The 239,361-nt window shown below is 35.1% G+C and overlaps 2 protein-coding genes across 3 annotated transcripts in view; both read right to left on the bottom strand.

Moving 5' to 3' along the window:
- Positions 1-9,883: 9,883 nt before the first annotated feature.
- Positions 9,884-181,246, bottom strand: LOC136032707 (protein Wnt-4-like). 2 transcript variants are annotated; one of them, XM_065713011.1, is made up of 8 exons: positions 181,153-181,246; positions 152,731-152,977; positions 122,532-122,839; positions 76,648-76,804; positions 54,892-55,036; positions 34,025-34,165; positions 21,822-22,037; positions 9,884-11,623 (listed from the first exon to the last, which is right to left on the bottom strand). In XM_065713011.1, exons 2-8 carry the CDS (start codon positions 152,880-152,882, stop codon positions 11,522-11,524), a joined length of 1,221 nt encoding a protein of 406 aa, XP_065569083.1. In that variant the 5' UTR covers positions 152,883-152,977; positions 181,153-181,246; the 3' UTR covers positions 9,884-11,521. The 2 variants fall into 2 exon arrangements, with proteins under 2 accessions (XP_065569083.1, XP_065569084.1); XM_065713012.1 differs by lacking the exon at positions 181,153-181,246 and adding an exon at positions 153,451-153,536 and having other exon boundaries at positions 11,313-11,623.
- Positions 181,247-209,491: 28,245 nt separating this feature from the next.
- Positions 209,492-239,361, bottom strand: part of LOC136032705 (cadherin-like and PC-esterase domain-containing protein 1) — a 277,185-nt gene continuing 247,315 nt past the window's right edge. The window contains exons 12-14 of the mRNA XM_065713010.1: positions 229,402-229,486; positions 226,586-226,729; positions 209,492-209,611 (exon numbers count right to left, since the gene is read on the bottom strand). Coding sequence (XP_065569082.1) covers positions 209,492-209,611; positions 226,586-226,729; positions 229,402-229,486 — 349 coding nt within the window. The remainder of the gene's footprint in view (positions 209,612-226,585; positions 226,730-229,401; positions 229,487-239,361) is intronic.

Here is a 239,361-nt window from a genome sequence, read left to right as displayed (position 1 = left end):
ACTGCCAGTTTCCTGTCTCCAACCGCTAGCATCGCTACCGCGCACTGTGTCCCAAAAATAAATCAAGTTTTCATAACTGTATTGGTATCTAAGCTGTGGATCAGATCATTCCCGTCGTAATGTGCTAAACATTTGTCATCGGCGCGCGAGAAAAGGTGGAGTCACGAAGAGACATCTAGTTTGATGTGTGCCAAAAATCTTTAATGGAGAGTATAGGACATTTGCTACTGTTCGTATATATATATATATATATATATATATATATATATATATATATATATATATATATATATATATGTATATTTATGCTTTGTTACTTTCCTAAGACAAATTTGACGTAACACTGAAAGGGGCTGTGGAGTCTAAAACGGCACCTGACGATATCCACCCCAAAAAAGGCTTACAGTCCAGTTCCTGAGATGACCAAACATCATAAAGTTATTATCAAAAATTGGGGCTCTAACCCAAAAAGAAAAGGGGCGAATGCTCTGAACTACTGGAAGCTTTAACACATTGTCTACAGTTGTTTCATTGAGGTAGCGAAATGTTAATAGTTCAGTTTAAAGGCACTTCAGAAAATACCCATGGTGGCGGTCGTTATGATTTGCAATTTGGCTCATAAGAATGATTTAGCGAAATATCTTTGTCTGAAGATTTGTACTCACATAAAAAGGGGAAATCGTTTGAGTTTCTTACTACAGTTTTCCCAGCAGTATCAGTCTTGTGTATAGGCTACTCTAAGGTTTCATACAGAGCCAAGACAGTTCATACTATTAGCTGTTAGAAGAAGAGGAGGTCCAAAGTCTTGTGAGGGAGGGGCTGTTGAAAGCCTTAAAATTTACATTCCTGTGTCTGAATTTTGAAGAAATTTAAAAATTTGAATGGTACGACTTATCAACACGGGCAAGGTGGAAGAGTTTACCATCTAACGAGTCTTTCTTTGGAGGATCATATTTAGATTAAATGTGTATTATGGGTCCCGAGGAAGATTCTCGTTTATTGCGCATGCATTTTGATAAAAATAATGAAGACTTGCGCTTGGGGGAAAATATAGGAGAAACGGAACACTTGTAGACTTGTTCGTTAGGGGAAACATGGGGGAGTCGGAAGGTGAATATACTTGAGGAGCACACTGGCTCTGATATTTTGCTTTAGTTCCTTGCCCTCGTTGAAAAACTAAAAAAATGACTCGCGAAACCGTCTTTTGGAGCTTATCACCCCTCCCCCAAAAAATTGTAGGGGACATTCATTTTTAGTGATAATCATTTTTGAAATGTTGTTTTGTCAAAGTTAAGCTTTACCACAAAGAATGAGTGTTTAAGGGCGCTGACGCCTCTCTTATATTTCCGTAAAACTGATATGGTATAAAAATAGAAATGAATTTAATTGAAAACAAACAAAAGCAAGTTTTAAAATTGAAGTGAAACGATGCTCAAGCTCCAATGAATAGAAGATATCCCATGTCTAAGTGATGTTTACCCCCATCTTTCCCTAACTCCTATTCTTAAACTATCAAGGACATTGAAAATGAGATGTGGTTTTTTAAATTAGTTTAGTGAAAATCTATACATCATTTCATGTCTTAAAAAAAGAAAATATAGATTTTCTTTTACAAATTAAACAAAAAAAAACAAGTTTTCTTTAAATGAAAGTAATGAGCGACATTAAAACTTAAAACGAACAGAAATCACTCCGTATATGAAAGGGGCTTTTCCTCCTCAACGCCCTGCTTTTTACGCTAAAGTTTGACTCTTTCCCTTAACTCTACGTTTTAAAACTGTAAAAAGCTTTAGCGTAAAGATCGGGGCGTTGAGGAGGAAAAGCCCCTTTCATATACGGAGTAATTTCCGTCCGTTTTAAGTTTTAATGTCACTCCTTACTTTCATTTAAAAAACTTGTTTTTTGTTTAATTTCTGGATGTTTTTGAATTAATACATTTTTGATCTTGGCTCTCCGCGCATAAATAATTAAAACGAAATTTGCATATTAATTATTTTGGGCTAAATGGCTTTTTCATAGTTTTAATCGGAAGATTTTGAAAAAAAAGGAGCGAGAGAGGAGGCCTAGTTGCCCTCCAATTTTTTGATTACTTAAAAAGGCAACTATAACTTTTAATTTTTTACGAAAGTTTTCATAAGTAAAAAATATACGTAACTTACAAATTGACTTACGTAGCGAACTTCTATGTTCGTATGTTTTTATTGCGTATATGAGGGGGCTCACCCCTCGTCGATACCTCGTTCTTTACTCTAAAGCTTAAATTTTGCCCCAGTTCCATAAGAATGACCCCTGAATCACAAAGGCCGTAGAATAAATAGTTGAAATTACTAAAGCGTAAAGAGCGAGGTATTACGAGGAGGTAAACCCCTCATATGCGTAATAATTTCTGTTCGTTTTAAGTTTTAATGCTGCTCCTCACTTTCAGTAGAAAAAACTTTTCATATTTATTTTTTCATTGTTTTTTTTTTTAAATAATGCGAGAAATTCCTGCGCCCCCTCCATTCAAATTCTCTTCCCCCATCAGAAGTTCCTCCATGGAAAGATCATCACATCTAACCCTTCCCCCTCAATTCTCCCCAAGACCAAAAAAATCCCCCTGAAAACGTCTGTACACTTCCCAATAACCATTACTATATGTAAACACAGGTCAAAGTTTGTAACTTGCAGCCCCTCCCACGGGGACTTCGGGGTAGTAAGTCGTCCTCAAAGACATAGTTATTAGGTTTTTCGACTATGATGAATAAAATGGCTATCTCAGAATTTTGATCCGGTGCCTTTGGGGGAAAATGAGCGTTGGAGGGGGCCTAGGTGCCCTCCAATATTTTTGGTCACTTAAAAAGGGAACTAGAACTTTTAATTTCCGTTAGAATGAGGCCTTTCGCGACATTCTAGGACCACTGAGTCGATACGATCACCCCTGAAAAAAAAAACAAACAAACAAACAAAAAAAACAAATAAACACGCATCCGTGATTTGTCTTCTGGCAAAAAATGCGAAATTCCACATTTTTTTAGATAGGGACTTGAAACTTCTACAATAAGGTTCTCTGATACGCTGAATCTGATGGTGTGATTTTCGTTAAGATCGTATGACTTTTAGGGGATATTTCTCCCTATTTTCTAAAATGAGGCAAATTTTCTCAGGTTCGTAACTTTTGACGGGTAAGACTAATCTTGATGAAACTTATATATTTAAAATCAGCATTAAAATGCGATTCTTTTGATGTAATTATTGGCATCAAATTTCCATTTGTTAGAGTTTTGGTTACTATTGAGCCGGGTCGCTCCTTACTACAGTTCGTTACCACGAACTATTTTGATATGACCTTCGTTTGGTTTTAGCTGAATTAAAAAAAAAGAAACATTGTTAAGAAGTTACAGCTTCTTTTGAAGGTATAGCTGTCTTGGAATCAACACGCTGTTAATATATGAACTTTTTAGACAAACAGCATTGTCAAATTTAACTAACTAGTCATACTTATTTATTCTGAAGATTCATCTTGGCAACATTGACCAAATTATAGTACAACCCGAAATCTTCCTAACAGCTAAACAAAACAGCGTAGAAAATTGTGATGATCAGACTTGAACAGGCGTAAGATGGGACCAAAATGTTTTGGGACTAAATAGGGGTCGAAAAACGTTTTACTTTGACGGACTGATGTGTTGTGCACTTTAACGGTAGAGTTTCAACATATAATAGCTACTCATCAAACTTTTAATAAAGCAAAAGTAATCGGATCGGGGGACTAACAAGGAAGTAGTCTTAGATAACTTCAAAGACCACACTGCCTTTCCATGACGAAAGTAAAACAGTTCAAAATAGGGATGATACCTTTTTATTGACAGTGAAATAAAAAGGACACTGTCAATAAAAAGGTATCATCCCTATTTTGAACTGTTTTTACTTTCGGAAGTAGTCTTATTCCCATATGGGCTGAATTTTGCTTTTTTGGCAAAATTGAAAAGATGAAACCAAGAAGAAAAACACAATGGTAAGACACTCGCACAATCAGATGTGCACAATCAGATGTGCACAATCACAATTGCAAATGTGTGACTTATCTGGCTGTTTGTAATTTTTTCCACGAGTATTGATGGTAAATTATTGACTAGTTATTCCTGGGTTCCCTGTAGATTCTGAAAAATAGCGTTTTTGGTGGCATTAAAAAATAAAAATGAAAAATATCTTTATTTTGTTAATTTCCTTGAAAGAAGGAAATTCCCCCCCTAGACTGTGAAAATTTTATTTTGCTTCCCCCCTGAGTTTTAATACAAGTTACACAGATTTTAAAACAGACGTTACTTATGTTTGTGTAGTTTATGCATTTGGACAATTTGGGCCCCTTTTGCTCTGAACTTTAAAGATATTTAAGAAGGATGATAAAGAAGATACGCGAATTTGAGGAAAAAAGAGGCTCAAATGTTTCTTCATCTATATTATTTCTAGGGCTATTCCATAGATTATTCTAGAGTTCAGATATTATTGAAAACGACAAGAAAAAGAAGAAATCCTGGCCAAAAACTTATTAAAACACTCTAAAACAACAGAACTCGATAATTTTGCTCAAATCTAAACACGGGCGTAGCTGAGGGGAGGGTGGCAGGTGGCTCCCAAGAGTTGGCACAGAATGCAGAGGCCTTGAAACTTTGGGAGTTCCTGGCGTCTTAATCTGGCTTATGTATTCGCATTTGTCTATACACTGGGTTATTTGTTGATGCATTCTTTGTACCCCCCCCCCCTCCAAACTCAAAACCCCTGGATCTGAGTAATACCAATATGGGCTCAATGATATTTGATGTAGTAAAAAGAATCTTCTGTTTTGAGGCTTAATACGTTGTCTAAGAATGAAAAATTTCACTGGTTTGGCAGTAGTCGTGCACAAATTGCACTGAATGTCTGACTCACAGCGTTCTTTCCTTTTCTTTATACAAGCAACGTCAAATTTCCTTATGATTTTGACTTGGTGGACTGATCGTGGTCTTCCTTAAACTTGACTTAAACTTAACTTCCTTAACTTAAAGCAATAGGCCCCTCCAAGTTCTGACATGTTCCCTATATGTAATATGTGGGATAGTTTTTTGAACCGTGGTATTTTTTGTAGTTTTTCTAGGGGACATATCTATCATCCCTTGGGGGGGGGGGTACAACCCATTTTTGAAATATAACCATTGATATATTTTGAATCACAAGGATGCATTGAGTATAAACGGTGCCTTACTCCTTTTTTTAAGAAGTTGTATGTAAATCAACAGTCTAAATTGGCGTAGGTGAATCCTTGTGATTATATATATATATCGATTATATATATCGATATCGATTAATATATCGATGGACATACTTCAAAAATGGGTTCGCAGTCGTCCTTGTCTGGAGTGGGAGGATGTCATAAATAAAGATTTACAGGAAATGGGAACTTCCTGGGAGGGTGTAAAGAGGGAGGCATTGAATAGATTGGGTTTGAGTAAGAGGGTATGTAGCTGTGTTGGCCTTAGGTGGCTTGGTGCTGCGGTGAGCTATTAGTAGTAGTTGCAGTAGTAGTATTATAATTGAGATGTATAATTCAGTAAAACCAATTTGACCATGGTTTATAGCAATAAGCTCTTCTAGTTCTTGCACGGCCCTTACAAGTACAATACAGGATATTATAGTGCAGTGTGGGTTTTTTCTATAGTTTTTCTAGGAGAATAATCTTTGATGCCTCTGGGGGGGGTCAACCTCTTTTTTATTTCCATCTTACTGGACCAATTCTAGAGAGGGAGAGTAACCTCAGCAGTTGAGAAGATAATCAAAGTTGAGTAAGTGCAAAGAAAATGTATAAACATTAAGAACATATTTGATGCTTTTCTGCCAATTTTTTTTCAAATCCTCTCTTCCCCTCTTCTAATTTTATATTACACCCTTCCTATTTACAGTTGGTATATAACACCCTTATGTTATATTACACCTTTCCTACTACTAACTTCCTACTTAATCCCTTGGATAACTGTGGCGAAGCAGAAGCCTTTGACATAAAAATAATAAAACTGAAAGAACTGGTTATAATTTTACTTACAGATGGTATATTATATATATATACATAACACTTATGTAAACAAATAAGCAATTTAAATATATGAAAAAATCTATAAAACTATTATTACAAGAATTTATTTGAGTAGCACTTTTCAAAAGGCGTATCGAAACTGACTAAAGCTCACTTAGACAGTGTTGCCACCTTTAGTTATCATTTAATATGCAATGATAATCAATGAGAAAATACTATTCTTTATAAACAATACTAAATAGAACATCTATAAGTTTTTGTAAGTTTATGAATTTGTGATCGAGCTTCAACGAAGATTGTTATTCAGTTCTAAATAATCATGTATAGTGTAAATAAACTTCATTTATGTTAAGATTTACACGTAACTGTAAGACTGTGTGAAAAAAGCGAACTGGGCTTTATTTTAAATTATCAAAATAATTTGAATATGATAACCCCAAAAGGTCATGGAATTAGTAATGTTTTTAAAGGATCATGTTTAAGCTCTTTCTGGGGTATTAATTCATAAGAATATGAGGGGAAGGGTTTCAAAAATTTCTTTCAATTTTTTAATAAAGATGAAAAAAATATTTTTTTACTCTACAGGAGTTGCCACTTTTTCTTCATTTATTAATGAAAATATCAGAACACACATAGTTGAAAATATAGGAGGAACAAATTATCCCCCCCGCCGTCATAACTGGCCCTGAGCTCTGAATACAGAATACTTTCCTTTAGCAGCTGACAAGAGTCAGCCCTAGTAGTTTCGAAGAAATCAAGTGGTAATATAATCTTAGAAATAATAAAGGAAAAAAAAAAGAATCGCAGTATTTGATGATTTGATTATATTATTTTTGATCTATTTTGGGATCATGATAAATGTTTTGATATGAAAAATCTATCAAGTCATCTTAAAAGTCGGCATTAACGCTAGTGAAAAGTCACTCATTTTGACACCTATAGTTTTTTTTTCAGTTCAAGATTTCACCCTAAATAACACTTCATATAAAGTTCTACTGTAAAAGTAAGTTACGATCCAAAATCAATTTGAAAAAAAAAGTAGTTTCTGCGTTCTTTTCTAGGTTTAAGTTTACAAAGCGATACATTTATCTTTCAAATAAGTTGTTTGTAGCTCATAAAAAGTACCAAAAAACTCTAACACATAAAAAGGCATAACCTCAAACAAATTTAAAGAATTGCATGTGTGCATTCTATTCCAGGTTAAAATTTCCAAAAATGGCACAATCACTTTCTAAATAAACTGCTTTTAGTTCAGATCAATTTCAATGTAACGTTCTCAAGTTCAAATGTTCAAAACCTTTAAATTTTCATATTAAAATATCCGTAACAATTTCTGCAAATTTTTCAACATTTGAAGGTGTAATTAAGATATGCCTTTTCAATTTCTAACATAGTAAACTGGCTGCAGAGATCTCTAAATCCAAATATATCGGTAAGTTAAGATTTTTAACATAATAGGTGGCTTTTTTTAGTTACAATTTGGACATAAACATATAATCTCAGTCGCAAAAACTCGGTTTCCACTGACTATTTCGGTTTGGATTAACAAAACACAGTTGCAAAAACCACCCATATTGAATGTTCACTATCATATTCAACAAAACTTCAATGTGGAAACGTTCTTTACTTCAAATGTTGAAAACCTATCATTTTACATATTAAAATATCCATAGCGATTTCTGCAAATTTTTCAATATTTGAAGGTGTAATTGAGATACGCCTTTTCAATTTTAAACATTGTAAACTGGCTGCACAGCTTTCTAAATTCAAATTTATTTGTAAGCTAATATTTTTATAATAATAGGCGGTTTTTTTTAGCAACAATTTGAACATAGACATTTAATCTGAGTCGTAAAAACTGAGTTTCCACTGATTATTTTGATTAATAAAACGTAGCTGCAAAAACAACCTGTATTGAATCTTTTCTCAACTTCAAATGTTGAAAACCTTAGTTTTTTATATTAAGATACACATAACAATATCTGCAAATTTTTCGACATTTGAAGGTGTAGTTAAGATACACCTTTTCAACTTCAAACATAGTAAACTGGCTGCACAGCTTTCTAAACTCAAAGGTATTGGTAAGTTAAAAATTTTACAATAATAGGCGTTTTTTTAGTGAAAACTTGGACATAAACGTATAATCTCAGTCGTAAAAACTAAGTTTCCACTGATAATTTTAATTAACAAAATGCAGTTGCAAAAACAACTCATATTGAATCTTCACTATCATATCCAACAAAATTTCAATGTAGAAAACATTGTCAACTTCAAATGTTTAAAACCTTTAATTTTCTAGACTAAACATCCATAACGATTTCAGCAAATTTTTCAACATTTGATGGTGTAATTTGACTTCTTAATCCAAATGTATTGGTAAGTTAAGATTTTAACATAACAAGCAGTTTTTTTAGCGACAATTTGGACATAAATGTATAATCTGAGTTGTAGAAACTGGGTTTCCACTGACTATTTTGATTAACAAAACGCAGTTGCAAAAACAACTCATATTGAATCTTCACTACGATATTGAATAAAACCAGAAGAAACAAACATAACAGTTGATGATTCTTCATGTCTCTTTCTCTATCGAAGAGAACGGCATAAGGGGGTTCGATACCTGAGAATCATTTTGCAGGAGAATTTGAATTCAGGAGAATTTGATTAACAGCATCGCTAGCAAAGAATATACTTGTTCCTTAATATGTATCTCCAAAGTCATCGTAAAACCAAAGAATTCGGCATTGTTCGTAGGTTAAGGAGACCCCTGGGCTTATATCTTATCTTAAAATTTTAAGATTTCATATGATTCTTAATTTCATTTCCATGCAGGTCACTTTTTTACGTTCTTTCTAATTCATCCTTTACCTTTCGAAACGTTGCATTCTAGAAGCTCCAACTTACTACAAGGTTTTGTCTTCAGTTTTTGTTCCCTAGCATGTTTGTATACAGAGGGAAGGGGATTTGAATAGTTTCCACATTAGAGCTTAAATTTGAAAAGTTTTTTCATAGTTTTGGGTGGCAATTTAATTGTTTTAAGATTTTTTCAATAAAAAGGCCGTTTTTCAATGGAAGTACCAAGGAAAATTGCTAAAATGTCGGGTAAAATACATAATTTTTTACTGAAAGGGTGCCTTTTTTTATTAGCGAAATTTGGATACAAACATCCATTCTTAATCGTAAGAACTGGGATTCCACTGACTATTTTGATTAAAAAAAAATCAGTTCCAGCTAACTGGTAATACTATCTATATTGAATCTTTATTAAACAGAATTTTATTATCTCCGGAGCAAGTTTATGGCTGAAAGTTTGACAATTGCCAGGCAATTCATTTTTTTATCCTCTAGCAACAATCTTATGATATTTTTCACCAGTCCGTTGAGATTTTTTATTAAAATTTGCTTTTAAGTGAAATTGGATATAAACATGCAGTCTCAATCGGGAAAACTGGGTCTCCAGTAACTACTTTGATGGACAAAACGCAGTTTCAACAACAATTTAAATTGAATCTTCACTATCCTGAACTTGGAAGTTTTTTGGAAGTTTATCTCTGAAGCAAGGTTATGGCTAAGAAGTTTGATGATCACCAACCATAAATTATTTCTGCTCCAACACAACTCGTGCGATGTTTTCAACTATCTGGATTATTACTGCAAAACAGCTCTGTTTTTGTCTGAACTCATAGTTTAAATTCGAAGTCCTTCAATATTATTTGGTTTGTTTCAGTCATATTGGTTCGCTTGGTTATGTTATTTAGTTTTCTCTGTATTATCCTGAATCTTTCCAGAGCAAAAGAATATTTAACTTTTTTTTTAATTAGTTTTTTTTTATATTTTCGAAACTTAAATATTCAAAGTTAATATTCAAACATGGTATTATTGACCCCGAAACCAAAGAGCGTATTCGAAAATTTTACAGAAAATTCATTTTTCAGACATAAAGATAAATATACTGGCAGTGAAAGTCCAACAGATAGCATGCTCTCATTGCCTAGAGGAGAAGACGCCTAGGAATAAGTATTTAAATAATGCATATCCATTTAGAGCCATTTCCTGGAGGGGAGGTTTTTAAAATAAAGGTCCTGAAAAAATTTCTTGAAGCTAGCCTAAATCTGCTGGATATCTTTAGCAAGTTTTACTTAAATAATAAATTATATACATATATAGCTCGAAACGGAAAACTGAAGGCACGGTTTTTCTGCTGCGCCGTATGTTTCAAAAATATTCTTTGTTTAAACTCTACTTAAGATTACATTAAAATTCAACGTTTTTGTTTTTAAGAAACAAATGCTCAATTAGCACATAATGGAGCAATACAGATTGAAAAAGACCAGGAATTGATTTGAACAACAAGCGCTCCGAAAAGGAGTTTAAAAAAATGTTCAATGTTTATGGCTCTTTTTTCATGAAGCCATTTTATGCTTTTGATGAGAGCGCTAAGTCGGAATGGTTTCAGACAGCTTTGTCTGCGTGAAATGTGAGCAGCATTGCACAGTTTTGTCAGATGTCTGGCTTAAAGTTGTGCTGCCATAAAAGTGAAAATGCACCGAAAGCTCCATTTTCCATGTGAAAATGGGCCAAATGAACGATTCGCCCCCAAGAAATGCCGATTGCAAAATATGCACAAACGCCTCTAAAAGCGCCAAAATGACGTAAATGCACCCTATCCGGCCACTCTGGTGCAGGATTCATGGGAAGCTTCAAAATTTTACTTCTACTCCCGATTAGGAAAAAAACTTCAAAAAATGTTCTCACATTCCTATTTGAGGTCTCAAACTACTATTCACGGTTCCGTGTGTAGAACATAAGTATAAGCTTCTGGGGGAGAGGGATCTCGGTTAAAATTAGCGAAGAAAACTCTCAAAAAGTGTTAAGTACAAACAATATAATGTGGCGATAAACTCAAGATAACGAGCCTCAGCCCCACTCCAAAACTGAAAGTTTCTAACAATTTTTTGACTAAATTGAAAATTAATGATTCAGAAAATTTATGTGATTTTTTTTTTGCTAAAATCAATAATCTTCAAATTTGAATATCAGATTTGGAGTTTTTAACTTGGAATCGAATCCAAATTTTATTAAAATTTCCATTCGAATGTCGTTATGATTAGGATAATAATTCAAGTAAAACCCCATTGTTAAGTAACATGATTTTTTTTTTGAGATTCCAAAGCAAAAATAACCAAATAGACTGGAAATGAGAACAAATTTTAGTTGATTGTGCAGCCGGTTCTCCATTTACACATTGCTTTTTTGATTAGGCCTACCTTATGTAAATCAAGAATTAGAAACACTAAAACAATGAAAAATAGTCGACTAGTAGCAAACACTTCTGGACCAACTTATAGAGATTTCAACTGTCTAAAACGATCTACTCTTACTAAAGAAGAAAAACGTTAGCTGCACTTGTTCACTATGGCAAATTATTAAACAGAAACAACAGGAATGAAGTTTTAAGAGAGTTCACCAGTGTCGTCATTTGCATGTATGCACATCGATCATTGTAACACAAGTTTTACATTTGACAGTGCAGCACCACACAAATTTGCAGAAGCATCTTTCCACTTGCTTCACGACCTATAATGAAAAAATAACCTTAAAAACTAGGGCAAATTTCTATTTTTTGTACAGACTCACGGAACTGCCCAAAGCTCGGACAAAAAGGGTCCATTGGCTTCATTACTCGTGATGAAGCAAATGAACGTAATCAAATTTCGCAATTTCTGCTCAAAAATTACTATTTTCAAAATAATGTTACAAGGGAAACATATATAACTTGACAGTCACAGACAGTACTACAGGCTAGTTCGTATTAAAGAAGAGATCGTAGCAACTTTAAGGGACGGATGACTCACTCAATTGGGAATTGAAAGTTAAATTGTACTTTTTTTAAAAGTCAAAAGTGATTGGACCTAACCAATCCCCCTCTGTACCCATTTTGTTAACCCTCCTTAACATCCAAAGATATGCGATAAAAATTTTGAAATAGCTATTTTCTTTTAAATAGTCAAAGACTAAAGCAGTATGCCTCCAAGGATGGGATAACCCCCCACAGACTTGGGACAAGGGTCGTAAAACATAGGAGGTACCTATTTTCTTAAGCATTGCTGGTGTTTTTTTTTTAATGAAAAAGGGGATATGTTTGGTCCTGGGTGTTCAAATGGCTTAAAACTCTCATAGATCATTCCCTGGACAAGAAAACTACATGTTCTGTTGGGAGTGTGGCGGGAGGAGTGTGGGGCCCAGAAATGGGTAAAAAATCATTTGTTTCGATTAATTGTATTTCGAACAAGCTGTCACGGATCGTTCATTACGCCAAGATTCCCAGCGTTTTACGTGCGCATACCCTAAAAAGAGACACGCGTACACGAGTAAATCAAAAGACGCTTTGTGCACCTATTTCCTCATATTGTTAAGAATATCTGAAAAACGTCTTAAAGGACTGAGATGAAACTTTGGAGGAGTATTTGAGAGGGAAAGGGGTGAATTGGAGTTTAAATTTTGACTTTAGAAGGGGTAGAGGTAAATTAAAAGATACTATGTGCATCCGGTTCATTGAAGTGCTACGTGTGCAATATCTTGGAAACGGCTTCGGTACTTTCAAGTACTTTTGGGTAAGGGAAAGGGGAGGGAGGAGTTAATGACAATTAAAATTTACTGTTAGGGGAATGAGCTAGGGGCTAAAACCTTTCCTTCTCTAATCCAGACATAATAAAAAAAAACATTTTTTGGCGGTAAGCTCCAATGAGACTTATTATTTAAAAATGGTTATGTAGCAAGTACACCACATGGCACTATTTTTCTGTCGGGTTCTCAGAATTGTGTATCTGCAATATCTAAAGAGCGGGTAAGAGTATCGAGTTGAAACTTTCGGGGAATGTCTAGAGGGATTATAACTAAATCAAAAGACACTATGCACATCCAGGTTGTCAAAACACCATATCTGCAATGTCTCGAACTAGAGATAAAATATATTCGTATTAGATGCGTCTACCATCTATTTGATATGGTATCCTATAGGCTGCCACTCTTTGATCCCTATAGACCGCCACAGTGCCAACACTGGCGGTACCGCTAGAGTCGAGTAACGTTGTCGAAAGATTAGAAGGGCCGAACTATGGGCCACGGTTCAGCAGCCTGTGTGTGCCACAGCAAATATCCCTAGCTATCTCCTTGAAGGGTAAACGGGCCCCCCTGTAGATATATTAATGACGGTATTTCCCGGAAATTCTTTTCCTATCCTGCCTGGGTTCAGGGAAAATAATCTTCATGGTTTGAGAAAATAACTCCACTTTAATCTTCAAAAGGTCAACTCCAACAAAACATGTATTTACAAACTCTGAAACAGAATAAAAACAAAATCACTACTTTTGTACAAAGAAACTTGGTGTAAGGGTGGACCCCCTAGATTGACCCTGGCCAATCTTATAAATAAAAGCTTCAAATCCAAACACTTTTTGAATACCATTATCTGTGAATGGCCAAGTCCAGACATACAGAAATAGATTTTATTCCAAAAGTTCACTTATTGCGAAATTACTGGCTTGGCAACGAGACTTGAACTTGTAATTAAAATTATATTATAAGCAAATCTAAGCAAATGTAATTAAGAAAAAGGAAAACATGTCACTCATCTGAAAAAAGAAAGAAAAAGGGCAGGGAGCCCCAAAAAATGACTTAAGGGATGGAAAAAAAAATTGGAGGGGGAAAGTGAATCATAAATTTTGACTTGGGAGGGGGGAGAGGTAAATTAAAAGTGACTATGCGTATCTAGGACATTATATTTGCGTTAACTTTGGAACAGCTTGTGGAAAGCAAAGGAAAAATTCAGGCAGTGTTGTAGAAAAGAAGGGGAATAGTGGGGCAAGGGAATTCAAATTTACTATTGATAGGGGACGGGCTAAGCAGCTTTGTCTCCTAGTTTGGCAAACATAAGATTGTTGCATTATTAGCTTCTATGGAACTTAATCCATGCAAGGTAAAATAGCAGGAAAAATCAAAAGATACAATAGACTGCCAAGTTGACAAAAATACCGCATTACTGATGTTACTGATATTACTGATATCTGAATATTGCAGGAACGGCTTAGGTTACTAAATTGAAACTTTTAGGGAATTTTAGGGTGGACAAGTGGACATTAAATTGTGGCCTGAGGAAAAGGATAGAGCTTAATCTATAGACAACATGAGCGTCCAGGCCATCAAAATACCATATCCGCAATATCTCAGATGTGGAAATTAACAGCCTAAGGGACCAAGTTGAACTTTTGAGGGGATGTCAAGTAGATTTTAAAGTTTGACCTGGGAGATCAAGGAGAGCTTATCAAGCGCTATATATTTTGAAGAAAAATATGGTTTTATTGATTCTTATTACAGAACATTTGATATTTTTTTCTTTATTTTACGCTGTAACTCGCTATAATTTCTTTAAAATTATGAAAAGCTAACTTTTCACTTCAAGAAGACATAATACCGTGTGCTCTAAATTATAATTAAAGTATCGAAATAATTTTGGTATTGAGGTAATTGTTTGAATTGTTTTAATTTTTTCTGGGTTTAGTTGGTTAAAATGCGCTTGGTCTGTTTGTTGGTCATTGTCTATCCTCATTTTATTTTTAATATCATTTTTTTTTATCTCTGTTTCTCAAAGGATATTTTTTTTTTAAATTGCTTTTTGTTCGTCTTTAGCTTTTAAATATATACACAATAAATCTGACAGTCCAACTTAGAATATGAAATTATAAAAGTCAACATGAGTTGTTAGTCTAAAGGGTATATATATGTATGTGTGTATTTCCAAAAAAAAAAACAAAAAACATTGGACCAAAACAAAACATAAACATAACAATACCAACAAAAAACAACACTAATAAATAAAAAGTAAAACGTACTTATATATGAATCTTCGCGAAATTTTATTTATAAAGGGATACATCTTTCATGATTTATCAGCCCTTCATCAACAGACTTAGGCAGATTCCTTAAGGTCATTTTAACTCGTGATCCTACAGTCTCTTCCATCCGCCTTCTATCTGTCACCACTAACGAAAAACACTCATTTCTCAGATCTGCCAATTCCTTACAATTCCCAAAACAAAAATATCCTCATCATCTTCTCCACACATCGGACAAGGGAATGGGTTATCACTACGATCCCCAAATTTCCTATATCTTTCCCCAATATCAATCGACCCTTTTCTTAAATTCAAATCCATTTTATTTCTTCCCCTTTCAACACCAACTTAAAATAAACATCTCCCCCCCCCCAAGTGTCCTTCACCATACTATATAGACTCAGAGATCCCGAGGCCTCCTTCCGAGCCTGCCAGTGCTGTATTCATTGCTCGTGTATTCTTTCTTTTACCTGGTCAGCCACTTTGTCCAAATTTGATCCCTTACCTTCATCCCCAAAATATGAATATCCTACTTCATCTAAAATTTTCTTAATCTCCTGTGGCCACCCTACCTCTTTCTTATCCTCCAACAAACTAAAATAGACTTTCTTTGTTAGCCTTTTTTTACTTCTTAAAATTTTTATCAAAAACTTCACCATTCTTATTAACCTATCTTTTCTTAACCTACTTAGTCCCAAATCCCCTTCCAGTACAACATTGCAAGTGGATTTACAGGCCCAAAAAACTCTCTGAAAATAATTTCTTTTCATTTTCTCCAACTCCTCACTTTCTCCAAAACCCCACAGCTCACACCCGTAATGCATAGCCGTGGGGAGTTTAGTTCAAAAAATTTAACCCCTAAATACACGAATTCTTTTTTAATCTCTACAAAACCACTTTTAAATCTAAATTCACCATCTTTCCTTAATTTTTCCACCTTTCCTAAAAACTATAATTACCGTGTTCTTCTTATTGAATTCCAATCCTTTCATGTCCAAATATTCCTTCATTATGTTTAATAATGTTTGTATGTCTTTTTACCGATTGTGCTCAGGGTTGCCACTCAGCAGTTTTTTAGTGCCACTTTGGGTGGCAAAATAGTGTCACTTTCATATAAAAAGTGTCATTTTCCAAAAATTGGCCGCTCGCAATACTTTGCATCGCTTGTGTTTGTACCAAAAAGCTTTTCAAATTGAAAGTATTGCAGATCCACTTGGGATCTTCTTCTTCTTATGTTTATGAGGTCTGTGGATCAGTATGATGTCCATTCACCTCAGTTTTGGGATCACCTCGGTTTTCCGCATCTTTAAATTTTCAGACATGAAACATCGGCTATAATGTCATCTATTAACTATAAAAAGTAATATTGATTTTACTTAGGTGGTGCTAATTCTCCGCTCTGCGCAGGACTTCCATTCTTGTCAACTTTCTGGCCCTCCCCTTAAAACCCGTTAAAGCGCAAATGGTATAAAATGGGAATTCGTCCCACAACATACTTTTTTCTTTCCTTTTTTTCTGAGGAGTTTCTGCTCATAGCGCTAAAAAGGAACGAAAAAGGAAAAGAGGAAAAGCCGTCCGAGATTTTTTTTTCTTTTGATAGAACGAAAAGAATGGTCCGTAATACTCGTCTGCATTGAGAGTTTTTCATCCAATTTTTCCTCACACTGGACTATCTTGATTGTTAGAGCGTTCGGATACTTAAAAACTTTTCTTTTCTCTGAAAATACTGAACAGAATGCCCCGAACATAGATCACAGCTATTGAGGAGTCTACGATAAGTACAACTAATAGTCGATCAGACACTAACTCTTCCAAATAATTTGTTTGGCAAAAACTTTAGGATGTCCTTCTGCTGTGGTACATGGGAGACAAAACTTAAGGAAATTCTGACTTATTACACTCAAAACTTCGTGGCCAGGAAATAGCCAAAAGGAGGAAGTGCGTCCAATCCTTTTTTTTTGGTGGTGATCAATCAATAGGTTTCCAAAATGGCTGATATTTATGATTAATGTGATGATGATGAAGCATTAGATTTATAATTAATACGAAGGAGCATACATATAGTAATAGGGCGTTTCTGAATCTGCAAACAGAGAGATGGAAAATTTAAAGTGAAAAGGATATCGATGCTTCTACATTGAAAGTTTTCCTTCCAGTTTGTTTTTTTTAAACAAATTCTTTTTGGTAAAAAAGTGCTTAATGCCATTTTTGTTAAAAAGTGTCGAGATAGTGTCACGTTTTCCGGAGAGTGCCACTTAAGTGCCTAAAGTGGCACGACAGTGTCACCCGTGGCAACCCTGATTGTGCTATGAGAGCAATGTCATCAGCAAACAATAGCATGCATATTTTCGAAACACTTATCAATACTTCCGGGGCGCTTTTCTCTTTGAGGAAATCAACTATATCATTAATGGACATGTTAAACGAAATCGGTGACAGTGGGCATCTCTGTTTTAAACCTATTTGCGTCAAAATTCTTCCGGATAGCTTCTTCCTTGGTACATTCGAGGGATCGCAGATAAAATTTGAATTATCTAAGAAATATTTTCCCGGGCACTAAAAGGATTTTAGATATGTAGTTAATATATGTCTCATATAATTTATTTACACAATATATAAATTTTGTATTGTAGTTAATATAATATATTTACGGCATTCCTGTAGTGGTTATTTCAATTTTTTTGCCGCAATACTGCAAATAATTTTGAGCTTTTCATAAGAAAGTATGCTTTCATTTTGTTCCTTAGACTCTATCATTTAGGGGAACTGATCTTTAGTCAGTGGGAATATCTCTCTCTATTAGGATTAGTTAAGGTTTGATTTTATATTATAACCATCAATCGTGATAAAAGTTAAGACAATTTTCTACTTTTGTATTTCATGGTTTTAGCATCATCTGTAGCCTAGTAAAGAACGAAGTCCAGCCCAAGGAATCGCTATATTCAGGAATGGTACCTGATGTTCCGACTAATCTTATTGGTAAAAGTGCAAAAACTAATTTATGGTAATTTTGAAAAACAGCCTGAAATTCCTCGATAAAATGATGTTGGGCCGAAAGGAAGACTGTACCATCGGAAAAATCCTATTTAGGAGAATTACAGTCCCCTATCTTGGGCAACAGGAAAAAGGAAACAGGATTTTCCTTTTTCAAAGGGAGCAGTGATGTGCCTCGTTTTACTCTTTTTTTTTCCCTTCGCCCCTACTGGGAACCAAAACGCAGTAGAGAGATGTTCAAGGGCTTATTTGAAAGATTTTCCCCGAGCCATGCATTGCACCCCCGGTCAAAGCCAGAGAATCAAGAGATATGTATCTACACCTTGCAGAACATTGGTCAGCATGTGAAAAAGTTTCATTTTTTTTATTTGAAAGGAAATTACTACATATAAAACCCTTTTTGAGTAAAAAATGTAATACAAGGAACACTTTAAAAGTCAATTTACATTTCAAAGAATATGAAGACATTTCAGGAAATGAGGTAATGGAGTCAGTCGGAAATGCCATCTTCGCTCAGGGAAGCAACTGTTAAAAAGATACCTGTGTTATATCGTCTGGTATATGCAATTTTTTTCAAAAATTGTGTTTTATTTTAATATTATCTTTTGTTACATAAAAAAGGCACTAGATATGACAATTTTCTTTCAAATGAGCCTTCTCCGAGCATTTTACGACTTTGTATTTGGCACAATCACCATTGGGACAAATAGAAAGAAAGAAAACACATCACTGTTTACATGCGAAAAAGTCACTTTTCTTGTTGTTCAAAGGGGAGGAGGACTTTAATTTTCCAACATTGATTTTTTGACCATGTTGATTCCAGTGCTATCATTTTCTTTGTGATCTGACACAATTTTTGAGGGGTTTCAGGGTCTTTTCGCAATTTTCCTAATTTCTATGCAATGAGCTTTTACTGTCAAGATTAGCCGAAATAACAGCCATCGTTTCTGAATCAGCTTTAAACGCTGACTTTTCCTTATTCGCTTGATTTGAAATACTTTTTAAACTTCTAGTTACTATGGGCCGTGGCTCATTCTTTTCTAGGTTGAAGCCATAGGAGCAACCATGACAAAGAAAAACACAAGTTCCGGTAGCCACAATGCCACATTTGTTTCTAAAGATATTCAATAAAAAAAAAACAGTTGTTTCAAATGAAATCAAAGAAAGACTTAAAAACTCAAAACACCACTACTACTACTACTAATAATAACTCACTGCAGCACCAAGCCACCTGAAGCCAACACAGCTACGCACGCTCCTCCTCCAACCTAATCTATTCAAAGCCTCCCTCTTTACACCCTCCCAGGAAGTTCCCATTTCCTTTAAATCTTTATTTATGGCATCCTCTTAACCCAGACAAGGACAACCTGCTTTCCGTATAGCCCCAGACGGTTGGCCAAGCAAAAATTATTCCATATGTGAAGGGGAATTCTCTCTTTATCAGCCCCTTTTTTCTACGCTAAAGCATTATTGGGCTTTATCTTTTTAATTAAGGTTCAAAATTCCTCAACATATCACTAGAGGGCAAAAGTAAGCTGCTAAAACCACTAGGAAAACAGAAGCTAATAGCATAGGGGGAAGAAAACTGGGGACAAATCTTTGTGAACGCCCCACTTCTACCCCCTCCCTTACAAAGGACCAACAATCTTAGGTCATAAAGCTACAGTTTAGTGCCACTAAAAAGAATCCATGGTTATTATACTTTAGGTACAGGGAGATACTAAAATTTTATCTATTTTACCTATTGGTTTTCCTATATACAGTGATTAGCAGTCTGATATCTCCACTTTAGGTCAAGATGGGTACCAGAGGTCTGATTTTTGTTGGAACCAAATATATACAATACATCTTATGGTTTAGTTTCGGGACGATTAAACCAGCAGATTTCTATGCTCATTTCATGCACTTTGCATTTTACACTTTTATGCACCGTCACTCATATTGGACCGTGTGTTTCCTTAAGTTCTTGAATTCTTGTATAATAAGTCTTTTACGCTTTAATTGTCTTACAGTTCTTTTTATTACTGTGTGCCCTACTGCCCTTTTATAACCAGATTTGTAAAAGTTGCTGCGCAGCTTGATTGTTTTACAGTTGCTTTTATTACTATGTGCCGTATTGCCCTCTTATAACTAGATTTATATAAGTTGCTGTGCAGCTTGATTGTTTTACAGTTGTTTTTATTACTATGTGCCGTATTGCCCTCTTATAACTAGATTTATATAAGTTGCTGTGCAGCTTGATTGTTTTACAGTTGCTTTTATTACTATGTGCCGTATTGCCCTCTTATAACCAGATTTATATAAGTTGCTGCGCAGCTTGATTGTTTTACAGTTGCTTTTATTACTATGTGCCGTATTGCCCTCTTATAACTAGATTTATATAAGTTGCTGTGCAGCTTGATTGTTTTACAGTTATTTTTATTACTATGTGCCGTATTGCCCTCTTATAACCAGATTTATATAAGTTGCTGTGCAGCTTGATTGTTTTACAGTTGTTTTTATTACTATGTGCCGTAATGCCCTCTTATAACCAGATTTATATAAGTTGCTGTGCAGCTTGATTGTTTTACAGTTGCTTTTATTACTATGTGCCGTATTGCCCTCTTATAACTAGATTTATATAAGTTGCTGTGCAGCTTGATTGTTTTACAGTTGTTTTTATTACTATGTGCCGTATTGCCCTCTTATAACCAGATTTATATAAGTTGCTGTGCAGCTTGATTGTTTTACAGTTGTTTTTATTACTATGTGCCGTAATGCCCTCTTATAACCAGATTTATATAAGTTGTTGTGCAGCTGATTATTATAACCTGCAACTTATTATTATAAATTCTGCAGCTGCTACACGTATAAAATGTAATCTCTACATAACTCTAAAAGGTTTTATATCTTTTCATTGGTATAACAAAAAATGGATATTTCCCCTAATTGGATCTGTGGCCCGAAAACCTTAAAAGGAGAAAGAAAATAAATCCATTGCAATCAACGTCATCAATCAACCATATCAGGCCGGTCGGATGGAACTCTAAAGACTTGGCAAAAAAAAAAAATAAAATGGAATGAATTTCAAGAAATCTATTTCATTTACTACAAACAAATCTTGTATATTGAAATTATTGAAAGATATGCCTCTTGGATTAAAACTGGAATAGATCAGAGTTTCTAGAATCGATTAAATTTTTAAAATGTATAGTAAATAAATATAGTAATAAAGTAATATATAGTAATATAGTAATATAGTAAATATAGTATATAATACAGTAATATAGTATAATAATATATAAATAATAATAATAATAATAATAATATAGTATAATGATATAGTAAATGTATAATGTATACCTAACTTCTGATATTACTTTGAACTAGAATTGTGTTAGAATCAATCTCTTTGAAAATTGGCAAATACCTATATTGACAAGAAATTTCACTCTCTCCTGCCACCTGATCAAAGCCAATGTAAAACCGACAATTTTGGAGACAAGCGATTTATACTACAATTCAAAATTTTTCATTCTTTTCCTGACCTTTTATGCTTTTCAAATCCATATACAAGAAAGTTCAATGTACAAAAAAAAAAACTAAACTAAAGTCCCATTCCAGGACACAGTTTTTGGTTTTAGCCCAACCCCTTTCCCGAAGAAAAATTTGTATGTACGCTTCTCGAGAGGATAATACAATTACTTTCAGATTTCGTAATCTGAAAATCAGATTTCGTAAAGACTATAGGATTTGGGAGCGAAAATGATTAATGAAAATATTGAAAAGATAAGAACCATGAATTCAAAAGGAAAGAAGCAATCCCACCATATGAAACAGCCTTCCCTTCTTGCGTGCTTTTCTAAACTGGGGACACCCTTAAAGTATACCCTTAAATTTAAAGATACCTGGGTATTATAGCCTCTTCCACAGCATAGAAGATCACAACTGTTAGGTCCATTTGAGGTTTTGTTGCAAACCCTACCAGTTGTACCCAGCACTCCCCTCTTTAAATCCTCAACACAGTAATTTGGAGATTTATGGATATGAACCAAGTCAGTTTTGCTGATTGGTGAAATGTGCCGCTTCTTTTTCTGCTGAAGTTTTGCATTCCTTGTTGCCACCTATAAGATAAAGCTAGGTTAAGGCCATTTTTCATTTGAAGAGTTTTCTTGTTTGGTTTTAAGCCCAGAACATAGTTTTACGCCCAGAATGACGCTTGGTTTAAAAACTTGGTTCATAACGTAGAGTTAGAACTTAGATTTAGAACTTAGTTTAGCGCGTAACAAGAACGATTACAATTTTGACTCTTAGTTTTACGAGCACAGTTTAGAACGTAATGTAGAACGTAGAGTTAGAACTTAGATTTAGAACTTAGTTTAGCGCGTAGCAAGAACGATTACGATTTTGAATCTTAGTTTTACGAGCGCACTTTAGAACATTGTTTAGAACGTAGAGTTAAAACTTAATTTAGCCCGTAGCAAGAACGGTTACAATTTTGACTCTTAGTTTTACGAGCGCACTTTAGAACGTAGTGTAGATCGTAGAGTTAGAACTTAGATTTAGAACTTAATTTAGCCCCTAGCAAGGACGATTAAAATTTTGACTCTTAATATTACGAGCGCACTTTAGAACATAGTGCAGAACGCGGAGTTAGAACTTAGATTAGCGTGTAGCAGGAACGATTATGGTTTTACGGTTGACGGTCACGGTTACAGTTACGATTATGGTTAAAAAAAAAAGGAATTTCCACATTTCCTCCGAAAACTTATGACAATTTCACAAACTTTCCAGGAACCTTTTTTTCCTTGTTTCTAAATTTTCATACTAAAAAACAGTTTCGATTTTATACATCTTGACGCTAGTGAGCTAAAATCTTTGTAAGATTTTGAAACAAAAATCCTGTAAGAGCAGTACTGTTGCTGTGAACAGGAGTAACTGTTGCGCTGCATCAAAACATCACTGTAGAACCAACTCGCAGTGCTTTGTTCTTTGAACCAGGGCTGCCAACTTTTTAGTCAATGAATGTGTTCCTTGTGCATCCAAAAATCCGTCATTTTTAGCTAATTTGTGTCCATTTTGAAATCGCAAAACTTTAGGTTACTGCTTTTACCAGTTGTATTGTTGACCATAAGACCGCTTTGTAAACCTCTTTCAAATCGGCTAGTTAACATCAATTATAATTAAAACGGAAAAAAACTCCATATAAAACAGTCATGCAAAGTAACCTAGAATGAAAGCATGAAACTCATATAAACATGCAAATTCTTTACTTTGGAGAAAATCCTTTACTAACATCTCTGGCAGAACCTGGATGCTTATATATATATATATATATATATATATATATATATATATATATATATATATATATATATATATATATATATATATATATATATATATATATATATATATATATGGAAAACAAAATCCTGTGAAAAGTGATATTTTTTCACCAAAATATATATCCAGTCGGGAAATATTTCGTTTTATGTTATATATTTACGAAATGTGTCCCATTTTGCCCTTTTATGTCCCAAACTTCTAAAATGTGTTACGTTTTTGCCCTTTTATGTCATTGTGTCCTGACACATGGGAATTTGTTTTTTTGACATAAATTGTGTCCTGTTGGCAACACTGCCCTGAACTACCAATCGACGACCGTTATGTCGGCATGTTTTTATTTATGCTCACTTTTTGTATGTTGATACATGGTAATTATGGAAGAATTCGTGAAAGACAAAAAACTGTGACTTTTCATCTCATATTGCATCATTAATCAAAGATGTACAAAATTACTGGCACAAAATTTGAAAGTTTTGAGTACGGCGTACATTTTAATGATGATAACCTGTGGTATAGCTATTAGCAGATAATTATATAAACCGTTTAGTTTATTATTATCCGTAGGTAGTACATTTAAGATTCGAGCTAGATATGCCTTAACGAAGATTATTCCTAAAAAAGCAATGAAATTTAACCTCCGGAAATCTAATTAATCCTACGTTGATGTTGTAAATAATTTTTTAAACGCCCAATTTTTCTTTAAGGAGATTTTTTTGTGTGATTTGCCTCAGGTAATGGATAATTAAAGCTATTAATTTGAATATAATAGTCCTTAAATGTTCATTGTGAAGCAGTGAGATCCAAAATGGGATTTTTCTCGTATTGTATGCTTGAAGGCACCGTGGCGTAAAAAGTAATGAATTTCAACTGATTTTCATGTTTAGTCCTTTTTTAATATTTCATGCCTTTATGTTTAGTGCAGTTAAAAATAAGTATAATGTGTTACTTATGTATAAGACACAGGTAATTGTTGTGTTTTATTTTAAGCGCTTGGTAGGTATAAACAATAATAAGGACTTTTATGTTCAGTACAGAGGCACCATTTGGGGGGGGGGGTCAGGGCTGGGCAAATGCCCACCCCAGATTTTCCAGGGGGGCAAAGCTTCCACCACAAAGAGCCCTTTGCCGGCCATAATAATCCATTATGTCCAATTGATTTGAAATTACTGCACGCCTATTAACCAAATAGCGTAATTACTTGAAGACCCTTGGGATAATTACGCTATTTGCTATTAATTATTGTAAACTTTGAAAGTAGGTAAGATACATAATAAAATTCTCGAGTTCTGTCAAATGCCCATTTCCTAGATGATTACGTGACACGAAGTGAGTCGGGGGGGGGGGCAAGATGGAGTTTATGCCCACCCCAAGATTTGGTCCAAATGGCGCCTCTGGTTCAGTACTATGTTTAGTGCCGTTAAACATATGTTACGTTTAGCTTGTATTTTGTGTCTAGCGCTTGTTATGTCTCAGTTATGTATGAGACATAGGTACTTGTTATTTCATATGTTTAGTGCTTGTTAATCACGAGTAATGTTTAGCATTTTGTTTTCAGGGCAATGTTGGGTGCCGTTAAACATATGCTATATTTAGTGTTTGTTATGTGGTAGTTATAAACAAAACGTAGCAACTTGTTTTGCGTAATGTGTATTGCTTGTTATGTCTAGATAATATTTAGTGCTTTTATGTTCAGTGCTATGTTTAGTGACATTAAGTATATGTTATGCTTAAACTGTATTTAGGCCCTAAGACGTATCTAGGCCTAAGACAAATGCATTTATTAAGCATTATGCTCTATGGTTTTTATGTGTAAAATCAAATAAAAAAACAAGCCTTTTTTAACTAAAAGTAAGGAGCAACATTAAAACTTAAAACGAATAGAAATTATTCCCTATATGAAAGGAGCTGTCAACGCTTCTCTCTTTACACCAAAGTTTTTTATTGTCTTAAAAAGTAGAGTTGAGGAAAAGAGTCAAACTTTAGCGTAAAGAGTGGGGCGTTGAGGAGGGTGCAGCCCCTTTTACATACTGATGTTAGTTTTAAGTTTTAATGTCGCTCCTTACTTTCAGTTAAAAAAAACATTTTTTATTTAACTAATAAATGCTTTTGAACTAATGCCAGTTTTGATTTTGGCTCACCTTACATGAATAATTAAAACGAAAATTGCATATTAATTTTACTTTTTTTGGCTAAATGGCTTTCCCAAAACTTTGATCGGACGATTTTGAGAAAAAAGGGGGGAGGAACCCTATTTGCCTTCCAATTTTTTTGGTTACTTGAAAGGGCAACTAGAACTTTTTTATTTGCGAACGTTTCTATTAGTAATTAGCGTACGTAATGACTACGAATTAGCTTACGTAATGAACTTCTATATTCGTATATTTTTATTACGTATATGAGGGAGTTCTCCCCCGTTGTCAATACCTCGATCTTTATGCTAAGGTTCGAATTTTTCTCCAATTCTTTAAGAATGACCCCTGAATCACAAAGGCCGTATAATTAGAATAAATAGCTATTTTGAAATTACTAAAAAAAAAAAACTTAGCGTGAAGAGCGAGGGATTGAGGAGGGGACGAACTCCTTCATACAAGTAATAATTTCTGTTCGTTTTAAGTTTTAATGTTGCTCGTTACTTTCAGTTGAAAAAAACTTGTTTTTTTTTACTTAGTTTCTCATTGTTGTTTTTTTCAAATAATGCTAGAAAATCTAGCACCCCCTTCATAGAAATTCTCTTCCCCCATAAAAAACTCATTCATGGGAAGATCCTCCCACGGATCAAGAACTTTTTGGCACTAGATTTTTTAACTTCCATTAGAACGAGCCCTCTCGCGACATTGCAGGACCACTGGGTCGGTGCGATCACCTCTGGGGGAAAAACAAAACAAATAAACACTCATCCGTGATCTTTCTTCTGATAAAAAAAATGATACAAAATTTAACATTTTATAGATAGGAGCTTGAAACCTCTACAGTAGGGTTCTCTGATGTGCTGAATCTGATAGTGTGATTTACATTAAGATTCTTGGACTTTAAGGGGATCGTTTCCCCTTTTTTTGAAAATAAGGCATATTTTCTCAGGCAATATGATGAATACTTTTGATAGGAGGACTAAACTTGACACAACGTACATATTTGACATCGGCATAAAAGTGCGATTCTTTAAATATATCTAATTGGTATCAAAATTCAGTTTTTTAGAGTTTTGGTTACTATTGAGCAGGATCGCTCCTTACTTACAACTCGTTAACACGAAGCGTTTTATAATATTTATCACGTTCATGTTCAGTGCTAACCTTAGTGTCGCTAAAAAAAAAAAAAAAAATACTTGTAGTTTATTTTCAGGCTAGAAAGGGTTAGGCCTAATTGACACAGAGCAAAACTTGAGAGAAATACGAGCCAAAAACCTTATCCCACAGATATGTAGAAGAAGAGTGGGGCAGGTAAGTTTAGGTTTAAAATGATATTGTCAAAATTTGTCTTAATATTTTTACCATTTCAATAATTTCAAAAATTTCCTGAAAAGCGCGCAAACCTCAAGATTCCATTGTTACCAAGTAATAGTGGCCGTGGTATGACGCATGGACTTATCTAGCAATTTAGGGGGAGGGGATAGTGATAACAATTCCTGGGATGGGCAATAATAAAAAAAATACTTTGTTTTATAGTTGGAATAAGAAGTTCCATAAATTCAAGAAAATTTAAGATCTGGGGGATAGAGCTTGGACCCTTGAGGTCTCCAGTCTGGTTAACTTCCTGGTCTTATCTGCTAAACTTTTTGCGTCCCTCGTTGATTTCAAAACTGAAAATTTGCAAAAATGATGAGCTGAGAACTGTAAGCCAAAATGAAGAATTAAGAGAAGGATTAAAACCCATACCCCGTCATTTCCGAAGGAGATTGTTTGTCTTGTCCTTTGCGTTGCTAGAGTGTCATACTAAAATGTATCAAATATGTTAAATAACTACAAAAAGCAACAAGAGATCCATATCTCCGCGGAACTCATATTTCATAACCGTCATCATTATTGTTTATTACTCGAAAAACATGATTTATATCATGGGTTTTACTCTTTCGTCATTCCTTTGTGAGTTTTTGCTTCTCATCTCTTTTTTCTTAATTTTCATATATCTTCTTTTTTCCGCTAAGCATGCCATATCAATTTGTCGTACTATATCATCTAGTCATTTTTTCCCGTTTTGATTGAAAGATCACCTTATTTCCGCTTTGTCTGATGTTCCTCCACAAAAAGTTAATTGAAAAAGCCAAAAATCACTCCTTTTGTTTCAGCCCATTTCACGTCCTATTTTTGGTCAGATATGAAGTAATTTGTTAGATAAGGGGCTACAATTCGTTGGGAAAAACTTAAATTGGAGAATGACTTTCAACAGATCAAACCATTCATGCATTGATTTAATGATAACGAGTTTTGTTTTAGTTTGAAATTACTGGGAGGTAAAGCCCAGTGGAAACATACTAGGATGCCAACTCTCTAAGCATGACAATTAAGAGGCGGTCACAGTTAAATTCTCAGAGAAGTCAATTGAAAAGCCAAAAATCACTTATTTGTTTCAGCCCATTCCAAGTCCTATTTTTGGTTAGATATGAAGTAATTTGTTAGATAAGGGGCCATTGGCATATCAGCCAATTCATGCATTGATTAAATACTAACGGATTTTGTTTTAGTTTGAATTTACTGGGAGGTAAAACCCAGTTGAAATATAACCAGTAAAAACGTAACAAAAATTAATATAAACAAATTTTTGATGATTTTTTTGTTGTAAAACTCCTCCCGGAACAAAATCCTCAATAAGTTCTTGGCTGGGAGGTAAAACCTGATGGAAATTCAGTAGGGATGTCAACTTTCTAAACAGAAGAATCAAGAGGCGGTCACAGTTAAAGGGTCACAGAAGTCAATTGAAAAGCCAAAAATCACTTGTTTGTTCAGCCTATCACAAGTCGTATTTTTGGTAAGATTTAAAGTAATTTGTTATAGCTTATAAACGGCTACAATTGGTCAGAAAAAGTGGAATTGGAGTGTGACTTCCAATATATCGACCCATTCATGTATTGATTAATTAATGTATTTTTTTATTTGTTTGATTTTGCAGGGGGTAAAGCTTTGCAGAAATCTACTAGGGATGCAAACTATCTAAACAGGGGTGGTTCTAGGTCTGGGTAAGGGGCAGATACCCCCCTCTATTTTTCTAACATCTCACCTCTTTTTACACTCCTATTAATTAATATAAGATTAATTAGATTTCCGGAGGTTAAATATTTTTACACTCCTATTAATGTACTTAACTGACGAGTAGATTGTCACAGTTGTAATTTAGCATACCTTGCCCCCCCCTCTTCAGTTTTGTGGCCTAAAACTGCTGCTGTCTCTAAGCATAAGAATCAAAAGGCGGGCTCAGTTAAAGGGTTACAGAAGCCAATTGAAAAAGCCAAAAATCAGCAATTCGTTTTTAAAATTTTGGAATGATTTTCAGCATATCAAACCGTTCATGCATCGATTAGTTAATTTTAGCAAAGTATTTTGAACTTGTTCCATTAGTTTGAACTTGTTAGCGGTGTAAAACCTGGTGGAAACGAGCTATGTATTCAAACTCTCTAAGCATGAGGGCCGATTGCCAGTCCAGTATAATGGCCATACAAATCGATTGGAAAAGCCAAAAATCGAAACCAAACCCTATTTTGGTCAGATACGAAGCAATCATACACAAGCGTTGACAATTGATTGAATAAAGTTAAATTAATTGATTACAGATTGGGAACGTGGGTACTAAGTTGAAATTTACAAAAATATGCTTCTTAAGATATTAAACCGCTTGAGTGGACTTAACGGAGTAAGTTTGGCAGAGACCCTGATATGCATAGAAGCAAGATAATTGGTTGGCAGTGCCAATGTAATGGAAATAGTCACGAACAAACAAAAAACATTTTAAAGCAAGAGGAGCTCTCCATTCTTTTAATAATTAAATGCTGGTTCACAGGGCCGGATAAAGGGCGATTGGGCCCAATAGAGCACCGCATTTGAAAGGGCCCCGAGTTACCATCAAAAAGAACAAAAAAGGAATTTAAAATTTGAAGTAAACTGTTTTTGACGGTAAAGGATAAATTAAGCGTTGTTAAATACTCAAAAATATATGTATTTTTAGTTTGCAGTGCTGGGTAAGATTTATAATCTATTTAGTATTATATAATGTATACTTTATAATATAGAAAACTGATACCCGTAAAAGTTCATGCCAAATTTATTGAATTTAATCGGGATGTTCTTATATTAAAGATATTTTGCACTACTTAGTTAAACTAGTTTATGTACGTAAACTAGTATACATGTATATTTCATTTAGATATTTAATGTATAGAGAGGGACCGAAAAAAAATCCAGTCGGGTCCCTGCTAGTTCGTGGTAGATAACAGTGAGTAAAAAGTGACCCAATTAAATAATAACCGAAAGTCTATAAAATTCAACATCGAAACAAGTTATGTATCCCATAAATCTACTTTCTATAATCCTAGTGTAAACTATATTAAGCTTAAATGTACTTTCATTGGTTGAGGCGGGAGTTTGAAAGACAATTCGTTTTGGAGGGTTAATTTTCCTTTAAAAAGAGCCAGTGGACCAGAGTGGATTGTGATTTACCCAGAATAGCATTTGAACATGAATTAAGGTGAGGCTACGGTTAACTGGAGTCTCAAAAAGTCACATTCCTGTAGTCCAGGTCAAACAAATTTCAGGAATTGACAAACAAGCCAAATTACAACGACTATAAAAAAATATTTTACAAAATATGGGGTTCGATAGTGGGTTTAGATTTGGGGCTTGATAGTTCCCTCCTCCCTAGTTGGTGCCACTGAGAGCAGCATCAGTTAGGAGCTCTGAGAAACGATTGGTTATGAATTAAAGGAGAAAATAAAGTTAAATCAAAGGAGTCCTGAGTCTTGGCAAACAGCTAAGGGAAGAAAGATTGTAAGTCGCTATGGAACGGGTTGGGAGAACAACCTGAAATTCCCATATAGTTTTTTTTGAGGCTAGGGCATGTAAACCTTGAACTTGAACTCGAAGGAGAGAGCTGAGAAGGACTAAACTCATTCCCAGTGGCGAGTACAATTTTTCACGAATTTTTCATGAGCTGCGAACTTTGTTGCCCGGGGTGTAATTTCGTCAAAATCCAGGGGAGGGGGAGTTGGAGCTGATTGTCCCAAGTCAAGTGAAAGTGACAGTGAAAAACGAAAACCGAGCCATATAGTGCAATAAAGTCAAATGTATACTAAAGAAAACTGATCTATGCATATGAATGCTGGAAAAATGTAGGCCTATCTCAGTTTGGACAAGATTTTTGAAGACACTAAATTTCAGCAGGGGCGAGCTGGGGTCAGGGGGGCAGTTGCCCCCTGTCCTTGTAGCAAATTAAGCCTCAGGTTGTCAATGCGAAATAGTTGTAATTTTTCAGGAATGGATCCAAAGCAAAATTTACTTCTGAGAGGATTTTTTTTATGTTCCCACGTCCAAGTTATCCACTTCTTAATATTGGTAACTCAAAAGAAGTTATGTTACACAACTACAATTTTCAAGGGTGCTCATTTTCTGCCATCTTGTGTGCATCTCAGAACACCGCGTGTGTCACACAGTTTTACCACGCGTGGCTCAGTTTTCGTCACTCTTGGCATACTTTCGGCCACGCTCGGCAAACTTATTCTACATTTGGCACACTTCCACTAAACTTGGGAAGCGCCACCTGGTGCGCATGAAATCTGAAAGGGCCGATCATGTTCTTCCTCTCGGATTGATCTTAGGCATATTCTGAAAACTGCGCTTTTCTAAGATCATTCTTTTAGTTGTTTCGAAATTAGGAACCTCAAGGAATATTTTATCCTCTTTTGACAAAAATAGGAGTGAAGAGGGGATTGAAAATGCATTAATTTATCTAATTATGTCTATTATTAATTTATATATTAATTATATATATTAATATATATTATAATATATTAATATAATATGAAAAAAACTTCGTTTTCTTAAAGAGTTAAAGAGGCTGCGTCCCAAAGTCGAACCTTAAAACGTACAGGAATTAGGAGAGGCAGTTGGGGGGCTGCCGCCCCCCAAACCCCCCGTTTTTAAAGACTCTTTTGTACAGGTTTTTTGTTGTGGGGGGGACTTCATTGTTACTAATTACTAGTTTCGGCGCAATGGTTCTCCTGTCCTCTTGTGTTTAACATTTTTCGAAGTTATTCCATTATTCATTCATTTCAATTTTTTGTTAATTAAAAGAGGGCCTTTCCGAAGCCAAGAGCGGGGGTTAGGGGGCGGTAGCCCCCCACAACAAAAAACCTATATAAAAGAGTCTCTCCTAATTCCTGTACGTTTTAAGGTTCCACTTTGGGACGCAGCCTCTTTAACTCTTTAAGAAAACGAAGTTTTTTTCATATTATTTCTGTACGTTTTTCTACAATCCATGGTGGATGTAATTTAATAATTCCTGTACTCCTCGTACAGGAATTAGGAGAGGAAGTTGGGTGGCTGCCGCCCCCCCAACCCCCCGCTTTTAAATCATTGTATAAAATAGAAAAAAAAATAGATAGAATGACCGAAATGTTTCTTTTGCTCATAAGAAGCTAATATTCTGTTATATCTCAAATGATAAGCAGTCCAGGTGTTATCAAAATTATACACTTTTATTTTGATCGCTACGTCCAAAAGCCTATAATAAAGAATTTATTCTAAAAATGCCTTCTCATATAGGAAACATTTTTAAGGTTCGACTTTGGGACGCAGCCTCTTTAACTCTTTAAGAAAACGAAGTTTTTTTCATATTTTGTGAAAAAAACCGCCCGATAGGGGACTTGAACCCTTGACCCGAAGATTAAAAGTCCCACGCTCTACCGACTGAGCTAACCACCTGCATGTGTGTAAATATAACTTTTAAATAACTTTAAAAAATTTCAAATTAACATGGGCTCTTATGGAGAAATGGGTTAATTAAGTGGCTAATGCGTGGAAGGAGTTATTGGATCGAGCTGAAATTTCGCGGATAAGCTCCTGGGCCGTAGGGGACCTTAACTTGTGAATTTCAGCCCGATTGGACAACATTAAAGGGGGGTGGGTGGGGTTTGGGGGTCGAAACTTTCGGGGGGTTAAGATTTTCCTACGAAACTTTCTAGGAAACTTACTCGGAGAATTCCGCATCGAATGAGTCTTCGTGCACCCAGATCCGATGTCGGCCGTGACCTGTAGGCGTGGCAGAAAAAAAAGAATATGAAAATTAAGTGGCTATGCGTGGTTTCTGGAAAACAGGGAAGGAGTTATTGGATCGAGCTGAAATTTCGCGGATAAGCTCCTGGGCCGTAGGGGACCTTAACTTGTGAATTTCAGCCCGATTGGACAACGTTAAAGGGGGGTGGGTGGGGTTTGGGGGTGGAAACTTTCGGGGGGTTAAGATTTTCCTACGAAACTTTCTAGGAAACTTACTCGGAGAATTCCGCATCGAATGAGTCTTCGTGCACCCAGATCCGATGTCGGCCGTGACCTGTAGGCGTGGCAGAAAAAAAAGAATATGAAAATTAAGTGGCTATGCGCGGTTTCTGGAAAACAGGGAAGGAGTTATCGGATCGAGCTGAAGGAGGAGTTATCGGATCGAGGTCCCTAGGGGACCTTAACTTGTGAGTTTCAGCCCGGTCGGACAACGTTAAAGGGGGGCTGGGGTTGGTGGGTCGAAACTTTCGGCCAGATTTTCCCCATGAAGGAAAAGTCGGAGAGGGATGAAATTTGGCAGGTTTCTTAGTTGGAGCTTGGGCTACGAAATGCATCCCTCCCCATCCCTCTGCGACTACCGGAACCGAAGATCGCTTAACATTGTTGTGGTTCGCCTCTTTGGCACGAGTGTGCCTCCTTGATATATTAATTTATCTATAGTTTCATTCCAGAGAATTTTAATAGTATGGTACGGTGCATCCAGGATTTTTGTTTGGTGGGGGGTATTTTTAGGGGGAGAAGAATTTACAAAATTAAAGTGGTGTTCAAACCCGGTGACGCCCTCTAGATGCAGCTATGCACAGAGGTATGAAGCAGAAAACAAATCTCAGAGAAGCTTAGATTGTTAATGGTATTCGTGCTTAATCATTCTATTACTGAATTAACAGAAAATTTAATCTAGTTTCCAGCGAGCTAAAATATTGGGGAAAATTACACTATGTCGAAGGTCTAGATAGTTACATCTGTTAACCGTAGCAATTCTGGTATCAAATAAGTTGTAAAGATTTTATAATGACTACAAATACGGTGACCATTCCTTCTGAAAGAACTAGGGTAGTCCTAGGTTTAACGGTTCTAGCCCGTTGTCAGAATATTCCGAAATGCGTCTTGCTTATCTACGGAACTTACGGAAATGTATAATTGCAGAAATCGCCTAAAATTAATTAAATTACTTAAATATATATTTAAAGTAAAGCAAGCAGGCAGTTTGCGTAACTTCAAACATAAATTTTTCTTTTTCCAAATTAAATTCAATTAGCTTTAACGATAGTTTGTGCTCTACTATTTTGCAAACTGTCTGAATCTCTGATAATATAATAAACTAAGGAATTGGTCTTTTTCAAAGATAGAATGGGGCACAGGGACAAATTACAAAAATTCACTAGGACAAAAAACGACACCACTCATTACTTAGTTAACACCATTGCGCTGACTATGGCACCATTGTCTGTGAAAGCTCTCGAATAACTGGGAGCTTTTAAGACTTTTAAACTAAGATTTTGTACCTGGACTGCATGCTCATATCTCTGCTTTAGAATGCTTCCAACTTCATTGAAAGGTGGCAGAGTCCTCCAACATGTCTTCATCTCACAAGACCCAGAAACACCGTGACATCGGCATTGCATTCTCATAAGATTCGAAATTGCCTGGGGAGGAAAAAACCGAAATGAGTTTGTTGCTATGGATTTCAATAATATTTTTCGATAACAAAGATCGTATAAAAAGCAATAATAATAAAGCACTGCTAATGGAGTCTTGGAGACTGATTTTTGTAAATTCAATGAAATCAAGTATGGAAGGGGAAATGTGTATTTTAATCGATGCATCTGTGATTACGGAAACATTTTTGTAGTTCTGTGTGTACCTGTGGGTAGCGCACTTGACTTGAAATCTTTATCAATGAGGATGGGAAGTTCAATTCTTGGTGTCACTGGTTATTTGGTTAGGAACGTGGGTCAGTGGCGTGACTCAGTAAGGTCAGCCACAGTTAACCCAGCTCTAGATGGGCGCCTGGAGAAACCTGAGGAAGGTACACAGGAAGGGTGTACGAAAGCACTGGATTGCTGGCACCCAACCCTCCATCGCCTTCCTGGCTGAAGAGCTATGAAGGAGATCAACACCGTGAGTAGGGACTGTAAAGTCCGATGCCACATTATTTTTCGTTTTTCTTTTATATAGCTCTGCGCAGAAGATGAGAGCGGATATCCCTAAAGAACAATCAAGGGCCTGGGCGTCTGTGTTTATATGCATGTCGTATTGATTGACTCGATGGATTTTTCAAATGTTAATGGGACACTTGTCTGTTATAGCGCCTAAATTATAGTGCCTATGTATATAGAAGGTAAGTAGAAAGTAAAACATGTTTCTCTGACGCTCATTCCTAATGGAATTTCACAAAATATGATGAAAATGTAATACTTTATTAACAAATTTGGGCTATATTTGCACATTAAGGGGTGGGAGTGGGGGTGAAATATAGCAGATCTGCATGCAAAATGCATTAGGTACATTTATTCTGCATATTATGAAGTAAGAATTTTTATTAACTTCTTACCGTCCAAATACGTTACCCCCTCCCTAATGTGTAAATATATAGTCCAAATCATATTCTGTCTCTTGTCTTTGTTTGTCTCCCGCTAAGCTGAAAGAAACTAATGGAGAAACTGATTCTACTTAGCTTGTACATACATAGGCGCTATAATAGACAAGTGCCGTTAATGTTTTTCTTTACGAACAGAAATATTGGCCTACGTTATTCAATTGGCAATAAAATTCAAATTGACTTTTTCAACCATGCATCTAGAGGAGGCTCAAGGAAAAAACAAGAGTAAAAAAAAAAAACGAAACAGGTTGTAACTGTCGTCTTAAACTACTGCTTTTGTCTCATTTTTTGGTTTATTCAATGAAAAACAATTTATCGATAAACTTGTCAAACAGTTCGTGGTAACGAACTGTAGTAAGGAGCGACCCGGCTCATTAGTAACCAAAACTCTAAAAAATGGAATTTTGATACCAATAGCAACATCAAAAGAATCGCATTTTAATGCCGATTTTAAATATATAAGTTTCATCACGTTTAGTCCTACCCATTAAAGTTACGAGCGTGAGAAAATTTGCGTTATTTTAGAAAATAGGGGGAAACACCCCCTAAAAGTCATAGAATCTTAACGGAAGTCACACCATCAGATTCAGCGTATCAGAGAACCCTACTGTAGAAGTTTCAAGCTCCTATCTACAAAAATGTGGAATTTTGTATTTTTGCCAGAAGGCAGATCACGGATGCGTGTTTATTTGTTTTTCTTTTTCAGGGGTAATCGTATCGACCCAGTTGTCCTAGAATGTTGCGAGAGGGCTCATTCTAACGGAAAAGAAAAGTTCTAGTGCCCTTTTTAAGTGACCAAAAAAATTGGAGGGCACCTAGGCCCCTTCCCACGCTAATTATTTTCTCAAAGCCACAGGTCAAAATTCTGAGATAGCCATTTTATTTAGCGTAGTCAAAAAATCTTATAACTATGTCTTTGGGGACGACTTACTCCCCCACAGTCCCCGTGGGATGGGCTACAAGTTAAAGGCGATGTATATTACATAATAACAAAAGACAAGCCGGGGCAAAAGTCGAAGTTCAACATTTTATAAAAGCTCCAAGTGATGAAATAGCTATAAATAACAAAATGACAGTAGGACGGTAGCCAAGAACTTGGTACTGCATCAGCCTCTATTAAAAAAACAAAAATTTTGGTGCTATGTTTTTCATAATTTCAAAAGACAAGCCAAGGCAAAAGTTAAAGGTCCAATAACAAAAAAAAAGAAGTAATTTTACAAAAGCACCAATTCTAAATTATGGTTATTAAAAATCTTTAAGGGGTTGATTGATGCAAATGAAGAAGAGATAAATATGGTTAAAAAACAAGTGAAAGTGACAAACAAATACAAAGTAGAAACAATAGGGAAAATCTTTTCAAGACAGTGGAAATCAATCTGTGAATATTTCGGCCATATGTCCAAGGGCCGTCTTCAACACAATGCGAGAAAAAGAGAAAAAATATGTACATATAAACAAACTTACATTAAATTGTGAGAATTAAAACTAAATAATGTTATTTAAAAACTTTTTAAAAACAGCCCTAGCATCCTTACTTCAACGAAGTTCAACCAGGACTGACAAAAAGAATGAAGTGAGAATATAAACTCATTCAAACTAAAGAGAACAAGGTGATTAAATGCAATTTCTCAGAGCCAACCTTGCTTTTTTAGCAACCTGTCTCAAAAGCCTTTTCGTAGCTGGTTCAGTACTATTATAAATCGGTTTAGTAAAATATTTTGTTATATCGTTTTTAATTAAATTTGAGTATAAAGAATTTAGTGAGTATTCCCCTAAGTCCCTCTTCAAAGAAATATTATTATTTATTTTGAGAATTTTGAATGAGTTTATATTCTCACTTCATTCTTTCTGTCAGTCCTGGTTGAACTTCGTTGAAGTAAGGATGCTAGGGCTGTTTTTAATATTTTTTTTAAAATTTTTTTTAAATAACATTATTTAGTTTTAATTCTCACAATTTAATGTAAGTTTATTTATATATAAATATTTTCTCTCTTTTTCTCGTATTGTGCTGAAGACGGCCCTTGGACATAGGGTCGAAATATTCACAAAATTGATTTCCACTGTCTTGAAAAGATTTTCCCTATTGTTTCTACTTTGTATTTGTTTGTTATGGAAAGGCAGTGTGGTCTTCGTCGCTATTTTCGTCTAGCCTATGTGAAACAGTTGAGCTATGATATCTTTATATTATTAGTCTAGGTAAAAAACATGCTAATATTATCAATCAACAAAAATTTTTAGAATCCTGTAGAAATGAAAACCTTATTCCCAAGTCTTTAAGATATAAATTACATTTAAATACCCGGAAAGAAGCGCAATTTGCCCATACACTTCAGTTAAAAACCTTAGTCCATATTATTAAGGACAAAAAACAGAAACGACATATAATTTCTTCAGAGAGAAAATCGTTGGAAACTTTTTTGCTGGAAAACCTGTCCACTGTTGATTTTGCTCAAGTTGTTAGATTAGAAAGGAATTTGTTTAGCCACGATTTTCGCTTGTCCAAGGAACGCCTCTATAAAAAATTGGAAGGCTTGCGAAATGAATCTTCGATGAGAAACCGTATTTATTCTCCAAAATTCACTCCTGGACCTGCTTTTGTTAACCTCTCTTCTAAAACATTGGAACCCCAGGAAATCGAAACACTGGAAAAAGGTCCAAAATTCTCTTTTCTACCGAAACAGGTTCCTGTGGCAGATATAGTTTCCTCTCTAGAATCCGCTTTGCATAAACACTATCCTTCTGTTTCTAACCCTGGTGAAGTTAGATCTGGTCTTATAAATACCCTTTATAACAGCCAAAAAAAGTTTAAGCCTCCTACCACTTCCACACCGAAAAATTTGCACGACATACAAATACTATCTAATCTCCGAAAAGATGCTTCTATTATAGTAACTAAAGCAGACAAAAGCAATTCATTTGTTGTCATGAATACGACAGACTATGACAACAAAATTCTTTCGCATTTAAATGACACAATTACATATAAAACAATAACTCATGGTCCTACTGATCAGTTTGCTAATAATATTATAAGTTAATTAAAAGCTAAAACAAAATTGTAAAATCAGCAAATATTCAAATATTCCAGAGCAAATATTCAGGGCACGATCAATGACTGGCCACAAAAACGATCTAAATAGGTCAGGACTTTAAGAAAGAATTCGTATTTTTCGCAGGGTGGCTGTATCGAACCTATAGTTATGTCTTGACATCAAGAGAAGGCTCAAATTATTTGCAGTTAGAAGAAAAGCGACAAAACGAATCCATATATGGAAGCCTGTCGCTTGCCAAGTGCTGGGGCCCGACGACGAAGCCGCCTGGCTCTCGTTACTATTCTATATGACAGGAAGGCAGTGCAATCTTTGTCATTATTTGCTTTAATGAAGAATTGGATTTATTGTCTCTTTCATGGCTAAAAGTTGTAACTGACATTTTCGTACTTATGAAGAAAACTGTCAAATACTATTTGCTAAGTAAATATCAAAGGGAAAGCCAGGGCAGAGTTTCTTCAAGCATGTTTTGATCAGCCCAGTCTATTTTTCTCTACTGATCCTCTCTATTTTTTAGGTAGGTAGGTAATTTATTAAAAAACAATGCTATAAAATTTCATTCATCAGCTAAAAGAAAATAGTCCTCAATGGCCTGTAAGCATGGCTGACGTCAAAAACGATCTATTTCTTTAAAATATTTCACTTATCATCAAAAAATAAATAAATAAGATTAATAAACTACAAAAGAAAGAAAACAAGTTGTTCTCGATAATATGTTTCAATATGTTACCGATAATCATAAGCAAGTATCCGTAGTCTATTCCCTTATTTTGTCCTGGAAGTCTGAAGGCAAGCGTGTATTTTTTATCATAGCGACTACATGTAGTTAGAAACTTTTTTTAAGTCGACAAAGTTTACTCGTAGTTTAGTAAGTATATCCTGTTTGTTCTCATGGTTTTGGAACCAAGTTGAAGGATTCAGGATTTTCTTCTGGGGGTGTGTGTAAGGGGATATAAAATTTTGTGTTTCGAGAGCGGGGGAGATATTTTTCTCTTGTACTCCCAAAGTTGCATACACTACGGTATTTTTTTCCTTTTTTATGTCCAGCAGTCTCTTTTCCCAACCAGCATTTTTGACAGTTTTCAGATTTTTGGCAGATTCTGACATCTATGACACACAACATACAAAAATTCTTTATAAATATTCAAGCTGGTGAGTTGCAACTTCGATTCATTAATGGTCCAGTGTAAAAGTTTCTGGATATGTCTGGAACTTTTCATTTTATATATGAGAGAGCATTGATCCTTTTAACCTTTCATTTTCCTTTATTATGCTACTTGACCCTCAAATAAAAAAGAAAGCTCTCCAATGATTAGTCCCAGAGAAATTGGAGTACCTTTCATTTCTCTCTTTCCTTGTTCTTTGAGATTAATGAGCAATTTTCTAAGTAGAAAAAAAGAGGAGTAAAGAGTTTCTTTTATTTCAAAAGTGATAATAAATACCACAAGATCCCTTTTTCCTTTTACATGCTTAGAAAAATAGGGAATTTTGTTCTCTAAAAGAAGAAATATGGATAAGACCAATTGCATTACAAAGCTGCTAGGATTGATTTTATTTTGAAGCTCTTTATATTATTTTTAATTTTGCTTATAATTATAAGCTAATTAAGGATAATTATTTATCTTTATAATGAATATAATATATAAAAAATATTAAATAGAATATAAAATAAAAAAAATATAATAAATATAATAATTATAATTAAGGATCATAATTATTGCCTCCATAATATTCATAACATTCATAATTATTGCCCAAAGTGGAGAAAGCATTAAAATATGAACTAAGGAGATGTGAAATGGAGGCGATGGATAAAATTGCTGAGGATCTGGAAGATGCGGCTAGATGGCATAATAGTAAAATATTATACGGGCATGTTAATAAATTGAAAGGGAGTAGCCAATCCGGACTAGTCCCAGCTAAAGATAGAAATGGGGCCACAATTAGTGATAAGGAAAAAGTTAAAGAAAGACGGGTGGAACATTTTGAGAATGTGCTAAACCGAGATACAGTTACAGGAAAAGATATAGATGAAAATGAAAATGTTTGTGATACCTTGGATGTGAAGGAAGATTTGTTTAGTGAGGAAGAATTAGCGACAGTACTAGAAGGATTAAAAAATAATAAGGCCCCAGGTGCTGATAGTATGATTAATGAGTTCCTTAAATATGGTGGCTCTGAGGTTAGGAATAAGCTACTGAAGATTATGAACATGATTTTTGAAAAAGGGGAAGTACCCAATGATTTTAGGAAAACCTTAATTAAACCACTGTATAAGAAAGGTGACAAGAGTGAGTGTCGTAATTATCGAGGCATTAGTCTGGTCTCTGTAGGTAGCAAATTACTGAGTAATATGATACTTTTTAGACTGAGACATGCTGTAGACAAAGTTTTAAGGGAAGAACAATGCGGTTTTAGAAAAGGTAGAGGATGTGTCGACCATGTTTTCACTCTTAGGTTAATAATTGAGAAGTCCCTTCGTTGTCAAACACCTTTGGTCCTTAGTTTTATCGATTATGAGCAAGCTTTCGATTCTGTTGATAGAACAGCGTTAACAAAGGTCTTATCGTTATATGGTATACCAGAAAAATACATTAAAGTGATTTGCGCTATGTACAAGAATAATACTGCTGCGATTAAGGTAGGAAATGAGGTTAGCAACTGGTTTTGTATTAAATCAGGAGTTAAGCAGGGTTGTGTTCTATCCCCCTTTATATGGATCATTTTGATAGACTTCGTCTTAAGGAGCACAGGAAAGGCAATTGGAGACCATGGAATCAAATGGGGAGGAAGAACGCTCCTGGACTTAGATTATGCTGATGATTTAAGCATATTAGATGAAAGTGTGAGCAAAATGAATGAATTTTTAGAGGTTTTACGAGTTCAGGGTGCTAAAATAGGCTTGAAAATTAATGTTAAGAAGACTAAGTCACTAAGGCTAGGAATAAGTGAAGATGAACAGGTGACATTAGGTAACGAGAAGATTGATCAGGTTGGGAGCTTCAGTTACCTTGGTAGTATTATTAGTAAAGATGGTGGGAGCAGTGAAGATGTTAAAAGTAGAATAGCTAAAGCTCAGGGTGTTTTTTCACAGTTAAAAAAAGTTTGGAAGAATAGAAAGATAAGCCTACAAACCAAGATTAGAATATTGGAAGCTACAGTGACGACAGTGGTCAAATATGGTTCTGAAGCATTGGCACTCCGAAAAGCAGATGAAAATTTACTAGATGTTTTCCAGAGAAATTTTCTACGGATTGTTCTGGGTACCCGGCTGACTGACCGTATTTCAAACAGTAGGTTTTACGAAAAGTGTGGTTCAATCCCGCTTTCTGGGGCTATAATGAAAGAAAGGTTGAGATGGCTAGGCCACGTTCTACGGACGAAGGATGACAGATTACCGAAGATTGTCCTTTTTGGCCAACCGTCTGGGGCTACACGGAAAGCAGGTCGTCCTTGTCTGGGTTGGGAGGATGTCATAAATAAAGATTTAAAGGAAATGGGAACTTCCTGGGAGGGTGTAAAGAGGGAGGCTTTAAATAGATTAGGTTGGAGGAGGAGCGTGCGTAGCTGTGTTGGCCTCAGGCGGCTTGGTGCTGCAGTGAGTTATTAGTAGTAGTAGTAGTAGTAATTATTGCTTCGAAGCTTTATAGATATCTAAATGTTATTCCGTGGAGTAGAGAAAAAAGGGGTGGCAGGTATTCCCTCACCTGGGATCAAAATACCCACAAGCGCAAAAACTGGGAGGGAAATATGACTTTTTAGGGGTAAAACTATGCCTCTTTTTACACCTTGGCCCTAATTGTAAAATATCAAAGACTTACTCAACTCCAATTATCTTCTAATAGCGATAAAATTTTACCAGCGGGGAAAAAAAGTTACCCAACAGAAATCAATCACTAAGCTGCCTAGCTTTGTGATAAAGAGTGATTGAAGGCTCGATTTAGTGATTTTAGTGATTTGATTTAAGTGATTAGTAATTGAGTGAAAGGTCTCTACTTTAGTGATTTTGCTGCTGAGCTATGCAGCTTGAGTTTTTTTTTTATCAGCGGTCTGTAGTATGGGCGGTAAGCAATGGAAGTTCAAAACGTATTTGGATAGTTGGATCATAATATGGATAACCTAAGTTTGTCTGAAGTTTCCTTAACTTGCGGTACTTCTTAATACAAAATGGAAAGAATTTTTTTGTATCCTATTAAATAGCATAAACAAGAAACAAAATGAAACTGTCTTAGTTCCAAAATTATACATTTTAGGGAGCATGGAATGTCAAGCTCGTGCATAACTATAGAATAATTTTTTCGAGGCTCAAAATAGCTAATGTATCTTTTCCAGATTTCTAGAAAATAATGTTGGAAAGGCGAACCTAGAAATTCCCGAATTCTTTTTTTCTAAGAAGAGCTTAATTACAACCAAAATTTCTAAGAATGTAATTTAAGGCTCGGGTTAAGAAGCAAACTCTAACAATTCTAGTTGAAAGATAACTCATAAGTGTATGAGAGGGTTGGAGACGGTCTGAGATCTTGTCATTTGCACATCTACAAGAAGGGGTTGTCGTGTAACAAACAAAGTAGGTGGCGAGTAAAAACTTGAATCCATGTTGTGTCTTTGGAGTGTTCATACACAGTCTTAACTCTACAAGGAGGAAAGAGCCACTAGATTGCTTTTCGGGACATCTACCGAAAGACACTGTTGCGGTTGAGGAAATGGCGCTAGTGAGTACCGGTTGAATACTCAGAATATGCTCCGATCAATTAGACTCAAATTCATAACAGTAGGCCTTGCAGATGTTTTCACAAGCCTTTACATGGTTTTCACATAAACCATTCGAAGATAGGTTATAACCACTAGAAAATATGATCAATCTAGTGCGTAGCACAGAAATCCTCCAATCTCGATTAGCACCGTCATCCCTTTCCCAAAAATTTTAATTTAAAAATAATTTTTTTTATAACAAACTTAAATACAAAATATCACAAAAACGTTAAAAATGACTGAAATTCGTTATACTTGCTTTTATTTTCGAGGAACACTGATGAAGATATGGGAACAATGAAAACTTCGGATTCAATTTGCTTATGTTTACTGCTAACTGTGCCCTCTACTTTATTTTAATAAAAAAAAAATCAAAAATTAAAATATGATTGTAACTTTGATTAAAAATGACTAAAAAATGAGTATGACAGAGGGAGTAAGTGCCCCCTCTGTCTCGCCTAAAACTGCCTCTGTCTGAGCCTGATAAGATCTTTGAGGCGAAGGAAAAGGAAATGGTTGATTTTATTTCTTGTCATCGGGAAAACTAGCAGAAAGGTTTATTTGCTCTCAACAACGCTTATTCAGAAGTAAGAGTAAGCCATTTTCAAGTCCAGACTCAATCTGACGCCCGTAAGAGAGGAGCGTCTCTAGAATTCTTGTCATTTAAATTATTGCCAAACTTGATAGGAAGTAGCCCTAAGCGTCCTTTTTTTGCGTTGTTGTGTATGTACTGCATCCGGCCTTTATGAACCTAAGGTATCCCTAGATTCTTGTCCTCATAGTATCTGCCCCCAAAAGGCATTGGATTTCAGTCAAATTTGGCGGAAAACGAGTATTCGTGTCCCACTTATAAAATTTCCAGTCCTGATCAATCCTACCTCAGTAGAAAATTGGGGAAGGATGGAAAGATATTACAATCAGAATGACGACCAGAGCAATAATTAGAATAAAATAAAAATGCAAAGCAATAATTTCCATATTCCAGCCCTTTTCCAAGGGCTGAATCCGAATCGTCTTTCACAAGGGCAGTGGGTCCCAAAATTTTTGTCACTAGGTCCTTCTAGGGTCTTTTGGACTCGCAGAACCAAAAGACAGGGGTCCCTTAATTACTGCATTAGCGTGCATAGAGAAAGGGGACTCGCAGCTCTGCCTTTTTAAGGCCTGCAACAAAAATCAAAATCCTTGAGGGGGGGGGGTTAAGAGTCCTTGTTATCATTCTACTTGCAAAGCGTTTGGTCTTTAAGTAAAAGTAAAGTAAAGAATACGGCATTAGACTTTACAGTCCCTACCGGCGGTGCTGATCTCCGTTTCTTGGCCCATCAGCCAGGAAGTGCAATGGGGGGTTGGGGGACAACCATCCTGGGCTGAACCATCCGGGAAGAGAAATCTTCCCGAGATTTCTCCAGGTACCCATTTAGAGCTGGGTCGACTCTGGCTAAGCTTACAGAGTCACGCCACTGACCCCCGTCCCTAACTGAACAATTGGGTACACTGGGATTCGAACCTGCGTCCTCTCTGACAAACGATCATGAATCCAGCGCACCAATCCACTCGGCCAGGACGACGTTTGGTCTGTAGTCACATGAAAATCTCTTAGACCTTAGATAAATAATAAAAACTAAAATTATACGGGAACAGAGATCCGTGTGTACATAATAGTTGTCCTTAGGGCTGTCTAATTCCCTGTTAAGCGACAAACTTGAATCAGAGATAGAACCCTGAAAACGGAGTGGCTACTCTGTAATTGTAATACCCGGGTTTAAGTTGCTGCAGCACTTCACTGAGTCTTGGTATCGAAGGCCTAGCTTGTTTTGTGTTTCCTCGTGACATCAGATTTCCTCTAAATAACGAGAGAGATGGAGAAATAGTTTAGTTTACAGCTACACCATCTATCTTTAAATGTTTGAACTTAAAAACATAGCCCTTCGTGTCAACGCTAGACAGAACTAATGAATAATAACAAAAGGGTTTTTTTCTGTTCTTTCAATTTACATGGAAAGAATTTTAAGATTTTTCAGTTGGTATCAAGTTACTACTCAAACAGGCCGACTTTCCTTAGTAAAGAAATTAATCAACAACACAGAATGGTGGTTACGGAACTTTTATGGTGACACAACACAAAAAAATACTTATTTGACATATCTCTGATCAGATAATCATTTAAATACTGAGACCTTATGACTAGAACCCTAGCATGTGGTCCAAGGGGTTACGAAGCTTATTATTTCGCTTACACCAGATTTACGGTGGCAGAACCATGACAGGCCCATGTGCATGAAATTTATTTCAAGGAGGAAGAGAGGTATGCTCGCAAATTTCAAAAAAAAAAATCCAAATTGAGTCTTTATTTGGAAAGTAAATGAAATTATTTGAACAATCCTAAAGTTTCAAGACTGGAAACTGGGGCATGGGTCTGAAGATCTTGTACCTGAAGACCTTGAAGGTCTAGCAGGACCACACGTAGACAAGTATATAGGATTTTTAGAGGGGGAGGGATCCGTGAGAATTTGAAAGAAAAATACAGAAAAAGGTATGTACTTCATATGAAACGACAAAAATAACACAAAACTAGTTGTTTTAGATACAAGATAATACAAGAGAGTCTTAAAATGTAAAGGATTGAGGGTGGTAAGGGCCCAAAACCCTTCTCATGTTTATGCACCTAAGACTGCTTATGCACGACTGCTAATGTGCTTATGCACATGGACGTAAAAATCACGCAGACCCGAATATATTGAGAAAGGTGCAAGTAGTATGGTTAAGAAGGCAAAGCTTAGCACATCTATAAAACACTTATTCTACTGCTTGGTGTGACTGTGGATTAAATGGGAAATGAAAAAATTTAGAGTTCGCAACAATATACACGTAAGGATTGAAATGCAATATGATATTCAGCAATCAACAAATTTAAATTTAAAAATATGAGATAATTTAGTTCGTCACGTAAAAATGCATTTCGTTATTTTTCAGGACATACTTTATACCTTTTTCATTTATAATCTGAGTTGTTGTTTTCGATTGTTGTATTGTTTATTTGACATTAATTTTTCAAAACATGCCTGGGTGATAATAGCTTACTTTGTATAATTGGTAAGTTTCCAGAACTCCTAGCAAGTCACTAATTCGAAAACAATCTCAAAATGTTGTTAACAGATATCTTAGGTATATCCGAAGAGGCAACAATGCGACCTGAACCGCCAGTGGGTTTCAATTTTCACAAGGTAGTGTACATTTTTATGTTCGGAGAGTGGAGACGAGTGAGTTATTCTCATTCAGACATTCTATATTCAATCGGTTTCGTTTCAACATAACGAACTTCATCCGTTGTTTGTCAAGAGTACTCGGCTTTGTCTTGTATCTATTAATAAAGATAAAAGTACCAGGATTTCTATTCTTTGGAGGGAGGAGGTAAGTGGGCCTACAATTTTGTGACTAGAGAAAGGTGTCAAATATATTTTCTCCAGTCCTCACAAATGATTATATTCTAAATGTTTTCTCTATTTTCTGCCTGTCCCTTGACATGCTCTTTAGCTAGTTTACAAATACTAGTCTTTATATAAAATAATCTACTTATAAATCATAGATTTTCGTTTATATTTCAGTGTTCAATTCACAAATTCGAAATGTACAATATGACTAATTGTCAGACTACTAGTAAGATTAAAATTTACTACTGAGATTTATTACATTTGGTCTTTAGCGAAAAGAAAAGACCAATGTCTTTTCTATGTCTATAATATTATGCATTATAGCGAACACACTCAAATCATTGATCCGAATAGACTGGAGAATAACCGCAGTAGCTGTCTGTAATCGGAGACAATTAGCTTAGGCTCAGCGGAAAAACTACGCTGTAGGTATATTTGAATTAAATATTTAATATATAGAGTTAGTATTATAGTTAGGTTATATTATGTATGTTATCTAATGCGTTCTGGGTGGCCTGCTTTTTATATCGTAGTTTCCATAATTTTTTAATAAAGTATTAATATTTTCATCATATGATGTTAAATTTCATTAGAATTAACCTAAATTCACTTCTTGAGCGGGGTCGCAACAATATATAAGTACCAGATCAATTTCTTCTCGTGGTCTCGGATTCTACAGAAATTGGGCTGGGGTACCACCAGAACGACCTTCTCTTGGTGAAAAGAATGACACCATTTTAATCTCTTTCATGAAATAAGTTAAATCATCTGTGGTTTTATTCGGCAAACTTTTTGCAAGTTTATGTCACTGCAATATCGATAATCAAATTCAATTGTAATGTGCTCTTTGAGATATTTAAACATACAATAATCTTCAGAAAATTTTATAATAAATATTCCAAGTATTCATGACGCCATTCAAATGAAAAATATTTTCCAAAATTATGGGCATAAACGAATTTTCCCAAAGTTGTGACCTATATAGATTGTTGTTGTTTTTTTACACTGGAGAAGGAAATTTGGACAATTTTCATAAAAAACTATACTGCCATTTTTGAAAAAAAAAAATACACAATTATGGCTCGTTTAACATTAGGTTGATTCAAGAAGAAAAAAGAAAGATTAATCTTCTATGCTTCTGTGTTAAAAAGCTTTGCTTAACTAATTAAATCAATTATTCTATCAATTAATCAATTGAATTAAAAGCTTTCATTCGTTTAGGTTATTTCTTCAACCTATATTGTCATTTAGTTCTTTTATTCCTTAAACCGCAGTGCCAGAATGAGAAGTCAGATAACCCCGCCTTTTTTACCCATTGTTCTATCCTTTGTTCCTATGCCAGATTTTGAAACCAATAAAAACAGCGCAACAGCTATTGGCTGAATTTGTTGTGTACGAGCCAGAGTTGTAAGAACAATAATGAATGTTGATGTTATCCCAAAAGCAGCAATGTGCTACTACCCTACTACTTTTCGTAGGAAAACTGCTAGGTAAACAACAGTAACAGTAGTACTTTGTTTTACTCATTATTCCTAATTTCGAGGTCTTCTCTTCACTTTGAGGTTTTTTGACACCTCTTGAGGGAAATTCAATAAAAATTGATCATTTGCGCATAAGTGTATATGTATTAATTTGTGATGTCTTATGGGAAAAAGATGGGACTTGGGGCGCATTAAAAACAAGCAGAGCTTTTGAAACAATAGCAACAACTTAAAGGCATAAAAAAATGTTTTGCTAGTCAAGGCCCGTTTATTTACGGTACATGTGAGTGTTAAGCTCACAAAGGTTCGGAGTGCTCGGAAAAGGCAATGTTCATTCTAAGACGATCATATTCAATAAGATTTCAAGAAAATGACACTCGACGTCAGTAGTATGGCTACTTTATTACAAATCCTTTCAAGGAGGGCTCTCAATAAGGGCTAGAATAAGGTATCGCAAGAAAAACTAAATTTGGAACTTCGAACTATACCATATGAATGATAGATTTTACTTTCCGAATTCTTCGACATACGTGGTTCAATTTTTTTAATATTCTGGCCAATTCAGAGATCATGTGACAAATTACCGCAGGTCTTTACTGCAGTAACATCAGAGATAAATCTTCAAATTCAGTCAGACTTAACTCGCAGAAAATCTGAAGATCATGTTTTGCTACATTATTATCATTAGTGCGATTATGTATTTATTTCATTTTTTCTTTGCATTTGCAAAGACGTGATATCAGATTGAGAATAATGGTAATGTGCATGATATATATGAAGTAAGGTAGATCTCTTTCCTTCCGGTTATTTAACCGGTTATCTAAACCGGAATATATCGGTTATATAGCAGGTAATCTAAAGGTCATATTTTGCTACATTATCATCATTAGTGCGATTATGTATTTATTTCATTTTTTTTTTCTCTTTGGATTTGAAAAGACGTGATATCAGATTGAGAATAATGGTAATGTGCATGATAAATATGGAGTAAGGTAGATCTGTTTCCATCCGGTTATCTTGCCGGTTATCTAAACCGGAATATATCGGTTATATAACCGGTAATCTAAAGGTCATAATTTGCTAAAATATCATCATTAGTGCGATTATGTATTTATTTCATTTTTTTTTTCTCTTTGGATTTGCAAAGACGTGATATCAGATTGAGAATAATGGTAATGTGCATGATACATATGGAGTAAGGTAGATCTCTTTCCTTCCGGTTATCTAAACCGGAATATATCGGTTATATAACCAGTAATCTAAAGATCATATTTTGCTGCATTATCATCATTAGTGTGATTATGCATATATTTCATTTTTTTCTTTGGATTTGCAAAGACGAGATATCAGATTGAGAATAATAGAATAGAATATGATTTACTGGCTAAAATAGCACACAAGCTAGCATAAGCACGTCAGAACAATTACAATGATAAAATAAATGTTAAGGGATAAACATAGTTACAAAGTTAAATCAATTATTAAATTGCGAAACAAAATAGGAAACGAAAGAATTTTTGTACCTCATTGTCAACATTTGGGGACACAAGTCAAGTAGGGTATTTGGAGCTCTACGTGTATTAAGTCTTGTATTAGGAAGGATTGGGGGGTGTATTAGGAAGGAAGGATAATGGTAATGTGCATGATACACATGGAGTATGGTAGATCTCTTTCCTTCCATGGCGATCACTATTGATGCTTAAGTGCTGAATTAGAATATACGATCATTTAAAAATATAACCGGTTATTGTTCGTCAATTTTCATTACATCTTTTTTTCCGTTAAAACATAAGATCTTTGATATTGACTTAAAATTCTTGGTTTTTGAAAGAGGAAATTAGGCTTCCACTACTCTACTACGTCTACTAATACGAGAACAGTTGCTGCTTCTACAACTATTTTTGTTGTTGATAATACTAAATCGCGCTGCTAATAGTAATAAAGGAAGTAGTAATTGTTGGAGCCCATCTAAACCTGAAATTTCTAAGCCTGTTTGCTTGAAAAGGTCAGAGCTCAGCTACTGAATTCATCACCCTGTGACCTTCTCCATCCTTATTTATTTTTCTTCTTCTTTAATAGGAATGTGAATACATAATATAAGCTGAAATCACAGTCTTAATAAAAATTTCGGTTTGTGTGATTGAAGGATTCATAGCGGAGCTTTTTGAGTCGATGGTTACTCTGTTGTACTCACTACTGGTAGCAACAGTGAATATGCTCTAGCTGAGTCAGTTAATTTTAGAGTGATGATAGCCTTATTAGGTCAGAGTTTACCACTTGAATAAGCTAACCACTTGACTCTTACCGCTTGAACAATATTGCTGCTATTGTTACTATTATAACTCACTGCACATACAAGCCGCTTGCAGTAGCTCACATCCGAAATATATGCTCAAATTCTACCTAAACACACAACCATTTGGAATAATGTTTTGTTGTGTAGGTCTTAGAATAACAATTATTAAAGTGCATGTTTTCTGTTTTTAGTTTTGGAGCCTTTGCCTTTTGTGCTGTGATCACTATGTCAAACCTAGAAAATATTTATTTGACACTTTTTTTTTCAAAATAATCATCTTAGAATCGTACTTGGTTAATTTCTTATCACCTTCGTTAATCAACAAGCAGCCCCGTCTATCCAAAAAAATTAGGGACGGAAATGTATGGTTTATTATCTTAGTGTGGTGAGGTTGTCGTCCCAAAAAGTTATTTTTCAAAATACAGGGGATATGGGCAAAGAAACTAGGGGTATTAGCCCCCCACCCCCATTGATTTCACTGTTAAAAAGGCTTTATATCTCAGAACTTACAGTAGAATAAGATTCCTCTCAGATTTTATGATTGTTCATTTTTTTATAGGGTCAGAAAAAATTAAATAATTGATAGGCATTGCTCTTTTACGCAAGTCCACGCTATTGCGCAGTAGACAACAATTTGATTGATTGCTAAACGTAGAGACTAAAACGTAGACAATTCATGCTAGAACATTTGGAGGAGAAGATTAGGGCCTATATATTCTTTATTTGGTCCAGATGATCTAGGACAATTCTAAACCATCGAGTCATTGCTTTTTCGCGATGACAACTGCGGCAGGGCGTAAGATCCAGATTTATGGACAACGGCCTCTGTAAAGGGCTGCCTCGACCCTTTCGGGGTACCTGCAAGACTGGGAAACTTGCGGTCAATTTTTCCCACTTGAGGAGTGGCGCCCCTCGAGGAAATTATAGCCTAGTAAACAACACAGCACTCGTACGGGATTCTGATTATTGGATAATTTTCTGGGCTTGGTTTGTTTTGATGGGCGTTTTCGGGCTGAAAAACCTCTTCCTAGCTAATTTATCTACTATGGGCTGCCTCCCCGTAGTAGCATAATATTTGTAGGCATGAATATATAATGAGTCGGAGGTAATAGGCTTGGGACTGTCTGTGCAGGATTTCGACTCTTGTTGATAGAAGAGCATCGCCAAGTGCTGAAAACCATGTTGTGACCAAGATGGGCCCAGGATTGCACAAAGCCTCCAACTTACTGGAGGTCCCAGGGACTTCTTGCTGTCCGGTTCTAAGCTGGCTTAAGCGCTTCGGTGTAGACTTGAGAAGATATGTTGGTCCCCATCCTGCACTGGTATCCGGGATCACTGCTTTTCTTGAGGCCAAAATAATTTCAAAGATTTAAAGAACATGAAAATTGGAACTTGGAATGTTACGACGTTAAAAAATGACTATCGCATCGACATTTTGACTGACGAATTCAGACGGTTTGAACTGGATTTATTAGGAGTTTCAGAAACTCATATCCCAGGGGTAGGAAGCATGAAATTAGGTGACATAGAATTTGTTTACTCAGGAAGGAAGGATGGGGTACATAGACAGGGAGTAGGGCTCATGATGAATAAGGAAGCTGCTAAGTCTTGTTTAGGCTGGGAAGGTATTAATAATAGAATACTAATTGCTCATTTTATGACTAAAAAGTTTAGGGTATCAGTTATAGTAGTATATGCCCCCATTGAACCAACTGATGGAGATACTAGTGACTCAGATGAATTTTACTTACAGTTACAGGAGCAAATAGACAGGGTACCAGGTAGAAATATGGTGTTTTTGCTAGGAGATTTTAATGCCCAGGTTGGTAGAAATAGGGATAGATGGTATCCTAGCCTAGGTAATTTTGGTGTAGGAAAAGAAAACAGTAATGGCTATAGGCTTTTGCAATTTTGTAGGTATAACAACCTAGTTATAACCAATACGGTGTTTGGTCACAAAATGGCCCATAAGTTGACATGGTATTCACGTGATGGTAAGACAGCAAACCTTATTGATTATGTTATTGTAAACAGAAGACTAGCAGGATCAATACAAGATACTAGGGTGTATAGGAGTGCCGTTATTGATGTTAAAAGTAAAGATCACCATCTAGTAGTGTCTAAGGTTAATTTAAAGCTGAAATTTCGGAAGAGTAACTCCCTCCCGGGAAGTTATGATGTTGGTACACTTCAGGATGAAAATTTGAGAAAAAAATTCCAGGAACAGTTGAGTACTAAACTTGAGGGTTTAAAATTTGACAATGTGGAAGATGGATGGAATAATTTCAGAAAAACAATTTGTGAAGTTGCTGATGGTGTCCTAGGGAAGAGTGCTAAGACAGCAACTAGGAATATTAGTGAAAAAGCTTTAGGTTTAATAGAGAGTAGAAGGGGTTTGTATAAGAATTATCTGAGCGATAGGTCGTATGAAAACAAAAGGAATGTAAAGAAAGTGGAGAAAGCATTAAAATATGAACTAAGGAGATGTGAAATGGAGGCGATGGATAAAATTGCTGAGGATCTGGAAGATGCGGCTAGACGGCATAATAGTAAAATATTATACTGGCATGTTAATAAATTGAAAGGGAGTAGCCGATCCGGACTAGTCCCAGTTAAAGATAGAAATGGGGTCACAATTAGTGATAAGGAAAAAGTTAAAGAAAGATGGGTGGAACATTTTGAGAATGTGCTAAACCGAGATACAGTTGCAGGAAAAGATATAGATGAAAATGAAAAAGTTTGTGATACCTTGGATGTGAAGGAAGATTTGTTTAGTGAGGAAGAATTAGCGACAGTACTAGAAGGATTAAAAAATAATAAGGCCCCAGGTGCTGATAGTATGATTAATGAGTTCCTTAAATATGGTGGCTCTGAGGTTAGGAATAAGCTACTGAAGATTATGAACATGATTTTTGAAAAAGGGGAAGTACCCAATGATTTTAGGAAAACCTTAATTAAACCACTGTATAAGAAAGGTGACAAGAGTGAATGTCGGAATTATCGAGGCATTAGTCTGGTCTCTGTAGGTAGCAAATTACTGAGTAATATGATACTTTTTAGACTGAGACATGCTGTAGACAAAGTTTTAAGGGAAGAACAATGCGGTTTTAGAAAAGGTAGAGGATGTGTCGACCATGTTTTCACTCTTAGGTTAATAATTGAGAAGTCCCTTCGTTGTCAAACACCTTTGGTCCTTAGTTTTATCGATTATGAGCAAGCTTTCGATTCTGTTGATAGAACAGCGTTAACAAAGGTCTTATCGTTATATGGTATACCAGAAAAATACATTAAAGTGATTTGCGCTATGTACGAGAATAATACTGCTGCGGTTAAGGTAGGAAATGAGGTTAGCAACTGGTTTTGTATTAAATCAGGAGTTAAGCAGGGTTGTGTTCTATCCCCCTTTATATGGATCATTTTGATGGACTTCGTCTTAAGGAGCACAGGAAAGGCAATTGGAGACCATGGAATCAAATGGGGAGGAAGAACGCTCCTGGACTTAGATTATGCTGATGATTTAAGCATATTAGATGAAAGTGTGAGCAAAATGAATGAATTTTTAGAGGTTTTACGAGTTCAGGGTGCTAAAATAGGCTTGAAAATTAATGTTAAGAAGACTAAGTCACTAAGGTTAGGAATAAGTGAAGATGAACAGGTGACCTTAGGTAACGAAAAGATTGATCAGGTTGGGAGCTTCAGTTACCTTGGTAGTATTATTAGTAAAGATGGTGGGAGCAGTGAAGATGTTAAAAGTAGAATAGCTAAAGCTCAGGGTGTTTTTTCACAGTTAAAAAAAGTTTGGAAGAATAGAAAGATAAGCCTACAAACCAAGATTAGAATATTGGAAGCTACAGTGATGACAGTGGTCAAATATGGCTCTGAAGCATGGACACTCCGAAAAGCAGATGAAAATTTACTAGATGTTTTCCAGAGAAATTGCCTACGGATTGTTCTGGGTACCCGGCTGACTGACCGTATTTCAAACAGTAGGTTGTACGAAAAGTGTGGTTCAATCCCGCTTTCTGGGGCTATAATGAAAGAAAGGTTGAGATGGCTAGGCCACGTTCTACGGATGAAGGATGACAGATTACCGAAGATTGTCCTTTTTGGCCAACCGTCTGGGGCTACACGGAAAGCAGGTCGTCCTTGTCTGGGTTGGGAGGATGTCATAAATAAGGATTTAAAGGAAATGGGAACTTCCTGGGAGGGTGTAAAGAGGGAGGCTTTAAATAGATTAGGTTGGAGGAGGAGCGTGCGTAGCTGTGTTGGCCTCAGGCGGCTTGGTGCTGCAGTGAGTTATTAGTAGTAGTAGTAGTAGTAGTATGTCCAGAGTATTGCTTATTTTCAAAGTTTATATTGAAATAATAATCCTTTTCCTATAGATCTTTTTCAAAAAAATTTCATTTCTTACATAAAATAAGAAATAATTCGACATCCTTCGAAAAATGTTTACCATAGCTATTGCGATACATCTTTTATTTGTTTATATATTTACAAAAACCCCCGCTTACTAGAATTATCTATAAATAGATCACTTTTCAAAGAGTTATAACCTGAAAAAAAAAACTCAGCCACAAAAAAGTGAATAGAGAGTTTTTAGTTTTCGATTTTCTTATCAATTGGTGTATAAATATTTAAAGGCTTCAGTTAACTCAGTATTTACTAAAACCACCAACTCTGACAACTCACGACTCAAATCAAGAACCAGATACATGCTTTTATAAGCGAGTATTTGAAAGTCAGTTTTTGCTTTGGATTCTTACCCTTCTTCCTGCTTCATTATTATGTAAATTCATCAGGTTTCTAGCGTATTTAAATACTTTTTCTTTGACTTTTTGCTGCTTTAGTGTTCGCTCTGGAGCATCAACGAATTGTCGAGAAAAAGCAACGCCATATCTCAAATTGTCACTGAAAGAGGAAAAGATGATTAATGCATGTTCAATACTATTCGTTATCAATGGATACAAGGTATATTTTACAAACAATTCGTGGTAACGAACTGTTTGTAAGGAGCGACCCGGCTCAACAGAAAACGAAACTCTAAAAAACGGAACTCTGATCCTAATAGATACATTAAAACAATCGGCTTTCTATGCTGACTTCAAATATATTAATTTAATTAAGTTTAGTCTTACCCCTCGCAGATTCCGAGCGTGGCAAAATTTAACTGATTTTCGAAGGGGAGGGAACCCCTTAAAAGTCATCGAATCTTACTAGAAATCACACAATCCTAAGAAAACCCTATTGCAGAGGCTTCAAGCTTTTATCTGCAAAAATGTGGAATTTTGTACGTTTTGCCATAAAAAAGATAAAGCATGCGTGTTTATTTTTTATTTTTTTTTTCAGGGGTGATTGTATCAACCAAGCGGTCCTAGAATATCGCAAGGGGGCTTATTCGAACGGAAATTTAAAGTTCTTGTTCCAGAAGTGACCAAAAAATGAGAGGGCAACTAGGCCCCCTCCCATGCCATTTTTTTCTAAAAATCGTCTCGTAAAAATTTTGAGATAACCATTTTTTCAGAATCATTGAAAGGCCGAATAATTACGTCTTTGGAGATATCAAAACCCCCACAGCCCCTGAGGAAGGGTCTTCAAGTTACAAAATTTGGCCATTGTTTACAAATAGTATTTGTTATTGGGAAGTATGTATACATTTTTCGGGTGAAGGGAGCAAATTTTCTACTGATGGGATTTTCTATTGATGGGATTTTTCACTGGAGGGATTTTCCAAAGGGATGATTTTCCCTGTGGAGGGAAGTTTTCAGGGGGTGAATTTTTCAAGGGAAATTTTACACTAGAATTTGCCAGAATTCCTATACGAACTTCTTAATTGTGTCTTACTTTCTCTTTGCTGATTTACTTTTATGCATGGTGATGTTAAGGGTGATTGACCGGGGTAACTTTCCACCAGGATTGAATGGTCAAGAGATAAATCCGTGGGAATTTTTCCGAGGAAGTGTAGCCAGATTTCCTGGCAATATTTAAAAAAAAGATCAGAAATTAAACAGAAATAACAAGTTTTTTCAACTGAAAGTAAGGTGCAACACTATACATGAAAACGATCAGACATTATGAAGTATGTGAGAAGAGTTGCTCCTCCTCAACACCTTGCTCTTTCCGCTAAACTTTGAATTCCATCTTAATTCTTTAAGAACAACTGCTGAAACAGTGTGTTCTTTTAATTAGAATAATAAGAAGCTTTTTTTAAAAGTACTAAAAAATTTTAGCGTAAAGAGCAAGTTGTTGAGGAGGAGCAACTCTCCTAATATACGTAATAGTTTCTGTTTGTGTTAAGTTTTGATGTTGCTCCTTACTTTCAATTGAAAAAACTTGTTTTTTCTATATTTAATCTCCAGAAGAAACTGTGATTACTGGATGATAAACTACATATTTAATTCGAAAACTTTTTGATACTGATGAAGTTCATTTTTGCTCGAAGTCTAGTGACCTACCATGTATACCTGGATTAGGCAGGCATATATAAGTTTCCGGGGAGGGGCAGTTATGAAAAATTGAGGAGGGGCAATAATAAAACACAAAACTTTACACTTTATTCGATAATTTAAGTAATTATTAGAAAGTAATTCAAGAAAATGTATGCTTTCAGGGGGCGGGCCCCAAGACCTCAATCCCCTGGATACATCTCGGTCCTGTCAAATATATATCCAAGTAGGTAAGAGTATTGAAAAAAGTTTAACCAAACTAATTTGGACAACCAAACTAAATTATTAAATGATAAGATAAGAATAATAATAATCTAATAATTAATTAAATAATAGATAAATTATGATTAAAGACAGCATATGCTCTTAAAAATATCGAAGCTCTTGTTTGCACAAATATGGTTTTCATCAAATGAAAAAATATGGTTGAAGATGTTGTCGCACTACCAAAACTGAATAACACACATTGAAGTATTTTCCGCAAAAAAATTAATACCCAATTTTTCCTAATTTTTAAAGATATATATGATTTTACATATTTATATTAAACCAATAAAAACAATCATGCTTCGCTTCCACTGTCCTTGGTACTTCAAAGGTATAGACACAGAGGGTAAATTAAATGCCAAATTTCCCCTCCAGTTATTTTGTCTTCTGTACCTCATCAAATATCATTAGTCTCAGGTTCACGATAACATGAAAAAGCTTTTTAGCCTTTAAATGTTATTCTCAAAAATCGTCTTGTGAAATATATTTTTTTGTTAAATTAATAGCCATCTATGTTAACCGTCTCGACAATACTAATGACATCTCTTAATTCTCCTTTTTAGTCATGAGGGTAGTAATAAATAGCAGAACTATCTACCTAGTGAGATCCTTGGCGAGATAATAAGCAGCCTTTCGATTGTAATTGCTTGAATTTTAATAAGTTTTTGAATAGTTGGAATAAACATAGCTCTTTTATGTAATGAATATTCTCGTATCAGTTTCGGAATTCTGTCAGTCCTGAGGTATTTAAGGGTTTTTTATTGAGAAAATGGATAACTTAATAGTTACAGTTTCCGCAATGCTGGTAATCTAGTCACTGAACACGTAAGTAGAACAAGAGCTGGTTTTTCGGTCGGATTTCATGTCCCAAGGATCGATATTTCTTCAAGGTAGCACTCGAGTGGCGGAGGATGTTGGTTTATTTAAGAGTAAAAATTAAAAGTTTCTTTTGGGTCTTGCTTCATTGATGTTTTTGTTGTTCCATTTTTTTTTGCATAATTAGAGATTGGTTCCAGTATTTTGTTTTATTTCCTTTTTTCTTTTGTTCTGTTAACAGTTTTGTTTGCTTAATATTTGTTCTATATGTGGTTACCCCGTATCAAGTGATTTGTTGTTTTTCTTTGGGCCAATACTTAAATTGATGATATATGAGTACTATCCTCTCACTGGTTTTTATGAGGCCTGTAGCCGCTATTCCTTTCTTCCTTTATTGATTTGATGTCGAAAAAGTTTAACGGCGACCCCCTCACGACAACATGCAGGTGCATGTTACGTAGTAGGGAATGTTTTCTAAGATATTCAGGTGTTAATTACGTAATAGAGAATGTTTACTTTTGGTTGTTACGTAATAGGGATTGTTTACTTTTGGTATTACATGCTAGAGGTTTGTTTACTTTTGCAAATGGTTCCTTTGGTTGTTTTGTAATAGGGTTTGTTTACTTGTGCAAATAATTTCTTTTTTTTACGTAATAGATATTGTTTACTTATGATTGTTACGTAAGAGGGTTTGTTCACTAAGGTAATTTCCTTTATTCTCGGGGGGATAAAACCCGGTCTCGGACGAGCTTCTTCATCAGTCTTACACAAGATATTGAACGTGCAAATCAATTTAAAAAATGATTTCTACCAAATATTTAAAAAAGGAGCGGACCTCTGCTTTTGTGCTCGTGAGTCTCCATTTATATACCTTTCCCATACCCCAAAAATAGGGTGGGCATACCCAAATTTGAGCTCAAGTGGCTCCCTATATTAGAATAGAATTAAAACCCCAACTCCCCTCCCCCCAAAAAAGTTCTGTTGGAGGTATGATAATCTGATTTTCTTCCGTCATAAAGATTTATTCTAAATTTTATTCTCTATTCAAAAAATGCTTTATTGCTAACCTGATAGATGTTTTTAAGCCAAATTAATTATTAACCCTCATGAGTAGGGTGTATTTCAAATTAGGCCTTATTTACCGTGAGCAGCTATCAACTAGCTTATGCTTAAATAGTTGGACGAAAAGGCTTGCGTATACCATCTGCTTTCATCTTGAAAATTAAATATCTAAAATAGTTGAATTTTAGCCTAAAATGATATGAAAAGCTATATCTTCACTACACTAAATCCTTGATTTTTGAGGGGGGTGACCTAAATTCTGACTAGTTCCAATTTAAGTGGTCAACATTTATTCTCCAAGGAGGGCAAAAACGCCCTCGTTATTATTATTATTTATATTAGTCGTTGTTTAATAGTGAAAAAGGAGCGCCTATAACACCTGCATTGTGCGCTAAAGTCCAATTATGAAAAGGGAACGACATTTCAATGGAAAAACGCAGTATTTTCGCTAAGATTAAGAGACAAAGGTTGAATTGAATTTTTGCGCTAAAAACTCCAAAAAATGTAACCTATCCATACGTTAAATGACAAGAGTGTATCATAGTATTCCTTTGTCGTAAATAAAAATAGGTTAATCAGGAAAAGTTTTGATTATAATAAAGAATTATTATGTGACGTTCGTCCTCCCTTAACAGGGCAAGGTGTAACCCTAGGCTACATACTAAAGGTTTACTAATTCGGTGGCTTTTTCCTCTAGCGCAGTCTATTATACATATTTCTCATAAAATGTTGCTTGTTATAAGAAGAGTACCATAAATACTTTTTGCTATCTTGAAAAATGGTATTAGGCGTGGGAAATGAGACTTTCAGAGACGGGTTCTGGAGAGCTATTTTAAAAGATGCATCAACACATTTTATCACTCTTTAAGGAAATAACTACAAATCAGTGTATTTGGGATCCAAACAAGGCCCTGTATTCTCTTTGATTATCCCATTGTGACATTGATCTAAGATTATTGCTCTGAAATTTTTTGTCTCAGAAAAATTTCTAAGGCAGTGGAATAATGACAAATTCTTTAAACCATTTTTCTTTGCCTTTCATATTTTTCATGTTTAACCGCTCAAAGAATAATTTTAAGCTTAAATACTTGCATATAGAGTAGACAATTTAAGATGGAGAGCAGATAAGGATTTGACGAAAGGTTTCTTATAATAATATAGAAGGGGAAAAGTAGGCAGGCCCTAGGGGTATGTGGGAAAAGGGAGATAATTTATTACAGTTAAATTTAATGGGGGACGTGTTGAAAGTAAGATATGTTTATTCTTATTTCATTAAAACTAAAATTTATTTCTATTTAAGAAAAATTCGGGCCAATACCCACACCAGCAAAGATGGTAAGGGCAAACGAAGATGTTGTCCCCACTACGGGCCCTTCAAGACCAGTGGTCACCATGTATAGCTAGAATACCGGCCCTTCCACGACCGCGCAACAAAACAATGAGATTGCATCTCCTTCAACCTTCCAGCATGAGGAGAACTCGTCTTTCATGCAATATGCTGATCTACATGTAAGTAAAATTATTGACATTTTTTTAAGGGTTAATTTTTCAGCATGGGAAACTAGGATCCTGCTGGTTCTAAAAAAATCCATTCGTTTTGGGATATTAATGGCCCCCTCTTGATACTTTTTTTCTGGGGTTGAGGGGGCTTTGAGGGACTTTTCACCGGGCTTTCACGCTCAAAAATAAATTTTTATGCGCGGTAAAGTTCTCAATCTATTAGAACATTGATGCTACCTCCCCTCTTTAAAAAGTAACGCATTCTCTTTAGCTGAACAAACGGGGCCCTCACTACAGTTTTTTAGAGGGGGATTGAAGACCCCCTTGCTCATAAGAAAGAAATAGCTAATAATAAGACACTCCTTTCATTTTTATAAAGAGGGAAATAGCTAAGATCTTCATGATTCTGAATATCATCCATTCCTTTTGTTATTAGTAGGGTTTTGAAAGTAAAGTGTTTTTAACATCCTGAATTTCAAAAACTTAGCGTTTTACTGCTGAAAATTTTTCGGAGAGGGGGAAATGAGGACCCCTAATTCTTCTATTAATTTTCTTCTTTTGCAGCTTAATGTATACTCTTTTTTCAGGGTAATAGAATAGTCCTTTGCAGCTTTAAATCAAAAGTGTTTCAAGGATACCAATTGTCGCTCTTTTTTCAGGCAGCCAATGATGATTTTAATAAATTAATGGATGATTTGCTAGCAAATTTCATTGAGGAAAAAAGAGGCACCAACGGACGCCATATACCCTCCGTATGTATTTTTATCATTCTTAATTTCAAGAGGGAACCTTGGGAAGGGATACTAAAATAGAGCCTTGCTTCAAGCTTAATAATAGAATTTAAGAGTCAGGGGGTAGCTTACCCCTTATCTATAGATAATTTCTGACTCTAAAATTCAGAACTGGTAGCGGGAGAGGGGTCTTACGATGCAACGGGTCAATTTGGGTCCATGTATGGTATAATTTCTGGTCATTACACTTTCAGTTTGGTAGTGTGGTCTGAATAAATTCGAAGGGTCACTTTGCCCACTCAAAGAATTTTCAAACTACTTTGTTTTCTTTAGGACTATTATAAATTCTTTTTCAGTATGGATTCACGAGGAATCAATAAGCTAATAAGCTCATATTATTTTCTAGATTCCTATATCGGTGTTACCATCGCCATTTCGCGATAATTCATAGACAAAACCACAGAAAAGTGATCGCAAGGGGTTTTTTAGTGTGGGGGTGAGCCTAATTATTATACCTTCCAACTTTCATTTAGATAGTTTCATGTTTGATCTCGGCCTCGATGCAGAATTTTTACACAGTCTATTAAACGAAGTTCCATCTAGCAAGGTCTGCAGGGTGCTGGAAAAACAGGTGCCCACACCGCACAGTGACAGTTGTATGGGGGAAGCAGGACATAGTGGGACTGCCTCAATCCCTATATTGACTGATATCAATTTGGCCAATTCTGCTTTGTGCAATATTGTGTCTTAAAGGCTGAGTTCGGAGAAGCATTTAATTCTTTCACAAGTGGCAGTATTTATACGGATTTGTACGGTATTTAATTAGATTTATACAGTATTTATACGGGGACACATAGCACAGTCCTATGTGCTTTTGAGCTCTGCTTTTTAAAACAGTAAAAAACTTTAGCGTAAAGAGTGGGGCGTTGATGAAGAAGCAGCCCCTTTCATATACGAAGTAATTCCTGTTAGTTTTAAGTTTTAATGTCGCTCCTTACTTTTAGCTAAAAAAAACTTTTTTTTTTTTTATTTAATTTCTGAACGTTTTTGAATCAATGCATGTTTTGATTTTGGCTCTCAGCAGAGGAATAATTAACACGAAATTTGCAAGTTTATTTTTTTGACTAAATGGCTTTCTCATAGTTTTGATCGAATGATTTTGAGAAAAAAGGGAACGGTGGAGGAAGCCTAGTTGCCCTGCGATTTTTTGGTTACTTAAAAAGGCAACTAGAACTTTTAATTTTTTACGAATGTTTTTATTAGTAAAAGATAAATGTAACCTATAAATTAGCTTACGTAACGCACTTTTGTAAACTCATGTTTTTATTACATATATTAGGGGTTCACCCCCTCGTCAGTACCTCGCTCTTTACACTAAAGATTAAATTTTGTCCCAATTCATCAAGAATGACCCCTGAATCACAAAAGCCGTAGAATAAATAGTTGAAATCACTAAAAATACTTTAGCGTTAAGAGCGAGGTATTAGGAGGTGGTGAGCCCCTCATATGCGTAATAATTTCTGTTCGTTTTAAGCTTTAATGCTGCTCCTTACTTCCAGTGGAAAAACATTTTCATATTTATTTTTTCATTTTTTTTAAATAATGCTAGAACATCCTGCGTTCCCTTCATGGAAATTTTCTTCCCCCATGACAAATTCCTCGATGGAAAGTTCCCAACATATCCCCCTTTTGTCAACCCATCCCCCGCACCAAAAAATCCCCCTGAAAACGTCTGTACACATCCCAATAACCATTACTATATGTAAGCACTGGTCAAAATCTCAAAATGGCTATCTCAAAACTTTGATCCGTTGACTTTGGGATAAAAAAGAGCGTGGGAAGGAGCCTAAGTGCTCTCCAATCATTTTGGTCACTTAGATAGGAAATCACTAAAAATACTTTTGCGTAAAGAGCGTTATTCACCTTTAGAAATCACTAAAAATACTTAAGCGTAAAGAACGAGGTATTAGGAGGAGGTGAGCCCCTCATATGCGTAATAATTTCTGTTCGTTTTAAGCTTTAATGCTGCTCCTTACTTCCAGTGGAAAAAACTTTTATATTTATTTTTTCATTTTTTAAAAAATAATGCTAGAAAATCCAGCGCTCCCTTCATGGAAATTTTTTTCCCCCATGACAAATTCCTCGATGGAAAGTTCCCAACATATCCCCCTCTTGTCAACCCCTCACCCAACCAAAAAATCCCCCTGAAAACGTCTGTACACTTCCCAATAACCATTACTATATGTAAGCACTGGTCAAAGTTTGTAACTTGTAGCCCCTTCCACGGGGACTGTGGGGGAGTAAGTCGTCCCCAAAGACATAGTTATAAGGTTTTTCGACCACGCTGAATAAAATGGCTATCTCAGAATTTTTATCCGTTTAATTTGGCAAAATAATTAGCGTGGGAGGTCCCAAAGACATAGTTATTATCTTTTTTGTCTATGCTGAACAAAATGGCTATCTCAAAACTTTGATCCGTTGACTTTGGGATAAAAAAGAGCGTGGGAGGGAGCCTAAGAGCCCTCCAATCATTTTGGTCACTTAAATAGGGTACTATGACTTTTAATTTCTGTTAGAATGAGCCCACTCGCAACATTCTAGGACCACTGGGTCGATACGATCACCCCTGGGAAAAAAAACAACAAAAAAACAAACTAACAAATAAACACGCATCCATGATCTGCCTTCTAGCAAAAAATTCAAAATTCTATATTTTTGTAGATAGGAGCTTGAAACTCCTACAATAGGGTTCTCTGATACGCTGAATCTGATGGTGTGATTTTCGTTAAGATTCTATATACGATGGGTAAGACTAAACTTGATGAAACTTATTTATTTAAAATTAGCATTAAAATGCGATTCTTTTGATGTAGCTATTGGTATCCATTTTTTAGAGTTTTGGTTACTATTGAGCCGGGTCGCTCCTTACTACAGTTCGTTACCCCGAACTGTTGGATGACCTAGAAGAATGTGCCCAAATCATTTTAGATCTGAATTTAACATCGTCCTTGATCAATTTGTCCAGTATGGTCCTTTTACGTAAGAAAAAAGTGACATAAAAAAAGAAGTGACACATTAAAAATTTCAAAAAAAAACAAATCGGAATTTTAAAAACTGTGTGCAAGTTACAAGAACCGGGGAGGGACAAGTCCAAGATTATTATGGGAATACCGATTCATTATAATTAAAGGTAAACCTAAAAATTTATTAAACGATTTGGAAAATGGTAAGCACATTGTTTGTCGGTTGGACTACACCAACTGGTACAAGTCCTTTAACACGGGGCTTTTGAAGTGGCAGGTCCCAAATAATGTTATTTTTAAGATCTGAAACGGGGAGTGACTTGATACCCCACGGTTTGCTTGCTGGTCCGAAGGTGTACCGTGTGCAAAAGCACAATAAGGATATTAAAAGTCTGCAAAGGGGCGCGTACACACTTTGTAAAGGAAAATTTCAATATGAGTGTTTATAGAAATTCTTTAGAGAATTATTTAGTTCCAAGAGCGAGTGCCATGGACATTCGATCTTTAAAATTTAAAAAGTATACACTTCGAGTTGAAAAAAATGCCATGTCGACTATATCAGACAAAGTCCATGGGCGCGCAGACGGTGGGAGAGTACTACCACACGGTCATTACCTTACTCCAGATTGAGCCGTATGTGTAGAGTACAGACGGTGTCTCAGTCTGGGGAAAGTTCTATAGTTGGTGGGAGGAATTCCTTTTTTCTTTCCCCAAAGTCTCTGTCCTGACAGTCTCCAGCTCAGTATTTTGTTTTGATTGTGTTTTAACATGTTTTAATTTTTCCATATTTATTTATTTATATTTATTTTGTTTATATTTATTTATTTGTTGTACAAGTCGGAAATGTTGTTTTATAAAGTGCTTAATACTACACTATTTTATGTTTCTTTAAGACCATCAACCTGTGCCCGGCCTACCGCAGCGGGCACTATGCCTTCCAGCTGCCGTATTGGCTGTCACGGCTTCTGGGGAATCCGGTCGTGTCCGGCCATCCGGTTGGTGCCATGAGTAAGTTCCTTTTTAAGTTTTTTTTTAAATTCACAAGCGCTTTTTTAATGTTGTTTATTATGTTATGGAAATGTGTATTTTGTTTATTTAAATATTAAAGAAAATTATATGTATTTAATTTTCTAGTATTTATTCAACAGATTGAGGTTAGGTCAGTTGTATTTTGACAGTGAGAAGAGTAATATTTATCAATTTAAAACTCCATTCAGATCATTTCTTTGCAGACCTTCAATTTCTGGCGAAACAACAATTTCAACCAAAGTAATTCAAAATTGTGATGACATGTCTTTTAAAAACCTGAGAAACCCCTATTACGGTTATAGTGTTTGGCAAAAGTCCTATAGTAGAATAAAGACCCTTGCACAAAACATAAAATTGATAAGGGAACTTGAAGTGTTCAACATTATTTGACCAAACTCGTGGTTGATGATTGATCTTTGATTGTTTAGCTGAATCCATTGTCGAATGGTCTCAGGAGATGTTACAGTTATTCAGGATCCGGTCGCATCATAAAAAATATGAGGAAGCTACAAATAAATCCCCTGGCTATATTCTATTGGATCTCAAATTAAACACGCCCAAGGATTTATGTGTGGTCATGGATTTTTTCGGACACTAAAATTACTGTATATCTACTCATGAATAGTAAAAAAAAGGTCATTAGTTGTCATCTTGACAGTGAAGAAACTACATGAAAAAAGAAATTAATTTTCCGTTCTAGGTAATTCAAAACCACGACTTATGAAGGTTATACTCAAGCATGGCATTGACAATGAATTCATTAATCTCCTATCTAAGCTTTGTTTGAATTTAACTAAAGGCATCTAGATTGCCAGAAGTAGTTGGGCAACGGGAAAAGCAACATTGTTCACTTTTATTGGTCCTAGCTTGCGAAAAGAAAGGAAAAAATTTTATAAGAAAAGGACTTGTACAAGCGGGTGGTAGTTTCTTTTCTTTGTTACTGCCAAAAATCGCGGGACTTGTAAACAGCATTCTCTAGATGGCTAAATCCTACAAATTGATATGAATAGAACTCGCTCTTTCAACAAAAGAGCACTTTGGTGTTAATTTGATACATTTATTAACAATGAAACAATTGCTGATGATAAAAATTAATTTTGCTTCAAAATTACCTTCGACCTGACGATAGGAATAAACTCTACCGTGAAAGACCTTTGAAAGTAAACTTTATTGACTAATCTCAAACTCCAAGTTCTGAAGCTTTGAAAGCACCAAAACAGGAAGAAGAAGATTTATCAAAACCTTTCTCAAAGGTTTTATACCTAATACCTCAATCATATTGTGAGCAAAGTAAAAGACTATTGACATATCTCGCTGAAAATGAATATGCACAAGTTGATGACAAAAAGAGTGACGTTTTAATCTATAGAAAGAGTTACAATTTAATTGATTTGGTATGGAATTTAATTACAAATCGTAAAAGACTTCATTTGTATAAATTTCTAATATCGTCAAGCTTTCCAATAAGTCTAATTGGGAATAAACACATTTTAAAACGATTAAGAGAATATGGAGAAATATCAAACGATGTTTTTAAATCGTTTTCGGAAAATACTAGCACACCGATTAATAACGATGATTTAAAAGGAAGTAAGCGAAGGCGTCTTAATATCAGTGCCTACTATCACCTATTAGTATGCAAAAGGGCACCGGACCCTTCATACCACGTTTACGTTCAACATGGCTCAAGTTTTGAAACATGTTTATGAATAGATTGGTGAAACAGGAAGTTTAAGTTTCCCTCCACATTAGCTCGAGTCACTGGAAGTGAAGAGAATTTGGCGACAGAGTACAGAATGAACCCAGTTATATTCTTCATCAAAACCATCGAAATCTTCGTCGTTCGCGGTAGTCATTATCGAAAAACCAAAGGCTTTTCCCATTGCATATATTACAAGCATATCTTTTGACTCTATACAAGATTCAAAGACATCACAATGACCCATACCAGAATATTTTACTTACAATCAGCGTTTTTAGTCACTATGCATATTCCGTTCCATTAGTCTATGATACTCTATCATAGTAATAGTCCAATAAAGGCGGCATTGGCTGAACGTTTGATAAGAACAATTCGACTTTTATTTTCAATATATTGTAAATTGAAAAATACTCCTGCATTTTATTAGTATTTACATAAAATCATGTTAATTTACAATCAAATCTTGATCAATTCTTGTCCAATCATAGTCCTCTTAAAGTTCGTCATAATAACAATGCACTTGACATTTTTCATAGACAATATTCCAATGGAAAGCAGAAATTGAAAAAGAAAAAGAAGTGAAAAAGAAGAAATTTAATCTTGGTGATACAGTTCGAAAGAATCGAGCAAGTAATATTTTTGAAAAGGGGAATTACTTGTGGTCATCTGAACTTTTTAAAATGTCAAAAATCCCAGACAATACACCTATGACGTATCGTCTACGTGATATGAAAGATGATAAGATTCTAGGCGTTTTTTCGAGTATGAATTGCAAAAAGCTAAAACAACAAAATTTATCAGACTGAAAATATATTAAAGAATTGAACTCGCGAGGGTAAGAGACAATTGCTTGTTCACTCGCTAGGATACAACTCTGATTTTGACTCTTGGACAAAACTATCCTCTGCTATCAAAGTGGAGGGGAGGTATGAAGTTGCTCTTGTTGATTATTTTCTCAAAAATACATCTAATATCTTCGGAAAAGATCGTACAGATCACATAAAAATCAGACCAAACGACTGGCCAGAGCATGGGGAGAAAGAGGAATGGATAAAATCACTCAATTCGGATATTTACCCGCATCTCACTCTAAAATACAAGGAATATGGTAGTAAGACTAATTTGGGTCGTGCTATCAATAGAAAAATCTCTGCTCGTGAAACTGGTAAATTTCAATTTACATACTCAAAGGAAGAGGGCGAGATCAATATTAACTCTCCCATCCAGAGTGAAATGGTTTTTCTCGACATTAATCTGAGAGATGTTCTTGGTTTTGAAGGGAATATGATTGAGGGTAAAAGTACCGGAAGCATCAGTGGTATGGTAAGTGTTATTTTGCAAACTATCCACCCGGCTTTTCGTTCTGACGATTGTATATTTCTTTATGTATCCTTTGTTGAGACATTGAGAGTCTTTAATACCGATGTTCCCCTCCCGCGTGCTCTTGAACGAAAAACCACTTAAGAACTCATTCATTACTATAATATAAATCACCTTTAATATATTCCAGTCAACGCTTCGTATTTGGAATTCTCTCAGTTAACATTAAGGAGTGAATTGGGCTGTGATTACATGTAATTTTCGACCCATTCAAAAAGATGGCTAATAGAAAAATTACTTTTAAATGTCCAGATATGGATTGCTACATTCCTACTCTTAGACCACAACAGTTGGGCCACGGAATGGACTATTACAGGGGTCGTCCGTCGATTTCCGGTTAAAGTCTGAGAAATTGGTTTGCTAAGTTGTTTTACTTGACATTACCCTAGGCTAAAAAATGAACTGCACTAGTTGCTGTGGATTTGCATCCTGTACACTACCCTATTCGGGCTTTGGGGAGGATTTAAAAAGTATTTCACAAAATCTCCGGTCTGGTACGTGATCTCTCGATGACCGATTAAAAAAAACGACAAAGCGAAAAAGGTATTAAAAAGGGTGAGAAACACCTCATCACTCATCAGTCTCAAATCAGATCAGAAGCGTAAAACATCACTCCTGTCAAAGAAGGAAAAGAAACCACGAGTAAAAACTTTGAGATCGAAAAAGGATTTTTTCAAGAAATGGTAAATTTAACACATAAGGAATCTCACCCTTCATTCACCTCATCTTTAAATCTTTCCAATGCGGAAAATATTGATGCCAGTGTACAACGTGGCTACCATGAACAATTTAATCCACAACAATCGATCTCCGAAAACGTACATTTTCAAATTTACTCCAGTGAAGACTCTGTCATAGTTTCAACTGCCTGATTTATAGATTTGCATGTGATTGTCAAAAATTTAACAACGAAAAACTAAGTGCAGCCGAAGGGTTATTTTATGAAAATTGTTTACTACACAAATTGTTTAGACAAACCAGTGTCTACATAAATAGAACATTGGTGAGCACAAGCAACAATCTTCAAACTATGCAAGTTATATACAATTCATGTTGATGACGCCAATGTCCTATAGGCTATTGATAAGTTTTGCAATTAGAAATGAATATAACATAAAGAAAGAAAACAGTCAAAAATGGCGTTTTAAAGGCCAAAAGAAAGTACTGAATAAAACACAACAAGCGAATATTTCGAGAGAACAACCGCCTTTGTTCTTCAACGCAAACAGAATAATATGATCAAGGAAAAAACTAAAACCAAAAAACAAGCGTGGAAAGTACAACAAAACTAATGAAAAGAACCGCCAAGATTAAATAAAATTCAATAAAAAGACAAAAAGTTAAAAGAATTAAAATCAATTGCCTAACAAATAATAAAGTTAGTTATTTGCCAACATCCGCAATTTGCACGAAATCCAATCACATATAAACTGCCATCGTTGGATACTAACGAACAACGAAATGAGGCAATTGTCCTCTCAAAATTCGCTTTGTGTATTTTCTTCAGTATTTTCATTTGGCATTTAAAAGCCCCATTTTTGATCGTTTACCACATTGGCAGGCCAATGTGGGGCTTAAGAAATTATTTTTGATATGAATATAAAACGGAGACTGACACTACCAATATACTTAGAGATGCGACAACTAAAGATTTACACTTGATCGGAAAATAAATCATGAAATATGTAATATACCTCAATGGTTGCCTCCCAATGTCAAGATTCATATAAAGCTATAACTCACTCCGTCCAACTTTATTTTGCGAAAAGTAATTAGCACTGTATCTGACTTAACAGTCTCTCTCACCTCGGCAATACTTCCTGCATGATTAAGAGTTCTGTTGCTTTGAGAATTGAGAAATTAGGGGCTAATGGGAATAATATCAAACTGCTCGTTCCTCATACAATAACGAATCAACGACATATTGTTAAGAGCTCACGTACCTACACCGATTCAGTATTCATCAATGTAGAAATTCCTTCAAAACTTGCCTTGGCGTTTGTAAAAAATGCTACTGTCGCAGGATCAAAGACAAATTCCCCCTCATAAATTTGAAATGTTTGGACTTTCGTCTCTTGTATGTAAAGTAAGTGGAATTCCACTCTACAGTCTATCCATTAATAAATCCCACTGGACCCTATACAAATTGACAATGCAATCCCTAGATTGAGATTCAAAACTATTTGAAAATGGTATAACCGATGAAGTTTTTGCAAAAACTCATGGTATAATTGTATTAGATTTGTCTGGTACTCAAGATATGATTATTGTCCGAACGGGTACAGTAAGCTTAGAGTGTTTTGCTAAACCATTGGAGGAGAGTATAGCATTAATCTCTCAATTTGAAACCTACTAGGAAATTACCCAAGATCTCATTGTTCTGTTAGCCTTTGCACCGTGAACTAATAATCAATAATCAAATAATCAATGTATTGAATTCAGACCCTTACATGTCTAAATATAAATCCTATCGCATATCGTCAGATTTTCTCGACCATGTTCAAAGCGTTTACAATACCTTATCAATGTTAAAAGTGAACCGTCGACTTTAAAGACGGGAAATTGACTATGCATCCTTTCCAACAGCGAAGAATATTGAACTTTTTAATCATCTTGGCCTACCGTATGCATTCTACACGCCTGACACTAAAGACTTTCTAGAACAAAGTGAGAAATCTATTATTAAAAATCGGAAGTGAGTACAAGATTTATCAACCAAAAGCTGTGTCTTTCATGCACTATTTTATTCTTCTATGTCGCGGAAAAATTTACAGTAACTTTCTGAGCATTTATGGCGAGAATCTTCCACTGAAAGATTTTCTAGTTGAAAACACTCCTTCCTAGCTATATAATATAAATTTCAATGCCCTAAGAGTGAAATACTTTACAGATGTTTGTGAATTTTTCTATTAGTAAAATTTTTATTTGCAATAGTCTGTGTCCTTTAGATTTCTTCTTTCACGTATAGGTAACCATCGGAACGATAAGTGGGGGCAGTTCGCCAGGATCCAGCTTGTATTCATCTTCGCATGCGAAGTAAGGGTCACATTTTCTACAATATAATGTAATTTCACTTTAATTATATCTGTTTCTAAAGTTAATCATACTATTCTGATTCATATTATAAAATCCACATGTTTCAATTTGTTTATTTGAAGCAATGTCACACACGATATTCTCATATGAAGAATCACTTTCAGTAGCAGCCAAATGAAAATCTGTTGGCTTGTAATCATAGTAGCCAGTATCTTCGCAGCGATGTTGTAAAAACCAAACTCTTTTCCATTTATTATTCCAGCAATTGAAATGTAGAACAGTTTCTTACTCCAGAAACAATTTACAACAACGGCAATACCAGCCTCTTAAAATTAAACTGAGATCACTTTAAGGGTTTTTTGCAATAATACCAGGGTAAGCATTATCTCATTAATCACATTCATCGTAGTGACAATTGGAACATAGAAAACCTCTAGTGTGAGAGTCACAGATCTCTTCAAGACAAAAATTACAGTCTTTAATTTGCACTGCACATCCTTTATGCAATTGACATTGGATTGTATAATCTACACTTTTCTTTATAGTCGTTAATAATAGTACAACTATCACAGGGTGACCAGCTGTTCAATATATATAAACACAATTGACAATTGTAAAACAATTTTCACTCTTGCCTGTCTCACTGCTAAAAAGAAACTGACTTGCGATCAATAAAATGAATATTCTTTGCTATCAATTGTCGCTTATGGTGATCACTTGTTGGGTCACTTGAGAATTGGGAGGAGTAACTGAAACTCTTGGTAATCTTCAAACAGATGAGCAATGTCAATTTGTTTTGTTTCGACGAATATATCAATAAATTGGCTAAATCCCTTGGGACTACGACACAGAAGTCTCTGACAATAGTCCAAAGCTGGAAATTTATTTTTCATTATGATGTCAATCATTCTCTTAGTGAAGATTCTCTTCTGCACTGACAATGTTTGAAAACTATCATATAGAATTAGCCATTTTTCCATAGTAACAAGATTTCCTATTATTTTCCGTCAGTCCAGTTTATTCATTTTTAATCCTGAAACTCTCTCGACCAATTATAGACTAACAAGGATTTTTTCTCGCTAGTAACAAACTCACTCTTTTTTATAGATTGATTCATGGTTCAATGAATGTATCCGTGGGTAAAATATCATTGGCACTAGTAACGTTTGCATTGTTTTTTTTTTCATCAATTCATGTTTAATTTCCTTTTTGATAATCTCCGCTTGTTTCTTTTTTTTACTTGTGGTTTAACCTATGTTGGGATTATTTCTAACTTTTATTTTTATACAGGTTGCACTTTCAGCACATAGATAAGATATATTATATGATAGTGTTGTGGGAGTAGGCTTTATACCATTCGCTGAATGGTAATGGTAAGATTTGGTTTATGAATGGAGGATGGTAAGATTTATCGACATGTAATGCGTTACCAACGCCAGCTGCAAGAAGTCAACCAATGTCATCAGCTAAAAGTTTATATTTGTGTTCTCTTTCACCACTAACTTCTCTGGCAATGCTACTCCCACATACCCACCTCTGTATCACTTAAATTTTCTCGGTAATTCAAAGAAATTTAACTTCTTACTGTCATGACCATGCAAGCATTAATATCCAATAGTGTTACAGTCAGCACTTGTTTCATAATTTATATGTTGCTTATTTCTCAGCATTCAATTCTACTACATGGCTATCATGAACACACGTCTTCTTGGAATATTTCATCCTCACTTAAAAAAAAAGGATGCAGATGTTTGCTCTTCCGATGCAGATATAATACTGAAGCAAATCATATGATTTAACAAGTCAAGCAAGATTTCGTCACCCTCAACATAAGTAAACAAACCCTATTACGTAACAACCAAAGATATCATTAAGTAAACAATTTCTATTTCATAACAATCAAAAATAAACATTCCCTATAACGTAATTAACACCTGCATATTTTAGAAAACATTCCCTATTACGTAACATGCACCTGCATGTTTCCCTTAGGGGGTCGCTGTTAAACTTCTTCATCATCTTAAATTATGAAATGAAGAAAGGATTAGTGGCTATGGGTCTCATAAAACCAGTGAGGGGATACTACTTATACGTTTTATCATTTTGTAATTAAATGAAAATTGAACTGAACATTGAAGATTATATAAGAAATAATACAATTAACCTAGCAAATACAATGTATTTTTAATAATTTTATTTGTTTATGTTTGTCAGTTAACTGATAATAAATTACAGTTCAAATTAGGATCAATCTTTTTATTAGGCGGTGAATGAACGTTCAAAAGATACTGTCATTTCGATCACATATACAGTGACGGTCATCAGCAGATATACTACTGATGTATATCTGCTGACGTCGTTCACTGTATATTCGATCGAAACTTTTTTTTCGCTGTCTAATAATAGGATTTATTCTTATTTGAACTGTTATTTGTCGTCATGTAAAATCAGTGTGTTCTTTGAAAATACCTTTGTGACAACAAATGAGTATGAATAGACGGAATGCATTAATTTGTCTCATTGTTGAAAGGAAACATATTACTAAATAATACAAAGAAAGGGTAAAGTCTCTCCTAAATTTCTTGGGTCTTCTGGAAATTGTAAAAAAAGGAAGTAAAAATTACTTCTTAATTGACCTTCTCCTATTTTCTCTTCTTCCTTTCCTTCTACTTTCCTTACTTACTGCCCTTAAAGTACCAAGGGCATCATATTAAAAAGTTGTCTGTCCCTTAGCCCCTCTAATGTCTATTGACAGCTAAAAACCGCAAAAGTTCTAAGATTTTTCTTTTCTTTGTTTAAAAATTGGAAAGTTTTTAGGGTAGTATCACATTTTTATCAGTGTTGCCACGTCGAACCTTGAAAAAAGCAAAAATAATTAATGAAATTTGGCAACGCTTTTTATTCGCTAAAATCAAAATACTAACAATCTATTGATTCCTAAAAACAAATACGACTTCAAAGGAAATCTATATCTTCGTGAGCCGTTTAGTACCATAAGTTTTTAGCCTATTTTTTGCTTATTTATCTAAGATTCTTTTTACACAAAAAAAAATACCAAAAATATTCACGGCTATATATGGAGGTCTTTTCCATTAAAAACTAAATTCCAGATTTTTTTTTTGTATATATATGTGGTTGTTTAATCTCCCATTCAACCAATTTTGACCATCAGATTTCATTTTTACTGTCCTAAGTACTGCAAACATTACGTTGCTGTTGTTGTTTCTTTTTTTAACCACGCTTTGTATATTCTCCTTTCTTTTGGATGGGTATTTACCTCATATTTATAACAGGAACATATGTCTTGTGAACAAACAACTCTTTTAGGCACAAGTCTTTGAATCAAGATTAGAACAATTGAGGCTACAGTGATGTCTGTGGCTGTGGTCAAGTATAATTCTGAAGTGCGCGCACTTCAGAAGAGGAATTGTTACATTTTTTGAAGAGAAATTGTCTGCGGATCCTTTTGGGTACTCGTCTGACTGACCGTACTCAAAGCAGTAGGCTGTACGAAAATTGTGGTTCTATCCCACTTTATAAGGCTAAAATGAGGGAAATGTTGAGATCAGGGTCGTATCCAGAGGGGGATTAAGGGGCTTAAACACTCCTCCCCTCCAAAATGTTTGTCTGACTCGTAATATTAAAAAAATGAATGTAAACAGACTTTTTATGCGGTTTTTAAAAAGTTTTATTACTCCCCTTCCGAAATAAAAATCCTTTTGTAATCCCCTCACCACCAAAAAAAAAATTACTGAATACAACCCTGGTCGAGATGGTTAGGTGAAGTTTCGCATATAAAGGATGACACATTACTAAAGATCGTCCTTGTCAACCAAACATCTTTGGCCAAGCAAAACAAAGTATCGTAGGAAGAGGTCGTATGCTAAGAAATATTACAGAAAGGAGCCCTAACCCATTATGGGACGAACAGCAGTGTTGGGCTCAGGCGGCTTGGTTTTGCAATAAGTAGTTAGAACTAGTAGTAGTCTTAGTAGTTCTTATGCATCATAAGTTTTTTGCTAATGGAAAAATCCTCATAATTGGAAAATAAGGGATAAATAGAGATTTTTATAAGCAAACAATGAAAAACAAAAATTATAAAATAGATTCACCCCAAGGTTATTCAAGGTATGTGTTGTACAGAATAATAATAATAATAATGGAACATGGAGAAAGAAACATATAATGAAAGCACTAAAAAAGAACAAACGCTTAAAAATACACTGACAATTACCCACAAACGATTAATACACCCTAACGGAAAGTCTACGTCTAAATCAGATCGCTGTCTTAATCTGCCTTCTAATACATCCGTCTTATCACATATCAAATATTATAAGTATATAATACCCTTAAAAAAATGCTTTATTAGAAATAAATTATAGAGGCAATACATTATCAATCTGGGCTCAACAAAGATATACTAGTAGCCTATTTAGGCTTTGGTATTTTTAACCTATCCCTGTTTTTTAGCTAATTATTAATAATAATAATAATAATAATAAATTATTTGAACCCTCTATGCATACAAAAATGCACTTAGAGGAACATGGAAAAAGAAATATACATATTAAGAACACTTATCATCACAAACACTAAAAAATACGGTAACAATGATTCACAAACGGTTGGTACACCCCAATGGAAAATCTACGACTGACTCAGATTGCTCTAAAACATCCATCTTATCACATATCTCGAAAATTCCACAACGTTTGAAGATATAACTGTTACGGGACCAAATAGGAACACGGAGAAAATTCTTACAAAATTTAAATTTAAAAAGACATATAAAAATTTCTTAAAAATTTAAATTCTTTAAAAATTTTTAAACTCCTAAAAATTTAATTTAAATTTAAAAAGACAGGCCGAATTAGTTGACGTTCAACGGGGGAGGAAAAAAGTTATAAAGCTGACCAAGCGTTTTTTTGTTTTTTGTCAAATTGGCCTTTAACTCTAAAAAAAAATGTCCATTGGCCTTTCTCAACTTCTCTCTCAACACATTTATTGTTAGTGACCGTGTTGCTTGAATCAAGGTCACGAATGCAAGTCCAAGGTGTTTGAGAGACGCAGTGACAAAAATTGAATCAGGGCCAACTTGAATTTTTGAATCAGGAGGGTGAAGACAACCAAAAACGAAAAAATTCAGCTTGAGCAGAAGCAACTGACATCCTGATATCGGACAACCCGGCATAAAGACTGTTCACACCAACCTGCAGCGATTGCGAGTTATCAGACATCGGAAGGACATCCGTGTACGAAAGGCAAGTAGCGTCAATAGATGGCTCGATAAGAAAATTCTGGGGTATTCTGGGGGCTGCTCAGCGAATGTCACACAAACATGCAGGTAGATTGTAGCAGGTAGATGTAGATAGATTTTCCCTCTTTTTCAGAAGCAGTAAATACTAATACTATCTAAAATACTATTTTTTAGCACCTTTATCTTTGGCTAACATCTAGGATATTGATAGTCTTAATGTTCATAATATTTTTGAAAGTTTCGTGTTTCTTATAATATTAATGAACTTACCTACATCCTCCCCACTTCCATCCTTCAGGCGTAGATCTGCCTTGCTTTCTCATATCACACGAACATTCTGTTAAATTTCCCAAACTACAGGCTTGAGTTACAGCATGGACAACACCAGCACTTGTTACAGCATATATGAAAGCTGTCTCTTTACTTCCTGAAAGAAAGCCACTTTTAATCATAGCTTCCTGGATAAGAGCCTTAATTAGGTCTCTAATAAATGTGCGCTAAGAAGGTATTGTTTTGCTGCGAAACCCAATTTTTATCTTAGAAGTGTCAACGGGTATATAATCTATATATGCTTTCCCACTTTCGGTTCCAAAAACTGCTTTAAGCCGGCTACTAGGCCTTAAGATATTTTAGTTTAGTAAATGCTTCAAGCCACAGAAGCTTAACGACCTTAATTGCGCTCCGGAAGTCAGTTTTCAGTAATAATTATTAATTACTTGTTAGATTTCCGTTACAAAACACTCCATGACAAAAAAAAATAAATAATAGTGAATTTTTAGCATTACAAATACAGAAAGACGCTTGCCTCTTTTGCTTCTTATGAGTATATAAAAATTAGATATCCTGTTATTAGCCATCATTGGTGGAAGACTACAACCCATAATTGATAGTTGGCTACTGACGTTCTGAGTTTTCTTACCTAGCCTTGTCTAATATCTAACTAACAACTACTTGAAGATAACTGTGTCAAATAATTAAAATCTAAGTGATGGGGCAAAATTGATTTTTCAACATCTACGGGGAGAGACAAACTTAGGATTTCTCGATTTCTTTTTCCATATGAAACACCTAAAAAGGCATTTTTTCGATGGAAATCCCCCCCCCCAAAGCAACATATTTTGCAAAATCTGGAAAAGAAATCAAGGGGGGTAACAAAATAAACGAGGTTAACCCGTATTTCCCTCCCCACAAATTGAAGCTGCTGCAAGAAAAATATCAGCCTTTCCCCTCTCCCAGAAAATGTGATGTGGTGTAACATAAAATCTTTTGGATTATAAAAGCTGAACTTATGTCCCTGGCTTTTCAATTGGTATTACCTCTTCTCCGGTTGTTTGTACAACCATCGACAACTTATCATTTGTGTGGGTGTTAGGACCATTCGGTCGTCCCGTCTCAAAACTTGGTAACTACACATCAAATTGATTTTGTTTAAGATGGCCCCACCCTGACATTGACATGGGGAATGAAATGTTAGAATGATTCCATCTGATATAATTTCTTAGGTACGACCTAATTTCGATAGGGGTGAAAACAGATTTTATCGATATCCTGCACCGAAGATCTAGAAACAGTGTACTAGAATACAAATAAAATAAAATCAAGTATACAGGTTCAGTAGAAAATGGAGAGGTGAAGACGGGAAGAAAACAGACTTAAGAAAGACCATTGACGGGTTTCCATGTCTTCACTTATTCTTCATGTTCAAAAAATTAATTTTGTTTTGCAATATTAAAAAAAATTGAAAAATAAACATGTAGGCTTTGGCAGAGCACAACAGCATCGGTGTCAATACCTCCCAGTAAGCTGCAGGGATCATCTTCATAAGTTATTCATTTCAAATAAAAACATTACATTACTGTTCAAGCTTCAATGCATTTCCAGTACTAATAAGACAGTTACATCCATCCAAGCCATACAAGAGCTCAGTTTTCAGGGGCAGAGTAATAACGCTGCCTAAGTAAAGGGTGATGTGTGCTAAATGCATTATTTATTTATTTGTTTCTTTTTTCTTAGACCAGGGCATTTCACATCGAAGGACTTGTCGTAGGAAATTCGAAAAGGGCTCATTCAATTGGAGATCAAAACGTCTAGTGCCCATTTTCTTCGACGAAAGGGATTGGAGGACAGCTGGCTCCCCTCACACGCCCACCATTCCCCCAAACACATCCAATAAAAATTTTGAGATAGCCATTTTGTTCAACGTAGTTGAAAAGTCTGGAAATTATGTTTTTGAAGATGACAGCCTCCCCACAGACAAGGGTTGCAAGTTAAGTCTGGAAATTATGTTTTGAAGATGACAGCCTCCCCACAGCCCTCAAGACAAGGGTTGCAAGTTATGTCCAAGTTATGCAAGTTATCTACTATTACCCCAAACACATCCAATCAAAATTTTGAGATAGCCATATAGCTCGGTAGGGTCAAAAGGTCCAGAAATTAAGTATTTAAGAATGACATCCCCCCCACATCCCTCAGGGCAAGGGTTATAAATTATATCCTGGGGCCATATAAGGTTTCTACAGAAAGGTTGGTCGTATAAACTTCGGAGGGGATTTATATGATTGGTAATAAGACTTTTAAATAGCATTTTTAAGATTCAAAGTCATCGGAGGGCAGATATTCCACCCCAACTCCTCGTATTTTCTCAAAATGCATCTGATAGAAATTTTGAAATGGCCACTTGTTGTCGTAGAAACTTCAAAAATGCTCATTCAATTGGAAATAGAAAGGACCTTTTTTAATAGTCAAAAGTGAATGGAGGGCAACATGCCCCCCCCACACCCATGAATTTCCAAAGCACATCTAATCAAAATTTTGACATAGCCAGTTTGTTCAGCGTAGTTGAAAGACCTGGGAAATATATCTTTGAGAATTACACACACCCCTCAGCGCAAGGGTTGCAAGTTATACCCCGAAGGCGGCATATAAGGTTCTTATGGAAGTTGTGGTCCAGTGAACTTTAGAAGAAGCTCATTTAATTTGAAATGTATAGTTTTAGTTCCCTTTTAAGAGGCAAACATGAGGAAGAGCAGCTAGCCCCCCTCCGTGACATCCTCTTTTTCCAAAATGCATTCAATTGAGAACGCATTCAATTGAGAACGCATTCAATTGAAAAAAAAACGCAAAATGCATTCAATTGAAAAAAAAATGAAATTTCTTCATATTGAATTTTGAAAATTCTTTGACTTTCTGCATAATATTTATTTTTAAGTTTTGCCAATGCTAAAATATGTGTTTGAAAAGATGTTAAATTCACTCCTCGTCTATTAGAAAGTTTGAACACTACAACTTTTTTTTTTAATTACATATAGTCGACAGATTCTTAATTTTTAAGCTCATTTTTTCCGTCAATTCGCAAAGAAAAAAAGACACCTTAGTCTTCAAGTATAAATACTTGATACAAAAAAGCAGTTTTATTTCGTAACCAAGCTCCCCACCTTCATGATTTTCCTGATCAGTAGTTGTATCTAATTTGTAAATACCAGAAAAAACATACTGTGGAAAATTTGCTTTTAAGAGATCACCCCCTCAGTCTTTTTCTTAATTTACACCACTGAAAGTAGTCTGAAAGAGCTTTCTTTTCTAGGCCTCCAGATCCTTTGGCGAAACGTGATTCGTCTACTAACATTCAAGAGAGCCAAGGCAGTTTCATAAATAATTACAGCCAAGCTTATTCAGAGCCAACTCTGAACTCAGCTTTCAGCTTGGAGCTGGGACGCTTATTGTTTGATAAACAACCAGTCGAGTACTCAAAACTAGTTTTAGAACTTTTTTCTAATAACACATAATGGATCTTCCTCAGTTTCAAAGCACCCACATCTTAGAACCATAGGATTTGACTATCAAGACGTTGCGGCCTAAATGGTGGCTGCCTTGTCTACTTTAGTTCTGCTCTAGGATGGATAATAGACTGTCTATCAACAAGAGAAATGAATTATTTTTGTAGAATTCTGAAAAAGCTATAACAGCTTTGCCTCTCACAGAGATTATCTGTCTTGGTTTTACTCTAATTAGCCATGGCTCTCAAGTTTTTCATCACTTCCACCAAGTCGATTTTGATTCAAAAATCAACGGTTGTTGACAAATATAAAAAAATAAGGTCGACATTAGGACACAACTGGGGACATTGTATCAAAGGGGAGGGGCATATCCAATTTTTCAGATACAGTTTGGCAAAAAAAAAAATACAACCGTTTGATGTAGCAGCCCAGGAGATCCAACAACAAAATCATGCTATACCACGATTATTCTAGACTATTATGTCTAGATTAACCACACACATCTGCTAAAGAGTAACAAATAGAATCAGGTTTGTACTCTTCTGTTATACATCGCTGCTTTCATTATTTAGTGTTTTAGAACCTTCAATAGATTTCCCACAATTAGCTTATGACATTCACTACCTTCTTTTGTTCAAGATTCGACACGCGTCACAATTGAAAATGTTTTACAATTCAGAATAGACAGGATTCTAAAGGTAAGTTAGATCGATCAAGGATGGCAATCCTAACAAAAGATTATCGGCTAACAACAAGCAATCCATCTTTCAATTAAGCATAGTACTTGTATAGTTAAACGTCTGGGTAGAATTTCTGTGATTATGCTCATTAGTTTGCAAAATATTTTGTTTATGGAATCTATCCAAAGATATGCATAGTTGTATAAAAGTACATAGCTTTTAGCAGCACTTGCGTGTTAACGCCCCCGCAGCAGAAGTTGTGCTAATGTTGAGATAGCTAAGAAATAGACATAACTTTAGAATCAGAATTTCATCCTGAACACAAATATAACATTCATAGGCTATGTTTTCATGAAAGAACCTAACTTCACTTATTGAGTGCGTTCTGAATAATACAAAAGTACCTTAGCTTTCCCCTACCAATCCTAATTTTGAAATATATACCCAGAATAATCAATTTGATGAAAAGAGTGACACAAAATTCATTGTATATATATATACATTTCAGGGTACACGTTTGCACATTTAGGGGTGTACAGCTCATTTCTGATGCAAATGAATGCCATACTTGGATTCAGGATACAATTCTGATTTTAATTGTAAGTCTATTTCTCACCTATCTCAATATGCTGTTACTCATAAAGTTTACTAACAGGTCTACCCCTATCTATATTTGGACGCAATATATTTGACCTTAATTTTGGGCTTTAAATCTCTTTTTCATTTAAAGTATGTCTATCTCAATAGAACAACTTCTGCTGCAGTGGTGTTAATACGAAACTACCCTTTTAGCTTCAAAATGCATTCTTCAAACAGGATCTGATGCTAAAAAAGTGAATAATAAAAATATAATTAATGGGGGAAATATAGAGAGGAGAGAAACATAGTCAAAGAAACGAGAAAAATCCTTCGAAATTACAAATAAAACTTCTGAAAAGTGATCATTTCTAGATTTTGTTGTCATGGATGCGATTATTTCGTAATTGTTTGTAGAATGTCTGGGATTATGTTCATTAGTTAGCAAAATATTTTGTTTGAGGAATCTATACAAAGGTATGTATAAATAGGATAGGTAGATAGATACTTTATTAGTGACTAAATAGGTAGCCCGGTCTACAACCACAGAAAATATAAACTGACACTAAACGAAATAAGAAATAAACAGACAAAAAAATGCAAAAAAAAAATACGGATAAAATAAAAGTTAGAGAAAAAAAGGACTATGAACTAAACCACAAGCGTATCAATTTTTAAAAATAGGATATGAAACTAAAAATGGAATTAATAAGAAGTTAGTTTGAATAATTCAGGGGAAAATACAGGAACAAAAAAGACAAATTAGGAGCGTCCATTTAGATACAAGGAAATCTAATTTCTGGAGACACGAATAATTCACCCTTTTCGTTACCTGGTAATTCATTTACGCTGGGAATAAATGAAGGACAAGAAATGATGATGGATAACAAAAAGATTGATCAATTGGATAGCTTAAATACATGGGTATTATTAATAGTAAAGCTGGTGGATGCAGTGGACATTTCAACAGTAAAATGGCCAAGACCCGGTGTGTTTTTTTGCATTTGAAAAGAGTTATATAATATAAAGGTTCGTATATAAAGGATATATACGGACCAAGATTGGAATAAAGGGAACTCCATTTATGATAGTGGTTGAGTATGGTTCTGAAACGTGGGCGCTTCAGAAGACATATTAGGACTTGTTAGATGTTTTTCAGAATAATTGTCCAAAATAGTTTTGGATACCCGTTTGACTGGCCGTATTTCAAACAGTAAGCTGTAAAAAATTGTGGTTCTATCCCACTTTCTAAGGCCGTAATGGAAGAAACATTAGGACATCTAGGACAAATTTTCCCGATAAAGAATGACAGAATGCAAAAGATTATCCTGTCCTTTATGGCCAACCAACTCATCGAAAAGCAGGTCGACCCCAAATCGGCTGAGAAGAGGTTGTAAGAAAGGGTTTAGAGGAAATTGAAATTTCTCGGGAGGGTGTAAAGAGGGAAGCTTTGAATAGACTGAGATGGAGGAGGAGTTTTCGCAGCTGTGTTGGCCTCAGGTGGCAGGTGTTACAGTGATTTCTTATTAGTAGTAGTAGATTGGTTCTTTCAGGAGTCAGAAAATTGAGCCTGAATTTAGCCAGAAAAAGAAACGAAAGTCTTAGAGCCAGAAAACTAATTAAGCACAAAATCTTAGTTCGTAGGAGGTATAAAGCTTTACCTGAGTTATGATACTTTTTGCTTGGCTGATTAGGCTACCGTTCGTGCACGCCACTGTCAATGTGTTTTCTTTTTTTTTCCTTTGTTTTTTTTTTACCTTGACTGGACTTAAAAAAAGCACCTTATATTTTCAAGAAAGTCAATTCAATTTAGAGAATTCAGATTGTTTCAGAATAGAGAAAGTTAAAACCCTGTAACGCAATTATAGTAGCATCCTCTAAAAAAAGCACAGCTCCTGACAGAGTAAAAAAAACACTTTTGAATATATTTTATCTCTTGTGAAGAATAGATTTCCCTCTTGTAAGTTATGGTTGCCAAAGAGGACAATGCCTTTAAATAAACGTAGGAATATGAAGCAGACGTAGCATGCCAGGTGGTCTACGCGACGATTTTCAAAGCAATTTCACGCGTACCGAGGGTTACTTTTATATTAAAATATCCGCCTTGATTAATGTAAAAGTTAAATTAAAACCTCTCGTCACAGAGGGTATAATTTTGCTTATTCATCTTGGTTCAAATCTTGAAAAAGTTAACGTCTTAATTTATTGAATGTATCCACTTTTTTTTACTGTAATTTGACATGGTTAATTAAAGCTGTTATTAACTTGCTGTTCCTGCTATGTAGCAAATTGCTGAAGAATGAGTTAGAAGGAACGCTGATCACTATATGCAATTATTGTGCAGTAGGTGAAAGCGACAAACTAAACATAAGAAAAAAGGGCACTTGTGGATTATTCAGAACACAATAAGTGAAGTTAGGTTCTTTCGTGAAACAAACTACGATGCGAAAATCCGATTTCATAGCCAAAAAGTGGCGTAATAAACGGCACCGAGGTATATCCCGCCATCATTTATAATCATGCTTAGTAGAGTACATGTGGTGGGCGGCAGTAAAGGCAGAAGGAAGATCTCTTTTTAACGCGATTTTTAACGACATTTCTGCGTTCTGGGTCCATAATTCTAAGTTTTAATTTTACAATTTTCCCAATAAAGTATTATATTTTCATCATATTTTGTTTTATTTCACTAGCTTTATCAAAAGTTTGGGCTATATCTTTTCACATTAGGGGGAGGGGGTACGTTATATCAAACACTTAACCTAATCTAACCACCTCTATATATAAAATGTTTAATTAAAATATACCTACATCGTTGTTTGTTTCACGAAAGAGCCTAACTTCACTTATTGAGTGTGTTCTGAATAATACACAAGTACCGGAAAAGTGCAACGTATAAATAAAAGTTCAATAGGGACAAGTCCTTTTATTTAACAGTGAAACAGCAACAAAATCTCTAGATATTTTGGTTATATATACTGTGGCCGAATGTTTAGTTTGTTGTTTGCATAAATGTTGATATTTTATTCATAAATTAATTAAAAAAAAACTTTCCGAAAAAGATATTTTCCAAAGAAAAGTAAAGGTGATATCAAACAGTTCGTGGCAACGAACTGTAGTAAGGAGCGACCCGGCTCAATAGTAACCAAAACTCTAAAAAATGGAATTTTGATACCAACCCCTACATCAAAAGAATCGCATTTTAATGCTGATTTTAAATATATAAGTTTCATCAAGTTTAGTCTTACCCATCAAAAGTTACGAGCCTGAGAAAATTTGCGTTATTTTAGAAAATATGGGGAACAGCCCCCTATAAGTCATAGAATCTTGACAAAAATCACACCATCAGATTCAGCGTATCAGAGAACCCTACTGTAGAAGTTTCAAGCTCCTATCTACAAAAATGTGGAATTTTGTATTTTTTGCCAGAAGGCAGATCACGGATGCGTGGTTATTTTTTTTTTTTTTTTTTTCCAGGGGTGATCGTATCGACCCAGTTGTCCTAGAATGTTGCAAGAGGGCTCATTCTAACGGAAATGAAAAGTTCTAGGGCCCTTTTTAAGTGACCAAAAAAATTGGAGGGCACCTAGGCCCCCTCCCAAGCTAATTATTTTACCAAAGTCAACGGATCAAAATTCTGAGATAGCCATTTTATTCAGCGTAGTCGAAAAACCTTATAACTATGTCTTTGGGGACGACTTACTCCCCCACAGTCCCCGTGGGAGGGGCAACAAGTTACAAACTTTGACCAGTGCTTACATATAGTAATGGTTATTGGGAAGTGTACAGGCGTTTTCAGGAGGATTTTTTTGGTTGGGGGAGGGGTTGAGAAGAGGGGGATATGCTGGGGTACTTTCCATCGATAGTTTGTCATGGGGGAAGAAAATCTCCATGAAGGGAGCGCAGGATTTACTAGCATTATTTAAAAAAAAATAACAATGAAAAAATAAATATGAAAAAGTTCTTTCAGCTGGAAGTAAGGAGCAGCATTAAAACTTAAAACAAACAGAAATTATTACCCATTTGAGAGGCTCACCTCCTCCTAATACCTCGCTCTTTACGCTAAAGTATTTTTAGTAATTTCAACTATTTATTCTACGTCTTTTGTGATTCTGGGGTCATTCTTAATGAATTGGGACAAAATTTAAGCTTTAGTATAAAGAGCGAGGATCTGACAAGGGGGCGAACCCCCTCATATATGTAATAAAAATATGAGAATACAAAAGTTCTTTATGTAAGCTAATTTATAAGTTACGTAAATCTTTTACTAATAAAAATATCCGTAAAAAATTAAAAATTCTAGTTGCCTTTTTAATTAACCAAAAAATCGGAGGGCAACTAGGCTTCTTCCCCCGCTCTTTTTTTCTCAAAATCATTCGATCAAAATTATGAGAAAGCCATTTAGCCAAAAAAAAAGTGCAAATTTTGTTTTAATTATTCCTCTGCGGAGAGCCAAAATCAAAACATGCATTGATTCAAAAACGTCCAGAAATTAAATAAAAAAAACAAGTTTGTTTAACTAAAAGTAAGGAGCGACATTAAAACTTAAGACGACCAGAAATTACTTCGTATATGAAAGAGACTGCTTCCTCACGAACGCCCCACTCTTTACGCTAAAGTTTTTTACTGTTTTAAAAAGAAGAATTGAGAGAAAGAGTCAAACTCTAGCGTAAAGATCGAGGCGTTGATGAGGAAGCAGCCTCTTTCATATACGAAGTAATTTCTGGTCGTTTTAAGTTTTAATGTCGCTCCTTACTTTCAGTTAAAAAAAACTTGTTTTTTTTTATTTAATTATGATTAGGATCAGCAGATATAAATACCTGTTGAAATTCAAACTCAAAACGACCAAAAATTACTATTAAAGAATAAATGAAACTCAAAACGAACGTAAATTAAATAAGCAAACATAGTTAAAAAAAGAATACAATAAGTACTTATATAAATGAATAAATAAACCGTAAAACGAGTAAAGCTTAAATTGAATATTCAAATCAAGCTTGAAACGAACGAAATCACTAAAAACAAGAGTTTGGGTATCGCCTCCTACTCTCACTGTAAAAGTCCAAATCCTACTGCGTCAGTGGCACTTTACTGACAACTATATATGTGTCTTGAACAGTCTTGGAAATTACAAATAAAATCAAGCTGAATGCTTGATATATAATTGTTATTGATATATAATTGATATATAATATAATGCTATTAGTTGTTGAAAGATCATCAGTTCAAGACTTTATTTCACAGTAATTTTGTTTTCATTTTCAATGCTTCAATAACTGCAAAAGAAAATACTTGTAATATAATCCGTTTTCATTGAAGCGCCAATGACGCAGTAGGCTTTAGATTTTTACAGTTAAGGAAGGGGTCAGTATCCAAACTCTAATAATTATTAGGTTTTCCGACGATGTAGAACAAAATGGCTATCTCAACATTTTGATATGGTGACATTGGGAAAAAATGAGCGTTGGAGGGGGCCTAGGTGCCCTCGAAATTTTTTGGTCACTTTAGAAGGGCACTAGAACTTTTATTTTCCATTATAATGAGCCCTTTCGCGACATTTTAGGACCAATGGGTTGATATGATCACCCCTGGAAAATAAAAAACAAATAAACACACATCCGTGGTTCTGTCTTCTGGCCAAAAATACAAAATTCTGCACTTTTGTAGATAGGAGCTTCAAACTTCTACAGTAGGGTTTTCGATAGGCTGAATCTGATGATGTGATTTTTGTTAAAATTCTGTGACTTTTAGGGGGTGTGACCCCCTATTTTCTAAAATAGGGCAAATTTTCTCAGGCTCCTAGTATAATAAACTGGAATGACTAGTCCTATAAAAATAACAACAAAATATGCTCGTACGTGCTATATCGGCAATGTATGGTCGAATTTCGAGATTTCTGCGTCTTTTCTTGGAAATTTAAAAATTACTTTTAAATAATGAATCTCTTATTAAATAGGTATTTCGAAGGCTAAAAATTCAGTAATGTATACATTTTGAGGTTGGAAACTGGAAAGACTTAGCCGATTCATAATTACGCGTCGTATATTTCTCGTCCATAATTGTTTTTAGTGCAAACATTATTCTATTAGCAAAGGAAAAGGAACAATCAAGGAGAACCAAACACATCTCATTGGCAGGACCACCAACGTAGATGGTGTTGTAAGGTTTCATCTGGTATGGGGTCTAGCCGTGCATAATTTCAGGGAAGGTGTCTCAGTCTGCCTTCACAAGTAATTATTTTTTGTTGTCTCTTCTATTTTTGAAATAAAAAAATTCATTAAGGAAATGCTTCGCAGATTTAAATAAATATACCTACTCGACATTGAAGGGTGATCTGACAAAAACAAGAAAACCTTCCAATAGGATCATAATCGTGGAACAGAAATTTTGGTTTCATGGTATTTCTCTAAATCCTTTTCCCTCTAAAAAGAATGATCTTACATTTTGAAATTAACCATGATTTGATTGTTGAAACCCAAGTATAAAGAGTACATACTCTTACTCGGAATCCTCAGGTATTGTAAATATTTTTGTTTTCTAAAAATATGAAATTGAGAAGAACCCTTAAATTCAATTTTAGAGAATTTCAGGTTTAGGCGGGAATGGAGAATTAAAAAACAAGAAGAAAAAATACAGGCACATTCTATGAGCATTAAATGATATTAAAAGATATTAAATGTTTTTTCTTTAGTGTTTTTATGCTGTAATTTGTGAGGAATAGATTATAAAATACCTATGATTATATTCTTTTAGATTATAAAATAATATATAATATTATAAATTATATATATATATATATATATATATATATATATATATAAATCATATATATATATATATATATATATATATATATATATATATGTATATATATATATGTATATATATATGTATATATATATGTATATATATATATATATATATATATATATATATATATATATATATATATATATATATATATATATATATATATATATATGTATATATTTATATAACTATGATGACAGTGGTTCAAATATGGCTCTGAAGCATGGGCGCTCCAAAAAGCAGATGAAAATTTACTAGATGTTTTCCAGAGAAATTGCCTACGGATTGTTCTGGGTACCCGACTGACTGACCGTATTTCAAACAGTAGGCTGTACAAAAAATGTGGTTCAATCTGACTTTCTAGGGCTATAATGAAAGAAAGGTTGAAATGGCTAGGCCACGTTCTGCGGATGAAGGATGACAGATTGCCGAAGATTGTTCTTTTTGGCCAACCGTCTGGGGCTACATGGAAAGCAGGTCGTCCTTGTCTGGGTGGGGAGGATGTCATAAATAAAGGTTTAAGGGAAATGGGAACTTCCTGGGAGGGTGTAAAGAGGGAGGCCTTGAATAGATTAGGTTGGAGGAGGAGCGCACGTAGCTGTGTTGGCCTCAGGCAGCTTGGTGCTTCAGTGAGTTATTAGTAGTAGTAGTAGTAGTATACAATACCTTCGTCACTGAATACATCATTAATTTCAAAAAGCCCCAAGTTTTAAGGCTAAGCCCGGTTTCGAAAAAATTGAATTGGCCCAAAATTGCGGAGCCGAAAGTTTGGTTTCATGGTTTTTCTCCCGTTTCATTTCGAAAAGAAAAAAGAAATCATACACATCTGAATGGGAAGACCACCGCCGTAGATGTTTTTCCGAGGTTTCAGTTAACATAGGGTCGGACCATACATTCTCTCTGTGACGTGGGTCCCTGCTGGTTTCCGCATGTCGAATTGGGTTTATTACAGACACGACAAAGGAGTGACGATAGAGCTGAAATGAAACTAATGTGCCGTGAAGCGGTATATCTCTCTTTGATTGGAAGGGTTTTTCTCCGTTTTGCCATTCTCTGCTCTGTTTGAGAACCAAACTAGAAATGCGATTTTAGTCCTTTTTCAGGGGGGATTAAGAACTAGGATTTTAGTGGGGAAACAGATTAATCGTGCTGCTGTTTACACTAAAGTTTGACGTTTTGTCCCAATTCTTTAAGAACGACTCCTGAAACACAACAGTTGTTTCATTGGAATAAGAAACTTCTTTATAAGTACTGGAAAAAACTTTAATGTGAAGAGAGAGGTATTGAGGAGGCAGCCCCCCCTCATATACGGAATAATTTCAGTTCGTTTTAAGTTTTAGTAGTGTTTATTACTTCCAGTTGAAAGAAACTTGTTTTTTTATTTAACTTTAGAGAAAGATCAATCTGTTGAGGCATAATTCTTCTTTCCAGCAAGATTTTATTTTAATCGGAAGGAATTTAGCCGTACAAGGCGGCTAAAATAGGAACTTTAAACTGAGTAGGTTGGAGGAGAGAGTTTTCCAGTAAGCCGACCTCGAGTCACTTAATGAACCAAATACAATTTACTTGTGGGAGGTAAGATTAACATACAGTCTTTGTCCAAGCCAAATTACAGTCACACTTGCCAATAAATCAGAAATATAGAAAGTACCGCACCTGTAGTTTATCGTATACAGATTTAGGTGAGTTTTGCTATGCTCAATTTTCGTGTGTAATTTCATGCGTGAAAGACATCTTCTATACAGGCAAAGAAAATACGTCTATGGGATGTAAACTTTTGAATGTAAGCCTTGGCACAGGAAACATACCACCTAATTTTGATGTAATGTGGGTCAATGTCATCTTCCAATGTGCATTGTATTCTAGAACCCTAAGTGGGACACGGGTTTGTGGAACTTGTGATCCTTTGTCCTCTGGAAATGCGAATCAGAAAAACTAGGTTTATAATATCAGAAAGTGAAACTCGGACAATTTGATATAGAAGAACGTGTTTCTAAGAATATTAGAAAACATTTTATATACGGACTGTTAAAGTGTTTAAGTTCCTCTCGTGCAGTAATTTTGTAAAGTTCTTCTCTTGTGTTTGTTTTCAAACCATGTATACAGATTTTGTAGAATAAATGAATGGTTTACAGTAAAGATACTCTTCTTCTATCTCCTCTCACGTGAACTCTTAGCTCTGAAAGATTCGGCTATACGCTTAGCAGTAAATGCATACCAATATTTGATGACTATCAATGTAACATCGCCAAAAAGGAGTGGTAAAAGATTTACAAAATGGTGCAAGTGGCTTTTGTGGGGGGAAAATCGTCTACATTGCGATTTGCCTACAACACTAGAGCTTGGACTCTACTTGAGCTTTATCTTCAGCGACTTCAGTTGGACTTCAAATATGGTTAGTTTTGCACCTTATATTTGAACCCGCACCGACTACACCGCATCGTCTGTGAAGATGCTAGCTGCGCAAATTCGCGGTCATTTTTTTGTCTTCTGTGCATGAGAGTTAGCCTGTTTACTTATGCCAACGAGACATTTCCGCTATCGGTCAAGCCAATTTCCGAATCGGCCAAGCGAATTTCCGAATCGGCCAAGCCAATTTCCGCTATCGGCCAAGCCAATTTCCGCCGAAAGCCGTTTGGGCCTACGTAACTTTTTTTTTAGTGAAATGTGTCCCACAAAAACTTCAATTGGATCAACCTGCCTAAGACCATAGGTAGGCGTGTCTGGTTTACCTTTCATTCCAGGCAATCTAATAGTCCTATGTCAATTTAATTCTTGGTCAACCTGCCTGAGACTCTAGGCAGACATGACTTGCTCAAAGATAACAAATAAGTATTGGTCCAATAAGAGAGGCACACTTACTTCCGCCGTTTACCCGTGCCATTTAACCGAACACTTGGAAAACTATAGGTCTATGACTATCTTAGCTCTATGTCTATCTACCTTAGTTCTACTGCCCTAGGAATGACGCAAGGACGGATAATAGATAGATATATCTATTAACAAATGAACTAACATCATTTATATACAATCTTAATAAGGGGGGGGGGGTGTCACAACTTATGGGAAATAAGGTCAAAGCATTAGATTTAGATATACGTAAATTGGTAGGGGAAACAAAGATACAGTATTATGTTAGACTTATAAGGTAAAGAGCGAAAGTGAAGAAGTGTTCGGGAAAGTAGTAAAAATATTTGCGATACCAGAGTGCAATAAAGTAAAATTTTAGGTATGTTATAATCAGGTAATGAAAATTCAGTTTTGAGAATCTTGGAGATTTGGGGAAATGAGAGTGTGATGTGAAATAGGTCAAAAAGGGGTTAAGTTTTTGTAGAGAACTTAGAACTTCTTGGATTTTCTGTTTCTTCTCAAGGAATCAGCCCGCTAGCAAATAAGCTTGATAGAGATGGCATGATATCCAAACAAAAAATTGTCAATGAATTACACAGCTTTGTTTTTTTTTTAATTGCATGGCTCATCTAGATTAAAAAAATTAATATAGCCGTTTAAGTTATTAATAAGAGGGGTTAAGTTTAAGTAGGATCAAAAATAAAATACTTTTTTTTTCTAAAATGGAATCAAAGGAAATTGAGCTATCCAGAATCTATATTTCTTTTATGTTAGCTCAATGTCTTGTTGTGCCTTGTTAATGCAAATGCGTAATAAGGGAAGGCTCCAACTGGTTTCAACTTTAAGTAAAGTTTAAGTGTGAATTTTAGTTAAATGGATAGTTTATTCCGAAAGCTTTATGGTGTTTAAGAAGCACTGACAAATTTTGAACTATGCATTTGGGGTTGAGACTCACCTTTTAGAAAAAAACAGAGTTCATAGTGGCTAGTGCTGGGGATGAAACACATTATCTACGATTAGGAATATTTTGAACCAAAGAATTGGCGGGAACATTCTTTTAAGGGCATTCACATGAAGAATATTTGGTGCTGGGACAGGAGAAGGGGCGGACATTAGTCGACCGAGGAACCAGCTTGCAGGTTGTAAGAAACCTGGGAAGTGTAATTCAGCGGACTGATGAGAGGATTGACACTAGTCGACTGAGACACCAGCTTCCAGGCTATAAGGAGGAACCTGGAAGGAATGTTGCACGTGGTACTAAGGCTGATGAGAGGGTTAACGGTAGTCGACCGAGAGGCAGCAGGCTGTAGTTCAGGGGATCCTGGATCAGGAAGGCCGGAACGTGGCATGGAATGGGGTAGGCGGTGGATCACCGAGCACCAGAAACCATGCGGCCAGCATGCCTTGTGAGAGCACGATGAATTTACAAAGAGATATGCAAATTGACAGTGAATTTCTTTAACTTCTTTCATTTTTGATTTTTTTTTGTTATTGGGTAGGAGGCGCTGCCAATGAAAAAGGGAACCCTGAACATCCATAATTGTTATGCCAAGCGTCGTAGTTGATTCTGTAATAAAGCTATTGCATGAATAGTTACTTATGGGTGGGTAAGATGTAAATGTCAGATGTCAGATGTAAAGACAGTAAATTATTTAAATTTTCATTTTTTTTTTTTTTTATAAAATAAATTTAGAATCAGAAGACTTGAGAATTGTAAAAACAAAGTATATTTAAGAAAAGTATTAATAAATAAAATTTTATCTTACATTTTCTTAAGTTTGCCGTCAGTTGAAATCTCCGTTGTTTCATAGTGAAAAAAGAAATCACCAGTGTAACAGCACAAACACAGAAACAAACGCACACCATAAAACCAAACATAAGACATATAAACTATAAAAAATAATAATAAATAATAAATAATATATAATAAATAATATATAAAATATAATAAATAACAAATAATGAATAATAAATAATAGATAATACATACAAAAACTAAAATAAATAATAGAAAAATTTAAACATATAAACAAAAAAGAAAAACAGAAGGAGAAAGGAAGACTGTTTTCCTACATTAGTAATTAATATATATATATATATATATATATATATATATATATATATATATATATATATATATATATATATATATATATATATAAATAATACAATATAATAATATATAATATAATATAATTAATATATTGAACGAGGCCTAAGGGAAAATGCAAAAGGTTGGTTTTAAGATTGGTTAAAGGCTTGTTAAATGAAATTTAGAAAAAGAATTGAATTGGGAAATTAGTGAGGAAAATGCCTTGATTTGATCATCGAAATATTTGAAAATTCCTTATTTTTTAATTTTTTTAAGAATGGCTTGGTTCACAGATATATTTTACTGTAATAAATTTTTTTTTTTTTTCGATGTCTGTTTTTTTTATGAAGAACAGTGTGTTTGTTACTTAGGTGTAGGGACTGTGAATTCTCTGCGAACAAGATTGCAAGCGTGACTTAAGGCAGCTAGATTTTGGCAGCAATTTGATTTCAATTAAAAAATTCAATTTTTGAAAATTAAAAATTCAATTAAAATTTTTATGAAAGGGATGAGTGAACACAAACTTCCATTTGCTACCATAAAAGAACTAAAAGAAATTATCTGAATAAATCCACAATATGGATCAATCCTGTAAAACCCGTAAATTGACCGATGATATGACATTATGTGTGGATATTTCTTTTTCTTCATGTTTCTACTCGTAACTGATTTTATGTCGGTATAAAGTGCCTTAAATAGAAAATTTTGTTTAATTTGAAAAATTATTTTTGGTTTAAAATAAATTTGGAAAAAATGAGGGGAAAATCTGTAAACTTTTGAATGTAAGTCTTGGAACAGGAAACGTGCCGCCTAATTTTTATGCGATGCGGGTCAATGATATCTTCCAATGAATATTGGATTCAAGAACCTTAAGGGGGACATGGGCTTATGGAATTCATGATACTTAGTCCTTTGGAGATGGGCACCAGGAAAAACAGATTTATAACGCCCAAAAAAAGAAACTCGGATAATTTTAATATAGACGTGTTTCTAGAACGTGTTTCTAGGAACCTTGGAAAACATTTTATATGCGGATTTCCGAAGTGTTAGTTCCTCTCGTACAGTAATTCTGTAAAATTCTTCTTTTGTGTTTGCTTCCAAACCATGTATATAGACTTTGTAGAATAAGTGAATATTTTGTAGTAAAGACACTTCTTCAATCTCCTCCCACGTTAATCCTGAGCTCTGAAAATTCGGCTACACGCTTACCAGTGCACGCATACCAATATTAGATGTTTATCAATGTAAACCAGACATCACCAGAAAGGAGTAGCAAAAGGTTTACAGGGGATGTAGGCTCTTCAAACAAAATTTTTACAACCGAATGTGCAGAGGTGCTGATTCACAAAATTTAGGGGGAAGGGAGAGCTTAAATTTTTTTTTTTTAATCCACGAGGCGAGGCAATTTGCTTATTTTTCTTTTTTATTCAATGAAACAGAAAGAAAGATGCTTTTCAATAAAATACCAAAAAAATCATTTTCCGAATCCGGGGTGCGGGGGGAGGAGGGGTATCAAAAAAAAATCTATGTAAAAACCTTCCCCAATGAGAAACCTCTTCCCTATTGGAAAAACTTTCCCAATGTCATCTGGCCCACACCGTCAAAGCACCGCGGAAATATTGGGTAAAAAAAAATAGTCGTTATCTGATAATCAGTGTTTAAATTTCCTGTCGTCTTTTTGAAGTTTTGTATATAATGACGAAGACCCCACTGTCTTTCCATTTAAAAAAAAAAATTGATTTTTAACCGAGAACTTTTATTGTAAGTGTTTTATTGTTCATTATTTTTTTCTTTTGCTGAAGACGGCCTTTAGATATAGGACCGAAATATTCAAATAGGTTTTGTTGGCTCACTGTCTTGGGAAAAAAGTCCTCATTATTCTCTCTTCTGTAGTTGTATGAAGTTTTGTATTTCTTAAAGTTCTGTTCGAGAGTTTGTGCAGACAGGTCTGAACAAATCTTCTTTCCCTGACACAAAAAACTCAAAATTGTGACCGTAAACTGATGAGAAATTGTCAGTTAAAGTGCAACCTGCGAGCATTTTTATTCTTTTCTGCTTCTTTTGTTCAAGCCTAACGTGGCAACCGCAAATTTAATCACGTGATTTACAATATTTACATAACTACTACATACTGTTCCTTTTGCAAAAGAGGTTTAATTGTAAAAATACTTTAAACACCAATTTTGTACGTGAAAATTGAAAAAATGAGTCAATTTGGAGTAAGGCATTAAATACCGGAAGAAAAACAACTAATTATTGAAACCTGATGGCTAGCATCCGAAACAGGGGATAATTTAGAACGCGGTTCTACTTGCTAGCTGACTCTTTCACTAAAAAAAAAAAAATAATGTGTGAACCCTCCACTTAGTGCATTTGAATTTTTTTTTACTATATCTGCCAATGGGGTATAAATTTGGGAAAGTATGCAACATTTTAATTTTCCAGGTGTAACGGCAAAATCAGTGGTGTTAATTGTGGGGGAGGAGGACTTATCCCATTCATCTCCCGTAAATTAAAAAACATCTAGGGGAGGGGAATTTCCTTTGTGTATTTTCACTGAAAGAAAATACAATGGATTTTTACCCTCTAGATTTTAGAAAATCGGTATTGTCACCCTAAAGTTTTGTAGATCTTGGCTGGAGTAACTCAAAAGGACTTATGTTACAGGACATAAATTTAACAGAAGAGCAGAAAAGCTGAAAGAAAACCTCGAATTGCTTTTACACTGTTATTAATGTCTAGTTGTTTGGACAAGGATGCTTGCTGCGCCCAGTAAAAATTTTGATATAAAAAGCCCTATTTCCCAGATATCTGATAAAAGAAAGTAACAAAAATTTCTAAAGATATCGAGAACAAAAGAAGAAAGGAGAGTATCTTTTAGACCAACTGACAGGTTGGTCTTCGATTTACGATTTATAATCGTAAATTTAAGTGTTAACAACATTGTCACTTGATAACTTTTGACTTATATCATCTAATACAGAGTTTACACAGTGGCGTCAATTTCCAAAACTCAGGGGGGGTAAGCGTGTTTTACAAAATCTAGGGGGTAAAAATGATATTTTCTATTTAAATAAACCCTCAAAAAACCAAAAAACAAGAAGACATTCCTCAATATCTAGAGGGGGCGAAAAAATCCCCCAGTTGTGGCCACTGAGGGTACTTACACCAAAGTAAAGCGGAAATTAGGGGCCCAAGGCAATGGAAAACTTCTAATAAGATAGGAAAACATAGATTATGCCAATCAATAAATCTTATTCATAACTGTTGAGTTGTAAGATGAAGTTTTGACAGCATTGTCACATGATACCTTTCAAATTAATCCACGTCATCTGGTGTAGAGTCTACTTAGTGGTAGAGGGGGGGGGGCAAAATACATATTTCAATAAAATAGCCCCCCCTCCAAAAAAAGGTATTGCTCAAAATCTAACGGGGCGAAAAATCCCCCGATTAAGTGGCCATTGATTCCATTTGCCCCGAAGCAGAGCAGAAAGTTGGGGTTAAAGAGAGTCAGAAATTCCTAAGAGTTGTATCGTTTGCGACTCAACTTGAGAAGATAGGGATTAAAAATTACTAGTGTATAACTAAATGTCAAACGTCTGGTGACTTCATTAAAAAAGTTGAAAATTAAAATAAATTAGACAGCTTATGTAATAAATCTTGAGGCTAATGGGACTAAAAAGAAAATTTCTCTGATAATTAATCACCACTTATTTTTGTTTTGGAGAATTTTCGTTTGTTAAAATGCATTTCACAGAAAATATGCCTAGGTTTGCTTTAAAAAATCCCGTCTGGTTAATATGGCTAGTTGATATTCAGTCGGTAAGTCTACTGGTGACAGGATTCAGTTTCTTATCCCTCATACAGTCCTTAAAAAAAGAAAAAGTAGTCTAAAAAGGGACAGAATTGCAAGATGCTAGATGGTAATGGTGATACCTCTTTTTGACTTTCACTCTTATGAGTTCTCACACTCTTTAGTAAGGACATGAGCCAAACACAGTCACTAAAAGTAGGATTGAGAGTCAATCTTAAGGCTGAGACGGGGATATAGAAGTATGCACACCTGTACCAGGTAGTAAACACCCCCTTGGTTTCAAACCTACTAATTAGTTACTGATGGGTATCTTGTTCTTTTTTGAAAACTTTAAGACACCTACCGTTTCGTAAATGGGACCACACAAGGCAATCGATTTAGCGATCCGATTCCTGGCATTAATTTAAATGGGCATTAAAAAAGGTCTTCTTAAAACATGAAGATATTTACAGACCGGCGAAAGAAGATACACTAAAGTGTTGAAAAGAATAATTCCAAATAATGATGTCAAATATTTTTACCTACGACGTTACCTCGACAAATATAATTTGGTATTTAGTCAAATATCGTCATTTGACCGGTTCTGTGCATTCCTTTTTTTTACGAAAAATAAGGTTAATATAGCATAATTTCTCACAAATTTTAGGTTTTATGAATGTATACTGTACAAATTTTAATTGTCAAGTAGCAATAGCAAGCAACAAGCCGATTTTAGCTAAAATTAACATATTTTATTATCAATTCTACTGTAATAATCCCTGAAATAAAACGAACCACGATAATTCTGACCTTTTTTTAACCCAAATTAAAAAATTAAAACAGTATTTACGTCGATTTTCTGTGCAACCCATGACTTCAATTCATAACTTTTATATAATTTGTTCCAAGGTATGTCTTAATATTTTAGGCGGCTGAACGGGGAGAAATAGAGAGGAAGCGTGGCTGCACAGGAAAAAAAATGTAGAAATTTGGAACCTTCTCTTGAGCTTTGGTATTCTGCCAAATAATTTGAAAATCCAATATATATTAATTTCAAACACTTAGCTTCGTGCAATAGGTTTCCTTCAAAATCATATCTTTTTTTATTATTTTATTTGAATTAATAATTTTAAAATAGGGGTTTCTCTGCTTTACTTTTCCTATGACAATAGAACCATAAGCACCATGATGGCTTTCCAAATGTCATTGCCCCCACACAAGGACCCAGTAGAATAATCCAAACTAAAATCTGGTTAACAACGTCCACGTGAAGAATGCATTGGTTTCAAAGTGTTACCAATTTAATAAGTGTTTTAAATTTTCAAATATCAAGGCTAAAATTTTTGTCTGTACCCCGAAATTCAACCGTGTTTGAAGTATTTAAAACCGGATCCATTAAGCCACAATTTCGCTCGTTAGAAAGTCAAACTGTTCTAAGATGATGTTCTAATTTATTCTGGCACTGATAAATTTCAGGTGGGGGATTATAAAAAAAGTAGAGAACCATACAAGTATATGGTAATTATAGGAAGAAAACACTAAATTTTTGGGGAAACACGGGTTTCCTTCTTCACGTGAGCACTTTAGTACCTTTGACATCACAATAGCCGGAAGTAGTTGAAACCTTCACATTTTTACAAAAAATCATCAGCACCATGATATTTCGAGGAAAGACAAAGTCCATTCCACCAGAGTATTCATTTACCCGGGCTTTACTTTGGCTTCACACACTTCGTTTCCTTCCTCCCTCCTCATAAGTGGAAAATTCACACAATAGTCATATAAAGGCAAAATATAAATATTTTGGAAAAACTGTGAAAATCATGAAATTTTTAAGGGCCACAATTCATCAGGATTTTAGTCCGCCAAGACGCTGTTTGAGAGATGCTCCTTGCAGTGCCACCAACAAGACCCTGAAGTCAGAGTTGCCACATCAGTTTCTGAAACTTTTATGTCACGGGCGAATAAAGTACTAGAAGACTAAAAAGTTGCATATTCGTGTATATGGTTCAATAAGTGTATGGGGCACTTACTCTTTAAGAGAAAGTACTAAAGAAATAATTTTTTTAGATGTAGGCCTATTCACAAGTTACTATTTTGAAAAAAAAATCCTATTGCTAACTCCTATCAGCCAAGCAGCCAAGTAGATGTCACCGAAGAAGGAGAAGAAAATTTGTTTGATTGAAAAAGGACTAAGCCTTTTATAAAAATGATTTTTTGAAAAACCCTTAAAATATTACAAGGCAAATCTTTATTAATTGTGGCAACCTTGGCTAAAATTTTGAATTTGAAAGTAGTAATGACTAAAAAATACCACCTAACTGGGAAACGAACATTTGTCGGATTTAAAGGGAACCCACCCTTTCATGGAAATGATCCGTTGAAGAGCCTGAGAACATTACAAGGCAACCGTGTGCTGCCTGCGACAAACCTGGCTAAATATTCGCTAACTAGGAGACGATAGTTCGTCGGATTCAAAGAGGACCAAGCGTTTCATGGAAATTTTTGTTGAAGAAACCTAAGAACATTACAAGGCAACCGTGTACTGCCTGCGACAAACCTGGCTAAAATTTTGAATTTGAAAATGGTAATGACTTAAAATATTGGCTAACTAGGAGACGGACTTGTTAAAGAAACGTGAGAACATTATTTGTGTGTGGCAACCATAGCTAATACCTCTGGCAACCATATTTAAAATTTGAATTTGAAAATGGTAATGACTTTAAAATATTCGCTAACTAGGAGACGGTAATTTTTTGGATTCAAAGAAGACTAAGCCTTTCATGCTACTTACTTGTTAAAGAAACGTGAGAACATTACTTGTGTGTGGCAACCATAGCTAATACCTCTGGCAACCATATTTAAAATTTGAATTTGAAAATGGTAATGACTTTAAAATATTTGCTAACTAAGAGACGGTAATTTTTTGGATTCAAAGAAGACTAAGCCTTTCATGATACTTACTTGTTAAAGAAACGTGAGAACATTACTTGTGTTTGGCAACCATCGCTAATACCTCTGGCAACCATATTTAAAATTTGAATTTGAAAATAGCAATGACTCAAAACTATCACCTAACTAGGAAACGAACATTTGTTGCATTAAAAAGGACTAAAGGACCCAGCCTTTCATGGCAATGATTCGTTAAAGAAACCTGAGAACATTACAGGGCAAGCGTGTACTGTCTGCGGAAAACCTGGCTAAAGTTTTGCATTTGAAACTGGCAATAACTAAAAAATATGGGCTAACTAGAAGACGATAATTTGTTTTATTCAAAGAGAACCAGCTTTTCATGAAATATTGGTGGGAATTTCATTCCCACCTGAGAATATTATTTGCGTGTGGCAACCTTGGCCAAAATTTAGAATTTGAAAATAGCAATGACTCAAAAATATCGGCTAACTAGGAGACGATCATTTCGTGGATTTAAAAAGGGCCAAGCTTTTCATGAAAATGATTTATTAAAGAAACCTGAGAACATTGCTTGCGTGTGGCAACCCTGGCTAATAACTCTGGCAACCATATCTAAAATTTGAATTCGAAAATAGCAATGACTCAAAAATAAAGGCTAACTAAGAGAAGAATATTTGTCGGATTAAAAGACAACCAAGCCTTTCATGAAGATGATTTGCTGAAGAAACCTGAGAACATTACAAGGAAACCGTGCACTGCCTGCGGCTAACCTGGCTAAAATTTTGAACTTGAAAATGGCAATGAATTAAAAATAATGGCTAACTAGGAGACGACCATTTTCGGATTCAAAGATGACTTAGCCTTCCATGAAAATGATTTGTTAAAGAAACCTGAGAACATTACTTGCGTGTGGCAACCCTGGCTAAAATTTTGAACTTGAAAACAGCAACAACTGAAAAATATCGGCTATCTAGGAGACGATCATCTGTCGGATTCCAAAAGGACCAAGCCTTCTATGAAACATTAAATAAAAACAAACAGGTTTTTTTTAACTGAAAGTAAGGAGCGACATTAAAACTTAAAACGAACAGAAATTACTTCGTATATGAAAGGGGCTGCTTCCTCATCAACGTCCTATTCTTTACACTAAAGTTTAGCTCTTTCTCTCAACTCTACTTTTTAAAACAGTAAAAAAATACTTTAGCGTACAGAGCAGGACGTTGATGAGGGAGCAGCCCCTTTCATATACGAAGTAATTTCTGTTCGTTTTAAGTTTTAATGTCGCTCCTTACTTTCAGTTAAAAAAACTTTTTTTTTTATTTAATTTCTGAACGTTTTTGAATCAATGCATGTTTTGATTTTGGCTCTCCGCAGAGGAATAATTATAACCAAATTTACATATTTTTTTTTTTTGGCTAAATGGCTTTCTCATAGTTTTGATCGAATGATTTTGAGAAAAAAAGGAGTGGGAGAGGAAGCCTAGTTGCCCTCCGATTTTTTAACTTAAAAAGGAAACTAGAACTTTTAATTTTTTGCGAATGTTTTTGTTAGTAAAAGATATACGTAACTTATAAATTAGCTTACGTAACGAACTTCTGTATTCTCATGTTTTTATTACATATATGAGGGGGTTCACCCCCTCGTCAGTACCTCGCTCTTTAAACTAAAGCTTAAATTTTTTCTCAATTCATTAAGAATGACCCCTGAATCACAAAAGCCATAGAATAAATAGTTGAAATTACTAGAAATACTTTAGCGTAAAGAGCGAAGTATTAGGAGGAGGTGAGCCCCTCATATGCGTAATAATTTTTGTTCGTTTTAAGTTTAAATGCTGCTCCTTACTTCCAGTTGAAAAAAAAACTTTTTCATATTTATTTTTTCATTGTTTTTTTTTAATAATGCTAGAAAGTCCTGCGCTCCCTTCATGGAAATTTTCTTCTCCATGACAAATTCCTCGATGGAAAGTTCCCCAAACTTATCCCCCAGAATATCCCCCTCTTCTCAACCCCTCTCCCCAAACAAAAAATCCCCCTGGAAACGTCTGTGCACTTCCCAATAACCATTACTATATGTAAGCACTGGTCAAAGTTTGTAACTTGTAGCCCCTCCCATGGGGACTGTGGGGGAGTAAGTGGTCCCCAAAGACATAGTTATAAGGTTTTTCGACTACGCTAAATAAAATGGATATCTCGGAATTTTGCTCCGTTGACTTTGGGAAAATAATTAGCGTGGGAGGGGGCCTAGGTGCCCTCCAATTTTTTTGGTCACTTAAAAAGAGCACTAGAACTTTTCATTTCCGTTAGAATGAGCCCTCTCGGAACATTCTAGAACCACTGGATCGATACGATCACCCCTGGGAAAAAAAACAAACAAACAAATAAAAACGCATCCGTGATCTGCCTTCTGGCAAAAAATACAAAATTCCACATTTTTGTAGATAGGAGCTTGAAACTTCTACAATAGGGTTCTCTGATACTCTGAATCTGATGGTGTGATTTTCGTTAATATTTTATGACTTTTAGGGGGTGTTTCCCCCTATTTTCTAAAATAAGGCAAATTTTCTCAGGCTCGTAACTTTTGATGAGTAAGACTAAACTTGATGAAACTTATATATTTAAAATCAGCATTAAAATGCAATTCTTTTGATCTAGCTATTGGTATCAAAATTCCATTTTTTAGAGTTTTGGTTACTATTGAGCCGGGTCGCTCCTTACTACAGTTCGTTACCACGAACTGCTTGATGATTTGCTGAAGAAACCTGAGAACATTACTTGCGTGTGACAACCCTCGCTAAAACGTCGAATTTGAAAATAACAATGACTAAAAGAAAATCAATTAACTAGCAGACGAGCATTTGTCGGATTCAAGGAGGACCAAGCCTTTTATGAAAATGATTTGTTAAAGAAACCCGAGGACATTACTTGTGTGTGGCAACCCCGGCTAAAACTTTGAATTTGAAAATAACAATGACTCAAAAATATCGGCTGACTAGGAGACAAGCATTTGCCGGATTCGAAGAGAACCAAGCCTTTTATGAAAATGATTTGTTAAAGAAACCTGAGAACATTTTTTGCGTGTAGCAACCCTGGCTAAAATTTTGAATTTGAAAATAGCAATGACTCAAAAATATCAGCTAACTAGGAGACGAACATTTGTCGGATTCAAAGAGGACCAAGCCTTTCACGAAAATGATTTGTTAAAGAAACCTGAGAACATTACAAGCAATAAATTTTCTATTCAGTCAAACGACCAGTCATTCATCAAAGTAAATAAAACTGAGAAAGGCTCCTAAAATACTATGATGGGACTTTCTTTGATTTCAGATTCAGCTCTATTGTATTTAAAGATGTAATCGGGTATGCAAATCTCCGTAAATATAATTTAAACAGGGTTTAACAGAAAGTGATCATAAATCGTTCTTTAATGTAAGTTTTTAATTTCAAGTAGCTATAATTTATGTTTTTATTCAGATTTCTATGGTAAAGTAGCATTTAAAACTATAAATTTTGGAAGAAACAAGCTAATAAAGGTGAAATATGCAGTTCTTATAGGAAGATTCAAGTGAATAGGAGGGAAAATGAGTGTTATGACTTGACTGTTTTGACGGAAAAACCAAAACACAAACAAAAACACAACTCCAGGGACTGATCAATAATCCCTATGGCTTAAATGTTAGTCCCTGGATAACATACAGTATTCATATTAACACACATTGATTATTGAAAGAACAACAAAGTTTAAAGCAAAGGCACTGTGCAATATCAAACAGTTCGTGCTAACGATCTGTAAGTAAGGAGCGACGCGGTTCAATAGTAACCAAAACTCTAAAAACGGAATGTGGAATGTCGAATTTTGTATTTTTTGCCAGAAGAAATATCACGGATGCGTGTTTATTTGTTTTTTCCCCTAGGGATGATCCTATCGACCCAGTGGTCCTAGAATATTTTGTGAGGGCTCATTCAAACGGAAATTAAAAGTTCTAATGCCCTTTCTAAGTGAGCAAAAATATTGGAGGGTAACTAGGCCCCATCCCTTTTTACCCAAAATCGTCCGACTGAAATTTTAAGATAACCATTTTGTTCGTCATAGTTGAAAGGCCCAATAAATATGCCTTGAGTATAACATGACCTCCCCACAGCCCTAGAGGAAAGGTCTTTAAGTTATAAAATATCATATTGTTTACTCATAATATTTGTCATTTGGAAGCATTTATACATTTTAGGGTGGGAAGACGAATTTTTTGTTCTTTTTTTTTACGGGGGAACTTTCCATGGGGAGGGAAGATTCCAGGGGGTGAACTGGTAAGAAAAATTTATACACTGGGGGAATTTGTCATAATTGCTATACACAATTTTTTTTGTATCTCTTGCTTTCTCTTTTTTTTTCGTCTCAGTTTTACGCGTGGAGTTGCTAAGGGCAATAGTCCTGGGTAAATTTTAACCAGAATTGAATTGCATAGAGGATATACCCGTGGGGAGGGTATTTCTCCGTGGAGATGAGGCCAGATATCCTGGGATTATTTTAAAAAACGATCAGAAATTAAATAAAAAGCAAATTTTTTCAACTGAAAGTAAGGAGCAACATTAAAACTTAAAAAGAAGAGAAATTATTACGTATATGAGGGGGATTACTCCTACAAAACACCACGCTCTTTACGCAAAAGTTAAAATTATGTCCCAATTCGTTTAGAATGACTCCTGAAACACTATGTTCGTTTAATTAGGACAATAACGAGCTTTTTTTAAAAGTAATGAAAAACTTTAGCGTAAAGAGCGAGGTGTTTTGGAGGAGTAACCTCCCTTATATACGTAATAATTTCTGTTCATTTTAGTTTTAATGTTGCTCCTCACTTTCACTTGATTTTTTTTTAATTCAGAAAAGACTATTTTTCTGAATTTTTTCTATTTTCTGAAAAGAGTCACCATGCGAAACTGTACAATTTTACCCTAAAAATCACCCTCGCTTCAGTTTGCCACGAAAATTTTAAGCTAGCAAGTAAGAGTGTTTGATTACAAGACAAAGCCAGCCGAATTGAGAGGTTGAACAAATTTGTATTAAAAATATAAAGTTATCAAGCTCAACTCTTAAGTTTATGCGTCTTTGTAAATATATTTATTTGCAAATTAATGTATAGTCTGACCATCTTTGGAGCGTATTTTTTTCCATAAAAAATTAAATGTTTAGTAAACTAATGAAAACCCAAATATAGCTAGAGAAACAAGTAATATTTATTCTAAAATGGATTTCAAGTGAACTTGCATAAAGTTTCACCTCATAATTAGAAGCAGGGCCATTTATAGGTTAAATCACACTGGCTACAACCTGATTAGCTACAACACACGGCACGTTAGGCTATATCCACTGGTATCTTTCAGACACCGTCCTTAACCGTACAAATTCGTTAGCACAGTAAAAATGACCGTCACAAAAATCATAATCATCTCACATCAGCAGCATATAAGCTTATTCCCAATCTCTAAAAGGGGCTCTCCCTGTGTAACCATACCAGTGGATCAAGATCATCTACAGAAAACTTTGTGATCGAATTTTCAATGATCTAGCTCAAATTGAGAAAAGTAAAAAAAATCATAAAACTTGTTGTTGTAACGTTACCCCTGAATGTGTTTTTAGCTAGGCCAACATCCTTTTACCTATTAGTTCAATCTTTTACTATTATAAGGGGGGATATACCACTCTTTTATTCCTATTTTAAATACTATAATATATTTTTTTTTACTTCAAACACATCAGAACTAATATAAAAATAATCCAACTTTATATTTAAAGAAACGTGATGCTTGTGTCGAATGCCTTGTGTTTTCAGAAAGTACTCTTCGACTTATTTCCCATTGCATGCTCTTGGCTCATCATGCTGTTCGGGAGCAGGTGAAATCCAAGCAGTCCTGTTCACCATTGTCAGTTCGATGATGAAAAGCCACCCTTGATCCAATCAGCTTCCATTTCTCCTGAAATCATCAAGGATTGAGGTTGAACTTGACGGTAGAAAATAATCTGATTTTCCCTGACGACTAACTCGTTTCCTCCACAGAAGACAGAAGTGAAATGTACTTCAGGCAATGCAACAGCATCGTCATGTTGTTATTTGTCGTCACGACATACTTGGGATTTCCGGCTCCATTGCAAATGATCCCATTTCTAATACTTTCAAATTCGCTCAAGTTCGAAATAAATCCAATTTTCTTATGACAAGAGGTGTCCAGGTTTTTTTTTTTTTGGGGGGGGGGGGATTTAGCAGCCGAGCTTTACATCCTTAATGTAACAGGAAAACCACCTTTGTCTCAAACATGCACAGCTTGATTTTTAGAGTAATATTGTTGGCTCCCTGTGTTTCCATGAACAGAAAAAAATAGCTGAGGGAAAGGAGATTTGGATTTGTTTTGCTTTATTTGTCATGTTGTGGATTTGTTTATCAAAAAGTTTTTTGGTGGGTACTCTGACCAGAAGGACGTGCGTGTCTTCAATACCACTTGTCCCAGTTATCTTTGACTTTTGCAGACATGTATTTTGGCAGACATATTTGCATTTACTTGATAGATCATCAACCAAAGAATTTGTTTTTTCGACAGATCTACTAAGGATATTAACGTTCATTGTGGTCTAGTACGGCTGTTGACGGAGAAGATAATATCTCATTCTTTGGTAACATTTGACCGCTTTGAAGATTTAGTTAATTTCAGAGTTGGACAGGATTGGAGAGGGAGAACATCCTCGTCTAACTCCTTAACCAGAAAGTAATGACACTCTTGTTTGTCAAAAGCGATGATCCTTGTAATGGCATCACTAATATCGTAGCCCGTAATATTATAATAAAGTACCCTTGTAATATCGATCTAATATCGATATTTTGCACTCTTAGAACAATGCTCCTGGATGAGGCAGACTAGGTTCGTAAGGAACTCTGTCTTCCATCATGGTGGGCCACATGGCATAAAAATAACCGCTTCAAAAGCTATTGCAAAGTTAATCAGCAATAAGATAGTGTACTGTTAGCGTTTGAGCCCTCCTCTCAGCATATGTCTTGAACTAAAAATCTAGTAAGAGTAGGCCAATCGGCAATTTGAAGCCTCCTCAATTAGGTCTCTGCTGTCACAGATTTTGTGGAATCTGTTTAACAATATGGTCGCAAATATTTTTGCTACTATATCAATGAAAAAAAGTTCTTCTAGAGTTCTCCCAACCAGTCTTAATAGTGGTCTCTCAAGCTTCTTATTTTATCCGTCGTAGCTGCAGAGATGTAGACGGAGGAAGCCTATCCTAGGTTATGGTTGCTATTGATTCTTAGTCTTGCAATTGATCGTCCTTCAAGAAGCATATGATATTTGCTATCTGACCCTGTCAGACGGTCTGACAGGAGACCATGGAGTTGGTCTTTCCAGCTACGATCAAAACGAGTTTAGCATCATATACTCCCTGACATTTTGTCCTTAATAATCCTCCTGTCCAATTCTTTCAGTACAGGTGCTCAATATAGACAAAACCCATGTTCTAATTTTTATTTTGAGACACCCAGAACCTCCGTGGCTATGAAATCGACATAAACGTCATATTATAATGAATTCGTAGGTGATGAGGGAGGGGGCAGTCTTCCTCTTCTGCAAAGTAGTTGCCCTTCGAAGTAAGTTTTAGTTTCACTTTAATATTCTTAGAAATTGTTTTTGACTAGAATAAATTGAAAGACTTGTTGAGCATAAGAAATCCTAAGGGGTAGTGGCAGGTGGGGTTAATAATTGGTTAATGCAATCAATAAAATCCTCTCTTTTTTAATAACCTGAATAAAATCTTGGGAGCATAATAAAATATAGTATTATAATTATGGGATAATAAAGCAATAAAGTTTATGAAGATTTATTCAATAAGCAATAATAAAAAGAATAGTTTTTTAAATAATATTTACACTTTTTTTATTAGAAACGATTTATTTTAACTTTTTGTCTTTTTAAAAAAAACTATGAGCCAGAGAAACACAATCACTTCATACATACCACAGCAGTAGTCTAAATACAAGACATATCTTGAAAACAATAGTTAATGAATAAGGTCTTCTATCTCTATCTTTTCAAGATCAATTTTTTATCTATTTTATCAAAAGGATTATAATTAGGGACAATCAATCCATTGTTCTGAATAGGAACTTTTCCAGAGAACAATATGAGAAAGAGTCTTACAACGTGTCTTGCATCTTGATGAATTTCAGACAAAATAATATGAACTAAAACGAAAGCGTGGGACGATTATGATAATAGAATTGTCCTAGAATAGTTGTAAAACACGTCAGGACTGCCCCATGCTTTCCATTTAGACTGAAGACTTATAAAAAAAATCGGCTGGTGGGATTTTTTTACTCTTTATATATTTGGAGATGAAATCAGTTATAAAAAAAGTCAAATTGGAACTGTTTTTGGGTATTTGAATATTTTTATCTCACTCCTTTTATTCTTTTGCAAATGGAAGAAAAGCAAAGTTAATCTTTCTATATTTCATTTTAAAAATCAATCGTGGCAAACGCTCTGACGAGGATTGGCAGAGCATAAAAGTTTTGAGCTGATTAGGGGTCTCACCTCCGTCATAAGCTCCTTCCTCAGTCCCTATCAGCCACAGGGCGATTCTGCTTATTTGGCTTCATAGCAGCGCAAGGTTGGACTTTTCACGAGTTTGCAAACAGCGTTGTAGAATAACCTTGAAGAGTGACGTGCTTTGAGGGAATCATAGTCTAGTAAACGATATAGCATTTGCACCTGACGCTGATTAATGGATAATTCTTCTGGATTTTGTTTTATTTTGGCGGGCTGTTTTGGGCTGAAGGACCTCTTTGCTTCTAAGTTACTATTATAGATTGACTTCCCATAACAGTATGATATTTGTAGGCATGAATATATGATGAGTCAGAGGTAGTAGGGTTGAGATTGCTTGTGCAATATTTCAAATATTTTTGATAGAAGATGATCGCCAAGTGCGAAAAACCATGTTGAGACCAAGATGGGCTTAGGATTGCGCAGATCCTCCATTTATAATGAAGGTCCCAGGGACTTCTTGCAGTCTGGTTCTAAGCCAGTTTAAGCACTTCGTGTAGACTTAGATAGATGTGTTAGTCACCGTTCTGTATTGCTTCGGCACCAATGCTTTTCCTGAGGCAATAACAATTTTGCCAACTTAATAGGAGGTTTTTAATAGGGGATTTTAATGCTCAAGTCTTTAGAAATAGGGATCCAGTCTTGGTAAATTTAGTGTAGGAAAAAAAGATACGGTGAGTTATACACTGCTGTAATTTTGTAGGTATAACAATCTAGTCAAAACCAATACAGTATTCCCATAAGTTAACATTGTATTCCTATGATGGTAAGACGGCTAACCTTATTGATTATGTTACTGTAAACCAAAGACTGGTAGGATCGATTCAAGTTTCTTGGGTCCAGTGTCTAGGGTTAATCTAAAGCTGAACTATAGGAAGGGTAACTACTTTCTGAGAAGTTACGACGTTGGTATACTCCTGAATGAGACTTTGACAGAAACTTTCCTGGAACATTTGAATGCTAAACTGGATGTAAAACTTGGCAATGCAGAATATGGGTGGATTAATATTAGGAAAATTGTTTGTGCAGTAGTAGATGGTGTTTTAAGGAGAAAAGTTAGAAACGCAGCTAGGAATACCAGTGAAAATGTTTTAAGTTTTATAGAGGAGAAAAGGGGCTTCCATAAGAAATAATTGAGCGGTAGATCGTATGACAATAACAGCGAAGTGGAAGTGAGAATATATTAAGCTATGAGTTAAGAAGGTATGAAGTAGATAAAAGGTGGATATCCAGGGTGAGGCTATGGATAAAATCACTGAAGATGTGGAAGATCCAGTCAGACAGTATAATAGTGAAACATTTTACTGGCATGTTGAAAAATTAAGAGGAAACAGTCAATCTGGATATGTCCCATAGAGTTATGAAAGAGACCACACAGAGTGATAAGGAAAGAGTTACAGAAAAATTTGTAGGACATTCTGAAAATGTGCTAAACCTGAATAAATTTACAGAAACTGATGTAGGAAAAAACAAAAAGTATGTGAAACTTTAGAAATGAAGGAAGATTTATTTTTTGAGTACAAGTAATAAGAGTACTTAAAGATATAAAAAACATGAGGCACCAGGTGCTGATAGTATGGCAAATAATATGCTATTTAAATATGGTGGTTATGAGGTTTGAGATAAACTACTGATGATTATGAGTAGGATTTTTAAGAAAGGAAAAGTACCAATGGATTTTAGAAAAACTATAAAATTAAGTTAAATGTATTATTTCCCCTTAAATTATTAAATTATCACTTGTTATTAAATTTATTAATAAATAAAACTGAAAACTTTAAAAACTTTAAATCCTCCTGTAAGGAAGGCAATGAGAGCGGGTGTATTAATTACAGAGAAATTAGCTTGATTTCCATAGAAAGCAAATAACTTACCATGATGATATTCTTTTGACTTAGAGATGCTGTAGATAAGATTTAAGAGACAAACAGCGTTGCTCTAAGAAGAGGAGAGGATGTATCAACCTAATTTTCCCTCATGGATTAATAATTTAACAGTGCCTGAATCATCAGACTCCTTTAGTCTTCGATTTTATAGATCATGAATCAGCTTTTGATTCAGCCAATAGGAAAGCTTTAGCGAGGTCCTATTCTTGTTTGGTATAACAGATAAATACATGACAGTGGTTAAGTATGGTTTTGAGACGTGGGCAATAAAAAAAAGATGAGTAGGGTCTATTCCAGAGGAATCTTCAAGGATATTTTTCAGGAGTTGCGAACAAATAGTTTTGGATACACATCTTACTGACATGTTTCAAACAGTAAGCTGTACGAAAAGTGTGGTCCAATTCTGACTTCTAGGGCTATAATGAGAGTAAGGTTGAAATGGCTGGGACATGCTCTGTGAATGAATGATGACACGTTGCCAAGATCGTTCTTTTCGGCCAACCATCTAGAGCTAAACAAAAAGTAGGTCGTCCTCGAATAGAGTGAGGGTAGGTCGTAAAGAAGGATTGGAACTTTTTCAGAGGGTATAAAGAGGGAGGCCTTGGATAGATTGAGATGGAGGAGGAGCGTGCGTAGTTGTGTTGGTCTCAGATGGCTTGGTGCTGTATTTTTTTGTCAATAGTCGTAGTGGTTGTAATCATAGAGTTCTCCTAACCATCCCTTCAAAAAAAATAATCAATTTTTTTTAAAGGAGTATTAAAACGAGGCTCAAGATTCCCCCTTCCATTTGTTTATCTTGTCCTTATACAATAAAAAATAACTAAATTTAATTAAAATTAGTTCAAATAAAATAAAATGGCTAACTAACTAAAAATTAATTACAAATTTTATTTCTTCAACACTTCTTTAAAAATATTGTGTCTTCAAGGTTTTTTTTTATCGTTTATAACATAATGACAGGCAATATTAACTCATAAATTTTACAGGGAGCGGGGCACAGAGGGGAACATTTCAAATGTGTGTTTATTTTCCAGAAAATTACCCTATTATTTTGGAATAAGTTTTTTGTTGGCTTGATGCAAAGAGCATCAATTACCAAAGTACAGTTTCAAAGTGCTAAAAGAAGGTTTGAGAAAGATCAGGATAGGTTAAAAATGAAAAACACCGTAATAAAACTTTTTCAGTCGAAGATTGAGGAAGCAGTAGCATTAATCACTATTGGAAATTGGAGCTCGTATCATTTTTAAACTAATAATAATAATATTAAATTAATATTATTAATATTATTCATTACTAGCTGTTGGGGTGGCGCTTCGCGCCACCCCAACACCTAGTTGGTGGGGGCGCTTCGCGCCCCCCCCCCAAGCCCCCCCGCGCGCGTAAGTCGTTACGCGCCATAATAGTTACGCGCCATTGTAGTTGTGTCCCTATGTCCCACCTGTGAATATAGATATATATATATATATGGTTTTAACTACGTAAAACTTGCGAATATACAACATTCTTTGCTGTCCCATTGTCTTTGCATATAAATAGATTGTCAGGTTATCCCCCTGTTTCCCCCGGTGTCCCCGTTGTAGTTGTGTCCCTGTGTCCCGGTCGTCATTTATATTCCCTGTGTCCCGGGTCCCGGTCATCATTTGTATCCCGGTGTCCCGGTCTGTATATACATTCGTTTTTTAGTTTTGTTTTTCTCCTTTATTTTTTTCCTTTTTTTTTCTTTTTTAGCTTATTTAGATTTTTAGATTTTTTAGTTTTTTTTATTAGTTTTTAGCTTTTATTTCTTTTTAGTTTTTTTGTCCCGGTCGTCATTTATATCCCCCCTGTTTCCCCCGGTGTCCCCGTTGTAGTTGTGTCCCTGTGTCCCGGTCGTTATTTATTTTTTAGTTTTTTACCTTTTTTTAGTTTTTTTAGTTTTTTAGCTTTTTTATTTTTTTTATTAGTTTTTAGTTTTTTTGTAGTTTTTGCCTTTTTTTTAGTTTTTTTAGTTTTTTAGCTTTTTTATTAGTTTTTAGTTTTTTTTGTAGTTTTTGCCTTTTTTTAGTTTTTTTAGTTTTTTAGCTTTTTTATTTTTTTTATTAGTTTTTAGTTTTTTTTTGTAGTTTTTGCCTTTTTTTAGTTTTTTCAGTTTTGACGTCACCTGATCCAGTTTTTTCAGGTGACGTCACCTGATCCACGATCCACAGATCCACAAACAACTTATTTTTATATATATAGATAGTTTTTTTTTTTTTTACTTATGTCCTGGTCGTCATTTATACTCCCTGTGTCCCGGTGCTTTGTTGATTGCTAATCGAACATTCCTTTTGTCCTGGTCGCTTTCTCTTTGAGTGTCGTCATTTATTAGTTTTTTCCTTTTTTTTTAGTTTTTTATTGGTTTTTACCTTTATTTTAGCTTATTTTTCAGTTTTTTCCTTTTTTTTAGTTTTTTTTTATTTTTTATTTTATTTAGTTTTTATATATATAGATAGTTTTTTTTTTTTTTACTTATGTCCTGGTCGTCATTTATACTCCCTGTGTCCCGGTGCTTTGTTGATTGCTAATCGAACATTCCTTTTGTCCTGGTCGCTTTCTCTTTGAGTGTCGTCATTTATTAGTTTTTTCCTTTTTTTTTTTAGTTTTTTATTGGTTTTTACCTTTATTTTAGCTTATTTTTCAGTTTTTTCCTTTTTTTTAGTTTTTTTTTTATTTTTTATTTTTTTTAGTTTTTTACCTTTTTTTAGTTTTTTTAGTTTTTTTAGTTTTTTAGCTTTTTTACTTTTTTTATTAGTTTTTAGTTTTTTTTTGTAGTTTTTGCCTTTTTTTAGTTTTTTCAGTTTTTTTTTAGTTTTTTATTGGTTTTTACCTTTATAGTTTTTTTAGTTTTTTAGCTTTTTTATTTTTTTTATTAGTTTTTAGTTTTTTTTTTGTAGTTTTTGCCTTTTTTTAGTTTTTTCAGTTTTGACGTCACCTAATCCAGTTTTTTCAGGTGACGTCACCTGACACATCCATCCACACATCCACAGACAGACAGACAACTTATTTTTATATATATAGATTATAGTCTCATATCAATATTTGAATATTATATACTAATATATATATATATATATACATATAATGTACACTTATATACATATATAAGTGTATATATACATCATATAATTATATATATGTATAATGTACATATATATAAATGTATATATCTATATATATAAAAATAAGTTGTCTGTGTGTGGATCTGTGGATGGATCAGGTGACGTCATGTTTGTCCGCATATGACGTCTGAATTATTTCACACTAATACAAAAGAAGAAAAAAACTAAAAAAGGTAAAAACTACAAAAAAAAACTAAAAAGAAAAAAAAACTAAAAAAGCTAAAAAAACTAAAAAAAACTAAAAAAAGGTAAAAATCTAATAACTAAAAAAAAACTGAAAAAAATAAAAAAAGGCAAAAACTACAAAAAAAATAAAAACTAATAAAAAAACTAAAAAAGCTAAAAAACTAAAAAAAACTAAAAAAAACTAAAAAAAGGTAAAAAACTAAAAAAAACTAAAAACTAAAAAAGAAAAAAACTAAAAAAATGGAAAAAACTGAAAAATAAAAGAGAAAAAGAAAACTAAAAAAATATGAATAAATATATATAAAAATAAGTTGTTTGTGGGTTATGTCTGTCTGTCTGTCGGTCGAGTGACGTCGTGTTTGTCCGCATATGACGTCTGAATTATTTCACACTAATACAAAAGAAGAAAAAAAACTAAAAAAGGTAAAAACTACAAAAAAACTAAAAAGAAAAAAAACTAAAAAAGCTAAAAAACTAAAAAAAAAACTAAAAAAAGGTAAAAAACTAAAAACTAAAAAAAACTGAAAAAACTAAAAAAAGGCAAAAACTAAAAAAAAACTAAAAACTAATAAAAAAACTAAAAAAGCTAAAAAACTAAAAAAAAAAAAAACTAAAAAAAGGTAAAAAACAAAAAAAAACTAAAAACTACAAAAGAAAAAACTAAAAAAAAAGGAAAAAACTGAAAAATAAGAGAAAAAGAAAACTAAAAAAATATTAATAAATATAAAAAATATAAATATAAATATAATATAAATTAGCAATCAACAAAGCACCGAGACACAAATGACGACCGGGACACAGGGAGTATAAATGAGGACCAGGACATAAGTAAAAAATAAGTTGTCTGTGTGTGGATCTGTGGATGGATCAGGTGACGTCATGTTTGTCCGCATATGACGTCTGAATTATTTCACACTAATACAAAAGAAGAAAAAAACTAAAAAAGGTAAAAACTACAAAAAAAAACTAAAAAGAAAAAAAAACTAAAAAAGCTAAAAAAACTAAAAAAAAACTAAAAAAAGGTAAAAATCTAATAACTAAAAAAAAACTGAAAAAAATAAAAAAAGGCAAAAACTACGAAAAAAATAAAAACTAATAAAAAAACTAAAAAAGCTAAAAAACTAAAAAAACTAAAAAAAACTAAAAAAAGGTAAAAAACTAAAAAAAACTAAAAACTAAAAAAGAAAAAAACTAAAAAAATGGAAAAAACTGAAAAATAAAAGAGAAAAAGAAAACTAAAAAAATATGAATAAATATATATAAAAATAAGTTGTTTGTGGGTTATGTCTGTCTGTCTGTCTGTCGAGTGACGTCGTGTTTGTCCGCATATGACGTCTGAATTATTTCACACTAATACAAAAGAAGAAAAAAAACTAAAAAAGGTAAAAACTACAAAAAAAACTAAAAAGAAAAAAAACTAAAAAAGCTAAAAAACTAAAAAAAACTAAAAAAAGGTAAACAACTAAAAACTAAAAAAAACTGAAAAAACTAAAAAAAGGCAAAAACTAAAAAAAAACTAAAAACTAATAAAAAAACTAAAAAAGCTAAAAAACTAAAAAAAAAAAACTAAAAAAAGGTAAAAAACAAAAAAAAACTAAAAACTACAAAAGAAAAAACTAAAAAAAAAGGAAAAAACTGAAAAATAAGAGAAAAAGAAAACTAAAAAAATATTAATAAATATAAAAAATATAAATATAAATATAATATAAATTAGCAATCAACAAAGCACCGAGACACAAATGACGACCGGGACACAGGGAGTATAAATGACGACCAGGACATAAGTAAAAAAAAAAAATAAAAAAACTAAAAAAATGGTAAAAACTACAAAAAAACTAAAAACTAATAAAAAAACTAAAAAATCTAAAAATCTAAATAAACTAAAAAAGAAAAAAAAGAAAAAAGGAAAAAAATAAAGGAGAAAAACAAAACTAAAAAACGAATGTATATACAGACCGGGACACCGGGATACAAATGACGACCGGGACACAGGGAATATAAATGACGACCGGGACACAGGGACACAACTACAATGGGGACGCCGGGGGGCACAGGGGGATATAAATGACGACCGGGACACCGGGACACAAGGAATATAAATGACGCCCGGGACACTCAAAGAGAAATCACAGACTGGAACACCGGGACACAAATGACGACCGGGACACAGGGAATATAAATGACGACCGGGACACAGGGACATAACTACAAAGGGGACGCCGGGGTGCACAGGGGGATATATAAATGACGATGGCGACTCAGGGAATGGTCGATTAGCAATCACCATCAACAAAGCTCAAGGGCAATCATTAGAATCATGAGGTATAGATCTGAATACGGATTGTTTTCCCATGGACCATTATATGTTGCATGTTCAAGAGTCGGTAAACCTGACAATCTATTTATATGCACAGACAATGGGACAGCAAAGAATGTTGTATATTCGCAAGTTTTACGTAGTTAAAAACATATATATATATATATATATATATATATATATATATATATATATATATATATATATATATATATATATATATATATATATATATATATATATATATCTATCTATATTCACAGGTGGGACATAGGGACACAACTACAATGGCGCGTAACTAATATGGCGCGTAACGACTTACGCGCGCGGGGGGGCTTGGGGGGTGGCGCGAAGCGCCACCCCAACAGCTAGTATATATATATATATATATATATATATATATATATATATATATATATATATATATATATATATATATATATATATATATATATATATATGTAAATGTATGTATATATATATATATATATATATATATATATATATATACATATATATATATATATATGTGTGTGTGTGTGTGTGTGTGTGTGTATTGTATATCTGTATATACATTACTATTTAATACATTGTACTTTATATTTTGCTTATAATAATAAAAAATAACATCATAATATTATGTCATTATTAAGAAAATAATATTCCCATCTGATATTAGCATAATAACTAGATCTACGTTGTATAGGCAATGTGGGGTGTTGCGGTAACCTTTGTTTGGCTTCGCAAAGTAAAGTGTTGCGAGAGCAACACTTTGGTTTTGTTTCCTCGCTTGGATTAAACGCTGAAGTTGTTAATCTGTAAGGATCATAAAATAAATAGTAGGTACACCAACTCGCAAAAGTTATAGACTCCTCATTGTAACTAGCAAAAGTTGCAAACCCCTCATCGCTGAAGATGATTGTAGCCTAACAGCCGATTATTACTTACAAGTCCCCTATATGTCCTATATATACCAAATTGGTCTTACCATCAAATACACCGGACACAAATAATAAGTACATCAACTAGCAAAAGTTGCAAACCCCTCATTGCCAAAGATGATTATGAGCTAACAGCCGACTGTTGCTTAAAACTCGCCTATATGTCTTACAATTGGCATCGGCCTATTTTTGGTTTCAGTGTGTACCTTACTACTGAATTTGTCAACCCCTTTAAACTTTCAAACTGGAATATCTCACGAAGGAATTTTTCTACCAAAAAATGGATGACATATACTTTGATCAGCTCATCAAGAGCTATCGACTGCCGTCGAAAAAAAACCTATTTGTCTTAGTTGAAAAGTTGACTTTTTTGCCGTAGGCCAAGTTTCTAACGTCATCACTTAGAAAGGAGCAAAGGATAAACTATAGTTTCTTCAGCAATGAGAGAACTTTTAAAGTTTAAGAGGAACATCTGATACCATTTCCCTACCGCAATACCAAGTGCAAAAAACCGAATGATAAACTCAGCTGAAATCACGAACAGAAATGGGTAGAAACAACAGATGGCAGCACTTTCGGTCCCCACTTTTTGTTTCTGTAAATTTTCTATTTATCACTCAAAGAGGATACATTGGCTAGGGGGTCAGATAACTGCCACATATATTTAATACTTATAGATTTTAGTCCATCTTCAATTTGGAACCGGTGTTTGCCTGCTTTCCTGCTAGAGTGGAGCTTTCCACTCGAAAGCAGAAACATGGTTTGATGAAACGAAAGCTTGACTGCATAACTTCAGATAGTTCTCTTTGACATAGGCTGTAAAACTCCAAGTCAATTCACACACTATTGGCTCTGGCTGAAGGACAAGCAAAAACAATCCTTTTTGGCCCCTGGCATGCGTTCTACGAAGCTTTCCAAAATGCAAAGTCATATTCATCAATCCGGCTTAAGGTCCACACTTTCCGTAAAAACCGCAAGGTTAGACCCTCACCACTTTCTAGGAATAAGCTGAAATCGGGGTGCTAGGAAAAAAAACACGACAAAACCAAAGTGTTGCTCTCACAACACAATAACAATATAACATTATACTAAATATTAAAATAATAATAATATTTGATTAAAAAACGAATGAAAAAATTATAGTCGCATTTTAATTGGATTTTTTTTTACATCTCATTAAATTAGAGCATGTGTCAAACATGAATTTTATTGCTTACAAATCACTATTTTTTTTAGATATAAGTCACCTTAGTATCTAACTTTAAAATTTTGGTCAGAATTTTATGGGTCATTTTGCTTTATAAGAACTCTTGCCAAGAAAACTTCATAGTTTGATTAGCTGGCCAGTTAGAAAATTTGTAGACATGCTATACAACTCAACTGAAATTGCTTATTTTATTGCTCTGTTTCACTTGAAGTATTGATGCATTTTAATGTTTTAACACTTTTGTATGCAAGTTATATTGTAGATTTTTAGTAGAATTTTATTATGTCTTTGGCTTTATTGCAAATAACTTAGAGGAATTTCCACTTTTGATTAGTTAGCCTGTAAAGTTGTTTAAACTGATCACTTTGTCACTTTGATTCGTTTTGGGGTATTGTTTTAATTTACCCCTCCCCAACTCGATTATAAGTCTTATAATATTTTCATTGAAATAATAAAAGAAAAGTAGAATTCCAACCCCCTCCCCGCTTTTTAAAATACATTATCTCTGTATCTTCATTAGAAACTGAGACAAATCCCCACCCCAATTTTTACCATTCTTTCCCCCTTGATTGTCTCATGTTTATAAATTTTTACCTTTGCGAATAAGGTACTTAAAGGCCAGCTTATAAATTTGTATTTAATTATTTATGTTTCATTGCGATATAGCTCTGAAATTTTGATGTCGCGATTAGTTGAGTAGTAAAGAGGTTTAGACATAGCTCAAATTTAATGTCTCACTTTTATTTCAACCGGTGTGTTGTTACATTGCATCATAATGCGTTTGTACTTTTGTAAAGAAGATGGGGGGAAGAGGCTTGGATGCAGTTAAAGAGGAACTGACTCTAAAAATCCAATGAATATAAGGGTAATCCGTTAAATTAAACGAAACACACCAAGAAGTTAAGTTAGGTTGATCCTAATGAGATACAAATTTAATATTACCTTTAGTTTATAAAATATTATAATTTGGGCTATATATTTACCCATTAGGGAGTGGGGACAGTAGTTCTAGCCTAAACTCAACAGCAACCCCCCACCCCTAATGTGCAAATATATAGTTCAACTACAAGAGTCCAATGCATTCTATCGACCGTCACTTGTCTTTGTTGCTATGAAACTGGTTTTCTGAGACCTAACCTAAGCGTAATTCTTGAGTTTGTTTAGTTTAATTAACAGTTACCAATATAAGTCTGGATGTACTGACGTAAGAATTTTTTTATTACAAGATTACCGAAGACCTATACCCGTCTTTTTTTCTGTCACTAAAATATTTTTTGACAAAATGTTTTTTAAACGAGTCGTTTTGTATTATTATGAAATACGTAGAAATGCTTATGATTTGATAAGGTTTTGATTTTTCATTTGCTAGTAAAGAGGTTTACACATAACCTAAGTTAAATCACTGACTTTATTACTTCGTTTCATTTGGGGAATTGTTAAGCTCGAACGCATTTGTACTTTTCAGTATAAAATATCTGAAATCAGGATTTAGATATGTTGTTAAGTTTTTTTTTGTATATATTAAGAATTAGTAATTAAGTTTTTCTGTTTTAAATGGTTCACCAGTAAAAAGTTTTAAACTTGGTCTATAACTCAAATTGAATTGCCCGCATTGGCACTTTGTTTCGTTAGGGGTATTGTTACGTTTTCATAAATTTGCACTATTTTATATCATCACTAGCTGTTGGGGTGGCGCTTCGCGCCACCCCAACACCTAGTTGGTGGGGCGCTTCGCGCCCCCCAAAGCCCCCCCCCGCGCGTAAGTCGTTACGCGCCATATTAGTTACGCGCCATTGTAGTTGTGTCCCTGTGTCCCACCTGTGAATATAGATAGATTTATATATGTGTTTCAAACTACGTAAAAATTGCGAATATACAGCATTCTTGGCTTTCCCATTGTCTTTGCATATACAAAGCAGAATGTACTAATAATGACGTCATATGCAAACGCTCTTTTTACAAACAAACAAACATGCATACACACAACTCGTTTTTATATAGATAGATAGATAGATAGATACAATATAAATTAACTGCGTAAAACTTGCGAATATACAACGTTCTTCGCTGTCCAATTGTCGCTGCATATAAATAGATTGTCAGGTTTACCGACCCTCGAACATGCAACGTACAATTGTCCATGGGAAAAACAATCAGTATTAAGATCTATACCACATTTTTCTAATGATTGACCTTGAGCTTTGTTAATGGTGATTGCAAATGCTAATCGAATTGGGAATTGCAATCTTTTAAATTGAAAAGGCAGATCCGTTGGAATCATGGGAATGCGAGGAATAAGAACAGCCTCACCCTCAAAAGACCCTGTCAAGATTGTGGCCTCTATTAGGTTTTCCATTGTTTTTTTTACGGCAAGTCGCGTGCCATTGCAAAGCTTTGGTGGGTTGATATTTCTTAAAAGTATTATTTGTACGTCTATTTTTAGTTGTAGCACGTGTGGTGGAAACCCTGAAGGATCTATGGAATTTAAAAATTCAGATGGATAATTAACCGCTTCATTTGGTTCAAAACTGTGTCGACTGACTTGTAAAGGACTGCCTGGTCTCGAATCTTGGTCAAAACAATATTGTTGATTTCGTGGACGTCTATATTTTTGGGCGCGAGAATCACTCTTTCACTTAGCCATTTATTATTTTTATAATTTTTTAGAATATTCGGAAATACTTTTTCAATCAATTCATTTTTGGACGTCACTAAATTACAGAAATCAGCAGGTAGTTGTATACGTCCTGAAATTGAGTCTACTGGGAGCTTTCCGTTTCCAATTGCCAGCAATTGATCTGAAAATGTTTGACCAGAGTCATCGTTTTGCAATCAGACACGCATATTTGTAGTTAATTTTAATATTTTTACGTGTGCCCATAAATTAGAATTTTTCAGGCAAGCATTCATTTCGTCTGCAGGAGTTGATCTAGGTATTATAGGTAATGTTTGCCTGATATCTCCCGCAAGCAATATTAATGTGCTGCCAAAGGGTTTCGAAATGACGACAACTAACTTCATGATTAATTATCTTTAATGACGTCACCGTCATAGCAAAAATGACGACAACTAACTTCATGACGTCAGTCAACACAGAAACATGACGTCACCTGATCCACAGACAGACACACAGACAGACAACTTATTTATATATATATAGATATATACTACTTATTGAGATGGTTTTACTTTTTCTGAAATAACTCAGAAATTTTCATGTTTTTATTTGCCGGTGTGCAAAGAGGTTTAGAGAAGCTGTGTAACTCCTTCAAAATTGCCCCATCTCACTACTTACTTTCATCTGGGGCATTCGTGCATTTTAGCGCATTTGCACTGATGTAAATAAGATATCTTGAGTCCAACTTAACATTTAATTCGTTTTTTTTATTACGAAATAACTTCAACATTTTTGTGGTTTGACTCGTTAGCGGGAAAGATATGATCTATATTTCAGCGTAAATTAACCACTTCACTGCTCAGGTTCATTTTGGCAATTTTGTGTTCTAATGTGTTTGTATTTTCACAAATAAGTTATCTTGAAGCCTGGGTTTTTGTTTTGCTTTGGCTAGTTAATCACAGGGCATCAATCGATGGAGGGGGGGTTAATTGTCCACCTGCATTTTCTGCCATCTATATATTTAGAAAAATGGTTTTTTTGATAGTTTCATTTGGAAAAGCATTTTTGATATTAATATCGACAAAGTTGAAAAAAATTACCCCTTCTAACTTAAAAAATGAATCCCCTAAATTTCAGGGAATTGGCGCCTCCAGGTTGACAAGAGAAACCAATAGAGAGGGTTTAGAACTGCTCAGACAATCCATTTAAACTGCGAGTTTTGTTATCTGGTGCGTTGATGCATACTTTTAAGGTAATTTTTAAGCAGAAGGTACAGAAAAAGAAACAAATGACAAGAATGAGAAAAAAATAATTCAGTGAGGTGACTGGGCTTTAGTGAGGTGCATTTCTAGGATATGTCAGCATCAAGGACAAAGCTTATGACACTAAAGTATACGTTTTGTTGTAATGCTTTAAGAAAGGGTGCTCAAACACAGGGGCTGTTGAATTCGAACGACAGTTAGGTTTAGAGGACTTTAAGACTGAAGCGCAAAGAGCAAGGTTGAACAAGAGGCAGCCATATTTATGTACGGAAAAACTTCTGTTAGTTAAGTTTTAATGTTGCATCCTACTTTCAGTTGTATTTTTTTTTATACTTAATCTCATAAAAGATTCATGCTTCTTGTAAGAATATAATTATCTTTTAAGCTGATTTTGAATTCAATAAGAATCAGTTTTTGCCACCACTCCAATCTGAAATAACTTTATCAAATAGCTAAAATGACAATTATTTATCACAATTTTTTTTTAATCCATAGCTAGGTTTTAATCAAAAGAAAATCAAACCTCTTTCTATAGTATTTTCGAAAATTCTTTTGTCTTCTATGGCCGTACAGTTCCATCTTTCATTCCTGAACTGATATTGACACTGATGAATAGCCTTTCTAGCTCCATGTGAGACAGATTGGATTGCATTAGGGTGAGTTTGGCAAACCTCAATTTGGCGAGATACAAGCCCCGGTAGTGCCGCACAAACAGAATGGGCGTATGACACAGAAATATCAGACTGGTGTTGATCAGCAACTGATTCTGGAGAACTTCCCATTCCCATATCTTGGTCAATAAGCGGGGATACACCAGCTACTCCCAGGTACCTAAAATTGACATGTATAATAGGACAGTGATTTCCTTTGTCGGGTTTATGCCCTAAGGGTTTTGGACACAAGGGTAATTTGTCCCCAATTGGGAATAAGGTAGATGGGGCGATTATGGAACATATTTTAATTCAGTGGTGTCTTCCTAGTCATGGAAGGCTATGGTAGTTTGTGAAAGACAAATTTTAACTTCTGGGTGTTTTGAAATTGACATTTAGAGGTGTTTTTGCTTATATTTGCTAGTTTCTACAAAGTGCACAATAACCCACGTGTGTGTCTTTGAACATTTTTTCGTTTCTTCGTAAATTTGTTTTGTGTAGTTTTGTTTTCTTATTTTCACTTGTATTTGGGTTTCCTTTTGTGTAGTTTACTTGGTATCCTTGGCGTGGTTTCTTCTTCTTCTTGTTCGGGTTGTTATAAAGACGTTTTCGTACAATATTACTGAAATCAAATTCAGGATCAAAGAAACAGGTTGCGTTGATATTGCTTTATAGGGCTTAGTAAACTATCTATCTATGCCCAACAGGAATAGCATTCTGTATTTTAAGAAAACTACGCTGCAAAGCCTTTAGACACGAGAAAGAAATAGCTAAAGAAGATATGAGAATTCTGATTTGATAAGTGGTAAAACCCGCAAAAAAAGCTCAAATATTATCTTCTCGTTGCCATAGCCTTTTATTTCTAAGCTTAAATTCAGTAAAACTAAAAAATGTTCGATCCTTCACCAGTGCGGTATCATTGAGCATTACCACCAGAAACAATTGTAAAGCCATTGCCTTATTAACTATGGCCTTGTAGGGAACGTGATATTAAATATTGTGTTTTGAGCGAGAAAAAAATAAAAACAGGAGTATTTAGCAATATTGTCGATTTAAACAGCTGCTATAGTAGAGCAAACTTGTTTAGATAGATAGATATAGATAAATACTTAACTCAATCATTTTAGTGAATACCTTGAATTTGAGTTTTTATGTTCATAAAGCACACACCTGAAGCTATATGAGGAGTATTTTACTCTTGTAATATCTCCATTCTTGCCCGCAAATTTGCCGTTCAAAATCATTAAGCTTCCCACCAAAAATTGCGGGCTATTTTCAAAATTATTATATTAGTTAGTTTCTATAGTTTAGTAATTATTATATTAGTTTCAAAGGAAAAATGCTGTAGAGGCAATATTTGTTTGATCCAAGGGAGGGTAAAAAAGGATTCCAAGGATAAAAAAGTATAGACAGCGGTGTCAATGTACTAATATTCAGACAGAGGGGGGGGGGGAGAGAAACACATTTTTCAAATCTACAGGAGTAACAATGTGTCGTATTTTTTTAATTTTCAAGCCCGAGGTCTCCTCAAAATGTTGAAATACAACAACTGATTAATAAATTACTTTTTGTGCTATATGATTTTGCGTATAAGAATACCCGGTTCTCCTGTGTTATTCAGAACACAATCGAGAAGTTTGCTGAATGTAAAATCTATGAAAACTGGTTTCATGGCCACTAAGACAAATGGCGAGAACAGAATACATTAGACTTGTATAAATTGGGTTGTATATTTGGATATTAGGGGGCGGTAGGTTAAGTTGGGTTGAGTTAGGCCCCCCCCCCCCTAGTGCAAATATATAGCCCAAATTACATTATTATTCAAACTAAAGTATCATATATTTATCATATTTTGGTATATTTCATTAGGATTAACTTAACTTCTCCAGTGTATTCTGAATAATGCAGAAGTACCGAATCTCCTACCCTCTTGAATAGCTTCCTCTATTTATTTATTGTTACAATTTACCAAATGATATTTTTGGAGTTTAAATTACATTTTGTTATTTATATATATATTCTTTTATAATAAAAAAATTAAATTTTGTATTTTTTATATTTTTTTTTATACATTGGAACATACATTGAAAATCTTATGGTGCTATAATATGGGAACCTGGCATTTGTCTCCTTTTTTGTCAAGGAAAAAGGAGACATACGCCAAAAAATTGATTAATTTTGAATTCACGAAATACTTTTGCCAGAAGAGGATTATATTATCTATAGGAAAAGGAGACATACGCCACAAAAGAGATAATTTTGAATTTACTTGGAATATCAAATTTAATTCATCAAACAGTTCGTGGCAACGAACTGTAGTAAGGAGCGACACGGCTCAATAGTAACCGAAACTCTAAAAAATGGAATTTTGACACCAATAGCTACATCAAAAGAATCGCATTGTAATACTGATTTTAAATATACAAGTTTCATCAATATGAGTTATACCCATCAAAAGTTACGAGCCTGAGAAAATTTGCCTCATTTTAGAAAATAGGGGGAAACACCCCCTAAAAGTCATACAATCTTAACGAAAATCACACCATCAGATTCAGCGTATCAGAGAACCTTATTGTAGAAGTTTCAAGCTCCTATCTACAAAAATGAGGAATTTCGCATTTTTTGCCAGAAGACAGATCACGGATGAGCTTGAAAGCTCATTGAGTTTATTTTTTTTATTTTTTTTTTTCCCAGGGGTAATCGTATCGCCTGAGTGGTCCTAGAATCTTGCGAGAGGGCTCATTCTAACGGAAATTAAAAGTTCTAGTGCTCTTTTTAAGTGACCAAAAAAATTGGAGGGCCCCTAGGCCCCCTCCCAAGCTCATTTTTCCCCAAAGTCACCAGATCAAAATTCTGAGATAGCCATTTTATTCACCATAGTCGAAAAACCTAATAACTATGTCTTTAGGGGCGACTTACTCCCCCACAGTCCCCGTGGGAGGGGCTGCAAGTTGAAAACTTTGACCTGTGTTTACATGTAGTAATGGTTACTGGGAAGTGTACAGACGTTTTCAGGGGGATTTTTTTGGTTTATGGGGGAGAGTTGAGGGGGGGAGGGTACGTGGGAGGATATTTCCATGGAGAAATTTCTCATGGGGGAAGAGAATTTCAATGAAGGGGGCGCAGGGTTTTCTAGCTTTATTTGAAAAAACAATGAAAAAATTAATATGAAAAGTTTTTCTACTGAAAGTAAGGAGCAGCATTAAAACTTAAAACGAACAAAAATTATTACGTATATGAGGGGTTTACCTCCTCGTTATACCTCGCTCTTTACGCTAAAGTATTTTTAGTAATTTTTACTATTTATTCTACGGCCTTTGTGATTCAGAGGTCATTCTTAAGGAATTAGGACACAATCTAAGCTTTAGTGTAAAGAGCGAGGTATCGACGAGGGTTGAACCCCCTCATATACGCAATACAAACCTACGAATATAGAAGTTCGTTGCGTAAGTTAATTCGTAAGTTACGTATATTTTTTACCAATGAAAACGTTTGAAAAAAATTAAAAGTTCTAGTTGCTTTTTTAAGTAATCAAAAACTTGGAGGGCAACTAGGCCTCCTCCCTCGCTTCTTTTTTCACAAAATCTTCCGATTAATTGCAATTAATTAATATGCAAATTTTGTTTTAATTATTTATGTGCGGAGAGCCAAGATCAAACATGCATTAATTCAAAAACGCCCAGAAATTAAATTAAAAAAATAAGTTTTTGTAACGGAAAGTAAGGAGCGACATTAAAACTTAAAACGAACAGAAATTACTCCGTATATGAAAAGGGCTTTTCCTCCTCAACGCCCCGCTCTTTACGCTAAAGTTTCTTACTGTTTTAAAAAGTAGAGTTAAGAGAAAGGGTCAAACTTTAGCGTAAAGAGCGGGGCGTTGAGGAGGAAAAGCCCCTTTCATATACGGAGTAATTTCTGTTCGTTTTAAGTTTTAATGTCACTCCTTACTTTCCGTTACAAAAACTTGTTTGTTTTATTTAATACTACGAAAAAGAGCATAAAAAGTTGGTTTAGAATATGTTCTCTTTATCTCCATTAGCCTCATCCTTCAGAGTTACCACAGCCGACAAACTTTTTTCTGTTTTTTGGCTCTTCTGAAAGGTCAAAAATGGCGTATGTCGCACTTTTAATTATAATTGCCAAATTGTAGACTCCTCACAAAATTACATACTTCAGAGGTAAAACAAAACACATATTGCTGCACATTTCAACATATTTGTCGCTAAAATTGTTACTTACGTATTATAGCGACCACACTCAAGAAGTGAAGTTAGGTTAATCCTAATGCCAAAATATGATGAAAATATAACAGTTTATTAGCAAAATTATAGAAACTGCGACGGAGAATAATGGGAAGCAGGGCGCCCAGCTAATTATCTCCGTGTGCACACAGAGAAACTGGTTTTACAACAGATCAAGAACAACCGTGACCCTGAACAAACTTTTCAGAAGGTTGTAGCAAGGTCTAGGGATCACAAAATTTTTCTGCAACTATCCTTAATCTTTTGATTGCAGCCGAAATGTATAAATTGCAATGGATTTTAGTTAAAGTAAAGTCATTTTAATTAGTTTTTAAACATAGCTGAAGGAGCAAATGCTAATGCAAAGTAGATAATTTAGCCATAAAATTTTTGAGGAAAGCTTCCGGTTTCATTTATGTGTAATTAGTGTAACGGATTTATGCGGTATTGCTAATACTATAATAACTATGATTTCCATGTCCGTGAGAATACTAACCAGATGGGAGATAAAGTTTGTCTTGTCAATTACTTTTCCTTTCTTTATCAAATCAAAGCCTGATTACGCTTAAATTATAATTACTTTCATTTACCAATCGTAGTTTTTTTTTTCTTTGTAAGAATAATACAATGATTATTATTAGTAATTTTCTATAGACATCCTCACTTTAAGCTACCTTAACTGTCCCATTTTACCAACAGGCTGGCCATTTGACACGTGTCTAAGAGGGATAGGAGGGGGGCAGAGACCCAAAACATCTTGCATATGTGCCTAGTGATGGCTCAAGATTTGTTTTTGCCAAGCCTGTATTCAGGATTTTCGTTCGGGGGGTGGGGGGGGGTATAACAAAACTTGTAAAATGTGTCACAAATTGTTGATATTCATTTTTTTACATCTTAATAGCCTGAGGAATTTTCTTTTTGGTGGGGAGGGGGTTTCAAAACCGGTACCCCCTTGATATGACCTTGACAATTGCTATTAAATAGTAATCGCAATTAACTAGTTAAATGCTTTATTTCATCAATAAGTGATCTTCAGTGACACACGCAGGAGAGGCTTTGAGCCTAAAGCCCTCCACCCTCTCCCTGCATGTGTGTCAGATCTTCACAGAGAGTATTATTGCTATAAATTTAATATTTCTCAAAACTGGTTAAATCTGAAACTGGCTATGTTCTAAACTAGTTCTAAAAACTGGTTCGGTTCTATTAGTTGGTGATCATCATGTACATACTCAGGAGGGGGATTTGGTCCCGGAGACACCCGCCTCCTGCGCACAAACCTGAAAGTACATCAAGATCATAACTATTTTTCCATGTTTTTGTATAGTTTGTACTTACTATGATAGTACCCAAAAAAACCGTAATTGAGCCTTTGAAATCAGTCATGTCAAAGGGGGGGGGGGGCTGCATCTATTAAATTTTGGATGGCGCAATTCTTGAATATTTTCATTGGAAAAAATGGAGAAGCGACCAATTTGCCCTCTTAGATATCGACAAACACATTTTGCCCCCATCCCCTCTAAATTTACGTGAATTGAAACCACTGGAGCAGTGGCGTAATTTCGTCAAAAAGCTGGGTGGGGGCAAAGTAATTGCAGATTGATTGGCCCAAGGCTTGCTCAGTTTGATCAGTTGATCTGAAAGCCGAAAGTTGTCAAACTCTGATGGGCGTTGGTTGAGCTGTTCATGATTGTGCTTTTTATAATCACATACTTATCACAATAACATCCTCTGTGATAAATTAAGGCGTGTCTTTACAACAATTATTATCAAAGCTATGTAAGTAACATGCACGATATGTAATTATAGCGATATTTTTCTCTGTTTCAGGCGTTTAAGATGCTTATAATTCCTTATTTCATGATTTATTTTCTATGAAATCTGCTTCAGTGTAAAAATGCAAGCACAAATGCCAATAAAAAAAAGCTTTGCAAGACTTGATTTAATGTGGAGCATAATTGTATGGAGAAAAGACAAAAAATAGTTAATTATTTGGAGAATCTCTGTTTTAAACAGATGAAAGTCCAATTTAAAAAAAAAGATGAAGATATACATCAATTTGCAGAGAGAGCCAAAGTAAAGATTTCCCATTAGTAGAATTCTGAGTTGAATGACCATTGAATCAAGGCTGTTAATTTCATATTTTTTCTTGAAAGGACTCTCGAGTTCCCCGAGAAAAACTGATACTTGTTAGTCTGGCACATACGCGGCATAGGCACTGGCACTCCAGTACCAATACTGGCACACTGGCACTCCGGGCCTGGGCACCCGATATTTTTTTATTTTCCCGTAATTTTCTGATAATTCTCACAAAGTAAGGGATTTGAAGAATTCCGGCCTCACCGAAACACAATCCTGCGTACGTACCTGTCGTTAGTTATTCCGACTACAATCAAGAGGTTAAGTTAGGTTAATCATAATGAAATAAACCAAAACATGACGCAAATATAAAACTTTAGAAACAAAATTATGGAAACAACAACAGAGAATTATGAAAAGCAGGCAACACCAGAACGCATTGTATTGAATACCCTACCTATCCAACTTTTTTACTGTTTAATAAAGCAGAATTGAGAGAAAGAGTCAAACTTTAGTGTAAAGAGCGGGGCGTTGAGAAGGGAACAGCCCCTTTCATACACGTAGTAATTTCTGTTCGTTTTAACTTTTAATGTCGCTTCTTACTTTCAGTTAAAAAAAAACTAGTTTTTTTATTTAATTTTTAACAAATATAGCACTGATACGTACTCTTTTTTCTCCCTCTTCACTCCCTCTTCGCTGCTCTGCAACATTATAGATATATGTTTAAGGGATCATTTGAAAGAAAAATGCTATATATAGTTTCTTTCTTAATTAAATAAACATAGTATTTAAAATAAAACACATATGTTGACAAAAATTGCGTATGATGTCATATTTTAGTGACTCTACTGCCTGGTTATCTGGAGTAGATTCTTCACTAGATTCAGCTGAAAAATGTCGAAGGGTTCTTCCTATGTGTGACATTTACGTTTTTTATGCGTATGGAATGAATTCCTTAAATTATCGAAGTGTGGTTTAGTGATGTTTTAGTTTGTTTAATGGTTTAAGGTGGTTTCGCCTCTGCCAATTTTCGGGCGATCTATGGAATTTCCATTCCATCTCCCAGCAAAAAAGAAAAAAAACACAAACAGTCAGAGACCCTAAACATCTACATGATACTCAATTCCGTGAAAATATTAATTCGTAGTCATTTTCACAGTCTGAGCTTATTTTTGAATCAACAAAAATTGGTCAACGAAATCCCAAGTTTCTTTTCAGAATCGCATCAGGCTCCTGTAGAACTACTCTTTGAGCTTTAAGAATGTGGCATTTTCCCCCCGAATTGTGTTTCGGCAAAAACACCTCCAAAACGTAATACAAAATGAAAAACAGCCTTTAAAAAGATACGGAGCTTTAAGAGTCATCTGTCGGTATTCTACCAAGGTTTTTAGGTTCAAGGATTTAGGTTTCAGGTTCAAGGATATTCTACCAAGCCCCCAAGGTTTTCAGATTGTTTGAAAAGAAAAGTGTAAATGGGAGCAATGCTTTAGGTTGCTTTGCATACCGACTGAAGACGTCTGCAGGACAGGAAACAGATAATCGAAGGTCGAAGGATCAAAAGTAGATGATTTGGTACTATTTACTACACCTGACATATTCGTAAGTATGGAACTGTTCTCCATTAATACTTGAGCTCAAGCAAAAAAACAAAACACAATATTTCACAAAATACCGTAAGATACCTATACTTTTCAATAGATCTTTAAGTATGTAGACACGACTTTCCTACACCCCCCCCCCCCGATAAAAAAATATGCTAGTTATGTTCATGATCATCAAAAGTAATGATAATATACCCAAACTCTATTTGAACGTCTGATAAATCGTGCTCTCAAGAAAATAAATCTCTAACAATAGTCCTTGAAACCCTTCCGTTGCCTGAGAAGTTTTTTGACGTGGCAACTATTTTACTCCTTTTTTGCCTTTCTGAGAAAATTTCCAGTGAGGGGCAGCCCCCTTTTCGCCACCTGGTGTATATTTCGAAGTACCACCTATGCTGCACAGTCCTTCATTACTTGACAGACGTCATCTGGTGGATCTGATTTCTGAAAGTCGGCAGCCTCTAGATCTCCAGTATGATGTCTGCCAGAGTCAAGACATGAAAAGTAACTCGTGATAAACCCCACTCATACTCATTAGCTCCTATGGAAGAATTCAAATATATATATATATATATATATATATATATATATATATATATATATATATATATATATATATATATATATATATATATATATATATATATATATATATATATATATATATATATATATAAATACATATATATGCTAGCTGTTGGGGTGGCGCTTCGCGCAACCCCAACACCTAGTTGGTGGGGCACTTCGCCCCCCCCCCCAAGCCCCCCCCGTGCGCGTAACTTGTTACGCGCCATATTAGCTACGCGCCATTATATATATATATATATATATATATATATATATATATATATATATATATATATATATATATATATATATATATATATATATATATATATATATATATATATATATATATATATATATATATATATATATATATATATGTTTTTAACTACGTAAAAAATGCGAATATACAACATTCTTCGCTGTCCCATTGTCTGTGCATATAAATAGATTGTCAGTTTTACTGACTCTTGAACATGCAACATATAATTGTCCATGGGAAAAACAATCCGTATTCAGATCTATACCTCATTATTCTAATGATGTGTCCCTGTGTCCCGGTCGTCATTTATATTCCCTGTGTCCCGGTCGTCATTTGTGTCCCGGTATCCCAGTTTGTAATTTCTCTTTGAGTGTCTCGGTCGTCATTTATATTCCCTGTGTCCGGGTGTCCCGGTCGTAATTTGTGTCCCGGTCGTCATTTATATATCCCGCCTGTGCCCCCGGCGTCCCCGTTGTAGTTGTGTCCCTATGTCCCGGTCATCATTTATATTCCCTGTGTCCCGGTCGTCATTTGTGTCCCGGTGTCCCAGTATGTAATTTCATCAGTTGACAAACATGACGTCAGTCGACAAACAACTTCATGACGCATACAGCTCAATCCTTATAATGACGTCAGTGGACAAACATGACGTCAGTCGACACACAAACATGACGTCACTCGACACACACACACAGACAACTTATTTATATATATATACTAGCTGTTGGGGTGGCGCTTCGCGCCACCCCAACACCTAGTTGGTGGGGGCGCTTCGCGCCCCCCCCCCCCCCAAAGCCCCCCCGCGCGCGCAAGTCGTTACGCGCCATAATAGTTACGCGCCATTGTAGTTGTGTCCCTGTGTCCCACCTGTGAATATAGATAGATATATATATATATATATATATATATATATATATATATATATATGTATATATATATATATATATATATATATATATATATATATATATATATATATATATATATATATATATATATATATATATATATATATATATATATATATATATATATATATATATATATATATATATATATATATATATATATATATATATATGGTTTTAACTACGTAAAACTTGCGAATATACAACATTCTTTGCTGTCCCATTGTCTTTGCATATAAATAGATTGTCAGGTTTACCGACTCTTGAACATGCAACATATAATGGTCCATGGGAAAACAATCTGTATTCAGATCTATACCTCATGATTCTAATGATTGCCCTTGAGCTTTGTTGATGGTGATTGCTTATCGACCATTCCCTGTCCCGGTGTCCCGGTCGTCATTTATATCCCCCTGTTTCCCCCGGTGTCCCCGTTGTAGTTGTGTCCCTGTGTCCCGGTCGTCATTTATATTCCCTGTGTCCCGGTCGTCATTTGTATCCCGGTGTCCCGGTCTGTATATACATTCGTTTTTTAGTTTTGTTTTTCTCCTTTATTTTTTTCCTTTTTTTTTTCTTTTTTAGTTTATTTAGATTTTTAGATTTTTTAGTTTTTTTATTAGTTTTTAGTTTTTTTTTTCTTTTTAGTTTTTTTGTAGTTTTTAGCTTCTTTTTAGTTTTGTTAGTTTTTTTTTTTTACTTATGTTCTGGTCGTCATTTATACTCCCTGTGTCCCGGTGCTTTGTTGATTGCTAATCGAACATTCCTTTTGTCCTGGTCGCTTTCTCTTTGAGTGTCGTCATTTATTTTTTCTTTTTTAGTTCTTTTAGTTTTTACCTTTTTCAGTTTTTTTTAGTTTTTTAGATGAAAATTTTTTTTAGTTTTTTCCTTTTTTTCTTTTTAGTTTTTTATTGGTTTTTACCTTTATTTTAGCTTATTTTTCAGTTTTTTCCTTTTTTTTATTTTTATTTTTTTTTTTTTTTTTTTTAGTTTTTTACCTTTTTTTAGTTTTTTTAGTTTTTTTAGTTTTTTAGCTTTTTTACTTTTTTTTATTAGTTTTTAGTTTTTTTTGTAGTTTTTGCCTTTTTTTAGTTTTTTCAGTTTTTTTTTTAGTTTTTTATTGGTTTTTACCTTTATTTTAGCTTATTTTTCAGTTTTTTCCTTTTTTTTAGTTTTTTTTAGTTTTTAGTTTTTTTAGTTTTTTACCTTTTTTTAGTTTTTTTAGTTTTTTTAGTTTTTTAGCTTTTTTATTTTTTTTTATTAGTTTTTAGTTTTTTTTGTAGTTTTTGCCTTTTTTTAGTTTTTTTAGTTTTTTAGCTTTTTTCATTTATACTCCCTGTGTCCCGGTGCTTTGTTGATTGCTAATCGAACATTCCTTTTGTCCTGGTCGCTTTCTCTTTGAGTGTCGTCATTTATTTTTTTCTTTTTTAGTTCTTTTAGTTTTTACCTTTTTTAGTTTTTTTTAGTTTTTTAGATGAAAATTTTTTTTAGTTTTTTCCTTTTTTTCTTTTTAGTTTTTTATTGGTTTTTACCTTTATTTTAGCTTATTTTTCAGTTTTTTCCTTTTTTTTAGTTTTTTTTCATTTTTTATTTTTTTTAGTTTTTTACCTTTTTTTAGTTTTTTTAGTTTTTTTAGTTTTTTAGCTTTTTTACTTTTTTTATTAGTTTTTAGTTTTTTTTGTAGTTTTTGCCTTTTTTTAGTTTTTTCAGTTTTTTTTTTTTTAGTTTTTTATTGGTTTTTACCTTTATTTTAGCTTATTTTTCAGTTTTTTCCTTTTTTTTAGTTTTTTTTAGTTTTTAGTTTTTTTAGTTTTTTACCTTTTTTTAGTTTTTTTAGTTTTTTTAGTTTTTTAGCTTTTTTTTTATTAGTTTTTAGTTTTTTTTGTAGTTTTTGCCTTTTTTTAGTTTTTTTATTAGTTTTTAGTTTTTTTTATAGTTTTTGCCTTTTTTAGTTTTTTTAGTTTTTTAGCTTTTTTATTTTTTTTATTAGTTTTTAGTTTTTTTTGTAGTTTTTGCCTTTTTTTAGTTTTTTCAGTTTTGACGTCACCTGATCCAGTTTTTTCAGGTGACGTGACCTCACCTTCATAAGGCCCTGTCAAGATTGTGGCATCTATTAGGTTTTCCATTGTTTTTTTTTTACGGCAAGTCGCGTGCCATTGCAAAGCTTTGGTGGGTTGATATTTCTTAAAAGTATTATTGGTACGCCTATTTTTAGTTGTAGCAGGTGTGGTGGACACCCTGAAGGATCTATGGAATTTAAAAATTCAGATGGATAATTAACCGCTTCATTTGGTTCCGAAATACAAATTAACTGCGTAAAACTTGCGAATATACAACATTCTTCGCTGTCCAATTCTCGCTGCATATAAATAGATTGTCAGGTTTACCGACCCTCGAACATGCAACGTACAATTGTCCATGGGAAAAACAATCAGTATTAAGATCAATACCACATTTTTCTAATGATTGACCTTGAGCTTTGTTAATGGTGATTGCAAATGCTAATCGAATTGGGAATTGCAATCTTTTAAATTGAAAAGGCAGATCTGTTGGAATCATGGGAATGCGAGGAATAAGAACAGCCTCACCCTCAAAAGGCCCTGTCAGGATTGTGGCCTCTATTAGGTTTTCCATTGTTTTTTTTACGGCAAGTCGAGTGCAGTTGCAAAGCTTTGGTGGGTTTATGTTACGTAACAATATTATTGGTACGCCTATTTTTAGTTGTAGCACGTGTGGTGGAAACCCTGAAAGATCTATGGAATTTAAAAATTCAGATGGATAATTAACCGCTTCATTTGGTTCCAAAACTGTGTCGACTGACTTGTAAAGGACTGCCTGGTCTTGAATCTTGGTCAAAACAATATTGTTGATTTCGTGGACGTCTATATTTTTGGGTGCGAGAATCGCTCTTTCACTTAGCCATTTATTATTTTTATAATTTTTTAGAATATTCGGAAATACTTTTTCAATCAATTCATTTTTGGACGTCACTAAATTACAGAAATCAGCAGGTAGTTGTATACGTCCTGAAATTGAGTCTACTGGGAGCTTTCCGTTTCCCATTGCCAGCAATTGATCTGAAAATGTTTGACCAGAGTCATCGTTTTGCAATCGGACACGCATATTTGTAGTTAATTTTAATGTTTTTACGTGTGCCCATAAATTAGAATTTTTCAGGCAAGCATTCATTTCGTCTGCAGGAGTTGATCTAGGTATTATAGGTAATGTTTGCCTGAAATCTCCCGCAAGCAATATTAAGGTGCTGCCAAAGGGTTTCGACTTCCCTCGCAAATCTTTCAAGCATTGATCCAGAGCCTCGAGCAATTTTTTGTGTGCCATTGTGCACTCATCCCAAATAATAAGTTTGCATTGCTGCAATACTTTACCCATCCCAGATGATTTGGAAATATTGCACGTGGGAGTTTCTGTAGAATGCAAGTTCAGAGGCAATTTCAAAGCGGAATGAGCAGTTCTTCCACCAGGCAGCAATGTTGCGGCTATTCCGGACGACGCAATTGCCAACGCTATATCATTTTTAGATCGAATTGATGCCAGAATCAGTTTTATCACAAACGTTTACCTCCTGGCGCGTCCAAAAAGAAAATTTCTCCAACGTTGTTATCGACACAATGCATTATCGTATCATAAATGTCTTTTTGTTCCGACGTTAACTTGGAAATGTTATTTTGTACATACGACAATAGATCACTCGTACTGTAACTTTGTTCACGATCCAATTCTAGACATGTCGAAACAGCAGCGATACGGTTAGGTGAAGGCATTCCCAAACCCTGAAGAGGTTTGTTTGCCATACTTATGCAAAAATCTTCTATAACAACTAAAGTGTAGTTATAAATTTCTGGTGTAAAATCAAAAGTCATGTCTGACGTCTCTAACTGTTTTCGATGAAGTATATCTTCGGACATTTTTGACTTATATTTTTCCCATAAATCTGTAGGAGCTCATGGAGAGCAAGTTGTTAAAATGATGCCAAACAATGCACGAATTTGACTTGGGGTTGACGTTTCGCACGCGTCATTGATGCAGTTATCCCAGTGTTGGTCATTCTCCAATAAATTCAGAGCTTGGCATGCACTACGGTAAGTGTCATGTATAGTACCATTTACAGTCCTCAAATACTCAAAGGATGTCGGACCGGGTACATTCACCAAAAGCAGGCGTAGAAAGAAGCATTCATGTTGATTGGGGTGAACGGTGTAGAGTCTTCCTATCGTGGTATCTTTGAAGATGGTAGGTTGGCCGTCGACTGATTTACCCTGTTTTCGACGTTCAAATACTTTATTTTTAGTATTCCACGTGTAATACGAAGGCACTTCAGTATACAGCAGTTTTTTTGCAAAAGAATCATTTTTGCAAAGCGAAAAAAAAGCTGTTAATGTTGTATCCGGTGGATTCAGGACTCTTTGTTGCACGTTGGTTTCCGTGAAATAAACACGTTGACCATTCTGTAAATGTACCGCTAAGTGAACAACAGCTGGACTACGTTCATGTATCGGAAATGAAAGAATTCGCCAAACAGCTTCATTACTGCTTATGTATCTTCCAGCCTGATATTCTACGATTTCATCGAAATCTTTGATTTCGGACTGCAAGCCAAAAACTGCCATGTCACTGCCTTTGTTGACGTATTTACATATGTATTTGATTGCCTTTACGGAGTTACAGTATTCAACGTTTATGTGTGCATTAAATGTTTTTGATAATAAAGGGGAATATGGAACAACCCACTGGTTATCTACTTCGATGGTGGTACCGTTACGCTTCTTTATTATTGCTGTTTTACCGCCATCTTCAGTAGATCTTCTTCTATATTGTGGGTAACCATCATTGCCAGTAATTGTTTTGGGTACTAAAAGTCGAGGATATTGCTTTGTGCACCTTCCTTTGGCCATGCATGGTGAATTTTCGTTCAGTGCACCGCAAGGTCCATGTATCATATTTTTTACAATAATATCATGTAACCCCTTATCGACATTTTTATCAGGTATTTCAGCGGAAATCACATCATCAATTTCGTTTGAAGTAATTTTTTTATGTAGCCAGATTAGTATATGTGCGTGTGGCAAACCTCGTTTTTGCCATTCCACTGAGTACATCCAGCATCGCACTGACCCAAACACTTCATGTTTTACAAGGTAGTTTATCAGTGATTTCAACTTTTGCCGGAAGACACGTGCCGTAATGTCATGCCTATGAACCGCCGATTGTCCTTGAAGTAAAAGCTGCAGTATCTCGTCCCAAGATTGATTACATGTAAATGTAATAAATAAATCTGGACGACCATAGAGACGAACATACGCAATAGCATCTTGAGCATATTCATGCATATGACGGGGACTGCCAACATATGACGAAGGTAAAATTGTTAATCTTCCAACGTTTGTGGTATTACCGTCATTTATAACTGCATCTCGCAAATGAATGTATTGTTCAGAGCGGAGCTTGGTCTGATTCAGGCGGATATATAGCAAACGTTCTGATTCAATTTTAGCATACATATCAACCATAAATTGGTGAAACAATTCACGGCATTTTAAAATATAATTTTCTTCATCCTGCCGAATCATTAGTCTATAGGAATAATAATGCATTGCACTGCATTTCTTATTCATTTCTTTGTTAGTGGCTGGATTCATCAATTTAATATTAAAGTGATAGCCGTCGGCTCCATCCCAAAAAATGATAGGATATTGTAGGGCATCGTAGCATCGATGAGTTTCAGCAATTCTTAACAACTGAGCGTTTCGCTTATGTATTGATCTGGATTTTTGATTTGGGCTCCAAACGACGTCATTTGGAAACATGAGTTGTATTGTCTGATTTTTGACAAAAAACGCTTAGATTCTGACGTAGTTCCAGTAAGGAAAGTCTTCAATGGCTCTGGTGGTGCAGCCAATAGAGGAAGTTTAACTTTTCCTGAGGCGCAACACATTCCCATTGTTTCACCATTGAATTTCAAGGCCTTGCAATAGGGACAAATTTTAGACATTGTCCCGATTTGAACACATCTACTCAAGCTATAATCATCGACTGGGTTGTACCTGAATGCCAGGCGATAACTTTCAGATTGCTCTGATTCCTCGGCACGCTTTCTTTTCTTACTTTCTCTATCAGCAGCAAGCCTGTTTCCCTGCTGGTCTTTTGATTCCTCGGCACGCCTTCTTTTTTCACTTTCTCTTTTAGCAGCAAGTCTGCTTCGGCGTTGCTCTAGTAGTTCCTCGGCACGCCTTCTTTTTTCACTTTCTCTTTTAGCAGCAAGTCTGCTTCTGCGTTGCTCTGGTAGTTCCTCGGCATGCTTTCTGTTCTTTCTTTCTCTATCAGCCTCAAGCCTGTTTCCCTGCTGGTCTTTTGATTCCTCGGCACGCCTTCTTTTTTCACTTTCTCTTTTAGCAGCAAGTCTGCTTCTGCGTTGCTCTAGTAGTTCCTCGGCACGCCTTCTTTTTTCACTTTCTCTTTTAGCAGCAAGTCTGCTTCTGCGTTGCTCTAGTAGTTCCTCGGCACGCCTTCTTTTTTCACTTTCTCTTTTAGCAGCAAGTCTGCTTTCGCGTTGCTCTGGTAGTTCCTCGGCACGCTTTCTTTTCTGACTTTCTCTATCAGCAGCAAGTTTTTTGGCATAGACTCTTTGAGCATCTTCATCAGTCATTATAAACTTAAGCATTAATAGAATTCTACGCGAACATACGTCTTATATAACTTGAATGACGTCACGCCTTCAAAGCAAAAATGATGGCAACTAATTTCATGACGTCAACCGAAACATGACGGCGAACATATGTCTTATATAACTTGAATGACGTCACCTTCAAAGCAAAAATGATGGCAACTAATTTCATGACGTCAGCCGAAACATGACGTCACCTGATCCACACATCCACAGATCCACACACAGACAACTTATTTTTATATATATAGATATATATATAGTACATTTATAAAAGGGTTTCGTCAGTGAGACGATCAGCGGGGACCTGCTGAACGATCTTGCAGCATCGACCTACAACAAGCTCTTCAGAAGTTCAGTCACGAAAATTAACTCCTCATAAACTTTGCTCACACTTAAAACCCACCCACAGTAAAAAGGATGCTAGTGAATATGTGCATCGATTAGTAGCCTATAGGAAGGGTAATTGTCACCTAAGGCTATCTGCCCTCCCAACCTTGGATTTTCAAAAAAAAAAGAGTATTTTCTTTGAAAAATACCTTTTTTAGTATTTTAATTGAAAAACGGAAAACACAACAAAATTACCCTCTTGACTCTTTCAAAAGAAGGTTCAACAGTCATCTAAAACCTCGACAAAAGAATAGCAGCAAATCAGATATTATTTTATACCTGGCACCGCAAATTTAAGAACATAAAAGAGAAAAAGAAAAAATCAGTTAGACGCGCACTGAACACGCTGACCGATCTACAAGCAGATATATTCTTTTTAATATTATCTTTGCTCATTCTCAAAAAGTGTTAAAAAAGTAACAAAGGATAATGAGAACAAAGGTTACAAATTATATATATTCCATTCTCTTGTACAGACTTCATTTAAAACAAAAAAGGTACTATAGGGTGTTTTAGTAGTTAACTAAATGACATGTTTATGCGTATTCAAATCACATTTTAAACTAACACCCTCGATCAATGGTCCATTTTTGGTGAAAGAATATTAGGGAGTCAATTTACAATCGAAGGTTCGTCTTTGATAGGTGCAAAGTGGCGTTGAAAGTCTGATAGTATCTAGCTCGAATGCTGAAACTGGTTGGAATTTTACTTGATTTATGATCGTGTTTTGTCGAATTTCTTTATTCAAATTTTGTGTATAAGCTAGTCAACTAGTTTGAAAAGGTGGTTATTGTTCAGTATGTTACTAGTATAATAGTGTATTCTATCTAGTAATTTCATTAAAAATTTCTGTTGAAAGACTTTATTTTGCTGTAATTTTATGAACAGGGAAGTACATTCACTGTGAAAAGATACGTTGAGTGATGGATGCACAGAGACTCGACCCCTCGTGGAATCAGAAGTGTTTCGCACTAAAACTTAATACTAATGGCAGAAATCTCATTTTATTTTTAAGTTTTATGTAACTTAGGTTAAACTTTAAGGAAGGAAAATGATACTTGTATGATATACGCCCTACTTAATTTTCTTTTAATATGTTTTTCTGACGTTCAATCCTAATGAAATATACCAGAGAAAGGAAAAAAAAAACATTTTAGAAAAAATTTGGGCTATATATTTGCCCATTAGGGGGGTGGGTTGGGTTGTAAAGTACAGTGGGTCTGCATGCCAAATGCATTAGCATTAATTGTTCTGATGCTATGGAATAGAAAATATTTTCTGACTTCAAACTGTCCAAATACTTTATCCCACCCCATCCCCTGATATACAAATATACAGCCCAAACTATATATATGCCATCTATTCTGTCACTGCTCTTCGTCTTTTCTCACGCTAAGTTCAAAGAAACTAGCGAAAGAAACCGATTTACAGTTCGTCAATGCATGAACAACTTGAGCAGTAGTGGGTATATCATACAAGTACCTCCTCCTACACTGTTAAGACAGTTTAATGACAATGCCGAACATACTGTTCTAAGAAACGCAGTTGTTTTTGTTTTCCGAAAAAGAAGTCTTTTAAAGTTTTGCTTAATGATGTTTTGCAGAATTGCATATATCAAACAGTTCGTGGGAACGAACTGTAGTAAGGAGTGACCCGGCTCAATAGTAACTGAAACTCTAAAAAACGGAATTTCTATAAAAATAGTTACATCAAAAGAATCGAATTTCAATTCTAAGTTTAAGTATATAAGTTTCATTAAATTTAGACTTACCCATCAAAAGTTACGAGCCTGAGAAAATTTGCCTTATTTTAGAAAATAGAGGGAACACCCCTCAAAAGTCATAGAATCTTAACGAAAATCACACCATCAGATTCAGTGTATCAGAGAACCCTACAGTAGAAGTTTCGAGCTCCTATCTACAAAAATGTGGAATTTTGCATTTTTTGCCACAAGACAGATCACGGATACGTGTTTATTTATTTATTTATTTCTTTCTTTTTTCCTAGGGGTGATCGTATCGATCCAGTGGTCCAAGAATGTCGTGTGAGGGCTCGTTCTAACGGAAATTAGAAGTTCTAGTGCCCTTTTTAAGTGACCAAAAAAATTGGAGGGAATCTAGGCCCCTTCACACGCTCATGTTTTTCCCAAAGTCACCGGATCAAAATTCTGAGATAGCCATTTTATTCAGCATAAGATTATTGTGAAGTGTACAGACGCTTTCAGGGGGATTTTTTTGTTCGAGGGTGGGGTTGAGGGGAGGGGTTAGGCGGAGGTAATTTTCCATGGGGGATTTGTTATGGGGGAAGAAAATTTCCATGAACGGGGCACAGGATTCTTTAGCATTTTTTTAAAAGAACAAGGAAAAAATAAATATGAAAAAGTTTTTTCAACTGAAAGTAAGGAGCAGCATTAAAACTTAAAGCGAACAGAAATTATTATGCTAATGAGGGGTTCACCTCCTCCTAATACCTCGCTCTTTACGCTAAAGAAGTAATTTTATTAATTTCAACTATTTATTCTGCGGCCTTTGTGATTCAGGGGTCATTCTTAAGGAAGTGGGACAAAATTTAAACTTTAGTGTAAAGAGCGAGGTATTAACGAGGGGGTGAACCCCCTCATATACGTAATTAAAACATACGAATATAGAAGTTCGGTACAAAAGTTAATTTGTAAGTTACGGATATTTTTACTAATAAAAAAGTTCGTAAAAAATTAAAAGTTCTAGTTGCCTTTTTAAATAACCAAAAAATTGGTGGGTAACTAGGCCTACTTTTCCGCTTCTTTTTTCTCAAAATCGTCGAATCAAAACTATGAGAAAGCCATTTAGCTATAAAAATTAATTAATATGCGAATTTTGTTTCAATTATTCATGTGCGGTGAGCCAAAATCAAAACATACATTATTTAAAAAACGTTCCGAAATTAAATAAAAAACAAGTTTTTTAACTGAAAACAAGGAGCGAGATCAAAAATTAAAACGAACAGAAATTACTCCGTATATGAAAGGGGCTGCTCCCTCCTCAACGCCCCGCTCTTTACGCTAATTTTTTTCTGTTTTAAAAAGTAGAGTTGAGAGAAAGAGTCAAACTTTAGCGTAAAGTGCGGGGCGTTGAGGAGGGAACAGCCCCTTTCATATACGGAGTAATTTCTGTTCACTTTAAGTTTTAATCTCGCTCCTTACTTTCAGTTAAAAAACTTGTTTTTTTATTTAATTCTTTGAAGATTGAATTCAATATTTCTTGTTCAATGGCTAAGTTGTGTTTCAGCTTATAAGAAACCATCATTTTGTAGAATGGTTTAAAACTATGATTGACGGTTTTTTTATATCTTTTTTTACATGAAGCTTTGGACAAAAAGTACTATGTTAAGGATGTCTGTGATCAGGGCTCTATTTACCATTTTTGGGTAGGGGTGGGGGGTTTGCGTGGTATTTTTGTTCAGGGGATATAATGTTACTTCGAGGGGAGGGGGTACAAAAAACTTTAAAATTCACATAAAAATTGTTTATATGCATTTTTTTTTTACGTTTTACAAGTCGGACAAACAATTCGGGTATGGGGGCTCAAACCACCATGCTACCTGGATAAGGCCTTGTCTGGGATAAACCTACACTATTAAAACTGCTTAGTGGTAATGCTGAATATCCTGCTCTTAGATAAGTGGTTCTAGCTTTTATTTCCCCAGAAAAGTAGTTTTATGAAGCTTTTAAGTTTTAATAAAAATAGTTTTATTGTCTGAATCATATTTTACAAAGTTGCACAATGCTGTTCATGACTGGCTGTTCTTATCTTATATTTCATCATTAACCCAGAGCCACGAGTCCACCTATGTTTTAGAATGAATTGCTATACCGAAAGAATGGAATAAATAGCAAAAATCTAGCCTCTATTTTTTTTTCAACAGTTTGTGCTATGAATTCCATGGATCAGCAGTGTTTTAGCGAACTGACAAGAGTTAACAATGACAAGATTCTAAGAATATATGGGATACTTTGTTAAAACTGACTGGTGGGAAAAATGGTCAAAATTATTTCATATACGACTACAGTCTACCCTTTCTCAAAACCGTCAGAAGGTTATAGAAAATTAAAGATGGCTAGGCACCAGCGTGGTTAATATAGTGGCACCATTATTCCCCAAAAGTTGAATTGGGTGAGTTAAAAATTAATTAACTTTGTTATGATTCAATTAGCTTTAACTGTGCCAAATTCAGTAATTTCAGCTGGTGAGCAAGATCGAAATTCGCCCCTGCTATTGAGTTGCTTTCTCTCTCCTCTTCAATTTGTTCCACTCTCCCGGATTTAGAACTTACCTTTTTAAGTATTTTCCTTTGGAAAATAACTTATTTTGCCTTTTTAAGTAATAATAAAACTGGAGGGCAACTAGGCCTCCTCCTCCGCTCCTTTTTTTCTCAAAATCTTCCGATTAAAACTGTGAGCCAAAAAAATAATATGCCAATTTTGTTTTAATTATTTATGTGCGGAGAGTCAAAATCAAAACATACATTAATTCAAAAACGTTCAGAAATTAAATAAAAAAATAAATTTTTTAAATGAAAGTAAGAAGCAACATTAAAACTTAAAACGAACAGAAATTACTCCGTATATGAAAGGGACTTCTCCTCCTCAACGCTCCACTCTTTACGCCAAAGTTCAACTCTTTCTCTTAACTCTACTTTTTAAAACAGTGAAAAACTTTTAGTTAATTACTTTCAGTTGAAAAAACTTTTCATATTTATTTTTTAATTGTTTTTTTTTAAATAATGCTAGAAAGGCTTGCGCCCCCTTCATTGAAATTCTCTTCCCATGACAAATTCCTCAATGGAAAGATCCCCCACATAACCCCTCCCCCATTACCTTCTCCCCCCAAACCAAAAAATCCCCATGAAAACGTCTGTACGGTCAAAGTTTGTAACTTGCAGCCCCTCCCACGGGGATTGTGGGGAAATAAGTCTTCCCCAAAGACATAGTCATTAGGTTTTTCAACTAAGGTGAATAAAATGGCTATCTAAGAATTTTGACGGAAAAATGAGCGTAGGAGGGGGCCTAGGTGCCCTCCAATTTTTCGGTCACTTAAAAAGGGCACTAGAACTTTTTAATTCCGTTAGAATGAGCCCTCTTGCGACATTCTAGAACCACTGAGTCGATACGATCACCCCTGGGGAAAAAAACAAAAAACAAATAAACACGCATCCGTGATCTGTCTTCTGGCAAAAAAGTGAAATTCCACATTTTTGTAGATAAGAGCTCGAAACTTCTACAATAGGGTTCTCTGATACGCTGAATCTGATGGTGTGATTTTCGTTGAGATTTTATGGGGTGCTAACTTTTAGGAGGTGTTTTCCCCTATTTTCTAAAACAAGGCAAATTTTCTCAGGCTCGTAACTTTTAATGGGTAACACCAAACTTGATGAAACTTATATATTTAAAATCAACATTTAAATGCGATTCTTTTGATGTAACTATTTGTATCAAAATTCCGTTTTTTAAAAGTTTCGGTTACTATTGAGGTTAAAACCAAATGATAAAGTGTGTATAATGACTTGAAAAAAGTGAGACAAGAAAATAAGCTGAAAAGCTAAAACGCATTTTAAAAGAAAAACGTCAAAGCAATAATAATTAAACATAACTAATAAGAGTAAAAAACTAGATATAGTGCAAATAATGGAAAAATTTATGAAAAAAAGGCATGAAAAGGGAGTAAAGAGGAGATAAAAAAGAAAGTGTCAAACACGGATTTGGAGATACATTCTGGCCCGAAAATCTCTTCAGTGGCCTTGTCTATAACGTGTGACCCCTTCGCCAGCTCTCGCATAACAAGTTATCTTGCAGTGGTTTCAAGAACCAATCGAGTAACACACCCTATGATCATAATATTTCAAATTCGACGCAACTTCAACGGAATGATTTGTTTCTTTGCAAAATTTAGTTGGAAAATCAATTAAGTCGCAAGGCATCGCAACCGTAAAACACCGAAAATCCGCTTCCGAAAACCATCACATATAGTGATAGATCTCTATTTGTGGCAACCGTGGGGTCTACAAGGCTAATGTACGGTCAAAGGAAGACAAAAGGTTCTCAACAGCTAATAAATCAGAATTTGACACGGAAGTACAACAGTTATCAAGATCCATATGTCAAAATGGCGAAAACAATAATCTCTCTGAGTTTATCCAATATATGCAAATAACTATCAAGTTGAATAAATTATGCTCACCCAGAATTCCTCATCCTATGCTCATCCAGAACCTACACATGGAATCTCATCACACTTACATCTCACACTCGGGTCAGAAGATAATTAATCTCTGAGAAGGTGCAGCTATGAATGTCCATCTTAATGGAATAATTATCCATTTTGAGCAGAGGTCAAGATTAAATAGTTTATATTTTCAATTTAATGTTCTACTATGAAATATAGCTCATATATGAATCACTTGCTTTATAAAATATTCGATGCGTAACCCCAGGCTCGAACTGAGCTACCGTAGCTCCCTTAGATACAAAACGTCTATTTTCATCATTTTGAACTGCCATATCCTATAGGTCAGTGGCTCTCAATCGATTCTGAGCCATGCCCCACCTAGGCATTTTTAAAATTCTGATGCCCCCTCGTGACATTTCAATTTTGTTATTCAAAATTTTATGTGTATTCGCCTGAAGAGAGCTTAAAAGGCCATTACATTGGCATCTCTTTGGGTTATATTTTATGCTAATGAAAAATATTGTCGGAATGCTGCACCTTTTATACAATGTATAACGGCATTGCAATACAATAATTTATCTTATTTACTCTTTAAATGCATTTGAATGTGACATTATTGACACGAAACATGCTTTTTTTCATAATTAAGGCTCTAAAGTATAGTCAGCCGAAGGGTCCACGTCCTGACCCACCAAAATATTACCATGCTTTACCGGTGGGGCGTGCGTCCCAAGTTGGGAATCATGGCTATACACAATCGAATTAAACTGCCGTAGGCTGTAGTGGTGATGTACTCAAATTTGATTTTATAAATATAGCCTATTCCATTGGTGTGACTACTTTAAAACAACACCTCTGCCTCAGACAAGTGCAACATAACCATAGCCAACCCCCAACCCCTTATCCTAAGATTTATGCAATAATAATCCTGGCTGAAAAAATCGTGGTTGAATGCTGACTTTTGCGAAGATACTCAGTGGAAAACTCCACGTTTAGCAATTTCTTGATGCCCACGTTGGGCTAAGTATTGTAGAACAAGAGCTAAGAGCTCTTATGGCACTTGTGACGAGGTCGGAAGAGCTAAACCCTCATATGGCATGAGCTCTAGTAGAGTTATAAGAATCAACAGATTGATTTAAAAGGAAAATCAGAGGCTTAATGTCGGCCGGGATTCAAAATAAGAGCTCTGAGACACGATGTCCTTCTAAACATTAAAATTCATTAAGATCCAATCACCGGCTCGTAAGTCAAAAATACCTCATTTTTTAATTTTTCCTCCCCCTTCAGCCCCCCAGATGGTCGACTCGGGAAAAACAACAAGTCAATTTGTACAGATCCCAGACACGCCTACCAATTGACGTCGTCCTAGCACGTCCAGAAGCACCGAACTCACCAAAGCATTGGACCCCCTCCCTAACCCCCCCCCCCCCAAAAAAAAAGAGCAGATCCAGTCTGGTTACGTCAATCACATATCTACGACATTTGCTTATTCTATCCACCAAGTTTCATCCCGATATCCCCACTCTAAGTGTTTTCCAAGATTTCCGGTTTCCCCTCCCGACCCCCCCCCCCCCCCCCAACGTCAACAGATCTGGTCGGAATTTCAAGTAAGACCTCTGAGGCATGAGTTCCTTCTAATATCCAATTTCATTAAGATCCGGTCACTCGTTCTTAAGTTAAAAGTACCTAAATTTTTTCATTTTTTCACCCCCCCCCAGCTCCCCCAAAGAGAGCGAATTCAGTCCGATTATGTCAATCACGTATCTAGGACTTGTGCTTATTCTTCCCACCAAGTTTCATACCGGTCTCTCCTACTCTTAAGCGTTTTCCAAGATTTCCCGTTTCCGCCTCCGACTCCCCCAATATCATCGAATACGGTCGAGATTAAAAAATAAGAGCTCTGAGACACGAGGTCCTTCTAAATATCAAATTTGATTAAGATCCGATCACCCATTCGTAAGTTAAAATACCTCTAATTTTGTAAAATTTTTCCTCTCCCTCCAGCCCTGCAGATGGTCGAATCGAGGAAATGACTATTATCAAGTCAATTTGTGCAGGTCCTTGACACGCCTACCAATTTTCATCGTCCTAGGACGTCCAGAAGCACCGAACTTGTCAAAGAACTGGAAATCCCCCCAACTCCCCCAAAGAGAGCGGATCCGTTTCAATTATGTCAATCACGTATCTAAGACTTGTGCTTATTTTTCCCACCAAGTTTCATCCCGATCCCTCCATTCTAAGCATTTTCCAAGATTTTAGGTTCCACCCCCCCCCCCGACTTCCCCTTCACCGAATCCGGTCGGGATTCAAAATAAGAGCTCTGAGACACGATATCCTTCTGAACATCAAATTTCATTAAGATCCGATCACTCCTTCGTAAGTTAAAAATACCTCATTTTTTCTAATTTTTCAGAATTAACCTCCCTCCCAACTTCTTCAAAGAGAGCAGATCCGCTCCAGTCATGTCAATCACGTATCTAGGACTTGTGCTTATTGTTCCCATTAAGTGTCATCCCGATCCCTCAACTCTAAGGGTTTTCCGAGATTTTAGGTTCCCCCTCTCAATTCCCCCCAATGTCACCGGACCCAGTCAGGATTTAAAATAAGAGCTCTGAGACACGATACTCTTCAAAACTTCAATTTCATCAAGATCCGATCACTCCTTAGTAAGTGAAAAATACCCCATTCTTTCTAATTTTCAGAATCACCCCCCAACCCCCCAAATAGAGCAGATCCGCCACGGTTATGTCAATCATGTCATCTAGGACTTCCGCTTATTTTTCCCACCAAGTTTCATCCCGATCCCTCCATTCTAGGTGTTTTCCAAGATTTTAGCCCCCCCCCAAATCTCCTCAATTTCCACGGATCTGGTCGGGATTTGAAATACGGGCTGTGAAACACAGTATCCTTCCAAACATAAAATTTCATTAAGATCCCAGCACCCGTTCTTAAGTTAAAAATACTTCTATTTTTTCTATTTTTTCCGGATTAACCGACCATCCACTCCCTTCCAGATGGTCCAATGGCAAAAACTACTATTACTAATTTAATCTGGTTCGGTCCCTGATACGCCTGCCAAATTTCACCGTCCTAGCTTACCTGGAAGTGCCTAAAGTAGCAAAACCGGGACAGACAGACCGACAGACAGACTGACCGATAGAATTTGCGATTGCTATATGTCACTTGGTTAATATCAAGTGCCATAAAAAAGGTTATCGTTAAGCCGTAGGAGTTCTCATACAGCAATCGCTGAAGACATGAAACTCCTATGCAGGGCCGTATCCAGGGGGAAGGTTAGGGGGTTTGAGCCCCCCCCCCAAAAAAAAAGTGTTTTCAGACTCGTAAAAACTAGCAAAGATGCATTGAAAATTTTTTTGATGCGTTTTTTAAAAAAAATCTGTACCCCCACCCCAATCCAATGAAAAAAAAAATCCTGGATACGGCCCTGCTCCTACGGTTTTGAAAACAGTTGGTTCACAAAAGTTTCAATGTTTGAACTAGACTGTATTAATAGCAACCGAAGATTTTCTCTTAAGAAATGGTTTTCCTAAGAGACTATATGAAAAGTATACTCTTTCTTACGTTCATCTAGTATAGTACATCCCCAACCAAATATAGATTTTGGAAACACAATTTGACTTTCTCCTCCATAATTGCAACAACACCCACCAGTAATAATTAAATCTCATAGAAAATCTAACTTACAACCTCGGAGGTTCCTAGACCAGATGATCAGAGACGCATGCAGGAAGGGGCTTCGTGTCCCGGCCTCCGTGAAATCCCAAATTTTCCCAATTTCTGGACATTTATTATTGAAATTGCAAAAATAATAACGATTTTGGTATCATTCCATAGCTGAGATTCAACTTTATTCATCTGCTAAATTACATGTTTCAATTTACTGAGCATAGTATTTAGATTATAGTATGTCCACAATTGGTTGAAAAATTGTTCGAAACAGGACAATTTTACTTTTTTTTAAGTGAGTTTGGTTCCTCCCCAGATAAAAGTATGCGTAATATCAAAATTTAGGAGGGAGGCAGCGCCCCTCATATACGGAATAATTTCAGTTTGTTTTAAGTTTTAATGCTGCTCCTTACTTTCAGTAGAAAAAACTCATTTTTAAAATTTAATTTCTGATCATTTTCTAATAATCCCAGATCATTTTTCCCAATAATAATCCATTATTTTCTAATTATCATGTGGATGATATGTGGAGAGGGGTGAATTTTTTACTGTTTTTTACCTTCATGTGGAGAGGGGTGAATTTTTTACTATTTTTTTTCACAGGGGAATTTTATATGAAGAGGAAAATTTTCAGGGGGTGAAGTCAATTCGAGGGAAACTGTACACTGGGGGAGTTTGCCATAATTCCTATAAAAAATTCTTTTAAATATGTTGCTTCCTCTTTTCCGTCTCAATTTTACACGTGGAGTTGTTAAAGTTAATTGTCCGGGATAAATTTTCACCGAGATTGGATTGTCTAGAGGATATTTCCGTGGGAAGGGGGATTTCTCAGTGAAGTTGGGGCCAGATTTCCTGGCATTATTTAAAAACGATCAGAAATTAAATTAAAAACAAGTTTTCTCAACTGAAAGTAAGGAGCAACATTAAAACTTAAAACGAACAGGAATTATTACTTGTATGAAGGGGATTGCTTTCTCCTCAACACCTCGCTTTTTACAATAAAATTTGAAATTTGTCCCAATTCTTTAAGAATGACTCCTGAAACACAAGGGCCGTTTAATTAGAACAGTAGGAAGCTTTTTTAAAACTACTAAAAAACTTTGGCGTGAATAGCGAGATGTTGAGGAGGGGGAAATCCCCTTCATACACGTAATAATTTATGTTCGCTTTAAGTTTTAATGTTGCTCCTTACTTTAAGTTGAGAAAACTTCTTTTTTTTAATTTAATGTCAAATAAATCGACATATGTCAACAAAAAATCCTGGATATGACCCTTGCTATGATGCCCTAATAGCTTTGTAATTTACCGCAAATCATACATAAACATTGACTATATCTGTGAACTATTGCTCTGTCACAATCGAGTGGCGTCAGGGATCGCCAGGGATCTGAAGCTATCCTGCCAAAGGATTTTTATCTGTCTCGTTACACAGTAGGTTCATGCATTTATGAACCTTTTTAACTTTCATGCATTTCATGAAAATTAGAAACTGCATTATAAAGAAGAGAAAATTGCAGGTTTTGGTTTTTTTCCAAGTTTGGGAGGCGGTAATTTTCCACAGGGGAAGGAATTTCTTTAGGAGGAATTTTCGGGGGTGTATTAGACACCATCAAAGAAGAGCCATAGTATGTACAAACCTGCGGAGCTTGAAGGTTGTATCTTTTATAACGGCGGTAGCTTAATCGCCAAGCAGTCAAAGTGCCGGTAGATCGGTGTGTCAACATTCAACTGAAATATGACCCACTGAAGTTGATAGTGAATTCAAGAAGAAAAGGAAAGTGATGTTTATTTGAGAATTAACTTTATAGTTTAGAGATTATACAAAAGAGAACTTGAAAAATAAACAAAAACAAATTATTCGCTCATTTATTTTATTTTATTTGAACATTTGATTATCTTTTCTAGTGTTATTGCCTTCCTCTTGAAACGCCGGCTGAAATAGAAGTATACGAAATGAACCGTCATCGATCTTGTATGACAATGTCACTCCTTTCTTTGGCAGTGCAATAGCGCTGCCAAAGTAAAGAACAATGTTGGCAAAATGTATTATCCTTTATTTTTCATTATTTTTTGGGGTTCTAGACCAGGGCACTTTGTATAGAAGGAGTAGTCGTGGAAAAAGCACTCATCGATTGGAAGCTGAGAGGGCTTTCCCCTTTTTAAAAGCTGAAAGTTATTGGAGGGCAAATATCCCTCCCCCCAACTTCCACGTCCATTATTTCCTCAAACACATCCAATCAAAATTTTGAGATAGCCATTTTGTTCAGCGTAGTTTAAAGGTCTGGAATTTATGTATTTGAGGATTATGCCCCCCAGAGCCCTCAGGGCAAGGGTTGTAAGCTATGCCCTGGGGGCATATAACGTTTTTTTTTATAGAAAAGGTGGTCGTAAAAACTTCGGAAGGGGCTCATTGGATTGGTAATCAGAAGTTATAGTGTCCTTATTAAGAGTCAAAGTGATCAAAGGGCAGCTACACCCCCTCCCACAAGTCGTGTTTTCCCAAAATGCATCCAATAGGAATTTTAAGATAGCCATTTTATTCAAAATAGTCAAAACGTCATATAAAAGGGCTTTTGGGGTTGATACAAACCATCAGAGTCTGGGGGCAAGGGATGTAAGTTATGGCCCAGGGCATTTAAGGTTTTTATGGAAGGGAAGACTGTATAAACTTTAGAGGTGGCTCATTTGGTTGAAAATTAGATGGTCTAGTTCCCTTTTAAGAGTCAAACGTGATGGAAGTCAATTTTTTTTACTTAAAAAAATTAAATATTTTCACTTTTATAACTTTAATAAATCAAAAATTATTAAGTTTTCAAGGAATAAATATCAGAATATGTATATTAAGCTGACAAAGCACATTCGTTTGTATTTTTTCAGCAAAGTACAAATTATTTTATTTTCTTGAGATGGCATAGGGATTCTGAATACTCAGCTTGTTTTGCGTTTGACTGGGTTATTTATTGTAATTTCTGTTCGCTTTGGGTTTCATTTATTTATCGATGCTGATTTGCGGTAGTTTTGCGCTTGGCAGATTTTTTTTTTTTTTTATCCTATTTTTGCTCCTTTTTGGTTTAATAGAGTTCTTTACTTTTCTTTAAGAAACTAATTTTGTGAAAAAGTTCTTTAATTAATTTCCTTAAAGAATTCATTTTTTATCTTTCTTTTTCAGTAAGCTATGTAAAATACGACAAAAAACTTGCTTACGCGTCGCCAGCTTTTTTGGGGAACTTTATCTATTATTTTTTGCCATCTTCTAGTAAATTAGTAAATAGCTAATTATTTTTAATGATTCATTAGACTTTTTGAGAACAAAGAAGCCACTCATAAGAAACCTCATTTTTAACCTCTCATCTCAACCATAAAATATGTACGCATAGTCAATAAATCACACTAATGACTATAAATTCACCGTCATTAACATAAAATAAACTAATGAATAACTGGATGATATTACTTACATCCATGATGATACAGCATCTGTCGTAGAAATGTAGCTACTAATTATAATAATTCCAAATATCACCGTTTGAAGATTATTTAAACCCAATTTTCGTCTGCGCAAGCGGCTAATGTAAGTAAAAATTCTTTTTTTCTTCACTGAGTCTGACATTTTGATTTCTTTATTTGGCTATATTTTTACTGTTTATCCTCCATTTCAAATATGACTACGCCACATTCTTGGAACTTCAGAACAAGCCAGATATCCTGAAAAAAAAAAACAAACTAAGGAATGATTTCAAATAGTCACTTCAATTAAAATACCAATGAACTCCAATATATTCGTATTTCAAAGCACAGTCCAAGTACGTTCAAAAAAGGTATACTCGCTAAATTCTTCCTTCCAACGCCAAATCTTCACCTTTTATTCTGTCAGCCCATACAATAATTCTTATCAATTAAGTTTTACATAATATTATGTTCTGTAACGTCGTAAAACAAAATTATGGTGAATTATAATGATCAAATTGCCCCACAAATCCCCATATTTTATGTAATATACAAATATAAATAGCGATGGAGACCACACTGCAATTCCATATGAAACAAAAGCAACTTAAAACAATAAGGAAATTTTTTTCTATGGAATTCAGTTCAGTGGATATTTCCACCCATATTCAAGGGCCGTCTTCAGCACAACACCAGAAAAAAAATGTATATATGGATATATAAGAACTTACATCAAAATTTGAAAATTAAAACTAAAAATGTTTTGTAAAAGCTCTTTTAAACATCCCTAGCATCCTTACTTCAACGAAGTTCAACCAGGACTGATAAGAAAAAATGGTGTGAGACGATAAATTCATTCAAACCAAACAGAACAAAAATTATTAAATACAAGTTTTCAAAGCCAGTCCTGCTTAATTGGCAGCTTGTCTCAAAGGCCTTTTTGTAATTAAATAAAAAAAAACAAGTTTTTTTTTTTAACTGAAAGTAAGGTTAGGTTAGGTTATTATTCCTCTGCGGAGAGCCAAAATCAAAACATGCATTGATTCAAAAACGTTCAGAAATTAAATAAAAAAAACAAGTCTTTTTTAACTGAAAGTAAGGAGCGACATTAAAACTTAAAACGAACAGAAATTACTTTCTATATGAAAGGGACTGCTTCCTCATCAACGCCCCGCTCTTTACGCTAAAGTTTGACTCTTTCAACTCTACTCTTTAAAACAGTAAAAAAACTTTAGCGTAAAGAGCGGGGCGTTGATTAGGAAGCAGCCCCTTTCATATACGAACATGAAAGAGAATATGAAAGAGAATATATAAAGAGAATATATATCATATTTCTCTTTTTTACAATTGTGCTCTATGAAGGATATTGCTTTTAGAACAAAATTGGTACTATCATGAGCAGAAGACAATAACCTGTAAGATGATTACAATCATTTTTCGATGTATTTTCCTGTTTTCGAACAGTCCCATAGAATATTCTCAGCTACCTGAAATTTTTACAAGTTTCTCGCCAGTAAGAATCGTTTCAGATCGCCCTGGAGACCAGATTGACAAGCTGGTATAATTAACCTGCTATTTCTGCCAATGAATAAGTGCTATTTGAAGAGTTTTTGACAATCGACAGTCTCTAGAGAATTGAAAGACAGAACACTACCCCAACTTCAATTTTGAATTTCGATGTTTTCAAGTTCACTTAATCAGGACCTTAAAAAGCTTTCTTAAAAACATTTTTAGTTTTAATTTTCACATTCTGATATAAATTCTTACATATATATATATATATATATATATATATATATATATATATATATATATATATATATATATATATATATATATATATATATATATATATATATATATATACATATATATATATATATATATATATATATATATATATATATATATATATATATATATATATATATATATATATATATATATATATATATATATAGGGCCAAAATATCCACTGAATTGAATTCCACTGTCTTAGAAAAAAAATCCGTATTGTTTCTATGTTGTTTTTGTTTAATATACAAACAGTTGTGTGCACCATCACAGTATGATAATATGGTGCAATCGAACCATTGCATTTTAGGTCCCAACGGTGTATTATTGACAAGACTAGAGATTGGTGGCTTCGAAAAACCATATTTGTATCAACTTATAATGTTGTTATTAAAATATAGTTTCCCAGGCATCCCTGTATCAAATGCATTTAAAGAAAACAAATTATAAGCGGGGACATAATTCAGTCACGCATATTTTTATTTTCAAGCTTGAAATCGCCTGTTTTTGCGTCCGTCTCAAATTGCCCCCCCCCCAAAAGAAGATGGAGCCAAAGGAAAAAAACTACAAGAGATTCCCATGCATGTGCTTGTTCTGGACATATAATTCAACGAGAATCAAACAGTTCGTGGTAACGAACTGTAGTAAGGAGCGACCCGGCTCAATAGTAACCGAATCTCTAAAAAATGGAATTTTGATACCGATAGTTACATCAAAAGAATCGCATTTTAATGCTGATTTTTAATATAGAGGTTTTATCAAGATCAGTTATACCCATCAAAAGTTACGAGCCTGAGAAAATTAGCCTTAGTTTATAAAATAGGGGGAAACACCCCCTAAAAGTCATACAATCTTAACAAAAATCCCACCATCAGATTCAGCGAATCAGAGAGCCTTACTGTAGAAGTTTCAAGCTCCTATCTACAAAAACGTGGAATTTCAAATTTTTTGCCAGAAGACAGATCACGGAAGCGTGTTTATTTGTTTTCTTATTTTTTTGTTTTTTTGTTGTTTTTTTTCCTTAGTGGTGATCGTATCGACTGAGTGGTCCTAGAATATGTCGAGAGGGCTCATTCTAACGGAAATTAAAAGTTCTACTGCCCTTTTTAAGTGACCAAAAAAATGGAGGGCACCTAGGCCCCCTCCCACGCTCATTTTTCCCCAAAGTCACCAGATCAAAATTCTGAGATAGTCATCTTATTCACCATAGTCGAAAAGCCTAATAACTATATCTTTAGGGACGACTTACTCCCCCGCAGTCCCCGTCGGAGGGGCTGCAAGTTGAAAATTTTGACCTGTGTTATAGTTGAAAATTTTGACATATAGTAATGGTTACTGGGAAGTGTACAGACGTTTTCAGGGGGAGTTTTTGGTTTATTGGGGAGAGTTGAGGGGGTGTGGTTACATGGGAGGATATTTCCATGGAAACACTTCTCATGGTAAAAGAGAATTTCAATGAAGGGGGCGCAGGATTTTCTAGCTTTATTTGAAAAAAAAACAATGAAAAAATAAATTTGAAAAGTTTTTTCTACTGAAAGTAAGGAGCAGCATTAAAACTTAAAACGAAAAAAAATTATTACGCATATGAGGGGTTTACCTCCTCGTTATACCTCACTCTTTCCGCTAAAGTATTTTTAGTAATTGCAACTATTTATTCTACGGCCTTTGTGATTCAGAGGTCATTCTTAAGGAATTGGGACACAATCTAAGCTTTAGTGTAAAGAGCGAGGTATCGACGAGGGCTGAACCCCCTCATATACGCAAAAAACATATGAATATAGAAGTTCGTTACGTAAGTTAATTCGTAAGTTACGTATATTCTTTACCAATGAAAACGTTTGTAAAAAATTAAAAGTTCTAGTTGCTTTTTTAAGTAATCAAAAACTTGGAGGGCAACTAGGCCTCCTCCTTCGCTTATTTTTTCTCAAAATCTTCCGATTAATTGCAATTAATTAATAAGCAAATTTTGTTTTAATTATTTATGTGCTGAGAGCCAAGATCAAAACATGCATTAATTCAAAAACGTCCAGAAATTAAATAAAAAAACAAGTTTTTTTTAGCTGAAAGTAAGAAGCGACATTAAAACTTAAAACGAACAGAAATTACTTCGTATGAAAGGAACTGCTTCCTCATCAACACCCGCTCTTTACGTTAAAATTTTTTACTGTTTTAAAAAGCAGAGTTAAGAGAAAGAGTCAAACTTTAGCGTAAAGAGCAAGGCATTGATGAGGAAGCAGCCCCTTTCATATACGAAGTAATTTCTGTTCGTTTTAAGTTTTAATGTCGCTCCTTACTTTCAGCTAAAAAAACTTGTTTTTTTTTATTTAATAAATAGATAAGACTAGTTAATTCATGGAGCATTACAACTATGAAGGAGGCTACGGGTATGGCGGGAGAGAGGGGGGTTGGAAATCGTTATTAATTTATAACCCAGCTGCAAGGTAGTATCCAGGATTTTTCTTTGGTTTGGGGTATTTTCTTTTTTTTGGGGGGGGGGGGAGTTACAAAATTTGGAATAGAACACCAAAATTTGTTAATTACATTTTTACTGCCTTTTTACGAGTCGGACAAAATATCGGGCGGGAGGGGGTGGGGTTAAAACCCATTGAACCCCCTTGATGCGGTCTTGCCCAGCATGCTTCACGATTGTTGATTACACTTAATATACAATTAACTTTACTTATTATGATTTATTATTTAAAGCATACTTAAGTGGATTTGATTAATTTTAAGTAAGTAAGTAAGTAAAATATTTATTACCCGTAAGTGTGGGACTCCTTCAAGCTTATTGGTGGGGTTGAGCTCCAAATAAATATTTTGGGGAATGGTTCTGCCCCTGAGTCTTTTTAAGTTTCCATCCGCAGAAGGGTCATATTTACTCGCAGTTCAAACCAATAAAATCCCTTATGAAACGCTGACCTGGTGGAGATGAACATCACTATGCACGACTGAAATACCCATCTCGGTCAAAGTATGGATGGTATCCCTGAGAAGCTAGTCATGAAAGTTCCATTTCTGAGTAATAACTGTTGACCAAGCCTTTTGAGTATTTTTTTCAAAATACTTAGATGCCAGAGTTTCTATGTTATTGTTATTTTTGATGTTTTAAGTGTTTTTTTTCATTTGCATAAAATTAGAAAAAGAGCATTAATCAAGTGCCTCTTTTGAATCAAAATCTAGCTGGGAAACTACAATTTGATTTCTAGTCTGAATCTCAGGAGCCAAAAAAAAAAAAATTTTGAATGAGAAGTAATATTTAAAAAATAAAGGTTTAGATTATGGGCTATTGAGAAGGAAACATGTCAAAAAAACATTTCTTATTTTATAATATGCAGAAAATTTTTAGCTAATACATTTTGCACGCAGCCCGCTATACTCCCCCCCCCCCTTAGTATACAAATATATAACCCAAATTATAGAGTTTCAATGCATTCCGCAACCCGTCCATCTCGCTTTTCCGGTTCTTGTTCGTCACGGTTGATTCAATTTACGGGTACAGGGGTTTACGCAAGAAAGACGCATTGGGATAATATATTGGGAATATCTAATTTTGGCTATACATCTACATTATGGGGGATTGGAGGGGATAAAGTATAGTGAGTGATATCACGTTATGAAGTAATAGTAACTACACATTATGAAGTAAGAATTGTTTCCTTAACATGCTTCCTCAATAGCTCCTAATACCAAAGCTTCTTTACCAAAAATAACAAGTAAAGTGTACAGTTAAAAAAAAAAATCATTGTGGCCGAGAAACTATTTTTAACCTAAACTATCAAAGTGTCGACGAGCCAAGGGAAATATTCTGGATTATTTTAGAGGATACCGTTTCGTGAATGCATGGGTTGAGGGGCAACTGTTTTGGTCGATGCTCCCTCACAAGAAAATATTGCAATGGTTTTGTAATTTTGTAAATGCCTACTTTTCACCAAAATGGACATGATAAGATTTGAAATCACGACCTCCAGTTCCCCCAGAGAATAAAAACTTAGCCCTTGTTGAGAGGCTATTAAGGCACAACAATTAAGGCTGTATCCCGGGGGGTGTTAGGGATTTGACCCTGGATTATTTTTTGGACTCGTAAAATGTAATAAAATGCATAAAGATAATCTTTGATGAGTTTTTAAAGTTTTTCTTTGTAAATCCCCCCTGAAAAAATGCCCCAACAAAAATCCTTGATACAGCCTTGCCAACAATCCTTTTAAAAGCCATTCCTATAATTGCTTCTTAATTGGGAAAGGAAAGTGTTCCTTATGATCTGCCCCCTCCAATTACCCCTAACTTTTCAGCTCAACAGAAATAAACCTAAAGCTTTGATTCTGTAGAATTAAAAAGAGAAGCAGGATAGCGTCTATGAGCTTCTACACCCAGCTCTTTGCCTTATCATTATAAAGTATAATTGCCTTAATTCTGATTCACCCTTCTGATCCAAAGAAGTGAGCAAGGGAAGGATATGAAAAATTATGATTACAATTAAGCTATCTTGTGAGCTATTATGATCTTTTTTCTTTCTTTCCGCTTGTTAATAGGGTAGAATACAATACTAAAAGACTGAATTTGATATGGTCGTAAAAATTTGAATATTTCCTTCAAATTAACAGATAGCATAATAACATGTATATGCAATCCAACACAGAATAAAACGTTTTGCCGTAACAGAGTTGAGGGTCACTAAATCAGGCCATTTTGGTGGGGATACATCCTACCCGGGAAATAGTGTGGTGTCTAAAATTTTATTCGGAAGAGGATGCGTCCAACAATATAGAATTACATATCTTCGTTTTTTATGGGGGAAGGGGTCAAACAGACTCCTCTCAGTCTTTAGTTATAAGCTTGGCCAGAATATTGAATTTCTTACAAAATAGGGTGGCGTTCTTGAAGAGTAGAAGAGAGTACCAATGTTCTTTCCATCGGAAACATGTCAAGAGAACGCACGGATGAGAATCATTCCGGCTTGATGCTCTAGATACCACCCATTTGACTTCTAACTATTCAAAAATCACCTTATCCGAACTGAATTCTTACCAATTCAGTTTCCACAAAATAAAGTTTGGTAAAGCTCAAATAAGAACAACTTAACCTTAACCCAACAAAACTAAAGCTCCTCAAAATACAGCCCACACAGAACTTAAAACGAGACAAAACACAACTTAACCTATGCAAAGGTCACCCCGTGTCAACTTTTGCTCGCAAAAATATTAACAATGCATATATTAAAACGGACGGAAATCAACCCATTCACATAACGGCTGCCGAACTAATCATCGGACCACTGGCAATGGAAACACCGGTTCAGCAATGTTCAGGAACAGCTCGTCATAATTGGAAGAATCATGACTGCAGAAATCATGATTGCAGAACCCAGATATGGGAGAATCATAATTGCAGCCATAGCTGCAATTTAGTAAGGGACGAAGCACGACCCGTAGTTACAAAATTTATTAGAGCGTTAGAAAAAAAAAAAACAGTCCAGCGAAACAACAATACATTTATAGCTGAATCAAGAATGGTACTATCATTTTGGCTAGTCTAAGTATTAAACGTTATTTTGAAAACAAATTTACATGAATTACAAAAGAGCCTAAAACCCTTTGAAAATGGCGTCAAATCAAAACAAAAAGTACAACACTGGACTCGCCATTGCCAAAACCCCATAGCAAAAAGTCACAGGGCTCGACCTTGAATAAAAAGGAAAGTCACTTTTGGCATGAGGAGCACTGATATCCTATCTTTTCTTCTTGTTCACTTAGGAAACAAGGTAGGGGTGTAACTGGTAAAACATTTAGAAGAGGCATTTTCAAAGCTTGTGTAATGATGAACGTAATGACGATTCTGGTGTTTAGTATAATAATAATGACGTAGAAGACCACGACGATAATAATTATGATGATTTTTATCAAACGACATCAACAACGAAGAAAATGACTCTTAATATTTCCACTATCTTCACTATCAGTATCAGCTGTTTTCGAAGCTATTGTCGATATAATTCACAATATTTTCAGCGTTCTTGGCGTCGTTGTGATAAGCGTGGCCTCCATCGTCATAGTCGTTGTATTTTAAATTGTTAACATCGTTTTCAACATATTTATTATCATTTAAATAGCCCAATCACCCTTACAAGGCATCCTCAGCCGATATCAACCCCAAAACTCTGGGCATGCCTCAATTTATCTGTCATGACAAGTCACCTGGCTTAAATTTTCTGTTGGTCCAATATCATGTTGACTGAGCTTTTCATAGGTTAAATGTTGCATGGGGTAAATATTCATTGGATTGAGCTTTCTAAGGTTTAGTTTTACTATGATCAGTGATGTATAGATTGCATTTTGATTTGGTTGAGGTTCATCGGATCGAATTTTTCGTGTCTTGAACTCTCCTTTGGCTGAGGCTTATTCAGGTGTAATATTTGTTGAAGGAGGGGTGTAGGGTATGTCAAGTCATATAAAAAGACGACAAACTAGCCGATAAAGAAGATGAAATAATATTTCAGGAATTATTTTTTCGGGGATTGGCGCATAAGCCCGAAGCCTCACCTCTTGCGCACGCGTATTACTTGCACACCTACTTATAATAGGAGTAAGGTTAGTACTGGTCATCAGGAGTGCCCTATGAGTGTCTTATGAGCGGATCAGATGGTGACCAGAGGCTACAAATTGAGGGAGGGAAAAGTTGAATTGTTATTTTTATAGAATAAACTATCATGTATTTTATTGTATCTTTTGTAAACGGTTTCAACAATCATTTCAAATATAATAATCAGTATAAAATTTTTTGACGAGGAGATAAACCCCTCATAAGCGTAATAATTTTTTTTCGCTTTAAGTTTTAATGCTGCTCCTTACTTTCAGTAGAAAAACTTTTCATATTTACTCTTTCATTGTTTAATTCTAAAAACTCCTGCACCCCCTTCGTTGAAATTCTCTTGCCCCGTGAGATTCCTCCATGGAAATATCCTCCCTCGTAACCTCCCCCTCAACTCTCCCCCCTAAACTAACAAAAATATCATATTAGTTTACAAGATAGCTTAATTTTTATTCCTTCAGTTCTCTTCTACAAGATACATCAGGTGAATTTTTTTGCTCAAATAGATTTCATAGAGCATGAACTCTAACTGTATTAAAACAATATAGATCGGCCGTTGACAAGAAATCGCCCTTATTAAACACCTCTGATAAAGATTAGCTGCGAAGCGTGACTTCATGCACGGCTATACAGATCGGTTTTTGTTTAGAAACTCTTTTAACAGACAGTCCACATTAATTTCAAAGAAGAAAAATGATGTTCCGATCTACCACAATTTAAATTAATCTCGATGCTGACGGACATACAAAATACCATTAAGAACTGTAATTCCTAGGCTTTACTCCAAATCAAAACACCTGTTGCGGCCAAAACTGAACCTAAAAAAATGTTAGTAGAGGTTTTTCAGAGACATTGAGTTTTAAAAGCTGGATTCTTTGATCATTTATATTATTGAATAAAAAAAACAAGTTTTTTTTAAATGAAAGTAAGGAGCAACATTAAAACTTAAAACGAACAGAAATTACTCCGTATATGAAAGGGCTTTTCCTCCTCAACGCCCCGCTCTTTACGCTAAAGTTTGACTCTTTCTCTTAACTCTTCTTCTTAAAACAGTAAAAAAAACTGTAGCGTAAAGAGCGGGGCGTTGAGGAGGAAAAGCCCCTTTCATACACGGAGTAATTTCTGTTCGTTTTAAGTTTTAATGTCGCTCCTTACTTTCAGTTAAAAAACTTGTTTATTTTTATTAAATTTCTGGACTTTTTTGAATTAATGCATGTTTTGATCTTGGCTTTCCGCACATAAATAATTAAAACGAAATTTGCATATTAATTAATTGCAATTAATCGGAAGATTTTGAGAAAAAAAGAGCGAGGGAGGAGGCCCAGTTGCCCTCCAATTTTTTGGTTACTTAAAGAGGCAACTAGAACTTTTAATTTTTTACGAATGTTTTCATCGGTAAAAAATATACGTAACATACGAACTAACTTACGTAATGAACTTCTATATTCATATGTTTTTATTGCGTATATGAGGGGGGTTCACCCCTCGTCGATACCTCGCTCTTTACACTAAAGCTTACTTTTTGTCCCAATTCCTAAAGAATCACCTCTGAATAATAAAGGCCGCAGAATAAATAGTTGAAATTACTAAAAATACTTTAGCTTAAAGAGTAAGGTATTACGAGGAGGTAAATCCCTAATATGCTTAATAATTTTTGTTCCTTTTAAGTTTTAATGCTGCTCCTTACTTTCAGTAGAAAAACTTTTCATATTTACTCTTTCATTGTTTTTTCAAGTAATGCTAGAAAATCCTGCGCCTCCTTCATTGAAATTCTCTTCCCCCATGAGAATTTCCTCCATGAAAATATTCTCCAACATAACCTCCCCCTCAACTCTCCCAGCTAAAATGAAAAAAAACTGAAAACATCAGTACACTCACCAGTAGCCATTACTATATGTAAACACAGGTCAAAGTTTGTAACTTGCAGCCCCTCCCACGGGGACTGCGGGAGAGTAAGTCGTCCACAAAGACATAGTTATTAGGTTTTCCGACTAAAAAAGGATAAAATGGCTATCTCGGAATTTTGATCCGGTGACTTTTGGGAAAAAATGAGCGTGGGAGGGGTTCTAGGAGCCCTCCAATTGTTTTGGTCACTTAAAAAGGGCACTAGAACTTTTAATTTTTGTTAGAATGAGCCCTCTCGCTACATTTTAGGACCGCTCAGTCGATACGATCACCCCTGGAAAAAAAACAACAAAAAAACAAACAAATAAACACGTATCCGTGATTTGTCTTCTGGCAAAAAATGCGAAATTCCACATTTTTGTAGATAGGAGCTTGAAACTTCTACAATAAGCTTCTCTGATACAATGAATCTGATGGTGTGATTTTCGTTAATATTTTATGACTTTTAAGGGGTGTTTCCCTCTGTTTTCTAAAACAAGGCAAATTTCCTCAGGCTCGTAACTTTTCATGGGTAAGACTAATCTTGATGAAACTTAAATATTTAAAATCAGCATTAAAATGCGATTCTTTTGATGTAGAGTTTCATTTCTTAGAGTTTCGGTTACTATTGAGCGGGTCGCTCCTTAGTTCGTTACCACGAACTGTTTGATCCAATCAGCTAAATTATATTTATTTCAAATAGCACCAAAGAAAAAAAGGGCGAGCGATTTCACTTTTGTTTTTCTAATAGGTTAATCTATTAAATTTACATTGATTCAATTCTTAATAAGAACTATTCTAGTTCACAAAAAAGACAAATTATATGAAAAATCAAAGAAATTACCAGAAATGTAGTACATCTCTTAGTATTTGGGACTGGATGAGAGAAGAGTCCAAGCGACTCAGTCCCCCACCGTACTAGTGGGGCCATTTCACAGATTTCAACTGGGGGAGGGGGCAAAATATATTGTAAAAAATTAGAGGTCCGAATTCATCCTAATTATTTTCATTTTCAGTTGAAGTTACAAAAAAGCCATTTGGTACCAAGTACCAAAAAATGAAAATAACGAAAAACGTATTTTTAAAATATAACGAGTAAGAAATTCTTGGGGAATACCTCCCTTCCCCCTTTCAATTTGCGCCATTTCGTTGCGCTTCCCTGTTTGCTATAGATGGTCTTTTCTAGCTTTGTTACAACACAACTACCAGAAGTTTCTACGAAAATTGATGTTCTGGGATGTACAGGATTGAGAATGAGATAGAGATGTACGAAACTGATGATAATACTAGGATTGGGTGTCTATATTATTAACTCACGCGTATTATTAATTCACAGTTAGGCACAAACCTTACTTTATATAATACGTAAGCCTCCAAAGCTCCCAGCCAGTCACGGATCTAGAAATACTTCTTGAATATTAGGCACGTAAACAATTGTTTTGAGGGAGGGGGGTCTGATAAAAAAAAATTTTGATAATTTGGATAAGGGGTGCCATAAAATAAAAAAAAAACTTATTTAGGAGAGTGAGAGGGGTTGAAGACCCTACTACATAGTCCTTGCATGATATTATACAAAAAGCATACGAAAAAGCATCAAAACACAATCTGTTCGTAAAAACACTTTAGATTAATTTCAAAACACTTTAGATTAGAACATCTTTAGATAAATTCCCAAGTTAATCAGGGTTCTTGTGACATTAGGGTCTGGAATCCATACCCTAGGCAAAGTCATATCCAGGATTTTTGTTTAAAGGAAGGAGGGCTAACGAAAAATCTTTACGAAGTGCATCAAATATTTTTATATGCATTTCTGCTACTTTGCTGAGTTTGACAAAAGTGTGGGGGGGGGTCAACCCCTGTATACCCCCGGATACGGTTTTTCGTCTAGGAACATGTCAATGCATGAATCCTTGAAAGGTTGAAACTAACTACACCCATTCTCCGTTTATATTAAGGAAGATATAAAGTTCCACAATAAATTTCAGAACGCAAATACCGGTACACGGAATAAATTTGTGTAAATTAATACCTCTTCGAGCTGTGTTATCAACTCTACCGTCAATAATATGTCTCGTTTGAACTGAAAATTTTGTTTTGACATATTCAAAGTCACGTTTGCAAATTTGATGATCAAGAAAGTTGAATTATTTCGCATAAAAAGCAATTTTTTCGCTAGTAAATTGCAATGCAAACTTGATTTGGCACATATTTTACGAAGGTTGAAATAAGTACTGTAATTGAGTCTACAAGAAATATATGCAAACGTCAAACACAGTGAAATTTCAAATTTGTATTGTTTCTCAAGTCGTGTAAAACTACATTTTGTATATAGTATTATTATTTTTTTGTGAAAGCACATAAAAAAAACACTCTCAAGACTTTGCTGATAATTCAGGGCACTGAATAATAATTCAAGGCACTGACCTATACTGATATAGTCATTAAGGATACATGGACTTCCCTTTTTGAACATTTCCCCATTTCCCCATTTCTCAATAAAAGAAAGTGCACTTGGTGCCTTTTTCCCCGTATTAATTAAAGAAACTTCCCGAAAAAGAAGTTTTTCAAAGAAAATCAAAGGTCATATTAAACTTATGATCAGCAGATACAAATACCTATTAAAATTCAAGCTAGAAACGAAAAGAAATTACTATTAAAGAAAAAATGAAACCCAAAACGAACAGGAATTAAAGAAACAATCACAGCAAAAAATAAACAATAAGTACTAATATAAATGAATAGATAAATCTTAAAACGAGTAAAGCTTAAATTGAATATGCAAATAAAGCTTAAAACAGAAACAAAATTTGCTATGGAAGCATAAATGAAACCCAAATGACCAGAAATTAAATAAACAATCATAGCAAACAAACATACAATAGGTACTAATATAAATGAATAAATGTATCTTAAAACGAGTAAAGTTTAAATAAGGGCACTAGAAATTCCGATCTAGAGTTGAAATAGCCCTCTCCGAACTTTGTGTGACCATCCCTTCCATATAAACCTTAAATGTTCCGGGGCAAAACTTTCAACACTTGCCCCCAAGTTTGGAGGGACTCTGTTATTCCTGGAGGTTATGTTACATGATCTTTGGTCTATTTTGAGCAAAATGGCTATATAAGAACTTCGATCAGACGTATTTGGGGAAAAGAGGGTTGGGGGAGGGGCTAGTTGCTATCGGATCACTTTTGATTCTTAAAAAAGGAATTATAACTTTCAATTTTTAATCATTTTGTACGACCACCTCTTCCATAAAAGCTCTATATAACCCCGGGGGATAAGCTACAACCCTCCCCCTGGCCTCTGGGGGTGGTTAATTTGACATTGGACTATTTCAAACAAACTGACTATCACAAATTTTGATCGGATGCACTTGAAGAAAAAGCGTGTGTGTGTGTGTGTGTGTGGAAGGGTCGACGCCCTCCAATCACCTTTGACTCATAAAACGATAATTATAACTTTTAATTTCCAATCAAATGAGCCGCCTCTGAAGTTCATACGATCATTCCCTGCATAAAGACTTATATGCCACTGGGACGTAACTTAAAAGACTTGCCTTAGCGCTCTGGGGGGTTGTGTTGATCAACGCAGTTTTCGTTATCTGACTTTTGAACTATCTTTAACAAAATATCTTTCTCAAATTTTTTATCAGATGGTTTTGGGGAAAAGGGCTCGGAAGGAGGGGGTAGTTGCCCTCCAATCTCTTTTGACTCTTAGAATGTGAACTAGCATTTTCAATTTCTGATCAAATGAGCTCCCTCTGAATTTCACAGGAACACCCCTTCCATAAGAACAATATATGCTCCCAGAGCATAACTTACAACGCCTGTCTCGGGCCCAGTGGGGTCGTGTCGACCCCGAAGTTTTGTTATCTAATCTTTGAACTGTTTTTAACAAAACGAGGATTTCAAAATTTTATTGGATGCATTTGTGGGAAAAGGCGTGGGGGGGTAGTTGCCCTCTGATCATTTTTGACTCTTAAAAGGGCGCTAGAACTTCCAGTTTCCAATCAAATTAGCCCATTCGAAGTTTATAAGACTACCCCTTTCACATGAAGTACATCTGGGAAAAAATAATAAATGATGAATTATTGGGGCCCTGTGGCCTTTACTATAGGCAACGCTGTTGCGTTGCCTCTGAAGAAAAACAAGCAGGATTTGTCATTGGAAAGGGTGGGTAGAATGTTTGATCCTGGATGTCTCTGAAAAGGCTAAGGGTATTGTGATGAAATTTCGACGAGTTTTTAGCTAAATGCAAAGACACTATGTGCTTTCAGGTTATCTAGAAGATGTAACTGTAATAACATAGGAACCATTAAGGGTATTAACTTTAAACTTTCAGAGTCACTACACCTACAACTATCAAAGTGACTGCTACTTGCAACCGCTACTGCGTGTAAAATTACTTCTGACGACGACTAATTGTAAATATGCCTATTTGTGACTTCAACAATGACTACTTTTGACTGCAACAACTTGAAAATGCGACTCAGGTAACTCAAGACTGTGACTGCAACCACACATTTTATTCTAAAAAAGAATGTACGTGAATTTTGAAAAAAAAAGCTTAAAATCCTCCGAAAATGACGTCACAGCAGAACTGACGTCATTTTTCGGAAGTTTCTGTTTTTTTTTTAATTTCTATAATTTTGTTTTCATATTAACATTTTACTGTTAAGACCAATGAAAATAATAATGACAATACTTGAATTAATGAACTTTTTCAGGGAACTGACTGTATGTCGAACTGCAAGCTTTGTGAATAATATGACCCGCCAGAATATTTTTATTTGGGGGGAGGGGGTCACAGGTGGCAAATGTTAATAGGAACTTCGTTTTCAGCAATTTTAAATGGTGATATTTCTCTTTCTCTCTTTATATAAAATATTTCAATTAATGTACTTATAGTTCAGCGAACCGTATTGTAGAGGTTCTGATGAATTCATCCGTGCAGAAGATCAAAAGTCATAGGGAATTTCCATCCATATGAACAATAATGACCCTCTTCGTCCCCCAAAATTCTACAATGAAAATATCAGTAAGTACATTTTTCAAAAAAACACTGTTCATTTTTATGTGTTTAATTAAATTTCATAAAATGGTATAGTTCTATGTTAAAATTTTTATCAATCCTCTCTGTCGAGTTTTTGATGGGTAACAAAGTTTAGAGAAAAATATTTTTTTTAAAGATAATGATAAAAGTATGTCGAGTAACGTAAAAGTATATAGATATGAAAAAGTGAAATATTTTCAAAAAATGCACAAAACAATAGCCTACTTAAAAAAATAAGATCGGAACTCCTAGAATTTAGTTTTATTGAGCAATACCGAAGTGTTGAACACACATTATTGAACAGTATCAATATATCGATATTTATTATCAAACACCGATACTTTTAACGCCTTCAGGATATGTAACAATAAAGTAAAGCATTTTAAAAGTAGTTTGTTCAAAGTAAAGCGTTAAAAGTAAGATGAAGAAAATTAAATAAGAATTTCTAGTGCTGGGCGTTATTGAGAAAGGCTGTAAATGTTTAACCTTATTGAGTATTATTGATATTTTCTATCTGATTTTGAACACTAAAACCGATACATTTGATTGCTTTATCTATATACTTTATAAGTATAAGAAATTTAAGTGTTGTCAGAGCAAACAACTATATCAATATGATCACTCATGCAAAAAAGGAATTAAAAATAGTAGTAAAACACAAAAAAGCAACAGTTCTGAGGTAAAATATAAAGTTGAACATTTTCTTTTGTAGTTGCTTCAGCTATGGTCTCATGGGTACTCAGACATGCTAAATTTGATGCTGCATTTTTTGTTTTATTAAGATTACCCCATTTTGAACTGTTTTGGTTCTTTTTTCTATAATTTGGTAAACTTTCTTGTGTACTAATAACTTGGGATGTTTAATGTTCAAATTGAAAAAGAAGAGATTTAGAATCACCATCAAAAGCCGATTCTTTGATATAATGTTATTAATATTAGGTTCCAATGCTTTTGTTATTTCAATCGAATGAGCCCCCTCCGAACTTTATACGACAAGTCACGGTTGGTAAGCATGGTTACTTCCACCACACTAGCACAAGGCTAAATAATAACATTATTTTAAAACATTAAGTTTAGTGGAAGAATTCTATTTTGCTAATTTTAATTATTTGATATTGTCATGTTCGTTTAAAGTAGTGTTGGGAGACATTTTGATTAACCGATATATCGATATTTTCATATTCAATATTCGATATATCAAAACCGATATTTTTTATAAGGTTTTTGCCCAGATTAACTTTTGGCTTTGCCAGCGTTCAATAGCGAATTGTAATTAAAGGGTATTTTGCGTAATTTTATTTGAACTTTCGAATAATGCATAAAATGCAACAGTAAATAGAAAATTTTATTCAATAAATGAATAACAAGAAACCAAAATTTGAAATTACTCTAGCTCAGTACAAAGAGCAATGAACTACTGGCTATTAAAATAGGCAACATTTTAATGTTTTCCCTGAGGGTCGGTTCTGTTTTTCAGTGATTAACTAACAAATCTTGGAAAACACTCAGAAGAGCTACTGAGGGGGGGGGGCACGGACACTAATTTCGTGACAACGTCGGTTAGGTAGTTCTGACGTCTCATACTACGAGACTTGAGTGGATAAGTTTTAGTTGGAAATATAGACTCTCTATTGCAAATCTGCCCAGCCGTGATCTGCTGGTGATGGTGTGCTTGGCATTGACTACTGAAGATTCGTGTTGTCAACCCCACAATCTGGCTTGATTCTGTTGTGGCTAAAGCACAGGACCTGTCGCGGTACTTACAACTTTCTTCTTTTTTCTTTTTTTTTGACTGTCTATTGAGAAAAAAAAATTATTTACATTTGACTTGCAATAGTAAAATATTATTTTAATAACAAATTTGCAAAAATATTTAAGAAAAACCTTAAGCTCCTAGAAAATGAAGTCTCGCAAACCTGACGTCAGAGGGGTTTCTGGCTCTTTTTAAAATAAATTCTGCAAATTTGTTTTCATACTAACATTTTACTACTAAGACTAGCGAAAATAATAATTAACACACCTGAATCAGCTACAGATGGCAATTTCTTCTCACTAGCCAGTTACTTTTTTTTTAGATACTATTTTAAACTATTTGGTAAAATTCTAGTTAATTGACTTCTTGCTATCTCAGAAAGAGTTTAAGCTAGGAAAATGAAACTTTCAGGGATTAATCTACAGACTAAAGTATGTCCCTGGAAGATGCTTTGAAGTACCTACCTCCACTCCTTCTCCCTCTAGAGGGCCCTGACCTTTGATGACCTTTAAAAATATGTGTGTTATTAAAGTGAAACCTTGCAAAATAGATCCTTTGCTTAATTGAGGTACAACAAAATTGTTTTCAGCTTCATAACTATGCTCAGTTCCATTTTATAAGGTTTTAAAGATATGCAAATACATTTCCTAAAAAACATCATTGATATGGCTCAAAATTCTACTCAAATAACAGGAATTGCATTTTCAGAACAAAAGGCAGAGAAAAAGCGGCTGGTAACTGAAAATTAAGGTAAAATGTTGTTTCGTCAAAATTTCAATAGGTATAGACATGTCATGTAGGCAAATTTCAGGGCCCTCTAGAGGGAGAAGGAGTGGAGGTGGGTACTTTAAAATACCTTCCCAGTACATACTTTAGCCTGTAGACCCATCCCTGAAAGTTTCATTTTCCTAACCTAAACCCTTTCCGAGATAGCAAGAAGTCAATTAACTAGAATTTTACCAACTATTTTACTATGGGCTATTTTGAGCCCTTTTAGGCCTTCAAAGTCAAACTGTAATCTCCGCCAAAAGCAATTATCGTCTTTTGAAAGAATATAAAAAAAACGGCATCTAGTGATGCATTCACTTTCAGTTTAACTAAACTATGTTTTCAACTGCAAATTTACCTTGCTCTGAACAGTTTGCCGGACGATGTACATTAGTATATAAAGATAAATAATACGGTATTGGGCTTTAGAGCTCCTACAGGCAGTACAGATCCGCGTTCGATGATCCTGACCCTTGAGCCACGAAGTGCAATAGGGGGGGGGGAGGCTCGGGACCAGCCATCCTGTGCTTTCGCACGCCCTTCCTGTTTACCTTCCCTAGATTTCTCCAGGTGCCCATTTAGAGTTCGACTGTGGCTGAGTTTACAGAGTAACGCCACTATCCCCCTCCAAATCAAATAGCCAGTGACACCGAGACTCGAGCCCCTGTCGACACGGACACAAGATTTTAGGTCTAGCGTGCTAACCGCTCGGCTACGACGGCAGTTCCTAGTCGAGTATATACCCAACCTCTGTGTATACCCTTACCCAACTTCAAATTATAGAATCATTATATTCCTTTCTCAACTTTATTATACTACTTGACAATTGTGCACTGAAACTGAAGTGCACTGTATAAGTTTTTACGCTACAATTTTGTGGATGTTGTAAAATACAATTATCCTTGCAATTAACTTGTTCTTATGTCTAAACCATTGCAAAATGATAATGCATCCTTTCGAAATGTTCATTGATCGGATCTTTAAAGTTTTTGCATCACATCAGAAGAAGCATTGCCGAAGTTCAGTTTCTCATTTTACCAGGGATCGAAAAATCCTCAACACAATGATATGACCTTTGATTGAGAGGGGGAAAGCAAATAGATACGCATCCATGATCACTCTTTACGAAAAAATAATTTTTTTGCATTTCTTAAGCTGGAGGATGGCTCTCAGATTTTGGAGTTGGCTCTCAGATTTGCTTAATCTGACGCATTTTTTTGCTTTTCTAGAAAGAGACAGACATTCTCCGGCTCATAGCTTTTGATAAGCAATGTTAAATTTGATAAATGATTTCGTTAAATGATTTTCTTCCAATGATTAGAAACTCATATTTTGATACTTTTATTAGTTTTTCAACTGTGTACTTTATCTTTGTTAGAACTCGATAGTCTTTGTTTAACATAGTTGTAGTCGCGGGCAGTTTAAAACGAAGCAATTTACGCTCTACTGTTTTCCAAGCCAATTGTCGAAGGCCTTAAAATCACCTACAGTGAATTCTAATGTGATGATTCACTCATTATAATGAGTTATTTCAATATATTCCAAATAAACTAAACAATTATAGACATGTTTTTAACATTAAAATTTTTTCTATTTTTGTGTCCCAAAATACTTTGATTTACAAGTTTTGCTGTCGCACTGTGACTATTACAAAATATAGAATGTTATTTTTTAATATGCTTAATGATATGATAGGCTTAAACAATTCCTTATACGGATAGAAAATTGCCATCGAATTTTGCATTAACAAATATTTTTAAGTGGAATTCGAGTCAATTTTCTCCTACGTTTAAAGGCCTTTTCGATTAAATTCGTCTTTCCTACAAGGATAGGTAAAATTCAACAATTTATTGCCTGTAATTGCAATCGACTACAGTCAGTACTAAGTAGGGCTGATGCTAGGGTTGGTGGTACCTGGGAAAACCACCCTTTCCCGACTCCAAAATAAATATAAAAAGCACAAGTACCCTCCAAGACGCCTCCCAGCAATGGTACCCGGTGCAGCTTGCCCGGTCTCCCCCTCCTCTTTGGTCGCGGCTAGTACTAATGATCATGACCTGACTTAAATCAACGAACCCTCAAAGGAGCCTAACTGCAATGATCTTGCTTGGCAATATTTTCAGAAGGTTAATAGAGGAAAAAACTAATTTTTACACTTGTATTTTATTAGTTTAAATTACTGGCATTATTAAACAATCCTTTTGGGTCAAAATCATCACCACGCTTTTGTCATTTGAATCTACTAATTAGTATAAAAATTAAAAGAGCTTTAACAAACTTAGATTAAACTAAAGACAAGAAAACACATGATTATATCTAATTGTGGCTCAAAAAAAAAAAAATCGGGATAAGGAGCGAGATGTGTTTTAGTTTTAGTAAACAGTCAAACTTCAGCGTAAAGAGCAAGGTATTGGGGACGGGGCAACCCTTCATATACGGAATAATTTTTCTTCGTTTTTCAAATAATGCCGGTAAATCTGGCTCGCCCTATATGAAATATATCCCTTTCTTTTGCAAAACTCCTCCGTGGACATTTTATCCAACATAAAGTGCACCGTCTCCCGTCAAGTTTCCTCCAGACAGCTCTATCCTCGCTGAGAATCCTCCCTCCCTGTAAAAATACTCTAATCGATTTCTTGATCACTCCAGAAATGCCCCCTTCTGTGGAAATTATTACCCAGAAAACAAATCCTGCCGAAAAAAGCCCCTCGATAATTCCCGCGGAACATCTCCACATGAAAAACTTGGCAAAGAGAGCACAAGACAATTAAAAAGAATTTCATATAGTAGTTCTGTTAAATCCCTCAGTGTAATATTCCCCTAGAATATTCACCCTCCTGGAGTTTCCATCCCCAGAGAAATCTACCCAAAACACAATCTTCCCCCTACCAAAAAAAGAGGTCTGTATATTTCCCAATAACAAATAATATACGTAAACAACGGACAAATTTCATAACTTACAGGCCTCTCCACATGCACTGTGGCGGTCATTTTATACCAAAAGACATAATTATTAGATCTTTAAATTATACTGAACAAAATGTCTATATCCAAATTTTGATCAGATCATTTTGGGGGAGATATGGGCTTGGGAGGGGGCCCAGTTGCGCTCTAATCTTTTTGGTCAATGAAAAAAAGAAACTAGAACTTTTAATATCCATTCGAATGAACCCTCTCCCGATATTCTAGGACCACTGGGTCAATACGATCACCCCTGGGGAAAGTTTTTCAGATCCCGAATGTTTTAATTATTTTAGAGCGATATTAAGTAGTCCTTTTAGGCCGAGATCGTTACCCATAGCTCGATGATTTGTATTTATGGATTAGTATAGATTTTTTATTCTTCAAATGCTATACGTATAATATGCTATATACTATATAAATACTAAGACAAATGACAAATATAACTCTACTAATACTATATAAATAACAAATACTATACGTAAACAATTGGCAAATTTCATAACTTACAGGTCTCTCCCCACGGACTGTGGTGGTCATTTTACACCTAAAGACATAATTATTTGATCCTTTAACTATACTAAACAAAATGGTTATCTCAAAATTTTGATCTGTAGGGAAAAATGGGCGTGGGAGGAGGTCCAGTTGCGCTGTACTCTTTTTGGTCAATGAAAAACGGCAATAGAACTTTTAATGTCCATTCGAATGAACCCTCCTGATATTCTAGGACCACTAGGTCGATACGATTACTCCTGGGGAAACAATTTTCAGATCCTGATTGTTTTATTAGACTAAATTATTTTAGAGCGATATTAAGTAGTCCTTTTAGGTCAAGATCATTACCAATATCTCTATGGATTATTATATGCATATCATTATTATTATATTTATGGATTAGTATAGATTTTTTCTTCTTCATATTTCACGTATCAGTCAATTCAGATTTCATCCGGCAACTATCTCAGATCTTTTCTGATCTTGATTGTTTTACTACATTAAATTATTTTCGAGCGTTGTTAAATAGCCCTTTTAGTTCAAGATCGTTACTAATACCTTCATCATTTTTACTTATGAATTAGTATTCCATATTTCACTCATCAGGTCTATTCAGATTTCTTTCAGATTACTTCAGGTCCTGATATTTTAATAGTCTAGATTATTTTCAAGTATCATTAAATAGTCCTTTTAGGTCAAGATCATTACCCACACCTCCGTCATTTAGATATACGAATTAGCATAACAATCAAAGAAGCCTTAAATACACGATAAGGTTTAATTAAAGACAAGGAAATGAATGGTTATTGCTCCATGGCATTTTATCGTTGCTCGAAAAAAAATTACAAAGACGAGTTTGTAATTTGAAATAAAAAAAAAAGATTACGATTTTTTTTATACTAAACGATTTCTTCAAAAACAGAGCAGCGGCGACTTTAACTTGAGGTTACATTTCTTTTGTTTGTTGTTTTGTACGATGACAAAAAAAAAACTTTATTGTGCAAGGTATTATTTTACACATTAACAGAAAGTCATGAGAAGAAATAACCAGGAATTTAGACCATCGAAATATTTAATGAAATTTTAGTCAGAATTACTGTTTCTAGAGAACACAGGTCCTTGGTTTTCCTCTAATATATAAAAATAGTGGGGAAGTCTGAAAAAGAGGCTTCGAACAAGGTGTGAAGGTTTTAGGCAGTGCTATATATTACCCTTGACCTCCACCCCCTCCTTCTTAAAGAAACTGAGATTTTCACAGTTGTTCTGACATTCTATTTTGTTTATGATTTTTATACATTGTGTATAAATATAAAATATATTTGTGGAATGGTTTTGAATGCATTTCAAAGTTTACGGACCACCCCCCGAGACACAAATTTGTACGCAGGCAATTGTATATCCCACTTGTTAGGTATGTTTACAGTTACCTATTAAAAAAAAAAGTTGAAGTTCGATTAGAGCTTTATTATTATAAGGGCTTAAGAACATTTTAGAATTACTACTTAACTGCTTTTTCTTAGTATTTGGTTGCGTAAACGACTTCGAATTAAGTGAAGTAGCCTACTTTTATTAACTAAATATATAGATTTCATGTCTCAGACTGACTATTCGTTCATAGTAAAGGGGTTTATCCAGCTGAGAATTCGGCCGCAACGCAGAAGTGGCCTAGTCGGTCACGTAATGTCCGACTTGTACTCTCTGGTGCCTCTTAATAAGAGAGGTATACATACTTTATTCGAAGAATCATTCAAATATTAAATAAAAAAAACTAGTTTTTTTAACTGAAAGTAAGGAGCGACATTAAAACTTAAAACGAACAGAAATTACTCCGTATATGAAATGGGTTTTCCCCTCCGCAATCCCTTGCTCTTTATGCTAAAGTTTTTAATTGTTTTAAAAATTAGAATTGTGACAAAGAGTCAAACTTTAGCGTAAAGAGCGAGGGATTGCGGAGGGGAAAACCCTTTTCATATACGGAGTAATTTCTGTTCGTTTTAAGTTTTAATGTCGCTCCTTACTTTCAGTTAAAAAAACATAGTTTTTTTTATTTAATTTCTGAACGTTTTTGAATTAATACATGTTTGATTTTGGCTCTCCGCACATAAATTATTAAAATGAAACTTGCATACTAATTCTTTTTTTTTTGGCTAAATGGCTTTCTCTTAATTTTGATCAGACGATTTTGAGAAATAAGGGGTGGGGAAGGAGGCGTAGTTGCCCTCCAATTTTTCGGTTACTTAAAAAAGCAACTAGAACTTTTAATTTTTAACGAACGTTTTTATTACTAAAAAATATACGTAACTTAAGAATTAACTTACGTAACAAACTTTTATACTCTTACTAAAAATACTTTAGCATAAAGAGCGATAAACTTTAGCATAAACTGCTACTCCTTACTTTCAATTGAAAAACTTTTTCATGTTTATTTTTTCATTGTTGTTTTTTTATAGTAATGCTAGAAAATCCTGCGCCCTTTTCATTCAGTTTCTCTTCCCCCATGACATATTCCTCCAAGGAAAGATCCTCCCACATAGCCCCCTCCCCTCAACCCAACCCCCCAAACCAAAAGAATCCCACTGAAAACGTCTGTACGCTTCCCAATAACCATTACTGTATGTAAACACTGGTCAAAGTTTGTAACTTGCAGCCCCTCCCCCAGGGACTGGGGGGGGTAAGTCATCCCCAAAGACATATTTATTATGGTTTTCGACTATGCGGAACAAAACGGTTATCTCGAAATTTTGACCCGTTGACTTTGGGAAAAAAATCAGCGTGAGAGGGGACCTAGGTGCCCTCCATTTTTTTTGGTCACTTAAAAAGGGCACTAGAACTTTTCACTTTCATTATAATGAGCCCTCTTGCGACATTCTAGGACCACTTGGTCGATACGATGACCCCTGGGAAAAAGAAAAAAAAAACAAATAAACACGCACCCGTGACCTGTCTTCTGGCAAAAAATATGAGATTCCGCATTTTTGCAGACAGGAGCTTTTAATTTTTGCTATAGGGTTCTCTGATACTCTGAATGCGATTTTCGTTAAGATTCTATGACTTTTAGGGGGTGTTTCCCCCTTTTTTTCCAAAATAAGGTAAATTTTCTTAGGCTCGTAACTTTTGATGACAAGTACTAAATTTGATGAAACTTATATATTTAAAATCAGTATGAAAATCCGATTCTTTTGATGTATCTTTTAGCATCAAAATTCCGATTTTTAGAGTTTCGTTTACTACTGAGCCGAGTCGCTCCTTACAAGAGTTCGTTACCACGAACTGTTTGAAAGAAGGCGATAACTGGCATGAAGCATTTGTATATTTAAGTAATGATTTTTTTCAGAGTAATTAAGAACTAAATAGGCTACTTTTAAGGCAAGTATTTGTAGACATTTTTTAAGTTTACTTTATTGTGAATGTTATCTTTTTATTTTCAGTTAATTTTTTAAATATTGTGTTTTCAAACATGGTTGAGGTTGAAATCTTGGTATAAACACTGGCAATAGTGAAAGTCGTAAACATGAATAACAATGTTTTTTTTATTTGTTTAAGGCTTTTTAATTTTTTTATTTTGAACAATATTTCCAACTGCAAAGCAATTTTAATGAAACCTATTTTACCAAACTGTTAGATTTTTGTTCCATACTTTAGGAAACCATCCAAAAGTTATCTTGAAAAGTTCAGAAGAGGGTAAGGCCAATGTGGACGAAAAAGGGAGGGAAAGAAATCAGGCCTACTGAGGCCTTGTTCCTGTGTCCAATATTTTTGTTTAGATACGAGTGTTCAAATAGCTATTCTTTCAGCGTAGTTCATATATTTGTTTTACTTAATAATTGGCTATTTGTTTTCAACGTGATTTTTATTTGAATTGAAACAGTTATTCATCTTTAGTTCAAATGAGACTCCGTTTTCAAAATCAAGTGTAGGAAATAAGTTTTTCGGGCTTAAAAATAATCCAGGCACCCTTTTAAAATTTTCAGGAGAGGATAGACTAACCATGCACAATAAAACGGGAGGGGGAGAAGATAAAGCCTATTAAAGTCATGGCCCTATAGAAGTTTTGAGTTTTGTTTGTGTATTTATTAAATATGTCATTTTTCTAGGGCAAAAATATGGCAAATCCTATAACTGCTTTCGTAAAAAGGGAATATACCACTCGGTGCCTTTTTTTTATGCTCTTTATGAATATAATAATCACTTCTACCTTACATTGGGTTTTAAGCACTTTTTTTTAGCTCTTAAAAATGACGAATTTTTCAAAAAACTATGACAGTTCATATAGCTGACTTACAATAAAGCGAACATACCACTTGATGCCTTTTTTATGTTCTTTACGAATATAATAATCGCTTCTACTACAAATTCAAATTTAAGTACTTTTTAAGCTCTTAAAAATGACGAATTTTCAATTAAAGTACGAGTTATCCATCGTTTCTGACAAAATAATACTACGTTTTATCCGCGCCGTTTTCAACAAAATAATACTGCATTTTCTCAGTGCTACCATTATCTATATATATAAAAATAAGTTGTCTGTGTGTGGATCTGTGGATGGATCAGGTGACGTCATGTTTGTTCGCATATGACGTCTGAATTATTTCACACTAATACAAAAGAAGAAAAAAACTAAAAAAGGTAAAAACTACAAAAAAAAACTAAAAAGAAAAAAAAACTAAAAAAGCTAAAAAACTAAAAAAAACTAAAAAAAGGTAAAAATCTAATAACTAAAAAAAACTGAAAAAAATAAAAAAAAGGCAAAAACTACAAAAAAAATAAAAACTAATAAAAAAACTAAAAAAGCTAAAAAACTAAAAAAACTAAAAAAAAACTAAAAAAAGGTAAAAAACTAAAAAAAACTAAAAACTAAAAAAGAAAAAAACTAAAAAAAAGGAAAAAACTGAAAAATAAAAGAGAAAAAGAAAACTAAAAAAATATGAATAAATATATATAAAAATAAGTTGTTTGTGGGTTATGTCTGTCTGTCTGTCTGTCGAGTGACGTCGTGTTTGTCCGCATATGACGTCTGAATTATTTCACACTAATACAAAAGAAGAAAAAAAACTAAAAAAGGTAAAAACTACAAAAAAAAACTAAAAAGAAAAAAAACTAAAAAAGGTAAAAAACTAAAAAAAAACTAAAAAAAGGTAAAAAACTAAAAACTAAAAAAAAACTGAAAAAACTAAAAAAAGGCAAAAACTAAAAAAAACCTAAAAACTAATAAAAAAACTAAAAAAGCTAAAAAACTAAAAAAACTAAAAAAACTAAAAAAAGGTAAAAAACAAAAAAAAACTAAAAACTAAAAAAGAAAAAACTAAAAAAAAGGAAAAAACTGAAAAATAAGAGAAAAAGAAAACTAAAAAAATATTAATAAATATAAAAAATATAAATATAAATATAATATAAATTAGCAATCAACAAAGCACCGAGACACAAATGACGACCGGGACACAGGGAGTATAAATGACGACCAGGACATAAGTAAAAAAAAAAACTACAAAAACTAAAAAAATGGTAAAAACTACAAAAAAACTAAAAACTAATAAAAAAACTAAAAAATCTAAAAATCTAAATAAACTAAAAAAGAAAAAAAAGAAAAAAGGAAAAAAATAAAGGAGAAAAACAAAACTAAAAAACGAATGTATATACAGACCGGGACACCGGGATACAAATGACGACCGGGACACAGGGAGACACCGGGACACAAGGAATATAAATGACGCCCGGGACACTCAAAGAGAAATCACAGACTGGAACACCGGGACACAAATGACGACCGGGACACAGGGAATATAAATGACGACCGGGACACAGGGACATAACTACAAAGGGGACGCCGGGGTGCACAGGGGGATATATAAATGACGATGGCGACTCAGGGAATGGTCGATTAGCAATCACCATCAACAAAGCTCAAGGGCAATCATTAGAATCATGAGGTATAGATCTGAATACGGATTGTTTTCCCATGGACCATTATATGTTGCATGTTCAAGAGTCGGTAAACCTGACAATCTATTTATATGCACAGACAATGGGACAGCAAAGAATGTTGTATATTCGCAAGTTTTACGTAGTTAAAAACATATATATATATATATATATATATATATATATATATATATATATATATATATATATATATATCTATATTCACAGGTGGGACATAGGGACACAACTACAATGGCGCGTAACTAATATGGCGCGTAACGACTTACGCGCGCGGGGGGGCTTGGGGGGCGCGAAGCGCCCCCACCAACTAGGTGTTGGGGTGGCGCGAAGCGCCACCCCAACAGCTAGTTTATAATAAGTTTAGTTTGGGTTAGGTTAACAAGTACTTAAATTTGAATTTCAGGTAGAAGCGATTATTATATTTGTAAAGAGCATAAAAAAAGCCAGTGAGTGGTATGTTCACTTTATACGAAAGCCAGTTAATGATTTGCTATAAATTTACCTTTTTTAGTTGGCATTTGAAAAGGATATTCTTTAACAATATTTATTTCAAAAATGATTCAGCCACAATTTAGAACAAACCTATAAAAGTAAAGTGATTTGAAGAATTCAGTGCGCAACCCTCTCAAGTTTGTCTGATCTGGCAACGTCCCATCTGGCAGCACTGTTACGAAGCTATTTTAAATCTGCATTGTAGATATCAAAGTTTGAAATACATAACAATGCATAGCAATCTAAAAAAGTAAGTCATCTGGCGACAATAGCATTTACGTATCCTGGAGTATATATCAGGGGGGGGGGGGGCAATTGAATAAAGAAAGAGGGGAGGTAATGAAAAACAAGTTTTTTTTACACTTTCAACAAGATGTAACAGCAAATCCAAAAAAGTGATTTCGAGAGGATAGGCCCGAGACAACCCTGAACGAGTAGACAACATAAACACTGGTATGAAGCTTGAAAAAAAATTTGATTGAAGCCAAAATTGTTCAAAAGAAACAAAAATAAATGTTGAAATACTGCCCATTTGTTACTTTTAAACTTTGCAAATCGCGACACAAATTTGCTGCTATATATTTTGTTCTCTTTTCAGATTTAGCAAAAAAAAATTTGTTTGGGGGGGGCGAACTGGGTACCCCTTCTTTTGGATACAGCCTGAGCAGAGGTCATTGAAATTAGCCTATTATTAGGGAGGCCTTACTTCTTTAGGTTTTAAGTTCCAAAACTGTATAAGACAAAACAATCCTTTTAAATTTAAAATTACTGACACATCCAAAAACCACACTAGTACTACCGTGAAAAGTCCAATTCAAAGAAAAAGGAACAGAATAGGAGGGGCTTAATTCTCAGATTATCCAATAGCGTTGCAGTATTCGGGATTTCTTGAGATGCTCCAGAGGAGAATAAGCCTTTTCTAGGAGAAGAAGAGAAACGAGATGAACAGCTTGTCAGTAAATTAGAAATAGTCAACCCAACAACATAAATGCTTTTTAGTGATTGCTTTGTTCAAAATCAAGAAATAAATTACATGTGTTCACTTATAATAAGCTCTATAATTTTTATTTATAAGAGGAAGGGGCTACTTGTGTAGCAATTAAACTTTTTTTCAACGTGTGAAAGAATATGTTTCTTCTTCAGGTCCAGTATAATAATTTTGAACCAGATAAAGCAGACATGCATCCATAATTTTCTTGATAGGTAGGTAGGTAGGTATGCGTTTATTTCATAAAAAATTGCTAAAATCGCACTTACAATCAACAACATGTTGCTCGACTTGGGGACCTAAAATGCCCCTGTTCAGAAGCAAAACTACAACAAATAAATGATAACTATTCATTTAAAATCAAATAAATACGCAAAGAATTCAATCTCTAAACACCCATCTCTCATCTTAAAAAAACAAATGGTCTATAACTTCCATATATTAAGAGGGTAAATTAAATGAAAATAAACAAGCAAATAGGGAAATCTTAAAATGCTGATGTTTTTGCAGTGGGGGTTAAGGGCCCAAAGTCCCACCCGAATAAATGCTTATGAGCGTTAGGATTCTAGTAGATTCCGGAACTGACACTGCTTGCCTAAATTTCGTAAAATTATTGTTGAAGGACTAAAAATTCTTAACAAAGCTTCGTGAAAATAAATGCCTTTCGTGGGGGTGGGGGCACACCCTTTCTAAAGCTGAGAAACTATAAAATAATCCCTTGAAAAGGTATTTAGCTCTTAAGTTTTAACTCCTGTAGTAAAATGATGGAAAAGTTGACGCAGTGACACTTTTTCTTGGAGTCTTATCCGATTGAAACATTCGTTTTAGGAATCTGTAAGAGCCTTGACTTCAATACCAGATAAAGGAACAGGGGGAGGGGAAGGGCTGCGGAGATATATTCCGACTTTAAAGGCGAGTTAAAGCATACAACAGTGTGAAGACGGTGCAAAGACTAAACTAAACAAGCCAGGAGGTGATCACACCCCCATCCCTGAATCCAAAGTGTTGCAATTAGGTAGTATTTTTTTCTGCAAATTGCAAGCCTATATTATTGAATTTGGCGCTGACTCGAAGAAATTGAAGCTGGGCTATCAAAAATACGTCTTTAGCTACACCAATGCTTTTCTGGGTGCACTCAATAGCACCGACATTACGGTTACGATATCTTTTACCGAGCAAATAAGAAAACGTCAACTTATATTTCCCTTTATTTTATTTGTTTCTTTGAAGACAATAATCAGTATGTACACATAATTAGCATAGATTAGAGCCACCTTTGTCAAGCTCGCCTTAACTCCCTAAAGGGCATACACAGTAGGCCCATATTGTTTTATGCTTTCGGCCATGCCGCAAATTCAACTCCCAAGCCGCGTTCTTCGACCGTGCATGAAATTTTGCAATGGGCGCATGAGCTGAACTAGGGCTACATCACTTGGCAGTCTTTAATTCCAATAAGAATTTCTATGTAAGGATAACTCTTGCTTAGTTCAGACCATCGATCTTTACCTGATATTTACATCTTTACATATTTTAGATTGCATATACTGCTGCAACTATGATTATTGAGTTACGTATCAATCGGACCGGTTACTTTCCTTTGAAAAAATGACAACCTTCCACAAAACTCCATTTTCGCGAAAAAAAATTGTTTGGCAAGCTACATGAAGACATATTTCAACGGTTTGAACTACATAATTGTTTTTGCAATCATGACCCCAAAACAAAGTTATTATAGCATGTAGTTTAACCAAGACTGTATCTAGGAAGGGAGGGGAGGATTGAACCTCCCCAAAATTATTGCCTGACTTGTAAAAATGTAACAAAAATGCGTACAACAAATTTGCTGATGTGTTTTTTTTTTCAATTCGTGCCTCACCCCCTGAAAAAAATTCATGCTAAGCCTTTGGCTTTTCACAGTTTGGTGAGGTGAGTCTCTTTATAATAGTAATGACAACATCGAACCATCAGGCTGCAATAACAGAGACAGTTAAAAATAAGATTATTCTAAAGTTATAAGATATTGTTCTTTGTCTGCTGAATCAAGCAATGATCTTAACTCTATCTGTTCCACCAAATCACTTGAAGACGTACATTACTTAAAATAACTGATAAAAAAACGGACTCGATTGAACAGTTCGTGGTAATGTCAAAAAAAACTTTAGAAAAAAAATTTCGAGGAATGATTCGGGTCAATAATAACTAAAACTCAATAATAACCAAAAAACGAAATTTTGATCTCAATAGATACATAAAAAATTTGTCTTATTATGCTGTTTCCAGATATTTAAGATTCATCAGGTTTAGTGTTACCCATCAAAATTTTCGAGCCTGAGAAAATTTGCCTGATTTTCAAAAAAAAGAGGGAGACACCCCTAAAGATGAAGGAATTTAATTGAAAATCACACCATCAGATCCAGCGTATTTGAGAACCCTACTGTAGGAGTTTCAAGCTCATATATACAAAAATATGGAATTTCACATTTTTTAAACAGTTCGTGGTAACGAACAGATGATTTTAGAAAAAGAAGGGAATAGCTCCTTAAAACTTAAAGAAACTTGGAGAAAATCACATCATCAGATTCAGTATACCATAGAAACCTACTGAAGAAGTCTCAATCTCATATGTACAAAAATATGGAATTTCGCATTTTTCAAACAGTAAGGAAGGAGCAACGTGGATCAATGGTTACTGAAACTCTAAAACCGAATTCTCGTATCAATAGATACACCAAAAGAATTGATTTATCATGCTGACTCAAAATATATAAGGTTCATCAGACTAATAATACTCATCAAAAGCTACGAGCCAGAAGAAAATAGCCTGATTTTCGGAAAAGGGAGAAACATCCCTTAAAAGTCAAGGAATCCTAATCAAAATTACTCCATCATGTTCAGCGCACAAGAGAACCGTACGGTAGAAGTTTCAAGCTCGTATATACAAAAACGCGGAATTTTGCATTTTTTTTTGCCAGAAAGGAGATCACGGATGCGAGTCTACTTGTCTTTTTTTTACACGGAACGAATTTTGGAGGGACACGCCAGATTTACCGGCATTATTTGAAAAACGATCAGGTATATCAAGTTCTCAATTTAGTTTCTAATTATGCAAAATACTGTCTTTTTTTCCAATGATCCGTTCTGGTGGATTTGTCGAAAAACAATTTTGGAAAAGCACTTGCTCGAATTGTATTTATCAACACCACAGTCTGCCATTCACATGATCATTCACCTTCAATCGCTTCTCCTTTTTGCCTTGCTTCTAGCGGAAATGAATCCCAGTATTTTTACAATGTAGTAAATCCGTGAATATTAAATTTCACCTGGTTATTTATGCCACATAACTGAAAAATAATATAGCAGCAATACCAATTAAATTTACATGCATCGCGTTATGTAATGGCTTATATTCAGTGATTTGATATCCCTGTGTCTAGGGAAACCTGTTATCAGTTCCGGTATGATATGGCTTTCTAGTAAGGAAGCCGAAAGAAGGAATAACAATTATATTCAAGATTTTTGTGGAAGCCAGTCGAGGCCCAGTCTTTCCAGTAGTGTCAGCCGGGGGGAGAGGGGCAATTTTACTTCTAGATTTTGAAAAATATCTTTTTGTGTCCTTTTTTTTTAATTGGAAAAATGCTCTAGATTTTGAAAATAAATTATTTTGTACTTTCAATACAAAAAAGTACCCCCCCTACATTTTCCCAAGATGATGCCACTAAGACGTTCTAAACAGAATATAAAAAAGCAGTTGCTCACCATCCTAACACGAAGTGTTGGCCAGCAATTCGGCTAATGATTTTTTTTCTTGTTTCAAGGATATAAAAGGATGCTTTAGAGAACTTTCTGTTCTTAGTAGCAATATAAGATCGAAGGGCTTGACACAAATTCAATAGTGTCAGTGTCTTTCTTTGTGGAACTTTTTCAGTTAGATAGCAACATTAGTTTTTGATTATTATTTGGGACAATTAAACTGTAATTATAAGAAAATATATTTACCATTCGCTAGCTTTAAGGGGCCTCCCCCAAGCCACTCACCGTGTCCCAAGGTCGTGATAGGGAAACGCCTTACAGATATGTAGGGTACCTCCATAGGAGGCACGGACCAAGGAAAACCTTGTCCCTGGGGGGTCGATAATAAAAACTGGGGCACCCTCGTCTGGGGCAATAAATGCTGGTGAAGGAGGAAGAAGGCCCCTCAAATGTACACTCAACAGAGTTCAGCGGCATGTCCACACGTCCCATGAGTTACAAACCTTCTCCCAGTAATGGGTTAAATTGCATGGTGACGTAGAACACCATTGTGGGAGGATCTTCTATAGGAGGAAAACTGTGGCACGGCGCATGATCCAAATCCTTGGACAAAGACCTTTGCAAAGGACTGCCTCGATTCTTTCAGGGTGCCTGCAAGACTATGGACCTTGCGACCAACTCTATTCCAACTTGAGGAGTGGCGCCCCTCGAGGAAATTATAGCCTAGTAAAGGACACAGCATTCACACGGGATTCTGATTAATGGATAATTCTTCTGGACTCGGTCTGTTTTGACGGGCGTTTTCAGGCTGAAAAGTCTATTTTTAGCTAATTTATCTACTATGGGCTGCTCCCCCGTAGCAGCATAATATTTGCAGGCATGAATATATAATGAGTCGGAGGAAAAAGACTTGAGACTGTCTGTGCAGGATTTCGACTCTTGTTGATAGAAGAGCAACACCAAGCGCTGAAGTGAGAAGAGATGGGGCAGATGAAGTGACCAAGAAGAGCATCGCCAAGTGACAAAGATGGGCTCAAGATTGCGCAAAGCGTTACAACGGTAAAAAATTACTACCGTATCGACTTTTTTACTGACGAATCCAGACAATTCGAACTAGACTTATTAGGAGTATCAGAAAATCATATCCCAGGGGTAGGAAGAGTGAAATTAGGTGATATAGAATTTTTTCACTCGGGCAGGAAGGATGGCGTACATAGACAGGAAGTAGGGCTCATGATAAATAAAGAATCTGCTAAGATTTGTTTAGATTAAGAAGGTATTAATAATAGAACATTAATTGCTAATTTTATAACTAAAAAGCTCAGATTATCAGTTATAGTAGTATATGCCCCTGTAGAATCGACTGACGGAGATACTAGTGACTCAGATGAATTTTACTTACAGTTACAGGAGCAAATAGACAGGGTCCTAGGATATTCTAACCCCCAGGTCGGTAGAAATAGGGATAGATGGTATCTTAGCCTAGGTAAATTTGGCGTGGGAAAAGAAAACAGTAATGACTACAGACTTCTGCAATTTTGTAGCTATAACAATCTAGTTATAACCAATATGGTGTTTGGTCATAGAATGGCCCATAAGTCGAATGGCCCAGACAATGGTAAGACAGCAGACCTTATCAATTATTTTATAGTAAAACGAAGACGGGCAGGATCAATATAAGTTACTAGGGTATATATGAGTGCTAATATTGATGTTAAAAGTAAAGATCACCATCTAGTAGTGTCTAGGGTTAATTTAAAACTGAAATTTCAGAAGGGTAACTACCTCCCAAGAAGTTATGATTTTGATAGACTCTAGGATGACAATTTGAGAGAATTTTTCCAGGAACAGTTGAATACAAACTTGCGAGTTAAAACTTGACAATGAAGAAGATGGATGGAATAATTTTAGAAAAACAGTTTGTGAAGTTGCTGATGGTGTCTTAAGGAAGAAAGTTAGGAATGTAGCTAAGAATATTAGTGAAACAGCCTTATGTTTAATAAAGAGGAAAAGGCGCAGTGAAGATGTTAAAAGTAGAATAGCCAAGGCTCAGGGTGTTTTTTTCAATTTTTGAAGAATAAGAAGGTAAGTCTGGAAACCGAGATTAGAATATTAGAAGCTACAGTGATGACAGTGGTCAAATATGGCTTTAAAGCATGGGCACTCCGAAAAGTGGACGAAAATTTGCTAGATGTTTTCCAGAGAAATTGCCTATGGATTTTTATGGGTACCTTGTTGATTTACCGTATTTCAAACAGTAGACTGTGCAAAAAATGTGGTTCAATCCTGCTTTCTAGGGCTATAATGAAAGAAAGGTCGAGTTGGCTTGTGCGGATGAAGGATGAAAGATTGCCGAAGATTGTCCTTTTCAGCCAACCGTCTAGGGCTAAACGGAAAGCAGGTCGTCCTCGTCTGGGGTGGGAGGACGTCATAAAGAAAGATTTACAGGAAAGGGTAACTTCCTGGGAGGGTTTAAAAAGGGAGGCTTTGAATATAGTAAGATGGGGTAGGAACGTGCGTAGCTGTGTTGGCATCAGGTGGCTTGGTGCTGCGGTGAGTTGTTAGTAGCAGTAGTAAATGAAAGCTAAGAGTGCAGTGACTTTGTCGTAAGATCAAGCATACATTGCCTAGAAAATTCAAATCCCCCTCCTGTAACTACAGGAATTGGAAGCTGTTTTGTGCCTCCTGACCAACACGAATAAACTGAATTACGGTATTTAATACTTTTAAAAGTAGCTTGATATCTACTCCAGTAAGCTTTACATGATTGTATCTACAATTTCAAGAGCTATAAAAATATTTCGAAGGTTAAGTAGTTGTTGGGATGCAGCTCTATAAAAATATTGGCCTCAGGCCCCCACGAAAAAAAAATTATGTCTTAAGGGCGCAACGAAACGAGTTATTTTAGAAATTCAACAAAACGTGTAGAAATTTTAGCTAAAGGAATTTCGTTCTTATTGCACAACTAATCATTTATTTGCGCTCGTCCCATTGCTACATCTATATACTCATCGTATCGTTGCATCACTTAAGGCCAATAATCATTCCTCATGCATACCATCTGTAAAAATTTACACTTTATCCCAGTACGTACTGGAGATACTATTATGGAATGGTCACATAAGGGAAGAATTTACCATCTCAAGAAAAGCCAATAAAATCATACTACATAGACAGTTGAAGAATAATAATATAAACCTTAAGCATTTCGACAAGAAAGTGAGGCACGGCCGAAGGGCCACCTTGCGTATAGGCCTTCTTGGAGGTATATAGGCCTTGCGTATACCCCTTCCCGTCTTTAACTAAGATGCCTATACTTATTTATATTCCTATGTAGAGTTGACAAGCCATTAGATAGGTTTGTTTTGAATATATATTGTGGCAAGAGCAATAATTCTGGGGGAAAGAAAATACAAACAAACTATTCCCCTCTACTGGTAATCCCAGTAGAGCGACCCTTGAGTAAAGTTTTGAACTTAACTACCCATCCAAATACATAAGATAAACAATATGTTTAAGATAATTTCTTAAACCATGTTGGCCTACCGTAATATAAAGGAAAATCAGTCAATGTATATATATATATATATATATATATATATATATATATATATATATATATATATATATATATATATATATATATATATATATATATATATATATATATATATATATATATTTGATTTTTTTATTATTTTGCATCTACAATTCACACTAAGACTTGCCGCCCTAGGTAACTGCTTAGCTGGCCTCTGCGGCACATCTAACCCTTATGTGGTCTAGTCTGATTACTTAAAATATCAAGACAAAGGTTTTTAGATGAATTATCTTTTTTCCCTTAAGTACCTTCCTAATAGTAGGAAAGTTCCGCTAACTGCACCCTGGTATATAATTATCTTCAGCGGGATATCTCCAAATTAATCCAGCACCCAATACCCTTCCTTTTACTTCAGCCTTTCTAATTGTTGCTTCATACACCCAAGAAAATATTTAACTTTGCTGGGTAAACCCCAACGTATAAAGTACCGACTAAAAAGGTGCTGAAATTTGGAACCATAAATGGTTTTTATACAGCCCCCTGCTTGGGTAGTGAGTTCACCCAAAGCTTAAATAGCACCTTAAGTGCTTATAAATCAAATTGTTGGGTTTCAATTGAAGCGTATTCGACCCGAGCTTAGGCCCATTTTATACCCAAATTGATAACTGGGTTTTCAATTTGATTTTACACTCTCACGCTATTAACACTTTTGTTTTAGTGGTGGCTCCTTTGCAAAAAATGTCCAGGTTGTTATCTCGAGTCTGCAAAAACCATAAAAGAGAACGGATGAAACTACCCCTCTTTCATTTAAGTAATTGTTTCGTTTCAAATTCAATTCTAATCTTGACTTTGACAATATGTGTCCAAGCTCCTATGGGTGGAGGATTTTCAAATATATAGATGGGCAATTTTTGCAGGATTTTTAGCCTTTTGCTAAAACCATGAAAAGAGAATGAATGCAAATATTTTCTCTTCATTTAAGTAATTCTATTTCTTCTCAAATTCTTATGATTTGCATCTATTTGTTCAATCGGCATATTTGTATTTCTTTCAATGTGAAAATATTTACCCTAGTTCTTGCACACGATGTTTAGTGAAAAAACCACTCGATGCCTTTTTTATATTCTTTGCGAATATTATAATCGCTTTTACCGTAAATTTTTGAGCTTGCACTTTTTGAGCTCTTAAAAATGACGAATTTTCGATTAAAGTATGAGTTATCGGTCATTTTCGACAAAATAATACTATGTTTTCTCAGTGCAAAAATTATTTAGGATAAGGTTAGTTTAGGTTAGGTTAGTTTGGGTTAGGTTAGGTTAGGTCAAAAAGCTCTTAAATTAGAATTTGCCGCAGAAGCGATTGTTATATTCGTAAAGAGCATAAAAAAAAGTAACGAGTGGTATTTTCACTTTGTTGGTAAGTCAATTACGTGAACTGCAAAGAATTTACCTTAATTTTGTTTAAAAACAAAAAAACATTGCTTATAAATGATATAGGCACAGATTTAATTGGAAACATCAACACTTTGAACTAAACAGAATATGAAAAAATCATTTAACCAGAAAATAAAATATAATGTCTCTCTTCAAGGGGCCCGCAAGAGGGGGGCCAGGACGGCTTCTGTCTTCTTTAAGACTGTATTGGTAGGTCAATGATATGAACTGCAAAAAACTTACCAAAATTAAATTTATGATTTCTTATAAATGATTCCTTTTTTTAAGATGTTTTGAATTTTAGATAAATCTTCGAAGTATCTTACCAGCGAAACTTACTTCTACTTAAAATACGATATACTGTAACATATGAATTAAAAATACGATTAAATTCGTACTCAAATACAAATTCGCTACGAAGCTAAATGAATTCTTAACCCTACCTTTAACAAGTTTCTAAATCAAGACCGAAGTGCAACTATTGCAGAGATCAAACAGTTATCAATTATTCTAGAGCTTATAAACCTTAATAAATATAAACTAAAACAAATATTACTTAAATGAGAGGCAAAGCCATACTTAAAACAAACATAAATTACTACAAATAAGCGTTGTATTGCCCCCCCCATCCTTTGTCTGCCCCCAGGTATCAAACAGTTCGTGGTAACTAACTGTAGTAAGGAGCGACCAGCCTCAATAGTAAACAAAAGTCTAAAAAACGGAAATTTGATACTAATAGGTATATCAAAAGAATTGAATTTTTATGCTGAATTTAAATATATAAGTTTCATTCAATTTAGTGTCACCTATCAAAAGATACGAGCCTGAGAAAATGTTCCTTATTTTAGAAAATAGGGGAAAACACCCCTAAAGGTAATAGAATCTTAACGAAAATCATACCATCAGATTCAACATTTCAGAGAACCATACTGTAGAAGTTTCAAGCTCCTATCTACAAAAATGTGAAAATTCGTATTTTTTTGCCAAAAGACCGATCATGGGTGCATGTTTATTTGATTGTTTTTTGTTTTTTTTTTCCTTTTTCCTAGGGGTGATCATGTCGACCCGGTGGTCCTAGAATGTTGCGAGTGGGCTCATTCTAACGGAAATTAAAAGTTATAGTGCCCTATTTGAGTGACCAAAAAATTGGAGGGCACTTAGGCCCCCTCCCACGCTCTTTTTTATCCCAAAGTCAACGGATCAAAATTTTGAGATAGCCATTTTGTTCAGCATAGACAAAAAAGATAATAACTATGTCTTTGGGGACAACTTAATCCTTCAGAGTCTTTGACCATTGTTTACATATAGTAATGGTTATTATGAAGTATACAGACATGTTCATGGGGACTTTTTCGTGTCGGGGTGGGAGTGGGTCTGGAGGAGGAGGTTAAGTGGGATGATCTTTCCATGGAGGAATTTTTCATGCTGGAAGATAATTTCCATGAAGGGAGTGCAGGATTTTCTTGCATTGTCTTTTAAATAATGAGGAAATAAATAAATTTTTTTCAACCCAAACTAATGAGCAGCATTTAAACTTAAAACAAAAATAAAATATTACAAATATAAGGGGACTCGTTTCCTCCACAAGATCTTGCTCTTTACGCTTAAGTATTTTAGTAATTTCAACTATTTTTTCTACGGCCTTTGTGATTCAGGAGTCATTCTTCAAGGTTTGGGACAGAATTCAAGCTTTTATGTAAAGAGCGAGGTATTGAAGCGGGGGCAAACCCCCTCAAGTACGTAATAAAAATACACAATTATAGAAGTTCGTTACGTATATTTATTACTAACAAAAACGTTCATAAAAAAATCTAGTTATATTTTTAGGTAACGAAAAATTGGAGGGCAACTAGGCCTCCTCCTTCACCCCTTTTTTATCAAAATCGTCCGATCAAGACTATTAGAAAGCCATTTTGCAAAAAAAAAAATAACATGCAACTTTTGTTTTATTTCTTCATGTGCGGTGAGCCAAAATCAAAACATACATTAAATCAAAAACGTTCAAAAATTAAATAAAAAAATAGGTTTTTTTTAACTGCAAGCAAGGAGCGACATTAAAACTTAAAACGAACAGAAATTATTCTGTATATGAAAGGGGTAGTCTCCTCCTCAACGCCCCGCTTTTTACGCTAGAGTTTGGCTCTTTCTCTTAACTCTACTTTTTAAAACAGTAAAAAGCTTTAGCGTCAAGAGCGGGGCGTTGAGGAAGGGACAGCCCCTTTTATATACGGAATAATTTCTGTTTGGTTTTAAGTTTTAATGTCGTTCCTTACTTGCAGTTAAAAAAAAAATGTTTTTTTCATTTAGTATCAGTCAAGATCAAGAATGATATTTGGGACCGGTGTTATAGTGATCGCTAGCCTTTTTTTTGTCTCTAACCATTCAGGGGCGTGGCGTTTGCATGGCCTCGGGGAGTTAGTTCACGGTTTTTTTGAGAAAAATTCTGTTGGTTGGAAGAAAAGAGGATGGAGAGGGGTTTATAGGGATAAAACATCACAATAAGATACACCAGCCACTGGGTAAAGCTTTGGGACGAAATGTGATCCAATGATGCTTTCGAGCCAACAGGAGAAAAATAGTAGCATGAGAAATAAAGTTGAAAAATTTATTCATTTGGAATTAAAGATGCGTTTGGTTTATTTGGGATCGATTGCTTAATTATGGTATCTTATTCAGTAGTTTTAAAATTTGCTGCCTTTGAAACCTATGCTTAATTAATCATAAGGGTTTCATAATTTGAGGAATCCCTACTTTTAAAACTTTGAACCCTACTAGTACCCGAACTAAAAAAGCTATTAGTTTAGCTTTGACAGAATCAGGTCTCTTAAGGCTGATGAAAACCCTGGAGGAACAAAGCGAATACGCGGCCAGAAAAAATAGAAGAAAATTTGGACGAATCAAATAAATTTTACCAGATTTTCGACTAAAAATATCTGTTATTTTTGTTTGTTTTACTTAGTTATTTTGTTTTTAGATTTTTAATTCTTCATATTCTTTTTTTTTTCGTTTTTTTTTCTGTTCTTCAAATTTGTTTTTGTTATGGAAGGCCAATGCGGCCTGCAAAACTATCCTAATTTTTCAACTTTTGTAAGGATTCTTACGATCCACCTTCGAAGTAGGATTAAAAGTCAGCGTTAAACACAATTTTGATTCAAATATACCTACCCTGAGGACAGGGCTTTAAGTCCTGGTGCAAGGGAGGATCCAGGGGCCGGAGGGGGGGGGGCAAGGGCATCCGAAGATTTTTCTGGTGCTGTTTAAGTTTTTTCTTTATTTTACTCCTTTTTCAAAACAAAACTGTCAATTTGGCCCATTATTGGCACCTTGGTACACCTCCCCCGAAGATTTTGCGCTAGATCTACCTTTGTCATGCTGTTGCTGGTTATTTTGTTTTGAACATGGGTCAATGGTCTGACTCTGTAAGCTCACGCAGAGTCGACCCAGCTCTAAATGGTTAAAAAGAAAGAGAGAAAAAAATTCAATGAAAAACAACAAAACGAGACTACAGTCAGTACAGACAAAAGATGAAGAACTAAAACGCCACGGCTGTTTCGCCTGTATATAAATGAGGCGTCTTCAGCACAGAAGAAATAAAGATAAAAAACTAAAATAAACCAAAAACAAATAAAACCATAAATAATATTAATAAAATACAATAGTCGCAACTGATCCACGTAGGTCACAGTGCTATTAGAGTTACTTCGAAAAGAACAGCAAAGCAACTGAATTAACCATTGTAAATGGTTAACTAAAGAAATCTGGGGTGAAAACACAGCAAGCGTCGGATAGTTTACCCCCAACCAAGTATTGCACACCCCGCCGAAAGCAGAAAATCACAAGACAGGTACCTACGCTGCAGAGACCATTGCTACTTACCTTACCATAAATCCTCCTGTGCCTCCAGAGGCACCTAGGGCATCGACAAGGAGTCTTCAGTCTTCGCAATATCCTGCTACCGCCAGCATATCTTCCAACTCCGGTTGCAGGAATTTGTTAAGAAAGCAGAGAACTGACTGGCTAGTGTGGCGTAGCGCGAAGCGGCGTAGACCATTGGTCAGCATGGAAAAAAGAAAAAAGGTATAATTATGAAAAGCAGAGGCGTAGCTACATTATTTTTATTGGGGGCAAGAGGGGGTGCTATTGAAGTAGGTGCTATTCAAGTAGTAGTGACGAAAAGTGACTATTTTACACACACGCTACTTGGTGAACTAAGAACATTACGCAGTACAATATAAACAGCAAACATGTATTAAACAATCACAAATATAAGTAGTGGGGCTTGGCTTTTACTAAAATTGTCAGCAATGAGCTGCTGCAGACGACAGTAGTATAGCGTAAAGAAGCTTTCTGGTGGGCGAAGGTGAATGCCGTGTAAACTCGGCCTTTTCAGCCAGATTTACCCCTAATGCTGCACTACATATCCCCCTCCACTTCCCCCAAATCCCACGCCCAGCAAAGGATGCTCAATCTCATCATTGAACTATCTTTTCTAATAGCCCTTGGTATTACGCTAACCATTTGTTCGTAATTTTGAATAGGTTTTGATTCTGTAAGATTTAATATGTTGTACTGAACTTTTAGTATGTGATTTGTTGAAATATTATGTATGATTTTTTATTAAATTGATTTTTTCGTGGGTTCGTAGATTTATATTAACAAACAGCATTAATATCAGGAGGCCATATAAAGCCAAAAAAAAATCATACACAGTACAATAATGCTGTCTCAGAGAAGATACAGGATAAGTCCAAGTATTACCACAGATTGTGGAACATCATATTGTGACATATTTTCCGCATTTAATTAGCAACCGTATTTCAAATTTGAAAGTATTTGAAAAATAAAGTTAGAATTTTTAACTTATCTGTTCGGCATTATTTGACAAAGAATATCCAGAAAATCTGAATTAAATCTTGGCATCACAGTGGCATAAACCTTAAACTAATTAAAAATTCCCAGGGATGCCGATTGGAAGGGAAAAATGATTCCCAGAGTTTGAAAATTACCTCTCCCTTTTGTATCTTTGTTAAAAAATGCAGTTCTATAAAAATTACACAAAATTTTCTGGTGGAAATCAGGGTGTGGGGGTATACATTTCCAGAGAGGGGTTACACTGAATATCGTTTTTATGTCTATAATTCCCTTCACAAGCAAAACACGGTCTCCTAGTGGTATATGATAAAATTGATAAGAATAGAAAAAGATAATGGATGATACCGCTTATACGTGCACACAAAATTTCTAAATTGTTAGAAAAATATACATATTTTTTTTAAATTCATTTTATTCTGTTCTCAGCGGACATCTCTTACAGCATGCTGATGCAAAGATAAATGTCCCACAAGTAGCAGTTGAGTTGTGTGAAATGCGTCTAATTACAGCCATAATTCTCAGTACATTTATGTCTATTTTTCGAGCTGGTTAAAAAAAAAATATATTTAGAAAAGTGAAAATAGCAAGAAGCTAGTATGATATTATACATAGAGGCAGTTCTACATTTAGGGGTTAGTATGTGAATTCGAAATGTAAGGAATACGCCGTTACCAGTGCTTATTAGGCATTTCAATGACAAATAAGAGAATCGGAGTTTCAACTAAATACTGGAAAATAAGAATTAAAACTACTAGAATATTCCTGGAGTGGATCCCCCTCTAACAAATTCAACGACCAAACTATAACTGATTTAACCTATCTAGTTATAGTACGAATATCATTATATTCAATGATTCCATTTTTGTCCTATTTGCAAGTGTGGAGGGCGTATTCATTTTCACTTTTGAAAGTTTTAAAACAAGAGAATCAAATCTTGAACTGATAGGCTTTAGGAAGTAAAAGCACCTTAAATATTAGGGAAATAATTGACCTGAGTAAATGTGACGAAACAGGAAGCATAGAACATTCGTCAATTTTGTCATTAACTAGGCTCCCATTTTTTCTTGATGATAAGGTTTCAAAGGCAATAGGCCTGTATTTGAAAAAATGTTAATGCGGAACAAATTATGAAGCATAATGGACCCCTATATTTCTTGTTTTCCTTATGTTAAAAACGAGCATGGATTAATAAAAAAAAATATATGCTCAAAGCAAAGAGCAAATTGAAACTTAAAAGCAACTACCGAACAGTTTAAAGCTACTTAATAAATTATAGTTGTTTTCAAACTATTAGGTGACAACTGCCCCCTCACCCCCCTCCTCTCTCACCCCTCAACGACGCCACTGATGAAAAGCTTTCTGGGAACAATACCATATCCTGTCTAGGTTAGCAACATTTACTATTAGATCAGTCCCGAGCTTTTGCCAAATTTACATTTACAACCGTAAGACCATTTACATCTCATAAATGGACAAAACGTTTTAGATTAGAATTGACTTTTTTTTCTAGCATTAGAATAATTGTTCTGCATTTAAATTATGCAAAGGTATTAAATCGATACGTGTAAATGAATGTAAACCGTTTATCTCAAGAATGGATCTTGAAAAACCAAAAGTGAAAGACAGCAGCCAGTAGATACAGCCTAAGCAAAAAGCCTAATTTTGATACAAAACTAACGATAAGCCTAAATGCACTAAAATGTACCAGAAGATTTGAAAAGAATTCAATCGCTTAATTTGGTAGTTTTATAATGCATTTTTCATAAATAGATTTAATTGAAATAAGGGCAAGGGTGTTTGAAGGGAGAGGGAAGGAGATAGCTCCAGCTTCGGAAAGACAAATACTTGATGACACTTTAATCATGATAACTGAGTACCATTCAGTATCATCCTGGAGACGACATCGGGGGGGGGGGGGGTTCAGAAATAAAATTTTTTGAAAAAATTCAATGAGGAACTTTAGCCTTGGGGAGGTTTCCGTAGGCATGGTAGGAGATGGAACAGAAACTGGCTAGAAACCACTGGGGAGCTGCAGTCGAAAGATCGAAGTGGTTGTTGAAAGTAATTCCAAAGTCCATAGGTCCCTTGTATGAAAGTCTTCGTCTGGTTCCCACTAAAAGTAAAACTAAAGTAAGTAAGATAATTATTTATGCCATAAGTTCTCAAAATACACATCCTAATCCGTCATAGCTAAGTCTGAGGTAATATTAAAAGAAAGGAATAGGGGATGACATAGATATCCTGTTTCAGCTATAATCGATACAGGATTTTCATTTTGTCCTTTGAGCTCCTATTCTCCCAAAAAAGTCACAGATTTTTTTTTCTCCATTAAATCGCCTATTGTTTTGCTATTGATCGTGCTATTCTGTATATATTTTTTTTTATTTCCGTGGTTATCATACCCAAAGCACCCTCGTCTTTGGTAAGTGAAGTTGTCTATATGATCATCTGATCAATGGGTAAAAATCCTAACTAGTTATTGGCTTCGAAGGCCTTTTTCCATCGAAATTGATCATCTCCCTATATGAGCCCTGCATAAGTCAAGTTGCAAAATAGTCCTGCCCGCTATATACTTGGGTTACAAAAATTATTTTGGTTCATTCGAGATGATTCCAATGATTCGAGATGATCTGATAGGGGAATCTGTAGCAGTACTGAAGACAGTGCTGCTAAAGGCAGCACTATACAGAGGCAGCAAAAGTGCAGACTAAAGGCAGCATACAACCTTTAAATGAAACCCCCTTCTCCACAGAATGGCTATTTTAAGACTGATAAGCTGACAAATAGTTTTGTTTAACTCTGCCCATCTAAATGAAACGTACTTTCACGTTCGATTGAGGATACTCCCCATAAAAATATACTAATACTGCGTTTTTAACATTCATAATAACAATGAAACAGTCCCGGGAAAAAATCTTTCCCTACCCATCTCCACCCCAGAAAAATTTCTATAGGTTTGTTCCCCTCCCCTTTCAGACAAATTATCTGGAACCATTCTCATTGTGTTCAATAAGCTATATCTGTCTGTAAATAGTTAATAAAATCCAATCGACTGTTCTCTGTAGCATCACAAAAAAACGCCTTTTGAGATTGAAGCTATCTTTAACGTTATTCACACTATTATTAATCACACGTCTTTGATAAAAAAAAAGGTGTAATATCTGATCTTTCCACTTAAGAGTTGGAAGAATTAAAAGGGATGAGGACGGAGCATCCACCCTGTTTTGGCTCTCGAATCGCTCAGATAGAAAATCCTTGAGTGATTTCGGTTCAAACTAGGCAAACTGTGCTACAAAGTTGGCATTACCTATTGGCGCAGCTATTTTACTGGCTTTTAAAATTTTAGAGTATGTTCTTCAGACTCCTTTGATTCTAAAATATTGTCCTTTTGCAACGCATATCTTAATTTTTTTTTTTTTTTATTTTATTAGAAACATCTTATTTTGCAAGGGCTGTCCAATGTAATTCATCCCGTTTATATTTATATATTATCTATTCCCATCAAAATCATTGAGTATATAAAATACAAAATTGAAATTGCCAAAAAACTTCAATAAATGAAACAAAGCAATGAATTGCAATAGACTTATTGGCATAACTGAAAAAAATAGATAAAAAAAACAAAATAACAAAAATTATTTAAATTCTAGAAAAATGGAAAAGGTTGGGCACAAAGAGAAAATTTTTAGACTTAAGTTAAAAAGTATCCATCTTAATCATAGCTAATTTTGACATCCCTATAATCTTATATCCCAGAACTAATCGAGTGTTACTAAAACAAATTGGAAAACCAGGTAAAAATTTACTGTTATTTAAAATAGAAAACACATGAAGACAAACAAGATGAACATTTAAAATCAAACAGTTCGTGGTAACGAACTGTAGTAAGGAGCGACCCGGCTCAATAGTAACCGAAACTCTAAGAAATGGAATTTGGATACCAATAGTTACATCAAGAGAATCACATTTTAATGCTGATTTTGAATATACAAGTTTCATCAAGATCAGTTATACCCATCAAAAGTTATACCCATCAAATTTGCCTCATTTTAGAAAATAGGGAGAAACACCCCCTAAAAGTCATACAGTCTTAACGAAAATCACACCATCAGATTCAGCGAATCAGAGATCCTTATTGTAGAAGTTTCAAGCTCCTATCTACAGAAATGTGGAATTTCACATTTTTTGCCAGAAGACAGATCAAGGATGCGTGTTTATTAGTTTGTTTTTTTGTTTTTTTTTTGTTTTTTCTTTCTTCAGGGGTGATCGTATCGACTGAGTGGTCCTAGAATCTTGCGAGAGGGCTCATTCTAACGGAAATGAAAAGTTCTCGTGCCCTTTTAAAGTGACCAAAAATTGGAGGGCACCTAGGCCCCCTCCCACGCTCATTTTTCCCCAAAGTCACCAGATCAAAATTCTGAGGTAGCCATCTTAATCACCATAGTCGAAAACCTAATAACTATGTCTTTAGGGACGACTTACTCCCCCGCAGTCCCCGTGGGAGGGGCTGAAAATTCAAAACTTTGACCTGTGTTTACATATAGTAATGGTTACTGGGAAGTGTACGGACGTTTTCAGGAGGAATTTTTTGGTTTAGGGGGAGAGTTGAGGGAGGGGGGTTACGTGAGAGGATATTTCCATGGAGAGACTTCTCATGGGGGAAGGGAATTTCAATGAAGGGGGCGCAGGATTTTCTAGCTTTATTTGAAAAAACAATGAAAAAATAAATATGAAAAGTTTTTTCTACTGAAAGTAAGGAGCAGCATTAAAACTTAAAACGAACAAAAATTATTACACATATGAGGGGTTTACCTCCTCTTTATACCTCACTCTTTACGCTAACGTATTTTTAGTAATTTCAACTATTTATTCTACGGCCTTTGTGATTCAGAGGTCATTCTTAAGGAATTGGGACACAATCTAAGCTTTAGTCTAAAGAGCGAGGTATCGACGAGGGCTGAACCCCCTCATATACGTAATAAAAACATACGAATATAGAAGTTTGTTACGTAAGTTAATTCGTAAGTTACGTATATTTTTTACCAATGAAAACGTTTGTAAAAAATTAAAAGTTCTAGTTGCTTTTTTAAGTAATCAAAAACTTGGAGGGCAACTAGGCCTCCTCCCTCGCTTCTTTTTTCTCAAAATCTTCCGATTAATTGCAATTAATTAATATGCAAATTTCGTTTTAATTATTTATGTGCGGAGAGCCAAGATCAAAACATGCATTAATTCAAAAACGTCCAGAAATTAAATAAAAAAAAAAAAAACAAGTTTTTGTAACGGAAGGTAAGGAGCGACATTAAAACTTAAAACGAACAGAAATTACTCCGTATATGAAAGGGGCTTTTCCTCCTCAACGCCACGCTCTTTACGCTAAAGTTTCTCCCTGTTTTAAAAAGTAGAGTTAAGAGAAAGGGTCAAACTTTAACGAAAAGAGTGAGGCGTTGAGGAGGAAAAGCCCCTTTCATATACGGAGTAACTTCTGTTCGTTTTAAGTTTTATTGTCGCTCCTTACTTTCCGTTACAAAAACTTGTTTTTTTTTATTTAATCTCAAAAAGTAGCGAAGGCTAGAGAACACATAGGAGGGTAACTGCATTAAAAAAAATTAAAAAAACCTAAAATATCACGAGAATAGGTATCACGAAACCAAATTATTGAATTAAACACCTTTCTAATTTTTTCTTAAATAATTAAAATTAGCATATTGCCTTCTGACACTAACATTGCATTTAATATCTTTAATTAATCTAAATTTAATTTTCTGACGCAATTTTTTCAGATAGAGCCTAGGAAATAGTCTTCAGGGGGAACCAGAACAACGATAGTCCTATGTACATTTGTTCTGCCGTCACCATTTCCCGTGGCTTTGATACTTTTAAAGTATTGACTTTTCTTGTCATGTTCCATCTAAGTTTGTGTCAACATCTATGATTGGCGGTGTTTGGGATCGCATTTTACAAAGTCAATATTGACATCTCTTACACTTTTAAAAGTTTAAGTCTAGCATTCTCACGAACAAGAAACAATAGACTTTTATTGACTTAAATCTTGTTCATGAGGGCTCTTGAGCGCTTAACGTGATTCAAATTAAGTTAGAACAGTTTAGGCACTTTATCTGCGAATACAAGTTTAAAATTTTCTATTCAGCAAAAAAGTTTCATTTCTTATAAACAAGTCAGGGGCCGAGGTGTGTCAAATCCGAAAAATTTATCTATGGCTACTGGTTTCATAGCTTTGTTCAAAAAGTGTAAGATTTGTTTACAAATCTATCAACTATAAAGGAATAATTTCAAGAAAAAAGGTAATAACAAAAAGAAAATATTAAAAAATAAAAGAACAAAGCAAAGCCGATGATATTTAAAAAAAAAATTCAGCATTACAAGATGTTTCATTGCTAGGATGAATATTTTTATTATATACCTTTTAATTTGCAATTAACTCGCTTTTGCTTCATTGACGTATTACTCATTCATGTTAAGATATTATACTTACGATATTTTTACATGTCATGTTAGGATTTCAAAATCTGTATAGTTTAGGGGCCAAGCTCCCTTCGAATCCACTTTGACAAAATGCTACAGATATTTGGAAACTGGACCATTCAAAGAATACTGATGATATTCACATTTATGGACACATTTGTTGCAAAGTTGCACTAAACAGCAAAACTGTTGCTGTTTGCTGCAAACAGCATAGTTTGCACTTTGCTGTGAAATCACAATAATCTCAGGATTCACCAAGTGTTTTGGTGAGTTTTTGGTTCTCCAAGAGTTTTTGGCTCTCTTGCCTTGCAAGCATTACAAACTTTGTCATCATCTGGTGTTATAACTTTTCTTATTTAATTTGACGTTGATATAAAGCAAACAAAAAAAAACATAGAAATGCATGTTTTCATGTGCTGCCATTAATATTACAGAATGTGTATCCCAAACCCGAATCCCAAAACCCACAAGCGATCCCAAACCCGAATTTAGGCGCAAATATTCAGTTTCTTGCAGTGGCGGCGTTTGGGGGGGGGGGGGAGGGGGTAGCTGCCCCCAATGATTTGGAAAAAAAATATCATATTGCCCATCCCCCTTGACTGTCTGGATTTGGATCCTATTGTCTCCCCCCAAAAAGGATGTTGGAGCTACGCCCCTAGTATCTTGTGTGTATAACTCTTTTTGCTCCCACCTTTTTCCTCCTACAGTCTACTCTGAAAACTCCTCTATGGAGACTTTTGTACAACAGCTTTCAAATATTTCATAAAACATGCTGGCCCTACACTGAACGGGTGCTAAACACTGAGTGCCACTCACCTAGTATGTAAAATTGACTTAGGCTGTGGCAAAGTGCTAATAAAAATTAGAAAAGCTTGATATTAAAACTTGGGACGGGTGTAAGTACAATAAAAAAAAAAAAAAAAAAAAAAAAAAAAAAAAAAAAAAAAAAAAATTAAACGATATTAAGGTGCACCCAAGTTAAGAGGGACCTTCGATAGGCTTTCATAAGGGTAACTAAGATCGTACAAAATTAAGATGCACCCAAGCAAAGAGGAGGTGAATTTTAGCAAAACAAAGAAAAGCGATAGTAACTAATCAATACTTAAAAGGGTATAAAATACAACCTCTTATCATTTCCTTTCTATTGGTATAAAATAACACCAAAAAATTACACATTAGTAGATTTTATTCGATAATATAAGGGATAAATACACAGAATTTCAGGAACATTCTGGATTTTTCAACATTAAAAAAAGTCCTTCCGAAAAAGATCTCCGAAAATGATTTGTCTAGGAATTATTGGAGTGCGCTTAACACACAGTTGATATATCCTTAAGCGTCTAAAATATTATTTAGCGGTTTTAATATAGTCGTTGTCCCATTGGTTATTAAACAAAAGCCTTGTGTGTGACAGAAAAATGGATTTGTCGTTTTCTTCATTTTTGGAACGTCGATGTAACTGTACAAAGTTAAGTAAAAAAAAAATTTACGAAAAAACGATTAGCCTATCACGGATATCGATTTTGAAACACCAAGCACCAGGTAGAAAAAATACCTGAGATTCTTTCATCTGAGCTTAATAAGATATTAATATATTTTGTATTGTAAAAAATTCTCAAATCCATTTTAGTTCAGACTTCGTCAATCTGTCTTGTAAAAACCGTTTGAGGGCAAAAAAGTTTTACTAATTTTAGGCATTTTAAGCATTTATAATTTACTAATTTCTCACTTTCGGATTGCTTTTCATAAATTTAGAAAGTTGAGAGCCAGTCAAGAGCTTTGACTAAGAAACAGGAAAAATTCAATTTGTCAACTTCTGAATATCTCATGTGTATCATACAAGAAGATAGAGAAATTGATATTTTCTAGACAGATTATAAACATATTTTTTAAACGGAATTATGCTAGAATTAAATTTTTTGGCCCTTTGCCGCTGCAGTTTTGGAGAAATCAGTATTTTCTTTACATTTTTTTCTCCATTGAAGCCCCTTAACGCAAGGAGTTAAGGACGTAAGTTTTAAGCCTACCAGAAAAAAGTTTAGGTCTTTTTGGGCCCCATTTTTACATTTTTGGAGGACACCATGCCTCGTATTTTTTTCATATTAGGTTACTCTTGGCCCTTATGGCTTAAGGCCCTTGGGCTTACGGCCGTAGGTTCTAAATTGAAAAGGAGCAATAGTTTTGTCTACGAATTATATTGATATGGTATTTTATTAATTCAGTGTAACCCTCATCCTTCAACTAGGTCCTTTTCCTGGAAATACAGCATGTCTAAAATGGAACAAAGACTGCTTTCAAATATCCTGACATTGCACATTGGAGAAGACAGATTGGCTTTTCTTTTCTTAGAAAATAGGCTGTCATCAGTTCTGTTTGATATAGAGAGTTTCCGGACGAAAGATTCTTTTAACTAATACTAGACAGAAATGACATAAAGTGAAGAATTTTTTTTGTTCCTTTAATATTTAAATTACTTATGCCAAAATATTTTCAGACGAAAACTTTCCATGGCTAGAACAGAATTCATTAAAACACTCTCAAAAGTGCAAATAAAGTCATGTAACAAACTTTCTCTCTCTCTGTCTCTCACACTCTCTCTCTCCCTCACTCACCTCTCTCTTTCTGTCTCTCTCTCTCTCTCTCTCTCTCTCTCTCTCTCTCTCTCTCTCTCTCTCTCTCTCTCTCTCTCTCTCTCTCTCTCTCTCTCTCTCTCTCTCTCTCTCTCCCTCTCTCTCTCTCTCTCTCTCTCTCTCTCTCTCTCTCTATCTCTGTCTTATTCCTTTTTACCATTTAATTTTGAAAAAAAACATTACATTTTTCTAATGAGAGTAAAGGGCAAAGTTGAGACTTTGAATTAGCAAAATTTACTCTATTGCAGTTTATCCGATGTATTTTTGACAAACTATTTCAAATAAATTGGCTCGTAATATTTATGCATATAAAACAATTCTGATAAGCTAGCGCTTTACTGAAAACACAAAACCAACGCAACAGAAAAGAATTAGGAGCAGCAAAAAACTAAATTAGCCGCCAGAAAAAACTGATCTATAAAGATCTCGATAGTCTTTTACTGACCATGAAATAAATCAATTTCTTTTATTCGATTTTAACTCTCTGAAAAACTCTTTTCAGCAAAACACTTTTATTTAGAAAAAATATAGGAAGGGCAATGACATAAAGGTATTACTTCTCATTTCTTTCTCTCTGTCTCACTCACTCATTCATTCTCTCCCCCCCCTCTCTCTCTCTCTCTCTCTCTCTCTCTCTCTCTCTCTCTCTCTCTCTCTCTCTCTGTCTTATTCCTTTTGCCAGTCAATTTTGAGAAATAAACCGTACGATTCCCTCATGAAAATAAACAGCGAAGTTGAACTTAAATTAACGAAATTTACTGCTTCGCAGTTTATCCAACATCCAAAAAATTGTTCCAAATAAACTGGATCGTAGTATTTTCGTATATTCGTTGAGTTCTCAAAACCTAGCGCTTTACTGATAAGACAAAACCAACGCAACAGAGTAAGATTAGGAGAAGAAAATTATCAAGAAACCGGCAGAAAAAAAAAACTAATCTACAGTAAAAACAATAAAAATTACTCCCTCATTCACCCTCTCTCTCTCTCTTTCTTACTCCCTATTGTCAATTAATTTTAAGAGAAAAACATTGAGTTTTCCATAAAAGTAAAGAGCGATGTTGAAACTTAAATTAAAAAAATTTACTGCTTCGCAGCTTATGCAACGTATTATTTATGGAAAACTGTTTCAAATAAACTAGCTCGTAATATTTCTGCATATTTGTAGGATTCTGGAAGGCTAGTGTTTTACTGAAAACACAAAACCAACGCAACAGCACAAGATTAGGAATAGGGAAATCCTCAAGTAGCTGGCACAAAAAAAGACTAATCTACAGAGATCCCAATAGTCTTTTACAGGCCATGAAATCAATAAATATTTTTATACAATTTTAAATATCTGAAAAACTCAAGCAAGGTTATTTTTCAGTAAAGCACTTGTTTTTCGGAATTCTGCAAATATAGAAGGGCATTAAATAAAGGTCTTACTTTCAATCTCTCTTAAAATCTCCTTTTTTAAAAATCTTCAGTTCTGGCACATCAAGAGCCTATGGGATATATTATCCTTGGCATCTTTGAAGAGGTGTAGATACACAATTGAATTACTTATAAAATATTCTCCATAATTTAATTTAATAAATTATAATTTAATAAATTATAATTAAACATAATTTAAGATGTGCAGCTAATATAATTTACAGAAATTAGTGCTATTATCATTGTAATTTTTACCGCAATACTGCAAAGAATTTTGGACTTTTCACAAGAAAGTGGACTTTCATTATTTTTCATTCTTTCTTGGCACTTAATATTTTAGGAGAAAAAATCATTAGAAATGAAAATTGCACCATTGGAATCACCATGGCTAAGAACATATAAGGGATAATTACCGTCATTTCCCAGAAATGAAAGTTGCACCATTGGAATAACCATGGTCCAAAACCATATACGACATAATTAAAGTCATTTCTTAGCAATGAAAATTGCACCATTGGAGTCACCATGGTCAAAAACCATACAAGGGATAATTACAGTCATTTCCCTGAACAGCAAGGAAAATAATTTTTTGCATAGGAAGCTCTGAAGTGACTCTTTTTTCTTCTTCTTCTTCTTGTTTTTTCTTTGAAGCTAGTGGGGTGCAATCTCGAAAGCTCAGCAATTTTAGATTTTGACGGTTATAAAAATAAACCATTTAAAATATATTAATTTTTCACTAAAGTGCAATTGACACCCTGAACTTAGGCTTAAGGGGCGTTAGCCAAACTTCTGTTTGTGGCAATTTGTGTTCGTTTTAAGTACGACTTCGTTATCCATTCTAGTTTCTGTTCAATTCCCGCAATTTCTGCTCAAGTCTTTCTGTGATAGGACCCGAAATGACTTTGGTCAGCCTTTGGAAATGCTCTATCTTCATAATCTGAATCCTCAGCTTCGTAAGAAAATATCCAAAATTATGCAAACGATTTTACCCGATTGAAGATAATAAATCCTTTTTTCTAATTTTTTCAACTGCATGTTAAATGGCCTAAGTCCATCGAATTTATTTCACAATTTTGGATTAATTAACGTTGCAAAAGAGAAAACTTTTAAAATGATTTTGTTTTCAGTAAAGCGCAAATAAAACTCTTGTCTTTAGGCGGCTTACGGGGTGCCAGCCATACTTCTGTTTGTGGCTGTTCGGTTCAAGTTTGACTTGATTATTCATTCTAATCTAGTTCTAAGACGCAATTTTATGTTCAAGTCTTTCTGTGATAAGACCTGAAATGACTTTAGTCATCCTTTTAAACCCGGCTTCATCAGAAAATATTAAAAAGCTATGAAAATGATTTCACACGATTTTTAACAGACTAAAAAAAAAAAAAAAACGAATCTTCTTTTTTAATATCCGCCATTGCAGGTATAATGGACTAGATGACCTTGGGGTCTGAACAGTTCAGTTACTTCTTCCAACGTCTAATATCCGTGTCTAATTAGTGACCAGCTTATCCATTGAATTGAATAGCCAACCATTTTTTTTAGTCAACCGAATTATAATAATTGGAAAAGGGGAGGCATATTTTTTTGTAAGTAAACAAACCAAATTATGGGCCTACCAGACGGAACTTTCTTTCAAGACCAAAAAATTACTTATTATTCCTATTCTTATCATAAACGTGTAATTTACAAAATAACAACAAAACAATAAACAAATAACCACAAATCATCTTTTTCAATCTCCGCCACTGCGTGTTCAAAGAAGTAGGTCACATTGGTCTCTGAACAGTTCAGTTGCTTTCATCAAAAATCTAACATTCTAAGACATGTAAAATTAGTAAACAGCTAATCCTTTCAATTGAATAGCCAACCTTAATGCTTAATTTACCGTTTAAGTGATTTGCACTCAGCAAGCATTTAAAAAGAAGAAATATTTGTCCGAGTAGGTAGCGTATTAAGTTACGCCATCTGTCAACATCGATCATTACTGTATTTCAAGCCTGAATCACCAAATAGAACCTTAAACGATATGGTGTTTACCTAAGATCGGCTTAGAGAAGAAGTGTCAAGACATGTCAGTCAGTTACCCTGTCTTTTATCGATGGAAATTTATTAATGAAAATAGAAGCTGAATTTTGGGTGGTATTGACGGATAATTTTTTGGAAGTGTTGAGAAAAAATATACAAACATATTAATCATTGTTCGGTTTGACATCGGTTTTTTTTCACATTCTTAAAAGAAAAAATATGAGAAAGTGATATACAATAGAATTTATAAGTTCGCTAAATTAATACCAAAATAACTTCATTAAAAATGTTTTAAATTTAGAAGACTTTTAGAAAAAGAAGAAAATTTTTTAAACGTTAATTATTAAATGTGTAATATAAATAAACATTGATGTTCAAATTAGGGTAATATTTGTTGGGAATGTTTAGGAAATGTTGAGAAAAAATGTATAAACATATTTTTGAAAACGTTTTTTTTCAGATGATCAAAAGAAAAAATATGAAAAAGTGATATACAAAAGATTATAGTTCCGTCGAAATAAGTTCGCTAATTTATTACCAAAATAACTTAAGCAAGAATGTTTTAAATTTAACAGATTTTTACAAATTGTCATGAGGTGGCAACTGCCCCATCCAGACCCAAGTTTTCCCCTCCCAGACCTCAGTCCCCCCGCTGAAATTTAATTCTTGCAGCAAATCTTGTGAAAACTAAGAAAAGCTTCATAACTGAAGCATCCAGAGAAACAGGTCAGTTTCCTTTAATTTATCTTTGCCTTTATGTTAATATATAATTCATTATTCAGTCTTAACTATCATTTTCACTAGATATAGGAAAATTGGCTCCAACTTGGCCTTCCCAGGATATAGACAAAATTAAGCCACTGCTCAGAGATAGAGCAGTTGTAGCTAAATAGAGGGTTTGGAAATATTAAGATGGGAAATTTTAACTCCTAGGGAGAAATTTAGGTGATACAAATGACTGAAAAACATTTTGCTCACTTTTACGCCAAGTGTCCAAATTTTTATTTATGTAAGTCTTTTCTAGCTCCACCCTTAAAGTAGTAAGACGCATCCTGGGAATTATTTTACTTTCATCTCCCACAAGCTTCAACGTTGGAACAAAAACGTCATCATAAACGCTGTCTTTGTCATGGTTACCTTCATTGACATTGAAAAGTTGACATTGCGCTGTTGACGTCATCACTTTTATGCTCGTTGGCGATCTACAATGTTGTGATCGGCGAAGTCATCAACTTGACTTTTATTTGCCTCATAAGTATTGTCATCCTTAACGTCTCTGTTTTGGCCATCTTTGAAGTCATTGGCTATGGTCGACAGCGTCATCGTATTAAGTGTCCTTTTTTCATCATTACTGTAGTATTCATCACAAGTGTCATTATCCTTTCATCAACTAACTGTGAATGTTGTGGTAGCGCAGTGGGTTAATCTCTGGAGAAGATGGAGTCCAGGGCTAAATCTCAGCTGCTGCAAGGTTTGGTGACTAGTTTGCTTTTTTTCCCCGTAACAAAAAAACAAAATACAAAACAGTAGCTGGTGAGCCAACAATTTTTGATGGCCTACGCGCCATCTATGGCTCTGGTGGGTCTTTGTCCTTTTTTTTAAGTGTACTAACTACAATACCTAATTGTCGATATCCATGGCCATGGCCTGTGAAAAGTTCCGCTGACGATGTACTTGAACGTCAGGTTACCTCCATGACTATCTGTCAGATGAGGAGTTGGCCTGCTATTGTGTTGGCGTTGGTTAAAGCTGCGTTGAGTACAGGCTTTAGTTTGACTTTCGCATATGAATTTCAAGTCTCTCGCTTTGCCTCTATAGCCGTATTTGTCTCCATTAAACTTAATAAGAATATATCGATTGTATTGGTAACCATAGTCTTAATTTTGGCTGCTTAGATGTCAAAATAATTTTTAGACACGTGTACATATTTTATTTAAAAGTATATTAGTATAAAAATTGTTAATATCACCAACTACTTCGTAATTCACCTCGTGAAAATCTAATGACACCTTTCTTGATACTGAAAGAACCTGCAATGACAAAATATAAATAGACAAAAGAATACTCACGAAATAAATTTGTCAAATTTATATCAATTTAGAGATCTCAGTTGCATCTATGCTGTTAAGTTTTGTAAATAAGGTAAGTTTAAGAAGTTAGAAACTCCAATGAGAAGACTTTACCCTCCAAAACAGGCTCATGGCTAACTTAGAATGAAATATCGCCGTGACATGTATTGAAAATCGTTTTCCCCTACCAACCATTTCTGCAACAAATGACATGCACCATGCACCATGCACCATCCATGCAAGACAATTTCGTGGACTCGTCAATTCAAATCAGCTGATCGTAATTTTTCGAGGGAGAAAATTCGAAAAATTATTTCCCCTCTAATCTTTACCTAGCTATTTTAATCTGTACAATAAGCTACGAACATATGGGTAGGCAGCTCTAGATGCGCTAGGGAGTAGAACAAAGCCAATCGTATGAAAAATGTTAGTGAAATAGCTCTTTAGCTAATGAAAGTCAGGAACTATATCAATAAGATATGTTTAGGGGTTAAATCAGATTAAACGGATAGGAAACTCAGGGAGATGAAAAGGGATTGGAAAAATATAATAATGGCTTGTGAAATTGATTATCTAAGGGCAGTTCAGTGGTGGTAATGATACTAGTGAAAATGATCTCCAAAGAGAATGGCTAACTTACGAGAGGATGAACTGGTGCTAGTGAAGACAAAAAAAAACAAAAAAAAACGCCAACCCCATTCGGCTTTTAGTTTTATTGGCATTTTTCAGTGTATTAATAAGGCAAAATTAGTGTAACTGGTAAACATTTGTGTAGTAATAAGTGTCAGATCTCAGTTAAAAAAAAAAAAAAAAAAAAAAAAAAAAAAAAAAAAAAAAAAAAGTTGAGAGATACGAAAAATACAAAGATTACACCAAATGTTAGATGGGTTGGTGATTATTTTGTTTTTCGACACTACCGTCAATCCCAGTTGCCTATACTCTTTGAGTCTCTCCCTTATTATGAAACTCGTCACGCTATTGATTTTGTTGTTCTGTATATTAATGGAACCAGGTTCAGCTTCCCTATCAAATTTTCAAATCCTCATGTACAGAACTCTATTCTAGGGAATATCCGGGTGGCTGAGCATTTCTTGTTGTTTAAATGTAAACTGAAAAGATATTTATTGGGAATGAATTATTTTTTTTATTTTTATCTTTATTTTTATTACTCTTACTATTGTAGCATGCCTGATACGATTAAAAATTTTAATTTGGTAATTTAATTTATTTTTATTTTAGTTATCTTATTCATTATCATTAGCTTGTTCTTAATTTAATGAATTATTATTTTTTTTCAAAAAGTAAATAACCACCGGGTTGGAATTGCTTTTCTTGCATCTTTTTGGGGTGGCTATTAGTAGTTTATTGTTTTCTGCTATTTTTGCTTTTTTACAATAAAGCATGCTTGAACTTACAAAACAGAAACTTTACAGGAGAGAAAATAAAGCTTAAAATTGCGTTTCGGGTTTTACGAATGTTATCAAGAAGTAGTCGATTGCAAAGAGATTAAGAAAAAAAAAGTTTGTTTAACTGCAAGTAAGGAACAACATTAAAACTTAAAAAGAACAGAAATTATTTCATATATGAAAGAGGTTGTCCCCTCCTCAATGCCTCACTCTTTACTCTAAGGTTTGACTCTTTGTCAAAGTTCACTTTTTAAACAATACAAAACCTTAGCGTAAAAAGTGAGGCGTTGAGGAGGGGATAACCCCTTTCATACACGAAATAATTTCTATTCGTTTCCTTACTTGCAGTTAAAAAAAACTTATTTTTTAACTTAATTTCTGAACGCTTTAAATTAATGCATGTTTTGCTTTTGGCTCACCGCACATGAATAATTAAAACGAAATTTGCATATTAATTTTTTTACCCCCTTATATTTTTAATATTATTAATTTTTTAACCTCTTATATGTGTAATATTTTCTGTTCAATTTAAGTTTTAATGCTGCTCGTTACTTCCAGTTGAAAAACTTTTTATTTACTTATTTTTACGTTGTTCTTTTTTTAAATAATGCTGTAAAATCCTGCGCCCCCTTGATGGAAATTCTCTTCCCTCAGATAAACTACTCCAAGGAAAGATCCTCCCATGAAACCTCCTCCCCCGACCAACTCCCACCCCAACGTGAAAAAGTCGCCCTGAAATAGTCTGTGCACTTCCCAATACCATTACTATATGTAAGCAATGGTCAAAGTTTGTAACTTGCAGCCCCTCCCCAGGGAATTCTGGGGGATTAAGTCGTCCCCAAAGACATAGTTATTAGGTTTTTCCACTATGCTGAACATAATGGCTATCTCAAAATTTTGATCCAGTGACTTCAGGAAAAAAATGAGCGTAGGAGGGGGCCCTTGGTGCCCTCCATTTTTCGGTCACTTAAAAAGGGCACTAGAAATTTTAATTTTTGTTATAATGAGCCGTCTCAGGACATTCTAGGACCATTGGGTTGATAGGATCACCCCTGGTTTCATTCAGGTTTTTCGCAAAGAGTTAATATTGTGATTTGGTAAAACTTTTCACATTTAGTTTACCTACTGCTGCTAAACAGAGGATTATATTAACAGGATAAGCTTGTTTTGGTGTTACTTGGTTGTTCTACATTTGCTTGTTTTTTTTTCATAGGCATATATTTTGGGAGTGAAACCTGACACGGGGATACCATGGGTATTCTGTGGTAGGCACAACACTTGACTGGGTAGAGATTTTAAAATGCCGAAACCCTATAGGCAAGTGTATTCTCCTGATGAGCCCTTGTATTGGGTTGTTGCCTCTGAATTATTTGTCTTTACTATTTTTAATGTTTGGTAAATGACGACTTATACTTATTGACGACATGACTGCCTGTCCATGGATTATTCTTTATGGTTGATTATGTATGGCTATGCTGTTTGACCTATGTGATTGTATGGATAAGTAGGGTTAAGGCCTCATTCAAGTGCTAGTCTATATTAGTCACTAATTTAGGAAAATAGTCTTCCTTTTCTCCTTCTGTCTCTTTTTTTTTAATATGTTTGTGATGTTGCATTGGTGATTTTATATATATATATCTATATATATATATATATATATATATATATATATATATATATATATATATATATATATATATATGCGAACCTACAAACGATCAAACATGCATACATAAAACTTATTTATATATATATATATATATATATATATATAGATATATATATATATATATATATATATATATATATATATATATATATATATATATATATATATATATATATATATATATATATATATAATATATATAGTTTCTTTTTTAGTTTTTCTTTTTTTTTAGTTTTGCAGCTTTTTTAGTTTTTTTAGCTTTTTTTTTCTTTTTAGTTTTTTACCTTTTTATTTTTTTCCCTTTTTTAGTTTTTTTCTTTTTAGGTTTTTTCCTTTTTAGCTTTTTTCGCGCCATATTAGTTACGCACCATTGTAGTTGTGTCCCTGTGTCCCACCTGTGAATATATATATATATATATATATATATATATATATATGTTTTTAACAACGTAAAACTTGCGAATATACAACATTCTTCGCTGTCCCATTGTCTGTGCATATAAATAGATTGTCAGGTTTACCGACTCTTGAACATGCAACATATAATTGTCCATGGGAAAACAATCCGTATTCAGATCTATACCTCATTATTCTAATGATTACCCTTGAGCTTTGTTGATGGTGATTGCTAATCGAACATTCCCTGTGTCCCGGTTGTCATTTATATATTCCCATTGTGCCCCCCCAGCGTCCCCGTTGTAGTTGTGTCCCAGTGTTCCGGTCGTCATTTATATTGCCTGTGTCCCGGTCGTTATTTGTGTCCCGTTGTCCCAGCCCGTAATTTCTCTTTGAGTGTCCCGGTCGTCATTTATATTCCCTGTGTCCCGGTGTCCCGGTCTGTAATTTCGTCAGTCGACAAGCAACTTCATGACGGCATAATGTTCAATCCTAATAATGACGTCAGTCGAAAAACAAGACGTCAGTACACAAACAACTTACTTATATATATATATATATATATATATATATATATATATATATATATATATATATATATATATATATAAAATAAAATGTAAAGGATACGGCTTTAGACTTTACAGTCCCTACCGGCGGTGCTGATCTCCGTTTATTGGCCCTTCAGCCAGGAAGTGCAATGGGGGGTTGGGGGCCAACCATCCTGTGCTTTCACACACCCTTCCTGTTTACCTTCCCCAGATTTCTCCAGGTACCCATTTAAAGCTGGGTCGACTCTGGCTAAGCTTACAGAGTCACGCCACTGACTCCCGTCCACTCCTTACTACGATCGCTCCTTACTACAGTTCGTGACTACGAACTGTTTGAAAAGAAATATGCATTTATATTTCAAAATCTCCGATTTGCAATATTTAAGGAAGTGAAGAAAGAAAAAACAGCGCATTTAAAAAAAAGAGGAACAAAATGCCACAGTGTCCAAATAAATGAAGGAAAATTGATTAAATCAAGTGATATAAGTTACTTAAATTTAGAGAGGTGTAACATGAATATAACGTTTATGAAAATTTTGCATGCTATATTTTTTAAACACAACAGCTGATTTTTTCATGAGGGTTTATAAAAAACTTTAAGAAACACATAAAAAATTCATTTATATGTATTTTTGTTACGTCTTTACCATTCGGAAAAGTATTGAGTTAGGGGGCGGGGGGTAAAATCCTCTGACTCTTCCCTGGATACGGCCTTGTACGTGTACTAAAATGAGAGAAAATTTAACAACTAGATTGACAATTGTAAAAAATATAGCACCAAAATAACGGAAATATTTCAGATAAAAGCAGAGAAACAGAGCGACAAAATGTTCGAAAATCTTAAAACCCAATGTATTTTTATTCTTTTCAGTGGGTTGAAATAAGTCACAAAAGAACCAATCAAAAATTGACCTTTTCATTCTTTTTACTGTTTTATTATTTAAAACTTCACAGAGGAGAAACAAATAGGTTTTAAAAACGTGGAGTTATTTGTCTGTCCAAATTTGCACCGAACAAAATTTATAAGCTCCCCCGTGTATGCTCACAATAAAAAAAATATAAACTTAATAAAATGACTTAATTTACCCACTAAACAAAATATTTTTTAAGGCTAGCTTGACAGGTGTGCGCTAGAGTAAACCTCAATACATTCTCACTTTTCAAGCACTTAAGCAAGTGTAAAAAATGGATGCTTGTTCCCACAAATAATTAACACAATGGATCTTCTGACTGGCTCACCAATGAATCCAGCTGGGTCTGATTGACCTAGCTGGGTATAATAAACTAGCTCCATTGCCATGTATGCCATTATGTATATTCTGTTCACAAAACCTGGGGGAGAGACAAGGATTTCTTCTTGTTATTACTCTTAACAAAGCTACTAAAAAATTTTGCTTTTCAAACTCTATGGGGGGGGGGGCATATTTCTTTCTAAATGAAGAAAATAAAGGTCCGTCTCCAGACCTGGGGTGGGGCAATTACCCCTCCTAATTGGCGCGCCTGTAGTCATAAGGCATTGTTGCTTGGGGAGGGAATGTCAGAAGGCATAGTTAAAGATTGCTCGGTCTTTTGAAGTAATTATGCCCTTAAGATAATTTAGTTTCTTTTCATTTTTAATAAAATGTGTCACCATTCCAGAAGAAAGGGATAAGATTTTAATTTCTAAGAATCCTTTTTTATCCTAAGTTTGACCAGAACCATTTAAACATGGAAGATAATTTGGTCTTTTTAAGCAATTAAGCTCTTTGGATCATGTAATTTCTATGCACTTTCAATGAGTGTGTTACCATTATGAAAGGGAAGAAACAAAAGTTTAATCTCAGATTCGTTTTTTGTCCAACGTTAAACACAAGCCGGAACCATTTAAACATGGAAGAAAGATATGCTTAATGGAAGATCACTCTCAGATAGTAGTGTGTTTTAGAAGAAGAGATAACTTGGACATAAGTTTGGATGATTCTGAAAAGTGTTTTTGGAGTTTCCGATTATTTGGGTTAAGCTTTTTAGGCAGATGACAAAATTCCATGTCTGCAACAGTTGATCCTATTCATTAGTTAACTGATAAACCTAAAGTAAATGGATATTAGGGGAGATAAAAGACAGTCAATGTCTGATAGGTTAAGTGGATGGACTTTGTAAGCAAAGTGGAAGATCATTAAGGGTTTTCTGCTTAACATAACAAAACTTGATTTGTTATCAACTTGAACAGGGTCCTTAACTACTTAAGAAACCGAATTTAATACAAATATAAAAACATTGTTAAAGATCAATGGCAAAAGAAGCAAAACAAGAAAGACAAATTTATAGTTTATCCTATTTATTAAAATTTTAAAGACTAATATATCAATAAATTTATCATGAACACTTAACTATTGCTAGTAATTTGATAAGCAACACATTATCTATCTATATATATAAAAATAAGTTGTCTGTGTGTTTGTGTGTCGAGTGACGTCATGTTTGTGTGTCGACTGACGTCATGAAGTTAGTTGTCGTCATGTTTGTTATGACGATGACGTCATTAAAGGTATTTAAGACATTCGTTCACGGAAAAATGTTTAATTGTAAAATGACTGAAGAACCTACAATGGCAACAGCCGAGGAAGCTGCTCAAAGAGTTTATGCCAAAAAACTTGCTGCTGATAGAGAAAGAAAGAAAAGAAAGCGTGCCGAGGAATCACAAGAACAGCAAGAAAGCAGGCTTGCGGCTAAAGAACGCAAAACCGCGCAGTTAGATGAAAATCCACCTGGACAGCGAGAGTCAAAACATATCAAGACTGAAAATGATAGCGATGATGATTGGGTTTGGGATTTTGACTTGGATAAGGTAATCAATGCCTACCAGATTTAAGTTAAAAAAACAAAGGTTTGGCGATATGTACTTCATAGTGACGCTGACAAATAAAGAAGAAAAAGAAAACTGAAAGAAGCCTGTTGGGGTGGCGCGAAGAGCCACCCCAACAGCTAGTCTATATATATAAAAATAAGTTGTCTGTGTGTGTGTGTGTCGAGTGACGTCATGTTTGTGTGTCTACTGACGTCATGTTTGTCGACTGACGTCATTATAAGGATTGAGCTGTATGCGTCATGAAGTTGTTTGTCGACTGACGTCATGTTTGTCAACTGATGAAATTACATACCGGGACACAAATGACGACCGGGACACAGGGAATATAAATGACGACCGGGAACCTCAAAGAGAAATTACAGACTGGGACACCCGGACACAAATCACGACCGGGACACAGGGAATATAAATGACGATCGGGACATAGGGACATAATTACAACGGGGACGCCGGGGGCACAGGCGGGATATATAAATGACGACCGGGACACAGGGATGGTTCGAATAGAAATTACAGACCGGGACACAAATGACGACCGGGACACCGGGACACAGGGAATATAAATGACGACCGGGACACTCAAAGAGAAATTACAAACTGGGATACCGGGACACAAATGACGACCGGGACACAGGGAATATAAATGACGACCGGGACACAGGGACATATCATTATAATAATGAGGTATAGATCTGAATACGGACTGTTTTTCCCATGGACAATTATATGTTGCATGTTCAAGAGTCAGTAAACCTGACAATCTATTTATATGCACAGACAATGGGACAGCGAAGAATGTTGTATATTCGCATGTTTTACGTAGTTAAAAAACATATATATATATATATATATATATATATATATATATATATATATATATATATATATATATATATATCTCTATTCACAGGTGGGACACAGGGACACAACTACAATGGCGCGTAACTAATATGGCGCGTAACGACTTACGCGCGCGGGGGGCTTGGGGGGGGCGCGAAGCGCCCCACCAACTAGGTGTTGGGGTGGCGCGAAGCGCCACTCCAACAGCTAGTTTATAATAAGAAAAAGAATTAAAGAGGAAACAACTTGTGGAATCGTAATAGCGAAACATAAATTTTGATAAAATGGGCTTCATTAAAATTTTACGCTGCTTTATCTCACGGCCTGGGGGTCGATTAAAAACTTTCAGGAAAAGTTTTTTTGTTTTGAGGATAGTGTGTGTGTTTGGAGGGGGAGGGTTAGGGGAAATTAAGGTAGTTAATAACTTTCTGAAGTTTCTTGTCAGCTTTATTTATTACTAACACCCATGTATGTCAATTTCAGAAATGCAGAGGATTTTTCAGTCCTGCAGAATCGGCAGGCAGTTAAAAAAAAAAAAAAAAAAAAAAAAAAAAAAAAAAAAAAAAAAAAAAAAAAAAAAAAAAAAATCAGTCAAAATCAAAATTAAAATTTGCAACATTTCAAATATCTGAATAATTTTCTGGTTCGTTGAAAATTTACATCTAGGTGTTTCACCACCGGGAGGATTTAATTCTAAGAAAATAATGTTTTCGGATAGGAAATATATTTGTCATGAATATAATCAAGATACCTTATTATGCGATGTTATCACTGTTAAGTTTTCTGAGATGAAATTTGATATCAGGGATACAATTCCTGCTTTAAGCCTATTTAGTTATTTCATAATAATCGGATAAGAGGTGAACATTCGTGATATTGGACTTGGCAGAGCCCCTCTGCTATCATTTTCTGTTAAAACTGTCTTTTTCATAAGCAACGTGATAGTGCTGCATAAGTAAAGGGTGATATGGCTTCAACGTATTAGTAGTATTTTTTTTTTTTACCAGGCCACCTAGTTGGAAGTTGTCGTATAATTTTAGAGCAGGCTTATTTAATTGGAAACGAAAGTTCTAGAGACCTATTTAGAGTTAAAAGTGATGGAACGTCAACCAGTCCCCTACCCCGCCCTACTTAGCTACCTCCCTCAGCCCCCAAGGACATATTATCAATATTTTGAGATAGCCTTTTTGTTCAAAATCATCGAAATGTGCAATAGCTATGCATTCAGGGATGACGTGGCCCTCATAGCCCCTACGGCAAGAGGGTGTAAATTATGCAAGTTGCCCGTTATTAACATATACGTAGGTTTTGTTATTGTTAAGGAGGGTGTTGTTCGATCAACACCCTGTTAAGGAGGGTGTTGTTCGATCAACACCCTGTTTGTGTTCAAAAAGGCTAAGCATAAAAGTAAAACCCCAAGAATTGCTGACGGGACTATTAGACTAAATAAGAAGGGGAAGGGTATTAATTGAAACTTCAGGGGACACTGAACTAAATCAATGTGCCCAAAGTGCATCGAGTTTGTAAACAAGGTGTATCTGCAATACCTTAAGAGTGACTAAGGGTATTAAGTTGGAACTTTCGGGAAATTAAGGGGGATATTGAGCTAAATCTAAAGATGTCATATGCATTCAGGTTACTTCTACAATATCTCAAGAAGGGATAAGAGCACTAAATTAAAACTGTTGGGTAATATTGAACTAAATCAAAAGAAACAGTGAGCAACCGGGCTGTCAAATGTGCTTATCTGAGATATATCGAGATGAGAAATCGGTATTAAGTTGAAACTTCTATGGAATGATGAACTAAATCACAGGACACTGTATGCACTGGATTATCTGCAATATCCAAAGAACAGCTAAGGGTAATAATTTGGAACTTTCAGGGCATATTGACAGTTACTTACTGAAGTCCCATCTAGCCTTCGGGCTTCTACTCTAATAACATTGTAATAATATTTTTGGTATGTCTCCCTGTTTGCTGCAGTTCTCCCTGTCTGTAGCAGCACTGGGGTGGGGTGGTCACAAAATTATTCCAACCAGCACGTGGGAGCTCGTCCCCTTGGGCAAGAGGTATTTATTCTCCCACCAAAAGCTATTTTGGGCAGTTGAGCTGGGGTCATACAATGAGCGTGTCCTAACCATCGAAACTGTTGGAGTTTGATGCGCAAAGGCTTCATTAAAGTCCTTGGGGACTTTAACACATTTTGATAATTGGTAGCAACGGAAACAAGGATATCATAGGCAAATCTGGAATTGGACAGATCAACAGAAGAGGAGAGTGACTCATTGACTCATTGAACAAACTCAATGTTCAAATACCGGCGAAAGAGGAGTCACTTGGTGGTCCCCTGATGGAAGGACTGCCAACCTGATTGATTTTATACTGGTATCTTCGTTCACAGACACAGTGACTATCTCCGGTGGAGATTTCTAGTGATCACAGCCTCTTTGTGTCATAAATTCTTATAAGGTTAAAGGTTGTTGTCAAACCGAAGCAAAAAGCTGCAAGATTCCGTCAGGAAGCACGGACAGACCAGAAGACGAAACAAGTTTACAGAGAGCAGCTAAACGAAAGACTATCGAAGATCATGCAAGAAATACCTGACCAATTTAGCCTAGCTGACATTGATCAGCTTGTATTGCATAGTAGCAGGGCTATATGTGATACAACCGAACTCGTTCACGGCCGTAAATCTACCAGAGACAAGCCATGGATCAAAGGAGATCGTTGACATGAGCAAAGAGAAACGAACTCTCAAAAACACACAAGATCAAGAAAGTAAGGATAGATTCAAGTAACTCAAACGCCAAATCCAGAAGAAGAAAACTCGTCGGACACTTAAAGACATGATAACCAAAAGAGTCAGCAGTGCAAAGACTACTTCCGAAGGAGTAACACACAACTTATGTTCAAACGTTCTAAAGAGCTAGCAAATCTACACGAAGTGCCTGGATCTCTCGGATAGAAATGGGCGCAAAATTACCACATGATAATCAAAAGAGTCAGCAGTGCAAAGACTACTTCCGAAGGAGTAACACACAACTTATGTTCAAGCGTTCTAAAGAGCTAGCAAATCTAAACGAAGTGCCTGGATCTCTCGGATAGAAATGGGCGTAAAATTACCACTTGCGCTGGAATCCAATATGATTGGAAAATCTAAGTGTCACAGTAAATCTAGATCCTGAAGCTCTTCAAAAAGTTTCCAGCAGAAATAAATGAGGAACCACCCTTACCACCCCCTTCAAGGTCAGAGGTAAAAACCGCTGTGAAATCCCTCAATTCAATAAAGTAGCCGGGATAGGTAGTATACAATCAGAAATACTCAGAGTAGAATCTGATGTCGTCATCCATCTGTACCATCGAATAGAAAAAGCTGTATGTGAAATAAAATACTACCCGAGTTCTGGTCAACATCTGTCATAGTCCCATTGCACAAAAAAGGACCAAAAAGCAATTGCGACAACAACAGACCCACATCACTTACTTGATAACCTGCTAAAATCCTCACAAAATACTTCTAGACTACATGAGAAACATGAAAAGACATGTGATACCTCAGTATCAAGCTGGATTCCGTCGGAACAGATCCACTATAGACAAAATATTTGTCAATCAGATAAATCATGAAACTAAATAGCGACGAAGACCGCACCATCTTGTTGTAAGTTTTCTTACAAGACTATCTTGATCATCTTGAAGATCATCTTGTTGTAAGTTTTCTTCTTATATATTTATGTCTTGCTGAGGATGGCCCTTGGACATAAGGCCAAAATATTCATTCTAAATAGTTTCCCACTGTAGTCCAGGACTTTTAGGGTTTGACCCGGACAAAATTGCAATATAAACGAAAATGGTACCAAAATGATCAGAAAAAAATTCTGTACAACATACTAAAAGTTCCCATAAATCCGAGTGGGGCGAGTACCCGAAAAACAGGGGAAAAGGGGGAAATGCGGGGGAAAATGGGAAAAATGCCGAACATGCCCAGAAAATAGTTTAAAGTGAGTTTTCTGGGGTTTTCACATACGCTGATTACGAAATTGACATCTAAAATTCAGTATAGAAAAAGAGTACTGAGGAAAACGGGGGAACAGGGGAAAGAGGGGAGAAAAGAAAAGAATACAGGGTAGGGGTAGAAAGCGGTTTGAAAGATATTTTCTGGGGTATTCCTATCTGGTGATTACGAAATTGAGAAATAAAATGATATAAAAAAATCGATTAACATAAAACGGGGAAATGGGGGGGGGGGGAAAGGGAAACATACAGGGTAGGGGTAGAAAGCATGTGGAAATGTGTTTTCTAGGGTTTTTCTATCTGCTGATCACGAAACTGACCCCTAAAATGAAGGAAAGAAAACGAGAACCATGAAAACCGAACAAAACTGGAGGAAACAACGGAAAAGGGGAAGGGAGGCCCGACTCCTGAGCCAGCTGCTAATGGCTAATAAGTAGGCCTATGGACAAAATAACTCGCTTAAGTATCAAACTTGTACTTTCTTGAATCACAGACATTTCTTACAACCATTTGAATTACTAAACATAAAGAAAACAACCGCTTGGCAGTTATATATAAAATGGCTATTATATGTAAAATTTGCACTTTCGAAGGCAGTATAGTTGACTTGAAAAACACAGCATTGATATCACTAGTCGAGCTCCTCGTCTTCGACAATCTCGTTGTCCCTGTTCAAACAGTTGATACCCTGACATTCTCCGCACGCGAACGTACACGCTAATCCATTTTTCTTGCAGCTGCATCGCGAGTTCTCGCAGCCTGTCTTACAGTTGCATCTCACGACACTCAAAAGAGTCTGAGGTGCGGGCAACAAATGGGTCATCACAGGTGAGTATTTATGGTCTCTGAAAACCCAACCCCAGTCAGCTGGTTACCCTTTCCAACGGGATACCTGGAGGCGCACTCGCTGGGAGTGGAATGAAGCTGCAGCTTCGGTTGGCGGAAGCCTTTCAGGCTTAACAAACGCCGTAGTATTAGACGAAGAAACTTTTTCCAAGAAAATTCGATGTCGCAGCTTAGTGAGATCTTCGTTTGGTCGTGCTTTATACAAGCTGAGGAGAAGATATTCACCCGCTTTCACAATTTCATCTTTGGACGATGATTCATCCAGAAACACTTTGCATTTTTTTCTGAACACTTCGCTCTTCTTCAAAAGAGGTAGCACAGCTTGCTTTCCAAGTCCGAAAACTCGTGAGGTCGTGTCACATCCCAAGAGTGCGTGCCCTACCAGAAGCAGCCTGGATACTTCTCCCATTTTTTTTTGCACTTCGTTGAGGCACCAGAACCGTGTTATCGCTTCTTTTGCGTTCGTTAACGATTCGAAGTAAAGTGTTTTTGTATTAGGCGGGAGGTGATACAAGAGTAGAATCAGAAGGTCAGTGTCGTTGCCAAGAACTATTGTTTCAGAGTTTTCTGCTTTCGTTACGGCAGTCTTCACGATTAGATAGTCAGCATCGTCCTTCGCATGGACGACTTCAAATCCTTTGGCTCTGAGTTTTTCCCCGATGTAGCTTATAATTCGCTGTTTGTTCTGAGAGTTGCTCAAAAACTCTTCCTTCTTTTTCTGGAGCTTCATCCCTAAACTGAAATCGATCACTTGATGCTGGCTTCCCTTACACCGTCGGTTGTGTGTAGCATCTTTCGTGGTTGGACCAGCACTGTATCCATCGAAGACAACAGTAGGGGAGGTACAGCGTCGAGTAACGAAACTAACATAGCTGTCACAGATTGAATCATAAGTATCACCAATCTTCCAAGGTACTTGCTCAAGCAGCCAACCTCCGTCAACTACAGTGACACGATCTGACACTGGCAGGTGGTGAATCGAGTCCGTGTTCGCTTCTTTCCATATTGCTTTCGCTAGTGCAGGTTTGTCTGGCTGACGCATTATGCCAGGATTCTCAAACAAAGCGGGCGGATAACTGCACAGTTCGTAACGTAGAGTTTCTGCCATGTCATTTTCAGATGTATGGGCAGCAGTAGAAAGACGTTGAAAAAGCAGTGCAGGATCGATATGCAAAATCTCGCCATCTATCCTAATGTTCCCATCGGATGCCAGTGTAACGACTTTGTCTTTCTTCCTGAATGAAAAACTTTCGGCGGATTGGCCATCCATGCGCTGGAGGATCAGCTCACCTACAGCTTTAGCATCCTCTGCATTGACGCCTTTATGGGCAATCAGCCCGGAACTTACTGGATGTCGAATTAGAACAGGATTATGTTGACGAACCCACGCGCTTGTCGATAACGGCGAGGAATACGGAATAATGTAATTTCAGTATTTTTCCGTATTTCTTTCTCGAATTTTTTTTTGCCTTTTCCGAACCTATGGGGTAGCCGAACCTCTATAGATCTCCTGTATTTGTTCTCGAACTTTGTTTTAGATTTCAATTTTATAATCAGTAGATAGAAAAACCCTAGAAAACACATTTCCACATGCTTTCTACCCCTACCCTGTATATTTTCCTTTTTCCCCTCCCTCCCCCCATTTCCCCGTTTTATATTAATCGATTTTTGAATATCATTTTATATCTCAATTTCATAATCACCAGATAGGAATACCCCAGAAAATATCTTCCAAACCGCTTTCTACCCCTACCCTGTATTCTTCTCTTTTCTCCCCTCTTTCCCCTGTTCCCCCGTTTTCCGTAGTACTCTTTTTCTATACTGAATTTTAGATGTCAATTTCGTAATCAGCGTATGTGAAAACCCCAGAAAACTCACTTTAAACTATTTTCTGGGCATGTTCGGCATTTTTCCCATTTTCCCCCGCATTTCCCCCTTTTCCCCTGATTTTCGGGTACTCGCCCCACTCGGATTTATGGGGACTTTTAGTATGTTGTACATAATTTTTTTCTGATCATTTTGGTACCATTTTCGTTTATATTGCAATTTTGTCCGGGTTCGACCCTTTTTTGAGCTAAAAGTCCTGGACTACTGTCTTGCGAAAAGAATTCCCTATTTTTCTTCTTGTTTCTGGTGTTTATCACGAAACTATTTTTGGAATTTGGAAAATTTTGATCAGGCAATTTTGGGAAAAAGACGTGTGGGAGGGGGGATAGTTGTCCTCCAATATTTTTGTCGCTTAAAAGGGACACTAGAACTTTTAATTCCTGTTCAAATGAACCATCTCTATTTCTAGATACTCTAGGACCATTGATTGAACCTAAACACCCCTGGGAAGAAAAACAAATTATTTTAGATTAGTATTGACCCGAGTCAGTCCTTACTTACGGCTCATTACCACGAATTATCTGAGAAGATAGTACATTTTTTCCCGATCCTTACGAAAGAGTATACAATTACGTTACGATATACATTACATATACTAGTAAGTATGCAATACGTTTACTATACACTAGTACTATAAACGTACCACAAACTAGTACGCATACGTTACGTTTACAATACATATACAAGCACGTATACAGTACGATTTTTGCCTATTATCTTACATGCTTTTGGCTAGTTAAAATATAAATACTATTGGGCGTTAGTATCGCCTTTGATTTAAGTGAAGTAGTGAGTAGGCTATAGTACAAGTTATAATTAAAAACCAATATAATCCTATATTCAACGTTGCGTCATTGTCCAAAGCAATGCAAAAAGGAATCGGCTTCGTCAGGAGATGAAACCCTTCCAAGTTGTCACTCATCTGTCTTCGCATCACCGCCTTCAACTAATTCTGTCATTGCCTGGATCACGGTTGACTAATTTCCTAAACAAACCATGACTTCCCTGCTAGGCAATTTGAATATGGAAAGCGGCATTCTTTTATCGAAAGCTCCTATCTATTGTTTAAAACTACGTGGGGGTAATATCGAGGGTGCCACGATACTATGAAATTTGACACCGTGATAAAAATTGACTTAATACCATGAAATAGAATTGGTATTTTTTTCTGTAAATATAGATTGGGGTAATATTTTCACAAAGTAGACCCCAAGCGAATGGAATTGGAACGGTTCCAAGCGTTGCGGTGTTTTGCAAATTCCATCTGCAATATAATTAGAATTGTAAAATGAGATGTATATGAATATGCTGAAATCAGAAATGTACACAGGAATTTGTAGGGAAAAAGAAAAATATAAAAAATACAGAAAAATTCGTGCGTAATTTCTTACAATAGAATTCGAATTATTTTTCTTTCTCATAGATTAGGCACAAAGCGAGTAGAATTTGAGTGACTCTAAATCCTGCAGTGTTTTCCATCTGTGGCAAGTGCAGGAATCAGGTGTGTACATATAATTTGTTTAGAGGAGGGGGGAGGAGACCAAGACTTCATAGAGATGAAAAATAGATGCCTTTCCTGTTCAAGCTTTTTATTAAAAGCAATTTATTTAGTAATTTTTTTTCGCGTTCCAGTTATGATTTATCAAAAAATTGGTAATTTCACGTGTGCCTTTTAGGTTTCAAGTTCAAAAGCAATTGCATTAGATATACCTCTAACAAGGTGAAATTAAAAATGTTCCATTTCAGTGAAAATTCAGAACATCATACCTCCTCCCCGTTTTAGATACAAACTGTATTCCACTTGTCAATTCATAAAACTTTAAATCTTGTCAATTGATGCAAAGGAATAGAAAATAGCCGTGGTGTGAGTACTAGGTCAAAATTCATTTTTTTGAAAGACAGCCTTTGTACGGTCGTAACCATTTTTTATTTTGGGGGGGTGGAGGGAATATAAAAAAACTTCCTGCTGACATGTATATATGTATTTTTGCTGCTGTTCCGCGATTTAAAGAAAAATTTTGGGAGGGCGGGCACTGGGAAAAGTGGAAAGTGGGACCTCCCCCTCCCTTGGATACACATTAGGTACAAAATGAATAAATAAGAAGATAAGTAAAATACTGTTTTTATGTATCTGTAGCAGGCATGTTCCGAGAGATTTTTGGGGCAAGGCCGATAGTGAATATTTGTTTGAGGGGAGGGGGGTAAAAATGAAAAAGAACTAACATGGAACTCGGATAAGAATTACACAGAACTCAAGGCTATTTTCTATTTCCAGGTTACGATAGCTGCGATCTCCCCTCCTGCCCCCTTGCATACGTCTCTGATGGTGAGCTTGACATCAGGGTCTAGACAACATAATTTTGAACCAGCCAGAACGCCTTATAAAAAGGAAACAAAATGTATTTAGTCAAGAAATGACTTAACCTAGACATTGATGTCTAGTTAAGCAAGCATATGAATTCAGATTGAACTAACCTCATGAAAATGACATGCACATTGACCTGGGTAGAATTCTTTGTTTCTTGCTGTAGTCATTCTGAAGGAATCGATGGTCAGAAATCCTTTTTCTTTGGCTTTTTGTCTTAGGTTACGATTCATAACACTCATTTTCGTTCTGTGCTAGAAAGGACAAATTCATAATTCGTGTAGAAATCCCGCAGTAGAAATCCTTTTCTGCAATAACTACTTATAATAATAGCTTATAAATGCCCTTTTTAAAATGAAAAACCTGATAACGGCCTTATGGCATTAGCAATTTTTTTTCTATTTGTTTTCCGGGTCTTCTATACTTAGCAGGGCGAAAAAGGTATTTGAAGCAGGGTAGAAAGTAATAGAAGTTTTGTTAGGTTCAGTAAAATTCTTATTGCTTTGGGTTCGTGTTGGTTTCGCTGCTTGACCTCAGATAAACTTGCAGGTCAACAATTTCTTTTTTTCATCTCCATTCTGTGCTAGAATGAAAATTACTAACTTTTTGTGACATGCAGTAGTGACACATTCCAGAAGAAAAAATCTAACAAAAAGTTTAGAATATTTGAATTTTTTATAGTGAGAGAGAGCGAGAGAGAGAGAGAGAGAGAGAGAGAGAGAGAGAGAGAGAGAGAGAGAGAGAGAGAGAGAGAGAGAGAGAGAGAGAGAGAGAGAGAGAGAGAGAGAGAGAGAGAGAGAGAGAGAGAGAGAGAGAGGGGTCCGAATGGCCTTCGGAAGAGGCACAATGGCTTGTAAAAACTTTTTTTTTGTTGGGAAAGTATCATGTTTTTCTGAATACTAAAATAATTTTCTGAACAAATTAGGGTTATATAACTGGAGGGGAAACGCCAGGTGGGCTATTCCGTGTCAGAATTTATGGTTGAACTTACGGTTGATTTCCTTGGTCATTAGAAGCGTAAGACGTACATTCAAAAAGGGATTTCAGATAATGCTTTATTTAAAAAAATAGATATTTTCTCCAGAGATGACATTGCTTCACAAGATAAAATTGTCTTCCGCCAGGCCTGTACCAGACGGAAAAAAGCCTGTGCTCCTCCAAAATACAAAAATTTTGCGGTTTTCCTAAGAGTGTAAATATTTTCTGTGGCTCTTGTTTTTACATATCTTTTTTTTTTTTTTTTTTAAAGTTTCCAACCACCCCCCTTAAGGGGCTAGCCCTTCTTGTCGTACTTTAAGTAAGTTTTTGTGCTCGTGCCTGGGTCAATATTGGTCTCTAGGAAGGCAAGAGGTAAGATTAGTCGTTTTATTTAAGCTTGTTAGCAATAAGAGATAAAGATGCCGAATAAAGGCCGCTAAAAGAAAAATTGAGGCATTGGCTCATACATAGTAATACATAGTACACCCATTTTCGTTTTAAGTAATTCTTTTTCTCTTTGCCCCTTGCAAAGTAGGCAAACAAACCTGACTTCAGAGGTGTCAATTGGGGAGGCATGGGGAGGGGGAATTTTATTTTGGGAAGTTTCAATACCATGCCTCAAGCCGTTCCAAAGATATTTGGGACATGGTGTTTCGATGAACTGGATACAAACAGTGTCTTTTGATTTACCTCTGGCCTCCTCTCAAAGTCAAAATTAAAATAGACTTGGCCCCCTCCCATGCGGTGCTCCCTCTAATTTCCTAATCGATTCCTTGACCAATTTTCAAGATATTACAAATAGTTTGAAATGTCTGATGCATATAATCCCTTTTGATTTATTCAGGGTACACCTGTTATTTCTAGATTATACTATTCGGAAATTCTTGTTTTCAGTAACGCGTAAACCTTCATTTGGACTAGCCTGAATACGGATGATAGCTCCACTTTTGCGTTATTGGTACAAAAAAAGTAGAGGCTGGGGGGCATCACCAGCACCATGAGGGAGCTCCCCAGAAGGTGAAAGTCAAGTATTATCAGAAACTTTGTTAATACTAATGTTTACAAGGAAATATTGGGGCTTATTTTTGGCATAATTTATAGTTCTTATTTACGAACTGTCAAGAAGATATTTTTAAGAAAAAGGTGATCAGGGACGTGTGTTTATTTAAAAACTTGCGCTTTAGTGGAAACACAAAAGTGACCCATGAAAATAGGAGTTGAAAATCTTCAAGGATCCTGCAGAAAATGAAAGTCTAGTTTATGAGGCTCTCAATAGTCTTTCACCGGGCGTGAAATAAATAAATTAACTGTACGCCTTTAATACTTTAAAAAATCTAAGCAGGGGAAATGTCTTGAGTCAGCTTATTTGAAATAGTTTTCGGATATATTTGCATAAACTGTGAAGGAATAATTTTCGTTTTAAGTTTCAACTTCACTTTTTACTTTCATCAGAAGAACTTTGTTTTATCGAATGAATTATTTCACAAGTACAGGCAAGACCTTTAGTGGTGGCAATTACTTTCAGCTTGGAATTTTTGGAATTCCAAGAAACATTCTTGGAAGTTTCTGCCATATAATTGGTGCCTTAAGATCAAACCCAGCCAAGTTTTTTCTTATGTTAAGTTCAGTTGTCTTATGGACACGGTCAGATTGGCTTCTGAACGGTTAAAATAGCCTTTTATCATAATAAGCTTATTTTCTGAATCTTCCAGGTTGCTTTTAAAAGTAAATAAAGGTTCATGACACTCATAAACACATACATACAGATTAAAACAAAGGAACAGAGACCAGATTCACACTAGCTGGTGTCTTTTTATCTGATTGGTCAATTACAACAGTAATGTCGATTCTAAGAGTTCTGGCTAGCAATTCAAAGCGCAATGTTTTCAAAATCCGATCTCTACTCTTTTTCTATCTCTATCGATATACTAAATATAAGGGTACTTACTTGTATCACAAAATTTCGACTGAAATTTCCAATGTGAAACCCTGCTCCGTATAATTTGATGACGACTGTAACTTTTCGGTTAAATCTGAAAAATAGAGTAAAAGCAAGACAAAATATGATAGCATTTTTTTAAATCAGAGATTTAACTTTTTAAGGAAATACGGATTATCATTAAGAAAAAGATACAAGGGACTGCTGTTTAATTGACATATTTCCTTTTTCTTGCATTGGCTTGTTTAAAGCAATTGACATCAAAAATAAAATTAAACGTTATAAATAAAATAATAATCAAAAAAATAAATATTTTTTTGCACTTCGGAGTTCCATTCATACCCGACAACGCGGATTTCAAAGACTTTACTGTAAATATTGTTTTAAAATTATTACTTTTATTAAGTCCCATTTTTGTCAGTGCTACCATGTAGAACCAAAAAATAAATACGTGAAACCAATTTGTAAAATTTGACAACACTTTTTGTCAGTACTAAATTCAAACACTAACAATCTGCTGATTCCTAAAGACAATAGCACCTTCTAAGGAAATTTACATCTTTTTAATGAGAATAAATTATTTCTATTATCAATCATATACTAAGTAAATTTGCAAAGACGGAGAAGGAAAAAAAAACAAAAAATCCCGCTTACAACAGTAGAGACAAAAGAAAAGAGTTAATTCCGGCAAAACTGAAGAACAAAACTTAGTGCGCCATTAGTGGAGTACTAAAGCGCTTTACATAGTATGGCACGGATCTAATCAGTTTGTGGTAACGAACTGTAGTAAGGAGCGACCCGGCTCAATAGTAACCAAAACTCTAAAAAATGGAATTTTGATACAAATAGCTACATCAAAAGAATCGCATTTTAATGCTGATTTTAAATATATAAGTTTCATCAAGTTTAGTCTTACCCATCAAAAGTTACGAGCCTGAGAACACTTGCGTTATTTTAGAGAATAGGGGAAAACACCCCCTAAAAGTCATAGAATCTTAACAAAAACTACACCATCAGATTCAGCGTATCAGAGAAACTTACTGTTGAAATTTCAAGCTCCTATCTACAAAAATGTGAAATTTTGTATTTTTTTGCCAGAAGGCAGATCACGGATGTGTGTTTATTTGTTTGTTTGTTGTTTTTTTTTTCCCAGGGGTGATCGTATCGACCCAGTTGTCCTAGAATGTTGCAAGAGGGCTCATTCTAACGGATATTAAAAGTTCTAGTGCCCTTTTTAAGTGACAAAAAAATTGGAGGGCACCTAGACCCCCTCCTACGCTAATTATTTTCCCAAAGTCAACGGATCAAAATTCTGAGATAGCCATTTTATTCAGCGAAGTCGAAAAACCTTATAACTATGTTTTTAGGGGTGACTTATTCCCCCACAGTCCCCGTGGGAGGGGCTTTAAGTTACAAACTTTGACCAGTGCTTACATATAGTAATGGTTATTGGGAAGTGTACAGACGTTTTCAGGAGGATTTTTGGTTGGAGGGGTGAGTTGAGAAGAGGGGAATATGCTGGGGGAACTTTCCATCGAGGAATTTGTCATGGGGGAAGAAAATTTCCATGAAGGGAGCGCAGGATTTACTAGCATTATTAAAAAAAAAAATGAAAAAATAAATATGAAAAAGTTTTTTCAGCCCTGGAAGTAAGGAGCAGCATTAAAACTTGAAAACGAACATAAATTATTACCCATATGAGGGGCTCACCTCCTCCTTATACCTCGCTCTTACGCTAAAGTATTTTTAGTAATGTCAATTATTTATTCTACGGCTTTTGTGATTCAGAGGTCATTCTTAATGAATTGGGACAACATTTAAGATTTAATGTAAAGAGAGATGTACTGACGAGGGGGCGAACCCTCTCATATATGTGACAAAAATATGAGAATAAAAAGTTCTTTACGTAAGCTAATTTGTAAGTTACGTATATCTTTTACTAATAAAAAGATTCGTAAAAATTTAAAAGTTCTAGTTGCCTTTTTAATTAACCAAAAAATTGGAGGGCAACTAGGCTTCCTCCCCCGCTCTTTTTTTCTCAAAATCCTTCTATCAATATTATGAGAAAGCCATTTGGCCAAAAAAAATATGAAAATTTCGTTTTAATTATTCCTTTGCGAAGAGCCAAAATCAAAACATGCATTGATTCAAAAACTTTCAGAAATTAAATAAAAAAAACAAGTTTTTTCAACTGAAAGTAAGGAGCGACATTGAAACTTGAAACGAACAGAAATTACTTCGTATATGAAAGGGGCTACTTCCTCATCAACGCCCCGCTCTTTACGCTAAAGTTTTTTACTGTTTTAAAAAGAAGAGTTGAGAGAAAGAGTCTAACTTTAGCGTAAAGAGCGGGGCGTTGATGAGGAAGCAGCCCCTTTCATATACGAAGTAATTTCTGTTCGTTTTAAGTTTTAATGTCACTCCTTACTTTCTTTTGAAAAAACTTGCTTTTTTTAATTTAATATGCACTTGAATCGATTAATCCTATCGGTAACCACTCCAAAGGGGTTCACTATTTACTATTTTTCTTAGATACGCATTCTCTTCATCCACGGAGGGAGATTTAAAAGCTATTTTCTACATCTGAAGAACATTAAACAGATTGTACTTCTATCTTTTTAAATCAGAATAATCTAGAAAGGAGGAACCACCAGAACATGTGGCATACAAAAGCGCAAAGAAGTCTTGCTAGGACAAGACGATTGTACAGGCGTTACAACAAACCAGCATAACGTACCCCAAAGGGGTAGTGACCCCAAACCTGTCCAAACATTTATTTTAGTAAAAAAGACAGGTTTTTTGGTGTTGTTATCCTTGGGACTTTTAGGACTGTTTACTAGCCAAGCATTTCCCCAAGTTTTGAAAAGTTACTCACTTGAGGCGACACGCATATCTGAGTGAACCAAAGAACATTCTCCCGAGTTTTCAAAATAATTATCTACAATTTTTTGGGAATGGTTCGGTGCACCGAGTTAAAACTTCCAGAGAGTATTTGGGGAGCCAAGTAAGCCTCTAACTTTGAATCGAGGGGAGGAGGACAGTTACTTCTCCTTTAGGGTTTATTATTTGAGGAAATCATTGGAGAATGTACTTAATGTACTTAAAAAAAACGGTACGCATGGAGTAATTTACTTTGGCTTACCCGATATCTAAGGGCTTGGGGAGAGAGGATAGAAAATCGAAGGAAATGCGAGAAATTTTAGAATAATATAGAAACCATACGAAATATACGGAGACCACCAAAAACCCGAGAATTAAGGGTGGGTAGGAGCTCAAAGGCATCCCCCTTCGTATGCAAGATCGAGTAATACCTTCTTTTATTTTTTTTTTTTTAACGATAAGAAGTACGGAGAATTTCTTGTTTTCTATATGGTTAAGCTCCTTGTATAGACTACGGGTTATGTTCCATCTTCTAAATAGCATCAACTTTATTGTCCCTAATAGGTTGGTAATGGCTCTGAGAGGAATAATGACAATTGTTAACTTGACAAGATAGTCACAGGACTATAACTATGAGTTAATTCCTTCAAAAATATTGCAGTGAACATTATTAAAACCCATGCAGATAAGAAGCTGTGAAAACGAACTTGATGACTTTCGCAGGGTTGTCAAATATAAAGGTAAGGGTGACAAGAAACGACACAGGAAAATGGGGCGGCATAAGACATGTCTCTTCCACGTAAACAAAGGAGACCTGCACATTCCATGTGCATAGACTAGAAATTTGTGCACGTGGTGAGTGATAGAACGGCTCCAATTAGTAGGCTCTAATATTTTATCACTCAATATGTTTATGGAACAATGGATTGGAGTCTAATTAGAGTGGTGATGACGGGGAAGCTAAAATTTGAGGAATTCTAGTTCTGTAGGATTATTAGATTATATTAGCTGTTTTAATATTATATTACATATTCATTAAATTGCTATTGTAGTATATGTTTATATATTGCTAGTAAAACAACCGAACGTAGCTGGGAAATCTTTATAATGGTTTATAGCGTCAAACCATAAACCATGGTTTATGGTATAAATGGTTTATGGTTATAAGGGGTTTATGGTTAAAAGTGGTTAATGGTATACTTTTCCTATTAAACATTCAATTATTCTGTGCGTCCTGATTCAGCCCAAGAATCAAGCCCCACTTTGCTGGGCTGGATGCTCAGGCCTTCCTTGCGGTGAACAATAAAACTAGCACACCCCTTCTCTTAATTCACTTGCCAGAGAGGTACACGCGCTAGAATTTAGCCTAATCTGAACATTCCAAGCAAGAAATTTTCCAGGTAGAATTTTTAGGGGGGATTTTGCATGAGGTAAATTTTCTGGGAGGGAAAAAGTGCTAAGGTTCAGACTAATCTGAAATGATGGAGTAGTATGTGTAATTTACAGACAACTAAATAGTTTACTCAGGTTGAAAGTTCTGTTTCACCAATTATTTGTTGTATATATTTGAAAAGGATTGATATAAAGGAAGAAAAAATTGCAAAAACTAGGAATATCTAAAACAGTAAACATAATTAATTGTCGCAGATAGACACGCGGAATGTTTTCTTAAACATAAACAACTATTGTACAACCACTCCTCTAAGACTCACATGACGACAGTTTCATTTGGAATTACTGAAAAATAAATAAATAACTCGATTCAAAGTTGAACTTTTTCACGTTTGAAAAAAAAAGGGTTTACAAGGGAAAACTACTGATAAAAATTTAGTAAATTGTTGGACCATTAGTAAGCCTACTAACTTGATTAAAAAATACAAACTGATAGAAAAAACACTCCTGGAAATTGAATAGTATGTTATCTTTTAATTTTATAATGAAAATATAAAACACATATTAAATATTTTCAATTTTTAGTAAATTTCGTATAGCTCTTTGGCACTATTAAATAAAAAAAAAACAAGTTCTTTTAACTGAAAGTAAGGAGCGACATTAAAACTTAAAACGAACAGAAATTACTTCGTATATGAAAGGGGCTGCTTCCTCCTCAACGCCCCGCTCTTTACGCTAAAGTTTGACTCTTTTTCTCAACTCTTCTTTTTAAAACAGTAAAACTTTAGCGTAAAGGGCAGGGCGTTGATGAGGAAGCAGCCCCTTTCATATACGAAGTAATTTCTGTTTGTTTTAAGTTTTAATGTCGCTCCTTACTTTCAGTTAAAAAACTAGTTTTTTTTATTTAATTTCTGAACGTTTTTGAATAAATGCATATTTTGATTTTGGCTCTCCGCAGAGGAATAATTAAAACAAAATTTGCATATTTATTTTTTTTGGCTAAATGACTTTCTCATAGTTTTTATCAAATTATTTTTATAAAAAAAATGAGCGGAGGAGGAAGCCTAGTTGCCCTCCAATTTTTTGGTTACTTAAAAAGGCAACTAGAACTTTTAATATTTTACGAATGTTTTAATTAGCAAAAGATATACGTATCTTATAAATTAGCTTACATAACGAACTTTGGTATTCTCATATTTTTATTACATATATGAGGGGTCACCCCCTCGTCAGTACCTCGCTCTTTACACCAAAGCTTAAATTTTGTCCCAATTCCTTAAGAATGACCCCTGAATCACAAAAGCCGCAGAAAAAATAGTCGAAATTACTAAAAATACTTTAGCGTAAAGAGCAAGGTATTAGGAGGAGGTGACCCCCTCATATGGGTAATAATTTCTTTTCGTTTTAAGTTTTAATGCTGCTCCTTACTTAAAGTGGAAAAAAATTTAAATATTTATTTTTTCATTATTTTTTTTTTAAATAATGCTAGAAAATCCCGCGCTCCCTTCATGGAAATTTTCTTCCCCCATGACAAATTCCTTGATGGATACTCCCCCAACATATCCCCTCTTCTCAACCCCTCGCTCCAACCAAAAAATCCCCCTGAAAACGTCTGTACACTTCCCAATAACCATTACTATATGTAAGTACTGGTCAAAGTTTGTAACTTGTAGCCCCTCCCACGGGGACTTTGGGGGATTAAGTGGTCCTCAAAGACATAGTTACAAGGTTTTTCGACTACGCTGAATAAAATGGCTGTCTTAGAATTTTCATCTGTTGACTTTGGGAGGGGGCCAAGGTGCCCACTAATTTTTTTGGTCACTTAAAAAGGGCACTAGAACTTTTCATTTCCGTTAGAATGAGCCCTCTCGCAACATTCTAGGACCACTGGGTCGATACGATCATCCCTGGGAAAAAAAACAAACAAACAAATAAACCCTCATCCGTGATCTGCCTTCTGGTAAAAAAATACAAAATTCAACATTTCTATAGATAGATGCTTGAAACTTCTACAATAGAGTTCTCTGATACGCTGAATCTGATGGTGTGATTTTCGTTAAGATTCTATGACTTTTAGGGGGTATTTCCCCCTTTTTTTCTAAAATAAGGCAAATTTTCTCAGGCTCATAACTTTTGATTGGGTAAGACTAAACTTGATGAAACTTATATATTTGAAATCAGCATCAAAATGCGATTCTTTTGATGTAGCTATTGGTATCACATTCCATTTTAGAGTTTTGGTTACTATTGAGCTGGGTCGCTCCTTACTACAGTTCGAACTGTTCGAACTATTGAGCTGGGTCGCTCCTTACTACAGTTTGAACAGCACGAACTGTTTGATACCTGGGGGCAGGCAAAGGACGGGGGCAATACAACGCTTATTTGTAGTAATTTATATTTGTTTTAAGTGTGGCTTTGCCTCTCATTTAAGTAATATTTGTTTTAAGTTTATATTTATTTAAGGTTTATAAGCTCTAGAATAATTGATAATTTGTTAACTTTTGCTCATTTTATGTTTAGTAGTATTCTATCCTTGGCACTATTTTTTTGTTCTAAAATGTAACGGTAACTAATAGTAGACCCGTGGCAGTACGTGATATTGGTCATGGTAGGAGTATTCGAAGCAGGATAGCCTTGAACAATTTTTGTTAGATTTATATTCTATTTTAATATCAGATTTGCAATTGATAACCTCAAAAATCTTTAAGCACTCAAATCAAACACTGTTGCACTTTAAAATATTAGCAGATTTCCAAAAAACAAGTACACAAATAAAACTACTAAAATAAGCTTGTCCATCAACTCTATGTAAAAATATTGATATAATATACCCGCTCGTAAGAAAAAGAAGAAGAAAAAAAAATAGTTATGCAGCCATAACCTTAGTCAGCTTTACCAGCCGTTTTCTGGGTCCAGAATCCAACCGTTCTTGGTAATGAGCTGTAAGTAAGGAGCGATGCAGCTCAATACCAACCGAAACTCTGAGAAAGAGAGTATTGATAACAATAAATACATCAAAAGAGTCGAACTGTGAGGCTTATTCAAAATTTATAAAATTAATCAAGTTTAATGTTACCCATCAAAAGTTGCAAACCAGAGAGAATTTGCCCATTTTTCGAAAAATGGGGAAAACACCCCTAAGACAACTAGCGATCTTAATGCAAATCACACCATTGGATACACCATATCAGAGCGCCCTATCATAGAGGGTTTACTCCTACATAAAAAAATATGTGTGAATTCTGCTTTTTTGCCAGAAGTAAGATCACGGATGCGTGTTCATTATTTTCTTTTCCAGAGAGGATTGTATTGAACCAGTGATCCTAGAGAATGAGAAGAGGGATCGTTCGATTAGAAATCAAAAGTTCTAGTGCCCTTTTTAGGTAACTAAAAATATTGGAGCACAGCTAGCCCCCTCCCATGCCCCTTTTTCCCCAAGGTCACTTGATCAAAATTTCGAGATAGCCATTTTGTTCAACATAGTCTAAAGATATAATAACTATATCTTTGACGATGACTTGACCCCCTACAGTCTCCACGGGAATGGCTGCAAGCTATGCACTTCGTCCATTTTTATGGCACTTGGTATTAACCAAGTGACATATAGCAATCGCCAATTCTGTCGGTGTGTCAGTCCGTCTGTCGGTCTTTCGGTCCCGGTTTTGCTACTTTAGGCACTTCCAGGTAAACTAGGACGATGAAATTCGGCAGGCGTATCAGGGACATGACCAGCTTAAATTAAAAATAGGAGCGGGAGATGGGATCTTAATGAAATTTGCATTTGGAATGATATTGTGTCTCACAGCTCTTATTTTAAATCCCGACCGGATCTGATGACATTGGGGTGAGCTAGAGGGGGGACACCTAAAATCTTGGAAAACACTTAGAGTGGAGGGATCGGGATGAAACTTGATGGGAAAAATAAGCACAAGTCCCAGATACATGATTGACATAATCGGAACGGATCCAATCTCTTTGGGGTAGTTGGGGGGGGGGGGAGCAATTCTAAAAAATTAGGAAAAATGAGGTATTTTTAACTTACGAACGGGTGATCGAATCTCAATAAAATTTAATTTTTAGAAGGATATCGTGTCTTATAGCTCTTATTTTAAAGCTTGACCGGATCTGGTGACATTGGGGGGGGGGTGGGAGGGGGAAACCTAAAACTTGGAAAACACTTAGAGCGGAGGGATCGGGATGAAACTTGGTCGGAAAAATAAAAACAAGTCCTAGATACATGATTGACATAAACGGAACGGATCCGGTCTCTTTGGGGTAGTTGGGGGGGGGGGGTATTTCTGAAAAATTAGAAAAATGAGGTATTTTTAACTTACGAAGGAGTGATCGGATCTCAATGAAATTTGATATTTAGAAGGATATCGTGGCTCAGAGCTCTTATTTAAAACCTGACCGGATCTGGTGAAATTGGGGGGAGTTGGGAGGGAGAAACCTAAAACTTGGAAAACGCTTAGAGTGGAGGGATCGGGATGAAACTTGGTGGGAAAAATAAGCACAAGTAATGGATACATGATTGACATAAACGGAACGGATTCGCTCTCTTTGGGGTAGTTGGGGGAGGGGTTAATTCTGAAAAATTAGAAAAAATGAGGTATTTTTAACTTACGAACGGGTGATCGGATCTCAATGAAATTTGATATTTAGAAGGATATCGTGTCTCAAAGCAATTATTTTCAATCCCGACCGGAACTGGTGATATTGGGGGAAGTTTGCGGTGGGGGAACCTAAAATCTTGGAAAACGCTTAAATTGGAGGGATCGGGATGAAACTTGGTGGGGAAAATAATCAGAAGTCTTAAATACATGATTTACATAATTGGAACGGATCCGCTCTATTGGGGGGGGGGGGGTTCATTCTGAAAAATAAGTGATCTTACGAAACTTACGAAAGAGTGATCGGATCTTCATGAAACTTCATATTTAGAAGGACCTCGTAACTCAGATCTCTTATTTTAAATCTCAACCGGATCAAGCGTAATTGGGGGGGGGGTTGGGGGGGACCAGAAATCTTAGAAAATACTTAAAGCGGTGAGATCAGGATGAAACTGGATGAGAAGAATAAAAACCTGTCTAAGATACGTGACTGACATAACCAGACCGGATCTGCTCTCTTTGGTGGAATTGGGGGGGGGGGGTAATTTTGAAAATTGAGGTATTTGTAACTTACGAAAGGGTGACCAGATCTTAATGAAATTTGATATTTAGAAGGATCTTGTGCTTTAAAGTTCTAATTTTAAATTCCGACCAGATCCTGTGAAATTGGGGGGAGATGGAGGGGGAAACCGGAATTTTTGGAAAACGTGAAAATTGGGGTATTTTTATCTTACGAATAGATGATCGGATCTTAATGAAATTTGATTTTTAGAAGGAATTCATGTCTCAGAGCTCTTATTTCAAATCCTGACCAGATCTTTTGACATTGGGGGGAGTTGGAGAGGGGAATCCTGGAAAAACACTTGGAGTGGAGGAAACGGGATGAAGCTTGGTGGATAGCATAAACTAATGTTCTTGATACGTGATTGACAGAATCGTACTGGATTCGTTCTCTTTGGGGGAGTTGGGGGGAGGGATTCAGTGGTTTGGCGAGTTTGGTGCTTCCGGACATGCTAGGACGATGAAAATTGGTAGGCGTGTCAGGGAGCTGCACAATTTGACTTGATAAAGTCTTTTTCCCAGATTC

The sequence above is a fragment of the Artemia franciscana genome, chromosome 11 (genome assembly GCF_032884065.1).
Source record: "Artemia franciscana chromosome 11, ASM3288406v1, whole genome shotgun sequence".
NCBI classification, from domain to species: Eukaryota; Metazoa; Arthropoda; class Branchiopoda; order Anostraca; family Artemiidae; genus Artemia; species Artemia franciscana.
Note: the sequence above shows the minus strand (reverse complement) of the source record. Positions and strands in the feature narration are given on the sequence as shown.

What these genes read in the sequence shown, in the direction of transcription:
- LOC136032707 (XM_065713011.1), bottom strand. Translation starts at nt 152,882, where the DNA reads ATGTCAGACTCAGTGAAGAAAAAAAGAATTTTTACTTACATTAGCCGC. An exon ending in CGAAAATACTATAGAAAGAG is followed by an intron (nt 76,805 to 122,531) that starts GTTTGATTTTCT and finishes GCTTTCTTTCAG; the next exon opens with GAAGTAAAGAGACAGCTTTC. An exon ending in TGGAAGTGGGGAGGATGTAG is followed by an intron (nt 55,037 to 76,647) that starts GTAAGTTCATTA and finishes TTCCTCTTTCAG; the next exon opens with TGACAATTTGAGATATGGCG.